Source organism: Diceros bicornis, chromosome 28, assembly GCF_020826845.1.
Source record: "Diceros bicornis minor isolate mBicDic1 chromosome 28, mDicBic1.mat.cur, whole genome shotgun sequence".
Classification (NCBI taxonomy): domain Eukaryota; kingdom Metazoa; phylum Chordata; class Mammalia; order Perissodactyla; family Rhinocerotidae; genus Diceros; species Diceros bicornis.
Genome location: NC_080767.1, coordinates 32,802,642 through 33,048,143, shown reverse-complemented (window position 1 = coordinate 33,048,143; position 245,502 = coordinate 32,802,642). Strand labels below are relative to the sequence as shown.

At 51.6% G+C, this 245,502-nt stretch overlaps 4 protein-coding genes across 8 annotated transcripts; 2 read left to right on the top strand and 2 right to left on the bottom strand.

The window, feature by feature from the left end:
- Nucleotides 1-4,966: 4,966 nt before the first annotated feature.
- On the bottom strand, nucleotides 4,967-29,571 carry ADGRD2 (adhesion G protein-coupled receptor D2). Its single transcript, XM_058524011.1, is given in 24 exon segments — nucleotides 4,967-4,996; nucleotides 6,182-6,212; nucleotides 6,534-6,592; nucleotides 7,353-7,397; nucleotides 7,520-7,561; nucleotides 10,705-10,825; nucleotides 11,749-11,864; nucleotides 11,952-12,085; nucleotides 12,595-12,748; nucleotides 13,030-13,132; nucleotides 13,381-13,484; nucleotides 14,695-14,846; nucleotides 15,796-15,799; nucleotides 23,320-23,425; nucleotides 23,866-23,989; nucleotides 24,468-24,602; nucleotides 25,328-25,439; nucleotides 26,179-26,460; nucleotides 26,712-26,797; nucleotides 27,160-27,258; nucleotides 27,680-28,004; nucleotides 28,006-28,322; nucleotides 28,643-28,855; nucleotides 29,213-29,571. Coding segments are annotated over 23 exon segments (2,964 nt in total). The 5' UTR covers nucleotides 29,331-29,571; the 3' UTR covers nucleotides 4,967-4,996; nucleotides 6,182-6,199.
- A 1,725-nt stretch (nucleotides 29,572-31,296) lies between these two features.
- On the top strand, nucleotides 31,297-35,778 carry LOC131393741 (serine/arginine repetitive matrix protein 1-like). Of its 2 annotated transcripts, XM_058524782.1 has the most exons (4): nucleotides 31,297-31,378; nucleotides 32,533-32,632; nucleotides 32,915-33,019; nucleotides 34,961-35,778. In XM_058524782.1, exons 1-4 carry the CDS (start codon nucleotides 31,317-31,319, stop codon nucleotides 35,330-35,332), a joined length of 639 nt encoding a protein of 212 aa, XP_058380765.1. In that variant the 5' UTR covers nucleotides 31,297-31,316; the 3' UTR covers nucleotides 35,333-35,778. The 2 variants fall into 2 exon arrangements, with proteins under 2 accessions (XP_058380765.1, XP_058380766.1); XM_058524783.1 differs by lacking the exon at nucleotides 32,915-33,019.
- Nucleotides 35,779-55,212: 19,434 nt separating this feature from the next.
- PSMB7 (proteasome 20S subunit beta 7) lies at nucleotides 55,213-111,170 on the top strand. The gene is made up of 8 exons (XM_058524010.1): nucleotides 55,213-55,290; nucleotides 55,717-55,810; nucleotides 56,635-56,732; nucleotides 57,881-58,021; nucleotides 63,643-63,758; nucleotides 82,794-82,852; nucleotides 107,666-107,817; nucleotides 110,938-111,170. The coding sequence occupies exons 1-8, from the start codon at nucleotides 55,229-55,231 to the stop codon at nucleotides 111,047-111,049; spliced, it is 834 nt and encodes a 277-aa protein (XP_058379993.1). The 5' UTR covers nucleotides 55,213-55,228; the 3' UTR covers nucleotides 111,050-111,170.
- Nucleotides 111,171-112,218: 1,048 nt separating this feature from the next.
- On the bottom strand, nucleotides 112,219-200,994 carry NEK6 (NIMA related kinase 6). Of its 4 annotated transcripts, none has more exons than XM_058524006.1 (10): nucleotides 200,928-200,994; nucleotides 158,401-158,518; nucleotides 148,517-148,657; nucleotides 146,990-147,052; nucleotides 142,263-142,373; nucleotides 137,737-137,845; nucleotides 136,644-136,751; nucleotides 125,592-125,686; nucleotides 117,190-117,303; nucleotides 112,219-113,815 (listed from the first exon to the last, which is right to left on the bottom strand). In XM_058524006.1, the coding sequence occupies exons 2-10, from the start codon at nucleotides 158,488-158,490 to the stop codon at nucleotides 113,705-113,707; spliced, it is 942 nt and encodes a 313-aa protein (XP_058379989.1). In that variant the 5' UTR covers nucleotides 158,491-158,518; nucleotides 200,928-200,994; the 3' UTR covers nucleotides 112,219-113,704. The 4 variants fall into 4 exon arrangements, with proteins under 4 accessions (XP_058379989.1, XP_058379991.1, XP_058379990.1 ...); XM_058524008.1 differs by lacking the exon at nucleotides 200,928-200,994 and adding an exon at nucleotides 200,410-200,491; XM_058524007.1 differs by lacking the exon at nucleotides 200,928-200,994 and adding an exon at nucleotides 184,591-184,677.
- Nucleotides 200,995-245,502: the final 44,508 nt, after the last annotated feature.

Here is a 245,502-nt window from a genome sequence, read left to right as displayed (position 1 = left end):
GGCTGAGGTGGGGTGGCCCCCATTCGCCACTGGCACTTGCCTGCCACTCAGAGTGCCCCAAGGAGGCAGCTGCTAACCACCCCCTCCCCCTCCCCCTGCTCCCAGCTGTCTGTCCTGGAGTCTGGAGCACAGGTCCAGGGAGGAGGTAAAGGATTCCCTGGTGGGCCTCGATGTCCCTTGGGTCAGAGGTCATCCCTTCCCCCTCTTCTGGAAACAGAGGCAGAGAGAGGTTGAGTAGGCATCAGCTGGGGGAGAAGAGAGGGTCTCCAGCACCCCCTCATAGCGACCAGGAGGAAAGCCCTCTGTTTCATAAACTATGGATAAACTGAGTTTGCAAAAGTGGGCAGGGGCTGTTGGCCCTAGAGGACACGGGGAGACTGGTTAGGATGAAAAGTCCTCCTCCCTGGCCCTTCTACCTGCTCTGACTTCTGCAGGGGGGGACTCCGACGCGTTATCGGAAAAGAATTGTGCTACAATCATCCTTCTATCCCTCTCCCACCAGACGAGACCTTTGGCATAATCAACATTCTAGCCCTACCCCCAGGTGGCCAGCCCAGGCTGGTGTTTATCTGCAAGGCTGTAGTCAAAAGGGTTGTTGTTGTCGTTGTTGTTGTTTTTTAATTTGTTGGGTTTTTAATTTAGTTACTCCTTGAAAGGTGTGTATGTGGGGGGCAGGGGACAGATGTGAGGGTTGAGGCTGGGACTGGATTAGCACCAAGTACCGCCCATGGTTTCTCCCCAGACACCCTCATACCAGGTTCCTCCTGGGTGGTACTGGGTCATTATTTCTGAGCCCCCACTCCAATCCAGAGAAGAGCTGTTGCTTGCCCCCCACCCCACTAGACGAACAGCAGGATGCCCTGTGGGGGGCTCATAGTCTCTGTGGGTGGGAATATGGGTGACCTAGGGAGGGTATGTGGGTCTCCAGATCAGGGACATTCCCCCATTGGCCCTGTCCCGTTGGGTCCCTTGCTGCAAACCCTTGAAGCTGGGCCTCAACTCCCTGGCCTCCTGTCCTACACCCTGAAAGACACTGTCCAGGGCCAGGCCCTAGGGAGAGGCCTTGGCTGTCCTCTGTCCCCAGGCTAGGCATCCACCGTCTGTCCTGCCTTCACGTGGCCGCTTGCGCTGAGCCTGCCCAGTTGGAGGTGACTGGGCATCCCTGCCCCCCTGCCTTCCACTGCCCTGTCTCAGTCCCCACCCCTGCCCTCTGAAACCTATGTCCCCGCCAAGGCCAGAGACCCCCAGCCCCGAAATGAGAAGTGCCCTTAAGAAACTCCCCAGCCCCTGCAGCCCTGGAATAAATTTTGCAATTAGTTTCCAGCTACCTTTGCCTATTTACATTCTGGGGCCAAAGTGGAACCTCCTCGATGGGTTTGGGTGGTCTGGGGGTGGCGATGCTCCAACTGGGATGGAGGTGACACTCAGATAACCTTCGGTTCAAAACTCTGGCAGGATGGGGTGTGGGGCGCAGACATGGGAGATGCCAGGCGCTGTTGCCTAGGGCCCCTTTGGGCCCCACCTCATCTCTGGGACCCTGCCACACCCAGGAGGCCTGGGAGATGCTTGGGCCTTCCGGGTTCTCAGCCTCGGTTCCACCCTGCCATGCCAGCTCTGCCCCCATCTTGGCAGAAGGGAGCAGTCATTTAATGAACACCCACTGTGTGCCAGCCCTCATCTCAGTGTCCCTACTGTGGCTCTGTGAGGCAGGGGTTATAATCGAGAAGAAGGGAGCACTTAAGTGCCTTCAGTGATCTGGGCAGTCAGGGTCCACCTGACTTCAGAGCACCGGCCTTTCCTCTCTGTCCATCCAGTGGCCACCCACGGGCCCCGGGCTGGCCCCTTTCACTGATTCCCTTGCCCCCCTACCCACCCTCTCCCCCCCAGCATGGCTGACCCGTGAGGACTTCCTCTGCACCAGGCGCCAGCCCAGTCCATCCTGTGGTCCCATCTGCATTTTGAAGCCACTGTGGCAGGTGGGAGCCCCAGATTATAGATGAGAAAACGGAGTACAGAGGGGTGAAGTGGCCTGTCCAAGGTCACACAGCTCAGAGGGGCGGAGCCATCACACAAACCTACATCGCCCTGACCCACCCTGACCAACCCGACTGGCTTACCCCCAGGCCCACTCCTGGTCCACCCCGTGCCTCTGTGCAAATTAGCAAAAGGTGCCCCTTCTAGGGCGAGGTGGCCCTACACACACAGCTTGGCAGTGGCTTTTATGCAAAGAAAAAATCATCCCGTTTCCTCTTGGCACTTTCAGAAGTGACGCAGACACCCCGGTTCCTGCCTCTGGGGAACGTCCAGTCTTGGAGGAGCTATCTTAATCAGATCCTAATCTGATGCGCTACGTCATGTAACTGAGCCAGATAAGATGAGGAAGTGATTGATTCTGCTCCTGCGGGGGACAGGAAGTCTTCATAGCAGGGTGTCATCCAAACTGGGTTTGAAGGATGCCCAGGAGTTTGCTAGCTAGACAAGAGTTGGGGGCAGTCCAGGCAGAGGAACAGAGTGAGCAAAGGGATGAGTGTCAGCCAGGGGTGTTTGGGGACCTAAGAGACGTTATTTTGGCTGGAGCGTAAAGAGAGTGTGTGTGGGTTGGAAGGGTATGAGCAGGGGGAGGGGAGACTGGAAAGGACTCCTTGGTCCCCACCCCTGCTCCCCTCCCCTACGAGCCCATATGATTAGGTTGGGGGCAGGCAGGAGCCCTCTGGAGATGAGGGGGAGGAGTCAGAGGACACTGCAAATGCAGGCAGTAGGGGCCACCAAGTGCCCGCCCAGTTCAGCGCCACCTTGCTGCCCCTCCAGGCTCCGGCCCTCCTTTCCCGCCCCACAGCACAGGCAGCGGGCTCCGCCTAACCTGCAGGCTGAGCCCTTGTTCTGTGGAGGCTCAGGGGTGGCGCCCAGCCTGCCGTTCCTCCCCGGGTGCTGCTGCGTCTTCCCCCAGCAGGGAGTCTGCTGCCTCCGTGGCTTCCCTCTCTGCCTGGGGCCCTCAAGGCCTTCAACATCACTCCTCCGGGCTGCAGGGTCTTCGCTCCCGCGGTCCCCTGCGCATCCCTCTCTGGCAACAGCTGCCGTTTCCCCAGGGCTTGCTGTGTGCCAGGCGTTGGGACTAACATACGGGTCTGTGTTACCCCTCCCACCGCCAGCGGAGAGGGCCTGATGGCCCCTGGTCTGCAGACCGCGGACTGGGCTTCCAGAGGGCCAACAGGCCCCAGCCCCAGAATGAAATACCCAGACCCCCGGCCTTGTGTGGTGGGTCAACCACCCCCAGATAGATTTTTGTCCCAGACTCAACCCAGGTGGGGCCCAGGGCAGACGGGGACTTCTGAGGTCGCAGAGGGAGCTGGGTGCGGCCCATCCCCTGCTGGGTCTCAGGGCTGCTTCTCACTCAGCCCTGTCCCCCCGCCACCCACCCGTGTCTGGGCGGCTGCCTGCCGCCCACATGGAGGCTGCCCTGACACTCCACATCTGTGCCACGTGGTCCTCTGTGCCCAGCAGCATTTGAGCGGGGCTGAGGTCAGCAGGACGGTGTTAGCAGCCTCTGCGCCCCGAGTCCCAGCCCCTGGGCCCCTCCTTCACCAGGCCCCTGCCTTGGGGCCCACCCTAGTGCCACACCCTACACATCATCGCTGTTCTCACCTTGGCCCCGAAACCCGTTCTACCCAAGAAGAGACAGACTCAGAGATAAATCTGGCCCGTGGCTGCAGAATGGGTGGCGGCAGGGCTGGGCCCACAGCCAGACTGTAAGTGGGCCCCCCCTGCAGCAGGCCTCTCATCAGACCTGGAGCCAGTCCCCCCTGCCCTGCTGCCTCCTCTGAGCAGTCTGCCTGGGTGGCACCCACTCGCACCAACTGCCACCCCGACCCCTGTGTCACCCAGCTGGGGAGACCCACCTCTGAGCCTCAGTTTCCTCCTCTGTACAATGGGGTGATGGTGGCCTCAGGGAAAGGGCCCAGCACTGGCCAGGTACACAGTAGGCACTAATTAGTGTCGGCTGCACCTACCCTGGTGATGAAGCTGGGGCCATCTTGAGTCCCAAAGCCACAGTGGCAGCTTCCCTTGTCCCTCCCTCCTCCCAGGGAGCCTGGCATCCCGTCCCCTTCCCCAGGCCAGGGGAACCGCCTGAGAGGGACAGGTCACAAGAGTACGTTTATTACCAGAGACACCACAGGGCTGTCAGAACTTCAGGACAGGTGGGAGGGCAGAGAAGAGGACAGTCACAGATGGAAAACCAAGGTGACAGAGCTGTGGGACCTGGAGGGGTTGGCAGGGGCACCAGGGGCCCCCAGTGGAAGGAGGGAGAGGCTGAGGCTGCTGGGAGTAGGTGGTGGTCCAGCTGCCGTCTGTCCCTCGAGGACGCCCAGGTGGGCCTTTCTGAGGTCCCCAGGTGGAGCTTGGAGGAAAGTCCCCATGCACTCTCTCTAGAAACCTGGGAGAAGAGCGCACCCTTTGGGCTGGGCTGGCAGGGAATCATGGTGTCCCATGTCACTCCGGTCTATGTCCGCCCATCTCCTGTCCCGTCCCCACCCCCCCCACTCCCCTCCCCCTGGTGGGGGGGCGCAATGGGAAGGAGGCTGGGAACTGAGGCTGGGGAAGACCTTAGGGGGAATCCTGGCCTGCCCTGACCCCTGGGCAGTCTCCTTCATTCCCTCTCTGTGCCTCAGTTTCCCCATGGGAGGAACACCCGCATGCCCCAAGGGCTCCGAGGGCTTTCCGGAGGGGCGGTGGCAGGCACGTGGGGCACACGAAGCTGGCAGCCTTCACTCCTCTTGCTCAGGCCACCTGAGTGGCTGGCGGGCAGGGCAGGGGGCTAGGGCGTCCGGATAACGGGCAGGCTGGGGGTCCGGAGGGTGGGGCCAGGCCGCGGCCCTGATGGAAGCGGCTCGGTTGCTACGAGCAGCCTTAGCAACGCACCCATTCAGCGGAGACAAAGGCGCTGTCACTTGAGCGCAGAGGGGCCGCTGCCGCTCTTGTTCCCACCGAGGCGTTGCCGCTGCGGGGGTGGGGAGTGGGGGTGTGGGGGGGTAACTAGAGGATTGGGGGGAGCCGTGGGGGGGGAGGGGGAGTGGAGGGGGCAGCTCAGGTCTCTGGGGACGCGTCCCGCGGGCTGGGCGCTGCGCACCCCCATCAGGCCTGCAGGGGGCGCCTCCAGCCCATTTTGCAGAAAGAGACGCTGCGACTCCAAGGGCCTGAGACACCAGCCAGGGGTGGAGGCCGGCTGGGACCCTGGGGTCACACAGACCTGGATGCAAATGTGCCCACGCTTAGACCCACGTGCCTACCGCTGCATCTCAGTGTCCCCATCTACGGGGGTGGGAGCCTGACCCCAGCTCCGCCACTGACCCTGGCTAGTGACGGCTCCCCTCTGTGCCCCAGCTTCCTCAGCTGCACGATGGAGGATGACAGCACCTCCATGTCCCCGGGTTGCCAGATTAAAGGAGTCAGCTAATCCCTGGTGTGTATCACACAGCCCAGCCCCAGGAAGGGCTCCAGAAACAGGCTGGAAAGAATCACGTGGTTTGGTGGGGGGGCAATGCTGAGCCCACCCCTCCTAGGGTGGTCTCTGGTTTAAGACTGGGAACTCAGTCGTAGAGAGGCTGTCAGAGAGTGAGCTCCCACTGCTCCCCTGGGGCCAGGCTGGGCTCCCAGGCTCTGTCCCCTCCTTGAGCAGGGTGTGGGGTGGCTCCAGCCTTGCCCTGTGGCCCACAGGCCCCCCTTCATGCCTCCATCAGCTGTCCAGCTGGAGAAACTGAGGCATTGGAGGAAAGCACTTGCTCCTCACCAGGTTTGGAAGGCCCCTCAGATCACCAGGGGCCCCGAGAGGGGGTGAGGCTGGGAGGCTGGGCTTGGGGGCCCAGAGAGAGTGGGGGCACAGAGGGAGGCGGGCTGCTTGCTCACTGCCCTCCGGGCAGCGCTGGCTCTGGGAAGGGGTCCCAGACTTGTTCCCTAGGAAACTCTTTCCCAAGGGATGCGGCATTTCCACTGTTGGAGCCCCCAGTGCGCTAACGGAGGACTTGCAGGCACCAATAAGGAGCAGAGCGATGGACAGGCCCCTTCACTTGCAGCGGGGCGGGGGTGGCTGCTCTCAGATGGCCTCCATTCTGGTTCAGTGGGGCTGGGGGGGGGCATGTCCAGGCGCCAAGGGGGAAGGGGGACGCTCCTGAGGGAGGAGCTCTACCTGAAGCCTTGAACGCTGTCAGCTCCACGGCCTGGGGACAGAGGAGGTCCATGAGGGGCTGGGCCCCACTCCTGCCGCTCCCCCTGGCCCTGGGGGGCCCCCGCTACCTTGGTGATGACTCTCTCACCCCCAGTGGCCTTGGCATCCAGGTTCTGCCAGCATGCAGTCCGCAGCTCCCAGCTGCTCCCAGCACCCTTCAGCCTGGTCACTGAGGAACGGGGTGCCTGGATCCCCAAGGGAAGCCCCCACCCCAGCTGCAGCCGAGTCCCTGTGGTTTCCCAACCCTGTTGTTCACACTTGCTAGCCCCTCTGCAGAGCCCTGCCACCCCTTCCACCCCTGTCCCCGCCTCACCGATCTCTCGGGGTCTGCAATGGTGGAGAAGGTTGTGGGGATTCTGGGGCTTCGGGTCCCTAGTGGGGGGAAAATCGCTGGAGTAGATGAACTTTCAGGAGGCTGAGGCAGGAAGCCCGCTCTCTGCTCCCCTACCTGGGCGGGCACCTCATATCAAAGACCCTAATAATCCACTCAGTGAGCTATCCCACAAGCTGGTGATGAGAAAACTAAGGCCCAGAGAGGGAAGGTAACTTGCTCAAGAGCCCACAGCAGATGAACTAGGAGGTGGGATTGGAAGCCCTGGCCTGGCCTTGAAGTCATTCAACTCATGTTCCTCTCAGGGCCCTGAACCTCATCCACCCACCCGCCTTTGAGAACCCTCCAAACTCCCTCTGCATGGAGATCCAAGGAAGGTGACCCTGGGCAAGCCTCGCCTCAGGGCTGGGCACCAGGGGCCCCTGTTCCCTGGGGGCGGTGGTGAGAGGAACCGAGCCATTTCTAAGCCATCTGCCAGGCCCATGGTTGCAGAATTTCCTGAGCCTCAGTCTCCTTATCTTTCAGATGGGCTAATAGGATCTGCTGTTGCCCTCCCAGCTCTCTGGGGAAACTGAGGCACTGGGTAGCACTGGAACCAGAGGGTGTTGTGGCCTTACCTCTGAGAGCCAGGTGTTTTCGGGGTGGAGCCAAGGCTATGGGGTGGTCCTGAGCTACCTCCCAGGGACCTGAGGGCTGAGGGTGGGATTCCCAGGCCTGAAAGGAGAGGGCGTTAGCGCTCCAACCCGGCCGTGGGTGGGACCTGCTGCCCCTCGGCACCCCACCTGCCTGCACCGTGAACGCCTCAGCTGCCTTCTTCTCCGTCATTCTTTGCAGGGCGTTCCGTACCTGGGGGATGGGCGTTGGGGTCAGGCCTGGGCCCCTCCCCTGACCTCCGCGAGGCTGAGGAGCCCCCTGTAGGCAAGCCCCGCCCACCTCCACCCCCCAGCCACCGATGTTCCCCCACTCACCTCCCCATTGTAGGCAGCATAGACCAGGAAGATGTACGGCCCCTGGGGACAGACCCAATGGGCTGGTGGGCTCACTGCCTGGGAGGCCCTGCAGTCCCCCGACCCCCGCCGCCTGGCCTGGCGCCATAGCAAAGACACACCCAGAGATACCCAGAGACATTCGGAGACAGGCTGATGAACACAAACCCTGCCCTGTCCCCGCTCCTGCACTGGGGAGGGGGCAGCTGTCGCATTCTATGGCAGAGAGAACCAGGAGGGGGCTTGCTCCACTCGAACCCTCCAGTGGGGAGGAAACTTTAGTCTCTAACCACCAGGCAGCCTCTCTACCCTCTATCCCTCCATGCCACAGCCCCCAGCCCTGCATGCTGTGGTTGGTTCTGTGCTTTCGGTGTCTGTCTCTCCCTCAGGCCGAGACCTGCAAGGGAGAATCTTTGATCCTGTGCACGTCCATATTCTCCAGCATGCAGCCCAGCACGGGCACAGGGTTGGCGCTGGGGAGTAAGTGCTGAATGACTGAATGAAACCAATGAGCTCACGTTCACGGCGCTCCCGGCGTGTGCCAAGGATTGTGTCTGCCCTTTGCAAACACCATCTCAGTTGAACCCACCATGATCCCAGGAGGTGGAGAATAAGATCCCCTTTATACAGATGTAGAAACTGAGGCCTGTTTCAACTCGTCTAGGCCTCCCAACCAGACTCTCAGCCAGGGGAAGCATGAGCTACAGCTGGTTACAGAAGTGAGGCCCTGCTCTTCTACCACAAACCTGGCACAGGGTCCAGAAGGAAACAAGTCACTCCAAAGAGTGAATGAGGCTGGGCCGATGTCAGTCCCTCCAGCCCCAGGCAGCTCCCCAGTCACACTGGGCAGGGAGAGAGGGCTGTCCTGAGGGCAGGGCCTGCCCAGCATATGTCCGAGACAGAGAGGGATGGGGCTGGAGGTGGGGCGGGGAGAGAAAGACAGGGAGAGACCACAGGTGTGGCGGAGAGACCACAGCTATGGCGGAGAGACCACAGGTATGGCGGAAGAGAGAGGAGGGGGAAGGGCCAGGCCTGGGAGGGGACACAGCCGGGAGGAACCCAGAGAACGCGGCTCTGAGCCTAACTTGGGGACCTGCCCGTGACGATCACAGGAACGTCAGAGGGGGCCCAGGTCTCATGCCTTCTGACCCCCATAAGGCAGCCTCTCCCTCCTTTTGGCAGGAGGCCTTCACAAGGAAGGTCTGGGGCTGCCCCAGAGCAGGGAAGAGAGGTCACACGCAGAGAGATGGAGAGGCAGGGGAAGAGACAAGGACACGGGCTCAGAGATCAACAGAAGGGGCGACAGAGACAGTCACAGAAAGAGCAGGGTGGGATCCATGCCAGAGGAGAGGGAGACAGGGAGAGCGGACTGTGACAGAGAGATCCTGAGAGACAGAGACAGCATCTCAGGGAGAATTCAGAGACAGAGACAAAGAAATGAGACACCGAGAGAGGCAAGGACGAGAAGGGGCGGAAGGAAGGAGGGAGACAAGGAAGGCGGGACCGCGGCACTGCCTCCACCGCTGCAGCTCTGCCCACCTGAGGGCCACAGGCAGGGATGGAGCTGGAGCCATCGCCATGGCAACAGGATGCTGCTGCCCTCCACTGTGTCACACGGCTGGGGGCAGAGCTGGAATTGGAACCCACGGAGCTCTGGGAGTGTGGGGCTTGGAAGAGGGCTTGTCCGTGTCAGGGAAGGGGGCGCAGTGCCACCCCCTGTCGCTTACTGCTTGGGCTCAGACAGGTCCCTGGGAGCTGGGCTTCTTTGGGAACAGTGCTGGAACCCTAGTTCTTCATTTTCCGGGTCCCTCTCTGGAGCCGACCTCCATCCTCCCAGCAGTGTCCCTTTCTTTCCTCTGTCCATTCCCATGCCCACCTGGCAGAGGGTGGCAAGTCCCCAAGGCCCGAGGGAGAAGACAACATGGGCCAGGACCCTGGCGGTCAACACCCTCCACACCCCTCCCCGCTCCGTGCCTCATCCCTCCCCTAACACCTCTCTCCCTCTCTCGGTCGTCGGTCTGCCTCCCCACTCACGGCAGCTCCACGACAACAGGGCATTTTGCAGCCTCCTTTGCTGCTGTGTCCCCAGAGCCCGACACAGAGTGGGCATTCAATACATATTGCACAGCTGCATGAATAACTGGCTCAGGGCGCCCTCCCCACCCCAGCCCCCTCCAGCCTCGGCAGCTCTCCCAGGAACAAGCCAGGCCCCTCTGCGGTCAAGGCTGTACAACCCGATGGCCGAGAACACAGACCCTGGACCCGGGCCCCGGCGCTGCTCCCTCCTGCTGTGCAGCCTTGGGCAAGTGACTTCGTGGGGTCTCAGTTTCCCCATTTGCAAGGCTGCTCGCAGATACAGATATGAGCCTGGCCCAGGACACATGGACGCTGGACAGTTTGCACCTGATTTCCTGAGCTTGTCTTTGTCCATCCTGGCTCACCCCACTTCTCAGCCCTGAGAGGGACCTGGGCCGGGAGAGCTGGGGGTAGTGGTGCAGATGACGGGAAGAGGTGCTGGGGGGCAAGGGAGCCCGAGGGGCAGGGCGGGGGCAGGGACGGCCCTCCTTGGACCTCCCTCCCTCCCCGCACTCAGCCCCCTGGCTGTGGCTGTCTGTCCATGTCCGGGTCCCCCACAGGTCTGCAGACCCCCGAGGACAGGGACTAGTCTGACCCCTCTCTGCGGCTCCAGGACACAGGCCCGACGGGCACAGAGGAGGGCTCCCGCAGTCCCACCGCTGCTGCTTCATTTCTGGGGTCAAGCCTTGTCCTCCTGACCAAGCCCTCTCCTGACCTGCTGTCCTCACCAGCGGAGCAGCTCGTGCTGCCCCCAGGAGGCCCCCCACAGGCCCCAAGGGGAGAGGTCACTGGTGCCCTGCAGCCCATCCCCACCTCCCGCCCAGGCCTGCAGTGGCTCTGCACGGGCCGGGGGGCTGAACCTCTGCCATATCCTTCAGTGTCAGGGCGTGAGGATCTTAACAGTCCCCTTTCTGGGCCCCAGCTTCCTCAGCTGTCAAGTGGGCCACACAATCTCCTGTGTCCTGGTCTTTGATTCGAGGTTTTGTTCCCACTCTCACCCTCACCCTCCCTCCTCTCGATAATGTCCCCAATGTCTGAGTTCTAGTGCCCATCACAGCCCCAGTCCCAGACGGCCCAGGGCCCGGAGGTACCTGGAAGGAATTGAGGCCCACGGCAGCGTAGGCCCAGGCTGGGCTGAGGGGCACCAGCACACCGACCAGCCAGGTCAGGCCCAGGACGGGCAGCAGGACCAGCACGGGCTTCACGGTGGCCCTGCGAGAGAGCAGGCGGGCTGAGGGAGCTCCGGCGGCCTGGGGGCTCCCCGCAGGCCAAGGGGTTGGGGGAAGCCCCTGGGAAATACCTAGAGAGGGACTGGAGCTGCAGCAGGGACCACGGCTCAGGACTTAGGTGCAGCTAGAACCTTCAGCTGGACATGGCTGCCCCTTCTCAAAGACCCAGAAGTGGCATGAAGTAGGGGTTGTGGCCTTGGGGAGATGATGGGGTCCCAGTCCCAAACCTGGCTCAAAGGAAGGGATGGCAACTGCCCAGAGGCAGGGCTGAGGCCTGGGCAGCGAGTCCAGGGGTCATGGAGTCAGGAAGGGCTTCCTCTTCCCCCTTCTCAAAGACTCCTGGGGCTCCTTGGCTTTTCAGGGACCCACTGACTGGGCCATCCTGCCCTTGGCAGAGGATGGGTGGGGAAGAGGAAGGCCAGAGAGGAGGCAGAGCTTCTGGAAGAAGGCTGAGGTGTGCCCCCTCTAGTAGGGTAGGGCCCTGGAGAGCGATGGGGATTCTTGGCAGGGAAAGGGACCTAGATCCTCATCCTGAACCTGAACTTCTGGGGACCGCCTGATTTGAGGGTCTCCCCTTCCTTGTCCCTACCAGGCCATCAGTACCTTCTGCAGACGGTGAGCCCCCAGGACAGTGGCTCGTGTCTATACCCTGTCCCCCATATACACACAGGATCAATTACCATCCCCACTCATGACATGAGTGGGCACATACTCACATACGTCCATATGCATGAGCATGCATGCACACAAAAGCAGGGACACGTGCACACATGCTCATCTACAGCCTTACACCTGTGAGCACATGTGGCCACACACACCCACTGTGGACTCACACATGCTCACACCCAATGAGCCTCACACCTGGCTCCCCCACTTCTTCCTGACTCCCCGAGTCTGGGGCCTCACCATATCTGGATCCTGATCTGCTGCTGCAGGCAGGGCTGTGGGCTCAGCATGCGGGCACGGCGGCGGGCACTGGACACGGTGACCATCACCACACGGGCCAGGATGCAGGTGTTGGCCTGGAGACCTGGTGTCAGTGGGTGAAAGGGCTTCCCCCAGCCCCTGACACATCCCTCCCCTCCAGGCCCCCAGGCCTCCCCGCTCACAGTCAGCACGAAGAGCACGGGCCCCACAAAGGCCCAGATGGTGTCTGTATGCACATTGAGCCAGCAGTGCCCAGGGGCCACGTAGTCATGGGGGGACATGGCCAGGGTGACGGCCACGATGGCCACAGGCATGCCTAGGGGAAGAAAAAGTGACCTCAGGACCATGCCACCCATTCTGTCCTCTTCAGGACCCAGTTCCCCTAGAATTTCAGCTATCCTGTAGCAGCAGGTGTACTGGCGGCATTGGGAGATCTGGGGAGCGGGGTTGGGTGGGCCTGGTACTTTTGGGGTGGCGTTGGAGGCCTGAGTAGTTGGGGAGTGGAAGAGCTGGCATTGAGTTGAGGGCTCAGGGTTGGTAACCCATGGAGATGGAGGTTGGTGACTGGCGTGGGGGTGGCGGTCACAGATCAGAGAGACAGCGCTGGAAGTGGGGAGGTGAAGTAGTCGACGTGGAGCAGGATTAAGAAGAATTGGGACTGTGTAACGCTGGAGGTTGACAGCGCTGAGGAAATTGAGCTCGTGTCAGAGGCGTGTGCCGGGCTCCAGATGGGGTTGGGTGTAGGGCGGTGTTGGGCGGCAATGGAGGCTGTGCAGGACAGAGTTGAGGAGAACAGAGCAGGAGCGGGGAGCTGAGGGGCCTCACCCCAGCCGGCGGCGTAGTAGAGCGTCATCCTGGGGCCGGGGCGCGTGCTCACAGCCACCACCTTGCTCCACAGCAGCAGTCCCTCCACCAACATCCAGGAGAATGCGACCAAAAAGAGGAGATGCATCGCAGCCGTGACGGCCACACATGCCACCTGTGGGCGGGAGGGGGATCCCCACTGAGGCCAGCCATGGCTGTAGCCCCGCCCTGGGTCCCATGCCCAGGCCTGGCATTGCCAACCTACAGAGGTCTCAGTGGGTCAGGACTCCAGGTAGCGCCCTGGGCCCAGCCCCAACATTCTGGGCTTTTCCCTTCTGGGCGTTGCTCCTCCTGGAAAATGGAGCCAAGTGAAGATGGGAGGGGGCCAGCCCAGAAAAGGCTGAAGGTGCTTTCCGGGGCCCCCTGAGCCCACAAGCTCACCCACTGGCCACCCACCTTGTTGTCCTTTGCCCACTCACTGGCCATGAGGAAGCCCTCGGCGGAGGCCAGGGAGAACGTGAGGTTCTTGTGGACTGTGGCTCGCTCCGACTTGGGGACCCTGGACAGGGAGCAGAGCCAGTTAACAGGGACACCACCGCGAGCCCCCACTCTCTATCAGCTCCTACCCACGCGGTCTTCATGTCCAGGCTAGTAAAGGCAGAGAGGGCAGCCCCACAGGGGGCCCACAGCCCTAGGGGAGGCCCCGGACCAGGGTCTGCTGGGATCAAGGAGGGACGCTAATTGAGGAGGCCCACAAGGGGCAGGCTGCGCCCAGGGTGCCAGGCCGCTGTGGTGAGCTCGCCTCACCTGGCTGCCAGGAAGAGCAAGAAGGTGGTGGCGAGGGCGCAGAAGGACACACCACAGCCCACGAAGGAGAGCGTCCTCAGCAGTGACTCCTCCTCGGGGCCTCTCTGTGGGAGGGACAGAGACCCAGGAGTATAGTAACCCTGTCACCACCCTGACCGGCCCAGACCAGCCCCACACCCACTCAGCAAGTCTCCCCAAGCCTTCTCCTCTGCAGTGGAGCAGGGATGGCAACACACCAGCTGAGCCAGGCCTGCACACAGTAGGCACTTAGTAAGCGAGTGTTTGCATATCCTCTCCTGCTGGCTGTCCCTAAACTGGCCCATCAGCCCAGTTTTCACTGATTCAACAGCTACTAAGAGTACCAGATTGGAAACAACCGACACATCCATGGGGAGAGGGTCAAGGAGGGAGGGGGACCACGGAGCCTTCATGGACTGTTCACGACAAGCAAAAATGTCCATGCTCTGTTTCTACAGGAAACGTGTGTTTGACAGCGTGTTTCTCTAGTGCCCCGCAGCATGCCAAGTGACCCCGGCACCCCTGAGGCTCAGGCCTCGTCTCACTCAACCTCTTAGCAAGTGACCACTCAGAGTCCCTTTCTGGCCCCCGAGCCCACCTCTCCTGGTCTCCTCCTGGAATCTGGCTTTCCCCCCAGTCTGTAGATGCTGGGGCCTCTCAGGGGCCTCTGTTGGTCACATCTCCTCTTACTTCCAACCTCGTCTCGGCCATGGCTTGACCTACTGGCTCTTCATCTCCAGCCAAGAGCCCTCCTGCCCCAAACATGAGACCCACAGACTCTAAGCCCCTCAGATCCGGGGCCCACCCAAACCCGTGCCCCCTGGAGACAAGTCCCTCATCCCCCAGTTGTCCAGGCCTTTATCCTGGACCATCTCCCTCTTCCTCTCTGGGTCCAGTCTCCTCGTCTCCCCACTGTCCCCTGGTCCAGGGCCCCTTCCTTCTGCCTAGGCCAGGCCCGCAGCCCCCTTGCTGCTCTTTCTTTACCAGCCTCAAACTGGGCACCAGAGGGCTCCCTCGTGGCAAATCTAACTCCTGCCCTGTGGCGACAGCCTCCTGATCCCAGTGTGATCTGACCCGTACCCACCTTGCCCCCTGCCTCCCCCTCTCCTGGGCCTTGCACTGGGAGCTGAGACACACCAAAGTCGAGCACGTGACAAATCGGCCATGCCGTTTCTAGCCTCCTTGCCTGTGCACAGACTGGCCCTCTGCTTGGAATGCCTTCCCTCCGCCTTTCTGCTCGACTCCTGTTCACCCTTTACGATTGGTTCTGACATCATCCCCCACCCAGGCACTCACCTGGACGTCATACACCTGCAACAGGACGGCAAAGTTGGTGCTGTGGTTGCAGAAGCAGGCGGTAGAGTCCTGGTACAGGGCGGCCACGGAGCAGCCAGCAGTGGCCCAGGAGCCCCCTGAGTCTGGGCTGGGGTGGGTGGGGCAAAGAAGGGCTCTTGAGATGGCTGGACATGGGGGTGGGCGCAGGTGGCAAGCAGGGGAAAGCCTCTCTCCAAAGCTTGGGGTCCATCACTGCCCTGCCTCTAACCAGCTGCGTGACCTTGGGCAAGTCTCTGCCCCTCCCTGGGCCTCAGTTTCCTATCTGTAAAATGTACTTAACACTCTCAGGGATGGCAGGAGGATGGGGCTAATACCAGTGATGACCACTGATTAACTGCATTAATTACTAAGCAACAGCGATTGACGTTCAGTTGAAGATCCAGGGTAGGGAGCTGGGCTAATCCCTGAACCTTCCTCTGCCTCTTCAAATGCCCTCGGGCCCTGGCCTTGGATATATCAAGTCTAACGCCCATTTCACAGATGAGTCTCTTCCTAGACACCCCACAGAGTGAGCTCACATACTTCCCATGACGGGGAGCTCACTACCTCCTGGGTAACAGATTCTCCTGCCTCAGCTTGTCCTGGAGCTGGGTGGGGCCTGGAGCCACCCCCGCAAGGCTATTGGTGAATGGAAGCCAAAAACACACCCAAGTCCTGCCTCATCCTCAAGCAGAATGCATGTCTTGAAAAAAACCAAATTGCCTTATTTAAAGAACTTGGAAATGGAAACTCACCTGATGCTGAAGTTCCAGAAAGCACAGACAGGCTCCACCAGCTTCTGACGGAAGGCCTAGGGGCAGGAAAGAGGGACAGGGCAGGTGTGTGAGCTTGTGTGGGAAAGGACAGCGAGAGACCAGAAGGATGCAGGGGGACGCCGAGGCCTCCTGTGTTTGAGGGACCAGGGGTTGCCTAGCACGGGTGTTGGGTGAAGGGGCTGGAGAACACGCCAGTGGGGAGGCAGAGGGAGGGGAGGCGAGTGGACTGTTCTGCTAGCCTTATGTTTAATACGGAAATAGTAGGAGCCAGCTAGATGTCCACCCTCCAGGGCGGTTAAACCAACACGACTCTTCCATCCTCGGGATGCCCTGCACCTGGTGAGACGGACAGACAGGTCTCTGTCTACCGACGGGAAAGAGCTCCGCCATGGGTTGTTCCGTAAAGAAAAAAGCTGCACATCGTTATGCAGAGCATGAACCCAACTATGTCAAAAAAAAAAACAAACCAGGTCTATTAATCGTGAAAACACACGCACGAAAGGCCTGGAATCAAACACACAGCTAACTTAACAACGGTTAAACAACGACAACCATACAGATTTCATAAGATGTCATTAAGCAGTGAGGAGACAGCAGCGGCCAGTGGTACCTGCCCCAGTCCCGTAGGGAAGGCAGCTCGAGCTCAGGAGTTGGGCTGTGAGTCCTGACTGGGAAGGTAACGGCAATGTCACCTCACTAAATATGACACCTTGTGTCAGGCCCCTCATGTCCTTTGCTGTGGCTGATCTTCATAGCAACCTAGGAGACGGGTATAAATTCACGTAATTTCAGATGAGGAAACTGAGCCTCAGAGAGGGGAATTAATCTGCTCCAGATCACACAGCATAGGCTTGAGACTGGGTCAGCTCCATGCTCTTTCCACGGCTCCGTGACGGTGCCTCCTGAGAACATATTTCTTGGGTTGACCAAATTAACATCCCGTGGATTCATTCATTCAAGATATTTTTCCTGGATCTCAGGTACTACGTTAGGTGCTGGGAACACAAAGAAAATCTGTGTTCGCTTTTAAGATGGATGATTATTACGCCACTGGTAGCACTTTCAAGTGCTACAAACTGAAATATAAATGTAGCCGTACACTCAAAAGTCACAAAACTGCCTGTGTCCAGTAGCCCTCTACCTGGCCGTATATCCCCAAGAAATAGTCAGCAGAATCAAAATGTATTATGAGGGAGGCTTTTCACAGGGTGAGGCAGGGTTAATTGTAATAGAAAAAACCCTGCAGATTCTCTGGATGCATGACTGGGAGGGGGTCACATTCATTTTGGACCATCCCCTGCGAGGGTGGAGGTTCTGGACTTGGCTGCAGTCAAGGCCGATGCCTGCTAGGATCAAGCAGCCAGTGAGAAAGGACACGGGTGGCAGAAGGACATCTGTGACTGAGACAATGCAGAAAACGCCTGCAGGGAAAACGAAGAACACACATGTTCACAGGGCTCAGCTGATAGAGCAAGGGTTTTCATTTTGCAAAAGGAAAAAATATATATAGTGTTATGTACCCAGAACAAGGCTGAAGGGAAATACACCAAAATGTCACAGCAGCCATCTCTGGGTCATAGGATTTTGTCTTCTTTATCCTTTTCTGCATTTTCCCAATTTGCCACAATGAGCAATCCATTACTTTCTATTTTTTGTTTTAATGTATTTAAAATCATATAATTAATATATAAATATAACCTCAAAAGTTAGTTCTTTAAAAATATAAAAAAAATTGGTAAACTAGCTAGACGGATCAAGAATGAAAAGGCGGGGCCGGCCCTGTGGCTTAGCGGTTAAGTGCACGCGCTCCACTACTGGTGGCCCAGGTTAAGATCCCGGGTGCGCACCGACGCACCACTTCTCCGGCCACGCTGAGGCCGCGTCCCACATACAGCAACTAGAAGGATGTGCAACTATGACATACAACAATCTACTGGGGCTTTGGGGGACAAAAAGGAGGAGGATTGGCAATAGATGTTAGCTCAGAGCCGGTCTTCCTCAGCAAAAAGAGGAGGATTAGCATGGATGTTAGCTCAGGGCTGATCTTCCTCACAAAAAAAAAAAAAGAATGAAAAGGCGGACATCACTACAGATCCAACAGATGTTACAAGGATAATTTTTTAAAGTGAATATTATAAACAACTTTATGCTAGAAATTTGACAACCTGGATAAAATGGACAAATTCCTTGAAAGGTAAAAATTACCAAAACCATCTTGAGAAGAAATAAAATACCCAAATAACCCCATACCAATTAAAGAAATAGAACTTATACTTTAAAATCTTCCCACAAAGAAAACACCAGGCCCGAAAGACTTCGCTGGTCTTCGCTGGCCTGTCAAATATTTAAGGAAGAAATAATATCAATCCTGCAAAACTCTTTCAGGAAACAGAGGAGGAGACAACACTTCCCAACTCATTTTCTGAGGCCAGCATTCATCTGACACCAAAACCAGAGGAAGACAGTGTAAGAAAACTACAGGGCCGGCCCCGTGGCTTAGCAGTTAAGTGCACGCGCTCCGCTGCTGGCGGCCCAGGTTCGGATCCCAGGCACGCACCGATGCGCTGCTTCTCCAGCCATGCTGAGGCCACGTCCCACATACAGCAACTAGAAGGATGTGCAGCTATGACATACAGCTATGTACTGGGGCTTTGGGAAATAAAATAAATAAATAAAAATCTTAAAAAAAAAAAAGAAAACTACAGAACACGTTATTCATGAACATAAACACAAAAACCCTTAACAAATATTAGCAAATTGAATCCAGCAACATATACAAAGGATAATCACCAAAACCAAGTGGGGTTTATCCCAGGAATCCAACATTGGTTTAATATTTGAAAATCAATCAATGCAATTTACTATATAAACAGAATAAAAGAGAAAACCATATGATCATATCAATGTGGAGGAAGTATTTGGCAAAATTCAACGGACATTCATGATAAAAATTCTCAGCAAAGCAGGAAGAGAAGGGAACTGAATCTGATAAGAGGCAGCTATGAAAAACCCACAGCTGACATCACACTTAATGATGAAAGACAGAAAGCTTTCCCCCTAAGGTGGGGAACAAGACAAAGATGTCTGGTCTCCCCACTCCTATTCAACACTGAACTAGATGTCCTAGCCACTGCACCAAGCAAGGAAAAAGAAAAGAAGACTTGGATTGGAAAGGAGAAAACAAAACTGTCTTCATTTGCAGATAACATGACCGGCACGTAGGAAATCCTAAGGACTCGGTAAGATAGCTATTGGAAATACTGAGTGAGTTTAGGAAGGTTGCAGGATTCAATGTCATTATATAAAAATCAATCGTATTACTATATACTAGTAATGAACAATTTAAAACTGAATTAAGAAAACAATATCATTTATAATAACATCCAAAACTATGGAATACTTAGGGATATATCTAACGAAATATAAGACCTATACACTGAAAACTACATGTCACTGCTGAGAGAAAGTCAAGAAAACCTAAAGAAACAGAAGGATATACCTTGATCATGGATTGGACGACTCATTTTTAAGATGCCAGTTTATCATCTTATTTCAATTTGGGTGATTCAGTGCAATCCCAATTCAAATCCCAGCAGGTTTTTCCGTAGACATTCACAAGCTGATTCTAAAATTTATATGGCAATGCAAAGAACGTAGGACAGCCAAACAAATTTTGAAAAAGAACAAAGTTGGACGACTTACACAACTTGATTTCAAGACTTATCATCCAGATACACTAATCAGGACGTATAGGATTAGCATATAGATCAATGGAACAGAATAGAGAGCCCAGGAATAGACTTACACACATATGGACAATTGATTTTTCAACACAGGTGACAAGATAATTCAGTGGGAAAAATAACCATCTTTTCAAAAAATGGTGTTGAAACTGGATGTCTATATGGAAAAAAATGAACTTCGACCCTTACCCAACATAAAACACAGAAATTAAATTGAAATAAATCATAGACCTAAAAGATAAACTTCTTCCAGAATATCTTTGTGACCTTGGGATAGGCAAAGATTTCCTAGATAGGATGCAAAAAGCATGAACTGCGCAAGAAAAAAATTGATAAATTGGACTTCATCACAATTAAAGACTTAGAAAGATACTGTTAAGAAAATGAAAAGGAAATTCATAGACTAGGAGAAATTATTCACAAAACATATATCTGACAAAGGACTTGTATCCAAAATAAATAAAGAATTCTTAAAAATCAATAATAAGACAAATAATTTAAAAATTGGGGAAGAACAAAGCTGGAGGCATCACACTCCCTGATTTCAAAATATATTACAAAGCTATAGTAATCAAAACAGTATGGTATTGGCATAAAAGCAGACACATGGATCAATGGAACAGAATAGAGAGCCCAGAAATAAAGCTACGCATATATGGTCAATTAATTTACAATAAAAGAGCCAAGAATATACAATGGGGAAATGACAGTCTCTTCAATAAACAGTGTTGGGAAAACTGGACAGCCACATGCGAAAGAATGAAACTGGACCACTATCTTACACCATACACAAAAATGAACTCAGAATGGATTAAAGACTTGAACTTAAAACCTGAAACCATAAAACTCCTGGAAGAAAACATACCCAGTAAGCTCCTTGACATAGGTCTTGGCAATGATTTTTTGAATCTGACACCAAAAGCAAAAGCAACAAAAGCAAAAATAAAGAAGTGGGACATCAAACTAAAAAGCATCTGCACAGCAAAGGAAGTCATCGACAAAAAGAAAGCGCGACCCACTGAATGGGAGAAAATAGTAGCAAATCATGTCTCTGATAAAGGGCTAATATCCAAAATATATAAAGAACATACAACTCAATAGCAAAAAACAAACAATCCAATTAAAAAAATGGGCAGAAGATCTGAATAGACATTTTCCCAAAGAAGACATATAGACGGCCAACAGGTAAATGAAAAGGTGCTCAACACCACTAATCATCAGGGAAATACAATCAAAACCACAGTGAGCGATCACCTCACACATGCTAGAATGGCTATAATCAAGAAGACAAGAAATAACAAGTGTTGGTGAGGATGGCAAGAAAAGGGAACCCTTGTGCACTGTTGGTGAATGTGAATCGGTGCAGCCACTATGGAAAACAGTATGGAGGCTCCTCAAAAAATTAAAAGTAGAACTACCATAGGATCCAGCAATTCTACTTCTGGGTATTTATCTGAAAGAAATGAAGACACTAACTTGAAAAGATATCTGCACCCCCATGTTCATTGCAGCATTATTTACAACAGTCAAGATATAGAAACAACCTAAGTGGCCATCGATGGATGAATGGATAAAGAAAATGTGGTGTGTATATATATATATACACACACACAATGGAATGTTACTCAGCCATAAAAAAGAATGAAATCTCGCCATTTGAGACAACATAGATGGACCCTGAGTGCATTATCCTATGTGAAATAAGTCAGACAGAGAAAGACAAATACAGTATGATCTCTCTTATATGTGGAACATATATAACAACAATAAAAACCAGCTTGTAGATACAGAGAACAAATTGGTGATTGCCAGAGGTGGTGGGTGGGGGATGGGAGAAATGGGTGAGGGGGTCAAAAGATAAAAAGAATAAGTAAGTAAGTAAATAAAGAGAGGATCTATACAGGTTACTTGGAGAAATGTCAGTAATCAGAAAAGCAAATTGCAGGCTAATGTGTAAATCTGGGGGAAAAAAAGAATAAAGAACATTTCCCATAAAAAAAAGAACCTGGTGGCTCTTCTCAAAAAATTTTTTGAATTAAATTTTTTAAAAATTGGGGAGTGGCTGGTCCGGTGGTGTAGTGGTTAAGTTTGCGCATTCCGCTTTGGCAGCCTGGGGTTCGCAGGTTCGGATCCTGGGCGCGTACCTACACACTGCTCATCAAGCCATGCTGTGGCAGCGTCCCACATACAAAAATAGAGGAAGATGGGCACGATATTAGCTCAGGGCCAATCTCCCTCACCAAAACAACAACAACAAAAAATTGGGGAAAAGATTTAACATACATTTAACAAGGGAAGATATATGAATGTGCAGTAAGTGTATAAAAAGATGCTCAAAATCATTAGTCTTCAAGGAATTGCAACTTAGAACCACAATGAGATATCAATACACAACCATTATAATGAGTGACATTAAAAAGACAGACAAGGGTGTTGGCAAAGCTGTGGAACAACCGGAACTCTCCTCCACTGCTGGTGGGAATGTAAGATGGTACAACCACTTTGGAAAACAGTTTGACAGTCTCTTAGAAAGTTAAACATACCACTTATCATACAACCCAGAAAGTCCACTTTTAGGTATTTACTGGATGGAAAGAAACTGTATATCCACAAAAAGATTTTATATGAGTGTTCATAGCAGATTTATTCATAATAGCCCAAACTGGAAACAACTCAAAATTCCATCAACGGGTAAATGGAAAAACAAATCATGGTACATTCATACATGGAATTCTACTCAGCAGTAAAGAGGAGCGAACTATTGAAACAGGAAACAACACGGATGATTCTCAAGGCACCTCCTGAGCAAAAGAAGCCAGACCACAGCACGGACTATAGGATTCCATTTATACGGAACTTCAGAAAAGACAGACATAGTCTACAGTCACAGAAAGCAGATCAGTGATTTCCTGAGGTCAGAGTGGGGAAGACTGATGCGGAAGGGGCACGAAGAAGCCTTCCAGGAAGGTAGAATGTTTTACATCTTGATTGGGGCAGTGGTACATGAGTATACACACTGGCCAAAACCCATCCAGTTGTGTCCTTAAAACGGATGTTTTAGTGTATGTAGTTGTATCTACTTCAATCAAATTGATTTTTAAAAAGTCTTGGGATGATATACAAAAGACTGGTAGACTGTGGGGTGTGTGTTGTGTGTGTGTGTGTCTGTGTGTCCAGGATTGATGGTTGTGAGCAAGGGAGACTTTAGCTTTCCTTGAAATGTTCTGAAGTTTCAAAAGCAAAAAGGAATTTGTGTATTACACAAAATGAATTAAACAACAAGCCTTGGTGATCTTTCCATGTCAGTTTATAGTAAAATACCTCATTCCTTATGTAACTTCAGCTGACTATTCCTTTGTGTAGCTCTATATGGCTTTTTATTTTTATTTTTTTGTGAGGAAGATTTGTCCTGAGCTAACATCCGATGCAAATCTTCCCCTTTTTGCTGAGGAAGATTGGCCCTGGGCTAACATCTATGCTCGTCTTCCTCTACTTTATATGGGACGCTGCCACAGCATGGCTTGACAAGTGGTGCGTCTGTCCACGCCCAGGATCTGAACCTGCAAACCCCGGGCCACCAACATTGATTGTGTGAACTTAACCACTACGCCACTGGGCCAGTCCCACTACATGGCTTTTTAAGTAGTCCCCTATTGATGGACATCTAGGTTATTTTTATTCTTCTGAAGCACGTTGCAGTGCCGGCCTCTGCACATCCCCCTGTATGTTCCAATGGGAACCACCAGTTTTTCGAGTCATGAAGACCTATAATGAAATCCCAGCTCTGCCATTTACAAGCTGGGGCCAGTCACAGAACCCCTCCAAAGCTCACTTTCTGCCTATATGGAATGGGCAGCTGGAGGACTAAATGAACACTGCTTATTTAAGACACCTGACATAAAGTATGTGTGTAATACATTACTTCCCTTCCCCCTCCCTAGAGGACAATGAGATGGCTTGTGGATGAGTATTTTTCTCGAACATTTTTGGACCTTAGTTGTCCAATGAACAAATATTGGGAGGCGAGGGGAGAGCGAACCAGGATAACTGTACTGGAGAGGCTGTTTCCCAGAAGCACCATCTAGTACCTGGGCCTGGTGTTGCAGGTGAAAGGTCACGGCCGTGTTTACCTCCCCAGTTTCATCCCATACCTCAGAGGATATGATGGCTGATCCCACCTGGGTGCTTAGGAACCTGTGGGGAGAAGGGGAGCTTTTAAGGGCACCAGCTGGCTATGGGGGAGAGATCATGCATGGCTGGGGTCATCTCATCCAGGCCTCTGTGGAGGAGATGACACCCTCTGTGTCCAAAGAAACATCAGGAAAAGTCCTGTGCTGGGAATTAGGATACCTGGATTTCAGTCTTACCCTGGAACTTGCTGGCAATTTGCATATGCCCAGTTCCCTCCCTGAGTGTCAACACTGAAGCCAGGACCCCAGACAGGAGTTGAGCCATGTCCCCACCAGCATACCTTTGGCAGACCCAGAAATGTGTGTGTGTCAGGGGTGAGGGGCCCTGGGCTGCTAAGGGCAGATTTGCCACCAGAATGGGGGCTCTGGGAGGGGATGGAGGCCTGTCCTTCCCTGGGGAGGGGATGCAGGCCCTCAGCAGCCTACTGGGTGGGACCTACTCACCTCTGCATCCTGCTTGCCTCTTCCGAGCTGTCATGGGGCTGGGGCTCTAGGCCAGGCCCCCCCAGGGCGTGCTGGAAGACACTGGAGCTGAACCAGCTGTGGATCACGGTGACTCCAGAGAGGCCTGGCTGAGTAGGAGGGGGACCAAGACCCCACCCGGTGACTGACCAAGCACCACAGGTTGGCCCTGAGGGAAATGCTCTGCCCACCTTACAGAGAGGGAAACTGAGGTTCACAGAGGTTAAGTGACTTCCGGAAGATCACATGGTTCATAAGAGGCAGAGCCAAAATTCCAACCAGCCATAGTTCACGTGCTTAACCTGGCAGCTCCAAAGCCCTCTGTCTCTTGTCCTAATCCTCCCCTCCTGGGTGGCACCAAGAGGAAATGTGTGTGATTCCACAGAAGAGACTGAGCGGACACCTACTACGCAGCGGGTGCTTTTCACCGCATAACGACCCAGGAGGGAAGTACTAATGTGACAATTACAGACGAAGAAACAGGCTCTGAAAGATGAGGTGACTTATTCAGAGTAGCAGAGCCAGCACCTCTGAGAGTGACATTTGACCCAGTCCCCCAAAGGGCCCCCCACCCCCTCACCCACCTTTTCCTAGGAGCCGCCTCACTTCACCCGCAGGGATGTGGATGTGGCCGGGCCCGTCTGGACGCCCACCGGGCATCGTGAACACGAAGCCCTCTGAGCTGGCCCCCCTCAAGCGTAGGCTCCGCACCTCCAGGCCTGGGATCAGATGGGGCTCGTGGTTGGACCTCAGGAGGGGGTCTTTCTGCTGAGCTGGCCCAGCTGGCATGGTCTGCTTCTCTGTCTCCCTACATAGGTCTAGGCGGCCACTATTCCTGCTCAGAGAGGTTCAGCAACTTGCCCAAGTAAATCTGACTTCTCCAAGTCCAGGGGGAGGGGTCACTGAGAAGGGGGGCCACTGGGGAGCAGGACCTGAATATCAATGAGCCACCACCTGGGTGCCTGCAAGACACACGTTTTGCCTGAAGTCCCAACGTAAGTGCTCCCCCATTCAATCTACACTCACTCACTGAGTGTGTACTTGGGTCCAGCCCCGAGATGCAGAAGTGACTCAGAAACAGCCCTGGCACTCAGGGAGCTTAGAGGGAATGATGCAATTACCACAAATGCAACAAGAGATATGTTCAAGACACTGGGGTAACAGAGGAGGGAGGAACCGACTGTCAGGAGGGAGCTAAAACCGGGAAAGCCTTCCTCGAGGAGTGATGCTCAAGTAGGGTTCTGAAGGATATATAGGAGTTTGCTGGGAGGTCAAGGGAGAAAGGGCAATCTGGATGGAGGGCACAGCATGGGCAGAGGCAGGAAACAGAATGGGGTATCCGTGGGAGTGCAGAGAGAGCTCCCAGTGACCAGAGCTGAGAAGAGATGTCAGCACAGACCCCACCCAGAGCCCCGCTGTGCAGGACGGGTGGCTGCAGGCTCACCGGCATGGCGGTACTGGATGTGCATCTGGGGCCGCTCGGAGGTCAGCATGGCGCTCAGCAGAGGAGCCAGGCGCTGCACACTCACCACCAGGGCCATGGGTCCACCAACCACCTGGGAGGAAGCCGCATCTCAGCTCCTTCTCACACTCTTTGCCTAGGCAAGGCAGGGGTGACAATCCCCATTCTCCAGGGAAGAAAGCTGAGGTTCAGAGTCCAGCTTTTCCCCATCTACCACGGTGCCACAGATCCCCACTCAAATGTGGGCTTACACCCTTCCCAGGACGGGGAGCTCACCACCTGAACAGCTGAACCATTCCACAGAACCAGCCTCCTGGGTTGTGTCATCCCCACCCCATCCTCAAGCCCAGGTCCCACTTCTGTCCTCTGAGGCCACAGGGGGACCATGTCTGCTCCTTCAGCCCCAGAGATTTGCAGGCAACGTCCATGACCCCTTGTTCTCTCCCTTCTCCGGGCTGATCACTCTCATGACTAGAGCCACTTCTGCCAGGCCCTTGCCCACACTCTCACCATCTGGACAGCATCTCTCATGTTCTCCAGAGTGTCTGGGCTGTTTTGGCAGACAAGACAGTGGAAGACTCAGCACAGAGGACCTCCCACTTAAAGTGGTCAGCCGATTCTTGGATACGGGGGAAGCCTTTATTGATTAGTGGCTCTTAATAATTTTTACCTGCAGAAGCACGTTGTTCAAGAGCAGTTGTATATGGAAGTTCAATTTATATAACAGACAAAAAAGGAGCTTCTCCTGATGGAAGGAGAGGGGAACCCCAGCGATGATGGGTCCTGACACAATAAGCTGGTGGCCCCTGCCCCCCCAGCCCTGCCAGCCTCACCTCACTGACAGCCAGCCACGCCCTTGCCAGCTGCTCCTCCAGGACCAGGCTGGCCACAGACATGACGCCTCGTCCCAGCTGCTCCCAGGGCCCCGTCAAAGGCTCAGGCTCCCCAGCCCCAAGGGCCGTCACCCTCTTCAGAAAGTGCACAACTGCCAGCAGTGCAGCCGGCCCGGGCGGAGCCGCCTCCTCTGCCAGGACTCTCTCCACGATACCCAGGAAGCTGGAGGCCTCGGCTGGGGACAGTTCTCCGTGGGCTTCAGAGAGGGGGTCAGTGAGGAGCTGTGGGCAGAGGAGCTGCTGACTGCTGGTCTGGCTGTCACGAGGGGATCCCCCCAGGGGCCATACTTGGGCTCCGCCAAGGTCTTCTTAGTGGGCGCGGGTCTAACTTGTCACAAGCCCCCAGCTCTCAATGGCTCCAAAATTCATGCAGACACATTAGGTGAGTGTCCCCTTACAGGTGAGGAAACTCAGGTACAGGAAGGTGACCCACGGTGCCCCCAGACTCTCCAGCCCCCTGGGAGGGGCCTCACCACGATGGCCTTGGCCAAGGCATTGACTCGGCCGATAACATCCTGGCCAGGCCAGGACCGGGTGTCCTGCAGCCGCCGATAGGTCTCTGCAAAGGAAGAGATGCCAGGCTGGTCCTGGGCAACACTCTGCCCAGAGGTGCCCCACCCACCGTGTGCTGCCCAGTGGAGAGCACATTGATGGCTATGTGTCTGGAGCCTTACACACGGTGTTTTGATGGGGAAACTGAGGCACAGAATGGCAAAATCACTTGCCCAAGGTGACACAGCTGGGATTCACCCCCAGGTCTGTCTGGCTCCACTGTCCTGTGGTCTAGACTCCGCGGAGGCCCTGAGGCTCCGAGAAGATTCTGAATTCCCAGGCTGTGCCAGCTGCTCACTCCTCCTCTGCCTACACTGGTCCATACCCGGCTTCCCCTTCAGCACAGCCCCGGGCACAGCCAGGGCACACCTGTCCGGTAGCAGCAGAGGAAGGGCCGTGGCTGCAGGCAGAGCAAAGAGCCCTCGGTGCGGGGTCCTGGGTCCCACGTAGGGCACTCCTCTGAAGGCACTGATGGGGTGGGAGAGGCGTCAGGGCCGCACCCCGGCTCCCCAGCGGTCCCCGTGACCCACCGCCCGTTCGGGCCTTAAAGGCACCTTCACACCTGAGGGGGCGCCAGGACGCACGGCCCTCGAGTTGGGGGCGACGTGTTAACCTGGCAGAGGGGCGCTGCAGCCAGGGGTCGAGCCCACTCATGCTACTGGGACTGGGCGGACGCCCGAAGCACGCGTGGCCTGGAGAGGGCGTGGCCAGAACTGGGCGGGGCCAAAGTGGCAAAGGGTGGGCTGGCTCCGGAGGTCAGATGTGAGCTTACGGGAGCCAAGGGGCGGGGAGTTGAGCCAAGCCACGGGGCGGGGTCTGGCAGCCAGGGGGCGGGGGCGTTGAGCCAAAGGGGTGGGGCCGGGCAGCCAGTGGGCGGGGCGGGCCGTACCCGGACAGAGAAGGCGCACCCGCACGGGCGGCAGCAGCGAGAGCGTGATGTCCAGGGCGCTCGGGTCCCAGCGGAAGAGCAGGCCGCCGCGGGGCGGCGCGCAGGCCCGTGCGCGGTGCAGCTGCGCGGGGCTCAGCGCCCGGGCCCACAGGTGGAAGTTGGTGAGGTTGCCGCTGAAGGCGTCACGCGCCGAGAATCCGCCGCCCAGAGAGTCCTGATCCTGGCCCAGCACGAGGATGCCGCCAGGTGGCACCGGGTGGCCCGCGCTCAGTCCCCGCGCCCCGGCGCGCCGCTGCCCGTCGGCGAACAGCGCCCAGCGCCCCCCCCCGCTGCTCCCACGTGGCGCACACGTGGTGCCAGCGGCCGTCGGCGGGGAAGGCGGCGAGGAAGGGCGCGTGGTGACCGCGCACCACGAGCGCCGCGTGCACGGCGCCGCCCGGCTCGGCGAAGGCGCGCAGCTGCAGCGCGTTGGCCAGCGCGGGCACGGCGAGGGAGAAGAGCGTGGCCGTGTCGGGCGAAGCGGCGTCCCACTGCACGTGCGCGCACGCCGTCAGCGCCCCCAGCGCCGGCAGGGGCGTCCGCAGCCGCGCCGCGCGCTCCGCGCTCGGCTCGCCGAACATCAGCGCCGCCGTAGTGCGCCAACCTGCGGGGACACGCGGCCGGGACCTGTTTCCCCAGCTGCGCACACCGTCCTGCCTGTGACGACCCTTTGGCGCAGCTGCAGGGCCCCTCCTGGGCTGTAGGGTGCCTCCCTCCATCGGGAAGGAAGACATGGGGCTCCGGTGTCCGTGCCCAGGGATCATCCCTCTACTTGCAGTCCAGGACAAGTGAACCTGAGATGGCACAGGGATTTCCTCGGGGCTCAATCCGCAAGGACTGTCACTGTGGGCTCCCATCTCTGGAGGTCACCAAAGCCTTGGCCGTCCCCTCCCCTTCATTTCCCAGGTCCCGGCCCACACTCACGCCTGTGCGGGGGTCTTCGCAGAGGGGCTTCTCTTTGGCCCACCCAGATGGGGTGGGGCAGCCGTGGAGCAAGGACCCCATCCGGGGGCCCCAGTGCCAGGTGGCCAAACCGCTGCTCACAGGACTCTTGGGCCTGCCACCAGCTCAGCCGCCGCCCTGGGAACCTGCACACCGCGTCTGCAGTCTCCACCACCTCTCCCGGGGCCAGCGGAGCTGCAGGGCGAGAAGACAGACGGTGTGGGAGAACAGTGTGGGGCATCTGACCCCTATGGGGGGCAGGACCAAGGACACTGGGCTCGGAGTCGTTCGAGGGTGGATGGGGCTGAACCTGGCCATGCTTTGTGACCTGGCGGGTCCCATCCCCTTGCTGAGTCTGTTCTGTCATCTGTGTGATGGCAGGAATGAGATGGACACGAGGGAAGCTTTCAGCCCAGAGCCTGATATAATGGTGTATATATAACCAAATTGCATCTCCTCCCTTCCTTTGCATTGGAAGCCGGAGATCACGTGGACCACGGGCTGGCCGAGCTGGGGGAGGGGGTGCCTCTCTGGGGGATCCCTCATACTAACCTGTGACCCAAGGGCTCCTTGATTCACCCCGGGAGTTGGCAGGGGTCCCAGAGAGACTCCCTATCTGAGAGAGAAGACAGGTGGGGGCTGGGTCAGGTCCCCACCCCCATGTGTGCATTTATTGAATGCCTACTGTGTGCTCCTGGGGAGTGCAGTGGAAGCTGCAGGCTCTGCAGTCAGACCTGGGTTCGAGTCCCACCCAGAGTGTGATCCTGGTGGGCCACTTCACTCTCCTGAGCCTGTTTCCCCCGTGCGAGGAATAAGGAACCTGATGAGTGAATGTGAAAGGGACAGCGCCTAGTGGATGCCTTTATTCTATGTCTGTGCCAGGGGATAACCTTTGCAGTGACCTCATGATGTGAGGCGGCCACTTGGAACCCTAGCAGCTTTGAGTCTCTGTGGCCTCCTCCCCTGCACCCCCCACCTCCCCTCCCCCGCCAGAAGCTCAGGTACCAGGAGGTAGAGGAGGCAGTAGCACCAGGGGGCCATTATGGATCCAGCAGGGGCGGTGAGGACAGTAGGGGTCACAGGCGTGGCCAGTGTGGACTGAGGAAGGAGAAAAGCGAAGGGAAGCAGCTCAGTGCCCTGCCTTGCTACCCCTCTGTCTCCTGCGGGGTCATCTGGCTCCTTGTTTGGCTCCCAGACCCCACTGGGCTGGGAGCCAACCCAGTGAGCTGGGAGCCCGGGATGGGGAGACCCACCCACCGGAGTGACATTCGCTTGCACAAAGGGATGGTCTCCAGGAGCCCCTTCCAGGACCGCAGCTGGGGAACGCTGTAGCCTTGGTGAGCTGGGGGGCGGGGGGGCAGTAGTCCACTGCTGGGGTGGGTAGAAATGGAGTGCAGGGTCCCCACAGGGAAAAGGGGGAGCTCAGGGCCCTGTGGGCTTCCATGTGCTCTTTTGGGTTCACAGCTAAGCATTCAAGCTCTGCTTCCTCGGGCCTCTGCTGAGCTCTCCGGCCTCACGGGTCCCATGATTCCCCCAGGCAGCCCCCCTTTCTCCTGCTCCCCAAGCGGCTCCCATTTCCCAGGCAGCATCCTTTCTCCTAACCTTTGGCATGCTGTCCCTCCTGCCTGGACTGGCCTCCCCTCCCTCAGCGGCACCTCCTGCAAGATCAGCTTGTGATCACTCACCCTCCTAGCCAGGCACCGTAGTAAGCTGAGGAAACCCTAATCATGGGTGATCTGGGGGTCACTCTTGGCAGCTTGGGGGGCTTCAGGCCGGGAAGAGCCTCCCAGGTCTCTACTTCAGCCCCGGCCATGCACAAACTGGTTTCAGAAAACACTGGAGATGAAATAAGGCCCCACTGCGTCCTGCCCAGCCCGCCTTATGCCATCTGGAAGGCTGGAGCCATCACCAGTTATCAATATAACTCACATCCTTTTCCCCTCTCAGATAAAAGTCTATAAGCACAAAAGTCAAACACGTCCCAGCATGGAAGGACACACTTTTTGGACTCTGAAAAGCACCAATTTATTGTCACTTTCCTCCTTTTAAACAGCACCTGCGTCCACCCACCCCCACGTCCACCCCCAAGTGGGTGGGGAATAGTAGGAGGGGTCCAGGGCTAAGGCCCCATGCCTAGCTGGTGCTCACTAAATGTCTGGGCTCACTAAATGCCTCCCTCCGCTGTTGGCCGGTATTTGCCCCCGCAAACTCCTTGGCGCCCACCTTCCTTCCTCATCAAACACTCTTTCGTACCCGAGAGAGATGCGAAGTTTGACCTCCACGGCGCGTCCTCGGGGCCAGTAGGGAATCCCTCCTAGGCTGAAGGGCCCGGGGCAAAGCCTCGCCCTTCACCCGCGCCGATCCCTCCCCTGTTCACAGCCCCGGTCCTCACCCACCTCGCCTGGCCTGGCGCCTGTGGTCGGCTCACCCTCTGCGAGGTGTCTGCGGGGCCGAAGTCCAGCGCTGCATCTGCGCGCTCTCCACCGGGTAGAGGGCCCGCCGAGCGCGGGCGGGGACCTGGGGGCGGTGCTAGGAGACCCCGCCCCTCGGCCCCAGCCCATCAGAGTCGGGACCCCGCCCTCCTGCGCGCCCGGGACTGGGCAGGCTCCGGGCCAGCTCCAGACGCGCGCGTTGGCGTGGACCGTCGGGGCACCGAATGGGGGGAGGCCCTCTGTCCCTGGGTGGGACCTGTTGTCAGTCTCTCCCCACAACACACAGGTAAGGTCGCTTGGTTAGAAGGAGCCGCCTGTGAGACTTGGATCCCAAATAAACTTGTGGGCTTCCCCGTCCCATCTCAGGCAGGGATGGTGGGAGAGGAGGGGGCACCCAGTACCTAGCCTACTACGTTCCCTGAGCTGGGCCCCTACAGGCCTCATCCCTTTACCTTCCACCCGCGGTGAGGAGGGGCCGTCATACCCATTTTCCAGATGAGGACTGAGGGCTTTCGCCCAAGTTAGACAGCTGGGGATTGGAGAGCCTGGCCTTGAACCTAGGTCCCTGGGTCCTCATCCAGGTCATTCAAAAGGTAACAGGGGGAGGGGAGAGAGGCCCTGTTGGGGGGGCAATAGAGGGGTTTGGGCCTCTGAGGAGAGAGCCTGGGCCAGGTGGTGGTGCCAGGGGTGCGGAGGGAGGCTCCCCGGTGGGGGTGGGGTGCAGAGGTGGAGCTCCCGGCGTGGGGGTCGTGCACCTGGGACTGGAGGCAGCCGTCCTGTCTTAGTAGCAGGGATTCCTGCTTCGGAGGGAGGTCAGACATCCCAGTTCTTCTTGACTCTGACCTGAGGCACATTGCCTGATTTCTCTGAGTCTCAGTTTCCCCATCTGCACAGTGGATGACACATTAGTACATAACACATGGGGCTGCTGTGCCAGTTAAATGACTGACTTAGTCTGTACAAAGCCCGTGGCACACAGTCCCTTTAGTCTTCTTGTCCAAACTGAACTTACACTTGTTAAAATAACCTGCCGGCCACACAATGGTCTGAAGTCTTTTTCCACTTTTTTTAATTGTGGTAAAATACCCGTAACATAAAATTTACCGTCTTACAATGGCTTATTTTTAAAAGGAGGCGCCTGAGAGGAATCAAAATGTTCAGTGTGCTCATCTTCCAGCTTTTCTCTAGGTTTGAGAATTTTCAAAGTAAAAATTGGGAGAGAAGAGGTCGCCCCGGGGGGCAGAGCCCTGGGCGTCTCCTGGGGTCCTGGGCCGGCAGACTGTAAGCAGCACTTGGCCCTCCTGTGTCTGTGACCCGCCCACCCTGCACCCAGCCGAGTCCAGAGCCCGTGAGAGGGGCGGGAAGGATAAGCCGGAGGGGGAGCCCTCACTCTGCCCAATCCTGGGGGGGCCTTCCCACACTCGCACCATCTTGTTCAAGACAGGGGCCCCATTTTACAGCTGTGCCCACTGAGCCCCGAGAGAAGACAGGACTCACTCAGGGTCACCCAGCAAGGAAGAGGTGGACGCCAGGCCCGCAGGTGGGTGGGGTTTGTGTCTGCCTCAACTCTCCCAGCCTCCTTCTGGCCCTCCTTGCCTTCCTGTCCCATCCCAAATCTCTCCCCTGTCGCCCAAGTTACAATCTTCCCCTCCTTGGCAACGCCCCTGCCCCTGGGGTCCCCAGCCCAACTCCCTCCCTTCTGTGGGGTCACGTTTCCCAGGAGTCACTCCTGGAGGTGGCCAAGCCCCGTGGGGGAGGGGCTCCACGGACCCGAGCAGTCCGGCGGTTTGGGCCACGGCCCGGTCTAATCTCTCCTCCGCAGAGCCTGGGTATTGTCCGACGGGCAGCCAAGGGCCATTCATCGGCTTTAGGGGCGGGCAGCTCTGACAGGCCCCTTGTCTCCGCAGACAAGGCCCGGAGGCTGTGGGTGAGTGATGGCCGTGGGGGCCCTGGGGCTCCGTGTCTGAGGAGACCTGATGGGGGTGGTGAGGGCAGCCAGGGTGCTCATCCCTGGGGCCTGGCCCTGCCTGACCCCTCAGCCAAACTGTCCATAGTCCAGGGCCGGGAAGTTTGGGAGGAGGAGCCGGCAGCTGGGATGTTCACTTTGAGGTTGCCACAAACCCCCCAGAATTGGGGCTTGGCCATCAACCACCTTTCATGTGACCTGGGCAAGTCTCTCTGTTCTGTGCCTTCTTGCACAGAATGCGGAGAATCACCCTCGCTACGTCAGGGACGTAGAGAGTGGCTGTGAGGAGATGGGTGAGCATTGGGGGCAGGGGAGCCCTACAACCTGGCCTTGTTGTCATTTTTCTCTGGAGGGGACTGGCTCCCGCTCTGTGGACCAATGGAGTCCCTTCCTGTCCCCCCAGCTCTATACACCCTGGGTCCTGAGAAACCAGGACGAGCCCAGAACCAGCCCTGTCTCCCCTCTTGCCTACTCCAACCCCTTCTCCATGGGGCAGTCAGAGTGATCTCTCTAAAATGTCCATCTGCTCCTGTCTATACCGCCCCCTCCAAACCCTTCTGTGGCTTCCTGGTGCTCCAGGAGCAAGTCTAACCTTCCACGCGGGGCTAACATGATCATCTTTGCCCTCTCTCCCCCCTCACTGTGCCTCTTCCCCCTCCCACTCGATAGCCCAGCCTGGAGTCAGAGGGAACATCTTTCTGTTCTCACCTCCGGGCCTTTGCACATGCTATTCTCTCCGCCTAGGAATAGGCAGGAGCACCCTTCCCCCCAATTAAACTGTTTCAGGAACCCCCAGATTCCTACAAATGCCAGGGAACTGTCTGCCTGTCCCCCCTTCCCCACCCCCAGGCCAGGGCTTGACAGAGTGAGCACTTGGTGTTTGTTGAAAGACTGAGGAATGATCCACAGACAGACCCCTGCGACTCTAAGGTTTGTGTGTGAGTGTGTGCTGGTGGGTTGGTGTGGCGGCAGTGGGAAGAGTACTCTGCTTGATGGACCCTCAGCCTGACACCTGCACCACTGACTGTGGCCACCAGAGGGCGAAACAGCCATTTAGTGCCAACAAGGGGCCCTCCTCTGCCAGAGAGGAAAGAGAAGCTCCTCCTGCCCCTCCCCGCGTGTCCCTGCCCGTCACTGGAGCAGCTCCAGACGCCAGAAGCAGCTGATGTAGTGGCCTTGAGCTGCCGGTCAGGACCCCGCCCCACCCCACCAGGCCCCTCTCTGCCACCAGCCAGCGAAGGGACCCGAATGACTCCACGTCTCTGCTCTGGGTCTTGGTTTCCTCTTCGTTGAAGTGGGGCTCCTCACCCCACTTTAGAGAGAACATTTGTGACACGCCTGGCTTGGGGCTTGGCATACAGCAGGCCCTCAATAAATACCTATTTGTTAGGAGGAAACCAAGAACCAGAGAGGGGACGGGACCTGTGGTCACACAGTGACCCCATGGCACAGCCTGAGTTTCTCCACTCCCCTCACACAGCCCACACCACACCTCTCCTCTCCCCACGTATTCTTAATCTCTTTACTAGTCTATTTAATGATAAATTTAATAGTTATTAATAAATAATATTTATTAAGTATATAACTGCTATATTATATAAATGTATTTCTACACATATAATATATAATATAATAATTATATTATATTACTAAATATTAATTTAATATCTTTAATATTTTATCTTCAAAATATTTTTGCCTCTCCCTAATATGACAGTGACTGCCAGTGGGTTGAGGGTTTCTTTTGGGGGTGGGGAAAATGTTCTAAAATTGATTGTAGCGATGGTTGCACGACTCTGTGAATGTACTAGAACAATCGAGTTGTACACTTTAGATGAGTGAGTTGTATGGTATGTGAATGACATCTCAATAAAAGCTGGTGCACCTCCATCCCCTGTCCAGTCTCAGTCACCCTCTACCAAGTGGTCACCAGCGGTACTGCTCAAAAAGGCTAAAAGCCCAACACCAAGCCCGTCACCGGCAAGGAATTCGGACCAAGAAGGAGGTGGAAAGAAGAAGAAGAAAAAAAAGGACAAGAAACACAAAAAACACAAGAAGAAAAAGGCTGTGGCTGCGGCTGCTGCAGCCGCTGTCACCCCTGTAGCCATTGCTTCCCCCACCACCACTTCAGCACAGGAAGAAACAGAGGCAGAGCCCGAGCCTCAGAAGGAGACTGAAAGCGAAGTCGAGGATAACCTTGATGACTTAGAAAAGCACCTGCGTGGAAAGGCCCTGAGATCAATGCGGAAGGCTCAAGTGTCCCCACAGTCTTAGGTGGAAATGTTTATGATGTAAATTTTATTTGGTTTGTACGCAATTCAATTTCAAAATTGCTAAAATGTGTTTGAGCTTTAGACTATAACATTTGTTGTAATAATTGCTAGGTTGATCTTCACCATGTGCAAAAAGGGCATGGATTTACATTGCAAAAGATGTCCACAGTGTGTTAGTGACATTCTTTCATTGAGAGCTGACATAAATTCATTTAGAGTGAAATATTTTAAGCCAAAAAAAATCCCCCTTTTAAAAAAGGGGGTTTAAATATTGTTGGCATTCTTATGGTTCGTTTAAATGCCCCTGGCTATTCTGAGATTTTTCTTTCTTTTTTTTTTTCCTTTTCTTTACTGTTTCTCATTTGAGTCTTAGCACCCATTTAAGTTATGATGCTTCCAACCTTGTGTGGTTTGCAAACTTGCCCAAAAATAAGACCACTGTTGAACTACCACAAAAGTATTTTATGAGTATTTTAATGCCACAATCTTGCCTGTTGCCTGTGGAGTCTCTGCTGAAATGAATCAGGATTTGAGCTCTAGAATGAGACAGAAAATGAAAGCATCTTGTTGCCAGGGCACTGTGGGTTTATATTGATGTGTAACAAGTCAATTTGGAACACTGGAATTTCATTCTATTCTGTTGTGTTTTTCTTTCTTTCTTTCTTTTTTTTTTTTTGTAAAGGCAATTAGCAGTCCCAGGAAGGATCCTTCAGTTATATAAAATTGTGTCGTGTGAAATGTCATGGCTCCACTCATAATTTTGTCTTGTTCTTCCGATTGGTGTATACAACTTGCAGAGCTCTTGTATTTGGAAGGCTGGAAGGGCTAAGACTTGGAAATAGTGTCTTGTTTTCACTGTTTTTCTTTTTTTTTTAACTAAGCTATATAAAGCTGTGGATTAAACAATAAATTTCTAAATTTAAAAATGAAAAAAAAATAAAAGCTGGTATAAAAAGAGCAATACTGTGCAAGAAAAAGTGCTGGGCTTGGAGTCCGAGGCTTGGAGCCTCTTGGCAGCTGCGTGAACTTCTTGAGCCCAGTTCCCTCAGCTGTGACTCGGGTCCTGTTCCCCACCCTGCGTCCCTCCCGGGATTCTGTAGGATCAAGTGAAAAAGTTGAGTTGCAATAAGCCCAGAGTTGATACCAGTAACAGTACGGCCATTCCTGTAACAATGGGTCTGTTACTCCAGAAGATGGCTGGATAAAGAAATGCACAAATACTTCACCAAAGAGGAAATACAAAGTGAAAAATACATGCTAAAAATGTTCCTCCTTGGTTTTAATTAAAGGAATAAAAACAACAGCAACTTTAAGGTATTTTATCATACTAATTTTGTAAAAACCTTTTTAAAATGATAATACACTGTGCTGGCACCATTGTGGTGAAATCAGTACATCCAGGCACTGTTACACAGTGTAAAATTGTGCAATCCTCTTGGAAATCAATAAAGTAATATATTAAGAGAACCAAACATGTTAAAATCTTTGACCCAAGTAATTGTACTCCATGAAATTTGTGCTTGGAAGACACCTGAATAAAAGAAAATACTTTGTGCATGAAGATGTTCATCAGAGTATTAGGTAAACCATTGAAAAAATTGGAAGCTACCCATGTCCAACAAATATGTTATGACTTATCCACTTAAAGAAATACTATTTAACCATTAAAAATAAGAATTATAAAAACAACATAGTGATAAGGAGACTTCAAATGACATAATAAAAGAAAAAAGTAGGAAGCAGAATTTACGTGTGGTATAATTGTAACTATGTACAACTCTATGTAGACTGTGGCAGATATTGTTGGTAACCAACACAGCATTTGTGCCCTTCTCCTTTGTCCTTGAAATGCTCTCTTTCCCAGCCTCCCTTGCAGCTGTTGGTTGCATTGTTACCACTAATATGTAAACCAAAGTCCTGGAGGAATTCAGGGAAATATTTTGCCTTCCTGATAAAAGGGATTGTCACAGCTTTCACCATCCCCTTCCCCATCTTCTTTCTGCCTTGAATGCAAGTGAGATGCCTGGAGCTGCAGCAGCTGTCTGGTGACCATGAGGTAGCAAGCATGTCAAAAAGCAACCTACCAGGATGATGGAGAAACAAGATTGAAAGACTCTGGGTCAGTGACATCAGTGGGCTGGCTCCCAACTTAGAGGCCACCTACTGCCTACTGCTTCTGGTGTATAAGGAAAACAAGCCCTCATTTATTTAAAGCACTGTTGTTAGTTGCAGCTGAGAGCGTTCCTAACTGATCCATGGACAAGGAGTTGAAAATACAGTGGATGGTGTACAAGATTTGGAGTTAGACACACTGGGGCTCAAACCCGGTTTCTCCCACTCTGTTGTGTGATTTCAGGCAAGCCACTTCCCCCCTGAGACTCAGTTTCCTCGGCTATAAAATGGAGCTAATGACACCTGCCGGTTGGGCTTTTCAAGGATAGAATGGCGCAACATTTGGACATGCTTAGTTAACAGTTAAGGGGTATTCACGTTTAGTCTCGTCAAACTCAAAGTCTGAACTAAAAGAAGAAGAAATGAGCCAGCGCATTAGAGGAGGGGAACTTTTTCCTCTTTTTTTTTGCCTGGAATACTCTTCAAGGCTGCTCTGGATCTCTCTCTCCCAGGCAGGGACGCCACCCTGGGGTGGCAGGGTCTGGACCGCGGCGGGGCTGCTGCCTGGCCCCTCGTGGAGGAGGCGGCAGGTGGCGGCTCGCGGCAGGGCTGGCGGGGCGCGGGCTCGTCACCTGGCCCTGGCAGGCGGCCGGGCGCTCGGGGGCTCAGCGTCGGCGGCTGTGACTCGAGGTAAAAATAATCAGGGAAGGACAGCTGCTTCCCTGTCAGCAGCCAAGAGGGAAATAAAGCTCGCGTCCCCTCCAGCGAAAACCTGCTCCCCGGGTCCCACGGCTCCTGCCGCCGACTGCTCCACGTGCGCGTGCCAATCCAATTTGAACGCCTGCGATTCCCCCGGAGAGGACTGACTTTAACTTCATCAGGCGCAGAGAAAAACATCCAGGCTGGAGTGGATGGAAGCGGGGAGCAGCTGCCTCGGGGCCCAGGCTGGGGATGGGGTCCGGGGGTGCCTGCCCCTCCAGTGGTTGGACTTGGGGTCCCCTCCTGCTACTCTGGTTCAGCAGTTGACCGCGTCGTTCATGCAGCCAAGGCTGGGTGAGCCCCTAGTGGGCATTCCTGAAATCCAGGGCTAGAGGCCCACCCCCTTGGCCCGGCTCAGGAAGCCCTGTCCCGTGTCCCCCACCTCCTCCCCTGTCCCTTCTCTTCTCCAAACACCTCCTGGGGGCCGTACGCAGCTTTTCACCAAGGCCTGGACGTGCCGTGTTCTCACGACCCCTGGCCTTTGCACGTGCTGTGCCTTTCCTCTGTCGCTCTGCCTGGTGGATGTCTAGAAATTCTAGAAAGTTCCTAGTCATGCTTCGAGACTCAGCCTGGTGTCCCTGGCTGCTTCCTCGCCCTTCCAGGCAGAGAGAGGTGCTCTCTGTGGGTTCCTGCAGGATTTTGTGCGTCCCCCGTTTTAACGAGGAAGTGGGGGCTCCCTCGCCTCCTTCTCTTCCCTTCTGTCCCTCTCTCCTTCCCTGTTGCCAAGAAACGCACTGAACCCCTCTTCACCCAGGCCCCGTGCTGCGTGCTTGGCACAGACACGCGTCCCAGCCGGTCCCTGTCCACGTGGACAGTGTCAGGTGAGGGGGTGACGCTCTGGCCTCGGGGACAGTGCAGCAACACAGCTGCCCAGAAACAGCTGCCTCCCAACGACAAAGTGGAGAAAGAACCACGTTTGTTTGCGTTTCTCTTTCTGTCCTTTGTTTCTTCATCAAGGGACATGCACGAGACATTTCTGACCCCCACTCCAATCACAGGGGACTCACAGTTTTAGTGTATCCATTTCTCTATTGTTTTTATGGGCACAGAGTACTTTAATAATGAAAATAATAAACTTTTAAATAATAACCTTTAAATAATAATAATATTAAACATTATATTACATAAAAATTGAAATAATAGTAGAAATAATTTAAAAATTAAGGTTTACATTTTCTCCTGGCTTAGTCCCTCAGGGGAGCCCTGCGTCCCCAGGAGACGGTAAGTCTGCCGCACGGCTAGGAGACAGCGGCCTCCTGGGCAGCCCGGACAGAGAGCCAGGACTGTGAGACACCTGCCGCCTGCCGCCTTCCCGCTCTCGGGTGGAACAGGGGTGGTGGTTTGTTATCTGTGACCCTCACCCTGTCCCTGGGTAGGGTCGCTAGGGCAGAGTCAGGGCTCTGAGCTGGGGAGAGGTGGTCTATTTTGCACATCTGGTTATTTGGAAAATCTGAAAGTGTAATTGTTTCTTAGCCGTGTTGGAGCGTCCTGGCATCAAGGAGAGAGGGTGGACACGTCCCGGGCTAAGTCCCTGGTTGGGTGTGGTGGGAGCTGTTGGGTGGGGCTGTGGCGGATGGGTAGATGGGGTGAGAGGTGTGTATGGAGCTGAGAGGGAGGAGTGAAGACCGGCCTGGAGACAGAAATGAGGGAATTGGTGTGGGGGCTCAGAGAGGTGAAGCAACGCGCCCCAAGCCACACAGCGAGAGTGGCTGAGGCAGGCTTTGCCTTCAGGTCTGTCTGACTCGAGCGTTCACAGTCGTCTCCCCCAAGGAACTGGCAGTGCCGGCCTGAGACACGACCTGGGATTGACCTTGGAGCCCTCCACACCTTTGTCCTCTTGACCCCACACACTGTGGCCTCCACATGGACCTCCTGTGGGAGGTCAGACTGATCCCAGTGGGGTCCTTCACGGTCCTGCCCCTGAGAGGAGGGAGAAAGAAGCCTCCTCTGTTAAGACTGAGATACTGCAGAGCCGGGTGGAGCCTGCCCGGCCTGGGAGTCAGGCAGACAGGCTCCACCATGTGCTGGCCGCCATGGGCACCGTCACTTTCTGTGTGTCCAGCACACCCACCGTTCATGCGACCGCCTCCAGCTGCCTCTCCTCTAAGGCAAACAAGTTACACCAAACACACCAAGGATGGGCCTGGGCCACGGTTCGGCCGTTCCTCCAGTCGTGTGTGTGTGATCCCATTTGTGCCATTCAGAGCTCTGCCCTAGACGCCCTGTGGAGTGAGAAGAGCAGGGGTCCTGACTCTGCAGTTTCTTAGTTGGAAAGATGTGAAGCTGGAGCTGCTTGTGGTCATGCGTCATGGGGTTAAGTTTGGCTGCACATAACAAAATAATAAGTGGCTTAAACGTGCAAGGGTTTATTATTATTAAAAAGATTTTTTTTGCATGTCAAAGAAGTCTAATGGTGGCCAGTCCAGGGCTCATATGACTGGCGTGGACATCCAGCTTCACCTCATGGCCCAAAATGGCTGCCAGAGCTCCAGCCATTACACTTGTGTTTTAGGCAATAGGAAGGTGAAAAGGAGGAAGGGCAAAAGAGGTGCTTCTTCCAACTGAGTCAGCTTGCCTTCCCTTAGGCAGCCTTCCCAGAAGTACTATAGAATACTTCTGTTTACATATCACTGGTCACAAGGGAGTTTGAGAAATGTCATTTATCATCTGGGCACTGTGCTGTCCCAGATAAAACCAGGCTTCTGTCTCTGCCACAGGCTCCATTTTCGGTCATATCTATATGCAGTGGGAGGGAATAAAGCAGAGCTGAGAGGAGGGAACTCAGGAGATGGGACACAGAGTGATGGCGAACCACAGAGAGAGAGAGGGAGGGAGGAAGAGAAAAACAGAGGGGCAGAGAGAGGGGGGAAGAGAGGCAGGGGAGATGAGGGCTTCACTGAGTCCCCACCCGAAGGGTGCCTGAAGCCAGGTTGCCTGGATGAACTCACCCTCCTGTTTCCCGAGCTAGGCTGGACTGGTTTCTGTCACTTGCAGCTGAAGAGTGTGCCGAGCTTGGACAAGGATTTGCCTTCTCGGAGCCTTGGTTTTTTTCTTCTGAGAAATGGGGACCCCCACTGCCCACCAGGTGGAGCTGTGACAAGGACGGAGTGTGATAATGCCTGCCTGGCGTCAGGCGGGGAGCCCGGCAGAGGGCCTGGTGACCTGAAGGACCTGTCTTCCTCCTGTTCTGCTCCAAGGACTCTGCTCCCCGATTGTGGGGTGGCCTACACCATGTTGGACCAGGGAGCTGGCCAGGCTCGGGGGAGTTTTCTCAGCCTGAGAAGTGGAGTAAAAACTGAAAAAGCCAAACAATGGCGAGAAGGGTGAGGGGAGAGCAGGAGAAATTTCTGGAGCAAACAACTTCCACTTGTTGTAGAGGCCGTGGCCACGGGCGCCAGCAGAAGGGCTAAGACCCCTGACCTGAACGGGTCTGACGCGTGGGGTGAGACGCTGCCCTGGCAGTGCCGGGAGTGGCAATGGAGAATCCGTTTTCGGCTCGGACACTGGGGTCAACGCTGCCCAGCCCTCTCTCCTCCTCCTTCTGGGAACAGCGTCTGCTTTTCCTCTGGGGAGCCCCCCTGCCAGGATCAGTCCCTGTGGTGTCGGGAGGGCTGACCCCACCCCAGTCTCCGTGGGTGTGGATTTGTTTTCTACTGCTGTCATGGCAAATTATCACAAACTTAGCAGCTTAAAACAACACAACGGGGCATCTCACAATTCTGTAGGCCAGAGGTCCAGGTTGGCTCGACCGGCTCCTCTGCTCTGGGTCTTACAAGGCTGAAATCAGGGTGTTGGCAGGGTTGCCTGACTTTCTGGAAGCGCTGGGGTAAATCGCTTGCAGTCCATTCAGGACATTAGCCAGATTCCGTGCCCGTGGTTGTGGGACAGAGGTCCTCGCTTCCTTGTTGGCTGTCAGTCAGGGCTGGTCTTTGTCCTGGGGGCTGCCCACATTCCCCTTCATGCTCTTCATGCGGCCCCTCCAGCAAGGCAGGCCGAGGGCCTCTCCTGCCTCGTGTCTCTCCAGCTTCCCTTTCTGCCGCATTTCTTTGTCCTCCTCTTCTGCCTTCCTCTTCTGTGCCGTCTCCTTTCTGCTGCTTCTGCCTTTTCTGCTTTGAAGGGCTCATGCGATTACATTGGGTCACCTGGATGATCCAGTATAATCTTATTTAAAGGTCCACTGATTAGTGACCTTAATTATTACGTTGTTGTTACATCTGCAAAGTACACATATCAGAGTTCTCCAGAGAACAGATATATCTATATATCTATATATCTATATATATAGATATATATATATATATATATATGGAGAGAGAGAAAGAGAGGGAAAGAGAGAGAGAGAGAGGGAGAGAAAGATTTGCTTGAAAGAATTGGCTCCCACGATTGTAGAGGCTTGGTAAGTATAAACTCTGCAGGGCAAGCCTGGAGACCCAGAAAAGAATTGCAGTTCAAGTTCAAGTTCCATCTGCTGGCAGAATTCCTTCTTGCTCTGAGGACGTCAGTCTTTTGTTCTATTAAGGCCTTCAACTGATTAGATGAAGCCCACCTACATTATGGAGGTTAATCTGCTTTACTCAAAGTCCGCTGATTTAAATGTTTATCTCGTCCAAAAACACCTTCACAGAAACATCCAGAATTATGTCTTACCAAATATCTGGGTGCCGTGGCCCAGCCAAGTTGGCACATAGAATTAACCATCACATAGCAATACCTACGGTAATATTTGGTTGAATAACCAGCCGTGGAAATCAGGGGGAGGGGGCATCTTTAGAATTCTGCCGACGGGAGGTGGGCATATAACCCGGGCTCATCTAGGCGGGGTATTCCATGCCCCTGGCCGAGGAGATTCATTCTAGGTGGGCGCGTGACCCAGGTGGCCCACTGCATCTTCTGGAATTGCTGAGAAAGTCACGCTCTTGCAGCTGGGGCAGCCAAACCGGAAGAATGGTGGCCATCTCTGTCACAATTTAGGCAAAAGCCAAGCGAAAGCAAAGCCAACCCAGAAGAGAGCAAAACCAAGATCGGAAAAGAGGTGTTGAGGCTGCTCTTTGCATACCTGAACCCGGCCATCTCTGAAGCCAGCACTGATCAATTTTGCTAAAAAACAATTCTCCAAAAATCAATGAAGAAATGATGAAGTCACTTAAGTGGGCAATTTGTCAAATGAATCAAATGTATTTATTAAACAAAAATTATTTCTTTTACCTAGGTTTAGAAACCAGTGCACGACTGTAGCAGAGAGCTACTCGCCCTTAGAAAATCAGCTCCCGGCATCCTACGGGACCCTAGCAGAGGCTGAGCACCTGGCCGGGGGGCATCACGTGGCCGTGAGGTGTGAGCTGTCCGTCACGAGCTGGTATCTTCTGACCCTCCAGATCGTAAGGTCAGGCGGGTGCAGCAGCCCTTTATCACATGATGAAAACAGTACATGGGAGTCTGGGCCCACCCAGGTCCAGAGGACAGAAGCTGTACAACTGCGAGGCCCAGGCTCCATGTCGCCTGGGTCTATTGCAGGAGCCCCGCCTTAGCTCACACCTAAGGCCCCAACTCTGAGCCTCCTGCCTCCCTCTATAAGGATTACACTGGACCCACCGGGATAATCCAGGACAGTCTCCCCATTTCAAGATCCATAACTGAATCACATCTGCAAAGTCCTTTCTCCCACGTCAGGTAACATCCTCACAGGTTCCGGGGATTATGGTTTCGACATCTTGGGGGGCCGTTACTCAGCCTACCGCATCTACCAATGAGGTGGGCATTCAATCATTAGTTTCATTCATTCGTCCAACGGTTCAGCGATCAGCCAGAGCCCTGCTGAAGATGGTAAGAGCTCCTCACCCAGGAAAACCAGAGGCTGCCGTGTCCTGCCCCCGACCCGAGACCCTCCAGCTGCAGCAGGACACCACTTGATCTGGTGGCTCGGCCACTGCCTTACTCTGGATGTGGGCACACACATGCGGGTCACCCTGGGGTCATTTCTCTCTCTGCTGGAGTATGAAATAAATAGTCTGCTTCTGATCCAGCAACACTCAGAGCACCTGTTATACGCCTGGCACTGCATTTGCTTTTTGCCAATGACTTCTTATCTCCTTTACGGGCATGGAAGACTCAGAAAAGCCAAGTGGCTTGCCCAAGGTCACACAGCGTGAAAGTGGCAGATTGGAATTGAGGTCTCGGGGACTCCAGATCCTGTCTCCTCCCCCTTCATGGAGCCTTAGATGGGCCTCAAGGATGGCAGCCTCTCCTCACCTCTGAGTCATTTTTCCTTGGCCCCAAAATCGAGAGTTCTGGCTCAGTTCCCTCTGAGTTCGGCAGGAGTCGGTTGGTGGCTCTTGGGAACAGAAGACATTAGGCTTCCTGTGCTGGGGGCCCCCTGGCCACTCGGCCTCCGAACTGCTGTCACCTTTTAATAAATTTCTCGGGGAACGAGTAATTTGTGGCTGGTGCCGGCTCGGCATTCGGCAGGAAGTCCCCGCAGGCCTGAGGTCAGTGTGGAGAGACTCAAAGGCCACTGCTGGATGAGGATGCTGGGTCCGTGCCGGCCGCTTAGCGCAGCCGTGGCGCCAATTACCGCCTGGCCTGTTTCCTGCCGCAGACGTGCCCAGGGCCAGGGCTTTGAACCCTGGCAGGGAGGCCAGCTTCCAGTAAACAACCCAGGGCAGCGGGCAGATTGACAGCAGGGAGGCAGGAGGATGGGCCGGCCACGGGTGCTGCTCGCTGCTCCTGCTGGCAGAGGGACAGGACTGCAGTCCCCCGGGGGTCCCCACAGTCAGGGGCTCGGGGGGAGTCAGAGCGTCCAAACCTCATTGCTGGGTAAACACACTCCTGCCATGTCCAGTGGGATTTCTGGGCCATAGTTTCTGGGCCACGGAAGATGTTTTTTTCTGGGTGGGGGAATGAGCTTGGTCTGGGTCCCCTTCTCGACCACCAGCCTGGAAGCAGGGATTTGGAGAGAGAACCCACAGAGGGACATCCATGCCCCGCTTCTTTCTCTCTCCTCAAAAGCCTCAGAAATATTTTGGGGGCAATGATGGCACCAATGGGCTTCCACCACCATTTTATTTGGCAGTTAAAAGAAAGGAGGTTTGCTCACTGTATGATTCTGTTCATCGGAAGTTCTAGAACTTTTAGATATCAGAAAGTGGTTGCCTTTATGAGGGATTGACTGGAAGGAGCATGAGGGAACTTTCTGGGGGTGGTGGAATGTTCTATTTCTTGGTTGGGTGCTGGTTACACATTTATCAAAACCTGTCCAACTCTATCCTTCAAATCTGTGCATTTCACTGTATGCACAATAGACCCCAACAAGAAAAAAAGGAAAGTATGGAAGAAGAAAGTGGATGCAGGGGGCTGGAGAACCTGGACACACACACACACACACACACACACACGCACACACTCTTGCAGGCACACATGCTTTTCTCTCCTAAAATCAGGGCGTTATTCCCTACTTTTTCCTTTCCTCAGTGAAGTTGCCAAAGAACAGAGGGTTTCTTCATCTTTGCACTATAATTAATATCCTTCCATGTGCAAGAAGCAAATAGATGGGATGTGAAATGGGATGCCCAAGCAGGCTGGTGCTGTGTTCCTAAGCAGCCAGCTCAAGGCAACTGGCCCTGTCCCCGGGGATGGAGCCATCAATTAAAGCGCTGGTGGTTGATGCTTCTGAGAAAGAGCTCTGAGTGTCCACGCATCCCTTGCTGCCTGCTGACCTCCTTCAGGGTCCCTGGGGGCCCAGAGTTGAGCGGCTGTTTCTGCGGTCCAGAGGCTGGATGGACCTAGCAAGTGCTCCCCTCCACGCCTGGAACATCTTATTGTGCCAGAAAGCAAAGAACTCAAACTGGTGGGGCGCTGGTTTGAAAGGGCTCCCATGGCCAAATTTGGGACAACTGGAGATCAAAATGATCAGAATGGATTATAACACATCGAATAAAAAAAGAATCTTTGAATTTTAAAAAGAATTTAAAAGAAACAGAGGAGGCAAGATAAGGGAAAGCTCCTTCTTATAGAAGAATGCCAACTAAGAGAGGAACGGCAAATGGTACCTTACCATCGATATCCTAATAATAGATTCAGGTGAGCATTGTCAGTGGATGCTGTAACCATGGGTGAAAGACCATTGGGAATAGGACATGCAGACAGTCTCAAAGAATCACCCGCAAATTACCTTTTAATTACAAAGAGAAGAGCCGGCCCCGTGGCTTAGCGGTTAAGTGCGCGCGCTCCGCTACTGGCGGCCAGGGTTTGGATCCCAGGCGCGCACCTACGCACCGCTTCTCTGGCCATGCTGAGGCCGCGGCCCACATACAGCAACTAGAAGGATGTGCAACTATGACATACAACTATCTACTGGGGCTTTGGGAAGAAAAAGGGGGGAAAAAAAAGGAGGAGGATTGGCAATAGATGTTAGCTCAGGGCCGGTCTTCCTCAGCAAAAAGAGGAGGATTGGCATGGATGTCAGCTCAGGGCTGATCTTCCTCACACACGAAAAAAAATTACAAAGAGAAAAGATACCTTTACAGATGGAGAAATCTGACACACGCTACCTTAACCAAATGATTAAACGTAACACCGCTGGTATTGGGACAAGCCAGCATCATGCGCCCCTCGACGTGGTGCCCTGAGAAGGACACGTCATTTACAAGGTACTCCTGCCAGAAGTGCTGACCTGCAGAATCATCAGACAGATCCACACTGAAGAACATTCTTCAAAACAGCTGGCAGGCCTCCTCATGAAAGTAAAAAGAAAGCCTGGAGACTGTTCCAGATTGAAGGAGGCTGAAGAGCCACGCTGAGCGAATTCAATGGGGATCACTGTTTGGACCCTGGATCACAAAATCATAAAGGTGATATTGGGGAAAATTGAGTGTGGACTGGATATTGGATAATAATTCCCAACCCATGTTAAGTTTCCTGGATGTGATAAGGGTATTGTGGTTTTGTAGGAGAATGCCCTCGTGTTTAGGAGACTCCTGCTGAAGTGTTTAGGGGACAACTGAATTCACTGTGTGATCCTTGACTGGATCCTGGATCACAACAATCATAAAGGTAACTATTATTGGGATAACTGGGGAAATTTGAAAGTGGACTGAATATTAGATAGTAATACCAAATCCAAACAGTGGTGTTGTGGTTACACAGGAGAGTGTCCTTGTTTTTAGGAGATTCATGTTCTAGCATTTAGGAGTGAAGTGTTGTGTGACTTTTGCTTGGTCAGGGCAGAGAGAGAGAGAGGGAGAGAGAGAGAGAGAGAGAGAGAGAATGGTTCATTGTGTAACTCTTGCAACTTTCTGAAGGTTTGAAAAACTTCAAAATAAGAAAATTAGGGAAAAAAATAATGAATATGTACGGTACAGAATTTGAAAAAAAATGCAGAGAGGCACAAATGGGAAAATAAAAGTGATCTGATATCCCACCAGTGAGGAATTATCACTATTAATGACAGGATGGGTTTTTTTACTATCTATGTGTGTACGTACACTCACACATTTTAAGGTGGGGACCACACACATTCTGCCCGTTCCTCATCCTTTCTTCTGTCGTTAAATGTACATTGAAAACACAATTTCTAATGGCCTCATACATTTCATCAAAAATTATTTAGCCATTCTCCTGTTGTTTGACATTAAAGTGGTTTCCAGATTTTCATTACAATATTGCTATATATTATAATATATAATCCATTGTAATATCCAATATATAATCCATTATCCAATATATGTCCAATATGTAATCCATTAGAAATAATGCTACGATGAACAGTTTTACACATCAATCTTTTTCTGAAGATAGAGCCATAGAGGGGGAATTTTTGAGTTAAATGTTTTGAACTTTTTCAAGGATCTTGAACTATTTTTTGAAAAATAGCTTTACTGAGGTATAATTGATATACAAAAAGCTGCCCAGGTTTAATGTACACAATTGGATGAGTTTGGACGTATACATATACTCATGATACTATCACCACAATCAAGGTAATAAACACATCCATCACCTCCAAAGTTTCCTTGCGTCCCTTTTTTCTTATGAGTGTGTGTGTCAAGAGCACTTAACATGAGAGCTACCCTCTCAATAAATTTTGAAGGCACAATACCGTGTTGTTAACTCTAGGCACTGTGTTGCATGGGATATTGAGCTATTTTGGCAAATGTTCTTTCCAGAAAGCATGTACCACTTTACATCCCACTAGCAAACTGCAAAGTGCTCATCTCATCACATCATCGCTAACACTGTTATCATTTGAAAAAAGTCTTTGGTAGATTTGATAGCAAAGCATCTTGGTGACTGTGACGTCATTGTCCCCTGGTCCCCGCTGCCTCCCTGCCTGCTCCTTCTCTCCACGCTTTGCCCATACCTCATCTTCACCTGCCTGATACATATCACCATCCCCGGCCTCTGTCCTTGGCTCCCTTCTCTCCCTCTGCCCACCGTCCCATGGGGTCTCATTCACACTTGGGATTTGCACGGCCTTCTCTCTGCTGTCCGAGAGCTCCTGCACCTCCCCCCAGCTCAGACCTCCAACATAACATGTCCCAAAGGGACCCGCATGGACCTTCCTGCCATCATCCATCCTGCTACCCGAGTCAGAACCCCAGAGAAAGTCGACTCCTCCTTTTCCCTGCTCCTCACATCCAACCTCTGACCACAGCCTGTGTATCTGACCTGTAGTATCTCTTGAGACTGTTCTCTTCTTGAGTTGTCACTGCCACGCGAGTTCAGGCCACCTTCCTCTCCTTCCTGGTGCATGGCTGTAGCTCCCTCCCTCCTCTTCTATTTCCAGTTGCTTCCTGTCCATCCCATCCTCCGACCAGCTGCCAGGTTGACTTTCATAACACACCCATGTGATCACATCATTCCCCTGATTAACACCCTGGGAATGGCTCTGGGGTCCTGCCTGCCTTGGTCCCTGGCAAGTTTGCAGCTTCCCCCTCCCCTCTAACTCCTCTCATGTAAAGCTCTCCAACATGCCCAGCTGTTTCATGCCTCCATGTATCTGCTCAGACTGTCCCCTCCTTCTGGAATGCCCATTCTCTTCTTCCCGCAACCCCAGCTATCAACCTCTGCTTATCTTTTGAGCTTTGTTTACAATCCCATATTTTCTTTAAAGCACTTACTGATGCTTTTCCTCCCTGGGGAGTTGCCCTCTCTCTCCTTTGAGCCTCTTGGTACCCTGTGCAGGCCCTATCAGAACCTTCTGGTCCTTTAACTCACTTGTTGATTTCTGTCTCCATTTCCCTTGAGGGCAGAGTCGTTGCGTTCCTGTGCCAGTTGCAAAACTGGAGTTTGTTTAAGGAAAGTCGGAATGAATGTGCCCAGCTGTGGAAGGCTGTGGCAGGTCTAGAACCCTGGAGAAGAGGACAGAGCTGGATGTGCTTGGGAGGCACACGGTGTCCACATTCGGAGGTGGACGCTGCAAGGCCTCGCTGGAGAAAGCATCCATCAGCTGTGGTCCGGCAGCCTTCAGGATGTTTTGTCTTTGGATGACAGGCTCTGCTCAAACTCCCTGTGTCAAGCCAGCAGCCCGTTCTGCCAAGAGAAGTCATGTTGTTTCTCTGCTTACAAGCCTTCCATGGCTCCCCAGTGCTCTCGGGACAGGACCAAGCTTATGCGCCAGCCTATGAAGCCCTTCATAATTGGAGCCTGCCCACCTTGCTGGCCTCACCTCTCCCACTCTGCCCCTGCCCCATAGCCATGCAGACCTCCTGCTATTCTGCAGACCTGACATGCCCTCTTGTACCTCCGCACCTTTATACAAGCTGTTCCCTCTGTCTGGAAGCCTTTTTCTTTCTCGCCCCTGTCGTCCTCTAAGACCTTATGTCAGCTTCACCTCCTCCAGGAAGCCTGCCCTGCCCTACCAGGTAGTCGTGTCTACCTGAATCTTTCCCTCTATAGGGCAAACAGCCCCACTTTCTGCAGCCCCCACTCCCTGGACTCAAGCCTCAGCTTTGACTCTTCCTCACTCTGTGCCCCTGGGCCAGTCACTAGTCCTTCTGAGTCTCAGTTTCTCTTTCCGTTCCTCCCCTACTTAGGGCATCTCATCTGCTATTCCCGCCCTCATGGGTGATTAGGAGAACCAGATATGCTGAAAAGACAGGCCGGCGTCAAGAACAAGAGGACAGGACAGGCCTGGGTTCAAATTCCAGTTCCCTTGCTAACCAGCTGTGTGACCCTGGGCCGGGCACCTCCTGTCTCCAAGCTGATAGCGCCCCACCTGTGAGCTGGAAATCATAACAGCACCACCCTCATAGGCTGGTTGGCAGAATTAATGGTTGTGGCACATAAAGCACTTAACACAGCACCTAGTACATAGAAAGGTCTCGACAGATAGATGTTAGCCATGATGATTAAACCAGCTACAGAAGTGGGAAGTATTCTCTTGATTTCCTTGTGACTTGCACGGCCCCGGATAGGAAGAAGAGAGGTTGCCCACTCCTGTTCACCATCAGCTTGGGTTGGCAAATGCAGGCTCATCTCATCTCCTGGGGTTAAGTAGTTAAACACCCATCCCAGGCCCCGCTTACAGTGACTGGGATTGTGTGGGTCTCGGCAGGGCCCCAGAATCTGCTACGTGCCCCAGGAGAGTCTGGAGCAGGTGTGATGCCGTCATGAGCCCGGCTGTGCCCTCCCGCTGGAGCTATGTGTCTGTGGCCCGTGCAGTGAGGCTTGGCACCTAGGTGCTGTGCCCGGGGCCCGGGACCCTGGAGCAGCTGCTGTAATTCATGCAAAGGAAGGCGCCCAGGTCTGCCCTGTCTATTTATAGCTTATTTATGAAGAAGGAAAAACAAGGTCCCAGTTGCCTTAGCAACCAGGAGCATCATGGGCTGCCTTCCCTGCAATGGGAAGATGGCCAAGTCTCGTTGTGGGGGGTACCTCCGGATGTGTGTGTATCCTGACAGAGGATGGGGTGAGCCTTCCAGGGCCTGTCCCACGCTGGGTTCCTGAGCAGCGTGCGGGTTGGGGGAGGGTGCTCGCCAGGCCCTTGGAAAATGCAGGCTGATGCAGGGGCCGTGCACAGCTGAACTCTCTGTGTGGGAGGCACCCTCTGGTTTCCTGGTCTCAGCGCTAACTCCTGGCCTCTAGGTGCGCACCCGGCTGCCTCAGGCCCACTCGAGAGCCCTTTCCTGGCTGTGTTCTGGCACGTGTCCCTTAGGGCACTTAGCACAGTAAACTGGATGTGTAGTTCACAGACCAATGCCCCTCACAGCTATAATCTGGCACAGACCCCACGCCAAGGAGGGACTTCATAAATACTGAATGAATGAGTGAATGGACCAATGAATGAATGAAACGCTCTACAGTTTACACTGCATGCTTTCACTTGGTATGCACAAGGTAAGGGAAACATTGTAATGTTCTCTCATGTTACAGATCAGGAAACTGAGACTGAGAGAGATGAAGAGACTGGCCTGTGACCACAGGGCTGAGCTGGGATGAGAGTCCTTGAGGAGGAAACCTTGGTTTTGCTCCGGCAAAGCCCCAGGGAACGTGGGAACTTGAGTTCCAGCTGGGCCATAATTGTCAGGAGTGGGGGAAGCGGTCCTGTCTCTGGGCTGGGAGGGGTGTGGTTTGATCTTGACTCTGCCACTGATCAGCTGTGTGACCTTTAGCCGGTGACTTCACCTCTCGGTGAAGTCTGTAAAGTGGGGCAAGATGCCTGGTCCTCAGGGACTGCTAGCTCCCTGAGAGCAGGCACTGTGTCTGTCTTTTCGTTACCTGTTTTCCTAGTGTCTGGCACATTCTAGGTGCCTAGGATGATCACGAGATCCTGTATATAAAGTGGTTAGAACAAAGCCCAGGACTTTGGGTGATCTCAGGGAATGTTGGTTGTTACTACGTTATTAGGGAATGGAGGCACAGAGAGCCTGATGGCTTCCTTGAGGTCACACAGCCAAATCTAGAGCAGAAGTCAGGCCTTGGGAGGGGCGTACCAGGCTGGGCTGCAGTCCCAGGGGGCAGCAGTCATGTTGGACAGGGAGGCTGAAGCAGTGGGCTCTGAGTGCTGGGGCCCTAGAGCTGCCCTCTGTACGGCAGAAGGTACTGAGTCCCCGTCCCAGGCTGAGTGGGGTCTGCTTGGCCTCCAGCTGGGCCTCTCAAGGTCCAGGCCCAGGCTGCCCGGAGGCTCTCTGTCACCCTCTGCTGGGCTCCGGCTGCCTCTGCTGGGCCACCTCCAGAGGCAACCCTGCCTCCTCAGCTCAGTCTGTGTGTGAAAACCATACCAAAGAGACCCAGTTAAGAAGAGAAATGCCCCGGGGACAAACCAAGGTCACAAATCATTTCCACATCCTTTCCTGGCTCCTCCAGCTCCCACCCAGACCCTACGGCAGGACACAGGCGCCCTGCCATCACCCTCTGGGGGCCACGGGCCGTTCTGCCTCCCTTCTCTGCAGCCGCATCAGACACATCAGTGTTTTCTGAGAATAATAGGTGCCCAGGGTTTTTTGTTTTCTTCGTTCCATACCCCAAGCCTTCGCTCACGTGCCTGTCCCTCCTGCCTTCTCACCCCTCCAGCTCACACTCCGTCCTCCTGAGCCCCTAGGCTTCCGCAGCACCCCACCCCCACCCAGCTCAGCACACTGGGCTGTGAGTCTTTCTGGGAACTTTCCTCCTCCTCTCAATTGTGAACTCGTGAGGTGTATTAGTCTGCCAGTGCTGCCGAAACGAAGTACCACGAACTGGGTGGGTGGCTGAAACAACAAATTTATTGTCTCTGTTCTGGAGGCTAGAAGTCTGAAATCAATGTGTCTGCCGGGTCGGTTCCTTCTGAGGGCTGTTCCAGGCCTCTCACCTAGCTTGGGGTGGTTTGCTGGCAATCTTTGACATTCCTTGGCTCGTAGAAGCATCACCTCATCTCTGCCTTCATCTTCACATGGCATTCTCCCTGTGCACACGTCTGTCTCCAAACTTTCCCTTTTTATAAGGACACCAGTCGTACTGGATTAGGATCCACCCTAATGACCCCATTTTAACTTGATTACCTCTGTAAAGGCCCCATCTTCAAACAAGGTCACATTCTGAGGTACTGGGGGTTAGGACATTAACATATCAATTTTGGGAGGACACAATTCAACTCACAACAGGAGAGGAACTACATCAGATTCATCTTTGTGTTCATTCCCTTGGGCCCGAGCCTTGAGCAGGAGTGAGTTTGATGGATGTTGGAGAGCCAGTCCTTCATTCTAGAATCACTCACTGACCCCTCACAGTATCCAGGGCATGTGGAATTATGACCTGTGCTGTCTAGTCTTGTGGAGTTGAGTCTTTCTCATCAGGAAGTGGACTTCTCTAGAGCAGAACCCAAGTGTTTTTACTTTTTACATTCACCAAAGTAGAAAGCTGATGACACAGGAGATAACTTCTTCATCAGTAGATTCCTACTGAAGCAGGTGGGTAAATGTTTATTTTCCTATTTTCACACAAAAGACCCAGAGAAAGGGAATTTAACCTTCGACAAAGATTTATTGAACACATAGTTGTGACAGACGCTGGTTCTAGGTGATAGAGACGCCATTCATTCATTCATTCATTCATACCTAGAAACATGCCTGACATACAGTTTCATACAGTAGGTGCTCAATAAATATTTGCTGAGTGAATAAATTCATTCATTCCACAGTTATTGAGGCTGTCATCTACTTGATATGTAAATTTGAGCAAGTTGCTTTACTTCAACGAAACTTAATTTCCATCAGTAAAATGAATTGAATTATAGCTACCTCTTAGGGTTGTTGGCAGGGTGAAATGAATGTGTTACCAATAATAGCTGTTTATTGAGAAGCTGCTATGTGCCAGAATAGACACTTTCCACATACAACTTTCAATTCTCATAGCAGCCTTTTAAAAATTGAAATAACATTCATCATTTAAGAATGTGCAATTCAGTGGTTTTTAGCATATTCACAATGTTGTGTAACTATTACCATTAATTCCAGAACATTTTCATCACCCCAGAAAGAGACTCTGTACCCATTAAACAGTCACTCCCCATTCTCCCCTCCCTCCAGCTCCCAGCAACCACCAATCTACTTTCTGCCTGTATGGATGTGTCTATTAAGGACATTCCATATAAATGGAACCATACTATATGTGGCTTTTGGTGCCCGGATTCTTTCACTTAGCACAATGTTTTCAAGCTTCATCCTTGTTGTAGTATGTGTCAGTGCTTCATTCCTTTTTATGGCTGAACAATATTCTGTTGTATGGATGGACCACATTTTGTTTATCCACTCATCAGTTGATGGACATTTGGGTTGTTTCCATTATTTGGCTACTATCAATAATGCTGCTATGAATATTTGTGTACAAGTTTTTGTGAACACATGTTTTCAATTCTCTTCGTATATACCTAAGAGGGCAATTGCTGGATCTCTGTTTAATTTTGGGGGGAACTGCCAAATTGTTTTCAGCTGCACCATTTCACATTCCCATCAACCACATAGAAGCCTTCCAGTTTCGCCACGTCCTCGCCAACACTTGTTATTGTCTGTCTTTTTGATCATAGCCATCCCAGTGAATGTGCAGTGTATCGCATTGCGGTTTTGATTTGCGTTTCCCTAATGACTAATGATGTTGAGCATCTTTTCCGGCACTTCCTTTCACAGCAGCCTTTTGAGGTAGGTGTTATCTCCATGTGACAGTGGAGGAAACGGATTCAGAGAATTGAGAAGGCTTGCTCATTGCAAGGAGGTGGTGGGGCTGTGTCTGGAACTTGGGTGGGTCTGTCTCCGAAGCCCTGCGGCCCGAATTAACAGTAGAAACAGCTCTGGTCCGGCGGGCAGGACGCCTGGCATTCGGTGCTTCCACCTTGGGTGAGTCCTTTCTGGGCTCCGGGCGTCAGTTTCTCCTCCGCGCCACTTGGGGCGGTATATCCAAACATCTCCTGGCTCTTCTAGGATCCCGTAACTCTAAGATCAATCGCCCTGGCGTGGAATTTGCCCCGCCCCTCCAGTCCAGGTCGCCGCTGGCGCCGGAAATGCTCTGCTCTTTTTGTTTGCTCCCGCCCACGCCCCGGAAGTACTTTCTTGGGAAGATGGCGGCTGTGTCAGTGTATCAGCCACCGGTTGGAGGTTTCTCGTTTGATAACTGCCGAAGGTGCGGCCATGCCCAGGGCCGGGTTCAGGGCGGGAGTGGGAGTGCGGGGCCGGGGTCGGAGCTGGGCTGCTGTCTGAGCTGGAAGGTCCAAACGAAGGTGGACGGCGGGGCCTGCGGCCCGCGGCCCGTGTGACTCAGGGGAATCAGGGCCTGAGCGTGGGTTTCTCCTGGGGCCGGGGCTGCCATTCCGCTTTCCCAGCGCACCGGACACCCTGCATCTCCGTCTCCTTAGGCGAGGTGCGGTCCCTCTCTGACGCTCTTTTTGCTGAAAAACGAGGCAGTGGTCCTGATGTGGGGAGGGTTCAGTGATCAGATTGGCGTGAAAGCAAATAGGTTTTCTTTTCCTGAGTTCCTTGTTAGACACTGTGCCAGCGCGGCACGATGCGGTCCTGCCCTTGAACGCTTTATTCTCTCCTTTGCTCTCAGAAATGCCATCTTGGAAGCCGATTTTGCAAGGAAAGGGTTCAAGCTTCCAACGGCCCGGAAAACTGGAACGACCATCGCGGGGGTGGTCTATAAGGTAAGCCGGGGCAGACCAAGAGCAGCAGTGACTGAACTGTTTACAGGAACCAGGCCACTGGCCTCCTTTACTTCTTTGGCCTCTTATCAGGAAGGACAGATGTTACAGAGTATATCAGGAAAAGATCCTTTAGGGGGGCCTGTGTTTGTCAGGAGGCTTTGTGTGCTTGTCAACAGTGTATATTCTTTCCTCACTTTACAGAGTTTTTGACAGGAGGCCAATTTACTTTTCTGTCTGAAGTTAGTACTTTAGGAAGCAGGATGATGTAATGGGAGAACACAAGATTTGGGTCAGACAGGTCTGTCTAACCATTTCACTTCTGTGCTGCTTCCACATTTGGGCAGATCCCTTTCCTTCTCAAAGCCACACTTTCCTCATCCATCAAATGGACGTAATAAATTGCTGCCTTAAATTGTTGCAAGGGTCAAAAGGGATGATGGTTATTGTTGTTAAAGGTAAAAAGTGACATCTTTTAAAAAGAAATTGACAAAGGTGGCTATTTTAATGGAAGGATTTCTGCATCGTAATCCAGACTTTTCTCTTATTAGCTCTGTTATTTGTAAGGAGTTCACTGAATCTCTGAGCCTCATTTGGAAACAGGAATGGTAATTCTTACTGCCTACTCAGGATTCAATGAATAATGTTGATTAATAAGCCTTTTCTTGAATTCTGACAGTATAGCACAATATTTTTGGTAGAGTTTCAGCAGGGGATGGGGGATTGGGGGAGCAGGGGATGGCCAACATTGTTTTCCCTAAACTAGAGTAGAGAGCTATGGTTTATATATGTGAAAATGTTTTAAAAAATATATTTTTTAAAAATAGGATGGCATAGTTCTTGGAGCAGATACAAGGGCAACTGAAGGGATGGTTGTTGCTGACAAGAACTGTTCAAAAATACACTTCATATCTCCTAACATTTAGTAAGTATTGATTGGTTTGAATAGCTCTTATATTTTCAAATATGTCAGGGCTAAATTTGAATTTACTATGTTCCTCACTAAAACCTGTTGTTCAACGCGTATTTTCTTTCTATTTCCCTTAAATGTCATTTCCATCCGCCTGTCACCTAAGCTGGTCATCCTCAAGTCCTCTCTTTTCTTTAGTCTTCGTTTCAGTTGGTACCCACTTCTGCCTTCCGTGTGCCTCTTGCATCCGTTCCCTCTTCTTCTTCCCTCTGCTAAGGCCTTAGTTCAGATTTTTTTTTTCTCAGCTGGACTATTGCAGTTGTCATTAAATAGCCTCTCTGCGTTTGGTCACTTTTGCATCTCTATTGTTCACTCTTCTGCCATATTGAATTTTGTAAGACACAGATGTGATTATGTCCCTTTCCTCTTTAAAAACTCTTCCAGAGATTTTTTGCATTTCTACACTGCTTTCTGGGTAAAATTGAAACTCTGTAGCAGGATGTTTAAGCTCTTGCATGGTCTCCCAGAAAGCTTTTCATCCTGTTTAGCTGCCGTTGCCCTCTGTTCCAGCTGCACCTGGACTGTCCCTGTTGCCCTCCTGTCCCTGTTCCCCTCGCCTCCAAGCTGTCTCACCTTTGCTTTTGCCACCCTCTGCTTCTTCCAGATCCAGCTCTTATGAAACCTCTTCTCAAAGATCAGAATTAATTGCTCTCTCCTCCAGTTTCCCATAGTATTTTATCTATGCTACTTGTATTACATGAGATACTATAATTTTTGTCTACCTGTGTCTCCTCCACTCAGCTTTGAAATCAAGTGCTAAGACTGTCATATTTTCTTTATTCTCAGTACTTTGTGATGATTGGTACCTGGTAGTAAATACTTGGTAAAATAGTTTTAAGATTAGTAAAATGCATACTCTGTTAGGAGTACAGAAACTAATGATTTGAAATGTTCCACTGGGCCACAGAAAATATATTTGCATATAGTTAGATGCTTATTCTCAACTTTATGTAAGAATGGTTAGACAGAGCCGTTACAGTGCAGACATGCTCAAAAACATCTCTCTATGTAGCTGAACTTCGTGGAAGTTATCCAAGAAGCTCCACTTCTGGTTGAGCCCTTTGGTAATTGAATCTAGATAAGTTTCTAATTGTATTTTTTAGTTGTTGTGGTGCTGGGACAGCTGCAGACACAGACATGACAACCCAGCTCATTTCTTCCAACTTGGAGCTCCACTCCCTCTCTACTGGCCGCCTTCCCAGAGTCGTGACGGCCAATCGGATGCTGAAGCAGATGCTTTTCAGGTAAGCTTCCAGGATGGGGATGTCTATAGCATCTTTTTCTCATGTCTTAGATTTTCAGCCAAGGGAAGCCTGGAAGCTAGAGAAAAAGCATTCAGAAATAAACATGTTATTCCAGAAATCAGTTGTTATGAAAACGCCATTTTAATTTCATAAGGCTTTTGATAATGTATTTGAATTTATGGGGTCTGTTTTTTTTTTCCTTGAATAAATCACATGTGACCAATTGAGTCATTTCCTGAGGCATAGGGTATTACTGTACTGGATAAAAAAACCTTTTTATTCATAGTAAGAAAGAGCTGGAAGGAACCTTTGAGTTCATTTTATGAACACACACAAATACAAATGGTTGGGTTTTTTTTCCTTCTTTTAGGGGCAAAATAACAATGAAACGAAAAGTGATATTTGTAGTTGGCTGTGAGTGGGTATAATAACATCAACAGTCACCAACATTTATCTGTCTCTTTGTGCCAGGCCCAGGCTTGGTGCATGATCTCATTTTATCCTCTGAACTCTGAGATAGAGGCTGTTAACATCTCCAGTTTATAAGTGAACAAACTGAGGCTTAAAGAGGTGCAGGCACGTGCCTGACCTGACCTTCACTCACTGCTGACTCCCACAGACAGTTCCTCTTAGTAGTTTTATTTCTCTTTCTTCCTTAATAATCACGTCATCACTTTATGTTTGTATAGGTTTCAGATTTTAAGTCCATTTTCTCATTTACTCCTCATAAAGAGAAGAGAGACGGTGTGTTTTAGTAGAAATAGCCTGGGCATTTAGTCTTGGGTTGGAATACTGGCTTCTCCTTTTGGGACCCACCTTAAGGTTTAACAGATTCTTTCCTCTTTCCTTCTTTGTGGAGTGTGCATCATGATACCTTTTTTTTTTAAGTTGATCAGAGACCTTTATTCCGATCCTCATCATTCATTAAGAAACCTACACAAAACATTTTCTCTCTGCCCCAAGCAGCAGCAGCTGCATCCAGTCCTGTGAGAATTAAAGGGGAGCAGGAAGAGAAAGCAAAAGATTGTAAGCTGGCAGCTCACAGGCCATATTCCGCTTGTAGAGAAATTTTATTTGGGTCACATAGTGTTTTTAAAAAAATCGTGGCCAATAATTATAAATTGGTAGATTTGAATTAAAAATCTGGATTTCCAGCTTCTTTTGAAAAAAATTCAGAAACACAGTGGGATAACACGTGGCAGTAATCTTCTGGAAGTGAGTGGTGGATGTTGCCTTTAGAAGTGGGAGCATGTGTCTGGTCTGTCGGTCCCTGTCGGTCTCCTCTCTCTGTTTCCTGCCTGGCCTTTGCCTTCCTGTGAATTTGCAGGTCTTCATCTATGAGTCTAGCGTGGCCCCTGGGCTCTCGGTAAGTGGATAAGAGGTTTAATGTAGTTGTGCAGCAAGGCCAGTAGTATAGTTCCCCTTTTACACGTGAGGAGACCAGGACTTAAGAGTCAGGTGGGCAGGACTTACTAGTCATATCCCCCTAATTCCTGCTCTGGCTGTGCTGAGCCCTTATGTCAGTGATTTCTGTTTATTTATGTACATAATCATCATCGTAATCCTGGAGATTTATTGCCGATCAAATAAATTCTCCCAGTACCGTGTGAGAACAGTACATCTGTTGTCAAGATTTCTGAAGACGTTTGTGATTTTGATTTTAAATACAAAGCTCCCTCTGGTGGTTTGTATGGTGCATTACATTTAAAACAATTTTTAAACTTGTAAAATTGCAGTAAATAGAATATTTCAAGATTCCTTGCAGTGTCATTTAAAGCATTTAGCTAAATCCAGGAGATGTTTCTCTTAATCTCTTTGGAATGTTTTAGGAGTTCTAAATTCTCTTGTTTAATGTTTTTTTATTTTTATTTTAACATACTTTGTAAAATTTAAATTGTATAAAAGTTTTGAGAGGAACATTTTAAAGTTTAAACCAGGATAATTACGGTCCTTTATGTCTTCTGACGTTTTTGTTGAGTTACATAAAATGAGTCAGTATTATGAGGGAAAAAAGCATAGGATTTGACTTCAGAACTTTGGTTCAAGTCCCGTCTACAGCACTTACAGTTGTGTGACCTTGGGCTGTTCACCTCGCCTTTCTTAGCCTCAGTTTCTTCCTCAGTATAATGGAGTTGCTAGTTTCTATCTCTCTGACTTTTGAGGAGAAAATGAATCAAGAAATAAGGCTTATGGCAGTGCCTAGTACAGGGCCTGATACACAGTTAGATCCCCGTAAAATTCAGAGGCTGAAAAAGAGTACAGAGTATTCTCTTGCTATTACTGTGCTTTTCCCCCCTGAATAACCCAATTCTTTGTATGTGGATCGGTGAGAAAACAGGGTTTGATAAACAGAAGTGGATATCTTTTCCCTTTTTAAGTAGTACTTTTATGATGGCTGGATGTAGATGTAAGTGATAACTTGTTCATTCCCAGCATGGAGCCTTCTTGTTGAATCTAATAGAGGTTTTTGTGACACACTGTTTTGTATTCTGGAAATATGTAGACGCTCTTTTATTTATTTTATTATATTAATTTTACTTTTTTTCCTTATGAAAGTAATATATATTAATCATAGAAAATTTGGAAAATATGGAAAGCCCAAATCAAAAATAAAAATTCTTCCATTCAGGGAGAATCACATTTTGGTTGGGTGTATATACTTCTAGTCTTTTAAGGTCATTTAGTCATTCGTTCCTTCCATCCTTCTTTCCTTCCGTATTACTAGTACATGTTCATGGTAAAAAAAAAAAAGTTAGAAGATATAGATAAACTAAAAAATATAAAAGTTATCTGGATTTTTACCACCCATAAGCAATTGGTGCCAGCAGATTATACCCTTCAAGGTTTTTTCTATGTTTAATAATAACATATTTTGTTCTATAAAAAGGAGATCCTAGTTGTACATTCTATTCTATAATATAACCTGATCTTTTCACCTATCAGTACATCTTGAATAGTTTCCCTGTTGGAGCATTTCAAAATGAAAATAACCTTTTTAAAAATTATTATAAAAGTAATGTATGATCATTGTAAAAAATTCAGACACTGTAGAAATGTGAAAAGAAGTAAGTAAATGTCACCTGGTATTCTGCCACTTAGAGACGTACGTTGTAAATCTTGTAGATCTATTTTTTCAGACTTTTTAATACTATGCATATATACTTATTTGTGCATTTGCAAAAATGAAATCTTACTATATGTGTTATTTTGTAACTGAACCTGTTCACATAATAGTATATTGTGAATATTATTCCATTAGTAGAAGAGCTCAGCATCCAGAGTTTTTACGTTGAGCCCATGGAGGAGTTCTGTAAACCTGTAACCCTCCTGAAATAGTAAAAAACTTTTGTAGTACGCTTGTTATGGGGGCAGGGTTCCACAATTTTTTTTTTTTTTTTTTTGGTGAGGAAGACTGGCCCTGAGCTAACATCTGTTGCCAATCCTCCTCTTTTTGCTTGAGGAAGATTGTCCCTGAGCTAACACCTGTGCCAGTCTTCCTCTATTTTGTATGTAGGATGCTGCCACAGCGTGGCTTGACGAGTGGTGTGTAGGTCCGCACCTGGAATCCAAACCCGTGAACCTTGGGCTGCTGAAGTGGAGCATGCAAACTTAACCACTACCCCACTGGGCCGGCCCCAGGGTTCCACAGTTTTAATCAGGTTTTCGGAGGAGTCTGTGATCCATAAAAGTTTAAGAACCATTGATCAATATCATAATTTTTGGTGGTATCACAGTAATCCATTATATTAACCAATTTTTGAACATTAACAATATTGCCTATTTTAAGGTATTTTGTGTATTATAAGGTATTCTGTGAACTCTTTGGAACTTAGAACCTTTAGGGACTTGTGTGATTAGTTCCTTAGGTTATATTCTAAAATAAATTTCTGGAAGTGGAATTGCTGGGCCAGATATTCGCATTTAACATTTTGATACATATTGCCAAAACTGTCCTTGAGAAAGATTGTACCAAGTGGCTCTTCCGTCAGTAGCATATGAGAAAATGTAACATGGTTCTTAATGATTGTGTAGTGTTCTGTTGTATAGCTGTATCAGTTTAGCTAATTCTCAGACTGTTGCCACTTTTTTAGCATAATAGTGCCGCAGTGAACATTCTTGTGCTTTCATTTCTGCATATTTGTCCTATTATATCCTTAGAATTAGATGCCTAGAAGTAGAACTTCTGGATCAGTTTTTAAGGGTTTCAATGACTTGCCAAAATATCTTAGACTCTTTTAAAGGCGTCAAACAGTATGTTTTTGCTTGGAAGGGCGCTAGCTAATTGTTATGGACTGTATTTCAACACTCGGTTTGGTGGGCAGTTGGTATAGGGGATCAGGCACTGGACTGATGTGGGAGTGATGGGTCTGGTGATTCTGGCTTCTCATCCCAGAGCCCTGGGATCTGGTCTTCACCCTGCTGCCAGCTCATGTGGTGTAGGACCCGTTTCTTCCCCTGTCTGGGCCTCTGTTTCCTCTTGAGGCTGCTTCTAAAGTCCTTTCCTGCTCTTTAATTTTTCACTTATAAATGGAAGATTCTTTCTAAAATAACAGTTTGGTAATCAAGGGATACGGGAGTTGTTGGACTTGACTATTCTGTTTACCTAGAGCTCTTCCTGATAGGTAGCTATGTCTCAGACAATCTAAAATTATGACTTTGCTTGGTTCATGTATTAATTTATTTATATGTTTTAATGATTACATCATTAGGCAAATTCAGCATGTGTTGGTTTGGTTTTTCTTGCCAAAAGAGCTAAAGGCTCACAGTAGAGAACTTTAATCCAGGGTGTTTATCTAGCATAGCAATTCTAATGGTAAAAGATTGAACCAGGTACAGGGGAAGCAGTCTATAAAAGTGGGAAACCAACCAGGTAAAGGGTCCAAAGGAACAAATACGTGCACAATTAAACAGGGGTGCGGTGGGGTGGAAAATGGATTTCCATTCCCATCCATGTTCCTGAGAGGTACAGCTTTGTCCTGTGGGCGGTAGCAATGGGTTTTATAGGCTGTCGTGGAGTTATTTCATCATTCCCTTCCTGAATGATGAAATACTTTTCTCTTACTCAATATGAGCTCCTATCTGTGATTACAGTTTTGTGGATTTATTCAAAGGGAAGATGTTTTGACGTTAGCCATTTTCCTGTGAGGCTGTGGTGAGGTTGATAATGTGAACAGCTTGAATTTAGCAACTCCTCACCGGTAACTTGGAAGGGAGCTTATCCGCTGATCACAGAGAGGTGTGATGGGAAGGGTACTGATAATCTTTGGGGTGAGCCAGTCTTGGCTCTGAGACGTTGGGCAAGTACTTAATGTCTTTGGGTTGGTTTTTCTCTTCTCTGAAGTGAGAATTATAGTGCCCTCTTTAAAGGGGGTGTGAGACAGATGAAATAAGGTAGGTGGAGTACCTCACGCAATTGACACTTTTTATTGGCTGATGGTAGGTGTTCAGTTAATGTTCGTTCCATTCCCCATTTTGTACCCATCAATACAGTAAGCACTTAATGAAACAGTAGCAGTATAAGACAAGCTTTTTGTTGTCTGTCTTCTCCTACATCTTTGGTTAAGTTATATTGATGCAAAGTAGACTCATTTGTTTTTTCTCATGCATACTCTAATCACCAGGTATCAAGGTTATATCGGTGCAGCCCTAGTTTTGGGGGGAGTAGATATTACTGGACCTCACCTCTACAGCATCTATCCTCACGGATCAACTGATAAGTTGCCTTACGTCACCATGGGTGAGTGTTATGTTTTCCTGATGTTTCAGAGTCCTCTTATTTACCAACGTGGTCTCTTAAAGAGCTGGTCTATTTCCTGTTGGAGATGGCAGTGCAATACAGTGCTTTGATTTATTCTACAAATATTAATTGAGGTCCTCCTACAGATTAAGTCCTGTTCTATGTGCTTGAGGTATAGCAGTCAATGAAATTTAGATAAAAATTCTTGCCTGAAGGAGTTTATATTTAGTGAGAGTGGACAGACAATAACAACAGCTATTATGAATATATTTATAATATGTTAGAAAGTGATAAATACCAGGAGAAAAAAGTAACACAGGTGATACTATACTACAGTTCTGCAAGATACTACCTTTGGGGGAAACTGGGTCAAGGGTATAGGAGAACTCGATGTGTTGTTCCTGACATCTACGTGTTTATTTACAATCATCTCAAAACAAAAATTAAAAGAAATGAATTCAGGCTAAGGGGACTTGGGAGTGTTGGGGTGGAAGGCAGACCGTAGTGGTAGATAGGAAGGTTATGGGAGGTCTCATGACAAAGGTGAGGTTTGAGTGGAGGAGCCTTCCAGGCAGAAAGAAAGCTGGAGTGGAGGCCTCGCTGTGGGAACATGCCTGGTACAGGCAGAGATTTTTTTTTTAAGCTAGAGTGACTAGAGTCCCTCTTTACCACTTCATTTCTGAAGGATCATGGGCATTTAATTCCTTTCTGAAGCTCGATTTCCTCACCTGTGAAATGGTATCACTAATACCTACCATACATACCACGTTATGATGGTGAGAAGTAATGTATATAAAGCATCTGGTCCAGTCATTACTCTTTTTAGATCAGCTTTTTACATTTGTATTTTAGCTCCAAATGCTAGAGTGATAAAATGATATTTAGAAGAATTGGGATTTTCAAGTTCTAACTTTGATGTTAAATTTCTGAGTCAGGTTGTATAGGTCCAGAAATTAGAACAGGTCGTGTGTATCTGGTGTTTCTCCAGCTGTTGTTTACCTCCTACGTTTTTTGTCTTGGTGTTTTGGCTCTGCAGAGCTAGGAAAACTGCTGCCTTGAATAGTTTGGAAATTGCCAGTTTGAGACTATGCTCTTCATTGTGTTATCCAGCCTCTTATAAGGTTTTTATACAACAGATGTTCCCTGTTTGTGGGGAGAATGATTTACCCCCATTTACCATATGGATGAATCTTTGTAATTATTTTTAAATGAAGATACTTAACAGTAGTTTTAGAATTGTTCTGAATTGCCTTATTCAAATGTATTTGTTATCTCCATCAAAGTACTGTTTTTATTTCTTCAGTCTGATGCCTTTAAATGGTAGTAAAAGTAGAATAGCCTTCTCTATTAAGTAGTTTAAATTTTTTTTTTTACCTAAAAAAATTCATACTTGCAGAAAAGTGACAATAATGTACAATAAACAGTCATATATACCCTTTATTCATATTTGTCAATTGTTAACATTTTACCCCATTTGTGCTCTCTCTCTCTCACATTATTATTGTTAATTTTCTGTGTGTGGAACCATTTGAGAGTAAATAACAGACACTGTAACCCTCTACTTAAATCCTGTAGGATGTTCTCTTACATCACGTTGATAAAATCATCACATTCAGGAAATTTAACATTGATACAAAGCAGTTTCATTTTTAAGATGGAAAGAGTGAATTGGTTTCTTTTGCTTTTGAACTGTAGTAATTTGCATAATCCTGAATTTAGGAAAAGTTGCTGAAAGTGAGTAGTTAAGCAGATTATGTCAACTCATTTCACTGCTGCAACCCCACTTTGTGCTCTGTCCTGGTGGGCAGTGATCTTGTGTTTCCAAGTCTAGTGTGAGTCCAGGGTGATGGTTCCACAGCTTCGAGTTTATAGCACACTTCTTTTTTTTTTTAATATGTATTATTATTATTTTTTTTTTGGTGAGGAAGGTTAGCCCTGAGCTAACATTGTTGCCAATCCTCTTTTTGCTGAGGAACGTTGGCCCTGGGCTAACATCTGTGCCCATCCTCCTCTACTTTATATGTGGGACACCTGCCACAGCACGGCTTGATAAGTGGTGTGTAGGTCTGCACCTGGGATCTGAACCCGCGGACCAAGGGCTGCTGAAGCTTAGCATGCCAGCTTAACCACTACGCCACTAGGCTGGCTCCCTATAGCACACTCCTGTGTAGAGATCGTTACTCCACACAGTCTGGTTTTGCTATCATAAAAGACCAGATTAAGAAGAACAAGACATCAGTAACATCTGATTTTAATACGTGAGTAAATTATTATTATTGTTTAGTTTGTTCCTGTATTCATTTATTGATCATCTATTTCTTGAGTGCCTTCTGTGTAAAGGCACTGTAGCAGGCTCCACAGATAGAGGTGAATGTGTGGATCCTTTTCCTCAACATGCAGTGTAGTGAGGGAGACATGTATAAACTGACAAGAGCAGTAGGTACGAAGCTGTGGAGGCCCAAGGGAGAAAGGGTCACATCTAAACTGGAGGATTTCAGGAAAAGCTTTGCTTCACTTGAGCTGAGTCTTAAAAGAAGGATGAGTTATTTTCATTCACTTATCAGATACTTATTTGGCATCTACTGTGTGCTAGGCCCTGTGCCAGGTGCTGGGACTGTAGTGGTCACCACAGCATCTGCCCTCAGAGCTTATAGCCTCATGTGGGAGACAGAAATTAAATAGGTAAATACACATGAATCTAAAAGAATGCACTGTGCTGAGTGCCCTGGAGGAAAAACAACAGTAATAAGAGAGAATAGCTGGAGGGATAATGGATGTTTGTGAAGTCCTTACCAGACAAGTGACATTAAAGCATTTTCTAATGAAAGTAATTTACAGACATGACAACACGTTCAAGTGGGAAAAAATATTACGTGAAAAATAAGTTTCTATTTCATATCCCTCTTCCAAAGTAACTAGTTAAGAGAGTATTGTGTTTTTTTCCAGGAAATGTTTTATGATACGCCTTCGTATATCTCTGTTGTCTATCTTTCTCTCTATCCGTATAAAAAATACACCAATGAGGTCATGCTATACATACTGTTCCCTTTCTGTTAATTTGTTTTGAAGAAGTTTTTGTATCAGCACATGTAGATGTATATCATATCTATCATAACAGCTACATCGAATTGCCTTATATGGCGCTACCATGATTTACCGATCCCATTCTCCTATTGATGGATATTTTGGTTTTTAGATTTTTTGCAACAAACGTGTCTTGGTGTGCTTGTGTAAGTACATGCTGTAGATGAATTCCTAATAGTGGAATTTCTGGATTGGGATGTGTTCATGTATTGCTCAGAATTCTCTGTTGCAAGTGATGGAATTGCTGGATGATTTAAGGAGAAGAGGACTTGTTTGTTAAGGGATAGTAGGTGGCTCGCAGGACAGTTGGGAGGGCAAGAACTGGGTCTAGGGCTGAGAAGAGTGTCAGAAATCACGCTGTGGAACGGGCCATTGCGGGCGAGCACAGAGCGCTCCACACTGCACTGCTGGCGCAGCTGGTGCTGGGCCCCGGCTCGCCACTCACTCTGCTGCCCTGGCTGCTTGAACCGAGGCTTCCTGCCGTCTCTTTCACCCTCAGAGAGCTCCTTATAGACAAGGGTGGGTGCTTCTGATTGGTGAAGCTCAGTCACCCACTCATAAGGTGGTGGGCTTCCCCAGACGTAGGAAGGAAGTACAGCTGCTGGGCAGCCCAGAAAAGTGACAGATGGCCGTACAGTGCGTTTTACCTTTTGAGAGCTATTGCCAAATTGCCCTCCAAAAGGATTGCACTAGTTTATACTCCTACCAAGAGAATATGGAATGTCCTTCTCTTATAGTCTCACCAGTGCTGGAATTCTTGCCAGTCTGACAGGTGAAAGATGGGAAGAAGTAACACTTAAGCTGAGACTTGAACGATAAGTAGGAATTAGCCAGGAATTTACTGTCCCATTCCCTACTCCTAAGGGAAAGACCTCTCAGGCCCTTTGGTGCACAAGGGACCTGTGTGGTCAAGGAACTGAAAGGCCCGAGTTTGCCTGATAGGTGAGGTAGGTGCAGTGGGTGGGGGAATGTTCCATGCATGGGGTGCAGCAGAAGCAAAGATGCAGAGGGATGAAGGCCTGGGATGTTCAGGAGGATGGAGCAGAGGCAAGTCTGGAGAGCTAGGCCGCAGAGGGTCCCGATGGTACAGCGTGAGTTGTTTTGATTTCGTCCTGGAGGTTCCCTTTTCAAAGCAGGGAATGCTAGGATGGGATTTGCCTATTCCAGCCGCCTGACAGCTGTAGGGAGGAAGATTGGCCTGGGGGTCTGGGGCAGATTGGGAAGTGGCATCTGGCCAGAACTGTTGAGGGTGTGGATGTGTCCAGTGGCAGTAGGGATGGCCCCTGTCATTACAGAGAGCTCTCAGAGAAACCAGCCGACCATTAGGCCAGATCCTGGGCTCTGTCATCTGTGCTCGCCTGTCTTCCTCAGCGCCACCCCCCTCCTGGCTCTTGCCTGCAGTGTTGCAGTAACTCCTCCACCTGCGGCCACCTCCCTTCCTGTTGGACCCTAGACTCTTTTTCCTGTTTGATTTCCTACTCCTCCTCCACTTGTAGCCTAAGCCTTTACAGCAACAGGCCCCCGGCCCTCCCCTGAAAAGGCTTTCACACCCGCTGCTGCCTTCTCTCAGAAATGCCTTTTCTGCGGGAGCCTTCGTGCTCATCATCCGAGGTCTAGCCCAGAAGCCATTCCCTGGTGACTGCCCCAGGCTCAGTTAGCAAGTCCCTCTCAGGGCATTCGGTGTGAAACATGATTCCAGGATTCCACGCCTGTCCATAGTCCACTTTCCCCAGTCCTTGTCCCTCCCATCCCTGTGAAAGTGTCAGATCTCTGAGAGTAGAATCTGGATCTTATGCCCAGAGTCTCACTGACTCCTGTGTGACTCAATGAATAGTGGATGGTGAATTAATTTTCTGATTCTCTAACTTGCTTGTACCAAAGAATGTCTGAAACTTAGCGTAGGAAGTCTTAGCTGCTGTTTATTGTTGGTGAACTAACAGTTTACAGTATCCCTGGAATAGAGTTGGTCTAGATTGCGTTTCATTTGTGTGGCCTGTTTAGCTGTAGGGAATAGCACAAAGTATTGCATATGCGATAGGTCCTTCCTTTTTTAAAGCTTAGTAATATTTTAAATTTAAAGCATGTTATGCAGTGTCTCTGTGCCAGAGTCTGCTGGTGCTGTCACAGTGTTTTCGGTTAAAGTTCTATGCAAGGGATGCTATTGTTGCTATTTTATTGATGGGAAACCTGAAACTTAGATTTAGTAGCTTGTTTATTGTTCCCCTGCCTGTAAGAGGCAGAGCTGGAATTTGAACCCTCGCCTTCCCGCTCAGGCAAACCCCAGCACAACACAGCTGCTTTGATTTCATCATTGTACAGATGTTACTTCATTAAGCCATTAAGCCTTGCTTCTGAATACTAAAAATATTTATACAAATTCCCGAAGGGCATTTCTTTGTTTTGCATATTTTTCACTGTTCTATGTGCAGATTTCCTATCCTGAATATTAAAAACACTGTTTACTGAAACACCTTCATAGTATCAAAGGAAATTTTTAAAAACTGTGCACAATTCTACCACCCCAAGACAACATGATTTTTATTTTTTGTTTCTTTCCAATCCAAGCCCATTGTGAAGAGGAGCCCTTTACCAGAGAATGTAAAATAAAATTCCTTGTTTGTCCTGCCCGGGCTCCGTCTTTATCATTCTTTCTGCCCTTGTTCACTTTCGAGCAGGGCTTGCGTGCATCTTGTCCTGCGATTGTAGCTGGGCAGGGCTGCCTTTCTTCCTAGTGATTCTCCTGGATTCCAGTTATTGTTATTGTTTTTTTCTGTCTTTCCTTTTTTTTTTTTTTTTTTTTTGAGAGGGTAAGCAACTGGATCTTGAGAGAGAACCCCAGAATTGCCAAAATTTGGTGGATTTTGTTTTAATTCATGATATTTATTTTGGGTGAGCTACAAATCAAACCCCAAACTACAGATAAACTAGAAGGCCCTCCTCCATGAAATGCTCCCGTGGAATGTGAACATTCACTGTGGGATTGAGGCTTTCCGTAAGTGTAGCTTTAAGTGAGAAATGAATATTTCATGTAAATTCTCATGTTTTAGTTAAATTATGAGATTTTTATTATGAGAAGCAACAACAAAACTTTGTAATTAATTTTTTTTTCTGAGTGATTTGACAGTAAGAGCTGGAAGCTACAAATTACCCATAAGACAAGAGTGTCTAAATTTTGTCTACCCATGGGCCTGTATTGGCGACTAGCCAGGCGCCTGAAGGCTACTCTTAATTTACATTGAATCGAAGACGCCTGTCTTGTCTTGCGCATCTTTAACATGCTGGCACAGCTCACTAAAAGTGGGGTCCGGGAGCCTCCCCTTGGAGACCTCCCCTTCCCGAGGGTTTACTTGGAAGAATGTATCAAACTTCTTGTGGTGTGGCCCTTGGACAGCTTCTGTCCTAAAACCTTTTTTGGGGACGTGACGTTGACCATAATGTTAGCAACGTTCATCCAGCAGCTGTTGTGAGATGCTTTACTGATTTAATCTTTTCAACTGTGAGGTGGGTACTATCATCCCTGTCTTACGGATGAGGAAATTGAGGCTCAGAAAGGTATGCTGAGGTCACACAGCCAGGAGGCGCATGATCTGGAATGGGAACCCCAGTCTCTGTGACTTTTCCCCCTTGGCTGTGTTATTGCCCTGAGTGGTGTGTGGCGTGTGGTCCAGACCAAATATGATTTGATCTATTCTCAAAAAAGAAGAAAGGGCCTCTTTGGTTTCATTTAATTATTTCTTTTTTAAGAGAATGGTTTACAAGAGACTGCAGGTGATTGATGAGTGTGATTGTTGAAAGCCGGGCAAGATTCTTTGACTTTTCTTTATTAAGAAAGGGAAAAAGCATTATAGTTTTATTTTTTATAGACAAAATGTGGGTTCTGTTAATTCGCAGATTAATTAGCTTATTCTTTTAACTTGCCAGCTTTTCTTTATTAGACACACTGAAGTAGTGTCAGGAGAAGCTTGGGGACCATCTTGTGGTATTTGGCAGTATTCCTTGTAGCAGCATTGGCAAAGTATATAAAATTTTTATTTTTGCCCACTTATTCACATGGAGAATTAATATGAATAAAATTTCAAGCATGACATTTCTGGAAATGAGGCCCTTGGACAATTAAGGAAGACTAACTTAAGGAATAAACCTTGGTATGCACCATTAGGGAAGACTTGGGGTCACTGCCAGGGCCATCCAGGTAAAATTTGATCTCCAGATATGCTGGTGATACTGTTTCCTAATTACTGGGATGTACCTCTCAAGTCCCAGTTTACAGAGCCCCCTAGCAAATAAAAAGATCCAGACGGAGTGGTAAACATACCGGATGTCTCACCTTGTGGGCGAAAAAGAGTCAGAATTAAGTTGGAACAAGGAACATCGGTAGGGAATTCAGACCTGCCATTTTCTCTGTATTTTTACACTAAAGTGCAACCTTTGTGCAGACATTTTGATATCTCCACATGACTCGATTTTGAAAATATTCCTGTGCTGGATCAAATTAGTGCGCTACAAGAGGGCACATGCTTCTTCCCCATTCATTTTTAACTCTTGAATCAGGTGTGAACTCAGCAGCACTGGGTTTAGTTCATAGGCCTACATAGGAGCCTTTTCAGAGGGTGTATGGACTGCGTAGCTCTAGTGTTGCTGGAAATTCTTTTCCTGACTAGTGTGGCCATGTGACTGTGCAGGGGTTCCACAAGCACGTGTCTCCATCAGTACTGGAGTGAGTTCCTGCCCCTGTTCTCTGCGGGTCAGGGGCTGTGCAGTGGAGGGAACCCCATTCTGGTGGGAGCTTTGTCCGTATAGCCAGTGACCACCCACAGCCAGGTTTTCCGTAATCACCTGAGGTATAACCTAGATTCCTAGAAAAGGAGATGGAAGCCCTGGCTTCAGTCCCAGCCTGCTTGACCAGGGCTAGTCACCTAACCTCTGAATCTCAGACTCCTCATTTCTGAAAAGAAGCTGATTTTTTTGACTTGGGAAGGTCACAGGGTCGTTGGGATGCTGCGATGTCGTGTTGTATGTGAACACACTTTGTAAAGCACTGTGTGCTTGTTCCGTGCGTTTGTTGCTCTTGGTGTCGTTTTTGAGGTAGTGTGGGACGGTGAGAAGAGCTGGTCTCTGGAGTCGACCTGGGTTCACATCTAAGTCCAACATGTATGAGCTTTTGACTATGAGCATTGATTTCTTCTTCTGTAAAGTGGGGGTTTGAGAAACTGTCCCACAGGAGGTGTGTGAGGATTAAATAGGATACCACACGTAAAGATCTTCGTGTGAAGCACAGCGTAGATGTTTAGTGCATGGTCTTTTGATAATTTTAGTGTAAATACATTTTCTGTTTCCAGTTCTGTGTACTAAGATTTCTCTGGCAGTTTTTCCTGCTTTGATTAATATAAGTAAGATGCATTTCAGAAGATTTAAAATGTGCAGTGCATGGATTTTATATCTTAAAATTTATGCCACTGTTCCGGGAATAGTGGCATTCCTGGAATGCCAGGAATTAAACAACTGGGAACCAAAAGCCTGTGAAAGTTAGATTATGCATCTTAATTCCTGGTTGCTGCAAAGATGGTACTAAGCCAATAGATGGTGCCGTTATGTTAGGAAATGAGAAAATATTTACTTCTGAAATTCATCATGTTGTTACAGGGAATGTAATACAGCCAGCCCTTGCCAGTTCTTAATCTATTCTAATTAGAGTGGACTTTGTTCTTGATTCTGCATAAAAAGTAGTAAATGTTTCTTGTAGGTAAGATGTGAGGTGTTGAATTAATGTGTCGGGTGCTATTCATCCTGTTTTCTCAGCTCTGACGTTGTACCATGATGTCTTTTCTGACTCGAGTTCAGTCCTTAGTCTACAAGGAAGTAAAAGCCCTTGCCAGAAGTACTTTTCAGAACAGCTAAATGCAGGGCTCGCAGCTTTGCTTTAAACCCCACTTCAGAGAGAGCGAGGTTAACTAATTCATCTTTACCTGCTCCTGTTTCACATTGGACCAGAATTGGCCTTGCTGCAGAAAAGTGCCTTTATACTCGTAACCTAGTGCTTGAGGGTCTTTTACTTTCTTATTGGACAGACTAAGTGGAAAGTCATTATATGCATCAGAAGACTTTTCACTGTGCAGTTCCTAGAACTAGGCGTCTGCTGTCAATCAGATCTGCCATTACTAGCTGTGTGACTTTAGGTAGGTTCCTTTACCTCTCTGAACTTAGTTTTTTTTCCATCTAGAAAATGGAGATAATACTATCTACTTCACAGATGAATTAAGTGAGAAAATATATGTAACAGTGCTTTGCACATTTTTTCAGTAAGTAGAATTTCTTATTGTTTGCACATAGACTCTGTGGACAAGATTAACTTTTACTTATGATTAAGGCTAGGTGTGTTTTATAAATTATCGGACTCTGTGGTCCTTTGTCCTTGAGGGTTCTGAGGGACATGAAACCTTGGAGAAGTCCTCCAAAGTAGAATAACCTGCAATTTGGGAAGTTATTTTGAAACGTGGACCAGAGTCGAGGATGCCTTTGAAAGACGTGTCAGCTTGGACTGCCTTGAGCTCCTCCAGCAGGAGGGAAAAGCAGAGTGCTGAGTGAGAGCTTCTGTTTTCTGGCAGGGCTAACGAGGGGGGAGACTGATGAAGAGAGACATATTCTAAGGTAATTTTCATCCTCCATTTTATCTGCTAAACATCACGTTAGGTGACTCCTCTGTTTGAAGGAGAACAATTTCCTATCCTCATACCTTGTGGCATTTCATTAAAACACATTAATAAAATAAAACCTTTCACTTTTTAGGCCTGGCCGCCCTGATCATTAATCTTTTCTTAAGAATAAGTGTTTATAGCCTGTTAGGTCAATAAGATGTTGCAGTTGGAATTATAAGAAAAATCCCTGTTCCCTTCAGGTGATGTTTTAAATTATTTACTTGGAGTAAAATTTAACTCCTTTTTGACTACCTTACATTTAGAAAAGGAACTGCATTTTTTGAGAAATTAGTTTTTGAGTGAAAATGTCCTTGGATGCTTTAAAAATCTATTTCTAAATGGAATATATCTTTTATTATTCATTGGGACTGAAAGGTAGACTCTGACATGGAGGTACATTTGCTGGTGAAAAGGAAGCATTCTTCCCCCTCATGAGGGGTTTAAATGTAATGCTCAGTGCTTACTCAGGAGTGAAAACATCAAATTAAACTGTTTATGCTGACAAAGGGCAAATCTGGATTTCAGCAACCCGTGCAAGATTGTCTGATTGCTGGGCCTGCCTCACCTCGAAGCCTTGGCCAAGACTTATAATGAAATGCATGCACACAATTAAACCATTGCAAGTTGGCCTCTGAGCTTTCCCCAGCCACGAGAGGTGCTCTACTGCTCTCTAGTGGCTGAACGTAGGCCCCTGGCACCAGCATTGTTTTATATTCATAAATCAGCTCTTTGCACATTGGCAGTGTTGGCCTGCAGAGCAAGCACCAACCAGGAGACTAGGCCTTGTAGACAGGAACGGAGTGAAAAATGATCCCAGTCTATGGGTCTGTGGAAAGCACCAAATTTTACCCAGGATGAGCGGCCGGTTGACTAACAGTGTGCAGGTGTGAGTAAGCACTCTGTCAGGGAGAGCTGACACTGATGGATTAGAAAGTTCTGCGTGTTACTCCTATATCACTGCATACATCTTACACCTTAGCAGACCACAGTGCCAAACAGGTCCTTGGGTGCTTACGATGGGCCCCTCCTTAGCAGAAGGAGCAGCTTTTTTCCTGAAAGGTCTAGTTAAATTGATTTGGGGGAAAGCAGTAGAAATCCATTTCCTGCTGCCCCTCAGAGCTTCATGACTTTGAGAGAAGAAATTTTGAAGACTTCTGTTTCCATTAAAGCTGTCAACTCTGGAACTTATTGAAAATGATTGTATAAAATAGCTTTTGAAGAATTGGGACCTTGTCTTGAGTAATTACAATGGTTTCCTTTTACTGAGCTTTTACTATGTGCCAGCTGTTCTGCTTTACACGCATCATCTCATTCAAGTCTCCTAGCCACCCTATGGGGAAGATAACATTCTTTGTACGAGGGAGGAAGCTAGGGCAGTAGGGCTGCTGCACTGCAGTTTCAGAGGCAACGTTCACATGGTGCTTGATGCGATGGGGCCTCCTGAGCAGCTCGGAGAGCTTCAGTGACGTGCTGGGGGAAAACAGTGAGGAAATGCGAGAGCTGTGCCGCCTCCTGTGCCTCTGTGTGTTCCCAGAGCCTGCCATCTGGTGGGCATCTGGGATGGTTTGTTTGAAGGAATGAGTGGGAATTTGCCCTTTGGAAAGGTGTGTGGGCTTAAGGGCCACAATACCTAGGTTTGAATCTTGGCTCCACTTCTTATCGTCTGTATTGCCTTTAAACTAGCCGAGCCTCAGTTTCCTTGTCTGTAAAATGGGGAAATACCTACACCACTTGAGTTCAGGGTCCAGGACCTAAAAGACCCTCAATAAATGTTTTCCCCTTACCCAGTCTGAGAGTTTGTGACCATAGACCTTATTAGAAAAAGCAAATTTCTACCTGCTGGCTTTCGGCTCCTTCCTAGAGTTTGATTTAGAGCAGCAAGTTTTAGAAAATTATTTCAGTCATTTATTGTTTCTTCAGCATGTCTAATAACATAGATTCTAGAATTCCCAAGTTTGATTTAGTACGTTAATGAACTCTATAAAAATAACGTTTCATGTTTAAAAAAAAACCCCACTATCCTCAAGCCATGTTAATGCAGGTGTTTTTAAATATATACAGCAAGTAAAAACCATTTAGATAGTAAAATTTTCTTGATACATTTAAAATTTTGTCCTGAGTTGAATTGTTCTCTCAGAAAAAGTTAGGTTCAAGGGGTACTCCTGATGCTGATAAGCAAGATCAGAAACACCATCAGAGGTTTTAGAAAATGGAGACTAATTTCACTGTTGTGTTTTCTGTGAGGAGATCAGCCCTGTGCTAACATCTGCCAATCCTCCTCTTTTTTTGCTGAGGAAGACCGGCCCTGGGCTAACATCCATGCCCATCTTCTTCCACTTTATATGGGATGCCGCCACAGCATGGCTTGCAAAGCAGTGTGTTGGTGCGTGCTGGGGATCCGAACCAGCGAACCCCGGGCCACCCCAGCGGAGCACGTGCACTTAACTGCCCGCGCCACCGGGCCGGCCCCATCACTGTTGGTTTTTTTGGAATGGGGCTATTTTAAAATAAGTACTGAGGACAGATACTTGAGTGGCATTGCTAAACAGTGAATGGCATCTGTTTAATCATTTAAAACATTTAACTAAAATCCCAGTCTCATTTGAATTTCCAAGCAAAATAACACAAATTAACCATATCCAGATGTGTGGTAGTCGTTCTGCTGAGATCTGGAGAGAAAGCAAGGTAGAAAGGTGCTGTTTTGGGGTGGGGAGCTAAGAAGATATGGCCTCTTCCGTGCTTGCTTACGCCTGCCTGCTAATCTTGATTTCAAGCACTTGGCTTTGCTATTTAAGAGGCAGCACGGTGGAATGGAAGGCATCTTGGACACTTTAAATTCAGAATGATCTGGGTTCAAATTCCCAGATTTGCTAATCCCTGGCTGTGTGATCTGGGCGAGCTCCTGATCTCTGAGAGTCGGTCTCCCCTTTTGTAAGGGACGGCTCCGACCTGCTGTGGCTGAAGAGCAGACAACCCAGGTGAGTGTGCTTTGACATTTCTTCAGCACCACGTGTGCTGTGTGTGTTGCGATCCTTTTGGTAATTTGTTTGCCACGGAGTAGACTTCTGAATAGTGGGGTCTGGCTTGGCGCTGATAATACTCCAAGGACTTCATTATGAAGATGATTTTACCTCTAAGACCGTCCTCCGGAAGCCCTGCTAAGGATGGTGGTAGAGAGACATGGTATGTTGTTTGTTTGTGATGACGGCTTGTTGTCGTTCCTTGGGACTGTTGACTCATGCATGGATTGACCTTCGGGCCCCTGTATACAAATTTCGGGAATAAGCTACGTGCTGCTGCTGTTACTGTGACAGCTGGCAAGGGCTTGGTCTTTTTGCCTTTTTTCCCCCCTATCCCTTCACAATGTCAAATTCTTATTTTCTCCAAGCTTATACCTTAAAAAATTATCAATAATGCGTGGTCTTTGAAGAAGAATAAGAAACATAAGTAAACAAAAAGAAAATAGCACCACCTACTAATAAAATAATACTTTGATTTATATTCTTTCAGTTTTGTATATTTATGTATTGTATAAGCATATCTGTTAATATTGCTTTGGAACATGTTTTTTCCTCACTAAATATTATATCATGGACATCTTTCCATTGGCAAAAAAATACTGTCATGTTTAATGACCATATATAATTTTATTGTTTATTTTCTGTATCTCCTGACTGTTGGATCTTTACATATACCTCCAGTTTTCTTCTTTTTTAAACAATGATCTTTTTATGTACGTAACTTGGGTACTTGTCTATTTATTTCTTTAGAATACTCTAGCAGTAGAATTGCTGGTTGGTGGGCATGTGTAGCTTTATGCTTTCTGATTGATGTTTTAAATTGCCCATTAGAAAAGTTCTACCCAGTTTTGCTTCTACAAGCGTATTAGAGTGCCCATTTCACGGCACCTCAGTCAGCACTGAGTATTATTTTTTTTAATCTTTGCTAATCTAAAAGGCAAAAAAAATGGTTAGTTTCAATTCATATTTCTTTTGATGACTGGCGAACTTGAACAGCGTTTCTGAACGTGTATAGGCCTTTACCTTTTCTCTTTCATAAACTGCCGTATCCTTTTCTCTGGCGGATTGGTGTTATTTATCTGTGAGCTCTTTTTAGTTATTAATGTTCTGCATGTTGCACGTGTTTTTCTGAGTTTCAGGGCTTGTATGTTACATTGTTTATGGGAGTTAGTCATTTTTTTTAAGCCAGTGTCTTTATTTTGAAAGATTGGCTGGAGATGTGGCCCCTCATGGCACTTGTGCCTGGGACCCCCTTCTCCTGGAGGTCAGCAGTGTGGGTGACCCACAGTGTCACCTGAAGGTCTGTGGGTGAATCAGGCCCTGACAGTCAGAGGTGGGGAGCACACTGTCTTTTCAGGACTCCATAGGGGTGTCTGTTGTAGGAGGAATTCTGTTCATGAGCACCAAACAGGGGCTGCCAGGGCCAGGCGGTGCCCACCTGAGTGGCTGCAGTGGATGGGGGAGTGCAGAGCAGTTCCTGGCCCCGAGTGGGAAAGAGGGCTGAGTTGTGACTCCTCCCCCATCCCTGTTTCTCTCTGCCAGGCCGCTGGGTGATTTGGGAGTCAGGAGTGGTTGACTGGGAGGTGGGTGTGTGTGGGTGGCATGGGTGAGCTTGGGGGAGGACAGTGGGTGCAGAAGATAAGTTAGTGGGTAACTAAGTAGCCATCCCATGTCTTGCAGTCATTTCTCTAACTGTTGGTCACTGAATTGCACCTCCTTTTTCTGTTTTAAAGAGCTTTGTTCTGGAAGCAACACTGGCTACTCAGTAACTGTGGGTGGGCTGAAAAAGGCAGACTTGGTGGAGGTTGCTAAGGAGCAGCTACATGGAAACTACTGATGAGACAGAGAGCATCTGCAGAAGAATGTAGAAATCCAGGGAGGGCATTTCCCTCCTAGGATATCACAGAGGTTTGGACCAGACTAGGACATAAAATAGGACATGGTTTTGTGGGTTTAAAGCCTTTTTTTCTTTTTGAAAATTGAACTTGCTTTACCTTTGAGTTTGTCTTATATTCATCCCTGTGTGGTAAATCAGGCAATAAATATTCTTTTACATTTTATCAAGGCATTTACTGCTATTATCACTCCTTCAGGGCCAGCTCTGAGTTTTCTCGGCTCCTGCATTTGAACAGTTGTACTCAGATCAGCCCAGCTTAATTCAACAAGTGCTATTTAGTGCTTGCTGTGTGCCAGAGACTGCTAGGCATGGCGGATGCAGATATGAAAGGATGGACAAGTTGCAGAGATGAGAATGATAAACTCTCGTGGGGGTGTCGTGGTCAAGGGGGGCTTCTGGGAAGAAGTGATCTCTCAGCTGGGGTTTGAAGGGTGACTAGGAGTTCTCTGGACTGTCAGGGGGCCAAAGGGAATACCATGTGCCAAGGTGGGATGGGCTTGAAATGGTATGGGCATTTAGGAAATTATTGTCACTTTGGTGTTGGTGGAGTGTCAGGTGTGTGTGTATTGGGGAGGATGGGGCCAAGGGAGGCAGAGCCCTGGTCATGGAAGGTCATGCATGTCTGCCCTGAACCGTATTGTGGCATGTAGAACTTTCTGGATGAGAGAGTGACCTAGGGTCAAACCTGAGACAGGAATCTTGCCCTGTGCCGTTGGTCCTGAAATCCTCGACAAGAAGCTTTGTCACTTCAGTGGATTGCCGTGAGGATGACTAAATGACATAACATATGACGTGCAGCACATGGTGGGTGCTCAACAACATGATTTTGTTCCTCCCCCCTTGGCTCCCTTCTCCTCCCCGTTATAAATTCTTTGAGAGCAGGCCTCACACCCGTTGCTCCTAGAGCTCATGCTGCATTTGTGGAAAGAATATTCCCTCTGACATCCACTTCCTTCACCTGACATGCCTGCCCTCTCCAGCAGAGGCCCTGACACCCAGTACACTGGCTTTTCTCTTCACTTATTTCTTAATGGGAAACCAGACAGTTCTGATTAATTGTCTAAGGGGACCTTGTTTTTGGAATAGAAAATCAGGGTAAACGTTCCCTCAAAGGACTCTTGCCTTGGATTTGAGTATGAGTGCCAGGTTAGGTCGGTCGATGCTGAAATAATGGAATGTCTCAGGGCATTATTATGGTTTATGGGGAAAATGGGGTATAATATTTAAACATTCTGTAGGTCACACAGCTGCTGTACTAGTATTGCATTTGTCTGATGATTTATTGTATATAGCTTTAAGTGGCGTTGGAACAAAATCTGGGGAACTTGAATGAAATTATTGAAGAATACTGGTCTCATTGAGTTTACCGCCTTTTTTTCTTTTTAATGGCCAACTCCTTTTTTCTTCCCCAGGTTGCATTGCCTTGAAATTATGTGAGGATTTGCATCTTGTTCTCTTGCCACTTTGGGCAATTGCAGGCTTATTTGAAATTCTCACTTCAGTTTCTAAATAGCAGGCACAGCTTCCGAGTTTCCTAGAAACCTGTTGACAAAGTCAGTTGTACTCTATCTCCTAGCACTTCTGTGTATTTCTGAAAAGGGGGCGCCAGAGTCCTCCTTTTCCTAAAAAACTGGGAGCAGGAGCTAATTTAATTTGCAAGTGATTTGGAAATTGTTTTTACTGTTGAATTTCTCTTTCTTTTCAAGTTTATTTGGAGTTCGCTTATCTTTGATTTCAGGGGAAGCAGAATCAGGCAGTTTCACCAGCTCCTGCTTTCCAGAAAACTTCTCAGCTGTGTGTGTGCGCGTGCACATGTGTGGGCACGTGTATAGGTTGGAGTGTGTGTGTTGGGGGGCGTGGTGTGAAAGGGGAAGCAGAAATACAATGTAATAAGGGCCCCAGTGTCCTTTCTATGTTTATTTCTCCTACATCTTCCAGCTCTTTAAAAAAAAAATCCGTCTCTGATAATGTGAGAAGCATCCCCACGCTGGATAGACACTTTTTGTTCTACGAGTCTGAATTTAGTATGTAATTTCCACTGACAGAAATTTTGTCTGCTGTGTTGTTTCTAAGCAGGAAAAAAAGCTTTTGATAAAGGAGAATTATTATATTGTGAGGGAGATGTTTTTCATTTCTTAAAATATTGGATGAAGCTAAGTAGAAGGAAATATGTGCCCAGGAAAAATATGAGTAAAATTAATTTATTTACGGTGAAACTGTCGAAGAAAGGATGGCCCAGGAGGAAAAACAGGGCTAGTAATTTTTCAGGAAAAGTGCCTGTAAGGTAAGCTTGATTTCCCCTTTTACAGTAATTAATTACAGTTTTCCACAGAGCTGTTAGCTTAGGTAAATGCCCAGCCTTGCCCTGCCCTTTTTTGATGTTTGTTTCGGGCCTCGGGTGCGTTTACTCTCGGGCTCTGCACAGAGGTGTTCTTGGGCCAGGTTGGAAAGGCCAGCCTGCTGTTGGGCGCTCTGCAGGAGTATTTTGTATCTAGAAGTGTTTTTTTATGAGATTTCCTTATTTGCAGTTTTCCACACAAAACCACTACTACTGAACTACTAAGTAGTTTGGTAACTGAGACTGGTTCTCACCTGTGCCTTAAAACAGAAACTTAGGTTTCTTTTTCCCCTTGAACCCTCACTCTCAGAGTAAACTCATGACCCACAAAATGTTGGTGGAATTTGACGCTCCAGATTTTCAAGGACGCATTTCTGTGAAATTCAGGGGTTTGGTTTTCGTGAATTTGCTCTTGCATAAATGCTAGTTTCATTTGGGTGCACTAGTTTTATATCTGTTTAATTTCTATCTCCATTCCAAAGGGCTTTTAATATCCTTTTAGATTCCCCTTTTTTTTTTTTTAAGGAGAAAAAATTATGAGAGGGGAAAATGGGGTTGCCTTTTGCTCCCAAAGCCTAAATGAATAGTCATTGCTTGTAATGCTGGTCTACACTCGATGCTTCCTACTGCTTTAGATATGATGTATCCGGTGCTGTGAAGGTAATGATCCTCAGCCGCAGCAATATTCCGTAACAGGAGTATCTGTCATATTCATCGGGATTACCATGTTCATTGATTTGTGTCTGTAAGTCTGCTGTTTCTACCCTTTAAATTTGATCTATAATTGGACCTCCTTAAATGGTTCAGATAAGGTAGTCTGTATTTTCTCAATGCAGCGTTGCTGTCAGCTTCTCCTTTTTCATTATACATTCAGCAGACTTGATAAAATCAGCAGGACACCTCATTTGAAACTGTTTAATCGCTGCCTTTTTCCTTTGCTAAACCATTGAGGTGGTCAAGCGATGTACACAAATCATTTTAAATAGAAAATATGGTTTTCTCTGTGACCCAGCTAAATAGATAGTGTTATGCAAAACAAGTTAAAAAGTAATAAATGCCAAAAAATCTTCTAATTGGAGTAAAAAATTGTGGGCAACTCGATCCTCTCTCCAAAAGTAGAGTATCCTGAAATATTGCCAGGACCCTGTCAAGACAAGATGATGGTTTTCTAAAGATTCTCTGGTTTCTGAACAAAGCAAGTCTAAATTTTCCAACAGTGCTGAGCTGCCTTTTACATCCATTCAAAGGGAGCCCATACTTACTTGTAATGCCTTTATATCCGACTTTTGTAGGGAGAAATTTGCTATCTGTTAATATCTGTGCAGCATAACCTTTCAGCCATTTGCTGTTGTGATAATAAATTTTTGTTTCTTTGTCATTTTGTCTACTCAGCTGTTACTCTTCAAAGTACAAGCTAAAAATAATAGCTCGAAATAAATGCCACATAATAAAGTGTTTTACAGTTGTAGCTGGAACAACCTGGTGGCTGCAGCGCGCAGTCCTCTTACCATTGCTGGTGTTGTAGTTTCTTCCCCGCGTGTCAAGGTGACTCTGCCAGGGCCAGCTCATTAAAACCATCTATTCTTTCTAACTGGCTTGGTATTTAGCACTATACCAAGCAGCCTGCCAAGGCACAATTGTGGAGCACAAGACTCACGGCATAGGACATATGAAATTATGTGGCATTCACTTTTTGAAAAAATACAAATTCTCCGTAACCTCATTTTCATGCTTCAGCGTTTTATTGTGAATAATTTACAATTACTCCCATCAGTAGTAGAAGTAGGGCCAGTTGCAGGTTTACCTGAGATAGTGGTAAGTGTGACTGCGGGCTTTGAAGAGCAGGGTTTGCCTGGTTTATGTGGCCCTCTAGGGTTAGTCTTTACACCGTACTTGAATGTGACATGGGTGTGTTTTGCCGTTTTTGCTGCCCTGAGGTAAATTTGAGGTGGAGAAGCTGGGAGTTGGTAAATACGCTAAAAATGCATCTTTTCCTTACAGGTTCTGGCTCCTTGGCAGCAATGGCTGTGTTTGAAGATAAGTTCAGGCCAGATATGGAGGTATGTAAGTCCCTGCAGTTTTACTCTCTTTCAGATATTTTTCCAGTTGTGTATTGGACATTTACAAAGCGGTTGCCGATTCCCCAAAGCTTGTACAGCCCTACTGTTAGTTGGAATGCTCTTTGGCACAGATACTATGTTTGCTGAGAAGACCGGTTGCCGGTTGCTCGGGAAAGCTTCATTTTGCAGTGGCCCTGCCGTGCCCTCCCTCAGGCTTGAGGAGCCAGCACTCTTCAACTCTTTGGTCTGGCCTTTGGGCTGTCTAGGAATCTTCTGGGCTGTAAATACTTCTGCAATGTAGAATGTTTTCCTGTGCACTAAGATTTCTATGTCACGGTATCTCAAAATGACAGGTTTTTTTTTTGTTTTCTCGCTAAGAATAGAGAAACTATGTATGTCTTTGCATGTCACGCGGACCTGGCCTGAAAATGAGGGCAGTTTTAAAAATCCCTGTAGATTGTTCTGCATCTGGTAGAAGATGGGGACAAGATCATCTGTGTAGTAGTGGACTGTTCTCAGAGTGTGATGGATTTAGTGTCTCAAATATATTTATAGGAGATTCTTTTATTATGTTTTCTTTGGTGGTAGGGGAGGGTGGTATCTTTTGCAGGACATTTCACCTACGTCTGCTTTAATGATAGGTGCACCCCCCCTCCACCCCCCCGTACAAATCTCCAAGAACAAGCCCACAGGTCTTCCACTGTCACTTGCAAAGGAGTGCTCACTATGCTTGGATACTTCATGGTACCACATTATTCCTCCAGTGTGCTTTATTCTCGCCACTAAACCAGCTTGTAGGCGCATAAGTCCTGAAGGCAGCCTTCATCATCTGCGCTTGGTTTTTTGATAGATGTTAATGTTTTGATGAGGAGTGTCAACTTGTTTTCAACAATTAGTGGGCTGTTTATGAGTGGTTTACCTACTCCTTAGTATGTAGGTTTCTGCTCTGCCCGTCTTTGCAGGATTCCCTTGTTTAGATACTCAGGCTGTCTCTGGGAATTACTTGGTGGCAGTGCTGTGTGCCTCATCATCTTTGGAGGAGATTGCATATTTAAACTTTTGCTCTTCTGCCAGCTCACTGTCACCAGAGCACTAAGTGTCCTTGGAGCTCGGGAGCTCTCTCCGTGCTTCAGGTTCAGACCAAGTGCGGTAAGAGCCAGAGAAGGTAGGGCTGTGGATGCTGCTCAGCCGGGACAGGGGTCTCCAGCCAGAAGCCGCTGCGCCCTTGGTACATGTGGCTAGCACACACAGGTGACTAGGCCACTCATGGCTAGATTTCTTCCCTTTCTTGGACCTCTGTAGGAATTAAAACATGTGACCGAAGAGAGGATTTAGCTAGGTGTTTTATACTAAAAACAGTAGTGTCTTGCTCCAGTTAAGAATGGTCAACAGGTCCGAGTATCAACTATGAATGAGATGAGGATTCTGTTCTCATTTCTCAACGTGAAAATTTATTCCTATATCAGCATTATTTTCTGTTTGGGGTTCTTAAGTACAGGGGAAAAATAAGATATACTAGGTCACTTAAAAAGAAAAAAAGGTCTCTCAGTCTTCAAACTAAAGGAGAGGATTTCCCAAGACTCCACAAATCCATTAGAACTAACAGAGGTATAGGGTGAAGGACTCCGATGATTTTCTTTTAGAAAATCGCCTCCGTAATGTCAAGCCCTCCTTGAAACCACATTAATCTTTTCAAATTTTCTTGAAAGCTTTGTCTATTTCCAATTGATTGGGACCTCCATATGTTAAAGAAAAATGAGAATTGCAGAAAAAGTTGAAAGCATGAGGTATATTAAAAGTGACAACACTCTGCTAAAGTAATTTTACATTGTTTATTTAGAGTTTAGATTTGAAATGATTCAAAGGCCTTGAATTTAATATTGATGTGATTTGGGGAAGTAAAGGGAAATGTGATGATCTCTTCAATAAAACTTCTGATATTATCTGAAGAATGTATTTCTTAGATCAATTTTGTCTGTAACTCAGACTGCTTAATGTTCTATATGAGCTGTGAAACCTTAAAACAGGTTGACCAAATCCCGTTTCAGATTGATTAATTACATTTACAATTTCAGGTGACTAGTTTTTATTCACTGACAATCAACCAAAATCACTTATTAAGGTGAAGGTAGTTCCTGCTTCTCCTGTAAAGTGAGTTTAAAGGGAAATAATAGTTTGGCAACTGTCAGTAGGCAATACTTGACAAATCTAAAGGGATGTTAATAGATGCTAAACCAGTTTCTTGTAAAGACCAAGAGCCTAACTGCTGGCCGCCCTGCTTGCTTTTGCTGAAGATGAAATGATGTGGTTTCGGTGGAAGGCTGGGACTGCTTAGCAAAGTTGGGAGGACACCATTTTAGCGATCAAGAGAATTTGGCTAAGGTGTCATTTCTGGCTCTGCAATTTGCGTAGAACTCATGGAAACGTTTCGGTTTCAATTTCCAAGCTTTGTATTTTCCTTCTTTCCAGGCAGGCTTTCTGTCTTTCTGTGGCAAGAAGCCCTCCATAACTTTTCTTTCTTGCCGATTTTGAGACTGCGGGCTGGATGACTAAATCTGCTTGTTTCCTCGCAGTGTGGGAAGGATTCTGGGCCTGCCTGCAACAGAAAGCTGGGAGAGAGAGCATCGCCGCCCTCAGAGTTGCCAGGGCAGTAACTGCTGCACGCTTCACAGAGAATTGCGTTGGGAGGGGGCAGTTTTAGGCTGTCATAATTACAAATTGTTTACCAAACAGTAATTTTTAGGCCAGACTCATGAAACAAACTCTTGGCTTTATTGTTAAAACAAACAAATTAGAGGAAGCCCATAGTCTTTTTTTTTTTTTTTTTAACTACAAACCTGTGCCTTGGACGGTGCTGGGCCTAGACTATAGTATTTATGGAGTGAAAGTCCCTCCCTCCTTAAAAGCCTTGAATGTTTTCTCATTGTCTTTAGCTACACAGTCCAGTACGGCAGCCACCAACCACATGTGGCTCTTGAGCACTTGAATGTGGCTAGTTTGAACTGAGAGGTGCTGTAGGTGGAAACCACACACCAGATTTCAAAGACTTTAGTATGAAAAATTAAAAAAAAAGTCTCATTAATAATATTTATATTGATTACATATTAAAACAATACTACTTTAGTATATTGGGTTAAGTAAAAATATTATTAAAATTAATTTCACCTATTTTTACTTTTTTAAATGTAGTTACTAGAAAATTATAACTACACTTGTGGTTCACATGTTTCTGTTGGACAAGGCTAGTCTAGCATCATTTCTTGAACTTGTCATTTGCACACCACCTTTAAGGTTTCTGCCATATCCACGTGCCACCTGAACTGTTATTTTTCTTGAAAATTTTCTTTTAATTAACTCATTGTTTTATAAATTGAGGCATCATTTACATATAGTAAAATACACAGATCTTGTGTACAGTTTGATAGATTTTGGCATTTGTAATTACCCAAGTAACTGCCAGTCAAATCAAGACAGAACCTTTTCTCCACCGCAAAGGCCCCTTTCCAGTCAATTCACTCCCCCTCTTCTCTACCTCCGCTTCAGTTCACCTTTTTTAATGTAAATTTATTTTTTAAATGTAGTTATATCTGTGAAATCCTGAGTTTGATGTGCTGGTTATTTTTTTCCCCAAGACACATGAAAATGAGTGCATGCTGTTAATATAAATAAAAAATGTATTCATAATCACCATCGTGTGTAAGCCCAGGGGTGTGGATAGTAAACTTTGGGAAACATAGGTCTGCACTGCTGCTCCGCTTCGGCCCTTCTCGCCTGCTCACTTTTCTTGGGATGCAGCGTGGCCTTGCCCTGCCATTCAGCGCTTCTCACCGCTGGCGTCTGCCGGCGGCGCCTGCGGCTTCCTCCTTTGTTCGTGTCCCTGTACTCCACTGTATACACCTGTCCCGTTGTGTTACGGCTGTCTTCAGAGCACGACCAGAGAGAGAGCCATGAGGGCAGGGGCCGTGAAGTCATCTCTGTTCTTCAGCTCCTGGTGTTCAATACGTGTTTGTTGAGTGGAGACGGGATAACTGAGCTAAAGCAAAATCTGAGTCATCAAAAACCACCTGGGAAATGGAGGGGACTTTCTCTTCTTCCCGTCTGGAAGGTGCTGAACGTTTTTTTGAGATAACAGAGGAAGATAACTAGTACACCTCAAATAATATACAGCATTGGGGCAGAGTTAACAAAGCAAACGCCCTATTAAGTACACAGGCAAAACGAAGATGGGGCAGAGGGCAAATGCTCAGCGGGAAGCTACAGGCCAAAGAGCAGGACAGTGAAACCCAGCTGGGACTCATGAACGCCTCTGCTCTGCCCAGTTATCCAAGCCTCAGGGAAGAGCCCCGGTCCAAGGTGTCAGAGAAGCTGCAGCCAATGTAGAAGGCACATTCCAAATCTTTAAAAATTCTCACCCAGGTGTGACCTTAACCCTGCCTTTCGTGGTCTCGTGATGTTCGTTTTATTGTTTTTCTCCTTGCTGTTGGCCTGGCAGTCCTTTGAGGGCAGGAACTGTGCTTATTCATTTATTTCCTCACACCTACCATAGTAACTGCACATAGTAGGTATTCAGCCAGTATTTGTTAAAGAGTGGATGTAAAAAGGTGTCAAAAGCAACTTTACTTAGTAGTTCCCAGATTAACTTCCTTTAAAAGTTTGCCAACTTCACTTTCAGTGTTTATAGTACTCAGCAGTAATAGAAATGAAGGCGTAAAAAATTGCATTACTTACTGCTGATAAGTCTCATGCTTTATTTTTATCAGCGAAGGTGCTTATTTGGACATTGTACCTACATATTAGCAGAACAGTGGATTTTGAAATGTACTGAGTTGACGTAATGACAAAGGGTCAGTTATATTAGCATTTTTTCAGTGATGATGAATTGCACAGAGATGAATTGCGCCAGATTTTTTTTTCTGTTGTTAAGGCTGGTATAAGAATTGAGCCCCTGATCCTGGTTATTACCCACAGGCTAGCTGGACAGGAGACTAGTGATAACTACACTGTGGCCGTTTGAGTCCATTTTCCGGTTAAGTATAGTGAATTTGACCGTAGTACCTGGAAATATGGTGTTAGCTTTGTGGGGATATGTATCTTGAAAATTGCTGAAATAAAAACAGATTTTATTTTAGGGTAGGGAGAGAATGAAGGAAATTAATTAGGTAACTTAGGTTAGTTTTCCTTCCATCCTGTTTCTTTGTAAGAAGGAATGTTTTCATTTGGTCCAGTGAGAAATTTAAACTCTTAAAGATTATAATTCATTAAAATGGGTAGAAGATTAATATTTAGTCTGTCAAGATCAATACTGTCCCCCCTTTGTACTAATTGTCAGAATAGCGTGCGAGGGCTGCTGAAGGGTAGTGGTGTGCGGCAGGACCCTCACATCACAGGGAGATGATTCAAAGGCAAACTGTCCTGCACCCTCTGGTATCGACTTGCAAATTAGCATCTGGAATCTAATTAAACAAGCTTAATGAAAGTAGCAGCTGAATGCTGCTGGAAAAGACAATCAGCTTTTTTCCCCCCTCTGATACATATTCTGTACCATTGAAGTTGGTCACCAAGCACGTCGTGTGAGCACAGTTAAAAAAAATTAGCATTTATTTGAAGAATAGAAACTGTTTTTCATTCTGTTATGCATTTGGCATGCTCTGGTGTCCCATGAGAGCCATGCCACAGCAGATAGTGCACAATATTTATAAATCCATGACAGGCAATAATAGCAACTTGAAAAATTCTTTTGCTAGAATCTCAAGTTGAGAGCTGCCAAAAGCTGAGAGGATCAGATCTGCAGTGGCAGCTGCTGTGCCCTACAGTTAGAATTCTAGACTTTGAAGATGCTCAACTTAAAGAAATGAAGACTGCAGGCTTAGCCAATTTTTGCAGGTTTCTAGAGCTCTGGCTCTCTGCCTTTTGAAGATGAGTTGCTGAAGCTTCTACCACTGCCTGAGGCGTGCTAACACCAGCAGGATCTTTTTTTTTCCCCTAGTCTTAGTGTGTCTTCAGTTTCAAGTAGCACATGCTTAGTCAGTGCCAACTGTGATGGTCCTTTCTCTGGTGGCAATACTGAGGGATGAGCTCTTACCCTGTACCCTTCAGAGAGAGGCTGCAAAGATAGATGGTGACGTATACAAGTGCCACTTCAGCCGTCTGATTTATGGAGTCATATTTCATCACTCGGCAAGTGCTGGCCTCTGGAGAACCCCTTGTAGATTGCTAAAGATGTGAGCAGCTATCGCCCTAAAGGCTTGTGGTTACCTCACAAACGTGATGCCAAACACCTCGCTACTGAGAAAACAGAATTAATCTGTCATTGCAGGCAGCTATAGATCCTCTTTAAATAATGAAGGAGTTGATCCCAGTATGGTATCCTGACAGCACATCTTAGAAGTAACTGTAGGTTTTTTTTTTTTAAGTCCAGTAGTAGAAAGACACTGAAGTTACAGATTCTTTTGTGCTTTGCAGATGGACAGTAGTGTAAGAGATCTGCGTTATTTGGATTAAAAAAAAGAGTCTGTTCAGTTTGGCACATAGACTGGTCCCAAAGGAAAACACAGAGTATGAGTTCAATGTGGTCAGATGGAAAGGGGCACAGCAGTTTGGAGCTAGAGGATTGGGCTGTGAGTCTGTTTCCACTGTACACAGGGCCTGACTCTTCGGCAAGCCACGGTCCAAGACTGTCCATCTAGAAGATTGGGATCCAGAGACCTGCCTGCAGATTGCTAGCAGGCTTAGATGTGGTCTGTAAAACACCTCATATGCTGGCTCACACACAACTGGCTCTAAAATATGGCAGCTGCTTCTCTTTAGTTATTCAGTAGTAGGATACAAACCACATAGCAATGGCTAACATGATTATTTCTATTTGCATCCGGCTTGGTGATTTATATTGTAATATGGATAGATATGATGCTTCATTCCCATCTGAAAGCTTAAAATCGGAATCAGACCTATGTAGTGGTCATAATGACAGTAGATGAAGCTTGTTTACCACATGACACAGGCCGTGGAAGTATTCGCCTTCTTGCTATGGGGACAGTATTAAAACACAGTAATCGTAATAGCTGTTGCTTGCTGAGTGCTCACACGGTGCCAGGCTCTGTTGTAACAGCTTTCTCTGCATTCTCTCATTGACTTTTCAGCAATTGTGTGAGGTCTGTACTTTGTTATCCTCATTTTTAGAGAAGAAAATTAGGGTGCAGGGAGGTCAGATATCTTGCTTGAGGTCACCCAGCTAGTCAGTGATGGAGTCACAGTTTGACCCTTGGTCAGTCTGACTTGAGAGCACTCTGATGTTATTGATCACTATGCGCTTCTGCCTTTTTGCTAGGCCCGTAGTTCTGTGACAGCAGAACGGGGAAGACATCTTACTCCAGGTGGGCAGAGGTGTGGGCCGCTGGGGCTCTTCCTCTTCTCTGAGGAGGTCTTGTGAAGCCGGCAGGAAGCCAAACAAGTGTCGGAGGAGGTGTGTAAACCTCTAGTGAGCTCAGTGATGGGAAGGGCCCCAGGAATAGAAAGGTGCAAGCATGTTAGAAGGACAGAGATATTGGGAAATATCAATGTCTTTTGGCTATGGGAGATATTTTTTTCTGCTCTTTGAATTCTAGATGTTTTCATCTTTTAACTGTCTACCACCCCAAAAATCCTGTGATTGTTTTTTTTCCCCAAAGTTTTCATATATTCTTTAAAAGAGAGCTGTTTTTCTCTATATAGCTAATGTTCAGATGGCATAGCCCTCTTCAAATTTAGTAATGAGACCAAGAAGTCTTTAAATATTGGTGAATGGCATTTGTCCATTTGAGGCAACTCATGAATAACTTGAACAAAAATAAAAAACGTAAGCAAGACTATCATATTTGAATAATGAGGTGCTTTTTTTCCCCAACTGCCAAAACTTTTTAATCTTCGTCAACAATTGTTCTGCCCTCCGTCTTATTTAGGTTGCATCTGTGCGGCTCTGAGCTCAGGAGCCCTGACAAGCGGCATATGAATTCTGTATTCATTAGTGATCTTGATCCAAATGCCTCCGTCCCTGCCGCGGGGGCTCAGGTGTGGAAGCTGCTGGCGAATCCCACCAGCTGACATCCAGAGGTTTAATGACTCCATAGGAAGGTGCCCACTTGCTGGGAGGTTTGCTGGCGGAACCCGCACAGCAGACAGTGGAGATCAAGGAAGACTATCAGTGTTTAGCCGAAGCACCTTCCTGTGCGACTTGAACCCTGTTGGCATCAAACAGAGTTTGAAGTAAATGCAAAATTAAAAAAAAAAAACCAACACCTGACCTTCGATAGCTATCATAAACAGTGATTTTCCTGTCTGTATTGATATTGGTGGTGTTTAAGACTGTGTTTCTTGTAGCACTTTAATAGGTGTCAGGTTAATGAGCTGAACTTGACTCACTTTTCCAGAGTTTTAGATTTTAAGGTTATGTTTGTCTGGTTGTTACATCTGTTTAGATATCTTGTGTGTCTGGGAAAGAATATACAGTTAGAGCCAAAATTCTTTCTTAGTAAATGCTTTTAAGGATTTATGCTGACGTTTTTGTTTATTGTGATCTTTAGCTTTTAAAAAATTAGAATGTGAGTTCTTTGACTTGTGACATGTACTAGATGTTTTTGACTTTTTTTAGGTCCTCTAGTCTAAAAATGTTGGATGCCTTATTATTTTAATAACAGCTTCATTGAGATACAATTTACATCCATATGACTCACCTACTTTAAGTGTACAATTCAGTGGTTTTTGGTATATTCACAGAGTTGTACAGCTATCACTGTCAATTTTAGAACATTTTCATCACCTTCAAAAGAAACCCCATACCCATTAGCAGTCACTGCCCATTTACCCCCTACCCTCCCGCCCTAGTCAACAACTAATCTACTTTCTATCTCTATAGACTTACCTATTCTGGACATTTCATATGACAGGAATCATATAATATGTGGTCTTTTGTGACTGGCATCTTTAACTTATAATATTTTCATAATATTTCATCAATGTTGGAGCATATATCGGTACTTCATTCCTTTTTTATGGTTGAGTAGTAGTCCATTGTATAGACATACCACCTTTTATTGATCCATTCATTAGTTGATGGACATTTGGATTGTTTTCACTTTTTGGCTATTATAAATAATGCTGCTGTGAACTTTTATGGACAAGTGTTTGTGTGGATATATGTTGTTATTTCTCTTGGGTATATACCTAGGAGTGGGATTGCTGGGTCATATGGTATCTCTGTGTTTAACCTTTTGAGGAACTGTCAGGCTGGTTTCCAGGGTGCCTGGGCCACTAGTAGTGTATAAAGATTCTAATTTCTAATCCTTGCCAACACTTATTATCTGTCTTTTTGATTATAGCCATCCTGGCGGTTGTGAATTGTATCTCATTGTGGTTTTGATGGATTCCTTATTGGTTAAGAACTGATGCACCTGTGGAGATGTTTAGATGGAACTGTGGGAACACTTGACACACTTCTTTATGCACTGGATTTAGGTGGTAATTGGGTTGGTTGCATAATTGTTTAAATATTGAAAGGTCCCTTTTAGAGGCTCTCCCTGAGGCTATTTCTGTCATTTGCTTTTGGTCATAATTCCTGCTTATTGGCTTTCCTTAAGACCTGAAGCATTAGACATAGTAAATTGTGTCTTTATTGTTGGGTGAAAAAATGTGTTAATTTTCCCCAATAATTTTCTCTGTGGTTGTATAAACGTAAAGCGTTAGTTTTTAGAGATGTCAAAACCCAAAGATATAATCCCTGGAGCCCTGATCAGAGTTATTCTTAGTAGTGATTTCCCGTGGAGTCAAACAGTTAATTTTAGAAATGAACACACAGATATTGAAGTTGGCATTATGGCTCAGTGGGTGATTTGAAGAATTACCATTAAACCTTTAGAATAAATGATAATGAGAAGACTCTGTTAATGGTTAAAGCTTCTCACCAGCATCAGATATTTTGAGTTGTCCTCCTTTTAGAAAGTGAGTTTGTTCTCCTGAATTTGAACCCACTGGTGGGCCAGTTTTGGAGAGGTAGAAGGGGACTTCTTGAGTTAAGGCTACTTCTATGGATCTTCTTGCTTAGATTTTCATTTTGTGGTGTTATATGGGGAGGCTGGTATTTCACCTGATGGTTCAAGAGCAGTACTTTGCTCCCTACCATACAGAGTTTGGGATTTCACATGTAATTGCTTCTCTCCCTTTGATTCTCTAGGAGTCCTTAGTCTTCCTTGATTTAGAATGGCCACGTAAATATCCGTTCCTCTGGCCGGGTCTTTGTCTTCCTTGTCTCTGTATCTCTAGAGCCCCAGTTAATGGTGGTGACTGGTTTTCATTTCCACTGTTGCCATTGTATTCTACCTTTGATAAAAGTTGAAGTTCAAAGAGGGATATTTCAGGGAAGCAGTGAAAGAAATTTTAGAAAGGGTCTTATTCTTCCCATTTAGTCTCAGGAAATGAAAGGTGGTTCGATGGGAGGAGGCCGGGAAGGAAAGGTATAGTTTACCACAATCCCCAGTGAGCTGGGAATGGATTTCTCTTGGGGCCTGGCCTCTGGAATTCAAGCATCAACAAATCTTAGCAAAGTGACCTTGTGTAAAATTTGAAGCTCTCTATTTCCAATTTTTTGAGGAGTAGTGAAAATGGTATACTGCCATAGTCATCGACTTTGAGAATTCTTCTTGATTTTTCTGCCGAAAATATTTCTGTGCAGAAATTTTCCCTATCTTCTACCCTGCTATGTAAACACTGAATTTCATTTTCTTATATAATCAATATATAATCAATCAGCAGATCCTTATTGGGTACCAACCGAATGCACGTCATTACACTTGGTGCTGTGATCCAGGGGTCGTATTGAAAGAGGCCATTCTGCATGACAGTGGAAATTCCTTATACAGCTGTGGGCAAAGTAGATTGAAAAGAAGGGATTATTTTACTCCATAGTAGATAGGTAATTATTTATGATGCATTTCTTTGGAGCAGGTGTTCCATTTGAAATGTTTTTGCTTTACATATTTCCTGTAACTGTGAAATGTAGGGGAAAATATACCATATAGGAGAAATATTTCACAAGGTATATTGCTTGCGGCACCTGTGGCCAAGATCCAGAAGGCAAAATGTCACTTCTTTGTGACCTGAGACTCTTGAATCAGAGAGAGGCAAGAGCGAGATTCAGGGATAATATTGAATAGAAATAAATGTTTAGTGACTTTCAACTGTATAGATGGAATTAAAAGGAAGATATTATTGCTAATAAAATATTCTGCATCATGATACCAAGGAGAAAATGGACTTCTTTATCCATCTCTTATCAAATTGAATTGCCTTTGCTAACTTGGGTCTCAGGGACATAATTTAAGGCACTAAAAATGCTCGCTCTCTCTGGGTTGTCTTTTTCTGTTACTCAAGCCAAGCCAAGATTTGGAATGTCATTGCTGCTTGGGAAAAGAAATAAAAGAAGCTCTTTTATTATTCACTGATTTCATTTCATTCTAGAAATCTTATTTGGTAAAAATTTTGAATCATAACCATTTATTGAACAGTGGCTTTCAGAGGAAGTGGGGGAAAAGAGTGAGGCTCTGTGTCAGGAGTCCCAGAGGTCATCTATGGTTGGAGGCTTGCAAGCTCTTGCACAATGGATTTCCACTTTTCTTGTGTGTAGGTTAGAGAAATATAAGAAATGAAATATAGGACCGAATGTTACTGGATGGTATCTTAGAATCTTATAAGTTTTGCCTTGGCAGGTAATTTGGCATAAATTGTTAATGTAAATCTGGGTTAGTGGTGAAGACGTTATTTTAGTAAGAAAGATAAACTGCTGATTAATTCAGCATAGAACTCAATTACAAATTGAAAGTGTCTCTGCGGGACTCCCGGACCCTAAAGACAGCAGATGTTGAATTGATACTCCAGCATATTTCACAGTGGTATGAAATATTAACATGGTTTATTATACTTGTGTGGTGTGCGATATCAGAAAGGGGGAGGTGTTGGGCATGTGGGTGTGCAACGCAGCCAAACAGTACACATTTGCTAATATACACTGAAGTGTGATTAAGAATTTTAGGAAAGTTTCTTCTTATTTTTTTTAAAATCAAATAGCTCTGTGGAAAAATTAAGTTTTTAAAATAACATTTGGGGCTAAATATTTAAATGTGGTAACTATCTATATTTACATTGTACGTGTAAATGAATATAAAATAAAAATGGTAAACTTACTAACACAAGATATTTAAATGTTAAATGGGACTGCCGCCTATAAGAGTGGGGGAACTTGAGGGCTTGAGCTGTATTTCAGTGAGTTAATTGTCAGCTTTCATGGGCTGGAAAGTTTTCATGGGCTGCTGTACTGTTTTTACCTTCTGATCTAAAACATATGGTAATTTAAAAATGCCCCTGTAATTTGCACAGGCAGAGAAGTTTCGTTTCTAGCCAAAAAAAAAAAGCTTCACAGTTTTCATATATCTATATCAACTCAAGGGGGGAAAAGTCAGCAAATTTTATGTATCGGAAGATCTGAATAAATGGAACTGCCAATATTTGACGGAATTGGCAATTCTTAAGAGGCATGAGAGTAAAGTTGGCTTAGATGAGATATTTCAAAGCCATTACTACTATTATGACAGTTATTTTTTTGCATCACAGCCTGTATCAAGTCTAGGTTTTGCTAGCCGAAGTAAAAACAGTTCCAAAAATAGCCAAATGATTACGGTAAGAACGAATACACCCTGGATACCTTCTGATATTATAAAGGCTTTAAAAAATGGTGCTTTCTGGCAAACTTCTGAGACAATCAAAACTGGCAAAGGCATAAGGGCAGTGGGCAAAGAAACCAGAAGTTTCTTGATACTTACACCACCAGAAGAGCATCTTCTGTATCCCCAATGGAGTTGCCATTAAGGCCTTTGTAAACTGTTGATAGGTGAGGGTCATCTGAGATGTGAAGGGTGGCCTTGTGTTCCATTCACCTGAGTTTATTGATCTCCAACTGGATGCCGAGCTCTGTTCCTGGTTATGAGACATGGTCCCTTTCTTAGTGACATTTACAGCCTAGTGGGGTGGACAGGCCCACAGAAAGCACAATGTGAAAAGTCCAAGAGTGGTACATAGAAGGGGGCATAAATGTACTACAGGGGAGGAATTGATGGGATCTATCTGGGGGACTTTAAGATGACCTCAAAGCATGGGACTCCTCACTTGAGTTTTTTTTGTCTTGAGGTTTGAAGAAGGAGTGGGACAGGGAGACTGAAGAGGAGAGGAGACCATTCCAGATGAGGGGCATCACGTACAAAGGCGTGGGGGCTCCTGCTCTGACTTGCTCTCTCTCAGTTGTGTAATCCTGGAAGTTTGGACAGCCGAACATAGTTGGAAATAGAAAAACGAAACTCCAGATGGTGTCTAAAGTTGTCTGGGTGGTCATTTCCCGAGTCAGTGTGGCCTTTTAATTAGCATCTGCTCTTCAGTGTGGGATAAGGCTGAGCTTAGCCTCTGTGTCCCTGCGTGTGAATATTTAGTTTAGAAAGCTGCCACGTTCCATTAGAGGTGGTGGTGTTTCGGCAGTGGGTGCAGGAGCTGTGTAGACTTTTCAAATGTCCTTTGAGATTTACGTGGCAATGTAATTGGGAGATGCTGGTACTTAGTGTGTTGTGCATGGCGGAATGTGAGATTACCTGCTGTAATGAGACCCCAGCAGCATACCTCAGGAAGGTAGTTAAAGTTTTAACCTTAACAGATAATGTTACTTGTGGGTTTCTGTGAGGTAATTTATACCATTCTCCCCTAACCCTGAAATTGTGCAGAAACAAAAATAAAAAAAAAAGTGATATGAAGTTGTGCTAAATAGATATTTTAAAATTCCACCTGGTAGTACAGATTTTTGAAAATATTTGCAATGAACATTGTATCCGAAGAACACAGTCACTCTCTTAGTTGCTGTCCTCCTGTCACAGTGTTGGAATAGCGTTTTTCTAAGATCGGAACTGCCGTGATATCAGAATAGTAAAAAGATTTAAGGACTCATTAACTTTGGTTTCTTGACAAAATCATTGGTTTCTTTTAACTCAGGTAAATTGAATTGGGATGACAGAGGAGTAAAAGTGGGGCCCGATGGAAAGTGCGTGCACGGGCTTTGAAGAGGTCTGGCCCCCGTTTATAAAATATAAACTCATTCATAAAGTGGGCGTAGTCAGTCCTTGAAGGGCTTGTCAGGAGGACCATGTGTGTGCATTGCAGCTGGGCTTAACAAAAGTTTGCAGTCTTATCCTCTGATCACTTATTGCCCCAAAACGTTAAAAGAAAATTAAAGTGCACTTGCCCTTTCTTGGTCAGTTGTAGTTAAGATTTACAATTAACAAATGGCCTGATGGGAAAATTAAGTTAAATGGTATCTTTTTCATTGACATACAGGGTGGTTAAAAAACAGTTCGACTCACTCTCTTTGCCGAGAGGTTTTATACACGTATTTTAGGGAAATGTAAACATTTGGATATAGTACTGATGCCGTGAATTTGATAGGCTTTTGCCTTGGGATTTCATGAGTGTACATTCTGTATTGGAGAAATTCATCAGGATGTCCTTAATTTTACCCAGTGTAACAAGTCAGATGAATAATGGAATGATAAAGTAGCATTATTTAAGCAATATATTTGCAGCTTTGAAGAATTTTAGAGGTCAACTATTTTAAAAAGATAAACCCATGAGTGATTTATCAGTGACATCTAAGGACTAGAAAAGCATCATTACTATTTTTGGAGGCTAATTGTTTTGAGGTTCTGCTGTCTTGAGTGAAAAAACATGGGCTCTGGAGTCAGACAAACTATGTTGAATCTCAGTTGTTGGCCGTGTGCCTTTGGGTTAGTGATTTCTCCTCTGAGCCTTGGTTTCCTGGATTTGTAAAATGGGCATAAGGGTAGTACCTACCGTAAAGGGTTATTTGGGAGAGTGAGTGGAATAGTGTACTTGGCACAGTGCCTGCACACGGTGAATGTAAGTTCTCTTTCTGCCTTCTTTTAGGATAGAATTGCTAATGAAATATAATATGTGAACATGTGCTACTTAGCACACTTCTGATTGACATGGGAGTGAATTCTGTATGGAAGGTGTGCATGTGAACAGGGTTTTATGGCATCAGTTTGAATTTCGTTTGATTTGCTTTGAACTGGGGCTCGAAAAAACAAAGTACTGAGTTTTATCTCAGTTGCCCATGGTGTTGGTAGTTCTGGAAGAGCTAGGCTTTTGATAACTGTTTGTGACCATCAGAGACGGGGTAGAATCGGATCAGGTTAGCATCTTCCACGGGCTCCCTGCGTACCAGGCCCTGTGCTGGAAGGTTCTCCTGTCACAGAGCACTTTGTTTAATCCTCATTACCACCTAGTGCTAGATGGTTTTAGGCCTCTTTTGCAGATGAGGAAGTTGGGACTTAAAAATATTGGGTGACTTTACCACCAGGGTCACTTAGCTTGTAAGCACTTAGGACTAGATTCATACTTGGATCTCCTGGTTCCCTTAAGTTCTTGGCCTCTGCTTCCCCCGCTCCCCCTGTCTGCCCTCTGCTTGTCTGCTTTCCTGGGGCCTGTCCACTTCTGCTTCCTCATGACTTTGCACATGGCCGAGCCCTCATGACAGGATTCTCCCTTGGAGCTTCTTTATGTTCTTTCGACTCTTGCCCCCGTAGTTAACCAGTCCCTTATACTCTTTCTACCACGCTCCAGAGGCCAGATAGGCATATTTTGAGCCCATGCCATCAATGAAATGGCATTTACAAGTTGGTTCCAGCCTAGGTCTTTTTTTTTCCAGAACAACCTCAGTATACTTTCCCTGGCTCTACGTTTGTCTTATTCCTTTTTGGTGACACCCTTTAGTGTGCCTACCGCAGAAGCTTACCAGTGTCTAGAATATATAATTAAGTTAATCATTGTCTCCCATCAACCCACCAGAAAAATAGCTGCCAAGAAGTTACAAAAGGCCTTTCTGTGAAGGCTGAGTTTGTTCAGTCTGGTCAGTGCCCATGACTGATGCTGAAGTCCAGGTGGCACCCCCGCTTCTCCCTCTCCTGCCCTCCCACCTGACTACTGCTGCCTGCTCTGCCACATCCGGCCTCCCAGTCCTGTTGATGGTCCTTCCTGCCGCCGCTGGCCCACCACCCTCTCTCACTGGGAATGTTATAATCATCTGCTCTCCTGTCGCCTGCCTTTGGCCTCTCCTCCCTCACTGCTTCCAGGTTGTAATTTCAAAAAGCACAAATCTGGGCTGGCCCCGTGGCTTAGTGGTTAAGTGTGCACGCTCCGTTACTAGTGGCCCAGGTTCGGATCCTGGGCGCGCACCAAAGCACCGCTTCTCCGGCCACGCTGAGGCTGCGTCCCACATACAGCAACTAGAAGGATGTGCAGCTATGACATACAACTATCTACTGGGGGGCTTTGGGGGGGGGGGGAAGGAGGAGCATTGGCAATGGATGTTAGCTCAGAGCTGGTCTTCCTCAGCAAAAAGAGGAGGATTAGCATGGATGTTAGCTCAGGGCTGATCTTTACTCACAAGGAAAAAAAAAAAAAAAACGCACAAATCTAACTTTGTCCATCATTCGCCAGCTTAAAATTTCCCACATCTTCCCACTGCCTAGCATGAAGGGCTAGCTCTCTGGATGCCCATGAGGGTCTCTGGTCCTCAGCCACACTGACCACAGCTTTCTCCTTCCCATTTTCATGGCTTCACTCCTGCCATCACTTCTGTCCTTTGGCTTGGCTCCCATTTACTTGTATGTCAAGACTCAGCCCAGTCTTCTTCACCTGTGCCCCGTGAGACCTCTGTACACCGCGGTCTCATTGTCAGGCCTGCCTCTTAATAACTCACTATATTGTAGCGAGCTTGCCGCTTGTTTCCCCTCTGGACTCTACACCCTTCCTGGGCAGGGTGTGTGTCTGTTCAGACCTTCTCCCCAGTGTCGAGCAGTGTCTGTGGAGTGTGTTAGTATCGGGGCGTTAGTAATTGCTGCATTTCTTTCCGGGGTTTTGCATCATTTGAAATTTGCTTCATATGTGGCCATTTTGAAAATTCCTGGAACGAGGGTGCTCTGCACTTCCTTGGATCTCCTTCCAGTCCTTCCTAATCCTGATGGGGCTGTAGAAGCAGGATCATGCAATATAATACTGTCCCCATGGTAGCCCTCCCACACGCGCCCTGCAGTGGTTTTCCATCCTGCAGACTTGGGAGATGGATAGGCTCGATGTGAATGTGGCTGTTCTTTTTTATCTTTGTTGTGATCCAGGGAACAAATTCACTTCATTTTCGCCCTCTGTTTTCAGGTGATAACTCTGCCAGTGTATTTCTGGAGACGCTGCAAGGGCTGTCACTGACCGCATTGTTTTGTGGAGGGAGAGAAGCAATATTAAGATCTTATCACTACCTGGGGCAGCTTAGTTTTCATTTGGAGGGTTGTTGAGTGTATTTCTCACTCTTCCTTTCAACCCAGTCTTTCTGGTTTGTTTCTTTGATTATATTTGATTCAATGCAGCCTTGGAAATATATATTTGTATACACACATGCTGCGAACGCTGATTTCTTTTCCTTGTGGAGAGCAATATGTTCCTGTCTCTCTTGGTCCTTTTCCCTCTGGAACCTTAGGTGTTTTTCCTTCCATTCGCTGTCTCAGAATCCAGCAAAACCTCTTGCCCACCACCAATTTTCCTGTGGTGGGATAGGAAGACACAGGCTTTGGTGATGCCAGGCACTAACTTGGCACGGATCCCTGACTCCCACTTACACACAGCCATATGCCTTTGAGTGCATCAGCCAGCGTTTCTAGAGCTTCACTTTCTTCTGCTGTATGGCGGTGGTTATGAGGATTAAAGACATGACATAAGTGTTTGGCTCAGACCCGAGGGTGTGGTGGGTGCCCATGTCACAAGTTCTTTCACACCCTTGCCCATTTCCTTTTATCCTAGAACTTGCTGACACTTCTCTTTGTAAAATTTGTGTGTCAGGGACATTCCTGTCCCTTTTTTCCTCCCATCAGCCCTTGGACAGAGGCATTATCTCTATTCTTACAATGGGCACCCTGTGACTCAGAGAGAGTTAAGTACTGGCTTCATTAGTGACCCAGCTCTCGTTCTGCGATGCTCTGTGACGGCCTTTTCTGGCCCATTGTGGTTGTGCAGCCTCAGACCTCTCCTCTCCTAGCCCTGACTTGTGATCAGGCTTTTGCGTCCTTCAGTGGTCTGGGACAGGCCAAGTTGGCAGTGACTGGATTGGCAGTTCCTGGAACATGAACACCCCTTCCCATCCCTGCTGGAAACCCCTTTAGTCACTCCTGCACTCACAGCAGGTTTGCCCTTCATTATTCACATCACCTAGATCCTGGGTGCCAAAAAAAGCTATCAAGGAGAGAAATGGCAGCACCATCTAGACGGTAAAGACACGGTCACTAACTCACTCCCCACTCTGGGCACACTCAGCACCAGCTGCAGCTCATTACCCCCAACAATTCCCAGGTGTTCACACAGGCAGACCGTGTTTACCCAAACAGCTCAAGCCAAAACCAAAACTCAGACACCTTTGCTTTTGTCACACAGCCCAGTCTGAAAAAAAATTAAATTAACCTTTTCCACTGTAAAATATGTGGCTGCATGTGGGATACATCAGGTCTGTTACAAAGTGCAGGAAGCATATTGCTTTTGGGGGGACTGTTTTAAACACTTTTTTGAGCTCTTTAAATTTTATTCAACCATCAGCCGTGAATGACTCCTTCAGGCCGCATCAGTGGCGTAGTCAGAACCTCAGCATGTCACCAGGCCACTACAGAACATTGTGCTGAAACCTCTTCCTCTCAAGTGTTTAACTTGTCTTTGCTCTTGTTCCCTAGTCCCCAGTTGGGACTGGTGCAGTTTTGGAATTATCCCATTTTGGTATTGATCTGTCTCATAATTAATTTCATCTCTTAGTTGGGCAAGGCCATGAATGCATTGGACGTTGATTCCGTTTTTCATTTGTTGACGTCCATCCCGAGCACTGTGCTAGCTGCCTGGGATGGAGACAGCCTGGTTTTGGTCCTCTTCTTAGAGTCCAAACTCGTGTCACACCCAGACTTTTATCTACTCTGCTGAGATCATTAGAGCAATGGCATTTTTTGCTATTTCAGATCATAGTGACAAAAGATAATGTGGATTTTCCAAGATGAATTTGGACTACTTCAATTCTTATTGAGTAAAATCCTTAGTTTTTAAGTAAAGGAGCAAACTGTTACGAACTAAATGGTCCTTGTAGATTTAATAGGCAATAGGAAAATTGATGCAAGTTGTGTGCGAGTTCAGCTGTGGTGCCACCCACATCCTTATTTCCCTTGAGCAATGGTAGGAGAGCCACTGTCCCCTGACACCTGGCATGGCCGTAGGGCAGAAGGCAAAGGAACGCCTCTGCAATGCCCAGAAAAACAGCAGAGCCAGGGGAGCTCTATTCTTCATGAAAAAGGCTGAATATTTCTTCCTTTTTCAACCACCTCAACATCAGCGCCTCAGCTGCATAAATGGAACATATTTTCCAGCAAATAACCAATTTTATTTTTTTAAAGAATTAAAAAAAATTAGTTACAAATTGCTTGTTTCAGATGACTTGCTGTATACATGTATTTTCACATCCCAAAGTTGTATCTAAATTAGAATGTTAGGTTTTCAGTCAAATGCGTATTTAATATTTTGCCTGCCCCCAATATAAGTAAAACGCTGTTGAGAATGCAGAACTGAACAGTTGAATGGAGAGGGTTTATTTAACGAGTATTAATTTGATGCTGAACTGTCCAGGGTGCCCATTGGCTGGGACACCCACATTTTACTCTGGTGACATTCCCAATCGAGGAATCACTTAAGTGAGAAGAGAAATTCGATTGTAGCTGTAGCCGAGAATAATGTGGAGAAGTTTCTCTGCAGTACTATTTTGGACCTGCACCGTAGCGGATGCCGAGGTAATCTATCAGTTTGTGAGTGTCTACAAAATGCAACTCTCTAGATAACAGGTTTAAAGTAAAGATTTAATACAGCCTCCATCTCCTATGATGTTGCAGTGACAGTTTAAAACTCATTCTCTAAATCTCAGCAGACTTTATAGCTAGCAGTGGGCCAATATAAAGTTTAATAGCATTACAACACATAAATCATCTTTTAAAGATGCTACTAGTAGCTCCAATATTAAATGCAGACAATCGCCTGTGTTATAAATAATTTATCAAACACCATTTCAGATTAGCCTTCCATGCTGAGTTATTTATTTTAGCCTTTTCTGTACGATTCCTAAGGCACTTTTTGAAAGATCCATTACTGGTCAGTTTAATGAACTTGGGGGTCTGTTTTGTCCCCTCAAGCGCTTGGGTACAGCTGTGGTGACCATTACGTGGCCGACGTGGACCTCTTTGTGCCTTTTACAAGTGCTGCCCATTTGTCATGTGGCGGTAAATGGAGCTGCACATTGGAGTCCGGGGACACATTGTGCGCTGCGGTGATGGAGGCAAACAGATAGCTCTATAAAGTGCTGCTTGTCACTGCTGACTTGTGGTGCAGTACATCACTCTTATTGTAATCTCATTTAAGAAGCAGGGCTGGCCCGGGGGACTGGTAGTCCCAGTTAGTTTGGTCTTTGTAGCCATAAAGCAGGAAGTGCTCCTGTTATATTCTCTGAACTTTTAGGGAGTGTGCTTTGTGCTTGGATTAATTATTAGAGGAACTTCTCCACGGTGCCGTGTGAGGGTTTGTCAGCAGGTTGGTTGGGACCTCCTCCTGGCCTGGTGTTTGGTACAGGCAGGCACTGGTTAGAGACACTGTGTCTCTCGGAGCCCTCTGCTTGCTTTATTAAATAAGTTACCATTTATTAAGCAACAGCTGTGTGCCAGACACTATAGTAGATGCTTTCTCTACTTTAATTCTTGCAGAAATTTTGGGATAAATCCTAATTTATCATCACTATATTACAGAGGAGGAGAGTGAACTCAGAGAGGGAAAGTGACTTGCCCAAGGTTGCACAGCAGTAAGTAGGAAACTGGGGATTCAAACCCAGTCCGTCTGCCTCCGAGACATCTGCCAGATTACCTTGAACCTGGGTCCCCCAACTAACTTTCGTGGTCGTCTTTTGGCTGAGTGTCTCAAGGTAAAAGGAAGGTGGTAGCCAGGATGAGTCCTGCTGGTCCATCTACACACTGAGTCCACGTTCCCTTGTGACTAGCACTGTAAATCCATGAGCAGCTGGCTGCGGGAGGACGCTGACCCTGGCAGTGGGAGAGAGCATCATACCTGGGCCTGACCAGCTGGGGTCACGGGCTCTGCAGGGCCCTCGGCAGAGCCCCTCTGGAGCAGCTGTCCCCAGGCAGATGCTACTCAGAACTCAGGTCACTCTGCATCTTCCAGCAAAGGGAGGTGCAGTTTCCCTCTGAAGAACGAATCCTAAAGGAAGAAACAGTGCTTTCTGCATTTGTCATGGGCCAGAGACAGATAAAAATGTGGTGTTTTCCCCACCTCTTGCTTTTAGTTTGTGGTTTTTCTTGATAGTTTTCCTAAATATTTGGTAGCACGTGTTAAAGGCAAGAGTTGTTTAATTGTGAAATTCTGCTATAAAGAAAACACAGTATGAATATGCCCAGTAGCATATTTGCATATGTGTCTAGAATTCTGGGTAGGAAATATTGTGGTAAAAGACATTATTCGACATAAGCAGTTCCTGGAACACAGTAGGTGTCTGTAAATATTTGTTGAAGCCATTAACTCTGTAAGTAACTGGTAGACAATAGAGTCCTGGTAATGTTCACCCTGTTTGCATTTTGTGGGTTTTGGTGGGGGGGGGGGTGAGGGACATGTGAAATAAGACCTTGGATCTTAATATTGATCTCTGCCGTATTACCGTGTAGAAATGCTTAGGTGGTGGTCTGTGGGCAGTTTGGGAAACACAGTGCCCCCCTCCATGGAAATGACCATCAGAGGAGCTGCTAGGTGGCCCAAAGAGAAATTGGCAACCACCATTCTTCTCTTAAACTTGCCCAGGTTCTGAAGATCCTTGGTGATGGGAGAGTGACATGTCCTGAATCAGGGAGCTGCTGTCCTCTATGCTGTGCTGGCCAAGGAACCCCCAGCCCACGGCTAAGGCAGGTTACTCGTGAGCTGGTGTGGCACTGTGGCATTCTGGCTCTGGAGCCCGAAGGACATGTTTTACTACTTACTGGCTGTGTGACCTTGGGTGAGGCATTGACTCTTCAGCCATAGTTTCTGACAATACCGCGACCTCAGAAGACAATTGAGGGCAGGGGTAAAAATGATGGGCATCCAAGTGCCTAACTCAGGACTTGGCTCATTGTAGTAGGTGCTCTATAGAAGGTAAAGTTCATTCCATGTTATAGCATCTTCAGTCCTGGGTATCTGAGGGGGTGGGCCTGGGGAAACTCAGGGACTTGTGAGATTTTCTTCCTAAAGGAATGATCTTCCCGAGAATTGGTGGGGAGGAAAGGAATTTAAAAGGTATATTCCCAATGTTTAAAAGCCTTCACACTTAAATAACAGCACATATGATAATTTTATGAGTAGATCGAGCTCTACATAATACATTTCAAAATTGGCATATTTTTAAGTTTTGTAAGTTTATCTACTCACATTACAGAATATTTGCAAAATAGAGGAAGACTCACCTATAATCTCCACCCTGTTAGCATTCTGGTATCTGTGTGCCCAGTCTAATTGAGGGACATCAGCTATGCACGCCTCAAATCCTGTGCATATTTCAGTTTCCTTTAAGTCTTCCCCATCCACACCCCCAAGTGTAAAATAACTTGGGAAATTTCCCTCTGCAGTCCTAAATGCTGCCCGCAGGATCTGTGACATCTGCTGGGTACTCTTGGCTGGTCAAGGCACCAGCAGCAGTGATGAGGACAGCAGTGATGACGAAGCGAAGGAGATAGTAAAACAGCAGAGAGGAGAAGGGAAGAAGAGACGGTAGGTCAGGAGCAGGGGAATAAGCAGGGTGTCCCCTGCACGCACGCACGCACACACGCACACACGCACGCGTGTCTAGGGTCGTTTAATACGAGAAACCAGTTGGAATGAGGTTGCTCTTGTTAAGTTAGCGGTTGGTTTTTGCTCTCTGTGTGGCAGCGACCGCAGCAGCCGTCTCCTCAACGATGCTTTCTTTGCATCCACCTTCACTGGTTTCTGGTAAGGCTTTTGGCCTCATGGACCGTTGGGAGTCCCAGGAGAGAATTCTCGAGTAGAGGATCCTGTTTGAATGACTTCTTACGGGGCTGTATGTGCACAAGAGAATAACTGGCTTTGTTGGCCCCCCGTAGGTGCCACTCAGGAAGTGAAAAAACCTGGTGGGATAAAGATCAGAATGACCCCTAGCCCCTGCTGCTGGGTTGCTGAGGGTCACACTTCCAGCGGAGCCTTCTCTGAGTCTGTAGAGGGCGCTCTTGTCACTGGAATCCCACCTCCTGGCTTAGGGCAGGCAGAGGAGCGGGAGCCCCGAGTAGTCTCGCAGATCTTTCCACAACTGAAGTCAGTGAATCTGCCCTTTGACGATCTCAGGCTGGAATTGGGGCGCGGAGTCGTGTTTCCCAAAGGGTGTCACCTGGAGCTCTTTCGCTCAGCTTGTGTGTTTGTGAACTCTTCCCACCTGGTGGGGTGGGAAGAGGTCGAAGCAGAAGTTAGAGTACCTTTCTTGGGAGATTCGTTCCTTGTTGCCCTTGTTGCATAAGGAGCTTGAACTTGGTGTTCCCCGGGTCCCACCTTGCTGCCTCCGCCGCCTGCCTTCTGTTTCATTGCCCTGTTTTCTAAGTTGCTGGTGCGTGGCCTGTCCTTCAGCCCTTCCAGCCAGTATTCCCACAGCTCTTTCTCAGTTATCCATTAGCCTTTATCACACTGCATTGTAGTTGCTTGGGTCTGATGACCAAGTGGACTCTAAGTCCCCACAGCACAGGGACCTTGGGGCCTCATCCATTTCTGCGGCCCTAGCTCCTAGCATAGGACCCGGCATGTGATTGGCCTTCTTGGATAAGAGATGAATTAACCCACTTTTTCACGGGTAACTGTTGGGGACTTAGACTTGCTTCTTAAAGGAGAAGTAGAGAGTGATTCAAAGAAAGGAATCACTTCAGTGAACATGTAGACCTGTTAGTGGGAGGTGATAGATTCTCTTGAGCAAGGAGTCTCCTCATTGGCTCTGCCACCATTTTCCCAGAGCTGTTGTGTTTTGGTGTTAGTTTTTTCCTCCATGGTATTGACTTTCTTCATTAGGTTTCCAGGAAGCAGGTTCCAACCATTACTGGACATTTTTGAACAGGAGTTAGCAAACTACAGCCCCAAATTTGGCCCACCACCTGTTTTTGTTAATAAAGTTTTATTCGCACACAGCCATACACATTTGTTTGTGTATTGTCTGTGGCTGTTTTGTGCTACCATGACTGAGTTGAGTAGTTATGACAGAGACTGTATATCCACAAAGCCCAAAATATTTACTGCTTGGCCCTTTACAAGAGAAGTTTCCTGACCCCTGTTTTAGATGATAAATTGCTCTCTGTCAGCCCACAGTCCTCAGTTACACGGTGATTGTCTGATGTGAAGCAGTGTATTGAAGAGGGGGTACATGCATAAAGGGTTTGAGAGGCCTGAATCCTGCACTTACTGGCTGAGGAACCTTCCGCAAATCATTGAGCTACTTCGAGGCCCTTTCTGCGTCTATAAAACGGGCATTGAAAAGAATGCCTGCCTCACAGGGGCTTTTGTGCACTGCTTGTGAAAGCACGTTGTGGACGTCAGCGCAGGCCCTCAGTCTGACTGGACGTCATTGTTGCCGTTCTCTCTCAGGAGGAGGAGGCCAAGAAGCTGGTGAGTGAAGCCATTGCAGCTGGCATCTTCAGTGACCTGGGGTCTGGGAGCAACATTGACCTCTGTGTCATCAGCAAGAGCAAGCTGGACTTTCTCCGCCCGTACTCAGTGCCCAACAAGAAGGGGACGAGGTAAGTGAAGGGGATGGAATTCTTCCTGTGCCCCCTGGCTTTGTGCCACCCTTGAGCTCTCTCTGTAGCATCTGGACAGGGTTTTCTTGATTCTTACCCATATTAAATAAATCCGGTGTCCCCAAGCCAGCTTTACGCAACAGACCTTTGAGCCGTTATTTGCTTTATGATTGTCGGCTGCTGTCAGATATAGACAAGTGATTTAACTTGTAAAATATTTATGGGAGAGGTGCAGTGGGGCCAGGAAAGAGCCCTAGGCTGGGGGTTTGGGGGAGAGGTTTGAATCACCTGCTGTCCCTTCTCTAGTCTCTTCAAGAATCCCGTGAATTCTGTGTGAAATTCTGTGACAAGGTGCCTTTCCAGGGCAGCCAGCCCATGGCTTTCCCAGAGTGGGCCCAGAGTCCTAGGCAGTTGCAGACCGCTGGTGAGAGCCTGGGAAAGTTAGCCTTGGGAGCTGCCGGTGCTGCCTGCTCTCTGGAAGGCCGTGCCGTTTAGCCCGTGGCCTGTGCTGAGCAGATGTCGCGTCTCAGTGGAGAGCCCAGGCTCAGAGTGGGGGGCAAAAGTTCTAGTTGATTTGCTCAACAGCACTGGAAGGTCTCCAGCCCTTGGTGGCTGGGTGTGTGCAGATGAGCCGCTCATTTGCAGTCCTGGCTGGGTGTCCAGCTGCCTGACAACCTGCGGCTCCTCACCTCTTCCTGGAGCCTGAGCAGCTCAACCTGTGGCTCCCGGAGCTCCGCCTCCAGCCGCGTTCGTCTGAATGCAGCACAGCAGTATTTATAAACTCTGCCACCTCCCGTTCGGCCCCACGGCAAGACCAGAGGATAGCGAGCACATCATCTTCTGGAGTGTTTGCTTTAACGCCCACTACGTATACTCAAATTCCAAATGAGGAGTAACTCACAAGGAAAGGATAGGACATTGAGAACCAGCCCGCGTGCATTGCAGTGTGCGCTCAGCATGGTGGAAACTCACTGTGTTCTTGACAGTGGGGCAGCGCAGCAGCCACGAGCTCTGGCTCAGGGCTTGGGGACATGTCACTGCCTGGCGTGGTGACCTTGGGCAGGCCAGCCTCCCTGTCTGTGAAATGATGGAGCTAGCCTAGGTCTTCTCGAATGACCCCATGGAGTTCCTCTGGCCTTAAGCAGGAAGGGAAACAACCTTTGGGCCTGGGGTTGTGTGAAGGAGCAGGCTCTGCTCTTTGCTGAGCTCCCTGAAGGTGGGAGCCCCGAACCCCTGCAGGGCCCCTTCCCCTGTTATTTGCAAGATGCTGCATGACCTGAGCAAGTCCATGGAGAAGAGTTTGGAGACGGGGAGGTGGTTACACTCCATCCAGACTGAACAGTGTCCTGGGTGAGGATTCTGGAAGCCACGTTTGAGTCATTGAAAAGTAGTATTTGTGGTTGGACGAGGACCCTGTGCTCAGCGCAGGAGTGCCTGTCCCAACAGGCGTGCACGAGTGGCACATCATACTTCCCTGGGCTATAGGTCACTCATCTGTAGAGGAGGCTGTACAGGCACAAGACAGAAACAAAACGACCACGTCAGCTGCTTGTGAAGATTCACGAGGTGGTGTGAAGGGGCTGGGCACAGGACAGGTGTCAGTTACCTGTCCTCTGGGCAGAGCTGCTCCCCCTCAATGCCTGGCCTCTGTAGCAGGTGCCAGGTGGCAGCACTGTGGCGACAGTGCACACTGTGGAATCCTACTGTCATCTTTTTGCCAGTGGCTGCTGAGGGGGCACTGCCTGGGTTAGGGGAACCTTTCCCAGAGTGGACCACCTTTCAGGGTGGAGGCAGAGCCTTAGGCCTGGGCAGGCGTCCTGTGCCTGGTCCTGGTGTGGGCCTGGCCTTACACATGCCCACTGGCTCCTCTGCCCTCAGCCCTCTGCAGCCCTGTTTTGCAGCCCACTGTGGCTTAAGGTAGAAGCCCTCCCTGCGTGCTGCTGAAACCCGGCGCCGTAACCCAGGATGGTGAGGAGGCTCCTGTGTGTCCAGCCTCCCACAGATGCTGCCGTTCAGATGAGTGAGGCACACAGGAGCCACGTGGGGCTCTGGCTCCAGGACGACAAGCTGCCAGGGGTCCGTTCTGGGAGAAGGAGCCGTGTCTTCACGCCAGCAGAGGAGGGGCGGGGCACATCTTAAGGTGCCCCTGCTCAGATCCTGTCAGAGAGTGCGGGGGACAGGAACGTGTAGCAGAAGTAAAGGCCAGCTGTTCTTTTCTGCGCAAGCTCCTGAGTTTATACAGAGCTCTCTTACATCTTCCTCTGTTGTCTGCTTCCTGCTCCCTCTTTGAGCACAAGTGCCCATTTGAGAGGATGGGTTTTTGAGGAGCACGTGGTCATGGCACAGCCAGCAGCCTTCTGTTAGTCCATGCCAGGTTGACAGAAATAATACCCCAGCTGGGGACAGACAGAGGAACAGTTGGATTTGTGCTGTTCTTGGACAGTATCGTAATTCCTGGCCCCAGTGTGAGAATTAGCCGTTCAAATATGTATCTTATAGACTGTCTTGTGCTCAGAGAAACCTCTGTCAGATCCACTCCAAGAAGGAAGGGGTCGGGTGTGTCCTCGAGGTGATCCCCCACGTCCCTGCAGGGGAGAGTTAACTCTCCTCTCGAGTCTCAAGCGTGTGGTCTAAAGTGACAGGCCCCCAGTCTGGCTGTGTATCATTTTTATACTGCTGATGCTTCCAAATATTTTTAAAGTATTTAAGGTAACAGGTCATACTTGCTACGCAAGAGAAGGGGGGTGGCACCTTAATGAAAGGATTTACTTCCTGCTGGTTACTGCAAGGTACTTTCAGGATGCTGAAGCTTACAGGCAAATGACCAAATGCTTTCCAGCATCCTCTGAGGATGGCGACGTGGGGGAGGAACTCTGAGTGCCTACTAAGTGCCAGGTGCTCTCTGTGGCCTCTTTGAGTGGGCATCGTGTCTACCAGGTGTCCCTCTCTGTGGCATGAGGGCTGATGAAGGGAGCCTGGGCACCGCAGAGCTGGGGTCGGGAGAGCCAGGATTCCTGTCCAGGCCTGCCTGCTGCCTCGCCTGGACACTTGGCCTTCTCTCAGCCCTCCGCCGGGCCCATGGAGGGCATCCTAACTCTGCTTTTGTCTTTCTCTCACTAGGTTTGGCCAGTACAGGTGTGAGAAAGGGACGACTGCAGTCCTCACTGAAAAGGTCACTACCCTAGAAATTGAAGTTCTGGAAGAGACAGTCCAAACGATGGACACTTCCTGAATGGGGTCCTTGGATGGCTGCTTACTGCTGTAGAAGACTGGGGGCAATGGAGGCTCCTCCTATAAGACGTTCATTTGGCTAGTGTTTGCTGAATGAAACCCAATAAAAAATGAAAACCAGATTGAGTGGCTGAGGTCTAGGGGCCGTGCGTGTCTTTTTTGGCCACTAAGGCCCATCGACCTGGCCTCCCCTTCAAGATATTCATCCCTCCCTGAGTGCCGGTGTGTCTTCAGGTGGGAGTAAGAGCAAGGTAACCCTCCCAGAAACTGACGAGGCCTCATCTGCTGCAGGGGGTCAGATGGGGTTTCTCTGATTCTTCAGATGAACTTTTATGCCCACCCCCTGTGCTGACTTACTGTTCTCTTTGTTTGGAGTGGTCCCAGGTCCTTTGTTTTTTATTAGGATGAGTGCAGCACAGCCTTTTGCCCCAGCAGCCACGTAGGAAAGAAGTAGACAGTTATGATCAGTTCTAAGTACCAAGAAAAAGCAGGTAGATGGGTAGTTTGCTTTGCCATCACTGCATGAAACTGGGTAAACTTCACTTTGGCCAGTTTCACGGACATCCAAGGCATGCTTTGGGGCTGACTGTAATAATTAGGATATGATCATGTCACAGACACTCAGGCCTGGTGCATGGTTGAAACTGTATGTTTCCAGAGGGTGCTGGTAGGGAGAATTGTTCTCGTAGGGTTGAAAGTGGATGGCGTGCGGAAAGCAAGTTCATCTGTGTCCAAGGCTGGTTCTGCCAAGGGAGACACAGTCGAGGCTCTGAGCCGTAAGCAGAATATTTGCAAAAAAATCTGTCTGGAATCAGAAAATCTTCCAGTGGTAAGTATTAGGCAGGAGACAGGGCCTTGACTCTCTCCCAGAGAGAGTGTGGCTGGGGAACCATGAGAAAGAGGCCCAGCACCACGGTCTTCCCGAGCGAATGCACTCTTGGGCCAGCTTCCCTTGTTAAAACTGCCAGGAGTGGGGTAGGGAGAACAATGGAATTATTTAGGGCAGCAACTTGGCTGACGATTATCACAATTATCTGGGGAGCTTAAAAAAATTCCGGGATTACTCAGAACGTCTGGGGCCTGAGAAATTGTGTTTTTAAAGGCATCTCAAGAAATTGTGCTGCAGTGTGAAACTGCTTTAAAATTATCCATGAATCGTACTCATTCACAGAAGTAACCCCCTCTTACCCCATTTTATTTCAAACACGGAGAACAAGTACAAAGCAAAGGTTGCATCTGAAGAAAATCTCTCAAACCCGACAGTGTTACAGTAGAACAGAGTTCACACATGGAAACCGAGCAGCGGCCCAGCTCCAGTCCCTTATCCCCAGGGAGGCCCGGTCAGCGAGCTGGCCACAGCCAGAGCACCTGACCAGGACACCAGCAGAATGGGCGGGCATGGGCTCTGTCTGGAGGGCTGAACTGTCACCAAGTCAGTGGATGACAACTTAGACCTTTTGAGGATTAACTTGCGTATAAAAACAGAATTCAAACTATTTCCTTCAGAGCTTGAGTTTTCCTTAAGTTCACATTTATAAATTAGTCTTCACAGTTAATCCTATTTGGGAACAAGAAATCAAGGAACACAATTCTGGTTTCCTACACGTAATACAGTTGTACATTAATTCTTGACTTACATGGTCCATGGACTTCAGTTTTGTGAAGGGGTGAGTGGCTACCATTTTTGGATCATCTACAATGTGCTGGATAACTTGCATATTTTATTTCACAATCTGACAGCAACCCCGAAGGTAGATATTATTAGTCCCATTTTACAGATGAGGAAACTAAGGCTCAGAAAGGCTAAGAAACTTGCCCAAGGTCATGCTAGGAAGTTGCAGAACCAGAACTTGTACAGAGAACAGCCTGAGGGCATATTGTACATTTATATTTTCCATATCCCATGCTTCCTTCCCACAGAGGAAAACGCTTAACACTGGTTGTTAAGTGAACTGCCAGCATTCAGGCAGGTGATGGAATGCCAGGTACATGGCAGGTGTTCAGAGAAGACGGCTGAGCCGGATGGCATGGAAGACACTCATGGCTTTCAAATACTAGTTGCCTGCTGAAGCTCCGTGCCAGATGCTGGGTTCTCCATCGTCATTCATCAAGTTATAAACATAGATAAAAATATTAGGAAAATCTCCACTCTACTTAAAAAATTATTTCCACTTTTTCCCTTTACAACAGAGTAAATTAAGCACACAGCTTGATTGAAAAGAGTCTAAGAGCTAACCTGAACTTGTTACTAACCATTTTCAACGGCTCGCTACCAATCACACAGCCTCCTGCAATTCTCCTGTTGGTATAAACCCTGACAGGTCACTGAAGGAATTATCCTAAAGATTCACATTACAGTCCAGATACAAGGGGTGCACTGGGGCTCGCGGAGCCACCCACCTTGTTAACAACCCAGCTGAGATTGTCCACAACCGTTAAAGAAAGGACTTTCCAATTTGACCACCAGTCACATGTGACCAGTGCCCCTCCCCCCAGCTGCTCTGCATTCAGCATCTGCTGCAAAGCCCAGCCCCCTTCGGGGAGCGTGCTGACCCCTCTTGTCTTAGTTGATCTAGGCTACCAGGTGGCCACTTTGGAGAGAAGACTCAGGTAAGGCAAAGTGGTGCTGGCTCTGGTGAGGCAGCTGCGTCTGCCTTCAGGTGCTCGAAGTCCACACATGCATCTGTTTGGCCACCTGGTGCACGTAGCTGATGTCGGGTCTCTGGTTGGGGTCGGGGTAGATGCACATACTGACCAGTTCTCGCAGCTGCAGGGGAGAGAACGGGTGTTATTCTTAAGAAAGCAGGGGCTAGCCCGGTGGCGTGGTGGTGAAGTTCAAGCTCCACTCTGGTGGCCTGGGGTTCACGGGTTTGGATCCCGACTGCAGGCCTACACCACTCATCAGCCATGCTGGCAGCGTCCCACATACAAAAATAGAGGAAGATTGGCACAGATGTTAGCTCGGGCCCACTCCCCGCCCCGCCGCCCCCCAAAAAAAAGCAGCCTTGTTGAGGCTCATCAGCACTTTACCTGCATTGACTCATTTAATCCTGGCAGCAACTAGGAGGTGAGGAATGAGCTTACAGAGGGTAAGTGACGGGTGCACCCTCACACAGCCACCAGGGGAGAGCCAGCACCAATCCTAGGCCTGTCTGGCCGTTGTGCTTTGAGCCCCTGAGAGTGGTTGACTCCAAAGAACTTTGAACTGTCCACACTACTGTGTGTGTGTGTGTGTGTGTGTGTGTGTGTGTGCGCGTGCGTCTGCTGTAGTCAGATGCCCAAACCAGAGGACAAAACTCAAGGCAAGGGCTTATTGATCATAATAAATGCATTAACATGCAGCAGGGCTGCAGTCTGTCCACCCCCTGGCCTCTTTATTGTGCTCATGAAAGACGGAGCTTTTAATTATACAGACACTGAAGGCTGCTCCCGCCTCGGGGTGGGGGAGGGGCGCCTTGAGCCTCTGATCGCCTCCCTTCTTCTGATAGCCAGAGTGCCAATTATTTTAATGGTGATTAAAATAACGACCTTAAAAAGCCTACATCTTAACTTGCATCACTGGGCTCACTGCAATCTTTTAAATACCTGCTGCTGGAGGGGCTGGCCCTGCAGGGTCGTTCGGGCCAGCAACAGGGAGAGGGCTGGTTCTGAATAGGGGTCACGGGGGACTCAGCGGCTATGCTCAGGCACTCTGGGGAGGGGGGACTGGTCATGCAGAGGCCCTGGGGCTACTGTACACACTCTGGGTTTCACTCCTGAGGTGTTCCAGGCTGCAAAGGAGGGGTTCCTCCGGGTCAGGCATTTTGAGCATCCCCTCCAACCCGTGTGCCACCTTTCTGGGATTCCACTGTGTCCCAACCCTGGGAAGCCCCTGGACAGATGCGGCTGAGCCGGCAGCTGGTTTGACACTCCTGGAGTGTGGGGTTGCCCATGAGGCCACAATACTTCTCGGAACCTTGCGGTATTCGGGGGAGGGTGGCTGTGATTGCCCTGTGACAGGTAAAGTACTCAAGAAACCCAGATAGAGGTGAAGTCTGTAAACCCCGTTGCTCATCTGTGAGTAAACCATGAAGTTGGCAATAAGTGCATGTTTGAGAATTCCAGAAATCAAGAGAAACAAAAATAAGTGTCTTTATTTCCATCTCTAAGATGTGGTGTAACTTCAAAAGTGAGGTGTGCTGAGGGCTCTGGTGCTAGGAGGTGCCTCTCGCTCCCAGACACACGACCTGGAAAGGCTTGCCATAACTGGTGAAAGCCGGGCGCTCGGGGAGGGCGCGCATGAAGATGGAGTGACTGACGTGATCATGGTTCCCATATATAGAGGGGAAACTGAGGCACAGGGAAGTTGTGATTTGCTCCAAGGTGCATGGCTCCAGGCTTCTTCTGAATAGTACGGAATGCCAAATTTAAACAAAAGGTGAGAAAAGGAAAACCAAATGCAACTATTAACTTGGTAAAGAAATCTAACTGGTTTTTCCTTTTCTGCCAACTTCCACTCCAGAGCACAAGTACTTCCTCCAAAGGTACACAGAGCTTTGAAGCCACTGAAGCAGAAGCCACGAGAGTCCGCTGAACAGCTCTACGGGCTTGTGTGCTTCTCACCCTCGCTCTCCGGCCCCTGGGAGTCTGCAAAGCCAGTGAGCGTGGCGTTACATACAAAGGCCGCCAGGAGAAGGGTGGCTGGTGACCCTTCTGGTCAGCCTGCCTGGACACAGGGTTAGAGCACACTGGGATACCTGGTCTCTGCAGCTTGGCCTGCCCGGGCTCAGGCCCCTGGCAGACAAGGGCTGCCCCTTCCAGAGCCGTCAGAGCCTTCAGGATTGGGGGTGCAGCAAGGGGCACAGGCGGCACCTCGACCCAGCTGGACAACCGGCTACTGAAGAGGTGTGCCACTGAGAAGCAGGATGGCGCAGTGGCCAGGTGCACGGTCATCTGGGCTCAAATCCTGCCTTCACCACATGCAAGTTATGTGACCTTGGGCAAGTTACTTAATCCGTCTGTGTCTCAGTCTCAGTGGTGAAACGGGATTGGGGGGGGCAGGATTCAACACGGTGAGTCATACACATGAGGCAATGGCCCGTGGTCCTGCAGGGCGGGCCCAGGGAGGTCTCAGACTCCCCCTCACATCCACCAGCATTAACCTTGAACAGAAATAACGATAGCAGTTGACCCTGAATGAGCATTTACTCTGAGACAGGCCCTGTGCTACCTCCAGCGGCTACTTCTGATGATGATGACGGGGTCAATGTCAGCCTGGTGCTGGACTGAGCACGGCACATGTGTTACCTTAATCCTTACACGAACCCCGGGAGGTAAATTCTAGGATTATCCCCATTCTACAGATAAGGAAACTGAGACTCAGAAAAGTTCAGTGACTAGCCCAAGAGCGGTGAAGGGAGTATGTAAACCCACGCTTCCGTCTTACACCTTAGCCATGCTGTGCTATAAACCTGTCATTTCATCCTCACACTTTATCCACAAAGGAGAAATACTGGCCGTATTTTCAAGGTGATGGAATTGTGGAAGATGATGCTCACACACAGCTAGTACCTGGCACAGCCGATGCCACACCTGTCAGAGTCTGTCCAGAGTCCCTGCAGCCGGTGTAAAATGTTGAAGATAAAAACCCAAAAGGTGTGACTTAGGTCTGGGACAGCAAGGAGACCAGTGTGCTTGCCTGTGGCCTGTCGTGGGAGCAGAGCAGCAGCCGTCTGGCATGGGGCTAGCCAAGGCCCTGCCACCTCCTGCCTCTACGTCTGGTCCCTGTCGTCTGATACTACTGGGAGCCCGTCTCCGGGACCTGCAGTGGCGAGCCCCTCACTGGAGCACCGGGTTGGGAGCCAAACGGGCAGAAGTGTGCCGACGGGCCTCCTCGGTCAGCTCCTGCGGGTGTCCGTGCCAGTGGGTGGGCCACAGTGCTGCTGCCTGGGGCCCACGCTGGTGTCCGTGAGACCTCTTCGGTCAAATCAGTCTATTTTCTCCGGCTCTGAGTCACCTTCCCAGAAATCTTCCCTTCTCCACCCTGTTAAGTGAACCCAAGCTCAACCCCACAGCCGTCATATTTTGGATCTGACCCTCCTGGTGAGCGACTGCTGACTGTCTGGGTCTCGCCAGGCCTGGCCCTGGGGACAGCAAACTCACCTTCTCAGAGTAATGTTCTCCAGGGAGAGGCGGGTAATCACACTGCTCGATCTTCTGGCAGAGGGAGAAGAGGTTCATTTTATCTCCATAGAAGGGGCTCTGGAGAGCGGCCATCTGCAAGGGCATGAGAGAGAGGAGTTTTCAGCCTTGAGGTCCAGGGGCAAGAGGGACTACTCCAGACTGGGGTGTGGCCCTCCTCTGGTCCTCATGCAGCGACTGTCCAGCAGGACTCCCCAAACCCTGCGGAAGCTGGGATTCAACAGACAGTAGCAGTTATAACCGATTCTTGTTAGAAAAGCAAATGAAACGGGACGAGGGTTTCAGTTGACAAAGCTTTCAAGGCAATAAGGAAGGGGCAGCTGAGTACTGAGGGCCAGCCGTGTGCAGGCACACGCCCCGCCTCACGCTCGGGCTCTCAAGGACTGATCTGGTCGTGTGCACGTAGCAGATGGGGAAACAGAGGCTCTGCTCTGGGGTTTGTGCCTGGGCCCAGCGGGTTCTCTCCAGTGCATCGTCTTACATTTCTAAAAAGCAATTCCGAAGACGCCCGTGGGAGGATGTCTACTTAAGTAATAAATTTAGGAAATTACTTACCTAAGGACTAACATTTTGGCGGTGGGGGTGGGCTGGGAGGTGAGGCATTTCATTTGGGGCTTCTGTTCTGGCTGTTTTCGCCAGCTCGTTACAGAGCTGCAGTCTGGGGGCCTGGAGTTCAGGGCAGGGGCTGCTGCCTTCTGTGGAAGCTGGATGCCCAGACAGCTCAGGGAGGGTAGGCGGGAGGACGAAGGCAGGCTGGCTGCCCACCCCAGGATGCAGGGGCCTGGGACCCTCTGCTTCATGGAAGCTCCGGGCGGAAGGGAAGCAGGTGCCTGGCCCTGCAGCCAGCCACAGCTCGCCTGAACCCCAGCACTGCACTTGTTGCTGTGTACCTGGCCTTTGGTTTCCTCATCTGTAAAATGGGAAGAGGCTCCACCTGCAGGGCTGTGGTGAATCTTGGCTGGCCCCAGGGAAGGCCCCACACACTGAGCCGTCACCATCTCTGATGAGGCTGGTGGCACCTGGCTCCACCTTGAAGGCAGGCCTCCCCTTTCTGGAGGACACCCAGACTCCCCACCCCACCAGTCAAAGCACTACTGGGGGGGTGCCTTCAAAGGGGGCTCGCAGGAGCCATGGGGGGCTCTGTGAGGCAGCACGTGGCAGCCCAGCATGGGCCCGCCAGCCCCATCCGCTGATTAATCCGTAATGGGATCCGAGGGCTTCTCATCACTCCCGCTCACTGCTGCCTGCCCCCAAAGACGGCCCGACGCCTCATGCTAATGACGCGCCATCGGGTGACTGTGCCCGCCTGTCCGCTTGGCCCTGGTTCCCTTTGAGGAGCTAAGGCCACTCTGCACAGACTCCCCGGGTGAAGGCTCCTGGGCTCTGGCTGGGACAGGGTATTGGGACACTTGAGGAACCTTCACTTGTCCTCAGGCCCCGCGGGTGGGGCAGCGAGCCATATCTCAGGGCAGGGAGGAGCCTGCGGCAGCTGGGTTTGTGGGTGCCTGTCGGCTTTAGTTTCCTGGTCTGCCCCATGCTCTGCTCACCCCTATGAACAGGCCTGGGGGCCCTAAGAGCAGTGCCTGTCTCCTTCAGAAGGGCCCAGGGGGCTTCAGAGCCCAGGCAGCGTCCTTGGGTTTACAAATGGCCACTGGGGAGGCAGCAGAGTGTGGCCTGGAGATGTTGGGGTTTCCTCTGACCCAGGTCCGGGAGTCCAGCCTGGGCCGAACCCTTGGGCCCAGGGGCCAGGCCATGCTGAGGGCTTTCAGATGGGTGTTTAGGGCCAGCCCCGCCCCACCACCACCTCCCTCGATCAGAGGCTCCGGCCCCTCTGAGGACGGCTGGGAACCTATCTGCACTGTGGCACTCACCCTTGCAGGGTGGCTGCAGGCAGTGGCCCCGCACTTGGCAGGGAAGGATGAGGATGCAGGGGCCATGGCGGGCTCCACCAGCCTGACTGGGAGCTGAGTGTGCGAAATGGCATCACTTGGGTGATGCATTTCCAATAATTAACATGAGACTCTTGGGTGCGAAAGGTTAATTGGGCAGTTTCAAAAGGACATCTGTTGCCGCAGCAGAGAGCAGGTGAGGCTCCAGGGCGGTCACTCAGGGTGATCCAGGTGCCCTCCAAGCAGCCCTCCAAGTCGTGGCTGGAGGATTAAGATGGATTTTCCTGGGAAGTGTTTCTGTTCAGAGTAGAAAGGACATTTACATGTTGGCCCCACTAACAAAGGGCCTGGTTTTGCACGCATCTGACCTGGAGAGGGACTGGGTGCTCCTTTCAACAGGCCAATCTGATCTGATTTGCACAGAGTTACTGTTTGGGATTACAGAAGGGCCCCAGAAATTGGCAGCGAGGCCCATATCCAACATCCCCTTTAGATCATTGCTCCCTCCTTTCCAGCACCCTCTCCACACCATTTCAGAGAAGCTTCTTGAACAGGGTCAGCAGTGGGCTACGCCAGAGGCTCCCTCTCGGCCTCCCGCTCACAGGGACTTCTCCATCCACAAACACAGACTCTAGCAGAAGCAGCGTCCTGCCTGCACCCCCTCCAGCTGCCGGCCACCGGCCTTCCCCCCAGATCAGGGCATCAGGCTGTGAAGGAACCTCTGGGGCTGCTCGAGACACTGGGATTAGAACGATTTCCCTGGCTGGCCAGATCTCCTCGTACTGGCGACCACCCACCTCTGAGTGGTCGCAGCAGAGGAGGAACGGCTGTTTGGGGCTGAGGCTGGTTGCCTGGTTAGAACTGCCAAAGCCACGTCTGCCTCTCAAACGCAGAACTTTTTCTCCCTGACGTTATTGGGATGACACATTGCCAGGGATACGGGAATGTGTGGGCACTTGCCCCCGCTGGGAGGGCTCCGAGAAACTGGTGTGTGATCTGAGATGTCAGAGGGAGCAGGGGACTCTGACTCCAGACAGGACAGTGATTGCCTGACTCCCGCCCTGTCAGGGCCGCAGACACCCATCTCATCGCCCCGTATCTCCCAGCATGTCCTGGAGTGAAGGCTGAACCCGGAGGCCAATCGCCAAGCAGTGTGCAGCCCTGCTCCCCGACGAGGTAAGGGGCATCCGGACCACTCTTGGCGCAAGCCAGAATTCCACAGCAGGAGTCCGTACAAAGCGTGCTGATCCCTGGTCTTTTCCCCAGCCTGCTTTCTTGCTGGTGTCAGTCCCACACGGGCCCCTGGAGGCGGCTGGGAGAAGGCCCCCCACCAAGGATCCCGGGGCTGGCACCGAACGAGCCAATTCCTTCAGCTCCGTGCTCAGCTCAGCTCCCACGTAAATAAATAAATTCTGCAGAGCCCAGGAGGCCTGCTGGGCGCCTCCACGGGGCACGCTGGGTAATGAAAATAAAGCACTGGCCCTTCCAACAGGACCAAGCTCACGCATCTCTGCAGGAGCTCCGGGAGCAGAGGAGGGGACGCCAAAGTCGTTTGGGGCTCCTCACAACCTGCCTTCCCTTGCAGGGGCTCCTTCACCATGGTCACGCCTATCCCCATGGCCGGGGAGCAGGGGAGAGGCCCTGGCTCCAGAGGGACAGCACGTCCCTGCTGCTTTGGCCCAGAGCCTGGCTCCTGCGCACAGGAAGGCGGGCTGTGACAGACAGCCTGGGGAGCAGTGCCCGTCTTGGCCACTTCCATGTTGTGTGACCCCGGGAAGTCTCTCCCCCTCTCTGAGCCTCAGTTTCTTACAGCGAAGCTGGCACCGGCCTGGTGTGATTCCTGTGATTCACTCTGGTGTCCAGGGTGGCACTGCTCCCAGCTGTTAAGCCATTTGGCATGTTTCTCCTGATGGTGACCTCAAGACAGGTCCCACTGGGCCCCCACCCCTGAGGGGCACTGGCCAGGTGTAGTCCTCATTGTCCACAGGTCAACATCAGCATCTCAGGGTGACCTCAGGAGGTCCTTGGTGGACATCTGGATGCCCCGGTGAAGGGGGTGTGGTGGCCTGATGAACGGCCCCGGAGACGTCCACGCCTCAATCCGGGGAGCCTGTGACTGTGTTACCTTATACGGCAAGAGGGCTTTGGCAGGTGTGGTTAAATCAAGGCTCCCCAGATGGGAGAGCATCCCAGGCGACCCAGGTGGGCCCTAAATGTAACCACAAGCATCCTTATAAGAGGGAGGGAGACGGAGACTTGACTGCAGACGAGGGGAAGGAGGTGTGTTGACAGAGTGATCCGACGAAGGGGTCACAAGCCAAGGAATGTAGGTGGCCTTTCCATTTTCCACGGAAAAGGCAGGAAACAGATCCTCCCCAGAACCTGCAGAGGGAACCAGCCCTGCTGACCCTGCCTTTTAGTCCAGCAAAACTGATTTTGGACTTCTCGCGTCCAGAACACGAGAGAGTGATTTTATGTTGTAGGAAGCCATTGATTTCATGGTAATCCGTTCCAGCAGCCTCAGGAAACTCATACAGGGGCTTCTGCAACTCCCAACCCACTTGGGGCTCGGGGAAGGGCAGGCCGGTCCCCACTGGGGGCAGTTTTCCCTGGTTCTGTGGTCACCTCAGGCCCCCAGCTGCCCCGGCCCAGGTGTGCTCCATGGGATGGGGGGGGGCGCCGAATCCTCAGCCGGGGTCTGGAGTGGTGGGTGTGTGGGTGGGGGAGCCTCTGTCGCAGCTCCTCAGGCTGGGCCCCCGGAACAGGCCACAGGCTGTGCAGCGGGAGCTCCAGGCGTGTCCGCCCAATGTTTCCTTCCAATTACCAGGCCCTGGGCTCAGATGCGGCTCCTTCCCTGTCTGCTGGGAAAATACCCGCCTCCCCGCAGGGCTGGAGGAGCAGGGAGAAGGTGGCAGCCTGGGGCAGAGCCCCCCTGGCCTGTCACCCCTGGAGGGACTGGCCATGGCCGGCACATCAGCCACGAGAGCCCCCTCGTGTGGGAGGCCCAGGCCCATCAGGTTTAGATCAGCACCGCTGTCCCCGAGGACGTCAGAGCCCGCGGGACGTGACTGATTGATTTCATTGACTTCCCACTGCTGAGATGTCCCTCCCTGGCTACACACCACACGGCCCCACACACTGCCAACAAATAAATCCACTCGGCTGAGCCGTAGCCTGGATGCTGGGGAGCCACTGACAGGGATGCCGCCTTGTTAGACACGCGTTTAGGTGCCCACGACCAGGACTCAGAGGGTCGCCTGACCCAGGATCCACGGAGTGGGCGCTGCGGGCTGGTGCGGGCCGCCTCTGCCTCTGGGAGCCGAGACAAAGGCTCGGGCAGGGGCAGGGCTGGCTCTCTCGCGGGAGGCTCAGCCCAGCACAGGGAGCCAGCGGCTGTCCTCCCCGGCCCCAGCCCCGGCCCCTCCACACCCTGGTTGGCCTTTGTGTCTGTCTGTTGACCTTAGAAGACTCTCGGGGTCCAAAAAGGCAGAAAGCGCCTTATGGAAATCCCAAACCCAGAAAGAAACAATGAGGAACGAACCCATCGGGACCAGGGACGATATCCATGAGGGCAGAAGGACAAAGCTGAGTCCTCCACGGGGACGGAAGGCGAGGTGCACTCTGGCTTCCCACTGGCCAAAGCAAAAAGGGAAATGTGGCCGGTACAGGAGACTCACTGCCCGAGGCAGGCAGCAAACACCCACCACTAGGCCTGCGCAGGGCACAGACAGCAAGGCAACGACCTGCCCTCCTTCGTCCGAGGGCCTTCGCTGAGGAAGGCGCCACGTGAGCCCACTTTCTACTGGGGCCACTGACGCTGCTGGGGAGGGGCTGACTTGCCCCAGGGCCTTCAGGGGGTGCGTGGGGGGCTGGGCTTTGAACTCAGGTCCTTCTGAGGCCCACACCAGGACTCTGCATCTCTTACCCACATTACCATACACACTCACTCACACACACACACACACACACACACACACACACACGAGCATGTGCACGCGCACACACTTTCTAATTCAAAATCGGGTGCCTGGCCGCCTGCTATGCTGAGGGTGTTTGCTGGGTCCCGGCGAGACCCGGAGTGGCAGTCCCTCCCCATCAGGTCAGCACTGACGTAAAGGTGGGACAGAATCCCCTCCTGAGACCCCAGGCCGGGGTGGGCAGGGCTGTCGATGCTGGAGCACTGAGCTCAGGAGCGCCGGGTTAGTGCGTGACCTGGGCTTGGCTTTGTCATTGGCCTCGGCAGCCCTGGTGGCCACAGTGGTCACCTGAAGAAGTGGCTGCACTGGGAGGGACAGCTGGAGAGGCCCTGAAGTCATGATTCATCCTGGGTGACGAACGCCAGGCCCACAGTGAGCCCCCGCCCCGGGGCTTTGCCCACCTGGTTGTAATGTGTTCTCAGCAAAGACAACAGGACCCCACTCCACCCCCCACGCTTATGAAGGTGTGGACACAGGGGGCGCCCCACACAAGCGGGTTTCTTTCCTGTTCTCCTTGCTGAGAACAGTCTAACTTCCATCTCCCTCACGACTCTCTCAAGCAACTCGCTCAAGTTGCTCAAGACACTGATGTCCCTCCTGCACCCACTGTCCTCCCCCGAGCTCACCCATGCCACCCCCACACGCCCACCCCCAGTCAACCACTCCTGACTCCCAAACCACCCAGCGGCCGGGCAGAGAGAAACAGGGATGGGGGAGGAGTCACAACTCAGCCCTCTTTCCCACTCGGGGCCAGGAACTGCTCTGCACTCCCCCATCCACTGCAGCCACTCAGGTGGGCACCGCCTGGCCCTGGCAGCCCCTGTTTGGTGCTCATGAACAGAATTCCTCCTACAACAGACGCCCCTATGGAGTCCTGAAAAGACAGTGTGCTCCCCACCTCTGACTGTCAGGGCCTGATTCACCCACAGACCTTCAGGTGACACTGTGGGTCACCCACACTGCTGACCTCCAGGAGAAGAGGGTCCCAGGCACAAGTGCCATGAGGGGCCACAGTTCCACTGGGCTTTGTCTTTAACCACAAGGCCACTCTTTTAAAATGAAATGTCTGTTATTAACAGCAGGCTATTGGCTTAAAAAGAGAGATGCTGTGAAATTGAAACCTTGCAAAGGGATCAGAGTTTTGATCTCATCGTCTCAGATACAGCATGCAGGGAGGGAGGTCCCAGTGCCAAAGGACCCCGACCACGAGAGCCGCCACGGTCCCTTTGTGGATCGACAGCCGGCAGCTGATTCCTCAAGCTTACACCCAAGGGCCGTGAGGTCAATTCCCAGGGTCAACAGTCCAAGGAAGCCGAGAAGTCAGTCTCTGCACCACCAACACCACCCTCTCAGTGGCCCCTTGACACTCTGTCCTGAGCATCACTGCCCTGGGAGGTCACGGGCCACGTCAGCTTAATAATGTGGGTCTTTAGCTTATGAGCTCTAAACTAGATTGCACGAATGCTCAAGACAACTCCAGGGGAAGCAGAAAAATAATTAAGGTTCCAATTCTAAAACCAGCCCATGCTTGGGGTCTCATAGCCCTGCAGTGGGGGTGGGTTCAAACTTTTCATGTTGGTTATTTTGTTTATCTGGACTGTGACAATGTGGAACAGGTACCGTGCCCATTTTACAGATGTGGAGACTGGGGCTCAGCAAGATGGATGGAATCCCAGAGCTGCCAAGCACTAGGTGGTCCAGGGCCAGGGTGGTGGGAGGGTGGCCGCCAGCTTGGAGATACCAGAGGGCTCAGGCCTCCCTCCCACTGGTGGCTGCTACAGCTTCACCACCAAGAGTGGCTCCTCCTCCCTAGACCCCAGTTATCTGGGGCCTCGGGGTAACTGGCCAAAATGGGAGGGGGCTTCCATTTGTTCACACTGTCTCATGTTCTGAGTCTACCAAGACTCAGAAATGTTGCTGTCCCTCGGTCCAGGCTGGCCACCAGATCTGGAAATGGCCATCTGGCGGCTCCATTTCACAGCTCGGGCGAGGGGGTCGTTAGTGAGACCCACGTTGCTGGGCTTAGGAGAACGTGGACACCCCTCAGTGGGGAGCGTTTCAGAGGCAGGGCCCAGAGCTGGCTCCCCGTCCCCAGGGCCCTGCCTGGGGCCTGATCCACAGTGAGTGACAGTGGACAAAACTGCCTGCTTACCAGGGAAACCGGGGCAGGGGCAGCTGGGGATCTGGGGTGAGCACCGGTCCCCCGAGCGACCAGATGGCCCTGCCTGTGCTCCTCCATCACACAAGCAGACGCTGCACTCCCTTCCCGGGTCTGAGCAGCCCGAGGCAGAGACGGCAGCAGCCTGCCCCGCGCCGCCCTCTAAGGACCTCCTTCAGCCCCACGTTCTAATCCGGCACACGGCGAAGGACAGGACCCTGGTGGTACCGACACTGCAGACGGACATCTCGCAGCCCCGGGTTCCCACCCTGCGCTGGTGCGGGGAGCCCGCCGTGCACGCACTACCACGTGCCGCTGAGCCGCGGGCCAGACGCTCACCTCATACAGCAAACAGCCCAGAGACCAGATGTCGGACTTGAAGTTGTAGCCGTTCTCGTGGATCCTCTCCGGTGACATGTAGTACGGCGTCCCCACTGAAACACAGCAAAGGAGGGTGTTATGCTCTATGCAGGGACAGGACGCGTGGCGGAGAGGGGCAGGGGAGAGACCTGGCCTTGGTCTCGCTGGGACCCTGGGCAGCCCCCTCTCCCTCTCCTCCTGTCTCCTCCTCTCAAATGAGGTTCCCACGCTGGTAGGATATTAAAAGCTCCCAAGGATGGGGACCCACCCAGACCTCAGAATCATTTCGGGGGCCGGGCAGCTGGAGATCGGTGTTTCTGTCAACTGCCCAGGGGAGGGGGATGCAGCGTCCAGTCTCTGGCAAGCAACCAATCAATGTCCTCTAAGGCAACTGCCTGAATCCGGGAAGAGTCCGCTAAAGCTCTCAACAATGAGGAGAAAACCACTGTTAACGCTGACCAAGCAAGTCACATGTGTTAGCTCACGTGTGTTCCTAACAGTCCCACGAGGGGGCAACCCCATCGTACAGATGGGGAAACTGAGGCTCAGAAAAGCAGTGAGACTGAGGTTCAAACCCACATCTTCAGGCTCCAGAAACTGAGCTCTTAGCCACCCCCTTGGCTGGCACTGATTAGCACATCAGACTTGGGATTGGCCGAGATTTCTTAACCAGGACAAAAAAGACACTAATCCTAGGAGAAAAGATTGATAATTTGGACTTCATTAAATTAGGAACTTCAGTTCACCTAGAGACCGTTCTGAAAGTCAGAAGGCGAGCCGCAGAGGGGGAGAAGGCAGTGTCAACACACACACCCAACGATGGCCTTCTATATAGAATGTACTCAAAAACATCTATAAATCAGTAAGTAAAAGACAAACACCCCCTCCCTCAAATTAGGAACAGACTTGAAGGGGCACTTCGCAAAAGAGAATCCCCAAGTGGCCAATAAGCACACGGAATGATGAGATTCTCCTCACCCTCACTGGGGCAATGCACATTAAAGCACAGTGGGTTACTACCCCCACCCACCTGGACTCTACAGTTGAAAAGATTGACAGACACCAAGGGTGGTCATGTGCAGAGCAACTGGAACCCTCCGCACTGCTGATGGGGACGGAAAATGGTACAACCACCTTAGAAAACCGTCTGGCAGTATCTACTACAGCTGAACACTGCCGACACTGTAACCCAGCAATTCCACTGCTAGTATGGGCCCGAGAGAAGTGAGCTCTTCTGTCCATCAAAAGACATGCTCGAGAATGTGCAGATGGGCTTTATCCACAATAGCCAGAAACTGGAAACAGATGTCAACCAACAATAGAAAATTGTTAACGATAACAATTTGATAAATTGATAATGTGGTCTATTCGTGCAGTGGAATACTAGGCAGCGATGAAAAAGAACCAACCTCAGGTACACGCAACAGAATGGACCAATCTCACAGACATAAAGTTCAGTGAAAGCAGCCAGGCACAAGAGCACATACTATTTGATGCCATTTTTATCAAGAACAGGAAAAACTACTCTGTGGGGGTACAGATCAGGAAGGGCTCAAGGGAGCTTTACTGTATGTACCACATCTTAAAAAGTGAAAAAGAAAAAAGGTTTTCATGGTGAGGATGGGGCCCTCCTGCCAAGAGCAAAGCCGAAGGACCGTGGGGATTCTCTTTGTGGTCCCTCTTCTTCCCCCCAGGAAAGGCCGACACTTCAGGAAACCGTGGAAGGGTGAGCCCTGCCCTTCTCCAGCTGTCTCCAGGCAGAGGGGGCACACTTTTGAAGATGTGGACCTGTGTAAAGATGGGAGGATTTCCTGAGAGGGAGTGAGCTCCCCATCACCAGAGGTATGCAAGCTGCAGCAGAGGGGCTGATTTGGCAGGGCCAGGGTGGGGCCCAGGAATCTAATTTGTAATCAGAGATTCTGTGCTCAGTCCTTTTGGAGGATGATTGTTCTGGAGGCTCTAGGACCAGATTTTAAAGGTCCCCCATACAAAGGACCTTTTCATTGGCCTGGAGAGACCATGTGGATGTGACAGTGGCTGCTGCTGTTCTGACCAGAGTCTGTGTAGGGAGCTGGCTGGAGTCCAGCGTGGCAGGGGCTGAGCCTGAGATGTGGCTTATGACCCTAGGGAGGAGCGACATCCAGCACCACAGAAACACGAGAGACCCTGGGAAGAGACCAGGCCGTTCGCTGAGCCGGACTCAGAGAACAACGGGTGCCCCAAAGCAGGGCCCAGACTTCAGAAATTCACGGGCCAAAGACGTTTCAAGGAGAATACGGGGTGAGGAACAATTCTGCCAAGTAAGGGTGTTTAAAAAACACAAAACGCCAACTACCATTTAGTGTCACTCTTATTTTAAAAAGAAAAGACAGTTTAACACCAGAACAAGTAGAAAACTCATCATCTCAAAATCAAGGACAGTCCTTTACACTGAAAAGGTTTGAAAACTTTATCTTGTTTTTCTCATCTCAGTGGAGATGGATGAGAAACTGTCAGGCCCGACGCGGAGAGGCTGTGACAGTGCTGGAAAGCCCTGCTCTGGGCCTGAGGCAGGACACTCACACCGAAGCAGCCCAGTGCCCGGGGCCAGCTCGCAGTGGGGGCTGCTAAGCCAGCTACTCATGCAGTCAAAGCGTCATCCCCAAGTTATCAGATGGCAGGTCAATATTAAGTCTTTTATCCTGCAGCCTAACGCACTGTTTCCTTAACTGATGGCTGCCCAGTAGGGACTCCCCGATTACTGCTTTCTCAGGACACCAAGCACCCTTCAACGGCAATAATCCCTCAACAAGGACAGCAGCCATCACTTAAATACAGGCTCTGAGAAACGTCTCACCCTACATGCACACCTGACGGCTGAAATCAGGCGGCTAACTGCTAGTCGGCAGAAAGAGCTGTCAGTCACCGTAGGAACCCCTGGGATGCTATAAGCAAATTGTGACTTCCAGTGGCAACGCCTTGTACGGGTTGGTCACGAGGGAGCAAAAGGAAAATGAACGGCCAAGTGTGAAACGGATGACTTGTCACATCCAGACCCCAGGATGGAATCCAAACACCTCTCAGTTAACAGCAGGAGCCCACACCAAGCTGTAAGCGATTCTAGCCCCCAGGGGTGGTGGATGGATGGGCCTAGAGGCGGGAACTGTCTCCCACACTGGTCAACGACGTGGGGCTGAGGGAGGACACAGAGAGAGGGTGGGGGGGATGGAGGTCGGAGGCCCTGTCCTCAGTGAGGGACAGCAGTGTCCACTGTCTGGCTGCACTGCACCCCTAAGACCCTGGCCACGCCCCCTCCTGGCTGGGGGTGCAGGCTGCTGACACTGCTCCCCCCAAGTCTTGTCCTCTGCTTCTTTGAGATCCACCTGGGCCTTGACAGGAGGGCCTTGGGGGACAGATGGCCTGCACAGTGGCCAGCCTTTGGCCGGGGCCCATCTGAAAGTGAAGGTGTTGAGTGCCCAGCCCCCCTGCTCGAGACCGCTTCACCGGCCACCCCAGCCCCACCCCCAGCCTGCTCTCAATTCACCTCTGTGCCTTGGCACATGCTGTTCCCTCTGCCTCCTGGTGAGCCCCTTTAAGGTCCAATATAACTGCCCCTGCCCTGGCCAGGGGGAGCCAGCCTCAGGGAGGCCTGGACACTTGGTTTGTCCCTCTATTCTGTCACCACTGTCTCCCTCTGCTGGGCTCCAGATCCCCGCCTCAGCCCTGCTTGTGGTGAAAGCCTTGGGGCACATGGGGAGAGAAAGGTTAGGGAGCGCCACCCCCCCATCCCCTCCACGCTCCACCCCAACCTCCTACCTCTTCACTGCTCCTTCTGCTTCTACCTGTTGCCATTGGTGGAAGGGAAAAAAGGCCAACATCCAAATGTAATATGGACTTTCTTCTAAGATGCCAGTGATGCAGATGCCATCCGTCCATCAGTCTGTCCATCCATCTGTCTATCCATCCATCCATCATCCACCCATTCCTTTTCCATCTATCCATAATCATCCATCTACTGTCTGCTCATCTATCCAACCATTCATTAGTCCATCCATCCCTCCTCCACCCATCCATTATCCATCCATCATCCACCCATCCATCCACCCATCCCTCCATGTGTCTATCCATCCGTCATTCATCCATTCCTCCATCCATCCATAATCGTACATCTATCATTTGCTCATTTATCTATCCATTCATCAGTCCATCCGTCCATCCAACCCTCTTCCATCCATTCATAATTGTCCATCCATTGTCCACCCATCCATCCATCCATCTGCGTCCAATGTTAACTGAGCCCTGATGTTGTGCTGGGCCCTCCCAGGAGTGGGCCCATCAGGAGCTAGTGAGTTGCCTGGCCCAGGAAATGTCCAGAAGGAGCCAGTTGATCAAGGCAAGGCTGGACTGATTAGCGGCTACAGCCTAATCACCTGCAGGAGCTTGTTAAAAATCTAGCTCCCCGACCCAACCCCAGACCTGTGGGATCAGAATCTCCAGGGCTGGACCTTGGATACCTGCATCTCTCACAAGCTCGGGGGAGATTCTGATGCATGACACAGTCTGAGAAGGGGCTGTGCAAAGCCTCACCGCCTGTCATTCTTTCAGATGCTCAGAAACATCCGTGGAGCAAATGAATTTATGAAGTGTTAACTGAGCGAAGTTTGGCCTGTCCCTGCCGGGCACTGGGTCCCCGTGTCCTGGCCTCCAGGCAAATTCTCCAGTCCCCAGACCCCAGAAGGGGCTGCTCCCCCTTGGTCTGTGAGTCTTAAAGTTGGGGCACTCTGCCTTATTGGAGGGGTCTTCAACTCGTGCAAGGGGTATACAAAGCTGCAGGGGGTGAACTCAGCCCCTCTCCGTTTTGCCAGCCTTCCCTGGGAATAAGTCTGTAAAACCACATTTTATACTGACAACAAATACCCAAGCATAATGAAGCATAATGCGCAACTCGTATGAGTTTTAAAGATAAAATGAGAGACTTCAAACAAGTTCCAAGCTTGCAGCGGGCTCCCTGGAGGATGTGTCCCAAAACCCCAGGGGAGTGGTCTTTCTGTGCAAGAGTGGGAGAAGCTGGCAAGAGGAGGTGCCCTGAAGGCCACGCCCGGGGCCTGGCCCCTTGTCCTGCCCCACGGGGAGCCCTGGGGGCACTACCAGCCGGCAAAGCAGCAGCACAGCCTCACGGAGCTGCTGAGACGCAGAGCGGAACACAGCCTGGGTCTCGAATCCCCTTCCTGCAGTCTCCCCATCAGATCCTGGCTGGGAGCTCTGCCCCCACCCTCGCTCTGCCCCCACCCTCGCTCCTCACAGTGGGGGACCAGCTCTGCACATGAGAGAGGAGCCTAACAAACTCTGACCTTCCCTGAGTCTTTACCTAGAACTCCCCGATTTCAAACCGGGCGGATATCAGAGGCGAACGCGGGACCTCAAAGTGGGAGGCTGATTAAAGGGGCCCTGCGTCCCCGAGATGCGCCGCTCCTGTCAAAACAAACTTTGCCGTGTTTGGAAATGCTCGCGGTGTTTGAAACATGTTCATTAGATATGAAAAGGCAGAGATTTCCCATGAGGGGGAGGCTGGCCTTGCGGGTTGCGCTTCTTCCCCAGATGGTGGTTTGGAAAATGGCTGGAGAATGTGGTGTCCTTGCCCACATCCATCCACCGGGCGGGACCTGGGGCCGGGCGTCTGCGCCCCGTGGGGAATCCTGACGGCACTGGGTTGGACTCATGGTCCCTGGGGTCCCCCGCTCCACCCTGTGGAGTCTCGGTTTCCCTCTCTGGAAAATGGGGATGGTACAACCTACCGCACACGGGCGTGCGGGATGAAGGGCTCCAGGAAGGCTCCTCTGCCCACAGACCCCGGAGGGAGAGGAGGGAAGGATGGCAGGGTAAGAACAAAGGGCAGTGAAGACCAGATTCTGGAACCCGGCGCCTTCCTTTGTGCTGGGCTGTATGATCCGCATTTTCCCCTCATCATGACCTGGTCCTATGAAACTCCCTCCCCGCCCCAACATCCAATCAGGCCCCACATCCTGAGGGACCTCCCCTCCCCTCTGTCACTCCATCGCTCGCCTGGACGACTGACTGGCTCAGCCCCTTGCTGTGCTGCCCACTCCCACCAGTCCTCCACCCCAAGGCAGGGGTCCTGCTCTGCCCCGACAGGCTCCTCGCCCCCTAAGGAGAAAGGCCGGGTCCTCAGCCTGGCATTCAGGCCTCTCCAGACTCTCCCTGCTCCCCCCGAATACTGGATCTTTGGGCAGCAACACACACACACCCACCCCTACCAGGATCACCTGTGTCAAGTCCTCCTTAAATTAACTACCAGCCGACCCCATGCTGGGCCACACACCGCCCTCGGGAGAAGCAGCCATGTTGAAAACACACTGTACTTCTATCAGCATTGACTAATTTCAGATTATTTACATCATACGAACGTCTGCCTATTTCTGGTTCCCACACTGAGTATCTCTAACAGATGCGAAGATCAGGTAGCTCAATTCTGTGATTCTACGCGGCACTGTGTGTTTTCCAGGTATCAGGGTCTCTTCCAAGACGGCTCAGGGAGGCTCAGACAGGAAACTGGCACCTTGCCACGCCTCGCCCTCGCCCGCCACGCAGCTCTGGCTGGAACACCCCGCCTGGCATCGCAAAGGTGCCCGCCTCCATGTGCCTGGGCTTTCCCACCCCCAGGGTGGCTGGGCACTAAACGAGGTAACACCTGGGATGTGACTATTAGAACACGGCTGGTTCACGGTGAAGACCTAAATGGATTCTCCCCCCAGGCTGTAAGTTCCAGAGGGCAGGGGCCTTCCCTGTGAGCGGCTGGGGGCTGGCACAAATCCTTCTTGAGTGAATGAACGAACAAACAGACGAGCTGTAGTTTGCATCCTGGACCCGGATCAACTCCTCATTTGCTTTCCCCTTGAGACCCTCCCTTCCCTTTCTGGCGTCAGCTCGTGTCGTTCTAGTGGTTTGTGCCCCTGAAAATGCCAGGGACACAGGAGACAAGCCAGGTGCCTCTCGCCAGCCAGGTGTGACCTCCCATGACCTCCCACCCAGGTGTCGGCGCCCAGAACCTGGCATCTACCCGCTGAAGCAGGTTTTCTGGGGCAATTGTTCCCAGGGGTCCTGGGCTGCTGGGACGGGGCGTGGGGAGGCCCAGGGACGCATCTGCACGGTGCTCTGTGCCCACACTGATGGGGTCCCCAGGGGTGCCTGGCTGCGAGGACCATCTGTCCACACAGCAAACGTTCCACAGGGCCCACTAGCACAGGCGTGGGGCATGCTCATGGAAGTGCCAGCTCCAACCTCCTCCCCTGTGGCCCGGGACAAGCCCCCAGGTCCCATGCGGCCCACGGCTGTGAGGTTGGATGGGCTGGGTGATCTTGCACCAGAGAGTTCGTCAGGACCCCAGCCCACTTCCCAGCGCACTGTGGGCTGGTGCCCAGAGAGGAGCCGACACCTGAGGGGCTCCAGTCCCTGCGTGCCAGGTGACCACAGGGATGTACTATCACGTCTCTGAGCCTCAGTTTCTTCATCTGTCAAATGGAGATAACAAGCCTTGTTGGGAGGACTTTTTAAGAGCAAAATGGTTTTCAAACATTTTTTAAGCCTTGTCTTCTTTGCTAGCTCACCTCTTGGTGAGCTCAGCGATTACAGAAAACTGGAGTAAAGGGCAGCCCTGGAGGGGCTGAGGCAGCCCAGGCCCCCAGTGGACACTGGGCTCCTCGGCGCAGTTCAGGCTGGAGCCCAGCACCGTGCCTGCACACAGTGGGCCCTCAGGAGAGAGTTCTACCCGTCCTCACACCATGCCACCCTGGGACTGACCGTGTCTGTCTCCCCACCAGTCTGGGGGCCCCTGAAAGCAGAGGGCTGCATAGTCTCATACCCCCTGTGCCAGCCCAGGGCCAGGGCAGTTGGCTCAGAATTGATGCCCCGTGGCTAGACCGGGGTTGGTGGCCTGGGATACCAGCAAGCCCTGACTGCTGTACCTGAATGGGGGTCACCCCCGACTGGACCTGTTCCCCCAGCCCCTGAGAGGTGGGGTGGGGCCCTGCACAGGCCCCGGGTGTGAGCCGGCCTCACCTCTCGCCCCTGGTCCCAGCCCGCAGCCGCCCTGTCACCGCTGCTGAGCAGGGTCTGCTCTCCCAGCCCCACAATTTGTCTTGCAGCTGCTGCCGTCGCTTGGAGCGAGACACTTGCTTGTAGCTTGTGAGCTGTGTATAGGCAAATCTTTCATTTTTCTTTCATTACGACGGCGTGTACTGTCACTTAATTTTTATGTATGCAATCCTTCCTGACAAATATGATCTGCTGCCTGGTAATTCGTCTGACGCTCATTCTGTTCCCTGCTCTAATTACGGCTCCGAGTCCTGACACCGAGGCAGCCGCTCTGCCACCGCTGGGTACCGCACCTGTCAGCCTGGCCATGGCATGACTAATGCCCTTTCATGCCAGCCTCGTGTTAGCAAATACAGAGGCGGGGAGGGGGTGGGGGGAGGGAGAGGCAGGAGGAGATGGGATTTGCATAAGTTCTGCCATGGGTCAGCAGCCTCCAGAGATGAGGCGGTTGCTGGGGCAACGCGGCTGCCACCACAGCATCCCCACATAGTAGGTGCGCAGAGAGGTGGCAGATTCATAATTCACACCCGTGCACAGGGTGTGAAGGAGCCCCCAACCCCTGCATCCTTCCTGAGTCACGAGACAACGCAATTAGTTCAATCTCTTGCCCGGCCGAATGTGTGTGCAAGACTTAATCAGCTGTTTGCAGAACCTCGCTGGGGAAAGGGGGTCTTTCTCCTGCAGCCTGGTGACTTCAGGTTCTGGGCTTCGGCTCTGTGTGTCAGCAGCGCGGAGCCCAGCCCTCGGTTCTGGGAGCGTGTCCTGGCAGCCGGGCCTCACTGAGCCCCCGTGCAGGCCTCTCAGCTGGGTGGGTGTCCCCTGGACTTGGGCACACGGCCCCAGGAGGGCTCCTTCCACCCACCACGGGGCTGGTCAGCCGCTCAGAGGCGTCAGCAAGAGCCTGGCTTCCTCGGGAGGCCTTTTCCCAGGTTCCAATTCCTTCTCATTAATATAATAAGTGCACCAGTCCAAGTCGATCAACTCACGCTGTCGGCCGAGCCCGTATTTCTGCCCGCTCCTAATGATGTGATCCTAACTGGCTCTGACGAGCGCCGCAGACTTTTCCCCAGCGGTCAAGCGGGGCTGGGACCTGACTGACAGGGGACAGGAGGCAGTGGCTTTCACTCTTCTCTTGAATGGTTTCCCTTGAATTTCTGGCCTTTTCGAAGCTCTTAAATCAGAGGTAAACCGTCCCAACTGACCGACACACTGATTTTCACAACGAGAAGGGTCTGAGGGGACCGAGAAAGATACGGCTTCCTCCCAGGCACGAGGAGTCGCTGGCCGGGCTCCCAAAGGAGACTCGGCTTTACCTTCCAAGGCCCGACCCAGGTCTGGAGGAGGCCTGGGCCCTGCAACGAGAGCCTGCGTCTGAGGCCTGGCTCTGCTGCTCCTGGTTCAGAGAATCACTCAAGCTCCCTGGAGTTCAGATTCCGCGTTTGCACAAAGGAAGGATCCTACAGACCCGCAGGGCTATTTGAGGTGCGAATGAAGTGTCAGAAACTCACGGGGTGGCGAGTCCTTGCACATCCTCTCCTTCTGAGCTAACATAAGAGCCACAACGTGCCAGCTCCTAAGGAGGCCGGGCCAGGTGTCCTCCAGGGTCAGACGGGGACGAGAGATTCAAAACTACAACCACAACTACACGCACACCCACACGCTCACGCACTCACTCCTATAAGCAGCTTGGCGCTGTGACCTCTGGAGTGAGCACGTTTCTCCGACCGTGTGCTGCGCCCCGGGAGCCTCTAAGCCATCGAGACCTGTATGAACAGTGACAGTTTCCACCAGGAAAGTGAGTCTTCCAGAAAGCACCTTGCCGTCACCAGACGATGCCGTGTACTCACAGCACGCCGCAGGCACTCGGGGGCGGGCATGGAAGACACGCCAGCTGGGGCCGCAGAGTGGGGCGGGGACGGGGGAGAACACAGTGGTTCTCCAGGGCGGCGGCCAGCCTGCGCCCGGGGCCCTGCTCCCCGCTGTGGACTGGGGCAGCTCGAGGGAGGGGAGCCCCAGGAGCACCTTCCCCTGCGAATAGCGCCTCCAAGGGCCGGGAACGGGCTCTGGGAAAGGGAATGCCCTGCCCACCTCTGTGAAATGTTCCCACACGGCCCTGCTTAGACGCCGATACGCCTTGTAATGCGCAGGGGACCCTATTCTGCGTTCCACTGCGGGGCTTGCTGGTGTCTACATTCTAATGAAACGTAAAATTCTCCATTGCCCATCATTCTAAGTTTCACATTCAGTTGCATACCCGGCACATGGATTCTGAAACTCGCCACTGCTTCTCGTAACCCGAAGTGCACATCTGACCACGTCTCTCCGCGCGTCCAGCCCTTCAGCGCTCCCGCACTCTGGGATGGCGGCTGCTCACTGAGCGTGGCACTCAAGGCCCCGCCCGCCTTCCCTGCCACCCAAGGTCCCTCAGACCCTGCTCTCCAGCCCACCCCGTGCCCTCCCTCCTGCCCCACCAGCTCCTACGCATTCTCTCCTCACAGTTCAGCTACAATGTCACCTCCTACTCGGCCCCCACAGCTTGAAAACTTCCTGCTTAAAGGCCAAAACCTGGAAACAGCTCCAATGCCCCCTGGCAGGAGGCCGGGTGCCCCCCATACAATGGAACACGACACAGCAAAGTGAAGGATGGAACGACGGCCACAGCAATGACAGAGCCCATCTCCCCACTCCATGGAAGAGGCTCGGTCACCCTCTCCTGGGAGGGACGTGAAGCGGCCCGAGGATGCAGGGAAGCCCCGACCAGGGCTCGTCGGCCTCGGTTTACTCCCCACCGGGTCACTGTTCTGAGGAGGTGAGTAGAGACTGGGGTTCACAAAGGCACTTTCCTGCACTAACTAACCAAAGGCACCGTGGGGACAATGTTCACATCTGCCCCACGGTCACGTAGGACCGGGGCTGCTGGGGCGTGGACAGCCCCCTTACCTAGGGAGTGGGCCGCTGTGGTCTCGGAGCTGAAGAAGCGGCCCAGGCCGAGGTCACCGAGCTTCACGACGCCTGTGGCCGTGATGAACACGTTGGCAGGCTTGATATCTGCAGGGGGAGGAGAAGGCAGTTGGTGGGGGATCAGAGGCTAGGGTGGGTGGGGAGGGACAGGAGGGAGGAGGAGGCCTGGGGTTGGGCCTTCAGGTGGCCAGCCCTCCATCCTGCTCCCTCAGGGTGAGGCCCCGGCCCTGGCTCTGCCCAGCTGCAGGACCTCAGGAAACTCAGCCTCAGTTTCCTCACCTGTAAAATGGGTCTAACTTTACCTACTTCACAGGGCTGCTGTGAGGTCTAGGAGGGCAGGGGTTTTGTGCTGTTGTTCCCTCTTTTACAGCTCTATCCTGCACCTAGCATAGCACCTTGAACACGGCAGACACTGATAAATACAAGTGGAATGAATGAATGGAGGAATCAGTGAAGTAACCTACATAAAGCTCCTAGCCCCCTGCCTCGCACTCAGCAAGCTCCTTCCTCACAACTCAGGATGATGCCAACTTTCAGAAACACTCTGTAGGTGTCACATCTCCTTTGCCCAGCCACCTCCTACTAAGACATCAAAGTCCATATTAAAAATGCCGTTTTCTGGGATGCTTCCCCTGCCCTCCCAGGCAGAGCGGGCGGCAGGACTAGAACTGGCCATGACTGGGCCGCCTCCCCGGCCAGGCCCTTCACCCCATCCTTGCTGCAACCCTCTCTGTGCTGGCCCCAGGCTGGTGCTGGGCGCTGGAGATGATGTACTGAGTGTGGCCCCTGTTCCCGGGGGCCCATGGAACTGTGGCACTGAGTGCCCCCACCACGGGGCACAAGGGGTGTGTGTGCAGTTGAGCCCCGCGCCGCGCACACACCCATTCTCTGACCCTGCTCAGGACAGGCCAGACACTCGACACCCCCCTGTGTGGGGAACACAAAGTGGTCCGACTGCCTCCTGCATGTCCCCTGAGGGGCCAGGGGGAGCTGAGGGGAAAGCTGGGTCCCGGGGCCCAGGGGCACCTGGCCCCCCGCTGGCTCCGGCCCTGCATGGGGGTGCGGCACGTACCTCGGTGCATCACCCTTCGGGAATGCATGTGCTCCACGGCGCTGCACAGCTGCACGAAGTACTTCCACACCGTCCTCTCGGGAATGAGCCGCTTCTGTTTCTTGAAGTACTGCGGGGGACAGAGAGACGACAGGCCTAGGTGACCGGCCGAGAGGAGGGCGGCCACAGGGTACTGCCCGCGTCCTGTCCCGGCCGGCGCCTGGCACGGGGCGGGAGGTCAGGGTGCTGAACAAGCAGGAACCGTGGAACGCAGGGCGCTGTGTTCACATCTCTGCTTTGGCCCAAATCGCCCTCCGCGGTCATCTGTCCACCCCACCCGGCGGGCTCCCTGAGGGCGGGCGGGGCAGGCCTGGCCCACAGTGCATGTCCTGGGCGGCGTGGCTGAGTGGCTGCCAGGACCATATCTTGAAGGCTCTCTCAATCACCGTTTTTCTGGAACTTTCTGGACACATGTCCATCTCCTCCCACTGGCGTGGACGCTCTCTGCCCCCAGCCCAGGCTGGCCCAGGACAGTGGCACCCAAGACACGCCTGGTGGTTAAACCACAGCTGCCCCACCTCCTCAGGTGGCAAATCTCAGCACACGTGATAGTTAACAAACGCGGCAAGAACCTCAGGAAATGGGCGTGACATTCTCACTCAAAGGCGTCCCAGTTTCAACAGGCATGAATCTATTTCACTTCCTGAAAAAACATTTAATGCTCCAGAAAATAAAACAAAACAAAACAAAAACCACCCAGGCTGCACTGTAAGTAACCAAAGGTCCTGGAGGGATTAAACTGGGAACATGTGTTTGTCCACAGTTCAGATCAACACCCCCCGGGGGCTCCTGCGAGCCAGGCCTGTGGTGGTGGTGGTGATGGTGGGGGTAATGACTCACACACCAGTAACTTGCGTACCAGGTTTCTGTTGAGGAGCTTTTCGCTTCAAGGGACCATCTTCTCCCAAAGCAGCCAGAGGCGAAGTCATGGGCCCATTTGTCAGGGCAGCCGCTCTGGCACAGGGAAGACGGGGACGGACCCAGGAGGCAGTCCTGGCCCGGGAAGGGGCATGGAGTGGAAGATAGCACCTCAGCTAACATCTGCTCAGCACCTGCCACGTGCAGACACTCTGCGGGGCCCTAAGCAGGGATGACTGCACCCATTTTACAGATGAGGAAACTGAGGGCCACACAGTGGCTGGTAAGGGGCAGAGTCACAGCTCAACCCCAGGCGTTCCACCTAAGGAGCCCAAGCTCTTAGTCCACTTCTGACACCAGTAACCACCTCATGAGGGATGGAGCTCAGAGAGGTTCAGGAACCTGCCCAAGGCCACCCAGCTGCAGCAGCAGAGCTGAGATTGGATCCAGGCACCTCCAGCGGTGGGACGGTCACTGGCCTGGCACTAAAGCCCCGTGAGGCTCTTCCGAGGCTCCATCCCAGGAGAGGGACCTCACAGGTCAGCTGCCCCAGGCTCCTGGCACAGACCCCGCAGCACAGGACCCCCACTCCCCGCAGGCCACCCCAGGCCTCCGAGGTGGGCCAGGCTGGAGTGTTATTTTCGCTGTGATGTTAGTTAATGCTCATTACAGCATTTAAGCAGGGACACGCACGGCCGTGAGGGGTGATTTTGTAAATGTCACGTCCTGCAGGCGCCGTGTGGCATTTAGTGGGAAGGCGCAGAGTCTCTGGTGGGTTTCGGGACGGCGGCAGCTCCCGGCTTCACCGTCTGTCGTAAATAATGCCGGCACCGTGGCCATGGTGGCCCTGCTTGGCCCCTGAGGCCATGGGCCCTTGGGACACAGGGCCTGCTGGTCAGCAGCCTCCCAGGCCAGCCTGGTGGGGCAGCCACAGTGGGGCCCCAGGCTGGGGCACCGGCAAGGCCCCTGTTCCCCTCGAAACCCAGAGGCAGCCGGAAAGCGGGGAAGACCAGGGAAAGCGAGCTCCTACCAAGCCCCAGGCACTGTGCAGGGTGCATTACAGATGGGGAAACTGAGGCACAGGGACCCGCCCACGGCCATCCAGCGGGCGTGTCTGACTCCAGGCCCAGGGTCTCTCTCCCGCCCTGCCCTGCCTCTCCCTCTTGTGGGGGGCAGTGCCCAGCCGGGCTCTGCAGGGGAAGGGCCTGGAGCCGCAGCAGAGGGAACAGGCACAGGCCGGGGGAGGGGAGGGGTGAGGGGCGAGCGGCCAGGTGATCACGGGAGGGGAGGCACCGTGCCAGGTGAAGAGGAGGCAGCTCAGAGACAGGACGGCCTGAGGCGCCGGGAAGGCAGGCTGCCGCCGCAGACACCCAGTGGGTGACCGACCTGACCCTGAGCCAGTGTTGGCCTCGGGGAAGCCAGGGAAGGGGCGCAGGGTGAAGGGGAGGGGGGACAGGCAGGCAAACACCCCACTCCAGGCCAGGCACTGGGTGCTGGACACCCACATGCCTCCCTCCTCTCTTTTGGCTGAAGGAGCCTCCCTGGGCCTGTGGTCCCCACACTGCCCTCTCCCGTGCATCCCACGGGACGGGTGGAAACCGAGGTCAGGGAAGGGGGGATTTGATTTGCCCAGTTACCCCGCACCCCCGACTGTCCGACTCCAGCCCTGCTCCACGGACTGAGAGACCACGAGGGGGTCTGGAGTCTAGTGGGGCCGACAGGGTATGGCGCCCACCCCATGGGCCACATTCCAGGGTCTCTCCTCCATCATCTCTGCTCCTCCTCCTGTTCTCCCCGCCTCGCCCCTCCCTCTGCCTGCCATCCAGTCTTTCTTCTAGAACACAAAGCTGACCATGTTTACTCCCTGCCATGAGTCTCAGGAAGCTTCTCGCTGACCTCAGGGCAAGGTCCCAAATCCTCAGCCTGGACCGTGAGGCCCTAGGTGGTCCTCCCCCGCCCCCTCCACACCTCCCTCACCCAGTGCTCTCCTGGACCAAAGTTCTTTGTGGACTCCTGGGTTTCTCATCCCTCTGGGCTCCTGCACAAGCTGTTCTGCCACTAGACTGCGGGTCCCCCTCAGGTCTCCGCTCAGTGTCACCTCCTCCAGGAAGCCTTCCCTGGCTCTTGCAGGCCCTGAACTTGGCTTATTCTTGCTGGCTCGTGACTGATCGGCCACAGGTCTGCCCTCCTGTGGGAAGGCAATCTCCCTGAGGGCAGCGCCACACCAGCAGCACCCCCAGGTCTCGCCAGAGGGGCTGGCATGCAGTGGGTGCTGGCTGCATGTGTGTTCAGCAGAGAACGACACGTGAAGGAGAAACAAAGTGGGGGGCGGGGAGAAGGAAGAACGAAGACATGATAGAGCACATCTGTTCCCACCAGGGACCTGTGCGGAGATTAACATCCCTGCAAATGCATTAATATGTCAACGAAGATATAAAAGCAGGTGATAACAGCTCAAGTAATGCTGCTTCCCACCGACGCCCGTATTCCTAGGAGCCAAATTTCAGAAGAGCAAGCGCCGAACAATTGCTCAATCCCCAGTGCCTGGTGGGAAGGCAGAGAATCCGTGTCTGGTCCTGCTTGCAAGTGTGACCGGGAGCAGGGCGGGGGCTCAGAAGCAGACAGCCTGGGCTGGGGGAGGGAGGCCATGGGAGCCCACAACAGCGGCCTGCAGAGCCGGGTCGAGCCAGCAGGGCAGTGAGGACCTTGAGGGAGAAGCAAGAAGCAGACCTAAGGACTCGGGCCTGGGGGTCCCATTTAGAGGCTGTGCTGCCTCAGGGAGGTGACTAAACCTCTCTGAGCTTTGCTATTTGAGGAGAGCGTAGACTCAGTGAGTGATGCACGTGCTCAGTACGGTTGTGGCCCACAGTAGGTGCTCCATCAGCGGGGCTGTGATGGTCCCACAGTCCAGACTCACGGGTGGGCCTGGTTCTGGGCCCTAGGAAGTGGGGCGAGGGGGATGGAGCGGTGTAGGGGTTGTCGTGGGATGCAGAGCAAGAGCCAGACCCGGTGCTGAGCCTGCCAACTTCTCAGAGACCCCTGGCCTCAGCTGTTATGTGGGAATGAAGATGCCCCTCAAGAGCTGGAGGGGCCCCTGGGAGGTCACCTCGGGGACGATGCCCACTGGAGGGTCCCAGGCTGAGAAACAGAGACCTGGGCCACAGGCATGGCTCTGTCCCCACGTTGCTGGGTATCCTCAGGCAAGTCTCTTAACCTCTCTGGGCTCAGTTTTCCCTTCTGTAAAATGAGGCAGTTGGACCCACAAGACATGTTCCCAGATTCCGTGAGCTGGGTTCTGACCCTAAGTGGGGTTCTATCCCAGCTCCTTCTGTGAGGCAGGTGAAGTGGCCATGAGCCCGTGGGCAGGCTGGGACCGTGGAGGCGGCCAGAGGGGTCCTCTTTGTCCATGGCTGGCCCTCTCCCAGCAAATGGGGATGAAGCCCAAAAGGGCACTCAATGGACCACGGCTGAGGCCTGGGGGCATCGGCAAGCGGGGCTGAGGGACCCCGAGGGGCTGCCTCCATCTGAGGCCAGAGCAGCGAGGAACTCAGGCTGAGGAGGGGCTGCCTGACCCCGGGATCCCCGTGTCCGGGCCACCCCTAGACCCCCTCCTCCCACCAGGCCCTCACCTTGATCATCTGGGAGAGGTCGCCCGCGTCGGCCAGCTCCAGCACAATGTTCAGCTCGTTGTCCTCGATAAACGAGTCCAGGTACTTGATGATGTTTGGATGGTTCAGTTGCTGCCCAAAGAGAGACAGAGAGGAGGCGGGACCAATAAGTGAGGGTACAGCGCCGTGCCTGTCCCACGCTGGCACCCAGCCGGCACCCGGCATTTGCTGGAGAGGTGAGTGCCTTGGGGGAAAGGCCTGCGCTTGGGAGTCGGACAGACCAGGGTGACATTGGGAAAGCCATTTTGTATCCCTGAGCCTCAGTTTCCTCATCTGTAAAACGGGCATAATGTTTGGAAGAGGAGTTGTGAAGATTAGATGGGAAAAGACCCTTGAAATGTGTACAGGGTACAGTGAGCGTACAGAGCTAAGACTCAGTAGATGCTTGTGGAATTGATCCTCCTCTTCCTCCTCCTCCTCCTCACCTCCCATGACCCTCCATGGCAGGGCCAGGCCCCTACCGCTCTGTTGCTGTGCTCTGCTCGCCTGCAGCTGGTACTCAGAGGTGTCTGTCTCCTTCCTCCTTCCTTCCCACCCTGTCTCATTTTCTGAGCCACCCCTTCAGTGCTGAAGCCCTGTCCTGGCCTGACCACCAGGGCGTGTGTTTGCTGCGGTTGTGTGTGGAGCCTGGGCAGGACAGCACCCCTCTGGCTGGAAGTCACCCCCTGCAGGCTAAGAGGAGACCCTGGCAACTATTTATCACTGAAATGGACTGCTTATACCACAATGACTCCAGGATGTGGGAAAGCAGAGGGGACTCAAATATTCTGTCATAGTGTGGTTGGCCCATCCACGGGGGCTCCTGTCAGCTGACAATCAGAGGCCACTTTAGAGCATGTTTTCTAAAAGGCCCAGAAGTTGCTCGGAGAGGGACGCATACCTACGCTGCATGCTGATCTGTGCCTGTCCTTGGATTCTAAACTGAGGGGGGGCAGACATCACACAGCTCAGCCAGCCCCCATTCCCCGCCCTCGATGGGTGGGCACCCCTCAATAGGCCCCCAGGGGCCACAGGTGGCCTCTGCTATTGACCCCAGCTCCTCTTCACGTGTCTGCCCCTCCCTCGACACCCACCAGGTCCCCCCAGAGACTGACTGCACTCTGCCCCGGGGCCCACTGCCTGTCCGAGTCCTCAGGCCCCCTGTTCCTGCCAGCCCCTTGGCCAGCAATGGCCCGTCTCGCAGGGCTGTCCTGCTGGGCTGCCCAGCAAACGCTGTATTACAGTTTTAGCTTTTACGTTTAGGTCTATGATCTGTTTCAATCTTTGTGTACGGCGTGAGGTAGGGGTCAAGGCTCACTTCTGTCCCTTTGGATGTCCAGTTTTCCCAGCCCCCCGGAAGGAAAGTCTTCCCTTTGTCCACTGTATTTGCCTTTGTCAAAAATCCCCTTCCCCAGACTTTGTTCTGAGGTCTCACTAGAGCTAACACTGGCCATCCCATCAGCTGCCCTCAGCACACATCACTTTCCATAGAGATGCTTTTCATTTACTAAAAAAGTATCAAAGTAAGTGAATGGAAAGTTGAAAATGCTTTAAAATCTCTAAAGCACGTTACGAAGCGCTGGCGTTGTTGCCATTATCATAAATGAGAACGCCCTGTTTCTTCACCCCCCTCTTGGACCTCACCTCATTACTTCACAAGGAAATCTCACCCCCTCTCAGGGAGGGCTCCCCGAAACCCACCCAGGTCATCGGTGGTCTGGGCATCATAGTTTTTCAAATGAGTTGGAAAAATTAGAGAGGGACTTGGGTGGGAATTACAGTTTCTGTCGAGGGGGCTCTTCCCCCGAAGTGCTGGCTCCTGGGAGAGGAGGAGGCGGTGCCTCTCGCCACTCCTGGGAGGGTCTGAGGCCGGGAGGTGGAGCAAGTCCCCCTTCAAACACCGGGTCAGTCCACAAGGCAGAGGCTGGGGCAGACAGGGGCCCCAAAGTCAACTGGGGAAACCCCTGAGGCCTGGAGGGGGAAGGGACTGGCCCCGGGCCCAAGCTGAGCCCAGACGCTGGTCCAGGGACCAGGGACCGTCGTCCACCTGGAGTCCACTTCTCAGCCTGCGGCCTCTTGGTGAGCCCAGCTGGGTCGGAAAGGGAACACGCTTGGGCCAGGAGCATGGGAAGTGCTCCAAAGATGTGAGTGGTTGGGTTTTGGCTGGCGGTGGTTTGTGAGTGGGGGAGGAGCAGCTGCGGGAGGCGAGGGTGCCCTACTTTGGCTTCATGTATCGGGGGTTCATGACAGAACTGCACCTCAAGATTCATCTCAGTGCGGCTCCTCCTGGCGGCCCCGGCCATCCTCTCCCTCTCTCATGCCCCACAATCCATGCCCACCCTCTCCTGAGGCTACATCACGAAGATCTGGTCACCTCTCTCCCACCAGACTTGGAGCTCCACGGGCTGGGGTTGTCCCTGAGGCCCAGGGTCAGGCTGGCGTGGTGGTGGCTGCTGGGGGATGGACAACGGCCAGAGGGAAGGAAGGCAGAGGGGACACTAAAGGGCCCATCAATGTAAGGTCCCCTCTTTGAATCTCCGCTGTCAGGCCTCGCTCCCTTGCACTCGGGGCCTCTCCGGGACCTGACACAGAATGAGTCTGTCTGTCTAGAATCTGTCTTCCCACTGGGCTGCATCCCCTGTGTCTAGCACTCAGTGCTCAAAAATTGTGCTGAACACATGAATCCATGAATCCACGCCTGCATTCCAACAGGGCCGCCTTCCTGCCCACGGCCGGCAGCCTCTGCAGCGCAGGTTTTGGGTTTTGGGTCCTGGAATGGGCGGTATGAACGATGTCGTCCAGTGGCCCCTCTGAGAACTGTGTCCTTTGTTTTGTAGGAAACACCTCGTGCCCTTGCATATCCTGTTAACCTAACCTGGGCAGGCCGGGGAGCAGGACTGGCATTCTGGAAGGAGCCCACATTGCCTGGCAGAGGTTATAACCCTGAGGACAAAGGCTGCCTCTGACATACCAGGCGCTGCGCTGAGCCCTTCTCACTGATTCCCCGACACCTCTGAGGACAGCACTGTTGTCATCACTCCCTTTTACACAGGAGGAAAACTCAGGAAGCCCTGAGAGGTCAACAGCTTGCCCACGGCCACACAGCTAGTGAGTGAGGGGTGTGACCACCTCCGAAGCCCACGGTGGACGGCACTTGGCTGCCTGGGGAGGACAGAACCCCTCCCACAGGCCCAGTTCATGCCACGCTGGGCCTGTTCCACTGAAGGGGCTGCAATCGCACATTCTGCACCCAGCGACCCAGGACAGGGGCCACCCCAGCGAGTGCTCACAAGTCACATCTGGCCACTTCCCCCCAGCTCTCAGCCACTTCAGGGGCTCCTCTGTTCTTCTCATGTTCAAGTCTCGCGTTCTGAGTGTGGCATTCGAGGCCACCACGCTTCACCCCCCAGTCCACACTGTGGGGTTCTTCAGCAGGCTCACCGCAGCCTTCCAGATTCCGGGACGGGACCCTGGCCTCTGCGGGGTTTCTCCTGGGCTCCCCGGCCCCTGAGTTGGCCGGCATCACCCCAGACAGTCACCATCAGCTGCCCACCCATTCCCCCACGGCCTAGGGGTCCCCGAGGACAGGACTGAGAGCCTAGGGCTGGGCCCAGTGGAATAAACCGCTAATCTGAAATCCCGCAGCTGTGGCTTCGGCAGGCGTCTCTGCGATCGGCAGCCCCACTTTACCGAAAACTGCTGAGCCAGCTGTCTCTGTTTCGTGGGAAGGGAGTGAGTGCCTACTGTGTGCTCACCTGCACCAGGCCCTCTTCAAATACTACTGGATTTAATCCTCCCTCTCCGCCTCATCTCACCATTGAGCAGATGGGCAAACTGAGGCTCCGGGAGGTTACGTCGCTTGCTTAATGTCACACAGCTCGGAAATGAAGACATTAGGATTTGAACCCAGGCCTCCAAAGCCCGCACCTTTCCTCCTCCTCCGTCACCTCTGAGATCCCAGGCAGAACTGTGAGCCTGGGGAGTAGGGAGGGATCCCCAGGAAAGAGTAGCTCCAGGCTGGGGCCAAGTCTAGTCCAGAAAGTTCTGTTATCTCTGACTCTGGGGAAGCCAATGGGGAAGCCAGCGGGAAAGAGGAAAAGGACAAAGGACGACCACAAACCGCCCCCACCTGGACAGGCCCTGGCAAGTTGTCTGTCCTTCATACAACCCCGTCCAGTAAGCCCACCTCTGGCTGAACCAAGGACTTTTGCCCATGGAGGGACCCGTCGCCAGTTGTGCATCCCGCCTCCTCCTTGTGGGAGGCCTGGGAAGGGCCCAAAAGGATGACAACCCCGGGGCCCCTCCAGCACCAGGAGCCCTGGGCTACACACTTGGCTTTAATCCTCCCCAGCACCCCAGGCTGGCTCTGCTGTCTCGCCTGCAGGGAGCGTCTCTTGTACCGCAGTGATTTGGGTGCCCTCTGGGGGAAGGACTTCAGTGCCTGGCACTGCCCTCTACAAGCAGGACTGACATGGGGCTAGGACAGGCAGTCTGGGGGCACCGTGAGGCCTGTACACTGGTCAGGGGGCAGAGGTGAGGCGGGGTCCACGCCCACGCGGCTACGAGAAAACGAACGAGCTGCTGTCCACAAAAGGGCGTCGTTTCTGAACCTAACGGGCTATGGGTTGTGATGGCCATGACATAGCCCAGCCTGGGGACCAGGCCACTTTGACGAAGCGAGGGGCTCCTGCTTGGCCCAGGGCACTCACCTTCAGGAGGCCGATCTCCTTGACACAGTCTTGCCTGGCCTTGGCGTCCATCATCTCGAATATCTTGGGTGAGAGGAAAAAGAGAAAGAGTGGTTAAAACCCAGCGCCCCCGCCAGGAGCCACAAGGACGGGGACTCCAGGCCTGGGTCTCCCACCTCCTCGCCGACGGACGCTCGTGAGGACAACGGTTCCCTTACTGGGCGCCCACCACGTGCCAAGGGCTGTGCTGACCACTTTACGCCGAACCCTCACGGTGACTCCCAGGAGGCAGGAGTTACTGTCGCCGACTTACAGAGGAGACCGAGGCCCAGGGAAGCCCAGTGACTTGCTGAGGTCACACACTGGTACATGGCAGGCCAGGAAACACGCTCAGAGCCTCAGTCTTCACCTCTGCAAATGGGGCCAATAGCTCGACCTCACAGGGTGGCCGTGTGGCCCGAGTAAGATGTGGGCACAGCACGCAGCCCCGTGCCCCCTCCCACCCCTGCCCTGCTAGAGCTCCTTCAGTGCAGGTCCTCCCAGGTGCTTCCTACTTATTTCCAAGGAGCCCTCCTTGGAAGACGAAGAGCAGAAATGGGCCTTTTCTGAACAGAGGAGCCATCTCTCCTCCAGCGATCTGGGGCTGCACGGTTCACAGATCAACGAGGAAACCATCACCCCGGTGGGCTCCAAGCCAGAGTTCTTCGCCATCTCCCCACCCCGTGACTGCGTCTGAGCTGCCTTCGCTCTCCTGGGCCTCCCCTGCCCAGGCTGTTCATCTCATTCTTTAAGGACAAACGAGCAAATCGAGGGCCGCAGGCAGCTCTGCCGGAGGATTTAAAGCTGTTTCCTGCAGCAAAGCCACGCGCAAACGGGCCCCGTGGCTCTCGCCGAAGTGCTTCCTCTGCTGCTTAAAACTGTCTGCTTGACCCTCCTCCTCCATTTAGGAGGGACACGGAGGTCGGGAAGGACGCTCAAGCCCAGAACCAGCCAGCGAGTGCAGGCCCCAGGGTCAGTCGGACGCGGATCTGAGCTCGGCTGCCCCTTCGCTCACTCTGTGGGCCCGGAGAGTTATTCACGTCTCCACACTGTTTTCCTCATCTGAAAAACAGGATGGTAATCCCCACACGCAGGACTGCTGTCAGCGTTCTCTGAGCTCCCGGCACCACCAGCAGACAGCAGGTGCTCGGCGCACGCTCATCTGTCCTTTCCTTACGACTCACAATGAGCGTTCACAGACACGGAGTCCACCTGACTCTTTCCACAGCCCAGTGAGGTGGGTACTAACCTCCCTCATTTATAGAGGGAGGGGAGGGCAGCGAGGGGAGGGGAGGGCAGCGAGGGGAGGGGAGGGCAGCGAGGGGAGGGGAGGGCAGCGAGGGGAGGGGAGGGGAGCGAGGGGAGGGGAGGGCAGCGAGGGGAGGGGAGGGCAGCGAGGGGAGGGGAGGGCAGCGAGGGGAGGGGAGGGCCTGGCCCAGGGCCACAATGTTTAGACACAGAAGCCGGCTCCTGCAGTGCAGCTCTGACCCCCCAGGGTCGTGGGCTCACCTGCACCTTCTTCAGAGCCACCGTCTTCCTGTCCAGCAGGCAGGTCGCCTTGTACACCTCGCTGAACTGCCCTCGGCCTATCTTCTTCTCGATCTGGAAGTCTGCCAGCGAGCAGCGGAAAGACAGGACATTTGGGTGCCTCTGGAGGGGAGGGACAGAGGGCATCAGTGAGCAGCCAGGCTAGAGCGGAGGGCCTGGCGCTGGGCGGCTGGGGACCCGGGGGCCGCTGCCCCTTCCAGAACCCCAGCCACCCCAGCAATGCCCTCTAAGGTGCAGGAGGGACTTTGGTCACCAACCCCTATCAGAGCCTCCACGGCCCTTCTCGGGGCTCTCCAGAGCCCTCCACCTGATCCTCGCAACGACCCCACTCTGCAGATGAGACACCGAGGCCGCCCACTGGTTTCCTCCATGGCACTATTGCCATCCTCCAGTATCTGATCCCTCGGGAGTTTGCTCGTTTCTGTCTGTCTCCAGCCCCCAGAAGGCTGGCCTGGTGGGGCCAGGGCCTCGCCCACCTTGTCCACTCCTGAATCCTTTATGCCCAGGTGGGAGCTGCCAAGGAGAGCAGGTGCAATAAACGTCTGAAGGAGTGATGTGAAGTGCCTGGCCAAGGTCACACAGCTCGGGGGAGGCCTTGCAGGGTCTCACTAGCCCTCCAGCCCTCCATATGTAACCCCCAACCCTGACCCTGCAAGTTATCCTAAGAAGTGGCAACTTCCCTCCTGGGGAGGCCATTCCCATCTCAGAGATGAGAAAACGGGTTGAATTTGAAGCCTCACATTCTGAGCCCGTTCTTTGGATAAACTGCCCCTTTTATGGTGACGAGAAGAATCCAGAGGCTTCATGATGCCTCTCCAGGGACCAGCATTGAAACCCAGGGTTAAGCTATAGGACCTGCCCAGGGATGGAGCCACCAGGTGAGGCAGCCTTGGCCAGGTGCCTCCCCCACCCCCAGCACGTGCTACTGGGGAGGAAAGGAGAGGGGGAGGATCCGACGCTGGAAGGGAGAGGAGACGGGAAGAGGACGCCACGCCTCTGGTCTGCCCCTTGTCAGCCTGGAGAGAAGGGCCCTGTTGTCGCCATGTGACAGATGAGGCAACTGAGGCCCAGGGGGCCGGCCCTGCCCCCGTCACACCACATCCAGACTCCCCCAATGGTTTTGGGTAGAGACCTGCTCTCCCTCCTGCTCCTGCCCCCACTTGCCACGCTGGGGTAGGGGATCCCCGACACTGGGGACCCCCCCAGCTGTGTGGTGACACAAGACAGGGTTTCGGTCATCGCTGGATGCCTCACACGTGGTAGGTGTGCAGAAATGTTTGTGGAGTTCAGTTTGCGGTGGTGGGGGGGGGGTTGCCGAGAAACACTGAGAGCCGTTGAAGCGGGAGCAGCGGCTGAATCTGCTGATGCAAACATGCCTCTTCCGGACCTGGGTCGGAAGCGTCCAAGAGGGTGGAAGATCACGTGTTTTATTGGGCTGCATTCTGGAACTCTCCCTCACCTGGAATACCAACGTTTAGACCAATAGCCCTGGAAGAAGCCTTGGGAACCTGGTGTGACTGGGAGTCGAGTGTAGGGCCGGTGGCCTGGGGTGCCAGCTGGTGACCTTGGGTAGTTACACAGCCACTCTGTGCCTCAGTTCCCCCATCTGTGAGGTGGGGTAACAGAAGCATGCATGTCCCAGAGGGTCGCTGTGAGGATCATAGGAGAGCGCAGAGCCCGCACACAGTCGGTGCTCAGTGGCTGCTGTTGTTACTGACAGGCGTGGGCCCGGAGCAGCTACTCCCCGGCCCCCGCTCCCAGCAGAGGCCTAGCTTTGTGCCAAGGAAACCCTATCAGGCCCCCTCCTACCAGGAGTGAGGGATGGAAGTCCACGAAATCCTGCTGCCTCCTTCCCTCCGCAGGATAAAAGGTGGGCCGACCGTGACCCTGAAGTCTTGAAGCACAATTACCTCCCGCGGTTGGAGATGTGAAGACGCTCCTGCCTGGGGAGCCGAGTGGGAGGGAGGGCTGGTGGAGGAGGAAGCCGATGGTCTCTTCCACCATGTGTGCTGTCTATCAGGTAAGTTCTTTAGGGACAGCAATTAACCCACCTAGATACTGAGTGCCCACCAAAGAGCGAGCAAGCATTTACTGAGCACTTACTGCATGCGGGCACCACGCAGAGTGCTTCCCATGACCCTGTGAGTAGATGTCACTGCTGTCGCCATTTTAGGAAACTGCGGCTCAGAGGGGAGGCAGTGACCCGCTCCAGTCCCCGTGGGGAGAAACAGCAGGGCTGGGATTTGAACTCGGGACTGGGGACCCCGGAGCCTGCGCCCTTTGCACTGTACCATGTGACCTCCCAACTGAGATTCCACCTCTACGTTTCCTTCAGGCCCCCTCGACTAGCAGGCCGACACTTCCTGTTTCAGCCCCGCTTCTTTCAGCTGCCTGAGCCCCACTCGTCCCCCGACCACGGGCCTCTCCAAAGGTGGGCCCCCCAAAAGTGAGCAAATGCTCGGGGCACGTTTGTTGAATGACACAACGGAACACCCTCAAAACAGCCTGGCGCACAGTGTGACTTCATGACCCAGCTACTGTCACTTCTATGAGTGCAGCCGAAATCACACATCCTGGGAAAAAGGCGACCTTCTGGGCACTTGCAGGAATCACATGTACTCATGAAAATACTGACAAGCTGTCATGTATTAGGCGCCTACTACATACGCGTCAGTTACTGTACTAGCTGCTTAGACAGATTTTATCTCCTAACACCCTGTAAATCAAGGCTTATTAATCCCATTTTATAAATAAGGGAACTGAGGCTAGTCAGTGGGGAGCTGGGACTTGAACTCCCTGATGAGCCAGAGCCAGCCACACTGCCAGGTGACATGGGGTGTCACCTGGGCCTCAGTTTCCCCTCTGGTACAGAGAAGGGTTTGGAGGATGTGACTAAGGGTCCTCACTCTGGGAACACTGGGCTTCTTCTGTGACGAGCAGGAAGTTGGCTGGGGTCCCTGCACTCTCTGCCACCCCAGGGATGTGCCCCGCAGGCCATGCTGCCCAGCTCCACAGCCGCCTGGAAGCTCCCAGAGGACACGGGTGACATCCCAGCTGGCATGGCTTCGACTCCAGCTGCGCATCTACATATGCAATGGCCCAGACTGCATTTCCCGTCACAACCTACTCGACCTCATTAGAGGAAGGAGCTCCTGGCGGGGCATGTTACAGGCAGCAGCACCGTGGCGGGGGGCACAGTCAGACAGGCTCTGGGGGCCACCACTGCCCTTGCAGGGGTTGGGATGGGCCCCTGTCCCTGGGACACGGGGCTCCTGGGCACAGCTGCCTGAGCCAGCCGAGTCCCAACCCTGATTTAACTCAGGGGCTCTGAGTGGAAAAGAAAAAGGTGAACTGAGTTCTTGCCCCAAAAGGCCAGGCCCCTTTCTGTTGCCACCTCCAAGGTCTGTCTCTGGTCCTGGGCCAGCCGAGTGAGGTCATCCACAAGGCAGGGACGAGGGGACGTTAGTAACACCAGCCCCAGGATTTCCCTGAGGGTTCCGGGAGACGAAGTTGGTGGAAAGGGCCCGTGGAGCTCGAAACTGAGGGCAAACGTGGGGCTGGCCCCAGAACGGCTCGCATGATGGCGGCTCCAACAGTAACAATCCTGACGGCCTTTCCGAAAACTGCTCATGGAATGCTTACCGTCCCCTGTTTCTTCTGGGACCCCATGCTGGCTCCTGGGGAAAATAAACACAATTCCTGGGGCACAGGTTGGCAGAGGGGTGACCCCCGCTCTGGCTCTGTCAGTTGAGACACTGACACTGGGGCCCAGAGGCTTGGGTTCAAATCCCGGCTCTGCCACTTCCTGGCTGTGGGCCATGGGCAAGCCCTCTGGGTCTCAGTTTCCTCGTCTGTACAGCAGAAATAATGATGGTGCCCCCTTCAGAGGGGTGCTGGGGGTTAAATAAGGAACGAAAGCACTTAGGAGAGGGCCTGGCATGTAGGAAATGCTCTGTATTTGTTGTTGTTATTATTATTGGTACTCGCATTGGAGGGTGTCTGTAGAACGGCTGCACCTACTTCCTAGGGGGCAGGGGATGAGCCAACGCAGGGTGTGCACAGCACCTGGCCTGATGGGTGCCCGGCCCAGGGAACAAGCACAGGGAGTTCTCAGCTGCTGTTATCAACATCACCACTGTCCCCACCCCACCGAGGGTCTGCACTGGGCATAATTCCAGCTCTCAGCTGTTTAGCTGTGAAAATGCAAATGAATTTTAAAATATAAGATAAGATCCATGACATACTGTTTGCTTAACACTCACGATGCTGGATGCCATGCTGGGTGTTTAAAGTATACCAGCTCACTGAATCTTCACGGCCCCATTTCACAGACGAGGAAACTGAGGCTCAGAGAGGTCATTTACCCAACGTCACCTGGCTGCAGTAAAGCAGTGAGGCTGACGTGCCCCTGCAGCCTTGTGACTTCACCATCCCCCGTGTGAGTCATCCAGGACTGTTCGTCAAAGGACTAGACAATGGGCTCTCCTCGCCTCCCTTTCTAGGGCTGTGCTGTGGGCACTGGAGGCCATTTCTGACTCCTCATCCCTCTTCCCCAGGGTGGGAGCCCCTTAGTTCTCTCTCAGAGGGAGAGAGGGGGTGGAGGGGCTGGGAGGCGGCAGCAGGGATGTTGATCAATGCTCTGCTGCCAGCCACAGCGGGCCCGAGAGAGGAGGCCTGCACTGCCCTGGGGGACACAGGATCTGAGAGAGGAAGGAGCCTCTGGGAGCAACTCCCTGGACAGCTGGAGGAATCGGGTAGAGCCAAGGTGATGGCTGAGGTCCCTGAGTCACCTCCACCCACAACCCCACCCTCCCAAGAAATGCCGCCAGCCTTCTCAGGACCACCCCAGGACACCCCCACCCCAGAAAGCTCAGAGAAACCCAGCTCTCTTCTCCAAGTCAGATCAAATTAGGCCACAAACACCCCCCTACCCTGTGCTAATTTGAGTTTAAAATGTTTGAACCACAATAAGCCTCAGCCATCGACAAACCCTTTTTTCCCCTTTAAACAGGAGCATAAAATTACATGTTAAAAGAATAAAAATGCATTCGCCCAATTAATTTTCTGAAATCTCATTAAAAAATTTAGCCTGACTAAGTCAGACTTCTGACCTGAATTTTAATCATCTTTACACTGGATGGGTCTTTTTTCCCTGATATTTGCAATGCATCACTAATTTTAAGGCAACCCTTTCTATGATTTTAAAAAGCACATCTCATCAGAATGACATTTCTAGTAAATGAATTTCACCTTTAAAGACATCTGACACCGTGTGTTGGGAACTTCTAATGGATTCAGGATATGCATGTATAGCGATGCGTTTTAAATTTGTGTTGCACAAAAGAAGGGCACGATTTACAAAGAGTCCATATTGTCAGACTCTGTACAAAGCCAACCCCACTCAGGTCTTCACGATCTGGCTGATTTCAAACCCAAAGCCCATCTCCCCTCTCGCAGACCTAGCGGCAAAAGGCGCACACTGTGGGGCCCCAGGACCTGGAGAGACTCCTGGCTCTGCGCCTCAATAGCAAAACGGACACGTGACTCATCTCGGTTTCCTCTCCTGCAAGATGGAGCTCTGAGTGAGACCTACTTCTCTAGGTTGGGAGGAGGACAAATGAGGTCAGTGCCAGGCGTCACCCTGCTGGTACAACGACCACCTGGACTGTCTCAACTCGGAAGCCACCCTCAGCTCCTCGGGCCATCAGCTCAGGGGAACAGTGAGGGAGCCTTCCAAAGCCTGGAGGCTACCTGATAGCAAAGCCTACGCTCATCTCCATGGAAGGGGCGCCCCGGACAATCCTCACTAAGCGAGCTCAGAGGAGGCTGTGCTGAAACATCCGGATGAGAGAATCTGGAAGCAGCTCCGACGACTAACGAGCCAAGGCTGGAAAGGTGGAAAGAGTCAAGAGCGTCAGCCACCACACCAGGATGCTGGAGACATCTCTGACCTCCCTCTCCCTCTCGCCCCTTCAGTTACCGCGTACAGCTGGTTTCCCCCCTGGAAGTCTCTGGAAGCTTCCCTCCCCGAGTCTGGCCCGTTTCAGGCCGAGGCATCCTCTCACCAGGGTGAGGGCAGTGGCTCCTTGCCTCCTGTTTTCATCCTACTTGTGCCTCGAGCCTCAGCCACCAGGGATCTTTCTAAAACCCAAACTCCGCAATGGGCGGAGTTTAAAACCCACAATGGGCTCCCCATTCGCTCCAGATTTAATTCCAGATGACAGAGCGTGGATCCCAGGCCTTTCAGAACCGTCAGCCATTCTACCTGATCTGAGCACGGCATTCACTTACCTAACCCGACTGATCCTGCACCTTCAGCTCTGGCTCTTTCCTCTTCCTGGAACATCCTCCTCTCCCTGTCCTGCCCCCAACTCCTGATCATCGTCAGCCCACATGTCATCTCTTTTCTAGAGCTTTCCTTGTCCCACCCCTGCCCCGGGCAGAATAGCCACCCCATCCTCTGGGCTCCCTCAGTATCTGTCCACCCCTCCATGCGGGCTTCCCTCTCTCGCACTGGCTTTATCTGCTTACATGTAGGGCTCCCCAGCAGACCCACGGCAGGGGACCGAGACAAGCGCTTGCTGAATTTACAACACTTAGCCAACACTTCTCGAATTTTAATGGCAGTTATTTGGTCATTAAATCTTATCTGCCTACCATCGCTGCTCTGGGAAGACTTTCACAAAGATTTTGGCCTGTGCAATGCAGACCTAGTGACAGCTGCCCCCTCCCCTGCAAGCTATGCACATTCCTCTCTCTCTGAATAGTGCCGAATATAACCGAACTTGGCACATCCCAGCCAGGTTTGCAAAGACTTTCCAGATGGAAGACACATTAGCCAGGGCTTTCTCAGACAAGAAGACCTTTCTCCTTCTTGGAAATTCATGTGGTTCTTAGCGGGTCAGCTGAGCCTTGCGCTTTACTCCGGATGAAAATGCTCTGCAGCAAATTGGTAAAATCATAAAGCATAGGCGTTTAAGCTCTTTTTCTCAACTCCATTCATTCATCCATCAGAAACCTCAATAAAAGCAAGCACGTTCAGCATTCTCAAGTATATACGAATTTCACATACGATTCTGCTGGGTTCACTCAACATTTTTTCATGTGCTGACAGTCTCAAAGCTGGAAAGCTCCTTGAAATGAAGAAACCACTAGCCTTGGGCATAGAAGATTAAGAAAAACCAAGTTTGAGTGTTTGCTAAATTGTTGTTTCTACACTGGGGGTATTTCCAGCTTTGGGCTCCCTAGCTGTGAAAACTAAAACGAATTTTAAAATCTAAGAATAAGATCCACGACACATCGATTTCTTAACACCCACGATGTTGGATGCCATGCTGGATGTTTCGAGTGTACCACCTCACTGAGTCTTCGTGGCCCCATCTTACAGATGAGGAAACTGAGGCTCAGAGAGGTCATTTACCCAGTGTCACCTGGATGCTGAGGGATGGCGTGGAAAACCGAACCCAACCTGGTCCAGAGCACAGCATTCTTGTGGTCATGGAGCCTGGCTCCTTCCTCTAAGGATGATTTCAGGGAAACAGCAGGGCTTGCTGCCATAAAGGAAAATGCCTCTGCTGTCAATTTGAGGTGTTTCTATGTCCCGAAACAGGCAAGATTCGGGCCCTGATGTCTCCCCAGACGGTGTTTAAATACCAACGCTTCATGAGGAGAGAGAAAGCACTCGACTGTCTTCATTCCCGCCCCAACCTGCAGCAGCCACAGCGTCAGCCCTGCTGTGCATCCTGGTTCTGCAAACTGGCCAGATGCCGGCGGGACTGGGGGCATCCTCGCCCGACAGCCGCTGCCCAACACCGAGTAATCGTATCTAATTACACTTAACTATGTCATTACCCACTCCAACACGTGCGACGAGACGCCGAGGACGCTGCTGCCGCTGTAGCCGGCCGCCTCCTCGCCTGGTTCGCGAAATAATTACGGGGCTCTCTCCTCTGCCAAATGAGGCTGTAATTAACCCTAATTGCTCAAAATGCAACTGGCTAATTCTGGGAGATTAATCAAGGGGGACTCAACTGTTAGTGAATGACTTAATATGACAAATTGCTACATTACCCGAGGAGGCCCCGCTGCCCCCAGCCATCAGTGAGGTGTCTTGGTAGACTCTGGACCAGCAGTGTCCACAGGCTTCTCAGCTCTCTGGCATCTGCCTCCCCAAACTCCACCTAGGAAATGGGCCCCCGCGTCCCAGCCAGTAACAGGAATGGAGAGTACAAACAGCACAGATGCCCCGGGACCCTCCACGCAATTGTGTGTATGTGTGTACACACGCTGTGCATGCACGCGTGCACACACACACAGAGTCTACTGGTTCACATGTTGCCTCTGTGTCAATCTACAGAGGTGCTCCTTCCTTGGGCGGATGCAGCTCGGCACCAGGGAGCCTGGCTTGATTGAGAGCTCAGGAGCAGGAGAAGGATTTCAGACTCACCTGCTTCCTTGGCCCAGGCACCTTTGTGCAGTGTATAACCTGTACAACTGTACACGGCAACCCTGGCCAAACAGTCAAACACCAGTCCACCTGAAGCCACCATCCAACAGGATCTAGGTAGCCAGAAGCTGTGACAATCCTTCTATGGCTCGGGAAGGTGACTCTCTCTGAGTCTCCCCTTGATTTAGGTCTCACAGCCCTGGGACAAACGGCAACTCTGGACAATTTTCATCATTCCAGGCCGTTCACAGGACCCTACTGCATCCAGCCCTGGCCGATCTACCCTGCCAAGCTCTCTGGCCCCTCCAGGCCTTTGCATGCTGCTTCCTCGAGGAAGCCTCTCTGCCCCTAGTTCAGATCAGGTGCCTTGTTGGAGCTCCACAGGCCCCTGAGTTTCTTTTGCCTTCTTCCTTATCCTTCTCCGTGGTGATGCTGTGTGTTCCCTAAGAGCAGATGTGGGTCTGGCTCACACACAGCCATGTCTTGGGTAGGTGTGCTACAGATAGCTGCAGTTCATTAACTCGTAGGCATCAAGGGGCCCCTCTGTGGCTGGCCCAGGATAGTGGGCTCACTGAAGCCCTACCCCACGGGATCCTCTGTCTAGGAAGGGAGGCAGACCCAGGAACCAGTCCCCCAGAGGGATGTGATCGTGGCTGACCCAGTACCTCTGCACAGGTGTGGGGGCAGCCCACAGGAGGGAGAGGCTAGAGCGGGAAGGCTCCAGAAGCAGTGGCATCTGGACCGAGGCTCAGAGGAAGAGCCAGGGAAAGCACTCCAGGCCCAGGGAACAGCATGTGCAAAGGCATGGAGCGTGTGAGCAGCTCAGAACCCCAGAAGCCACCTTCAGAGAAGTTGCAAAAGGCTCCCTGGCTCTCCAAGATCTACAGAGAAGCTGAGGCAGGTGCAAGGAAACCAGGGTCCCCGAGGATCTGCTGGTTCTAGATAAAGAGGTTAAAGAGGGCCAGACACAGTTAAGACCAAAAAGGGAGGCAGACTCTGGCTCAGAGTAAGGAAGCACTTCCTGATCCCACGTACACCCTGCCTGTTCCCCTGCACCCCTCACTCTCTCCCTGGGGCCTCCACAACTCCATCTACGTCAGTGCTGATCCCGCTGAGATAAAGTTGTTCCATTCACATGGAAGCCCCCAGGGCAGGACCAGGGCCTGGCGCCCCAGCCCAAGAGTCTGGCCCACAGGAGGCCTCTCTGAGTGCTGCCGAGTGAAAGGAAGGGCTGACAGGTCAGGCGGTGAGCTCTGCTCCATCAAGGGAAGCATTCAAGAAGAGGCCCTGTCTAGCGGCTGCCGAGGGGCTTCCTCCAGTGGCCGGCACGAAGCAGCCTCGGGGACCTGTGCTCCTCGGAGAATCCCCAAGGCCCTGCAGACAGAGGAAAAGCGCTTACCTGTGGGTCAGGAGGGAGCGCAGGCCCTGGGGCATGGCAGAGGTTGTTCGGGCTCCCTCCGTGCGGCATGTGGCCGGGCTGTCCTGCCATCCTGCATGCCAGCCTCACAGGGCACGGGCTGCAAAAGAAAACGAGAGCTTTCTTATATGCAAGCCTGCTCCCCTTCTCCTCGCCACAGCCCTGGACGGAGGAGGGACTTGCACTTGCCCCATTTTACAGACCTGCCAGCTGAGGTGCAGAGCAGGCAAGTAACTCGCCCACAGGCACCCAGCTCAGAAGCAGCAGGGCTAGGACTTGACACCCCAAGTGACACACTTTCCCTCCATCATGCTGTCCTGACTAGGTTGCTAGGATTATCCCCATTGGATAGAGGGGGAAACTGAGGCTCTGTGCAGGGAAAAGTCTAAAGCTGGCCCCCCAGCCGGAAAGAGAGACACCAGATTCAACCCCACATGTGCCGACTCCAAGCCATATTTTTTCCACGTTACTGCACTCCGTGCCTCTTGGGGGGCAGTTCCGCACCATCACCCCCACGTAAACCCATGGAGAGAGACCGTGAGTCAGACGGCAAGCAGCAGCTGCAAGGAGGACCCCAAGTCCCCATCCTTGCCGGGCCCTGGTGCACCAGACACTGGGAAGGCCAAGGCCACGGGTGCCGCTCACAGTCCTGCACAAACCACCAGGAGGGGCAGAGCCCTCAACCTTCAGAGCTTGGGCTGCCACATCTAAGGCCCCGGGAGAGCCATGGATGCTAGTCACCAGTTGCCATAGTAACCACAGCTGCTGTCTCTGAGTAAGCACTATGTGCCCAGGCCTGAGCTAAAGGCCACCTATCACCCCCAACATCATGTCCACTCCTGGTGTCATGGGCAGCCTCTGCCGGCCTCCCCAGCAGAGAAGCGCCCTGGGGCAGTGACCGAGGCTCAGGAACACAGAAGAGGCTGTACCACAGGAGGGGAGGGCCACACCCAGCCACTGCGATCCTCCTGGATGCAAGGGAAGAGCCCCCCTCCTCGGGAGGAAAGCCCTTCATTCCCCCACCAGCGTTTCTGCAGCACTTTCTCAAGTCCAGGGCCAGGCCTGGGCTCCCGCAGGGCTGCTGAGGATGAAACGGGCTGACACCTGAAGACACAGGGCGTAGTCTGCACATGTGGTGAGGGGCCCTCGAATCTGGCTGCTGCTACTTCTACTAGACCCCGCCTTGGCTTCCCAAGGGCACCTCTCACTTGACACATCCCAAACAGAACCCCCAGGACTGGCCCAGACTATTGGAGCAGCTTTGTCTATACACTCTGGGGGGCCAAAGTCCCTAGGAATGGAAGGCCCCCTGGGGCGACCCTAATCAATGACCAAGGGGGTGAGTATGAAAGCCAGTTCCTCTGCCTCAGGTCGAGACCCTCTGAGGTGTAACTCACACTCCAGAGACCGGGTGAGGCCAGGGGATTTGGTCTGAGAGGGCACCCCGGCTCGTCTGCCTCCCCCACTCCCTTACGGTTTCCCCACGCAGGCTCATCTCAGGTCTGCGTCTGGGGAACCCAACCTAAGACGTCATCTTTCTCCCTGGACAGACTCTGCCTCTTGCAACCTTTAACCTGGTCATCTGCACCCCCAGCCATCCCCACCAGCCAAATCCCTAACAGAGAGCCCTCCCCCGGGCCGTAGTCGGCAAGCCCGGCCTCAAGTGCCTCCTATGTGGACGCCACCCCACCCCCACTAACAGGGGTGTCCTGGGCAGTGGGGCAGGAATCAGCACCACGTGGGGTTGTTACAGTTGGTGCCCTGGAGAGCCGGTCACAGCGTCTCAGGCTGTGAATCACTCTTCCTTCCTCCTCACTGTAGTTTTCTCCAGCTACAGTGGGTGTTGGGCCAGCCCTCCCCAGCTCAGGGATGTCTATGACGCCCTTTGACCTGTCAAAGGATGTCCACCAAGCCCTAATCTGCCCACTGAGCATGACCCTCGGCCTCCCCGGCTTTGCCCTCAAAGGCACTGGCACCTCTCTAGACGTGCATCCAGCACTCAGTCTTCCTCTGCGTCCTCAGGGCAGGCCCAGCTCCTCCCTCGCACACCTTTCATCAGCATTTTGGGGTAAAACTGCTCTCCAGCACACGAAGTAGATGGCTGAAGGCGAGGCCACCTGGAGCAGAGGGCACAGTCTGCAGATGGCACCCAGTTCAGGCTAGCAGGGGAGCCTCGGCTCTGAGAGCATCGCGCCCAGCACGGCGGGCCCAGGCGGTCTCCCGTCTGTGAAACTTCCCAAACTCAACCAGTTCTGACCCCCACACGCGGCATTTTTCGTGGTTCATCATAATGTATACAGATAAATAGGTAGATCTCCTGCTGTCTCTTTTTCCTTGTATCTGGAATCGGTGCTGCGTGGAGGGCGTTATGTGGGTGTGCCTGCACCGCTGAGGCCTCTCTCACTCCCACACCCCTGCCTCTGCCCCAGGGCAGGCCCCACCTCCCCCTGGCCCTCTGGGTCTCCCAGGGCCTGGTGTCCTCCCCGCCAAGCCCTCCTCCTCCACGTGGGCCAGGAGGCCACTCCCTGAAATGCACTGGGACCACAGCCCCCTGGGCGCCTCCTCACCATCTGTGCCTGAGCTCCCGCGCACACCCCTAGGGTGACAGGGCGAGGACCCCGGTACAAAGCCCCAGGATAAACAGATAAACACAGCAGCTTTCCAAGGCAGCGCTGTTACTCATGAGGGAAATGTGTGCGATGACAAACCGGATAGAGGGAACAGAATGTAAAATGCGCATGAATTTTAAGATAAAACCGGAGACTCCTGCAGGCTCTGCAGCTGCTTCGGGCTGCACCCCCAGACCCCTCAGGGTGACATGTTCACCGTCCTTTGCCCTTAGGGAGACCTGCGGGGAAAGGATGGAGGAGAACTGGCTTCAGCAAGAAGGTTCTGTCTTCATCTCAGAAGGCACCAGCGCGGTGCACAGGCCAGGCCCCCGCGTGCGCTCCCTCACCTGTCCGCCTGCTCATGGACTTCACATAGACTGGAAGCCACGGCACACCCGTCTCTGGCTTCCCCTTCCCTCGTCCCACCTCACCAGCCTCTTGGGGCCAGCGGGCCTGGGCCTGTATCTTGACCCCGTCACTCCCCGGCTGGGACCTTGGGCAACTCACAGTGGGCGGAAACCTAGTAGGTATTTGAGAATGTCATTCTCCAGGACCCACATGGCAATCCAGCCTCTGTACCCAGAGGCAGCAGCCTGCACGCTCTCAGGAGCTTCTCAGGAGCTCACCCGGGCCTCACAGAGCTCCAGGACATTGAGAGGGGGCCCTGGCCTCATCAGAGATAACAGTAATAATAACTGTGGGCCCTTAAGATGCTGGGCTCTGCTCCATCCAGTTCTCTACGAGCCCATCTCATTTTCACAACAACTCAGAGAGAGAAGTTCTGTTATTGTTCCATTTTACAGATGAGGAAACTGAGGCACAAGGAGTTTAAGAGATCTGCCCAGATCACAGGTAGTGGAGCCAGGATTTGAACCCATGATGGCATCTCTGCCCAAAACCACCGTGCGGCACTCCTCACAGGCTCTTACTGGCAAAACGTCATCTTCCTTTCCAGCGGCTCCCATGGAACAAGCCCCCTCCACTCAACAAGGGGGCCTGCGCTGAGGAGGTAGGGGTGATCCCAGGGCCGGTGGGCCATGAGGGGCCCCATGGACAGGAGGCACCAAGCTGATGCTGCACTGCCGTCCACAGCACCTTTCCTGCCGACCCCCTGGGGCTTTGGTAAATTATTCTTCCTAAGAGCTGTCTATCCGGAACCTAATGGAACCTGCTGTGCCATGCTCCCCAGTGAGGAGGAAGGGGCCTTTCTTCCAGGAAAGCAGCAGCCAAGGAGGACTCTGCAAGTCACAGCCCCCCAAGTGCCAGAGAGAGTCACTACAAAGGGGAAGGAGGCAGGGAGGGAGGAGGGAAGAGGAGGTGGGAGGGAGGAAGGCCATGAAGGTTCTCTGAGTGCTACCAGTGGGCCAGATCTTTCCCATTTGTCCTGGGGCTGTCGGTAGACCCATTTTACAGAGAGGGAATGAGGCTCAGAGAGGGGAGGCTCCAGGTCACGTCACAAGTAAGCTACCGAGGGGAGATTTAAACCCAGCTCTTACTGACTACAAAGCCCCTCCTAGGTCCGAGACAGCCACTGCCTCTTGCGGCTCTCCAGGTGTGCTGGATTTCAGAGAATTTGCATTCTGCTTGTCTATACCCCAACAGAAACCCAACCACTTCACCCTGGCAATTCCTGCCAGAAACTGCTTCTTAGGGGGTTCAGCTGCAGAAAGACCAAGGCACAGACATTGGGAGGGAGGAGACTCGGAGAGCAGAGAAAAGACCCTCAGCAAACGCAGGCAGCTCCGGGGAACAAGGGAGCTGCCTGTGCCCGGCGACTCCTGCCAACAGAGCAGAACAATGAGGCCCAGGCTGCCAAGCCCAAGTCAGGGGCCAAGAATCTGTGGAATGCGAGACCCGGGCCTCAGGCCACACTGAACTCCACCTCACAGAGGGCCTTTCTTCTGCATGAGCAAGGGCCCTGCATTTCCAAGGCGCATGGACGCACTGTGCGGCTTCCCAGCCTGGGTTCCCGCAGTGTGTGTGTCCACTTGGTGCCCAGGGACGGGATCAGGACAAGCCTGAGGGTTAAGGCCAAGGGCCTGTTTGGGAGCCCAACTGCCTGGGTTCAAATCCTGGCCCCACTTCCTTTAACCATGAAGTGTCTCAGTTTCCTCATCCGGAAAATGGGGCTAATAGTGAGATCTATCTTTAAGGGTCATTGAGAGGATTAAATGTGTTAACAGGTGTGAACTCCTGAGAATAGAGCCTGGCATGTGCGGAGGGCCCTCTGAGGCTTTAGCTGCTCCCAATGTCCTTAGCGTGAACCCTCACCAGGCAATGGAGGAGTGATCGCCTCTGTGTGACAGACATGGGAACTGGCGCTCAGAGAGGGCCAGGGACTTGCCCAGGGTCACACAGCTGGTGAGTGACAGGGCCGGGCTGCTGGAGCCCAGATCATGCTCTGTCTCCCACACTGCACGGCCTCTTTGGGATTGCTCTGGAGCAAATACCTTCGTCATCACTTAAGGGAACCGTGGCTACCTTTGCAAAGACCCCGACACGCGCCTCCCTGCCCTGGCCTTCGAGCAGGCTCTCGCTAATGTGAGACATGGCCCTAGGGAGACACGGGGCGTGGGTTCAATCCCAGCACTCCCTGGAAGGGATCGGCTCCCCTCTGGGCTGGGCTCTGAGGTTTCCGAAGTGGCCTTTCTGACCAGGACTGTCGCTGCGCCCTTGCCTCCCGATTTCTGGAAACTCCATCTAGGGGGAAATCATGTCCCTCCTTTGCCTCCAGCCAAATGCCACACCCTGTGGAGGCTGGAGGCCCATTGAGGATCTCTGTGAAAGAGGACCCACAACACCAGGAAGGCTCAGACCAAGGACCCGGTGTGGGGGCCTAACCACGCGGGGGTCTCTGTGTGTTGGGGTCTTCGGGAGGTGCAGAGGCACAAGCATTTGTCTACACCTTGCTTGCTCCCACACCCTGAGCTGGAAGCTGCGTGGGTCCTGCCTGCCTCTCTCTGCACGTGTGCGCACGTGCCCACGTGCCCACGGAGCCAGGGTTCTTCTGACGCCACAAGGCTTTGAGCCCAGCCGCATTCTCAGTTGGTCCACTGAGGCAGGGGCGTCACTGCCCCTCGTTGGGGGTGGAGGTGGCAAAGGCCAAGGTGGCTCTCAGGCTGACAGGTTCTGCCAAGCCCTTGGGAGAACCACACAGCCGGCCTCAGAGCTGGAGACTGAACGGGTTTCTCTGAGGGAGACCCTTCTTGGTCCTTCCAGCTGAGCGGACAGCTTCACAGGTTGTTTTCCCAAAGCAGGAAACCAACCCCGTGAATTCACATCCTCCCACACACAGTGTTCTTTCCTCCCCGAATAAGTGACCCCACACCAGTGCAGACACCAGGGCTGATTTCCACCTGTCCAGCAGGCTCCTGGCGGCAGAAGCTTCAGATGGATACCCATGGCCTGGGGCCTTTGGCCAGCCCGGAGAAAAGAGGTGCCCCAGCCGGCACCGCCCAACACACTCCTACATAGATGGAGAGCAGAGGCCCAGCAAGGAGACGTGGCAGCTCACAGTGCCTGGCCACTGGTGGGGTCAAGGCCGGACCAGCCTCAGCATCAGCTAACATCCCATCAAGCACCTCCCTGAGCTCAATGACGTGCCATCTCCAGAGAAACCCAAGAGGTGCCATCACCCCAATTTGCAGGTGAGGAAACCAAGGCTCCAAGAGAAACACGACCAAGAGAGAGCCGCCATTCGAACCTGCTTCTCAGACCAGTGGGGCTGCGAGCAACTAGAGAAAGAGACGCCACTGATGTAGCGCCCCACACGAGGCCTGGGGCAGTAAGGAATGCCCCACCCACTGGCTGGTGGGAAGGACATGATAGCAGCCCACCACTAATGGAGCAGCCACCACATACGCGCCAGGCACAGGTCAAGTGCTGTGTGGACCTCGTTCCACCTTACGACCACCCTAGGGGGCTGCTCTCATCCACACTGTGCAGAGAAGGAAATGCAAAGTTCAGACCCGTTGAGTGACAGGCCCAAAGTCACACAGCAGGTGATAGGCAGAACTGATGCTTGAAACCAAGTCTACCTGACTCCTCTAGTCCATATGGCCCTGGAAGAGTGAATGAACGAACGAACGAATGAGTGAATGAATGAATTCTGGCCCAGAGGTACGGCTCTGACTGTTGTGTCCTTCCCCCTGCCCCAGCCCCCCTTCTCTTCTGGTCTTAGGATAAGCAGACGTTACCCATTCATCACTTGACAGGAAGCAGCCAGATCTCAGGCCAGAGTCATGGGGGCCTGGGAGCCGTAGGGGATGAGCCACAGATGGTGTCTGGTTTCCTGACTGGTCCTGTGTCCCCTCATCCCCCTCCCCCAAAGCCACACATGCTGCTTAGATTCCGAGGCTCCAGGATCAGCAGGAGCCTGGCTTCTCTAAGATACGGGAGCACCAGCAGCCCCTGGAAGACGCCGCAGCCCATGCAGAGAGGTCCCTATCCCCCCTCCTCAGGGCAGTAGAGCCTTCCATACCGTGGGCCTGCAGAGCTGGGAGGCCAGCAGCCGAAGGGCGATGCAGCGCCCACCCAGCCGATGGGGCTTTCTTCCCACCCAGCTCACTTTCCCAGCACCCTCACCCCGTCTTTCTCTTCCAGCTCGCCTCTCCTCACCCACTCCCCACCCCCATCTCTCTCTCCAGCCTGGGGCCTCTCTCCAGAGCTCCAGACCCCAGCCACCAAAAGCCACAGGTGCCGAAGACTCATTTGGCCAAAATAGGAGCTTTTGCCTGCCCGTCCCTGGGTTCCCATCTCAGCGACCGGGTCACCTGTCTGTCTGCCCAGGGACCCAGCAGGAACCCAGGCTCACCTCCCTGGACGCCTCGCCCTCCTCACAGCCCACACCTGGCCTTCAAGCCTGCAATTCTTTCCCCAGACAAGTCTCCACTCACCCAGAGCCCCTGCCCTGTGCTGGCCTCGGCCCTCCTCAGCAGGGTCCCTGTAGTCGCCTCCTGCCTGAAGACCCGACCTCCAGCCCACCATGGGAAGGTGTTCCCTGAACACACAGATCTCACCCGCCACTTCCCACACACAGCTCCCCAGGACAAGGCCCACTCGCCTAAGCAAGGCATTCCAAGCTCTGCTCAGCTGGCACGGCCGCCCTCCCGCGTTTCCCCCAACTCCTCCCCCTACCCCCGCCCTAGGCCCTTGCACATAAGGGCCTCCCCTTCCCAGCCACACAGCACCCTAGCCCTTCCAGATCTTTCCACACACCAGCCTTTGCCTGGAACCTATGACCTCTCTGGGGCAAAGTCTCATTCATGTGTCAGGACCAGGTCTGGGTCCTACGCAGGCTCAGGACCTCGTGTGGGGTCTTGGGACAGTCTCACCCCCTCCCTGAGCCTCGATTTCCTCATCCATCAAGGGGAAACAGCTGGACCCCGAGGGTGTGCACAGGGGCAGTCAGATGGTACCAAGGCCCCAGCCTCTGCCCCACCTGACGGCATCCACACCAGCTTCTCCCCTCAAGTCCAGCTGTTTGGGCACAAACTGCTCTTCTGTCACCCTCTCCTCCTCCTCTGCTGGCCTTTCGAGGTGGGGACTGGTCTTAATGGTCATCTCAAAACTGCCAGTGCCTCACCCAGGGCCTGGCACAAAACGGGCACCCAGAGCGGCTGGTTGAATAAACTTCTGACCAGTCGGTGGAGGGGGCTCCCTCTCACCCCCCTGAAGCCCCAAAGCGAGAAACGTCCGCCTTCGCGCTCAGGATCCCCGCGGTCTCAGACCAGGCAGAAATCACCGGGCCATTCCAGCCAGACCGCACCGCACGCTGCGGGCTCCCCAGAGCCTTTCTAACGCCGAGGAGGCTCCTGGTCACCTTTCGCTTCCTCCTTCTCGAGTAATAAAACACAATTCTGGAAGAAAAAAACGTAGGAGCTGTAAACATCGCATCTCTCAGTTAGAGGAGCAAAGAGGCGTCTGGCTTCCATCTGGTCCGGCCTCTGGTTCAGACCTGGGGAGGCCGGCCCCGCCCCACCCCCTCTGAAGAGGAAGATCTGCCGAGCCCTTCCCTGTGCCAGGGAGTTACATGCAGCACCTCAGCATGTTCCTGCTGCAGGGCCCGCAATGCCCCATTGTACAGATGAAGAAACTGAGGCTGGAGAAGCGAAGTGACTTGAAGTCCAGGCAGCTGGAAAATGGCATGCCTTGTGTTTGAAACCAGATCCAACTCTCTCCAAAGTCTGAGTTTTAATCTTATGTGCCTGGGGCGATCCTTGGAGACTACCACAGAGCTGCAAAGCTGTTCTGCTAGGAGCCTCAAACCCCTTAAGCAGCCCCACCACCCCAAGGACCCCTGCCCTCCAAGGAAATGAACTTGCTCTCTCCTCAAGGCCTTGGCAGGCTCTGCTCCCCCTGCCTGGAATGTACTGTTCTGGGGCACCTCCTCCAGGCAGCCTTCCTAGACTCCTCCAGACAGTCAGTTTCTCCCCAGCTCCACAGCCCTCGTCCCTGTGCTATCACTGCCTGCTCACGTTTCCCTCTCCCTTAACTGGAGATTTCCTCGAGGGCAGAGACCAAACCACTCACTCACCTCTATGACCCCAGCAGGCCACAGAGGAAGGGCCAGGTAAGTGCCTGCTGACACAGTAGATAAACACCAGAGGCCAGCGGGGAGAAGGCTGGGGCCCCCTGGCCAGCTCATCCCCGGGGCACTGGAAGGGGCAGTTTCAGAGCAGAAATTCCTCTACTCCCACACCCCGTCTCAGACCGCGCTACTGCCCTGTCAGCCAATAGCAGAAGGAGGGAACCCAGCGAGGCATCCCCCAGGGCCTCAGCGTTTGTAAAAAGCTTGCCCCGGGTCCCAGGAGAGCATCCATAATCCACCCAGTGGCCTCGACACAGGGGAAGTTCCTGAACCCCAGGCCCCCTAATTTTCTCTGCTGCCTCTGTTTTAAGGTTTGAAAGAATGGCTGCTATTTCTGGTGGGAGAAACTTCTATGGAGAACTCACTGCTCAGACATCAAGAAGGGGCCCAGGCAGCCAAAATCTACCCCGGAGAGATAAGAATTGTTTTATCTGCTTCTCTTGTAACCTCAGGAGTTCTGGCAAAGCCGGGGATCACTCAATGTGAAACCGGCTGGTGGCCACCAGCCCCCCATCTGGGCGATGGCAAAGGTCATGCCAGGCTGATGGCGCTGCCCAACGGGCAGCCCCCACCTGGTGGGTAGTCAAGTGGACGGCAGCGGCAGGGGTGCAGCCAAGGTCAGGTGCCCCGAGCCCTGAGTCTGCCCCCCTGTCCCCTGCCAGGCGTGCTCTCAAAGGCAAAGGCAGCCGCCCCAGGCGGCAGGAAAGGGTGAGGGTTCCCCAAAGCCAGAGGAAGGGCAAAGGCCGGTACCTTGCAAAGGGGCTCCTGAGAAGCTCCAGGGAAGACCTGCTGTGGACGCGCAGTGCTGGGGCCTCCGGGGATCTGGGTGGCCTCTGTGCCAGGGCGGGTGGAGGAAGAGAGGCCGGCCCTGTCCCCATGCGGGACTTCCCCTGGCCAAGACTCCGGTCCCCAGCCACTGCCAAAAGGAAACTCCCCCACCACGCTCTGCTCCAAAAATAGCTCCGGCTGCCACCTCTGTGGCGAACGGAACTTGTCACAGCCGCCAGGGAGCCCGATGCTCACCAGGGGCCGCGATGGCAGCAGCCACCGGACAGTCTTGGAGACAGCGTGTGTGTACTCTGAGCCAGTGGGCTTGGAAAGCAATCAGAGTCCACTCTGGGGTCGCCCAGTCCTGCTCCCCCATTTTACGCTCCAGGAAACTGAGACAGGAGGGCAAGAGACCCACCCAGGGCCATGAGCACAGCAGAGGCAGCACCTGGGCAAGACATAGCCTCTGAAACCCACTCCACACCCCACACTGCTCGGGCAAAGGGACGTGCCCTCCAGGCTCTATCAAGGCCCCACCCCCAACCCGGAACTGGGCACAGATAGCAGACTCAGGGATTAAACCAGCCTGGGCTCTGGGAGAGATGAGGGGTCCCTTCCCTGCCCCTGGAGCTCCATCCCCACCCATCCCCACTGGGGCCCAGGGAATGCTACAAAGCACAAAAGTTCTTGCAGTCTCTTTAAAAGCTTAACCCTTTCTAGTCTCTCTTTTGTAAGCTGAGCCAGAAACATTTACTGCCCGAGATGACAGCCTTGGCAGGCGGTAGTCCTGGGTTCGAGTTCTGGCTCTGCCACATGCAGGCTGTGTGTGCCCCAGTGTTCTCACAGGCAACACAGGGACAAGAATAGTATGGACCGCCCTGGGCTGCTGGCGGGTTCCATGACATTACGTAAATCAGAACTGCTTAGCATGGGGCCTGGCAGATAATAGACACCCAATCAATGGAGTTATTGTTTGATTATTATTACATTCTTATTCGGGCCCCACACTCTCTAAAACAAGGCCGTGGAGCCAGGAACTGAGGACTCAGTGTGTTCTTGCCTTCCCTTCCTTCCTCACGTCCTTCCAGCTGCCTTCTCCGTGCAGTGCCTGTGCTGACAACTGGTGACCCTGAGACGACACAGACAAACCCCCTTGCTCTTACAGGGTTCACAGGAGAGAACCCCAGAACACAGGAACAGAGGTCCACAAGCCAGAAAAGAGCACGAAAAGTGCCCCCAGGGAGAGGACCGATGGACTCGCACTCCGGCCAGGCAAGGTCGCGGACAGCTTCTTACAACAGGTGGAGTCTAAGGTGGCCTAGAAGGATGGGCTGGATTAAGAGCAGAGAGGAAGGGAATTCTGGCAGAGGACAGAGTGGGATCAGAGGCGTGGAGGCTGGCAGATCTGCGGGTATGTGGGAGGAAGTGGGGAAAGGCTCCAGGCCCGTCCCAGCCCTCCGTCTCTGAAATGAGCTCCTGTAGCCAGCACCTCCCTCCTCCCCCAGAACAAGAGCCACCCCTACCCTGGGCAAACCACCCCCGCACCCCATCTGCAGCTCGACCCCTGGGACTGACACAGGCATATGGCAGCTGAGGCCCTGGAGGACCCACTGAGCCAGATCCTGGCACTAGGGCTTGGACACCTGCCAGCGCACCTTCCCCACCGGCCGGGCCCAACTGTCGGGCATATGCCAGGTGCCGGCCCCCTGGGTGGCCGAGGCTGGGCCCAGGCCAGACGTCCGCAGGCCTGCGGGGTGGACTCTCTGCCCAGGCACCGGTGCACACAGCACTCCTGGAGGACTGTCCTCCAAGACCCGGTGAGGTGAGTGGCATCGGCCTCGACTCACAGAGGAGGCTCCAGACGGGCCGGGTCAGGCCCTCGAGTTGGGCACTTTCTGCCTAAGCGTTGTTTTCTTCTGCTTCCGTCCTCCTGTCTGCTGGAGAGGAATTCCCTCCAGGGCAGAGATGTGCCTCTGAAGGGCAAATGTGCTCCTGCCTAGAATAAGGCACAGCATCCAGGGAAAATACAGATTCACGCAATGTGAGCTAACCCCATGGAGCCTTCCTCTTCCTCCTGGGCCTGAGGCAGCAAGAACCTTCCAGAAGTCTAACCTGGCTCTGTTCAGCCTCTGGGCCCTCGAACACTTGCATGCACTGCCAGTCACTCTCCACCTGTCCACCCAGGACACAGAAGAGAAGAGCTGTGCTGAGGGGCACAGACGGATGTGTGGTCTTCTCATCAGCTATTGGACTCATGGGTCCTCCTGAGTCACCGTGAGCCTCCCACACCATCTCCATGTAGCTGAGGGGGGCTCTGCTGCGGGTGATGATGTCTCCTCCAACCAGTCCTGCCACTCCACGTGGAGTCACGGGTCAGCACCCCATCATGCTTCTGGGGCCACACTACCGTGGCCCTACACCTTCCTGTACCGCACTCCCCCCAGGATCCTCGCTGACTCCAAGTCAGGCCTGGGGAGGATGAGGCCATTTTCAACTCCGTGCGGGTGATTTCTGCTCTGAGCTGTGGCATTGTGTCATGGGGTCTGGAACTCACATGGCCTGGGACTCTCACAGGGCTGCATGTCTCGGCCTCAGTTTCCCCACCTACAACATTGGTAGGTTGGGCTCCACAGTCTAGGAGGGCCCTTCCTGCACTGACGTTTTTTATAAGGCTGATGGAGGATTTGCCACTCGCTGACGTGCCCTGAAACTGAGCTTGGGATCCTGTGTCTAATCATGTGCTCATTTCTGGGAGGAAAACCAGACCTTCTGGGTCTGGAATTGCTAGGGAGACACTCTCTCTGGTGTTAGAAGACTCTTTTAGCCCTCCAGCCCCCTGCACACTTCCCTCCCCATTCACAACAAACCACAGGTGCAGGGGGCACGGCTCAGATGCCTCCTGGGCTCCCAGGCACACAGTTGTGGAGGTGGGATATGTACATGGGTGGGGTCACGCAGAGAGTACCCCCTAAGTGCTGGGTGCTGGGCCAGATCCTTCAGGAGTGTTGGCAGCTCCTGTGCTCATAAAACAATCCTGCAAGGCAGACAGTGTGTCTGTTTGACAGACGAGGAAATTGAGGCTCACAGAGGCCATGTGACTTGCTGGAGGAGTCCCAGCTAGAGACAGCAGAGCCTGGATGGAAATGCAGGCCCGAGTCCTTGCTTGCCTGGACACCCTCTGCAGTATACAGATGGGGCTCCCGCCCTCAGGGAAGAAGCAAAGGGGGTGGTGGTGGCAGGGGGGGGACCAGACCAAAGTGCCTAACTGTGTTGCAGCATCAAAGAAGGGGCCACTGATTCCAATTTGAGCCAATCAAGGAGGCTTCAGGGAAGTGGTGGCATTTGATCTGGGACCAGAGGGCCAGGTAGCAAGGAACCAGAGAGGCAGCCCAGCACAGGCTCTGGAGTCTGAGAGCCCCACGTTCAAATCCGGCGCTGCCTCTGGCCAGCCACACGAGCTCGGGCCAGGTTCGTGGTCACCTCTGGGCAGTTCTCTCCTCTGTACACATGGGGCCACGTGGGACCCACCTCGTGGGGTTGTTATGAGGACCGAGTGAGGACATGCAGGCAGAATGCCAGCCCAGGACCATCAGGACCGAGGTATACACAAGAGCTCAATAAAGTGGCTGCCGCTACTATTATGATTACCATTATCATCATAAAAAGACCAGCGCTCATTCAAATGGCAATATCCTTGCTACAGATATTTCTGGCAAGCCACTTTGCAAACCAATTTTTCACTATAAGCCTGGTCCTCGTCCTCCAGGGGACCCCAGTCTCGTGGCCAACCAGGCTCTTAGGCCTGTGAACGAGGCAGGAGGTGTCCACGGCGTCAGGGGATCCCCCTTTGGGGAGGATGGGAGAGGCCACACTGGCTCTTGCCACATCCTCCCAGAAGCTGGGAAGTGATGGCAAAGCATTTTACAAAGTTACCAGGATGATGAACCTGAGCTGCCCCCCTCCCCCACTGTCTCAATGAAATAAATCTTGGCCCACGGCTGGTGAGAGACCCTATATATTTATATGACGATGGTGCCTCATGATCACAGCACTCGTGGTTCCGGCAGGCAGCATGTGGCAGGGATGACAGTGGTCCTAGGAGACTCACTATTTTCCAGCGACTTTTATTGTCCATTATATCCCGGCATTTACGGGGCTCAGCTCCGGGCCTGGCAGGAATATCGCACACGGTGGGGCTGGTGGGCCGTAATATTCCAGTGGAGGTGCTGCAGATCTGTCTTCAGATCTCATCTATCCCGCCCAAGTCTTTGTGTGGTACCGAGACCCCAGGGAGCTCCAGGGGCTGGGGACATCTGGAAGCACAGGCAGCCCCACCCAAGCCATTTGCTGGATTCCAGTCTGCAGCGCCAGGCTGGGGGACACTGCTAACTCTGTGGTCTTCGTTGGGCATTTGAGGGGCTGTCCAAGGGGAGGGGTGCAGAGGCACCCTGTGGCCACTATGACGTGCTCGTGACGGCTGCTTGCTCTATTCTCAGGGATTTTGTGACACAGTTGACATCACGTTGGTTGCTTGAAATCAGCCGTGGTGGGAATATTTACAGCACGGAAATTGGCAAATGCTACTAATCAGGGCTTTGTACAAATCCTCCTCACCCCAACCCCTCTGCCCGGGGAACTGTTTGTTAAACACTTAGCAGCAAACCCCTGGGAGGGGTGACCCAGTGGGCCATTGTGAGCACCTGGGAGGACACGTGGATTTAAGAACCAGGTGTGAATCCTGACTCCCTCAACCACTTGCCGTGTGACCTCAGCTTTCTGAGCCTCAGCTTTCTTATCTGTAAAATGGGGACACGCCAAAACCTGGCGTTGGTGTGAGGATTAGAGCACCTAACGGAAAGTTCCCTGGGTGATGTTGGTATGTAGCAGGTGCTTAATTAATGGTAACTAGCGTCATTCATTCATTCAACACCTACTGAGCACCCACTCTGTACCAAACACTGTCTGAGGGAGAGGGACACAGAAAGGCCCCAGGGGATTACCAATGTCAAATTCTTCTCATCTGGATAGTTCTCGATTGTCTGCAGAGGGATTTTTACCCACACCATCTTAGGAAGCCTCATGACAACTTTGAGAGATGGGCAGAGCAGGAATGATGCCCATTTTTGAGATGAGGAAATGGGGGCTCCGGGGTGGGCATGACTTGCCCAAGGCCCCTGCCAGGGGGTAGCAAGGCAGGGCTCAGCCCCGAGTCCACTCCAGGCCCACCATGGCACCCATCTCTGAATCCCAGGCCCAGGTGGGCTGGTCCTCTGATGGAGCCCGCTGACTTGAAAGTGAGGACAGGAGGACTTGGGGGGTGGGGACCCCAGGTCTAGGATGCTGGGTTCTGGTCTTGGCTCCACGGCCTCCCTGCTCCACTCGGGATGCTGTTGGCCCTGATGGGCAAGGGTCTGTCTCTGGGCTTCCTGGCTTGGCCAAGTGTCCCTCTGCCCCCCACAGCCAGGGAGGATTAGGCATATCAACGTCCACTGAGCCCCAGGTGAGCCAGGGCAGGAAGGAAGAGGGGAATGAACTGAGCGAGACCCCCTCGCCTGTGTTGGATTTGCCATCTCCCCCTGCTGCTGCCAGGCCTCACCCACCCATTCCACAGTGTGGAGACTGAGGCTCAGAGAAGGGTGGTGTCAACAGCCTGGGGGCTGGGATTCGTAACCTAGGCTGGCAGCCTCAAGAGGTCGTGGCTGGGGGTCCCAGCTGAGATCAGGAAGCTATCGAGCCCCTCAGTTCTGACACCCTGGAGGCCTGCTGATGGGACACTCCCAGTCACCCGGCCTCAGCCCAGAGGGGCTGAGGAGCGTTTCGCTGAAACAGGAAAGCAAGAAAAGTGCGGGCAACTCTGATGACTCAAATAACCTTTGAAACTCGGAGGTGGGCGGAAGTGGGCAGCATTTCTGGTGGGTTTCACCTCACTTCCTAGAAGGATGCGTCACCAGCCTCTGTCTAGTCAGCACCCACCCGACTGTCAACATGGACCCAAGCTTGGCGTGGCAGCTCTCGGCTCGCCTGTCCCCAAAGCAATCACAGGCTGGCAGGTAGGGGCCATCCACCTGTGATGGGGGGAACCTTCTCATTTCACAACGGGAAAACTGAGGCCCAGAAAGGGGGAGGGAGTTGCTTCAGGGACATATGGCAGGGACCTAAGTCTTCAAACTCCTTTGCCGAAAGGTTAATTTTTCTATTTCAGGAGACAGGAGAGACCCTCTAGAACTTTAAGGGAAAAAACAGGGAGGTAAAAAGAACTAGCAGCTGAATAGAATTGCAGCGAGGCCCCCAGCCAGCCCAAAGAGGTTTCCGAAATTCTGTGCAGTCTGAATTCTTGCGGGCTGAAGGGTCACGCGATTTCCTTTGCAAAAAGCAGAGTTGTAAAAGTCTGGCTGAGGGAGAAGGGGGAGGAGGGGAATGTCCACGAGACCAGGAATCATATGAGTTTCAGCCTGGCTGCCCCTGGTGACTTGCTGGGTCACTACAGATGAGTCCCTGGCCCTCTCTGTGCCTCAGTTTACCTTATTTACTATGTGTCAAGCCTTGTTCTTATGCACTTAAGTGGTGTTAACCTATCTACCCCTCGTAAGGCATTATTATCTCCATTCTACCCAAGGGAAAAACCTGAGGCATAAAAAGGTTAGGCATGCTGTCCACAGAGGTGGAGAAACTGGTATTTGAAGCCAGGTAGTGTAGTTCTGGAACCCACACTCCTAACCACTGAGCCACAGGGCCTCCAGCCTGCAGAGGGCTGATCCCACGGTCCTTCCTGCTCTCCAAGTGGCTTTGCATCTGGGTCTTGGACGCTACGGAGCCAGCAGACCTGTTTCTGGAGACACGGAACCATCCTCCTCTATCTCGGCTGCCTTTTCTGAGAACTCCTATTTCTTTGGTTTCCCCAGCAGCCTTTATGTCCACAGCCCGGGAGACCCCCGGGAGGCTCGTGGGTCACGGCAGCCATCGACCCACCTGTTTGAGCTTTGCCGGGAGCCGCGAGTCCGAGCAGAAACGGACGGCCCCGCTCTGATGTCCATTTTGGAGTTTTATGCTCACGTCGACCTCTGGGACCGCAGGAGGGAGACTGTCATTCAGGCATCCAAGAAAGAGAAAAAACATCTATTCACAGACAGACAGAGCCCACTCTGTGGAAATGATGGTACGGACGCGACAAGCGGCCCAGCTGTGCAAGAGATTCCCAAAAAGGCTGACCTGGGAACATCCACGTGGAAGGCTCAAAAGCTTGGGTGGTCACCAAGCTTTTAAAATATGCCTGGATGCTCAACCGTGAAATTCCGGAGGGAATAAGGTTCTGACCCAAAACCTGGGCTTGTCTTCCAAAACAAAATTCTTCGGACAACAGACATTTTTTGGCTCAACAAACAGACTGCTGATCTCTGTTTCGCTCTGATCTCTAGAGTAAGGAATACTCATGGGAAGAGGAACAGCCGCCGCATCACGTGCTCCCACCCCATGTCACGTATTTAGGTTTGCCTGCCGTTCCCATGAGGTGGGCGTTCCTATCTCCATTTGTAGATGAGGAAACTGAGGCTCAGAGAGGTCCAAATTCGCACAGTGGGGAGATGGCAGAGGTGGGGGTTTGAAATTCAGTGCCAGCCTAGAGCCTAGAAAGCCGGGGAAGAAGCCCAGGGTTTGCTGAACTGCAGTTAGAAAGACTCCATCAAGGCTGCCTTAGTCCTGCCCTTTCAAAGACACTGGAATCCATTAACCGGGAATGCTGTGCGGAAGGCCCAGAAAATCCCTAACGGTTCGTTCATACTGTTGAGTCAACGGCAGATAATCATTCAACAAACACGTGTGCTGTCGCTGCCATGGTCCGGGCCCGTTCTATTCCCGGGAGTAGGAGAAACCCTGAATCCACTTGTTTGAGGTCTCACGTCTCAGCAGAGACCTCAGAAAGGCCCCCGAGGAATCCACTAGTCCACATGCTGTATTTGAAAGACAGACACTGAGGCGCAGAGGATGTGTCCAAGGACATTCAATCATTCACTCAATCGACAAACACATCCTGGGACCAGTCTCTGTCCTCAATGGGGCTCCTTATTTAGAGAGAGATCAGAGTCTCATAAACCAACACCTACAACCCAGGGAGTAGAAACACGCGGAAAGGTATGTACAGTCAGCCTGGGGACCTGGGGTGTTTCCTGAGAACAGGAGCAGGGGGGAGGGCACCTCAGGCAGAGGGCACAGCATGTGCGAAGGCCTGGAGGAGAGGCAAGCCCAGCATTCGTTGTGGGATGGAGACCCTAAGGACAGCAGTGGCCTCGGGTCTGCAGAGGGGAGGGAGGCTCAGAGGACCAACAGGGTGCGGGGAGCATCTGCACACAGGGCTGGTAAGGGGTGCAAAGCCAGGGCCAGACTTGGCTCTGCAGACTCCCCTTCCAGTGCTCCTTTGCATACCACTCTGCCTCCTGTGGTACCAAGCCTAGGAATAATCTTACTCAATGGGTCATGGGATGAACTGAAGCCCCGGATGCAGCTTAGCAGCATCTTTCCTCCACCCACGCTACATGCATACCCTTGACCTCCCCACTCTGCCCTGGTCATCTCAGGTAACTGTGTCCACGGACCGGAGGAAGGAAATGTCCACAGACTCTCCCTCCTAAGAGACCGTGCTGGGACGAATCTCAGAAGTGCTGTGAAGTTTACATTCTGGGCTCCAACATACTCTCTCTTATTTGGTGACTCTCTCTTATTTGGTGAGTATTTATTGAGGACCCACTGTGTGCCAGGCTCCGTGCTAGGCACTGGAAGGAGTCATAAGAGGTGGTTACAACCTCTAACCCACTCAGCCGTCCCTAACCCCTCTGGGACAGGAGAGTTGGAACCATCACTCCTATTTCACAGGAGAGGAGACGGGAGGCTCGGGGAGGCCATGGGACTCGCTTGCTCAAGATCACTTGGCTCGGAGGTGTCGGCGCTGGGACGCTAACCGGAAACGTCTGACCACAGAGCCTTTGCCAAAATAGATAAAGGTCCCCGGGGGAACTGAAGAGCCTGGATCCCTCCTCCCGGCCCCACAGGCTGCCCCAGATCCACAAAGCAGGCGGAGGCTGCGCTGGCGGGTGCCATGGGAATGGCGGGGCCCTGTCGTTACTGGGAGGGGCCCCTCATCCAGGGCTGCCGGCTTGTGCACCAGGGCTGCCAGCTGATGCCACCCAAGGACTAAATGCTGATGGCCTGTGTTTAAAAAAGCGTGTTGAAGTGAACCGACCTACTCATCTTTGGAGCCTGTATTCAAGTGTATGAACGAGCTGAGGACGCAGAGTACGGGCTGGAGTCAGGGAGCCCCCGGCCAGGTCACCTCCCCAAGTCTCTGCGTCCATTCAGTGGGGTGACATGACCTGGCCCTGGCCTGGAGACGGCTCTCCCTCCCCAGACTCGGGCCCTTGTGCGCATCTGTCTCCTCCATGGGGATGTCAGCAGGCTCCCTGGGGCCGCCTTGGTCCTGCACGAGCAGGCGGCCTAGCGGGCCCTCCTGGGAAGCCTGTTTCAACCCAACTCAAATGGCTGCAGACACTCCAAAGTACTAATGCTTGGCAACACCCTGTCCAGACAGGCCTTTCTCCTCACCCCTCGGGTGCCTGTACCGGGTTGAACAGCATCCCTACAAAACTCACCTGGAACCTGGGAATGTGGCCTTACTTGGAAATAGAGTTTTTGCAGATAATCCAGTTAAGCTGAGGTCATATAGGATTAGGGTGGTCTTACTACAATGACTGGTGTCTTTATAAGAAGACCGTTGCCTACTTGGACACAGAAACACACAGGGAGAAGGCCATGTGACGACAGAGGCAGAGACTGGAGTGATGTGTCTACAAGCCAAGGGACGCCCAGGGCTGCTGGCAACCACCAGAAGCTAGGAGAAAGGTCTGGAACAGACTCTCCCAGAGCCTCCAGAGTTTGGACTTCTGGCCTCCAGGATCGTGAGAGAATAGATTTCTGTTGTTTTAAGCCAATCAGTTTGTGGTAATTTGTTATGGTGGCCCCAGGAAACCAATACGCTCCCACCCCATCCCCAGAGCATGGCCAGCATTCACAAGCGGACACAGCTCCCCGAATTCTCCAGCATCACGGACTTCATCGAAGACTCCCTCAGGCTCAACTTCTGTTTCTGGGGCTGCAGGAAGGAAATCAGTGGTTCCCAGGTCTGGGGATGTAACAGGCCTGTAAAGCTTCCCCCAAATTCTGAAGATGGAGATAAAGTTGCCAACTTATTCTGGCATCGAAAATAACATTTCCATCTACTATCACATCCTGCATAAATGAAGGACACCTGACCTAGAAAGCAGTTGGTGCCAGGCCTGCTCTACGTTTTCTCATCTCGCCACAGATCAGTGAGGACCTCGCACGGCCCTGGGCCTGGCCTGGGTCTAGCATTTGGGAACCAGCAAACTCAAGCTGGGTGTTTCTTTTTTTTTTCAATCCTGGCCGATGGGAAGCAAGGCTGGCCTCCTCCACTCTCCTATGAGTATACAAAAGGAGGTTTTCTCCAGCTCAGAAATTTGACCACTATATTCCAGTTCACCTGGGGGTAATTCCAGTTAATCCCCTCTGAGGACTGGGCGATCTCCCAGCCCGAGGGAGGAGGCATTCCAGGCCAGTCCAGGAAGGCGAGTCGAGAGGGAAAGAAAACTGAAATGAAAAGCAGGAGGGAGAGGGAGAGAGGAGCACTGACCCTTCTCGTGAAAAGAAAACCAAATTGCGAAATTACGCAAGCGCCGACATCACCGGCTGGATGATTGCAGCTCTCTTCAAAGACACCTCGTAAACCCGCGCCCGGCTTCGGAGGGAGAGGCCAGATGCCTGGCGCTCCGGGAGGAGCTTTCGAAACATCTGGCCCTGGTGGCCTGATGACCCAGTGCAAGCCAGTCACCCTGCGCTTCGTGAGCGTCACGCCCACGTCCGCCTCCTGGAACCAGTGAGGTGTGCCGGAGAGCGCCCCAGGGATAAAATCTGTCTAAGCGCGAGGAACGCCTCTTTTCCAGTAACTCAAGAGCGCTCAGAGGATGCCCCGGATGCTGCGGAAACGTTTGCCCAGAGTGCTCAGGCTAACGGAGGTGCTGGGGTGGCCCTGCCGGGACAGACTCGGGCGAAGGGCAGCGAATCTCAGATGATAAGGTCTGACTCTGACGCCATCGCTTTCCAGGGCTGGAGTCCATCTCTCCCTCCCTCCCCTTCTGCACGCCCAGGCCAGGGGCAGGGTGGGCCCCAGTTCTCAGGAAGCCAGGAAACACACTCTTTTCTGGGCTAAATGCCCAGATTCCTTGAGCAGTCACAGGACACGCTTTTTCTGAGCCGATCCAAAGCCACAGGCGTGGACTGGAAGTTTCTCTGGGCAGTGTGAACCTGGGGGGACGCAGACAGGCGCACCTGGAATTCCAGGCAGAGAGCCAGCCAGGGAGAGAGGCCCCAGGGGCTCAATCCTGCCCTTGCAGTGTGACTGAAGGCACAGATCTGTGCTCCGCCGGCTGGGTTCCTTTTCAACAAAGCAGGGGTTCATTCATTCCATCATCACTTGTCAAGCATTTCTGGAGAGGCTCATGGAGCCCAGCACTGTCCCAGGCACAAGGCAGAAAAGGCCCTGCACTCCCAGAGGTGTCAAGCAGTCAAGAGGTGGACACAGACACGGCAGCAAATAAACATGGTCATTTCAGACAGCAATAAGTGCCATGAGGGAGACGCAGCTGAGCAGTGGGTCAGGCGACACAAGGGGACCTGGCTTCCCAGGGTTGTCGGGACACTTAAACTGCTTAGCACATAATCAGCACTCAGCAGGTAAATGGGGTCCTCCCATCCTCCCACTGCACAGGTGGGGCAGCCGAAGCCAGAAAGAGAGAGGTTGCAGTGGGCTGTGTAAGGACTAGACTGGTTTGGGGCCCTGATTGCCCCAGGTTTCCCAGGAGCCAAGGGGGCGCCCCCCTGCCCTGCCTGACCCCCACCCGACTCCCTGCTCTTTCCTGTGGGAGAGTTCTGCCTCTGACACCACGTCCCAGGCTAGCCCACAAAAATGGGTCATTGCCACCCATTCTCCCACCAGCAGGACTGTTCCAGCAGGCGACTGTCCTCCCTGAATTTAAATCGGGGATCCTTCACCCATCTGCTGGGAAACCTTAGCCAAGATTCGTCACCCCTCTGAGCCTCACTTTTGTGATCTGAAAACGGGAGAAAACCCACCTAAAAGGCTCACTTGTTCGATGAGATCGTGTAGGCAAAGGGCCCAGAGTGTGCCTGGCACACTGGGGGCCCACCTGCCCCGTCTCCACCCAGCACTGAGGAGGGGCATGCTCTAGGTGAGGAACAGCCTCAGGGGAGGAAGTGAGAGGGAAGGGGGAGTGCGGACCTGGTCTGGGTAGGCCATGTCCAGTCCTCGGGGAGCCTGGCATCTGGAGGGAAAGGCCCGTCAGAGGAAGCAGTGCCCTAACGGGAGTGGGGAATCAGACAGGTGAGAAGACCAGCCCCGTGGCTTCTTTATTGGGTGACTTGGCCAGGATCCTCCCTTCTCTGAATCTCAGTCTCCCCAGCTGAGAAATGACTTCTGGTGATGACAAAATGAGGCCCCAGATATAGGAAGTCACCCAACCAGTATCTGACACACGAATCTCCTCTTCCTCATTCACCCATTCCACATAAAGATATCCAGACTACATCCCAAGAAGGTGCTAGGCCCTGTGGCAGGCCAGGGTGGGAGGGGCGTGGCTGGGCCCCTTGTGGACGGGCAGAACCCAGTCCTCCTAGAACCACCCTGGCACTGCCTGGCTCCGTGAGAGGGTGTGCGGGGGCTCCTGGGCTCACTCTCCTGAGAACCTCGTCTCCATGGAAAATGACACCCGGCCAGATCCTGGGAGCAGCCAGCTCATCCACCATGCCGCCTACCCCGCCACACTGCCACACACCAACCCCGAGGCTGTGAGTCCCCCTCATGGCCTGACTCCTGGTGGGCCAAGGGAACCTCTGACCCCAGCCTACCCTCCAATGCCCACCACGGGCCACAGATATCCACTAAAACTCAGAGCTGCTCGTTTCCTCCGCTTTGCCTCTGACTTTCCAGGCCAATCGATCAATCAATCAAGGGAGAATCAGAATGCAATCACAGTGACAACACAACGCGCTCCCCGGGAAGTGAGTTAGGACCGGGCTCTTGCGGATTAATGAGACTGCCTAGAAATCCAGAGAAAGAAATGTATTCCAGGCCTATGACTTGAACAGGCTGGGCCTTGGCCCATGCGCTCCCATTAACTCCGGCTTCTCTCATCCCCGGGAGTCAAAACAGCTTCTCTGATGGGGGAAAAAAATGACACGCAGAAATCCGGATTTAGGGAAAATAACACATCCGTGGCACTTTTTTTCCCTTCCCAAAGCGGCGCTGTGAGCTTTACATATTTTATCATTTATTCTCACATTGTCCCCAGCAAGTGGGGAGGCGTCGGCCTTGTTTTTCACAAGAAAGCTGTGAGAGAGGCTGAGGGTGCGAGGTGAGGGGCCTCCCGCCTGACACCCAGCAGGAAGGGGCTGGCAGGGTGGGGGCGGGAGAAAGCTGAAGGTTCTTTTTGGGTGGAATTGCGGCCTCACAGCGTCCACACTGGGGCCTCCTCGCCAGCCTCCCAGTCTTAACACCACCCTCGCCAAACCATTTTCCACACCAAACACCACCCCTCCCTTATCAACCTTCAAAGCTTCCAGATAAAGTCATCATTCCAGAGCTTAGCATCCAAGGCCTCCTTGCCTGTCTGACCGCAATTCCAGGTGACACCTGTCATCTAACACATCAGCTTCACAGAGCCTCTTACAGTTTCCTGTGACCTGCTGCTTCACACCCCTGGGCCCCTGTGCATGCTGTGTGCTCCACCGAGCTCACCCTCTCCACCTGGCTAAGTCCTACTAATCCTTGAAGGTGTCAGCTCAGGTGCCTCCAGGGGAGACAGAGCTGAGTTCAAATCCTTGCTGTGTGACCTTGGGTAAGTCACTTTACCTCTCTGAGCCTTGGGTTCACTTATAAAATAGACCTGTTTAAAGGTGAGGACCAGCTGATGATAGCATCTGTAAACCCCTGATGGATGTTCTGATGAAAAAGTAATAACAGCAGTCACAGGAGGAGTAGTTTTAAAAAACTGAGAATTCTATATGAATAATAACAGACTGTTAAGAGAGAGAACTGGCATTTGTGGAGGAGGCGCTGGGCATGGGGTGGGGAGTCTCCGCCCCTGGCTAGGCGGAGATCTAGGATCAGGACTTTCCCCTCTGAACACACCCCTGCTAGTGACATGCAGGTCCTCTGCTCACACTAAGTCACTGGGGAGTCCATAGCCCCTTCGATCTGCTGCAGGAATTCATGATTGCTTTGTGATTTTTCTTGTTTTCCCTTCTCACTCTTAGGCTGGCCCTGTGGCTTCTGTGGGCCTTGGCCTCACCTCATCCCCACCCCTACCCCAAATCCAGGGATCAAGGGCCAAGCAAGGAGAGTCAAAGGGCAAAGGGCTCATTGCCCCTCCCTTACTGATGAGGACACTGAGACTAGGCCCATCAGGAAACCACTCCCAAGATCCTGAAGCAGTTTAAGCCACAGCAGAACATTCTTTCTAACCTGCAGCCCTGACTTCTTCGTCCCCCGACAAGGGGTCTCCAGGTGGGAGCCCTGACTGCCGGCACTGGGCTCCTCCTCGCCTCTGCTCCAGGCTGCTCATCTCTCCCCCACTCACCCCGGGCAGCCCCTGTCCCCTCTCCCCCATCCTCACGTCTGCAGCACCCTCCCAACCCCCCAGCCTCCATGCAGGCCACACACATGCGGCCCCCTCAAAACCCTTCCGAACGCCCATCACCCACGGATCAAACCCTGGATCATCACAGGACCATAGGGCCATCACCCAGAAAACCACATCCTTCTTTAAAGAATCACCTGTAGCCGCCCGTGGGGTGTGTGAGCCACAGCATCTCTGCCCCATGAGGCAGGTTCCATCCCTCCAACCAAGCCGTTTGTCCCCAACAGAGGCCTGGGCTTTGGACACATCCAAGTCTCCATATCTCAGCTGTCCCCATGGAAACAAGGCCTGAGGAGCAAAGTGGGGGGCGCATCACTCCTTCCCCCTCATTCCTGTCACTGAGGCCTTCACTGGGCGCTGGGCTGGGTGTTGGGACCACAGAGGAAAGTGGGCCTTTCCCAGACCTGGAGGGGCTGACCCGCCAGTGGGCCTCACAGGACAGAGACGAGCCAAGGGAGGGAAGCACGGGGCCGTGGGGCTCAGGGCAAGGGTCTCCCAGCAGTGTCCTGAGGTCACAGGAGACTCTCTGGGGATGGCGATGTTTGAGAACGAGAGAAAGACACTAGAGGCCAAGACAGCCTAGAGCAGAGCACAAGAGGGATGGGGCCTGGCAGGTGTCAGCAGCAGGGGGAGGAGGGAGGCAACTGGAGGGGACATTTCTGAACGCCTGTCCTCTTCCCTACGGGATCCATGACTGTCATCTCCTCAGTCACCCCTCACCACAGTCCCGTGGGGGAAGGATGGCCTTCATGTCAAAGATGAGGAAGCGGAGGCTCAGAGAGGTTAAGTTATTTACTCAAAGACAGCCAGCCAATCAGTGACATGGAGCGGGCGGGGGGGGCGCCCCGGTTTAAATACGTGGGCATTTAAATCTCATCCCCAGAAGTTTAAAAATGTGTTTTTAAAAACATTCACTCTAAGAGAATCCCAACTGACAGGTCTTTCAGGGACCACAGAGCCTTCATCAATCCTTCCTTCTGGTATCTGCGGAATTCCCTCTGCATGCCAGGCACACGGTTTACAGTGTGGTAAGGCACACAACTAACCAATAATGAGAACCAAGCATGATGGGTGCCCCCAGGGTCAGAGCTCAGGTTAAGGTCTCTCTTGTACCTCCTCTCCTCACTCTTGTGCACACAGCAGACATTGCTAATCAATCCCAAAGCCTTCTCCACGTGACCCCTCAGGCAGCCATTACCAATCGATCAGAGCCAGCACCTGAGATGACAATTATTGCCATATCTGCTCCAAACCGGCATGTAGGATGGTAGGCAGAGTGAGGAGAGAAAGTTCTTCCCCACTTCCCTCCTCCATTCTCAGGGTTCCAGGCACCAGGAATCCCACCACCACGTAGCCAGAGAGGGTTCAGCATTGCCTTCAGCCAGCATCGTGTGTAACAGCAAATACCCCCAGATGATGGCTCACTCACTGGGAATCAGGGGGTGATGCAGGGGCTGGTGACAGGCATCTGGACTTCGGGTCTCCGCTCTGCTACTCAAGGAGAGGCACTGCTGTTCTCCAGAGGGCAGCCCAGGAAAACGGACAAACCCCAGAGCTACCACTCAGAGCTACGTGATCTGAAGCAAGTTCCTTGGACTCTCCGGGTTCTGTTCTTTCATCTGAAAACGAAGCCAGTGACACCCACCCCCCAAGACATACCCGAAGTGGCCGGCACAGTGCCAGGGATATGTGAGTGCCCCGTAACTGCTGGGTCCCCCTCCTTCCCTTCTCTGAACTCGAGGGGCCTCTCCATGCTCTGCAGTGCTGCACGGGTGACAAGCCCTTTTCACGGGCGTCAGGTACCGGGGCCATCACATGCCCTGTCCACTCTCCTCCGAGAGGTGCCCCACGTGGCTCTCAGGGCTGTGAGCAGGAAGCAGGACCAGCCCCACCCTGCTGCCCCTTTCCTCCTCAGCCCAGGCTCTTAAGAACCAGACAACCATCCATTTGTAAGAGTTCATTATTTCCCTGTCTCTCTTTCTCTCCTTTCTCCTCTAAGCAAAAATGCTTGGTGGCCACTCCTGCCTCTGTCCCCAAGGCAGTTCCAAAGGGCCCATCCCATCCTGCAGAAGAGATGGCGGTAATTCCGTTAATGGGAAGCAAGACGGATGGTACATGGTGCCCACAGTGTGCGAGGCGAGCGGCATCGGGCCGCCCCCGGGGAGTGGGAGGGGGAATGTTGCCGGAATCACCCTCCTCTGGGGCCTTATTAGGTTTTGAAAGAGCTGCTGCACTTGCTAAAACCTGCTTTTGCCAGCAGAAGCCTCATTTTGCAAATACACAACAACAAAAATCCCGTAAATGGGAAGAAAACCCTGAAGATCACGCTCCCCTGCCACAGCGAGGCGGTCAGAGCTGAAGTCTTTAGCCCCGACGACTCCGGGTCTAAATAAACGGGCCTGGATGCCAGCTCACCATTTTGTGAACACGGAACATGGCTGCTTCTCGGGCCTTTGAAGACTGCCGATGGTGGGATGGGACAGCTCTAGAAACATTTTCTTTTAAAGGCTCCTCTGTCCCAGATGCCATGAAACCTGATCGCTCTCACGTGAGTCCCAAGAGGAACCCCTGACACCACTCCCTGCCCCAGTCACACACCCACGGGCCCTCATCACACACCATTTCTCCAGTCTTCTCCCGCCCTGAGAATCAGTGGCGTCTTGAAAGCAATGTCACTGCGGAATAGGCGTCCATTTCCACATTACGCAAAGGACTCGTCCCTCTCTCCAATTCAGGATCAAGTCGCTGAATTGCGCTGTGAGCTTCAGTCAGTTCAAATGCAAAATAACAAGGAGAGCACGTGGGTGTGCAGTCAGGCTGCCCAGGGCTGTGCGACCGTGGCAAGCAGGGGAATCTCTCTGGGCCTCAGCCTCCTCATCTGTAACACGGGGCTAACCCCCTCCCACCTCACAGCCCTGGAGCAAGGAGTAAATGCAATCCCGGCTCTTGAGGAAAACGGTCACTTCTCAGGCCAATTTGAGCACCAATGGGCTTTCTGTTCTTCTCGGCCACACCCTCCTGCAGCACCCAGCATAGCCCCGGCACATAGTAGGTGCTTGCTGAGCACTTTGAGCAGAACCCATAGGTTTTTTCTGCCTGGAAAAACAAAAACACCCATTCACAATGGACCAAAGTGGTTGAGGGTGTGTGCTCCCAGAGTCGAAGGCCTGGGTTCAAATTCTGGCTCAGCCACAGACCTACTGTGCACCCTTGGGCAGACAACCTGGCCTCACTCAGCCTCCCTTTCCTCGTCTGTAGGATGGGACTAAGAGACTCTGCCTCACAGGGTCACCAACAGGAGTCAGTGAGATAATACGCAGCCAGGCCCTGCCCAGGGTGACCCTGGTGACCAGCGGCCCTGAGAGCGAGCAGCTGAGAGTCTCAGGAGAGCCTGGGAAGAACTCCCGCATTCTAGCTGGGAAAACCACTTTCTCGAAGACACTGGAGGCAAAGCAAGCCCGAGGAGGCCACCCCAGGCCCCCCGGGGGAGACCTTGAACCACAGGCGGCATATTAAACCACAGCCACTGCCTTTCGAGGGAAGGAAGACATTGCAGGGAGCATCACCCCACGAGGGGGCCCACACACCCACGCCCCCCACGCCACAGCCCCATTACCTGTCTCCAACACTCGGACAGTAACACTGACCATACCTGACTCACCTCTTGTTCATGATCGCTCTCCCCAACCAGAAGGCCAGCTCCACTTCGTCTCTGTTGCTCATTATGCATCTTATGACGGTGCCAGGCTCTGTCAGATCAACGAATGACCAAGCAAAGCAAGGAAGGGATGAATTCTTTGGGGAGGGCAGCTCTGGGCTAAGTGATTTCCAACGAGTCCCAGCGTGGAGAGGTGCCCCTGAGCGTCACAGGTGCCACCAAGCTGAAGTCCTCACCCCACACTGTGTCATTTATTATCAATACAATAACGGCCACCGATTGCTGAAGGCCCCTTACGTACCTGCTTACCTGGTCGGATCATGAGAGCTCCCCCAGAGGCAGGAGCTGCTTTTTTTGTTTGTTTGTTTGTTTTGTGAGGAAGATCAGCCCTGAGCTAACATCTGTTGCCAATCCTCCTCTTTTTGCTGAGGAAGACTGGCCCTGGGCTAACATCCGCGCCCATTTCCTCTACTTTATATGTGAGATGCCACCACAGCATGGCTTGCAAAGCGGTGCAGAGGTCCGTGCCCGGGATCCAAACCTGTGAACCGCACTGAAGCAGAGCGCATGAACTTAACCACTACGCCACTGGGCCAGCCCCCCAGGAGCAGCCTTTTTTACCCCTCACTTTGCAAGTGAGAAAACTGGGGTCCCCAGTGGGAAGTGACAAGCCAAGGTGAGCAAAACGTAGAGGTATGACTTGCATCCAGGTTCGTCTGGCCCCACTGCCTCCCTCCTCCATCTCTGGGCCCCGTAGTGGCCACAGGGCTGTGTGGGTCTTGGAAGAGAAAGGCTGGAGCTGGAGCCTCGGAACCTGCTCCCTGCCAAGAGGGGTGGTTGCTCAGAGCAGGAGCCGACAGGCAGCAGCCGCTGAGGTCTGGCTCCCAGCCCATCTCCATGCACGTGCAGCAGCAGACAGTGGGGGCAGAAGGCTCAGTCAGGCCGTGACCATGGCCATCCAGCCATGCCTGGAATTGTGCAAAGACCACTGGCTTTGGGGGTCAGCCGGGCGTGCATTCAAATCTGTTTTCAAACATTGTGGCTTATGGCTTTGGACCAGTAGCTTCATTCTCTGAACCTCAGTTATCCTCATGTGAAAAATGGGGTCAGCCCAAAGTTGCTGTGAGGATTAACTAACGCAACGCAGATAAAGCACTTCCCCAGATCTCTGGCGCACAGTAGGTACTAAGCATTCGTTAACTTTCTAGAGCCTCCCTCGTCCACGTTTTCGAAGTGGGCAGACATCCACATCCTGTGGCTGCCAGGCCCCCCAATTTCAGGGCTGGGAACAGCGTGGGTGGCTGGTGGAATCCGAGCTCCCCGCCCTCTCTGAGCTCTAGGGCACCACCTGCCAGGCATTCCTCCCAAGCGAGTGGGTTGGCAACCTCGTCATTTGATTTCTGACCCTTGTCACTCAAGGATAGGGAGCAGAGGGGAGGGGCTTGTCGATGCAATAACATCTGGCAGCGACGTGAGGGATTAAATCAGAAAGAGCATTTCCAAGGAAGCCCATATCCACAGTGTGTCCTTAGCACGAGAGGCCCAGGTGAGGAGGGACACCAGCTGGCCAACCCACAGCAGTCACGTCCCGGTCAGTGGTCTACAGACAGCACTGCACAGCGGCAATTTTCCTTCAAATAAAACCTGGCCCCAACCACATGTCGAGCCCCGATACAGAGGCCTTGCTCTCTTTGAAATGTGTGTGGGTGAGACAAGGCCACAGCCCTCCGATCAGGCCAGCTTCACACGCAAGTGACCAGTGTGGGTGCATCTGGCCCTGCCCTCAGAAGGGAGCCGTGTGCTTGGGGTCTCATGCTCTGTGCTCACTGTCTTAAAAGTCTTCACTTTATCTTTGAACTTGTGTTTTTCAAGTGAAGTCCAATGAAACAGCGGTGCACGTGCAGGGGGCTTGGAGCCTCAGTCACCCAGGACGGGTTCTCAGCTGCCCCCCCAACCTCTGCCATCCCCCACCCTCAGCAGGGGCCTGGGTGCAGGCGTGGGGACGCTGGGGTCAGATGCACCTGCACAGCAAGCCACGGGGTGAGGCCCCAGGCACCTGCGAGGGTCTACACTCGCCCCCGGAGTGTCGCTGTGCCCAAGGGAGCCTGGCATTAAATGGCTAATAAAAAACAGCATGACAGGCGGAGAGAGAGAGACTGCAAAGAGAAGGAAAAAGCTCTTTCCTGCTTTTTGAACACGGGGACCTGCGTTTTCATTTTGTACTGGACCCCACACATTATGTAGCCAGCCCTGCCTTCCATTTATCTGACCCTCCGCCCGCCCCCCCTGGCCTGGAGGCCCTTGGGGACACCCCTCGGCCTCTGCAGAACTCGAAGACACCACTGGGTGTGAGATGATCGGTCACCGCCTGAGAAGCTTCTCTGAACTGGCCCTCCCCCACCCCCGGTCCCCAGGTCTCGTTCTTTGAACCCCTGTGGTTGGTGATTTATTGCTGTCTCACGGGTCAGGCCTGGTTTTCCGTGCTGAGGAAGTGACAATGACCAGGACGCAGAGCAGTGATGAAACATGCAGGGTGATGTTAGCACTGTCAGGCGGAGGGAGCTGGTCCAGCAGAACGGGGCGGGGGGCGTGGAAGGAGCGGCTACTGTGGCTGGCACATTCTGGCAGGGACACGGCAGTTGGCTCTGGGAGACGGGCAGGAGCCCCTCATTTGTAAGGTGGGGACACCCTGACTGACCTCGAGGGGCTGCTGGAGACTGAAGGGGCTATCATGTCTGAGCGTCCCCAGCCCGGCTGGTGCAGGCGGGCCCTGCAGGGACAGGGTGGGGCACAGGACACTAACGCCGGGACAGTCTGCAGAGAACTCCCTTAATGACTGCAAACCCAACGACGAGAAGAAAGGCAGAGGGGCAGGACCGCCACTTCCCGAGTCCCTACCATGTGCCAGGCACAGGCTACAGTGGCTCTGCTGTCTCATGAGTGCCCCTCCTGGGTTAGACATTTGTTCCTAGCGGTTTCTATTCCCACACGACATTTTACAGACATCACCTTCCTCTCTGTGATTTAGAAAGTCCAGTTGGTACTGAGCAAGGGGTTGACCAGGCAGCGGTGGGGGCTTCTCCGATCTGACTTGTCACTGATGGAGCAGAATACACAATGAATAACAGCTCAGACTGCACAGCTGGGCCCATCTGGGTTTGATCCTGGGCCGGGATCTGGGTCTGGGGCCGATCTGACCTGGCCTGGGTCTCAGTCTCACCTGTAACTTGGAGGTTACTCAGAGTTCCATCCTGGAGGGGGGGCTGTGATGACGTCAGTGGAGGGTAGGGCACACAGCAAGTGCTCAATCAATATCAGCCTTTGCTACTGCCACGAAACCCCAAAACATCAAACCAGAAACCCAAGCATTGCATGGCGCTTCCCGGGATCACGCAAATCTGCTCCCTCCTTTCTAGCATCTGCCACAACTCTGCTCCGAGACCACTCTCTCCCCCCATTGTCATGTCGCATCAGTCCATAAATATTTAAACAACATGTCATCAGATTATTATAACATATGATCTATACCACTGATGTGCTGCAGTTCTGCGCATTTGGGCTTCGTTTTCAGAATATCGAGACATAAAATATTTATGTCTTTAGCCAACCACGAGATCTCACATTCTGTCTCAAAATGCTGGGTGGTGGCAAGACGCTGAACTGAGATGCGACGTGTGAAGGGGATGCCTTGTTCTCACGTCAGTTCCTGGGGTATCTGGATTGTTTCTGGTTCATTCTGGGGACAGTGGCTGGCCGGGTTTATCACACCAAGTGGAGGGCCAGGACCCAGAGATCAAAATGGGGCAAGAGTTCAAACCACAAGGCAATGTGTCATTTTCACTTCTGCATCTCCACGCGGCTGCGCATAGTAGGTGCTCAGGAAAATGTCCACTGGGAATGAATTAACTCACCAGTGGCCCAGAGCACCACCCGACGGGCTGGCACCCAACGGGATTTCGTAATATTTGTTCTCCTGTTCATTCTGTCTCCAGTGCCCAGCAACAGGCCAAGCATGGAGCAGGACCCAGCGAAGGTGGCTGGATGAACCACAATTGAAGGAATAAACGCGTGACCAAATAAATCACTTAATTAGCTAATAAATTAATGAGGGAGAATGATTCCCACTCTGCTGGTCCAAATTACACTGTGTAAGACCCTCCTCCTAAGAAATAAAGGCTTTCCAGTAACCCGTGGTGGGTAGGCAAAGGGGTTTTTCTGGGTAATTAAATATCTGGATCGCTAACATTAGCACATCACAGTGACCATATGTCCCGGAATTTTCGGCACTGCGCAATTTCAAAGATGCCGCCCCCCAAGCCATTCGAGCATCCGGGAACTTCTCACACACCAGCGACCAAACAGCATCTTCCCAACTGCCTCTCCTGTCCCCAAACGTCACTAAAATGCTTTTATAGACCGCTGCCCTTTTGCGAGTTTGGAAACTGGCCATCATGTCCCTAGCATATAGACGACTGAGGTCTGAAAACCTGGGATATCGTAAAAATATGCACAAACGAAAGTTGTTAGCTCGGAGTAAAAGTATTTCCTTTGCATGTTTCCCAAATGCCGTGCTGTCACCATCGAGAGCAGGCAGCCCCCGCCCCGTGCCCCTACACAGACAAAAGCCAGCCCTTGTTCCCTCTTGGGTTAGCTGAGGAGGCTGGCATTTAAAACAAACACAAAAGGCCACTAAAATTCCTGGGGGAATGAACAAAGGAAATGCACACAGGCTGAGTCAGGCACGCCAAGTCCGCACTTGAGATCCTGGTGTAACTGAATCCGGCTGGACTCGGCTAGACCCGCCACACGCGCGGGGTGGGCTCTCTCTCCCCGCTCCCTGTCTGTCTGCCATGTGGTGCCCAGTGGTCCCGCCATCTGGGCACCCACCCTGCTGGCCCACCAAGGTCACACCAGCCAGGGAATCATTTCCTCTTTCAACCCGGGATGCCTCGTTTTCTGGGCTGGGGCGGAATACGGGCTCCTGCTCATTTACCGCACAGCAATGTCTGTGCCCAGAGGTGGCTTGGGAGGGTTAACTCTCTCCCCTTCCCTAAGCCACCCCCAAAAGATATGCCCTCTAAAAAAATAAGTGTGCTTGATAGAAAATGTAGTTTTAAGACAGGGCACCCATCCATTCCAACCCAAAGCCCCTCCTATACAGACGTCTGGAGCCGCCTCTGCAGAAAGGAGGAGCTCCCCGTAACTCTGGGAGGTACAAGCCCTTCTGGGCGTAGCTCCCTCCTACTGGAATAAGTTGAGCCTTTCTCTAAGAAACCTTCTCTGCACAGAGGAGGGTCAGTTGGGCACAACTCAGGCCTTCATGTCCACTGGGAGGGGCAAAGTCTGCTAATAGATTCAGTAACTCCACATAGACATCCTCTAAGGATCCTGCCACTTTCCCACTTAAAACTTTCTATTCCTTCAATAAATATTAATTGAGCACCAACTATGTACTAGGCACAGTGCTGGGCACTGAGGACACAGCTGTGGTCACAGACCCAGTCTTACGTTCAGTCTGGAGGCAGATAACAAACATACAGTGTCAGGGAGGAGTAAGGCCCTGATAAAGCCAGGCCAGGGAATGGAGAGGGAAGGGGTGAGGGACTGAGTGTGATAGGGTGGGGATGGTGGGGTCTTTTTGGAGAAGTGACTTTTGTCATGTCCTGAGTGAAGGCTAGAAGCACATCATGGGAATATTGTGGGGGGAGGATTTCAGGAAGAGGGGACAGCAAGTGCAAAGGCCCTGAGGTGGGTGCTTGGCATGTTTGAGGAAAGGGGAGGAGGCTGCGAGGCTGGAGCAGAGTGAGGGGGAGACTGTTGAGAGGTGAGGCTGCAGAAGCAGCAGGCCCACTGCTCTTGCAGTAAGGACCAAATCTCACCCAGATCTCCACGGGTCTCAGCAGCCTCCTCTCCTGCTATTTGCCCCTTGGTGCATGCTGTTCCTTCCAGCTGCCCAGGAGGCCCTCTCTCAGGTCCTGGGCTGGCCACCAACTCACAGCCCACATAATGGGCACTTCCAGATGGCAGCCTCTGCCCTCCGACTCTTCAGACCAGATCATCCTGGATTCTCTATGTCTGTTTCTTTGTCCATCAAATGGAATAATGGTACCTTCATCATAGAACTGCCGGGAGGATGAAGTGAGTTAATCCACGTAAAGGGTTAGAGTAGAGCATAACATATGGTAAGTGCCTGGTACAAAGGATCTATTGAAGGGCTTAAAGGCAGAGGAAGGGGCAGGAAGTTCCTGGCTTCGGATTGCCTGCAGCCCAGGACCCCAGTCCTGCTCCCTGCGCCCCATCCCACAGCCCCACCCACCCACGCACCCCGTGCTCTACCTGCCCTTCACCCCAGGCCTCTCAGGCCTCCGGGCTCCCAATACCCTGCCTGGCAAACCTCATGTCTCCCTCAGGGCCGGCTCAGATGCCCCCTCCTCCTGGAAGCCCTCCTACTTCCTCAGAGAGCAAGTCCCAGAAGATGCCTACTGCAAATTGTTCACAAGAACCTACAAGGGGGTCGTGACACAACTTCTGTCCCCACCAAGCAGTGATAGGCCACAGAGCAGGGCCGTTAGCGGGTCTCTGTGCCAGCTCCCAGCAACATGAGTGACGCAGAATGTTGGGACATATTTGTTGAATGAATGAGTGACCGGACAGCCGCATACCAGCCAGGGCGGAAATATCTGGTTAACAAAACAGAGTCCACTTAACCCACACAAAGGTGAATGGTCTGTGTTTCTGCATCCAACTTTTCACCCACAGCTCAGCCCCAGGCGCCACGATCAGGGCCTCGGCCTGAAAGTTGGGAGAGCGACCTGATTGAAGCCACCGAGCAGCTGTGGACTGCCTGGGGCAACTTGGGCTGGTCAGTCCCTCTCTGGGCCTCAGTCTCCCCATCTGTAACATGAGATGCTTTCATGCATCAGAACCTTTTCCTGTAAAAATTGTTTTCCTCATAACATAAAATTAACCATTTCAAGTGGACAATTCAGTGGCATGTACGACATTCACAATGTTGTGCAACCATCACCTCGATCTAGTTCTGACACATTTCATCACCCAAAGGAAACCCTGTACCCACGAAGCAGTTGCTCCCCACCTCCCCTCCCCCAGTAACACCAATCTGCTTTCTGTCTCTATGGACTCACAGATTATGGATATTTCACATAAGAACCTTTTCTTAAAATGACTCCTGTGCAAAACCTCCTTCTGCAAAATAGGTAACAGGAGAAGCGCTGGGGCTGAGGACGGGGGTAGGTCTGCCCCCTGCCCCCTCCTCCCACCCGGAGCTCACGTCCCTCATCCTTAGTGGACTTTCAGGCAAGGCTCTGATCCAAGGCCCCTTTCTTTCCAGATTTCTAATCCTGAAGTTGGATTTCTAAGACAAATCACCCTCCAAACGGAGCCCAAGAATCAAGGGCCTCGAGCCTGGGGTTAGTGGCCCATTTTCCAGATGAGGGAGTAGAGGCTGGGCCCATGTGAAGCTCTCGAAGGAGGTGACTTCTGGGGAGTGGAGGCGCTGGACTCAAAGATCTCCAGGCCTGCGAATGCCGGCCCCTTGCCACACACACCACGGCGGGGTCTTGGGTGTGAGGAGCTGGGCAAACATCCACAGAAGCCGCCTCAGGAGGGGTGGCCACTTCCAGGGGACAAGGATCTCTCCTCTCTCTCAGGGAAAACTGGCCTGAGGGAACCCCAGATGGCTTAGGCGGGGCCCCACACACACACAGGCTCCCTCAGGCCTCGCTGTGCACACCCTCCAGGAGGACTCTGCTCGCTCCCTTCTAACCAAGCTCTGCCTGCCCTGGGCCCAGGTCCGTGACAGCCGCTCTGTCAGCACAGACCTCTGATGGGGCCGACGCTGTGTAAATAATTAACAAAACATCTGCCTCGCTTAATAACACACTGCAGCTGACGCAGCTCTGGAGGCCTCCCGAGACCCTCCAACTCCAAGAGGAGGCGCCAAAAACTTCTAAGGCTCACTTTTCCTCGCCTTGTGGGGGGTGGGTGGAGAGGGACACAAAATAATTATTTCTAAACATCTTCCTGAGACGCCCAGGGCCACCCTGACATTTAAATCCTGCCTCTTTCCAGATTGTTGCAGGCTCTTCCCTCTCTATTTTGAGGGTCATGATCATAGAAAAGTGCTTCAGTGGCACCTGGAGGGGCCCCCTGACACCCCATCAGCCTGCTTTAGGGCCTGAATATGCAGGGGCACTGAAAACACTCTTGACAAAGAGACAACCTTCTGGCCGTGTGACCCTGGCCAGGTCCTTCGTAATTAAATAGTTTCTCCGTCTTTCATAAAATCTCAGGGAGTGACCATTGAGCGCTTCCGAGGTGCTACCCACGTGCTGGGCATTTATATGTGTTATTTCATTTAGTTCTGTCCTCAAACTTTACGAGGTCATAACATTGTCCCTGTTTTCCAGATGAGGAGACTGAGGTTCCGAGAGGCGAACAACTCGCTCACGAGTGGCAGGTCTGGGGCTCCCACCTCACTCCATTTGATGCCAAAACTCAAGTTCTGAATGTGATGGTGGGTGAGGGCCTTCTCCTCTTTAGGCCTCAGTGTCCGTTCTGTAAAATGGGCACATGGCTCTTCTCTGGATTGGGAGCCTACTGGACTCACGGGCAGCTTGGACTGATCAGGGCTGAAGGTCATTTGTAAAATAACTCTGTCCCTTTGCGGGTCTCTTCCCGATAACACCCAGTTTCAAAGACTTTGGGGACAACAAGGAACAAGAGAGGCAGGCCTTGGGAAAAGGGTCCTGGATAAATTCCAACCCTCCTGCTCACCTGCAGTGAGACTGGGTCTGAGGGACTAAACCCAGCAGCCCCAACTACAACTTGGGGACATCAGGAAGTTCTCCTTAAATGGCTCTCCATTCATCAGGGTCAAGCCCGGCCCCCTCCCCCAGCCTAATTTTGAAGTGTGAGGATTAAACAACTGGGGGAAATGCAGGCCCTGCAGGCTCCCAGTGGCAGCTTCCCTCCCCTTCCCTTGTCGGAATTCCTTCACACTCTATGGAATTCCTACATAAAGCCCCTTTTTCTTTTCTATGAGGTCACCATCACGCAGATGTCTAAGAGAAAGAAAGAAGGGCTCCATGCGGATCAAGGCCGTTGGAACTGAATGCATTTCAGATCCCGGCTGCACCACCTTTCAATTCCGTCGGCCCCTCACTCGCCCCCAGACAGAGCCCAGCCACGGCGGCCAGTCGGGTCTGCGGTGCGGCGATCCTGCTGGTGGAGGCCAGAAGGGCCTGGCTAGAAGACTGGGCCTTTGCCACCAGACCACCGGAGAAGTCGTCTGTGGAAAAATCCAGAACTGGAGACAACGGCAGAGGCTGTGGAGGTGGGTCTGTTTCCACACAAGCAAGTCCTGTTGGAGGGACAGATGTCAAAATGCTAGACCACACTCCAAGTTCAAGTTCCCAAACTGAACGTCACAGGAAATTACACCAGCAACGGATCTGCCCCAGTGTCAGCTCCTGTCTGGAAGGAGCTGAAAGTCAACTCCTTCTCGAGTCTGAGACGGCTGTCAGTCTAAGTCAGTGTTGGCCAAAGGAAGGGACTGTGTGTATGTCACCCAGCTCAGACAGGAATGGGTGAAGCCACTGGCCTCATTTTTGCTTTTTAAACTAACTTGTCCCAAAAGGCCATCTTGTCATTACCTGAGAGTCAGAAATGAGAAGACAGTCAAATACCAAAAAGCCACAGAGGGTCTATGGCTGCGCCTGGCATCTACCACTCGCCCATTTCAAAGCAAATTCACAGACACCCAGGGGACGTTCAGACCACCCCAGATGATCCCCTCATTCCAGGAGCCCCCGCGATCCCACAGCTCCGCATTCTGGCCGCCATCTGAGGGCATGGCCAAGGAAAGGTCCATGGCATGTGCACACCACTCCTAAGAATGATGTCAGCAAAAAAAAAAAAAAAAGAAAAATGTAGAAACAAGGACTATTTTTACCTCCCCAAATCACAGGCCAGACGGGAGAGAAATCCATCAATGCCAGAAATGTGGCTGAGCCTTCGCACAAGATCTATTATTTCACACCTTAAATTAACGCATCTCAAAGCAATTTGCAAATGTTCATCCATTTGCAGAACATACTCGGAAGGGAGAGAAATACCTTTTCCTTTCAACACCAAAGGACACTGGCAGGGCCCCACACACCCCAAACCACACAGGTCCTCACACACAACATTCCTTTCAAGTACAGTGTAGTATAAACCGTGATATAAATGGAAATGAACAAGGAAGAGAGACAGGCACGGGACTGAAATGGCAAGTGACAAGAGGCCGATGCAGAAATGGTCCTGTTGTCAGATGTTCAGAATTGAGAGTCGGGCCGTGGAAGTAACTCTCCATCATCAGGGGTCAGGACGCAGGGCTCTTCCTGAGGGCAGTGTCCCAGTTTGCTTCCTCCCCACACAAGCCTGGAGGTGGCAACTGGTATTTAATCTCGGGTGACTCACCACGGTCCTCTACTCTCCACCCTCTAACTCCCTTGCTTGGTCTGACCAAGAAGAGGAAGGGAATATTCTTCTCTTTTTGACAATTGTTTTGACACTTCCCTTCTGAAACCAATCTTTGGCACTTCAAGAGGAAAGAAAAAAATGTGAACTGGAGGCCTTTCTATCTGACAGCTCTGGCCCTGGCCGTTGGTCAGCTGCACCAGAGGGGCGACAGTGGACAAGGAGGGAGGGCAGCGCCTCTCCCTGAAGGCCGGAGCCCAGCAAGGATCCCAGCCCCGAGGGAACCTGGCGGGTGTTAATTCACTTGTTTTTTCAGCACGTGAGAGGAGAAAAGCAGGACAAAGACAGACAGACCTGGTTCAAGGTTAAGAACCTCAACTCTGGAATCAGAGATGGGGGTTTGGATCCTGACTCTGCTATTTGCCAGTTTATGACCCTGCCCAGGTTACTTAACCTTCCTGAGCCTACATCTTCCTCTCTGCAAGATCAGGATAACAATCCTGGACCTTAGCCCCGGGCCAGACGCACGTACACAGCAACTGTTACTTTCCAGGTTCAGTGGGAAGACTGGGTTCTGCTCAGTCAAGCCTGGCTTCAAATCCAGGGTCAACGGCATATTAGCACATAATCTTCACATTATTTAATCTCTCTGTGCCCCAGTTTCCTCATCTGTAAAATGGGCATCATGATTGTTCCCATCGCACAGTGCGGGTGAGTGGATTGAGCGGGACACGGCACTTAAAGCTTTCAGTACCCTTCGTGGCACATGGTATACCCTCAATAAATGGTGGCCACTGGTTGTAGCAATACTTTCATAAAATTACACACATTGTTTCATCCCTCTGAGCCCCGGTTTTCTCATCTGTAAAATGGAGACAGAATCCCCTACCTCCCAGTGAAAATTAAATGCATGGATGCCTGTTAAAGCACTCAGCACACAGTCTGTGCACCTTCAGAAGGCACATGTCATGCTCCCGGGGGAATGGAAAGAGGATGGGCGTGAAGTCAGGCAGGTGACAGGAATCTGTGTCCCAGGACACAGGCTTGACCCCTCTGAGCCTCAGTTCCTTGTGCACATAAAACCGAAAGCCATTCTCTGCAGGATGACTATCCTGCAGCCCTTCTCTCCGCACGCAGTGGGTGCTCCATAAATGTGACTTCTCTTTCCCTTTCCCTGTTCGTTCCTTGCTCAAAGCCACCAGCAGTGCCACCTGGCAAAGCCAGGAGCTCCGTTTCTTGAAACCCGAACGGCCCTAAATCCAGACCAACCTGGGCTGCTGCTTAAGTCTGAGACTCTGTCTTGTGAAGACAGAAACTACTTTTTAGTCATTTCCGAAGCAGACGGGACGCAGGGGCTGACAAACCACAGGGACCATTTTAAATCCTGGGCTTTTCTTCTGGGAAGTTAGGCAAGAACCTTCCCAAATGTTTGCCCGTGGGGCTCTCTGCCAGGGAGTGACTCATCCGCAGCTCCCCACAGGCATATTTTATTTGGGGGTGGGGGATAGAGGGAGGGCTTGGCCTTGCTGGGGGAAGGGGAGGCGGCATTTCCAGCAAATCCAGAAGGTGTTGTTTTTCATTTTTTAGGACAAAAAGAAAAAGAATGTGGGTCTTTTTTGTTTCCTTCCAGGTTTTGTTTGCTAAAAGACCACGTTCAAAGTTCACTCGGTAAGCTGCCGTGTTGGGAACAGGCGCCTCCAGCCAGCTCTGCATCCCTTTCAATGAAATTCTTCTTCCATTAACGCTACGGTTTTTAAATGGGCCTCCCAGGTTTGCCTGCGCAGACACTGAGCTCCTAAGACGACATTTTCCCCTCGGAAAGGAGAGCTGAATTTTGACAATTCAGAGGAACGAGGGAGCTCCAGACTTTCTGAAGTTTGCCTTAAAGCAATTAAGACTTTCGACTGCAGAGATTTTCAACGTTCATAAAGCCCCCAAAAACCTGTCAGTCAAACCTACAAGGACAGACCTTGGAAGACAGTGTCCCAAGCCTGCTGTGATCAATTTGTTATTGTCTCGGGGCTTTCACATGGAGCCCAGGCTGGATACAAATAAATCAGATGCATACGTATCTACTCAGGGAGGCAGGCAGAGGGAGACCCCCAGATACACAGACAAGCGACTCCAGACCCCTGGTCTCCCCGGGGGGTGAGCCCCCCAGGGAACCAGGGCCAGAGAGGGGCAAGAACAAAGCCAGGGGACCCAGAGGGCACTTAGGAAGAACTGAACACAAGTCCTCCAGTGCCAGGCCCATCACAGCCGCAGCCCAGCCTGTGCGCCCTGGAGTCCCACAGATGGTCCTGCCAGTGGCCCTGCCCCGGCCTGGCTCTGGGGCCACGCCCCCTGCCAGGCCCAGCAGGGATCTGTGGGTCTGACCTCTGGCTCTTCACTCACCAAACAAGGCCCGGCACCCACTGGGTGCCCGCCAGGCCTGCTTCTCTCCACGGGCCCCCTGCATGGGGGCCAGCTGTGGGCACATCACGTAGCAGGCCCGGTAGGCACAAAGGGGGGCCCTCAGCCTCCATAATAAACACACACACACACTCCTGGACACAAATTACACGCTCACATCCACATACACACACTTTTGTCCTCACAGGCTCACAAACGCGCACACAAATCACTTGTGAACACTCATGCACGTGCATGCACACACACATACTCCCTGAATCCACACAGAGTGGGTCACAAAATGAGAATACACGAGAAGCCCCTGGCACACTCCTTGGCACAGAGAACACACTCAGTAAACGGATAAGGGGGAGCCATGCCCATTCCCCCGCACTCGTTCACACCAAACAACACAACCCTGACACGCCGATGTGCACACGCACACACTCCTGCGAACACAGCCCCGGGGACAGCTGGACACGCCGCCCACGCACGCTTGGACGCACGGCCGCGGACACACTCAGACTCGCACGCTCACACGCGCCCCGACCTCACGCGTGCACAGCCGCCCGCTCTCCCCCGCGGAGCCCCGGGCGCGCGCGCGGGCACGCGCACCCCGCTCGGCCCGGGTGTGGGTGACGGCCCCGCGGCCCGGCCCCCGCCCCTTCCCCGGCCTGCGCCGGCCCGATCCGGCCGGCCCGGCCCCAGGCCACTCACCGGCGCGCGGGCGGGCTCGGCTGCCGGCGGGAGGCGCGGCGCGCGGACGGCGGGCGCCGGCGGCAGCGGCGGGTCCCACACGAGTCGGCGGCGCCGCGGCCGCACGCTCGTCCGCTCGGTTCCGCCGCCGCCTGCGCGGGCTCGCGCGCGCGCTCCCGCCCCTCCCCGCCGCGGGCCCGCGCCGCCCCCTGCGCTCGTGCGCGCTGCCGCCACGCAGGCTCGGGGGGCGCCCCCGCGGCGCCCTCGCCGCGCCGGGATCCCTCCACTGCCCCCAGCGTTTTGGGCAGCGAGTGGTCCGCTCAGCCGAGGCGCCCCCTCCCCGTTTCAGAGATGGGGAAACTGAGGCCCAAGCTCACACCGCGAGTCGGGCCCAGTATCTCCCCCTCTTCTCGGGCTCTAGACCCTTAGGGTTAGAGTCTGCACTCAGCCAACCCCGGGGACCCCTCCCACGCACTGTTGAGTACCCATCGCCTGACACTGCTCCCATCACAGCCCCGGTTGCACTGAAATGGGCTAACCAACGAGCGCTTATTTACGCCTGCTGAATGTGGGCACGAAGCAGGCTCCGAAAGTATGTCGATGTGGTGAAGGTGCTGCTCCCCGCCCTCAGCGCCAACGTCTCCCCGTCTGGCGCTCCCCGCTTCCTGTGGATCCCAGAACCAGCACGTCAATGTGCAGAGGTTTCTGGAAGAAGTCAGACTCCCCTAATGAATGCTTGTCACACCCTCTAAGGAGACAGTCTCCATGGGGGCCCAAGGGCAGCAGCTCAGTTCCCCGCCTCACTTCCTAAGGGGACCCGCCCCCCCCCGCCCCCCCAAAAGGGGACGCTCCTGGCTCGGACAGTTCCTGTTTCCACACTTGCTGCTTCTCCACCACATGCAAAACTGCCGGAACCAGAGACTGACACTGCCTGCCTGCCAGCTGCCCAGCTTGATCATAGCGCTGTGCTGGGTGCAGGCGGATGCCCGCTGGGCCTCGTTTGCCCGGTGAGTGAACATGTTTCCACTGGCTGTGAGCTATAACAATAATGTCACCCACTGAACCCCCGCTGTGTGCGGGACTCGCGGCTGCACGCTCTGCCTGCCTTGTGGTGTTCAGTCCCGCCGCTAGTCTCAGAAGGAGTCATTATGCTACTTTCGTGCCCATTTTACAGCAAACGAGGCTTAGAACTGAAGCTTAGAGAAGCAAATTCTCTTGCCCAAAGTCACCCAGCTGGTAAGTGGTTGAGCTAGAAGCTGGACCGCAGATTGTCTACTTCCAGTGCCTGTGTGCCTAATCTACGCAGTCTCACCTCATGAGCAGCATAGCTCTGGGCTGCTGGTGTAAGAAGGGGCAGACCGGGCAGCAGCCGATCCAGAGGAGCCAGCCCAGTCCAGCCCTTCCACGAACCAACAGGGATGAAATGGATCACTCTGCACATTGGTTAGCTGTTTAATTGGGGATCTGTTTACAACCTCACCTCGCATGATATACCTTGCAGTAAATGTCAGATAGATGAAGATTGAAGAGTTAAATATGAGAAATAAACATTGCAAAAAGTAATCGAAAGACAGAAGTTCTGAGACAGTGTGTTGCAGTGTTACTAGCGGATCAGTGATATTGGCTATACTCGTGCAGCAAACATTAGTTCATTCATTCATTCACCGGACACGTATCCACAAACGCCTTCTATGGGACGGGTACTATTCTAGGCACTGGGATATGCTCGCGAACAAAATATAACCCTGACTCTCTTAGGGCTTCCATCTGGGAGTGGGGGCTGGGAGGAAGAAAAGTACCTGGCATGATGAGGATAATAAGTCTGGTGGAGAAAATAAAGCAGAGAAGGGGGAGGAGAGCCCAGGAGCGCTTTTTCATAGCGGTGCTGGGAGAAGGCCTCTCTGATGAGGTGACATTTGAGCAGAGCCCTGTATGAGGGGAAGTGACTAGGACAGGCCCCATGCTCCGAGACCCGTCCTGGTACGCTACAGAGCAAGAACCTGAAATTCCCCTTTGAAGGAAACTCGGGGAGCAGCACCAGACCACTGGGGCCCTGGCAAGTATCTGTGTAAAACTCTACCATTTGCAAAGCCCCTTTCCAGCCTCACAGAGCCCCTGTAACAGGTACTCCTAGTGTCCTCATTTTCCAGTTAGGAAACGGAGGCCCAGAGCGGTCAAGCAATGTGCCCCAGGTCACACAGCCAGCCACAATCAACAGAGATGGGTCTGGCTGCAGGCCAGCTGATGGCTGCTGCTGAGTGCTAGGGGAATGAAGAAGTCCTTCCAGCCCCTTCCTTCCCTCTTGGACTATAATTCAGGAATGGGAGGGGGTGGCCCAGGCTTTTGCTGTAGGTTTCTAGAAACAGGAGGGTGCAGCAGCAGGACTGTGGGAGAGGGGATGGGAGAAGTCATCTCCACCCCGTTTTCCTGGCCTTCCTCCTCCTCGCCCCCTACTTCCTACCCTTTGGCCTGGTCCCAGCCCCTGGTGACATGCTGGGGGAAAAATAGGTTAAATTCTGCCCAGAGACCCTCCAGACTCCCTGCACTCCCCCCACTCTCCTGGCCAGGGCAGGGGGTGGAGGGAAAAGGTACGACGCAACCTGAGCCCCACTCAACTTTTGTTTTTAACTCAAAGGATTTTTCAGCGAGTCCCCAAATGAGTCACCTCGAAGAGGTGCTTCGCAAAATGACTCCCAGAATTAGAATCAACGTCTCCCTGCGCACGGGGCTGACACTTCCTCCCGCAGTGGCGTCTGTGACTCTGGTCTGGGAGAAAGGCGCTCTCTGTGCACCCCCCAGAGTTTCTGGATGAAGCCTGTGTCGTTTCATTATTTCTCTGCGTTAGGGGAAGGGCAGCCAGTCTTCCTGGGCATCTTCTCCGAGCCCGGCTCTGCGTGAGGCATTTCATTCTCGCAGTGTCCCTCCAGATGGGTCAGAATTTCTGTCTTACAGATGAAGAAGCTGAGGTTCAGAGAAGTCAGGTGGTTTGAACACAGCCAGGATCTGAACCCGGTTTACCCAAAGCCTCTATTCTTGTCAGTATTTGGGGGAGGGGTAGTGGGGGGGAAGGGGGGGTGAAGTATTAGAATCAGACCATGTTCCTTTGAAGGCCCTTGTCCAAATGTCTTCTCGCCAGCCTCCTGACAATAATTTTTGTGGGGGGCTAGTCTTGGTTTTCCCAGGAAGTCTGGTTTGTGCTTGTCGCCGGGGCATGATTATTAATAGCACCACTTTCACTCCAAAAGTGTCTCGATTTGGATAATTCACTTTAGGGTCGCCCTGGTTGTTTGCAAATGTCATCGTGTTGGGGGATTCAGATTTTATATTATATCAAATACAAAATGGGGGCCTCTTGTCTGCTGGACCTTCTCCGCATCCTGATGTGTGCATAGCTGACCAAGAACTTTCACAAGAGTTCATGGGGCTTTTTGGGAGCAGCAAACCCAGCTGGCTGGGGAAGGAATCAGGACTTGGGACTCCCTCCCACCCCAGCTCTGCCAGTCCCTTCCCCACTGGCCCCCAGCTATCTCCTTCTTTTCTCTGGAGGGAACCAGTGTTGCCAAACACACCGTTCCCAGACAGAGTGTTTTGTGTGAGTGTGTGTGTATATATGTGGGTGTATGTGTATTTTTTTTTCTTTTCCTATTTTTAGCCCAAGTGATAGTATCTGATCCACGCTGCTGAACACCTTGTGTTTTCTTCACTTCTTGGAGATCACTTCCTATCACTCCATGGACAGCTATTTCCTTTTTTATGACTGCATAGTATTTCAGAATATTTGTATTTAATCCACGTTTAGCAAGTACCTGCTCTGTGTACCATTCTAAGCAACTTGGGAGATAATGGAATTTTCAGCCACAGCCCCTGCCCTCAGGACTTACAGTCTGGTTGGGGGACAAGAAAAATAGAAAATATTGGAGGGATGTAGAAGAGCATTTTCTCCAATGGCCCCCAAGTTCATTTATGAGGTTTGGCTTTGGGGCTGATATATATATATTTTAATTCTTAGCTCCAGGTATCTGTAGGGTTGTTGAAAGAGTGCAGGCATGGGTTCTTTTGAGACTTGAAAACTCAAGTTGCAAGTTCGGGCCATCCGTCTCATTCTGGGCCTCAGTTTGCTCGTCTGTAAAATGGGGGCAGTCAGCCTCTGTCACAGGATTGCAGTGATCACATGAAATTGTATTCCTGAGAATACTTGGTGAAGAGTTAAATGCTGTGCTCCGGGGCTGGAAGATCTGCAGAGGCTAAGACGAGGCTCTAAGGCAGGGTACGTTAGTGCAGGTGTCCTGGCTCTTCCTGGTAAGCCTTTCATGCTTTGCTGATCCTGTGATACAGCCTGCTGAACAGTTCTCTCCTCCCACCTTTCACAGCTACGGTCACGAACTCCGAGTCCGCTACAGGCTTGACACGGTAGACCCAACACCCAGGAGGCCCCAGAATGTGGAAACAACACAGGTTAACCGTCTCAGGGAGGGCCTTCGGGGATTGTTATTCCGACTCTCACTTTACAGACGGGACCAGTTCAAGGCCATGCAGCCAGCAAGAGGCAGAAATGCACGCGGTAATGTCCCCACATCCCTGCCTCTCCCTCATTCCCTCCACCAGCCTCTGACACGTGCCGTTTCAACTAACAGATTCAAATCCTACCAACCCGCAGTGAGTACCAAGAACTGTGCCTTTCACGGACGTTCCCTCAGCTGACCTTCTCAACCACACTTTGAGGTAGTGATCATTGCCCATTTTGCAGATGTGGAAACTGAGGCTCAGAGACCGTTGATACTAAAATAACAAAGGAGTTGGTGCTATGTCAGCCCCCACAAGAGACCCTCAAAATCATGGTGCTCCTACATAAAAGAGTTGGCATTTGTGGCTACCGAGAGGCATCAGTCACGGAGACAGGAACTGTGGAAATGTCATTTTGGCCTCTGAAGGAGTTTTGTAAGCTCACGAAACACTGGGACGTGGACCCTGCTCTGCTTTCTGGATGCGTGTCGCCTCCTGATAGTGAGCTGAATGAGACTCTCTGGCTGTGGCTCTTCTTCTCTCCTCCCCTGGGGTCGGGGTGTGATGGGTTCACCTGTATCTGAGCCTGGCATAGGGAGGACACAAGATTCACAGTGTGACCAGAGGTCCCTGCCTGCCCAGGATGGTCCTGGGTCATGCCTGCTGTCCCAGCACCATCCATAACAGCGTCCCCTTTCACTCTCACAAGTGTCCTGGATTGGACAATAAATTATATGGCTGCCCTGTTATTCATGTCAAATGAAACAATAACTGGCCGGATGAATAAATAAGCAATCATCGCAGTTGAGGACTAAGTAATCTAATCGTGTCCTCTGCGCATCAGCTCTGGATATGGGGATCCATGTTCCCGATGAGAAAGTTTGCAGGTGAGAAAATTGATGCAGGGAGAGCTTACCCAATTTGTCTAAAACACAATTTAAGAGGGCGTCTGACGGGTCCAGAATCTCTGTTCCAACTCACTGTGCTTGGAACCAGCAGGGTCCCACGCTGGCCATATTTCTCCCCCAGGCGTCCAGGTATCCCCTTGGCTTTTGGGGGCAAGTGAGGAGGTCGAAGTGCCCTTCCTGAAACTCCTGGGGTATGTGGCTAGAGTGAGTCTCCTCTGAGCCTGAGGCCTCCCCTGCGTGCCCACCGGGGCTGGCTGCTCTCAGAGCAGACGGAGGCAAGGGGCCCCTGGATTTAAGGCTGATGACATCATCCCCCCGTCAATCTCAGATGCCCCCCAAAGGAGGGTGTGCCCCTGGTCTCTCAGCCCTGCCCCTGAGTTGCTGGGAGTGGGTGTAACTTTTCCGGGCTGCAGGACATGCCAGGCCTGTCTTGGGGGTGAGGGCAGGAAGACCCAGACAGAGACTGGCAAACAGGGATGGGAGTGGGGCGGAGGAGGCCAGGCAGGGAATCAGAGGAGATTTGGTTAGGTTTCTTTGAGAAGGGGCTTGCAGGGGTCTGGGCACCGCCACTCCCTCCCCCCAGCCTCAAACCAGCCCTCCCGACCAGGGGTGGCAACAGAGTGGGACTAACGCATCACCGGGAAAGGAAATCCATTTTCCCTCATTCAATGTTGTTCTGAGGGACCTGGTCCAGGGTGGCCTGGCTGTTTTGGGGTGATTCCCTTGAGGCAGAGTGTAAGGGTCGAGGGGCACCCTGGAGGAGGGGCAGTGAGTCTGGGGGCTCCGGAAACCCTGAAGCCAGAGGTGCACGTGGGCCTGCTCTGCTGCAAGCCCCAGGCGCTGGGCTCTGACCTGAGCTGCTCAGGCGGACCCCTGGGATAGGGGGCCATTTTGACCCCAGGCTTTCTGCCTGAAGCCAGTTGCCAAAAACCACAACCCTTGCTCTGCCATCAGCCCCCCAGGACTGGGCTGGGCCAGGCGGCCTTGGCAGGAACTCAGCCTCGAGCCAATCAGACCGGGCTTCAAAGCCCGCCTCTGCCGCCCACTAGCAGTGCGACTTGAACAAGTCACCTCACCAACCAGAGCCTCAGTTTCCTCATCAGGAAATTGGAGGTGATAAGATCTTTCTCAGCAGGTCATGATTAAGTGAAGACACCAAGCCAGCGCTTGGCTGAAAATAGTATTAGCTGTTTGTCAGGCTCAGAATCTAACATTTGACATTTGACATATGTCATTTCATTTAATCATCCCAACAAGCCTGTGAGGTGGGTGCCAGTGTTAACTCCCTTTACAGATACTTGTATCGCTGGGTATTTGCCTCAGTTTCCCTGCCTGACAAAAAAGGCTCAGAGAGGTAAAGTGACTTGCCCAAGGTCACACAGCAGGGAAATAGCGAAGCTGCAATTCGTGATGGATATGCAGATACCTTCAGCTGGCACAGCTAACCTCAGAGTCTCATCTGTAAAATAATGATACCATGAGTCACTTCCTACTTCTGGCAAATCCCATACTATATGCCTTTCTTTAAACAAAAAAACGTCCCTGATCTGTAGCGTTTGCTGATTTCCGTGGTGTGGAATGTCATGCAGTATTCTCACCGTATTAAAGCTACTAACAATTGCCTTGCAATTAATTCCCCAATATTTAACAACCAGCTCCGGCCAGCCAGTGCACACCAGCTCTAACATATCGCTGGTCCTCTCCATCCCCCTCTCCATGCCCTATAAAGGGGCGGCCCTGGTCGCAGTGCTTTAAGATGCAGTTTTCCTTTGCTGGGGAAGAAGGAAGGCAGCCAGCCTGGACTGGATACCTACTGTGTGCCAGGAACTGTGCCACTGCCTCCAAACCTAGGACCGCCTTTAATCCCTACGATAACCCTTCAATGCTGGTACTATGATCCCCATTTAATAGGTGAGAACACCGAGGCTCAAGACAGTAACATCCATGGGCCAAGGTCACCCAGGGAGTAAATGGCAGAGTCAGGACACAGACCCATCTGCCTGACAAGACTCTTTCCACTGAAGCAGGCTGTGTCCTAGGAGGTTTGAGTCTGACACGAGCAAGTCGTGGCCCCTCTCTGGGCCTCAGTTGCCCCATCGCTAAGGAGAGGAATTGGATAAATAAATTTCTAATGATCCTTTCAGGCTTAAATGAGTCACAAGTTTAAGATTCCAAGAGCATAGTGGGGTGGGGGTGGAGGCATACATCAATGGAATGAATAAGTCCCTGAAGGGAGGAATTTTGCATGTTAACCAGGGAGAGGTGGGTAAGAGGGCATATTTCCTACTGTACCGGGGACACCTGGACTTGGAGCCAGTGAGGTGCTGTGGAAGCAACCTGGGTTTGAACCCCAGTCCCTCCACTTCCTGGCTGTGTGACCCTGGGCTAGTAGCTTCATCTCTCTGGTTGTTTTTGGTCCTGCTAGTAGTCTGCCTTGTTCTGGAAGCCTGTAGGAGCAGTGAAAGGTTCCCATGCCAAAATATTTGCACCTGGTAGACGTGGCAAAAGTTCCTCTACCTTTAAAACTACGCTAACCCCTATTCTTCTCCAGCCCCATCGCCCCAAGTGGATTTAGCAAAAGCCAACGCTCTTTGCTCCCCAGCGTGGAAGCCGAGAGCAGCTGAAAGGGGAAGGGGAGGCCTGAGGTTTCTGTTTCCAGCGAAGGCAGAAGCCAAGCCTCTCCCCGCCCCTCCACCGATCGGGCCCACCTCCCTCTGGCCTGCAGCGACTGGTTGGTCTTCTCAGGTTTCTGAAAGCCTGTGTTCCCAGAGGAGGCATTAAGGCTGGAGGAATGTAGACCCGGGTGTGACGCCTTGAGGGGGCTGTGCGGAGCAGCAGTCTGGGGGAGTGCCCCCCCATCCCGCCAGCTGCGTCCCAGCCCAGCCCCCACTGGAGAGGAAGAGAGAGGAAGCGGAAAGGAAACCAATCCAGCAGGCTCTCGGAGGAGTTCCTGCGCTCTCAGAGGTTAAGAATGCCTGTGTGGGGAGGGGTGGGGAGTCAGGAGGGCTCAGACCACTTGGAGAGCACGAAGAACTGATTCGTTTGGGGGCTGGAGACAACCGTGGACTGGGTCCCAGTGCAAGGGTGCTTGTCGGTGAATATGGAAGGGGACGGACATTTACTGAACGACTATCGCTTTCGAAGCATCGTGAAGCCTCTTTACCTGCAGAACCCAACGGTAATTGAGCCTTCCCGCCCACAGCCCAAGACCAGTCTCAGCAGGGAGTCTGCTCCAAGAAAAAAATGAAGCAACCAACCAGCAAACAAATGCATGAGACTAAAAAAAATTATCCAACCCAAATCCAATTCTCAAACTGCTGCAAAGCAAGGCAGCTCTTTACCGAAGTTCTGGAATACTGGAGAGGGGAGCTAAAGGAATCAGCACGTCCTGCAGAAAACTGCCCAGATCCAGCTCGACACATCACGCCCGCTCTCCAAAGGTTGCTTCTCCTGGCACCGGCTCCTTTCCCTCCTCACCTCTCTCTCTCCTTGCTTTCTGCACCTCCTCTCGTCACCAGGGGTCACAGATGCACTGACTTTTGGCTGTTTATTACTAACAGTGCCCCCTTTCATGCTCAAAAGTGTCCTGGGAGGAGAGTAAGTGACATGGCCTTCCTCCTCACTCCCCACTGACCTCCCGCGTCAGTAGAGGACCAGCAGCTGAGCAGGCTTGCAGGCAAAGGACGCTCTTAGAAGAGAGGGAGGGAGCAAGGCCCTTCTGCTGCCACTTTCACTGTCTTGTCTCCAGCACCCCAGAGTTTTCTCTTTTATTCTGTGCAATATTGACCTTGACAATCGAGTCCGCATTCTATCCATGAGGAAATGGAGGCCCAGAGCTTGACACTTGCTCTGAATCAAACATCAATCCATTCCAAAGTTGAGACTCAAACTCACCTCTGCCTGAGTCCTAATCCCTCACATTTCCCACGAGGCCAGGAAGGGTGAATGGCAGGAGGGGAGCAGCGTGGCACATTCTTAATTTCTAAGGGAGAAATCAACAAGCTCCCTCATGCTACATCTGGGAACCCTGTGGCCCAGAGAGAGTTGTGCCTTACTCAAGATCACACAGCATGAAAACAGCAGAGCTTGTGCTAGAAGCAGGCTCCTTGCTGCTCCAAGTAGATGTCATGGGCCTGGGATGGGAGTAGTGTCCAGACCCTGGAAGCTCCCACTGCAATGCCTGTTCATCAGGGTCACTGGTGTGGAATGCCACATCAGAAGTGTCCTGTGTCGGGGCCGACCCAGTGGCACAGCGATTAAGTTCACGCTCTGCTTCGGCAGCCCGAGGTTCACAGGTTCGGATCCCAGGCACGCACTGTTGCACCACTTGTCAAGCCATGCTGTGGCGGCATCCCATATAAAGTAGAGGAAGATGGGCACAGATGTTAGCCCAGGGCCAATCCTCCTCAGCAAAAAAAGAGGAGGGTTGGCATCAGAAGTTAGCTCAGAGCCGATCTTCCTCCCAAAAAAAAAAGAAAAGAAAGAAAAAAGAAGCGTCCTGTGTCATCCAAACTTAGTTTGGTGTTTAAGACCCTGTCTTCTCTGCCCCCTCCCCCATGTGCATCCCCTGCTCCAGCCATCCAGTTCTAAGCATACTCTGCTTTTTCTGGTCATCAGGCCTTAGCACATGCTGTTCCTTCTGCCTGGAGTGCCCTTTTTTCCCACTTGTCTGAAGAACTCTTATTCATCTGTGAGAACCCAAATCAAATGCCCCTTCCCAGGGCATTAATAAGCACGCCGATGGGTCCTATGGATTGTTTACAGCTAGTGTCTTTTCTGATTGGTCAGGGCCCATGACAAGCTGGTTGTTAAATATTTAGACTCTCCCCCAGCTTCTCCCGCTGTGAAATCTTCCCCGACCCTAGGCAGGGTCATCCTTCCGTCTCCTGGGGGCCCTTGTGCAACCTACTGCTGCAGTACTTATCCCGCTGGTTGGCTGGGTGCTGCCTCCTCCCTAGACCGTGAGCTCCGGAAAGGCTGGGACCATAACTTGTCCATCACAGCACCTCCCCATGCTACCAGTACCCAGGCAGGGTGCTTGCACTTTGGGCACAGGTTCTGCTCCTTGGGGGTGACTGCCAGGAGCTGGAAGAGCGCCAAGAAACCTCACACAGCTCCCATTCCTTGGGGGGAGGTGCTTCCTATTGTATGTGCTCTCATATCAGCCCATCCTTTCTATCTGATGTGTATTGGTCCCACTTTACAGATGGAGAAACCAAGGCAGAGAGAGGTGAAGAGACTTGGTCACGTAAGTGACGGGACTGGGATTTGAACCCAGGTCTCAGCCTCAAGTTCCTGCTCTCTCCATGCAGTCTCTCAATCCTGGGCAGCCCTGTTTGGGCCAGGACAGTCTCAGCTTGGGGGACTTTCCCCCAGCCTGCCAGAACTCTACTCAGGACAGTGAGGGGCCAATGTATGCAGACTTACTCCAGCCACCTGCAAGGGCCTGAGGCCGGGAGGGCCACATAAGATGGACTGACTCTTTGCCCCGAGGCCCCCTTCTGAGGCTTCCAAGTCAAGCCTGACCTTGGCTGCCCTTGACAGAAATTCCAGATAAGGATACTAGGAAGCAGTTCTGCAGACGATGTGGGGCTTTCCAGGGCAAACCAAAAAGAGAAGACACGAATGACCCTCGCACAGGGTCACGTTAGCACTGATCCCTTAGAAGATCCTCTCTGTCCCAGATGCCACCCACGTCCAACTCTTTGTTACTCTCAAGGAGACTTCAAGGTGGCTTGCTGAGATCAGCCCCAAGCCTTGAGTCCTGAGATCTGGGTTCCAATCCTGGCCCCAGGGCTTAACTTGCCCTGTGACCTTGGCAAGCCACTTCACCTTTTTGACCCTTGCTGGCTTTGTCTGTAAATTAAGGGATTGTTGGGAAAGTTAAAGGGGATAATAAGCACCAAGTGCCTGGCATAGGGTTGAAATTCCATCTATAAATGGGGATTGAATCGGAGTCTAAAATATCCTTGTCTCTCTGGAGAAAGTCCCTCGTTTCCTTCCCTGAAAGTCTTGGTAACCCACAAATTCCCCAGGTGAAACCACCACGCCCCCTTGCCTTAACTGAATCGGGTTTGACCTAAGGCTCCGTGGGTGGGGAAAGCACAGTCCCCCTTTCCTTTCTGCCCGGAGCCCTTTCCTTTCAAGGCCACGTAGGAGGCCCTGGGCCTCTTTTCGATGAGATTATTGTTGGAGAGAAAGTCCCTGTACTCTGAAAACCGTCGACATCGGAGTCCTGCCACCTCTGCCTCCACATGGTTTGGACTAACTTTTCAGAATTTGGCTGAGCTCAATATATGAAAATTCCAACTGATTGAACCCAAAAGTCATGCCTGAGGAATCGCTGCTGGATTGATTTAAGTAGTCAGCTCCCCTGTGTATATGGTAAATGGGTCTCCCTTTATAGAATTTCAAACTACACACAACTTCTCCGACACCCCCGTAGAGCCAAATCAAGTAGGGTCTACCAGAAGTCCTACCATGTTCTGGAAGCCACCTCAGCAGGCATTTCAAATGGAAGCTTCTACCCTAAGCCTCACAGATCACGAAGCCAGCTCACACCCAGAATCTCACCTACAACTGGCAGAAGCTTATTGTCTCCATTTTCCAATCGGAGAAACTGAGGCGCACAGGGCGGAGGTGGCTCACCTCAACTCCTGCATGGAGTTAGGACCAAACGGGACTAGGCTGACCTCTCCTGGTGTCCCCGTGCACTCTCAAATCTTAAGGCAGAGTTTGTGACCTTTCCTCTAGCTCAGAAAGAGTCTCCTGGTGATTTCTCTCCTCTGGGCTCCCTACCACCAACAGGGTGACATCCCAGTCTGGAGAATGACAGCCTGGTGTTCTGGCATCTGCCGACTTCTCCAGCCCCACTGCCGGCATTCCCCTTGTGTCCCAGCTTCACGTGACATCCCTCCTGTCCCCTGAATGTGACTTAGAATTGTCGCCCATGTTAACCCCTCTGCCTCGAAGCTGCTAATGTGGGTGGGGATGGTGGTGACACGAGGATGAAAGTCACAAATAGGTGAGTGTGCACCAGTGCTGGACTAGGATGAAGCAAGCTAGATGCCCAAGGTGGAAAATGTAAGGAGACGCGTCCTCAATAAGTTAAACATAGAATTAGCATATGACCCAGCAATTCCACTCCCTGGTGTACACCCCAAAGAATTGCAAACAGGTGTTCAAACAAAAACTGGTACGTGAATGTTCATGGCGGCTGTTCACAATAGCCAAAAGGTGGAAACAATTAAAATGTCCATCGACAGATGAGTCGATTAAACAAAATGTGGTGCATCCATACGGCGCATTATTAGAGGGCCATAAAAAAGAAGGCAGTACTGGTTCATGCTACAACATGATTGAACTTTGAAAACATTATCCTAAGTGAAAGAAGCCAGTCACAAATGGCCACATAGTGTGTGATTCCATTTACGTAAAATGTCAGAATAGGCAAATCTATAGAGACAAAAAGCAGATTAGTGGTTGCCAGGGGCTGCGAGAGGGGGAAACGAGGAGGAGTGACTGCTTAATGGGTACGGAGTTTCCTTTTGAAGTGATGAAAATGCTTCTGGAACTAGATGTGGTGTTGGTTCCACAACATTGTGAATGTACTCAAAACCACTGAATTGTATGCTTGAAAATGGTTTCAATGGTAAATTTCATATTGTACATATTTCACCACAATAAAAAAAAATGTAAGGAAGCACTCACTTGCAGATGCTGACTTGCACACCCTGAGGGTGAGCGCCTTCTCACATTTTGGGCCCTGGGTGACTCACTTGCCTCCCCTAACCCTGGTCCTGGTGTCCCCAGCCTCCACCATGGATAAGAGAATTCTGTGTTTGCTCTGTAACTTCTCTTCTGCCTATCACACCCCCGGAGAATCCTTTCTTTGGCAGTTCTGTTCGTGGGCTGATGCATAACAAGGACATTTGGTAAAAAGAGGTAGAGATAAGGAACTAGCAACAAGAATTGCTTAAAAACATCCAAGAGGGGCCAGCCCAGTGGTGTGGTGGTTAAGTTCGAGCACTCCGCTTTGGCGGCCTGGGGTTCATGGGTTTGTATCCCTGGTGCAGACCTACATACCCCTCAACAAGCCATGCTGTAGTGGCGTCCCACACACAAAATAGAGGAGGGTCGGCACAGATGTTAGCTCAGCAACAGTCTTCCTCAAGCAAAAAGAGGAAGATTGGCAACAGATGTTAGCTCAGGGCCAAACTTCCTCACAAAAAAAAAAAAAAAAAAGAAAAAACAGATAGCCAAGAAATACTTATTGGAGAAAGGAAATGGAGAGGGAGAGGAAAGAGAAGAATTGCCAGCTTTTTAAACAGCTTTATTGAGAGATAATTCACATACCATACAATTCACCCATTCAAAGTGTACAATCAATGGTTTGGAGTATACAAAGGCTACCAACTTCCTGTTGTAAGATGAATAAGTTCTGGGGATCTAAACTACAGCATGGTGACTATAGTTAATAATACTGTACTGTATAGTTGAAAGTTGCTAAGAGAGTAGATCTTAAAAGTTTTCACCACTCACACAAAAAAAGGGTAACTAGGTGAGGTGATGGATGTGTTAACTAACCTTATTGTGGTAGTCATTTTTTAATATTTGTATATATATATCAAGTCAATTATATCTCAATAAAGCTGGAAACAAAACAAATTTTAAAAATGGCTTTTAGTAGAGTCACAGACATGTGCAGCTATTACCACAGTCAATTTTAGGACCTTTTATCACCAAAAGAAAAACCATTCTCCGCTCCCGAGCCTTTGGCCATTGCTTCGAGGAGTCAGGGTCAATGTCCATGCCTTTGGGGATGGGGAATCTCTGGAAGGAGGGAGTGAGGCCAAAACCAGGATGGAGCACGGCAGCAAAAGACCCTGAACAGTCATGGGGTGGAGGGGCGTTTGGTTCGACCACTGAAGAGAGCACCCTCACAATCTTTAGTAACGGCGAAGATTCGCGTGCCTGACGACCCAGCAGTTCCACTCCTGGTTTAAATCCTTGAGAGACTTCGGCATTTGTGCACAGGAAAACTAAGCAAGGGCGTTGGCTGCAGCAGTTTGTGGTAGGAGGAGAAAAGGAAACAATGTAAGTGTCCCTCAACAGGGAAAAGGGTAAATGCATTGTGGAACGTGCCCACAGTGGGCTGTCATACGACTGAAAACGAATGCCTGCATGTGCACGAATCAACATGGACACGTGTCAAAGACATGACGTTGTATGAAAAAAATCAAGTCGTCAAAGAATGTGTACAGTCTGATACTCTATATGCAAAATTTTATCCTACAGAAACAATCATATGTAATTAACTTTTTATTTTGTCACAGTTTCAGACAGAGAGAAGTTGCAAAATAGAACAAAGAATTTCCGTATTCTTTCAGATTCCCCAAATGTTAACATTTTACCACATTTCCTTTATCACTCTCCCCCCAATATGAGCATATATATGTGTGTATGTGTATATATATATCTGCTTTATCATTCTTCCCCCTTCGGTCTCTCTGCGGGTATACAGATATAGATATATATACTCAAAGATACATATATATATATATATATACACACACACACACACTCACACACACACACACAAACACATACACACGTACATATACATGTGGGAGGTGTGTTTGTGTGTATGTATACATATTACTATTTTTCTCTGAGTCGTTTGAAAGTCAGATTTATTGAGATATAATGTACATATAATCAATTTATTCTTTCTAAGTGTAGGGTTTAATGAGTCTTGAAAAGTGAAAACAGTCTTGTAACCACCACCACACTCGAGATACAGAACATTTCCATTACCCCAAAAGCTCCTTCGTGCCCTCTTGTAGTCAGCCCGCTCCCCCAACTCCCAGTTGCTGACAACCACTGATCTGGTTTCAGTTCCTATAGTTTTGTGTTTTCCAGAATGTTATATAAGTGGAACCATACAGTGCAAGCCTTTTATGTCTGAAATCTTTAATCAGCATAATTCTTTTGAAATATCTCATGAATGTTTTTCCATGTTTCAGTAGTTCTTTGTGTTTAATTGCTGAGTTGTATTCCATTGTAGAGATGTACCAAAATTTGTTTATCCATTCACCAGTTGATGTGCATTTGGGTTGTTTCCAGTTTTTGACTGTTATGAATAAAGCTGCTATGAATATTTATATACAAGTTGTATATGGACATGTGTTTTTATTTCTCTTGAATAAATACCGGGGCTAAGATTGTTGTGTCATATAGTTAGCTATATAAGAACCTGCCAAACTATTTTCCAATGTGGTTGTACAATTTTGCATTCCTGCCAGCAATGTATGTTTCAGTTGCTCCACATCCTCATCAGCACTTGGTATTGTCAGTATTTAAAATTTTAGCCACTCAGCTGTGTAGTGCTAACTCATGGTGGCTTTAATTTGCATTTACCTGCTTGATAATTGTGTTGAGTACTGCATGCCGTTATTTGCCTTCTATATGTCTTCTTTGGAGAAGTGTCTCTTCAAAGCTGTTGCCCATTTTATTATTGGGTTTTTTTTTGTCTTATTATTGAGTTACAAGTTCTTTTTAAATTCTGGATACCAGTTCTTTATCAGACATTTTCTCCCAATTTTTGTTTGTCTTTTCATCTTCTTAACCGTGACTTTCACAAAGCAGAAGTTTCTCATTTTGAGGAAGTCCAATTTATCAATTTTGTTTTTTATGGTTTGTGCTATTTGCATGCTAAGAAATCTTTATCAATATCACAAAGATATTTTTCTATATTACCTTCTAGAAGTTTTATAGTATTATATTATACATTAAGTCTATGATCCATTTTGAATTAATTTTTATATATTGTGAAAGTTAAGGGATGAGGTTCTTTTTTTTTTGGATATGGATGTCTGATTGTTTCAGCACCATTTCTGGAAAAGACTATTCTTGTTCTATTGAATTACCTTGGTCTCTGTCAAAAATCAACTGACCATATGTGTATGAGCCTGTTTCAGGATTTTTATTCTGTTCAATTGATCCATAGGTCTAAACTTATGCCACTATTACACTGTCTTGCTTACTATAGCTTTATATTAAGTCTTGAAATAAGGCACAATGAGTCCCTCAATTTCGTCTTTCTTTTTCAAAATTGTTTTGGCTATTCCAGGTCCTTTGCCTTTCCATATATAATTTAGAATCAGTTTGTCAATATCTACAAAAAAACCTACTGGGATTTTGATTGGGATTGTGTTGACTCTGTAAATCAATTGAGGAAGAATTATCTTAAAGTATTGTGTCTTCTGATCCATGAACATGGTATATCTCTCCATTTATTTAGGTCTTCTTTGACGTCTCTTGGCAATGATTTTCAGTTTTCAGTGTACAATCCTATTTCATTAAATTTATCCCTTAGTTTTTCATGTTTTTGATGCTATTGTAAATGGTATTGGTTTTTAATTTTTATTTCAAAATTTTTATTACCAGTATATAGAAATACAATAGATCTTTGCATATTAGTCCCGTATCTTGCAAACTTGCTAAATTCACTCATTATTTCTATTAGCTTTTTAGTGGATTTTTGGGATTTTTCTACATAGATGACCATGTTGTCTATGAATAAATACAGTTTTACTTATTCCTTTCCACTCTGTTTGCCATTTATTTATTTATTTATTTATTTGTTGTTTTATTGTACTGGCTAGGACATCCAGTACATTGCTGAATAGAAGCGGTGACATTGACTATCCTTGCATTGTTCCTTATCTCAGAGGGAAAGCATTCAGTCTTTGACCATTAAGTATGGTGTTAGTTGTAAGTTTTTCTGTAGATGCTTTTTATTAGATTGTGTAAGTTCCTTTCTATTCCTTGTTTGCTGAGAATTTCTTTTTTCTATCATGAATGAATTTCAAATTTTGTCAGGTGCTTTTTCTGAATCTATTGAAATGATAATATGTTTTTTCTTTCTAAATCTGTAGATATGGTGAATTACATTGATTGATTTTTAAATGTTAAACCAACCTTGCATTCCTGAGATAAACCCCTCTTGGTCTTGTTGTATTATTCTTTTTATATGTTTCTGGATTTTATTTTCTAATATTTTGTTGAAGTTTTTCTACCTATATTCATGAGGGACATAGGTCTATAGTTCTCTTTTCTTATAAGGGCTTTGTCATGTTTTGGTATCAGACTAATTCTGAACTCAGAATTAGTTGAGGAGGTGCCCTCTCTTTTTAAAAGAGTTTGTGTAAAGTAATATTATTGTTTTTCTTAAATGAATTTAACTTGGAGAATTTACCAGTGAAGCCATCTGGACCTGGGAATTTTTTCATGAGAAAGTATTTTTAGCTATTAATTCATATCCCTCAATAAATATAGGATCATTTGGGTTATCCATTTCTTCTTGAGTAAGCTTTGATAGCATGTGTCTTTCAAGGAATTTGCCTATTTCACCTAAATTGTCAAATTTATGGTCATAAAGCTGGGCATAACATTCTCTTATTATCTTTTTAATGTTCCTAAGATCTGTAGGGAATTACTACTTTTCATCTTTGATATTTGTAATTCATGTCTTTCTTTTTTTCTGGTCAGTTTGGCTAGAGGTTTATCAATTTTGTTGACATTCTTGAGAAGCCAGTTTGTGGTCTTATTTATTTTTCTCTATTATTTTCTGTTTTATATTCTCTGGTTTCTACTTTGATCTTTATTTCCTTTTTTCTGCTTGCCTTGGGTTTAATTTGCTCTGCTTTGTCTAGTTTCTTAAGATAGAAGCTTAGATAATTAATATTGGAACTTCTTTTCGAATATATCCATTTAATACTATAACTCTACCTCTATGATCTGCTTTAGCTGCATCATGCAGACTTTGATATGCTGTGTTTTCATTGTCATTCAGTTCAAAATATTTTCTAATTTTTCTGTGATTTCTCTTCGCATATTATGTACCAATGCATACAGGTATACTAAAAGTTAAAACAAAATTCATAGATGAAAATGGTACACAATAGCTTCCAGAAGGGGCTTCTCCCTGAGAGTGAGGCATAGATGGAAAAAGGATGGGAAAGTGGTAGATATTAACAATGCTCACCAACATTTCAGTTCTCTTCTTCTGAGCACATGAGAGGATTAGACTTCACTGCCCCTTTGAAGTCGGACATGGACACATGACTTGCTTTAGTCAATGAAACAGGAGAAGAAGGGACTTTTGCCGCTTCTAAATGGAAACATCTAAGAGTGAACATGTGACTCTTCACGTTCCCTTCCCTGCACGGTGAACCCTGAAATCTCTTGTTGAGATCACACCTTCATGAAATGGTGGAGTATCCATCAACCTGGGTTCCTGAATGACTACAATGAATACACCTCTCTCCAGTCAATCCTCATTGGACATGGAGAATGAGAGAGAAACAGACCTTTGTTACTTAAAGCTACTGAGATTTGGGGACTGTTCATTACTACTGCATAACCTAGCCTTTCCTAACTAAAATAAGGAGATTTGATTGTATTTGTAATCGTTTTTTTAAATTTTTTGCAAATCTGAAGATTCATTTTTTAACGTGGGTAGTTGGTACATGAGTGTCAAATAATTTTCTATAGTTTCTGTACATTTAAAATATTTAATTTTGTATATTTAAAATATTTAATGTTTTAAAGAAAACCAATAGTAGAGGAGGAGAGGAGGTAGAAGAGAAGGAGGAGGCAACCGGAGTGATGGGCTCCTTTGTTCTACCCCCAAGTTGTGCTCCATCTATCCTTCAGGTTTGGACAAGTCAGGGGAGAGCGGCTTGACTGTTTCTCCAGCCAGTTCATCATCTATGGACAGGTGTGCCTCCCTGTCCCCCTACTTCTTCCTACCACTTGTCACCATCTGGTGCATTACACATCTATTTGTAGGTTTATTGTTCCTCACCCTTTAGAATGTAAACTCCTTAAGACCAGGGACTTTATTTTATAATACCAGTGCCTAGAACAATGCCTGGCATGCAGAAGTCTCTCAATAGCTGTTTATTAAATGAAGATAGGCAAAAGGTTGCTTCCACTGGCTGCCTCTGCCCAGAGAGGACAGGGACCCCATCTTCTCCCTGTTCCACAATCTTTCTCCCTTGCTCTTCCCCCAAAGCAAACACACAATGGAGTTGATGAAAGTGTAAGCAGCTCTTTACTCAAAGCTTCAGATATGAGTTCCAAAACCATGTTTCTGTGTAGTGTGTGTATGTGTGCCTGCATCCATCTATTTTTCTGCCTGGGAATGAAATGAGGGGAACTGGGGGCTGTGCTCTTTGCGTAGCCATCTCCTTCTACTCCATTCCCTGCCCAGGTGGGAGTCTGGCTAAGAATATCCAGAGTGACGTGGACAAACAGCACCTCCCCACCAAGGCCTTCCCCATAGCCTCAGGGAGGAGCCTGGAGCTCAGCTTTCTCCAGCAGATGCAGGGAACATGGGCCTTGCTCCCAGGGCTGTTGTGAGGGCCCCTCGGCAGCCCCTCTCCCAGTACTCGGCTGCAGAAATTCCCTGGCCACCTGGGCACAGAGACACTCGGGCTTCTACAGCCCACGCAGAAGCCTGAACTCGTGTAATTAGACATAACGACACATGGTGGGAGCTTCCAGAGTCTCATGCTCTAATGACACATCCGCCTTCCAGCCCATCTCAGGGGCCAGCGAGGCTCTAATTAGGTCTGGCACCAGCAGGTGGGAGAGCCAAGGGGTGAGGGAACAAGGAGAGAACCGTGGCCTTGGGCTTCATCAACCTTTGTGCTAAGTCCAGTTCAGCTACATTTTGACTGTGAGGCTCTGGGGCAAGTCAATTCATTTCTCCAAGCTTTCATTTTCTCATCTGTAAAGTGGGATTATAAATTTACACCACACAGGGCTGTTGTGAAGAGTTGAGTCCTCTCCTTCAGGGAGGCTGCCAGGGGGATTGGGGCCGGAATGGCTTACGTCTTGGGGAGGGTCCTTGGGTGCAGGGGAAACCACCAAACCACCAAACCACCAAAGGCCAATTTAGCCAAAGTTAGTTCTCCAAAGACTCATTGAAGGACCACTGCCCCTTATGACCAAATTGACTGATTTTCCAAAGGCTTGTTTGAGAAATATTCCTTTTGATTAGGTTCAATGTACATTTTTATAATGGATATATTCCCTTCCTAGCAGTGTTTCAAGGACTATTCAATCTGGCAAAGCTAAGGGCTGTAAGACATTTACTCTTCTAGTGCATTTACTCTTCTTCTTAAGTAATATGAATATTTTTTCATAGTATCACATGGGAAATTTTCATTTTAGACTGATATTTTAAAAATCCCTTAAAAAGTAATTTTCTGCTTTATCAGCACCTTAGCATTTGGGGAATTCTTTTGCAGACTTTGCTAAATAGTCAACTCTACAAATTGTCCAAATTTACTGCTTTGCTCAAAATGTATTTTTAATCATATTTTTCTATTTTGATCTCAACTTTTATTAAAATTTTACATGCACTATGTTCTGTGAGGCTTAAAATGCAGTCTCCTCTCTAATCTGTCTTTGCTCCCAATTCCCAGCCACCAGAGGCAACTGCTTTTAACAAGACAGCAGTTTATGGGCCGGCCCCGTGGCTTGGCGGTTGGGTGCGCGCGCTCCTCTGCTGGTGGCCCTGGGTTCGGATCCCGGGTGCGCACTGACGCACCGCTTCTCCGGCCATGCTGAGGCCGCGTCCCACATACAGCGGCTGGAAGGATGTGCAGCTATGACATACAACTATGTACTGGGGCTTTGGGGGAATAAATAAATAAATAAAATCTTTAAAAAAAAAAAGACAGCAGTTTTTTTCCATTTACCTTTATGCTTGTAAATAACGTATTCATACTATTCTTTCTTTTAAAAAAATTTTATATAAATTTATCGTTTACTGTTGACATTTTCTTTATTGAATTAAATGTATAAAACAGCAATGTATATCCAGATGGATTTAATGCATGATGTATACAATTATCTTTAAAAAGTCAGGATGCATGTTGCAATAATGAGTTCTTTTCTGTCCCAAATATATTGTTATTTCTTTCTTTTTTTTTTTTTTGTGAGGAGATCAGCCCTGAGCTAACATCCGCCAATCCTCCTCTTTTTTTTTTTGCTGAGGAAGACGGCCCTGGGCTAACATCGGTGCCTATCTTCCTCCACTTTATATGGGACGCCGCCACAGCGTGGCTTACCAAGCAGTACTTCGGTGCGCGCCCGGGATCCGAACCAGCGAACCCCGGGCCGCCGCAGCGGAGCGCGCGCACTTAACCGCTTGCGCCACCGGGCCGGCCCCTATATTGTTATTTCTTGATGTTCAGTTTTAGATATAATCCACTGTCTTCCTACTTTGGAAGACAAGAATTTCTTCCCCTTACAATGACCCGCTCTCCTCCTGATACCATCTTCCTTACATGATTGTATCATAAATTTTGGTTAGATAAATATTCAGGGTTTATTTTGTGACAATGTAAATATTGTTGACAGCCCAGCCATGTAGAGTACTATGATTGATTACATTTATTTTCTTATACATCTTTCTGTTTCTCCTGGAACTGTTCATTTTCCTGTTTATTGCTTCCTTGGTTTCTAGGTGCCCACCCTGATTCACCCCAAAATCCCTCCCAGGAGATGAGGTCATCGACAACCCTTCTGCTTCCTCGTTTTCATAAAGACATCCATCCAGGAGATTTCTTGAACACTTTTATAAAGTTGTGCTGCATGGGACTAATAAATAATTTTATTTTAAGATATTTCAAATTATGGCAAATATGCAAGACTAGGGCAAAGAACTCTATATGCCCTTCATCCGGACACCCCATTCAAGTTTCGCCAGTTGTCCCCATGACGTTACTTGTAGAAAGTGACCTGGCCTAGCATCCCGTGTTATGTCTCTCCAGTCTCCTTCAGCCTAGAAGTTTCTTCCATCTTGCCTTGAGTTTTACACAGGTGATGTTTTATAGATAACAGGGCAGTCAGTTTGCAGAATGTGGCTCAATTTTGTTTGTCTGTGCTTCCTCAAAGTTACGCCCCAGTTATGCATCTTGGGCAGGAATGTCACAGGAGTGATGCTGTCTTTCTCACTGCCTCCTCTTGGGCACCACACAACCTTGACTTGTTGACAATGGGGGTGTTAACGTTGATCAGTTCAACATTTTATCTGGTTTCTCCATTGTCATTTTGTTACTTTTGTAACTAATCAGTGTCTTGTGTGGCCACACTTCAGCACTATGCAAATATCCCATTCCTCATTCCATTTGCACCCCTAGTTTTAGCATTCATTGATGTTTCCCACCTGAATTGATTATTATCACAATATTTGCCAAAAGGTGTTTGTCCTTCTTCATTTATCGTTTGGCATTCTACTGTGAAGAAATCATTCTCTTCTGTCCATTTACTTATTCGTTTCTTGGTTTATAGCGATGTGGCTTCATGGACTCCTGTTTTATTCAGTGGGCTATGATCCATCACTATCATTTATTTCAATGTTCACACGACACCAGATTTGGCCAGAAGGAGCCCCTTCCAGGTGGCTCTTGTGTCCTTTTGACATGTCCCCTCAGTCCTTGAGCACTTCTTTACTTTCTGACACAACAAGACGTTCCAGGTTCATCTTGTATGTCTCTGGCCCAGCGTGGGAGTCAACCATTCCCCCAAAAGCTTGATTCATTTCTAGGGGAGAATGGTGTTCTGCAAATAAGATCTCAGTGCTAGGTGTGCTTGTTGGTGTGAGGGTTGCTGCTCCCAGACCTTCTTGGTGAACAGAGCCGGAGAAAACACACACACACACACACACACACTTTAAACAGTGTATTCTCGCTGACAGCTCCAATTCCAGTCTGGCACCACGGGGTTCTTCAGCGTCCTCCTTTCTGGATTCGTACCTCCCTTGTCAGGGAGAGACCTGGCTCCTTTATTCCTTGGTAGATGTTCATCTACTCTATGCCCTGTATATACCATCCTCTGACCCACCAGGCTGCTGTCCCGCCAACCTTCTCTCTGCCCTCGCAAGGGCCGCCGTACCGCCCCGTGAGACCTGCCTGGTGACTTTCAACTGGATGAACTGAGAAAGGAAGGCAGGCAGGAGGAAGAAAGGAAAGAAGAGAGGGAGGAGGAAGGGAGGGAGGCAGGGAAGGAGGGAGAGAGAAAATAGGTCAGCAGGCATGGGATGCTTTTTAATAGCTTTGGGAGATTGCTGGGGTTTTCAGGAGTGTTCGCTTTGTCTCTACCCCACCTCCCTGCCTGATGCTGCCAATGGAGGGAACTGGGATAAAGACCCCGGGGAAAGTGGGCTGTGCCCCAGTCTGAGCTGCACGTCCCAGAGGTGGAGAGGGGTCTGAAGGCCCAAGATCCTGGCTTCCCATGACCCTCAAATGCCCTGCCAATTCATCTCGTACACAGTGCTAGAAACTTTACAAATTAAAAAAAATAATTTTTTAAGTTGGGATAAATTGGGTAAGCTCAAGGAGTTGGTGAAATGGCAAATTCATCCTCTGACGGAACAACTCAGCCATGGTGGGGCTGAGGGGTGAAGGTGGTCCCTATGCACAGACTCTGGGTTTCCTTCTACACCCACAGTAGCTCTGCTCATCTGCATTAGAACTCTTGGGCTTCTCCATGACCTTTCTCAGGTTTAGAAAGAGAATGGAGCCTGAGCACAAGCCCTGTTGTGCCTCCAGCTTGCTGTGTGACGCTGGGCAGGACTCCTGCCTTCCCTGGGCTTGTTTCCCCTCTGGGAAAGGAGAGGTTGGGTTCTTAAGTTGTGTGCATCTCTGCCTCGGTTGGGTGGCACACGTAGCTGGGGACTGGTGGAGTCCTCTTTGGCCACCAGTTCCCAGGGCAGAGGAGAAGGGAGCCACCTTCCCCTTCCTCCTCCGGAGAAACAGGTCGGCTGGCTGGGCCTGGGCCTGCAGCCAAGGGGAAGCCAGAGACAATAAGTCGGAGTCACCCCGCTGGCTGGGGCAGGTTTTGCAACTTCCGCCGCATGCCTGCAAACAAGACTTTGGCCCCAGGACTTTGAGCTCTGAGCAGCCCTGCCCCCTGCCCCCCTGGGACCCAGGCCACCCAGCTTAGAGGATGGGGGGGGAGTGGGCAGGGTGCTTTCTTGGTCCCAAGGGCAGCCAGGTGGATCCGGGTTCCTTGACGAGCGTCCCACCAAGAGGCGTCAGAGAGCACACGGCTGTGGGGGATGGAGGAGGAGGCCAGCCAAGGAGATCCTTTGTGTGATGGTGTGTGTGTCTGTGTCCACAAGTGGACAGCGGCACGTGTGAGTCATGGGGGAGGCTGTGCCTATGGCTGTGGCCATCCTCGTGGTCACCCTCATGGGAGCGATACTGGAGAGATGTCTAGCTGCTGCTCTGCACCTGTGTGGGTGCAGGGGAGTAAACGCACCAGTCTGCAGGGGTGTGATATGTGTCGGTGTGTGTGAGCTGATGTGTGTGTGTGTGTGTGTGTGTTAGTTGTTTGCATGCATGCATATAATGGGACATGGACCAGATTGCACACATGGGTGTGATTCCATGGGGCACGTATAGGTGTGTGGCTATGAGTGTGTACTAATGAGTGTGCATGTGGGTGTAAATCCATGTGTGTGTGCCCATTGGTGGATGGGCATGTCTGCCTATTGGGGGTACATGTGTGTGTGTTTATGCATGTGCGAGCCCCCCCAGTGAGTCCGTGGTCTCTGGAGGTATGATGGTTTGTAGACATGCGTGACTTCTTTAGTACATGTGAGTGCACGTGAAGTATGGATGCTCATACATGTGCTGGTGTAGGACTCGTGTCCCTGGAGCCTTGGTCCAGCTCACCACATGCTTCATCGCTGTCACTCCCCACCAAGCTGCCAATGACTCTGCATGCTTCCAGCAAGTCTCCGTTCTGAACCTCGATTTCCCCACCTGTACCATGGATGGTGAGGTTGGACTGGAAGTTTCTTCGGCTTCTTCTACCTTTGTGGTGGCTTGTGTAAGCACCCCAAAGAAGATGCAGATATGGGGAAATTGAGAGCCCAGAAATCCTAGGATTTACCTTGGTCCCTGGGTGAGGGGCAGGAGGATTTGCAGTGACAGATGAAGCCAGGGACCCAGAAAGGGCCTGAGAGACCTGCCGGAGCCTTCCAGCTGGCCAGCCTCTACTGTGGGCTGGAGGCAGGGGGCTGGCTGGAGTGACCTCTGCCCAGGGCTCTGGCAGGAAGAAGGGAGTGGGGAAGCCACGGCAGGAGGACCTCTGTGAGCAGCCCCCAATAGGAGTCCCAGGGGCACTGGGCGGGAGGCAGGACCACACCCTTCTACTCAAAGGAATCTTCCCTGGTTCCTCTGCTCCTTAAAGAGCAGGGCCCTGGGGCAGCTGTCCTGGCATGGAACAAGACTTCATTCCACATAAGGCTGGCTTTAAAATTCAAGGCTTTGGCCTGAGTCTCAGGGACGATCCTGAAGGGACAGGAAAAGATATGCTTGCTGAATGCCTGCTCTGTCTGGGCCCTCTGCAGGTGTGGCAGGATGGGATTTTCTTTGCCCCTCTCACTGCTTTTTGTCTCCCTGACCCCTGACTCCCAGCTCCTCCCGGCCTTTGTGGAAGGCACAGTAGACGCAGCACCACAGCATCATGACATACTCCATCTATGCTGCAAGAGACGGTGTTAGCACAAGAAAGCCTTGTCTTGGAGCAGGTTTACTGCAAGAGCTAGAAGAGCAAAGAGGTAAGAGCTAGAAGGAGCTAGAGCCCCATCCAGTCCCCACGTGACATGCCCCTCAGGGGTCTGAATGCGAGTCTCCAGGATAAAGACTCTGGGCATGGAGAAGAGGGAGGAAATTCTAGGGGAAGGAAAGTCCTAGATGCCTACTCCAAGAGTCAGGGGCAGTCAGAGAAACAGAAACCATGCTATGTATTTCACACAGAGGGAGTTTAATACAGGGAATTGCTTACAGGGGAGAAGGAAGAGCTGAGAAGCCGAACAGCAAACAGGGAGGCATCCAGAAGCAGCTACTGCCCTGGGGCTGGAGGGACAAACAGAGGAGGTGGTGATACTGTCTGGGGGTGGCTCAAATCATGGCAGGAGCCACCTTGGGGCTGAACCACAGAGGAATGGGTGGTTTTTAGGAGCTAAAGACACAGAAAACGGTAGCCAGTGCCAGAAAAATGAACCCCCCCCCACCTCCAAGCAGAAAGAGAGAAATACCCTGGCTTCTCCCCTCCTCCCACCCTCCAATCTCCCACCAGTGCCTCTCACTGGCCAGACCTAATAGGAAGCCAGTGGGCAGAGGAGCCTGGGAAAAGCAGTTTCATGTGAAAGCAAAAGTCGCGTATGAAAGCTAGCGAGCAATGCCCAGTGCTTTCCGTGATGCGCTCTGCAGGTGCGGAGAACTTGCTGGGAAAAGCAAAGAAATAGTTGGCAGCATCCCCAGGACTGCGCATATGATTAACTTTTGATAAGAGTTTAAAGGACTGCACACACACCCACCTCCAAATGCCACCTGTTCCCCGAGTGTGGCTTCAGGCTGTCCCCACCACAGCCCAGCAAACTCAAGACAAGGCTCCCGGGCTGCAGTAGAGGAAACTGAGGCTTTCGGAAGGCAAGTAGCTTCTCCCAGGCCCCACAGCTGGAAAATGGCAGAGCCAGGGCTCACGCACACGTTGGTGTGACCCCAGGTACTGTGGGCCTGAGAGAAAAGTGATAAGTCTGGTGTCAGGTGCTACAGTTGGGAGCAGATGCTGGTTATCAATCACGTTTGGGGGCCCTGGGTAAAATTCTGAGAAGGAGAGAGGCATTAAACTGGGTGAGGCCGGCTGTGGAGGCAGCTGTTGATGGTGAAATCGGGGAGCGGGATGTAGGGGTTAAGATCGGGACTTTCACATCTGCTCTGCCAATTACAGTTGTGCGACTGGATGGCTCTGTGCCTCAGATTCCTCATCTGTAAAATGGGCACCAGAGTGACAGTAGTACCTGCTTCACAGGACTGTTGCAAGAACTGAAGTTTGCATAGGTGTTTGCTACTATTAGGTGTTATTTTTATTTCCGTTTTACATGGGAGGACATAGAGGGTCTGAGAGGTAAAGCAAGAAAATGAAGACGGCGCTCCTGGGAGGTAGAAGATGACTGCAGTCTGGGCCGAGCTGTGGCACTGCCTGCACCCGTTTGTTCTCTACCTGGTCCCCGAGACTCTTTCCTCACCCTCTTTGGCCCACACGACCCTTCCCCTGCCATGTGGAGTCTTTCTCCTTAACATGCGCTCCACTCTGATAAGACACCTCCTCCTGTCGGCCTCCAGGCCTGCAGGTGCCATCGGCTTCCTGCTGTTTCTCGTCTCTGGGTGGCGGCGCCATCCCCCATGTGCTTTCTCAGCTCTTCTGCCCTCGAGTGACCAGCCCGTGTATTAAATTCCTTCTGGTCAAAACCTAGAGTGTTTCAGTTTTCCTGGCGAGACCCCGCTTGGTACAATACTCACCATTTACTGCAGGTTTCATTGGACCAGGCCCTCTTCTGTGCACTTTTCATATGTGAATGTATTTAATCGTGTCATACTAATCCTGTGGGCTCAGTACCATGACCCCACTTTACAGAAGAGGCAGTAGGGGGTATGGAGAGGGGAAGCCGTTTGCCTGAGGTCGTGCAGCTAGTGAGGGGCAGGGCTGGGGCTCCAAGTCAGGAGGTTCAAATCCAGCGCCCACGCCGTGACCACTGCGCGGTACTGCCTCACTTGCCACTGGCCGTCATAACTGCCAGGTCACCACCGTGGCATCAGAGCCCTGCCCTGATGGTGGGCAGTGGCCTCCGTGACCTCCCTGTCTGGCTCCGTCCGCCCCCTCAACAGCCCTCAGACACACAACGACAGGATGGTGTTTCTGGCGTGTTCTCCTCTGTGAGCTGAAGACCCACCCCAGTGTTTGGGGAGGGGCCAGGAGGCGATTTCAGGCCCTTCCTATTCAGGCGCCCTCCCAGGTCTTCCTCCAGGGTCCTGAAAGGCTCCTCACTCTGGCTTCTCTCCCTGCCTGGCCATTCCCCCCATGCGGCTCCTGGTACCAATGTCCTCCCAGGACCCTCGGTGACTCACCCACCCGGCACTTTCACTTCCTCCTTCTCTGGGGAGGCTTTGACCTGCTGCAGCGGCAGAAAGGAGGCCTCCTCCGCTGGGGGCTTGAAAGGCCATGAGGGGCGGACACAGGCCCAGCTGAGGGCTTGGGGCCCAGGCCTGCGGGGCTGGAGGGCTGCCTCTGCAGAGGGAGGTGGGCAGGAGGGCTCCTGGGCCTGCGTGCCAGACCCTGGCCTGCGCTGAACCCTGTCCAGATGGTCGGTCACCCCCAGCACCAAACAGGCTGGCACACAGGGAGATCCACCTAGAATTTTTTTCCAGCTTCCTAGCTGGAACTGTGCCTTTCATACTTATTGACGGTATCAAAGGGACCCACCTTTATTCATTCATTCATTCCTTCATTCGTTTCGTTATTTAACAAATCTATCCTGGCCTCCTATGTACCAAGCAGCCCCAAGTGTACCGAGAAACCAAGGCTCGCTCTCTGCCCGTGAGGAGCTCACAGTTGACCGGGGTGATGGGTGGGGTTAAAGGGGGCAGATCCACAAACAGAAAACCCAAGTAGGAAAGCCTTGGAGATACTTCTGAGAACTCTTCACACAGTTTACCAGAAACGTTTACAGAACTGCTTCCTCATTACACCCCGGCTTCCTCTCTCCCCTTAGGGCACTCTATAGCTCCCAGCTACTCCAGGATAGGGGCAAGGGCAAGGCTGAAGGTTAAGCCTCATGGTGTCAGGGTGCAGCCTCCTTGGTGCAGTGTGTAGCACAGCTCTGGGGGCACCATGCACATCCTAATCTGAGAGGATGGTGCCTGGTGAAATGACCCGGCTGTGGAGTCAGACCTGGGTTACACTCCCAGCTTGGCAGCTTTCTGACCGTGTGACATTAAGGAAGTTGGTCATCTTCTCTGAGCCTTGGTTTACGCGTCTGTAAAATGAAGCTACAGATAGAACCACGTGTTGTGTTTTTGTTAGAATTCAGTGAGATCATCCACGCAGGACACCTGGCACGCTGTAAACGTGAAGCACTCGATAAATGCCAGCTGTCACAATCAATACTACTATTTATGATGAGGGTCTGCGGGTGCCTGATCCTGCCCGTGTGTGTGTGTGTGTGTGTGTGTGTCTGTGTGTGTATGTGTGTGCGTGCACGCATCTAGGGGGCGGTCAGGGAAGGCTTCCGAGAAAAGGTGACATTGCTGTTGAGTCCCATTCCAGGCAAAGGGAAAAGGCCAGACATGGTAGGGGAGTGGGGAGTGCTCTGGGGGAGGCGAGAATGGCCTGGAGGGATTCTCTGGCCTCTGGGCTGCGGAATTAGGGCTGAGTCCTTGTGGTCCAGGCCCCAAGGCTGCAGCCTGGCAGGCCGATTATTGTGTCTGGGTGGGCGGGGGCTGCCCCAGCTTGGTCTCTGCGATGCTGGCAGAAGTTTCAGCCTCTCACCCTCTGCCCCCTCCCATTTCTGGGCCTCCACTTCCTTCCCCTGCACAGACCACAGAGATGTTTCAGAGGAAGCTGCTACTTATTTTAGCAGCCATCCCTGGATACCCCCACCCACAGCTGCCCCTGCACCCGGCCCCCTTATGCATCAAGTCATTCTCTGAGCCACAGCCCATAGCACTCAGGGTGAGGAACAGGTTCCACCCCCTGCCCTGCAGTGGAACAAGGAGCGGGCCTCGGACCTGGGAGGCACGGGTGAGGCCCAGCTCTGACACGAACTTACCGTAGGATCTCAAACCCCGTCTCCTTCCAAGCCCCCGTGTCCCCATCTGTGCTGTCAGACCTGATACTGGGCAGGAACCGGCCTCTGGGCAGAGAATGGGGTGGGGGTGGATGTGCAGCCACTCTCCCTTGATGTCAGCTGGAAAGACTCCAGAGAGTGTTGGGGGGACGATCAGGTGTGGGGGCTGGAAGCTTGTACTCCGAAGGTCCCTCTTTAAGAAAAAAAGAATCACAAATACAAATTTACTTATGAAAGTGAATTTTTATTTAGAAAGGGCCTGTGCTAGTGAGGAGGCCCCAAGCGTAAGCTTTTCCAGCATTGTGGCAAATCTGCTTTTGGAGAGGGTCCCCAAGTCCTCAGGAGACAGTGGGGAAACTGAGGCTCAGGGAGCAGATGCCACCAGCCCAGCATGATCACACAGCCAGTGAGTGGCAGGCTAGGATTTGAACCAGATTTGTTAAAAATCAATGCCCCTGTTTTACCCATGACACCCCTCCCCCAGACAGCCCCTCATAGCCCTGCTGGGATGAGGAGGGCATTAGGGAGGAGGGAAGAGAGCCAGGGAGACTGAAAGACTGAGAGATGGGAGGCCAGGACAGCACAGTGCGGGAAGAACTCAGCACTGCAGCCAAACAGACTCGCACGCAGGTCCTGGCCCCGCCCCTTTCCAGCTGTGTGACCTTCCTGAGCCTCATGTCCTCACCCGTAGCATGGGTGACGGAGCGCAGTTATAGGCATTCTGCAGCAGCCGGCACACGGCAGATCTGTTTCTTCTTTTGCCCAAGTCTTCCAAGTCCATTCCTAACCCACTGATGATAATAATGGCTAACGTGTCTGGCCCTCGCCTCGTGTGGGGTGCTGTTCTAAGCACAGCAATTTCAACATTAAATCATCTAATCCTCCCCACAACACAATGAAGTAGATGCTAGTATCACTCCCATGTTCCAGATAAGGAAACTGAGGCCCCAAATCCGTGCTAGTCTCTGGGTTGGGCACCGGGGATGCAGCTGTAACACAGACATGGTCTTTGTTCTTGAGGAGCCCAGAGCTGGTGGGAACAGAGGTGTCAGCACATACATTGTTAGAACCCCAGATGGATTCTGGGAAGTGTAACGTTTGGGGTCCAAGAGAAGTCCCCAGAAAGCAGAGGGGAGGAAGGGATTCCTTTTGGCCAGAAGGCTTGGTGCAGGGGATGGCCCTTGAGCAGAGCTTTGACGGATTCCTAAAGGAATGTTCCAGGTTGATCGTAGTGGAACAGGCAGAGGGAACAGCCCATGCAAAGCCAAGGAGGCAGATAAGTGCTTGTGGGGAAGGAAAAGGAGTCAAGAGTTCGTGAACCTGGGTGTGTGGCCAGGAGAGTACAGATGAGGCTGAAGAATTAGCTCCCTGATTCCTGTTTTTCTTCTGGGGTTCCAGCCACCCCTGAGCAGCAGCTTCAACCCTGGGGAAGAAGTGTCCGTGGGGGAGGCCTGCTGTGTGCTGGGCAAGGGCAGGACACAGGAGCCTCAGTCGGAGCCTCGGGGCCTTGTCCCTGACATGAGTCCCTGGGTTGGGAAGCCCTTGGCAAGGCTCTGGAAGGCACTCTGCAGCCTCCCCTGCTGCTCCCCTAGCCGGGACAGCTCAGGGGCCTTCGCCAGTCCTGCAGGAGAAGATGCAGCCCTCAGGGTCACCCCGCTGCCCAGCCTCTCTCCTCCACAGCCAGAGAAAGCTCAGCGACTCCCCACGCCCATCCACGTGGCTGTCCACCCTCACGTCCATCCGTGAGTCCGTACACGCGATGCTTACCAGGAAGAGATGCTGTTTATGCGCTGCCCACGTCCCTTCGGTCAACCTCCGTGGTCCCCTGCCCTGTAATGCCTGTTCCCACTGCAGAGGCGTCTTCCTACGCCCCCTCCACGTCTCCACTCCCCCACCCAGAACTTTCTCTAATACCACAGAAGCTCGTCCAGCTTCTCACAGGGCGCCCACAAATACCAGGGCTGGAAACGTTCCCGGGGAGCCCTCAGCAACGAGAGATGGTGGACGGTGATGAAACACTCCGGCTTGCCCGTCACTGGGTGGGACAACTCTAGGCACGTTCCACACGGTCGCTCGGCGGACTGAGCCCCACGTGTCCGCCGAGTAAGCTGCTCATTTGCGCACCCCTTATTGGCCCTTCTCCCTCCGCTGGCACACTTTCCCCCTGGCTCATTCCTACATCGCGAGATTACCGCCTCCCGAATAACCCGCCGGCCCCCATGGCCCACCTAATCTCCCTTCCTGTTCATGCATCTGTCCAGACAGCACGTGTTCCTGGTGCCCACTCTGCCAGACCCAGCTTTGCCCTCGTTGGCCATGGGCCCCCGAGGGGCACTGCTGAGCCCCCAGCCCCACCAGGTGCGCTGGGACAAGATGAGGGTAAGTGCTGGGCTAAGCCACTCGCTCATCAGGTAGTGTTCTCCCCACCCTTGGCTCTGTCCTGCATGTAACTTTCTGTGGAAGGTTCCAGCAGCCTGTGCTATATCCGGCAGGAAGGAGAGAGGGAAGAACAATAGTTAACACTTGTGCCTGCTATACGTGAGCTGCTTTACACATATTAAACCCATTCAACTTCCCAGCAGCTCTACGAGGTAGATACTCTTCATATGAACTCCATTTTACGGATGGGGAAACTGAGGTACCAAGAGGCTCGCCCAAGGTGGTATAGGTAATAAGAGGCAGAGCTGAGATTTCAAATCAGGCAGGCTGACCTCAGAGCCTGTGGTCTAGCTTCTGCGATTTACTGTTCGAGGAAAGACAGAAGACAGGAGAGGAGTTGGTTCAATGCAGAAGAAAGGATTTAAAGGCACACGAGGGTCTGGGAGGAGAAGGCAGATTAGCGTAGAAAAAGATGCCTGAACACACAGTTCCACACCAGTGTGCTCTAACATGCACAAATCCACATATGCCATGTGTACACACGTCTACACAAAAATGTACATTTAACCAACGCATATGTGTCCACGTGAGTGTGCAAATACAGGCATGCCCGACACACTCAGGGACTTGTTCATACACGTGTGCATGCATCTGGACATCCAGAGGCTGCACACCCCCCCACATGTTTGCATGTGTGAACAAGCATTGGCATGCATGCATATTCACAGACAGATGCACACGTGTGCACATTACACGCTGATTTACATCCCTGCATGCCTCGCCGCCCATGGGTACACACACAGGTGTTCGCATCCATATGCCCTCACACACATTGGCACACACAAATACAAATCAGTGGCCGGTTGGAACTCTTTGCTTAAAGAAAACTTGTGATTGTGTTAAAAATGTAGGACACATCAGCCAAATAATTAAAGTGAGGAGCGAGGCAGTGGGACATTCTGCTGCTCTCTCGGGGCCTCCTGTGCTGGGCTGTGCTCAGCGCGGCTTCGTCCTATATATTTGAGAAAGAGGCACTTTATTACAGTAATTTATCACCCCCATAAATGTGGCTCCTCTGTAACGTGGAATAATTTGGGAAGAAATATGTTTTAAAAATTAAAAATGCAGTCTGCATGCGCCCCGTCAGGTCTGCAGGGAGACATCCGTGCAACTCCGGTAACTGCTCGTGTAGCTCTAATACCTACAACTTCCATTATTTAAAGTGTGATTATATTTTTCCTGCTTGGAGCTTTGTCAGCTATAAATAAAAGATAAGGGTGAATTGTTGCGGGGCCTAGTAAGCACTTCCATTATTGGTACTTAAGGGGGCTTGCGGATGGAGGGAATGGGCAGGCGGTGGGGAAGGAAGAGAGGCCATTTGGGGGGTACTGACTGGGCCTGTAAGCTGAGCTGTGGGCATGCGTGGGCCCAGTCCTTTGTTGGTTGAGTTTTCCTTTGGATCCAGAGCGACGTGACCCCATGAACCTCGGCTCTGTAGCCCACATCCATCACGGACAATAGTGAAAACCATCCACAGAAGTTGCTGCCTGCAGTGTCTCCCTCCATGCCTGACCCTCCTGGTCTCCCCGGGGACTCCACAATCATGGGACACCCAGGCGAGAAGGGATTCATCCACTTGAAGTCGTTACTTCCAAGCGAGTCCAGAGCTGTGGCTGGGTGAGAAAGAGGACTCACAAGGGAGTGGGGAGAGGGGGCATCTTTATCAGCCAAAGTAGGTCATGGCTTCCGAGTCAGAAAGCTATTCCAATTAAACAGAGAGTACCTGAGAAGGAAAAGACACTCCTCCGACAACAATCAGATCAGAAAGCAAATTTGTTTTGTCAAAAGGAGAAAAAGAGCGAAGCAAAGCCGAATGAAAAAGAAAACTAGAAATAATCGCTTTGCTCCCTCTCCCTGAGTCTTGCACGTTTCTCTAACCCCGAAAGATTGGATTGGTGTCCTGCTCTGCCGATTCATAGATTTATGAACTAGGGCAAGTTTTTTCGCTTCATTGAGCCTCAGTTTGCTCATCTGTAAATTGGGGCTAAGAGCACCTGTTTTCAAGGTTCTCACAGCAATTAAATAATGTATGTAGAGTGTTGGGACTGGCTCTTGCTGCACTCCAGGTGCAATAATGTTGATGAAATAAAGTCAGACAGAGGTCTAGCAACCACGCTCTTTGGTATTTACCCAAATGAGTTGAAAGTTTATGTCCACACAGAAACCTGCACGAAAATGTTTATAGCAACTTTACTCATAATTGCCAAAACTTGGAAGGAACCAAGATATCCTTCAACAGGTGAATGGATAAACAAACTGTGGTACATCCAGACAACGGACTATTATTCAGCGAAAAAAAGAAATGAGATATAGGAATGGGAAGTTATTGTTTAATGGGTATGGAGTTTCAGTTCCAGGAAAATGAAAAAAGTTCTGGAGATGGATGGTGGTGATGGTTGCACAACAACGTGAATGTATTTAAGGCTACTGAACTGTACACTTAAAAATGGTTAAAATGGAAAAATTTTATTTATGTTTTACTACAAAAAAAAAAGAGAGAAATGAGATATTAAGCTGTGAAAAAACATGGAGGAAGCTTAAATGCATATTGCTAAGTGAAAGAAGCCAACCTGAAAAGGCTACATACCATATGATTCCAACTCTATAATACTCTGGAAAAGGCAAAACTCTGGAGACAGCAAAAAGATCAGTTGTTGGCAGGTGGGAGAAGGGAGGGAGGGATGAAGAGGAAGCACAGAGGATTTTAGGGCAGTGAAACTATTCTGTATGATACTATAATGGTGGATATGCGTCATTACACAATTGCCAAAGCCCATAGAACGCACAGCACGAAGAGTAAACCCTAATGTAAACTGTGGACTTTAGTTGATGATAATGTATTGATATTGGCTCATCAACAAATGTACCACGGTAATGCAAGACGTTAATATTAGGGGAAATGGAGGATTATATGGGAACTCCACGTACTTTCCATTCCTTTTTATTTATTTTTTATTTTTTTATTTTTGGTGAGGAAGACTAGCCCTGAGCTAACATCCATGCCAATCCTCCTCTTCTTGCTGAGGAAGATTGGCTCTAGGCTAACGTCCAAGCCCATCTTCCTCTACTTTATATGTGATGCTGCCACAGCATGGCTTGGCAAACGGTGCATGGGTGCAGGCGCGGGATCCGAACCTGTGAACCCTCGGGCCGCCAGAGTGGAGCGTGTGCACTTAACCGCTGCACCACCGGGCCAGCCCCTTTCCGTTCCTTTTTGAAGCTAAACCTGCTCAGAAAATTAAAGTCTCTAAAAATTAAAATTAAAGCAAAAGGCCTAAAAATTAATAATAAAAAACAGTGGACAAAGGTCAACACTGGCCCTTTCCTTGGCTCTTGACACCACAGAGAGCAGGGCTGGGAGGCATCTTAGCAATCATTCCACCCAACAGTTTCCAGACACTTTGGGCTTTTTTTCCCAAGCAAAAGTGTACAGGGTCCCCAATACACTTAAAAAGCTTAGTATGATCAGAGCAAACAGGATGGGACCAGCAAACAGGTTTAGATGGGCTCAAGCTACAGCCTGTTGGCTGGGGCTCCCTGAGCATGCCAGTCCGTGGCCCCCCAGGTTGGCCTGCTTTCTCCACGCTGGATCAGCGGAATTTGTCTGAGCTACATAAACTGATGCGGCCCATCCAAACCATTTGGAGCTGGTACTGGCTGGTTGCATTTGTCCTACACCAGGTCAAACCACTTTGAATTGGCTGAAATTAGGCCCAAACCTAGAGTCAATGGGAGTGCCCCCAAACGGAGCCCCAAAGGGGAGAGAAGCTGAGACTCCATTTGGGGTCATCAAACAGGGAGTCTGGCTGACTAAGCTGGATCTGACTAGTTGGGACAGATGAGCATGTTGCTGCCAAGGCTGGAGAGAGAGTGCTGGGCACAGAGCCCCTCGCCTCCTGCCTCAATCACTGGGGCGCCTCCCTGGCTCAGAGGCACAGAGGCCATCTGGGTTGGGCTAGGGAGAGGATGAAGGGAGGTGAGGAGGAGGAGGAGGAGACTCTACTAAGAAGAAGGGAAGAGCAAGGGATTGGATGAGGCTCAAAGGAGGGCTTTGTAAAGAAGCAAGACCATGCAGCTGGTCTGTGTGCTGATGGGAATCTACCAGTGGAGAGGGAGGAGCTGATGATGGAGGGCAGAGGAGATAATAGAAGGATTCAAGTCCTTGAAGAGGTGAGAAGGAACTGGATCCAGAGCCTAAGTGGCAAGATCGGCCTCTGAAAGGAGAAGGGACATGGCCTCTGGGTGTCAGGAGGGAGGAAGCAAAGATGGAGGCAGATACAGTAGGTCCACAGGATGGGAGCAAGACTGGGAAGGCAGTCATGTCTCTTAGCGCCTGTTCTTTCAATGGTGTTTAGGACAAGGTCGTCTACAGAGAGTGAGACGGGTGGCAAAGGGGTGGTAAGTTCGAAAAGAAAGAAGACAGGAAATGGTGACCCCCGAGAAGAGAAACTCAGAGGGCTCTGTGGGGTGGCTTGAAGTGCCCATTTGAGGTCTGTGGTCGTGAATTTAGAGTGAAATGTGGTAGTTCAGTCATGTGATTTTCTCCAGCAACATTCACCGATGTGAGATGCGTGGGTAATCGGAGTCACCAGCAGAATATGATGATGTGATGATTGGGCTAATCAAGACGAGAAATGAAGCCAAGAGGGGACCACTGGAGGAGACCAATGGTTAGTGGGAATGGAGCAGGGCTAATGGATTGGCAGGCTCCATGAGAATCTGAAAATTACAATAGAAGTGGCACTTGAGCAAGGAGCTGGATGGCTAGGAGGCAAGTTTTGGTGTGGGGTGCTTATAGAGCAGGAAACTGAGGCCACGCCGGGGAGGGGACTTATCTAAGGTCACACAATTATCTGTGGCAAAGGAAGAAACTTGGTTCTTGGTCTCTTCCTAAGTCATTCACTCATTTATTCAATAAGTTCTTATTGATTGCCAACTATGGGCTAGATGCTCTGAATACTGAGGCCAAAAGATCCAATTCCTACCTTCAAAGAACTCACTGCACACAGATATGAGATAAATTCATCATTCATTTAATATATGAAGTATATATTAAATATTAACATATACACTGTTGAACAAAACCAGGCACAGTGATAGCCTGCATGGAGCTTGAAGTATAAGGATTTACTAGCTGTGGGGTCTTGGGCCAGTGGCTTAATTTCTGTGTCTCAGTTTCCTCATCTGTAAAATGTGCATCCTAATAGCAGGCATCTAATAGTGTTACTATGGAGATGAAATGGGTTAATAGCATGTAAAGGGCTTACACACAGGATGCTCTCAGTAATTTAGCTATTTGTGTTCTTTAATAATTTAAACGCGCGTGTATCTTGTATTCTCAACAGACCTGTGGCAGGAGCCTTTGTAGGTGCCCCACCCATACCCGCTTGGCACTCGCTTTTCCCCTACGCGCTGATGGGGTCGGTCGGAAGCACCTGTGATTTTCCGCCTGAGTGCTTTCTCTTCACATGTTTCCGAGTTGGTTGGTGGAGGCCAGAAGCACTGGTTGTTAACACCTCCAGGAGTGGCATTCAGCCAAGAGTGCACAAGAGTGGGAGGATAAATACTTCAGCTTCCTTGCCCCTTGGGTAGGACTCTGGGGCATGTTCTACTCTGTCTGTTCCCCAAGGAGACGGAGCCTCAGGTGCTCACTGTGGGAACCTGCTTAGTAACACACACGTTACTGCCTTTCCTTCTTTGTGTCCCTCCCCCATTTCCCTGTTGCTATTTCCTGGGATCAGCCTTAGAATAAACTAGCTGCTTGCACTCCATCCTTGTCTCAGGATCTCCTTCTGGGGGAACCCAACCAAAGACAGTTGGTATCACAAACGGTCCTGGGAAGTGGACTCTCGGGATGGGCTTCTGGAGCTGAATCACTCCCAGCCAGATGGCAGCAAGGACCACATTGCTGGGTGAGCGGAGTGGTCCTAACCGCTGGTGTGCTGTAGCCTCGCCTTTGCTAAGACCGTCACCTGATTGGACTAGTAAGAGGTGCAGGTGGAAGGGGATGTGCGGGTTTACCCAGGGGCTCCAGCACTTGAAAGACAGGGTGGGGCAAAGGTAACTCAAAGGATTGCAGAGTTGTGGGGCTGAGGTAACTGCCATGAACGCCCTGAAGGAAGAAAACCACAGGCTCAGATCAGCCAGCTCTCAACATAGGGCCCAGTGTGAAAGCCAGAAGGCTGCCTGCAGCGTTTCACTAGACCCTTAATTCCTGAAGCTGGAGGGCAGACTGTGCTGGAAATCAGACCCAAGATCTGATTGGAAGAGTGGTGGAGGCACACAGGGGGCTCAATTCACAGCCCGGCGAGTTCTCTGCTGCAGTCAGAGAGCTGATAGAGAAAGGCTGGGGCCCTGAGACCTGGGGTGGGAACATTTTGGTGGATATGCTTGATAAACCTGAGCCTCTGGACTGGTGGAAATGTCCCCTCCTCTTTGCTAGAACCTCCCCTTGGTGGGAGACAATGCAAAGGCCTCGCCCCAGGTGGATGCTTCTCAAGATAATGAGGACTCTTCCACAACACCCCTGCTTCTCCCAGCTGCTATCCAGACCAATAACTAAGATCGGGTCTCAACATGGCCTGAGGGGGTTAATATTGTTTCATTAGTAGGAGGCAATGGATTCTCTACCGAAAGAGCTGCAGGACCTGGTGAATGCGTATGCAGGACCTGGTGAATGCGTATCGGCAGGAGCCGGGAGAACACCCCCTGCCAGTGGATCTTGAAGGTCCTACATTAGGGCGGGGAGCATAAAAGGCTGAAGAGGGAGATTAGCGATATGGGGGTATTCTCCTACCACTCAGGACCCATGAGCCCATCTTCTAATGCTGGGAGGGCTTCGAAAGGCTTAGATACGAGGTTGATCTCTAGTGAGATGGAGATGAGAAAACTGCCTTGGCAGAGCATTGAGGGAGCGATCAAAAGGCTCAGAGAGGGGGACGTGTTAGAATGGATGTGTTATGTAAGACCAGAGGTCTCACCAGTGTGCCACCCTGGCGGGTTCAGAGGCAGTAAATGGAGGGCTGGCCTGTAGCTATCTCACAGCGGGCCTAATGGATCCGCAGACCCACCCATGGTCATTTCTCCAGCCCCTGAGTGTGTAACTGGGATGGATACACTTAGCAGCTGGCAGAAGCCTCCCTTTGACTCCCTACCCTGTGGTGTAGAAGACTTCATAATAGGGGAGGTAGAGTGGAGGCCCTGAAAACTGCCCCTACCCCAGCCAAGATAGCAAATCAGAGCCACACCACATGCTGGGAGGAATAGCAGAGGTTAGAGCCACCCTCAAAGATGTGAAGGATGCAGGAGTGGTGGTTCCTATCCTACCCCCATTCAGGTCAGCAGTAGAGCCCCTATAGAAACCCGAGGGTCATGGCAGGTGACGGTGAATTACACAAACTCAACTAAGTGGTAGCCCCAGCCACAGCCGCTGGGCCAGATCGTCCTAGCCTCTGGGCTTAGTATGTACCTCTTGATCTGTAGGATGAGTTATTTTCCGTCCCCATCAGAAAGAGGGTCAGCAGCAGTTCATATTCACCAGGCGCAGAGGGCAGTTCGCATTCACTGTCTTACCCCTAGGTGATGTGAACTCTCCTGCTCTCTGTCACACTATAATCTGAAGGGATCTGGATCATCTGAGCTGGGATGGCTTCGCATTGTGTTAAGTGGAAACTACATTTCCCAGAATTCCCTTCCCTGCATAGCTCTGGGGTAGCGTGGGTCACAAGACATTTCGAGGGAGATTCGGGGGATGGAAGTGAAGCAGCAGACATTCGTGTTACGCCTGGAAGGTGGGGGCATGGTGGGAGGCACTGTTGCAGCCCCTGCATGTTGTCACTTAGCTGCTGACTCACCTTATCACAGGGCAGCGGGCCGGTCTGCAGCTTCTCCACCTCCTGCCACATCTGCGTGCCAGGCACTAGTCCAGTGCAGGGAATATGCAAGACAGGCCAAGCTCCTGCTCTTGGCGAGCTTATATTCTCCTGGAGGTCGGTGAGGGGATAGAAAATGCTTCAACAACCGGGTCTTCACAGCAAGCCTGTACTCTCTACTCTGTCCTAAGCCATCTCCCGGAACAATGATCCCATTGTTGTGGTTACAGTGATCAACTCCGTTCCAATATTTCCATCTCTCTGTTTCCATCTTTATCTCTATCTATCTCTTCTGAGTTTGCATGTCTAAAGGGGAGAGTCTGGAAGGACACACTCTGAATCATTAACAGCGGTTCTCTTTGAGAAGTGAAATTGGGAAGGAGGGTTTTCCTGTTTATTTTACACACAACTGAGACAAAGAGAAATTGCATAATGTGCCCAAGATCACACAGCTGGTAAGTAGCAGAGCTGAGGCCTTGTCCTCTCGCTGGCTTCACACATCCCATTTCCCGCCATGACTAGAACGGCCCTCTGCCCCTCTCACCCCTCGCATCATTGCCTGGCCTCTAGATTTCCAACCCAGACTTTCCCCTGAAACCCCCTCGTGCCGTCACTGCCTTCGTCCTGGCCCTGTGGTGGAAGGACAGAATTAGAACTCGCCTCGTGGTGGGAGGTGGTGGCGATGGCTGCAGAAGTGACTTTCAACTTCTAGGAATTGACTTTGACAGTCAGATAGAGCAAGGGGCTGAGTCACCGGCAGGCCCCTCCGGCTGGGTTTAATCAGGTCAGATGATGGCAGCGCGTGGGGGCGGGTGGGGGTGCAGAGGGCTCAGTTCCACTTCCTCCCTCAGAGGCCCAGGCCCTTCAGTGCCACTTCTGCCTCATGGACGGGGAGGACTCGCCCAGCAGATGTCAATCCAGGCCAGCTGGGGTGGCCTACATTTAGGTTCTAGGATGTCAAAGCTCCAAAGACCCAACATCTCATTTTGCAGATGAGGTAACAAACCGAAAGAGGTCAAGAAACTTGCCCAAAACCAGACAGCAAATTAAAGTCACAGCTGGAACCAAACCTAGACTTCTCCAGAAGCCACCACTTGACTCCAGAATGGGTGCTCTTTCCAAACATCCCACTGCCAGCCTGGGGCACAGTCCCAAGGCCAGCCCCCCCCTGGGGGGCTGGGGTAGGGAATGGGGCACTGCTCTGTGTCTGAGACCAGACACTGGTTTTGGAGGCAGACATCTAGCTTCTAACTCTGGCGCCACCACTTACTGCATGACCTTAGACAATTACTTTTCATTTTTCTTTAAAAAAGGCATAAAGGATATTGTTGGATTAAAGAAACAAATGTATGCACGATTGCCTAGAACATAGTAGATACTCAATAAATGTGACTTGTGTTTTCTCTATACAATGATTTCCTAACTGACTTTGGCAGAATCCTGGCTCTTAGACAATATCTCAGGGGTCCTGGGTGGGAGGGAGTGAAAAAGGGAGGCCAAGTACACGGGGCTTGGAGCTTCCGGCCATCTTTTTTCTCCCCTGCCCCCCACTGCTGCACACACATACCCCGAATGAACCAGAGTATTTCTGTCTGTCTGTCTTATATTTTGGAGTTCTGCCTAAATCTTTTTTTAAAAACTGGTTCTGTTACTGAAAATGTGGCCATGCACCATTGCCTTAAGGTTGCGAACTCAGAGAGGACCTACTAGAATCACAGAGAAACAAGACTCACAGCGCTGTTTTAACATTCATGCATTTGACAAATGCATTAAGAAATGTTACATTTGATTGTCAGTTTCCTGGGGCAGCAGGAGTCTGCGGCTGCCCCTGTGGCCCACTTGCTTCCATGCTAATGGACCCTCCTATCAGTTGACCACTGGGCGCCCCTATGATTCATGGAGCCCCCTCCCCGCCGCAAGGAGGGAGGAATGTTCACTAATGTGAACCAATCATGCTGGCTCCATTCCTCTTGCCAGTGATGGATTAGAGCACCGGTGCCTGACAGCGGCCATCTCTTCTAACGCTCACAGGTCACGGGTCAGCGGGTTGACTGTGGCTCAGCTAATTTAGGCTGGGCTGGGCCAGGCACCCTGCTTCAGGCTGTGGGTTGGGTTCCGGCCTGTTCCACATGTGTCTATTCTGGGTCCCGGGCTGAAGGGGCCGCAGTAACAGGGGAGAGCTCTTCTCCTGCCAGATCACAGGAGCTCGAGGCCAAACCAACTCGCACAAGCATGTTTAAGGCCTTGGCTCATGTCACGCCTGCTCACGTTCCTGTGGCCGAAGACAGCCACACGGCGGAGCCCCGCATGGTGGGTCCGCATGTACTCTCATCTGGGGCAAAGAGGTCAGGGAATATTTGCTGACCTATACTACTCCAACCTGTCACAGAGCCATGGACCTACAAACAGCCTGCCCACCTTCACTTTCCTCGTCTGTGAGGCGGGAAGTTCCGCCAGTTGAGTTGGGATTTCTGCTACTTGCAGCTGCAGATGGCCAATGGAAGCCAGGGTCCGGGGAGGGACTGCAGGGCCTCCTAGGGAGACTTGGAAAACATGGATTCTGGAGTAAGCAGTAGGGCCTGAGCACAAAAGAGAGTCTCAGATTTGAGGCAGCGGCTGGACCCTGAAGCCCCCCGAATTCCACTAGCCTGGTGAACTGTGTATCCCACCCAAGGGAGAAAGCCGTCGTGTGTGTTTGAACTGAAAGAGCAGCTTCACCAACTTCTGCATCATGTTGGGGCTTAAGCATCTCCAGTGAGGACCTCCTGACTGAGCATAAAGCATTTTGTCCTGGACCCAGGAGCTGCCTGGGCCTCGGGTGCGGGAGCCCTCAGTAAGGGTCTGAGGCTGGGCCAGGGCCAAGGCAGGGTCTGGGTGCAGCAGAGGCTGGTGTGGCAAAGACTGAGGGCCTCACTCAGAGGCCAACCAAAAGGCCCGGCAGAGCCCGGGGAGTCCATGGCCCAGTCAGAGAGGCAGAGGCCGACAGAGGCTAACACAGCAGGGTCAAATGCATGGGCCCATGGAAGACTCCACTTGGGGACAACCAGAACTGTCTCATGGGGGTGGCAGGTGGGGGTTTGTGGTGGACTGGAGTTCTGGGGCAAGGAGGTAGGCCTGGGCTGGGGGACCGGGCATGCATCTCCATGTGATCTCTTTGCACCCATAGCCTGGTGAGACCTTAGGACTTAGGTCACGGGCTAAGGTTTCCAAGTTCAGCACCCACGTCCTCTCGTCTCCAAGTCCCCAGTGGCCAGCCCCCAGCCAGAAGCCAGCAGGCAGCAGGGAATGTTTGCTCAATGGATGAGAAAAGAATCTCAAGGAACATCACAGCAAGAGCTGCTTCTGTCCATAGAACAGAAGGTGGGGTGTCCCTGGAGACCCTGGGAGGCACCTGGGGCTTTTCATGTCCTATAGACACTGGTGTTTCCCTGCTTCCCCTCCCTTTGCTGTCTGGTATCCCCCACCTGACTTCAGGCTAGGGGCTGGGGCTGACGGCTGGTCCACGAGGAACTCAGCCAGGCTGACCACAGGCTCAGCAGACTGAGAGGATAGTCAGAGGTTGTGGTTTCAACAGCTAAGTGCGGGCGCCCTGGTGTGTGTCCTAAATTAGTGAAATGTGTGTGGTGGGGAGGTGGTGTGTCTCACTGGGCATGACTGCAAGGCATCCGGGGCCACACAGGCAGAGGCGAGGATGGTGATGGTGGGAGGAGAAGGGAGGAGAGGGATAGATGGGCGAGGAGCAAGGGAACTTCTGGGACTTTAGGGAACTCAAATGTGTCACAGTCACTGTGACCAGCAGGGCCTGGGCACTCTGCCCACATGATCTCATGTAGGATCTTGCAACTGCCCTGCTTTGAGGGGGTGTTGCCATCATTTCACAGATGAGGAAGCTGAGACTCCGAGAAGGGGAGTAGCATGTGCTGGAATGAGGAGAATGGGGATGAGCCGACAGTTCAGATGACAATGGCCAAAGGGACAGGGGATTCAAGCTTGATTTAGGCAGGTGTGGTGGGCATCCTTTGTGCTCTTCCAGCCCTCCCCCTCCCTTGTCTGCGACTTGCCCCTCCCTCCCCTCTGCCCCCACTCAGCTGGACCAGGGATGGACCAATCAGCTTCTCCCTCTTGCATCTTTGGCATCGAGATTCAGAGATGCTGGGCTGCCTTTTTGGCTGGTTATATGAGATGAGACATCAGCCTGGGTCAGGCTGGTCGTATTTGGCCACATGTACATAAAGTGGCAGAGAAAAGACTTGCTCACAGAGCGGCTGAAATGTGCTTATGAGAGAGAAAGGAAGAAGAGGAGGGAGAGGGAGAGGGAGAGAGTGAGGGAGGGTGGGAAGGCAGACTCCTGAAGGAGAGGAGGCTGGGCAGGCTGGGGCCAGAATCTAGGTGTTAAAGTTGAAGTCTGAGCAAGTCCTGGGGCCGCGGTCAGAGTGGAATCCAGTGGTGGGCTGTAAATCCACTCTTTTAACGACAACAACAAAGCCCCAGTTTGTAACACTTACCAATTTCCATGGTGTAAATATTCCCCACCATGGCTGATTTCAAGCTACCAACAGGATGTCACTGAGCGCAGAGCTGGGAAGAGAGTGCGCTCCAGCACAGCCGACCAGGGTAATGGGGATGCACTGGTGAAAACGGATGCTCTGGCAGGTGGCCTGGAGAGACCTGGGGG

Excerpts from the sequence above, each read along its gene's own strand:
- LOC131393741 (XM_058524782.1), top strand. The coding sequence starts at position 31,317 with ATGGGGGGAGGCCCTCTGTCCCTGGGTGGGACCTGTTGTCAGTCTCTC. Across the intron at positions 31,379-32,532 it reads TCTCTCCCCACAACACACAG|ACAGGGGCCCCATTTTACAG; the intron begins GTAAGGTCGCTT and ends ATCTTGTTCAAG. Across the intron at positions 32,633-32,914 it reads GGTGGACGCCAGGCCCGCAG|AGCCTGGGTATTGTCCGACG; the intron begins GTGGGTGGGGTT and ends TCTCCTCCGCAG.
- PSMB7 (XM_058524010.1), top strand. The coding sequence starts at position 55,229 with ATGGCGGCTGTGTCAGTGTATCAGCCACCGGTTGGAGGTTTCTCGTTT. Across the intron at positions 56,733-57,880 it reads TTCATATCTCCTAACATTTA|TTGTTGTGGTGCTGGGACAG; the intron begins GTAAGTATTGAT and ends TGTATTTTTTAG. Across the intron at positions 63,759-82,793 it reads GTTGCCTTACGTCACCATGG|GTTCTGGCTCCTTGGCAGCA; the intron begins GTGAGTGTTATG and ends TTTTCCTTACAG.
- NEK6 (XM_058524006.1), bottom strand. The coding sequence starts at position 158,490 with ATGGCAGGACAGCCCGGCCACATGCCGCACGGAGGGAGCCCGAACAAC. Across the intron at positions 125,687-136,643 it reads CACAGCGGCCCACTCCCTAG|TGGGGACGCCGTACTACATG; the intron begins GTAAGGGGGCTG and ends GCTGTGTTTCAG. Across the intron at positions 113,816-117,189 it reads GAGAACATTACTCTGAGAAG|CTGCGAGAACTGGTCAGTAT; the intron begins GTGAGTTTGCTG and ends TCTCCCCTGCAG.